General features: G+C 47.0%; 10 protein-coding genes and 2 long non-coding RNA genes across 26 annotated transcripts; 3 read left to right on the forward strand and 9 right to left on the reverse strand.

Annotated features, from left to right (window-relative positions):
- The first annotated feature begins 3347 nt into the window (after positions 1-3347).
- Positions 3348-29237, forward strand: YWHAE (tyrosine 3-monooxygenase/tryptophan 5-monooxygenase activation protein epsilon). Of its 2 annotated transcripts, XM_076354279.1 has the most exons (7): positions 3348-3548; positions 16240-16439; positions 22085-22191; positions 23042-23248; positions 24081-24217; positions 26699-26745; positions 28325-29237. In XM_076354279.1, the coding sequence occupies exons 1-6, from the start codon at positions 3485-3487 to the stop codon at positions 26704-26706; spliced, it is 723 nt and encodes a 240-aa protein (XP_076210394.1). In that variant the 5' UTR covers positions 3348-3484; the 3' UTR covers positions 26707-26745; positions 28325-29237. The 2 variants fall into 2 exon arrangements, with proteins under 2 accessions (XP_076210394.1, XP_076210393.1); XM_076354278.1 differs by lacking the exon at positions 26699-26745.
- Positions 5802-9374, forward strand: LOC143168140 (uncharacterized). Its single transcript, XR_012996664.1, has 3 exons — positions 5802-5870; positions 6648-6713; positions 9225-9374. It is a non-coding gene; the product is annotated as an uncharacterized LOC143168140 (long non-coding RNA).
- A 1770-nt stretch (positions 29238-31007) lies between the features above and the next one.
- MYO1C (myosin IC) lies at positions 31008-90542 on the reverse strand. 9 transcript variants are annotated; one of them, XM_076354276.1, is made up of 33 exons: positions 88688-88704; positions 54642-54701; positions 53320-53475; positions 52603-52718; positions 48978-49176; positions 48007-48087; positions 47047-47226; positions 46743-46841; positions 46397-46510; positions 45767-45838; positions 45350-45469; positions 45040-45122; positions 44220-44325; positions 43753-43833; positions 43266-43357; positions 42004-42098; positions 41731-41777; positions 41368-41448; positions 41058-41163; positions 40410-40527; positions 40070-40183; positions 39812-39888; positions 39575-39643; positions 39087-39171; positions 38728-38887; positions 37839-37922; positions 36032-36125; positions 35873-35928; positions 35235-35370; positions 33593-33663; positions 33022-33119; positions 32647-32746; positions 31008-31564 (listed from the first exon to the last, which is right to left on the reverse strand). In XM_076354276.1, exons 3-33 carry the CDS (start codon positions 53443-53445, stop codon positions 31538-31540), a joined length of 3087 nt encoding a protein of 1028 aa, XP_076210391.1. In that variant the 5' UTR covers positions 53446-53475; positions 54642-54701; positions 88688-88704; the 3' UTR covers positions 31008-31537. The 9 variants fall into 9 exon arrangements, with proteins under 9 accessions (XP_076210391.1, XP_076210390.1, XP_076210392.1 ...); XM_076354275.1 differs by lacking the exon at positions 88688-88704 and adding an exon at positions 88145-88208; XM_076354277.1 differs by lacking the exon at positions 88688-88704 and adding an exon at positions 87620-87634.
- A 3299-nt stretch (positions 90543-93841) lies between these two features.
- INPP5K (inositol polyphosphate-5-phosphatase K) lies at positions 93842-111809 on the reverse strand. 2 transcript variants are annotated; one of them, XM_076354403.1, is made up of 13 exons: positions 111711-111809; positions 109185-109292; positions 108387-108495; positions 105360-105476; positions 104849-105021; positions 103241-103352; positions 102559-102668; positions 101949-101975; positions 100032-100224; positions 99646-99783; positions 99042-99125; positions 97666-97770; positions 93842-96577 (listed from the first exon to the last, which is right to left on the reverse strand). In XM_076354403.1, the coding sequence occupies exons 1-13, from the start codon at positions 111755-111757 to the stop codon at positions 96479-96481; spliced, it is 1422 nt and encodes a 473-aa protein (XP_076210518.1). In that variant the 5' UTR covers positions 111758-111809; the 3' UTR covers positions 93842-96478. The 2 variants fall into 2 exon arrangements, with proteins under 2 accessions (XP_076210518.1, XP_076210519.1); XM_076354404.1 differs by lacking the exon at positions 101949-101975.
- A 269-nt stretch (positions 111810-112078) lies between these two features.
- PITPNA (phosphatidylinositol transfer protein alpha) lies at positions 112079-138522 on the reverse strand. The gene is made up of 12 exons (XM_076354267.1): positions 138428-138522; positions 133061-133091; positions 127288-127433; positions 126615-126706; positions 124213-124220; positions 121787-121861; positions 121322-121405; positions 119859-119936; positions 118805-118915; positions 117030-117152; positions 116220-116289; positions 112079-114888 (listed from the first exon to the last, which is right to left on the reverse strand). Exons 1-11 carry the CDS (start codon positions 138445-138447, stop codon positions 116242-116244), a joined length of 816 nt encoding a protein of 271 aa, XP_076210382.1. The 5' UTR covers positions 138448-138522; the 3' UTR covers positions 112079-114888; positions 116220-116241.
- Positions 138523-139175: 653 nt separating this feature from the next.
- On the reverse strand, positions 139176-173681 carry SLC43A2 (solute carrier family 43 member 2). Of its 3 annotated transcripts, none has more exons than XM_076354447.1 (14): positions 173665-173681; positions 171566-171762; positions 163876-164065; positions 162791-162846; positions 161957-162033; positions 155513-155605; positions 154541-154674; positions 153899-154101; positions 153120-153263; positions 149410-149548; positions 148838-148970; positions 147800-147873; positions 145964-146087; positions 139176-145102 (listed from the first exon to the last, which is right to left on the reverse strand). In XM_076354447.1, exons 2-14 carry the CDS (start codon positions 171723-171725, stop codon positions 144941-144943), a joined length of 1689 nt encoding a protein of 562 aa, XP_076210562.1. In that variant the 5' UTR covers positions 171726-171762; positions 173665-173681; the 3' UTR covers positions 139176-144940. The 3 variants fall into 3 exon arrangements, with proteins under 3 accessions (XP_076210562.1, XP_076210560.1, XP_076210561.1); XM_076354445.1 differs by having other exon boundaries at positions 148838-148988; XM_076354446.1 differs by lacking the exon at positions 173665-173681 and adding an exon at positions 172940-172955 and having other exon boundaries at positions 148838-148988.
- Positions 173682-175389: 1708 nt separating this feature from the next.
- Positions 175390-176116, reverse strand: LOC143168230 (uncharacterized). Its single transcript, XR_012996672.1, has 2 exons — positions 175995-176116; positions 175390-175726 (listed from the first exon to the last, which is right to left on the reverse strand). It is a non-coding gene; the product is annotated as an uncharacterized LOC143168230 (long non-coding RNA).
- A 727-nt stretch (positions 176117-176843) lies between these two features.
- SCARF1 (scavenger receptor class F member 1) lies at positions 176844-183294 on the reverse strand. Its single transcript, XM_076354743.1, has 11 exons — positions 183149-183294; positions 182337-182398; positions 181907-182008; positions 181268-181793; positions 180627-180845; positions 180408-180536; positions 180228-180331; positions 179917-180028; positions 179716-179840; positions 179377-179517; positions 176844-179033 (listed from the first exon to the last, which is right to left on the reverse strand). The coding sequence occupies exons 1-11, from the start codon at positions 183241-183243 to the stop codon at positions 178027-178029; spliced, it is 2622 nt and encodes an 873-aa protein (XP_076210858.1). The 5' UTR covers positions 183244-183294; the 3' UTR covers positions 176844-178026.
- An 850-nt stretch (positions 183295-184144) lies between these two features.
- On the reverse strand, positions 184145-189638 carry RILP (Rab interacting lysosomal protein). Its single transcript, XM_076354697.1, has 8 exons — positions 189384-189638; positions 188715-188838; positions 188169-188290; positions 187777-187968; positions 187138-187307; positions 186867-186989; positions 185496-185579; positions 184145-185114 (listed from the first exon to the last, which is right to left on the reverse strand). The coding sequence occupies exons 1-8, from the start codon at positions 189636-189638 to the stop codon at positions 184958-184960; spliced, it is 1227 nt and encodes a 408-aa protein (XP_076210812.1). The 3' UTR covers positions 184145-184957.
- A 113-nt stretch (positions 189639-189751) lies between these two features.
- On the reverse strand, positions 189752-210946 carry PRPF8 (pre-mRNA processing factor 8). Its single transcript, XM_076354956.1, has 43 exons — positions 210901-210946; positions 210665-210774; positions 210418-210586; positions 209555-209719; positions 209238-209456; positions 208423-208635; positions 208018-208143; positions 207835-207940; positions 207142-207332; positions 206841-206960; positions 206573-206762; positions 206271-206390; positions 205802-205936; positions 205562-205691; positions 204985-205181; positions 204671-204877; positions 204419-204582; positions 203936-204062; positions 203624-203816; positions 203078-203265; positions 202629-202867; positions 201951-202097; positions 201491-201701; positions 201022-201138; positions 200688-200935; positions 200322-200501; positions 199700-199835; positions 197590-197759; positions 197136-197265; positions 196806-196952; positions 196400-196560; positions 195535-195726; positions 194686-194923; positions 194303-194431; positions 193596-193709; positions 193280-193453; positions 192835-193028; positions 192221-192460; positions 191986-192127; positions 191479-191619; positions 191092-191231; positions 190708-190910; positions 189752-190084 (listed from the first exon to the last, which is right to left on the reverse strand). Exons 2-43 carry the CDS (start codon positions 210762-210764, stop codon positions 189930-189932), a joined length of 7008 nt encoding a protein of 2335 aa, XP_076211071.1. The 5' UTR covers positions 210765-210774; positions 210901-210946; the 3' UTR covers positions 189752-189929.
- A 1782-nt stretch (positions 210947-212728) lies between these two features.
- TLCD2 (TLC domain containing 2) lies at positions 212729-218829 on the reverse strand. 2 transcript variants are annotated; one of them, XM_076354386.1, is made up of 4 exons: positions 218789-218829; positions 217454-217536; positions 216483-216565; positions 212729-214763 (listed from the first exon to the last, which is right to left on the reverse strand). In XM_076354386.1, exons 1-4 carry the CDS (start codon positions 218827-218829, stop codon positions 214386-214388), a joined length of 585 nt encoding a protein of 194 aa, XP_076210501.1. In that variant the 3' UTR covers positions 212729-214385. The 2 variants fall into 2 exon arrangements, with proteins under 2 accessions (XP_076210501.1, XP_076210500.1); XM_076354385.1 differs by lacking the exon at positions 218789-218829 and adding an exon at positions 218005-218201.
- A 6579-nt stretch (positions 218830-225408) lies between these two features.
- Positions 225409-233710, forward strand: LOC143168243 (apoptosis-inducing factor 3-like). Of its 2 annotated transcripts, none has more exons than XM_076354475.1 (19): positions 225409-225470; positions 226176-226352; positions 226532-226641; positions 226728-226837; positions 227305-227349; positions 227435-227516; positions 227651-227763; positions 228191-228277; positions 228759-228850; positions 229065-229195; positions 230294-230409; positions 230864-230935; positions 231282-231345; positions 231801-231877; positions 231959-232076; positions 232230-232328; positions 232787-232862; positions 233329-233433; positions 233562-233710. In XM_076354475.1, exons 2-19 carry the CDS (start codon positions 226249-226251, stop codon positions 233602-233604), a joined length of 1644 nt encoding a protein of 547 aa, XP_076210590.1. In that variant the 5' UTR covers positions 225409-225470; positions 226176-226248; the 3' UTR covers positions 233605-233710. The 2 variants fall into 2 exon arrangements, with proteins under 2 accessions (XP_076210590.1, XP_076210591.1); XM_076354476.1 differs by having other exon boundaries at positions 225411-225470; positions 226283-226352.
- Positions 233711-240467: the final 6757 nt, after the last annotated feature.

A 240467-nucleotide genomic window follows, 5' to 3' on the forward strand; every position in this document is an offset into this window, starting at 1 on the left:
TCCTTGAGTCAAGGGGGTGGGGGAAAAAGTATATTCTCACTGCAGAAGAGGACTCATGAGGAATGTTAAGATGAGGCTTTGTAGCTATTAGTCTCACTTCTGCCTACGCAGGTGTATCAGGAAAGAGTTTGGGGATTCTTTGGATTATGTGTGTCTCTTTGGAAAGATTAAAAAGCTGTTTATTCATTCTTAGAATTGTCAGTAAAAATGTACATTAAGTATACAAATTAATAACCAGCAAGGATCTTGTACAAGAGTCTACTAATGGTTGTTCAGAAGTGTGGTAGTGGGAGAGCACTGTTTCAATGAAAGACTGAGACGTGCAGTGTACTGTCAAGGGATGAAGCACAGGAAATGAGGACCAGAATGCCTATATCCCATGTGGGAGAACGTTTGTAACATGAATCTGCATTAGACCTACTTTTGCCATTGTAATCCTTAAAAGCTGCAAGGGGAAGTGGCCTCTAGGCCCCCAAGGATAAGAATCTTGATGGCAATACTATATCTAAAGCCAGACAGTTTAATTTGGGGTATACACCAGAGAACAGTTCTAGCTCCACGCTAGGGGGTTCCTTAGCGTGGTGTGCCATAGTTAATCATGGACCAAAACCTTGAGGCATTCAAAAATCCCTCAAAGCATTTGGCCTTCTGGAGGCGCTCCCTAGTTCCACAGGCTCTTGCTGCATGGAAAAGGCCATGTTGTATGTTCCCAATTAAAACATTACTTACTTCACTGTCCGTTGTTTCTAAAAGTATACAAGGACCAGTCTTGTTAGTACTGCTGTAATCATTTTCCTTGCTGGTAAGGGCAAGGGCAGCATTTGTTTTCTTAGTCACTCCATTACAGTGATGGCTCCTCATATTTTAGTTGATTCCTATTCAGTTGGCTGGCTACTACAGATAACTTTCTCAGTTAATACTGTTTCGTGGAGTCTTCAAGTGGGACATTACTTACTAAATGACTTTGCATTTAAGTGTACTGAAATGCCAGCCAAGTTTTCCCGTCATGTCTGCACACAATAAAGATTATTCTATCAGCTTCAGATGGAAAAAGTTGAATTTCCATAGGTAGTAGTACTGCCCCCAGCTTTGCTCCAGTGTTCATACAACTTGGCTGCAGCAGAGCTGCAATCGAAGAGTGCCTTTTAATGAGATTACCTGAGATAATTTAAGAGCTCACTGCAGCCAAAAGGAAGAGGTTCTATACGCCTCTCCACACTGCCCTGACAGCCATGCCCTCCTGCTACTTAACCTCAGACTGGTATTTGCAGAACTTCTCTGTGAGCTGAGGTAACACAGGGCTCATGCAGAACACTACTGCCCCTCCTTTCCTTTCACCTTCCTTCCAACAATGGTTTTCGGCTGCAGTAGTGATTGAATCAACTAATGTAAAAGTTGAGGGTGCAAGGGACAAGCAAGGATTGCATTAGAAAATTAAGCTTTGAGTATTTCCCTGCATTGGATTGTTTACTCCTCGTGCTTTGCCAAATCCCTGACTACTTTCCAAATATTTGCATGCCATCTGTAACAAGTGCATTAAAAAATATTTTAAGTATTTAGACAATACACTATAATTCAGCAAGCGTATCAAGCATGCACCTCACTTTTGGCAAATAAGTATGCTTAAAGTGACCTGGTTTGTTTATCTTGTTGAGCTCTCTACAACTTGAGTACCTGCTGAACATGAGGATCACAGAAAAGTTCTTATTAAATTGATGTAAAATCTGATTTATTGTGCACAGCTACCATACAAAACTAAGTCTCAGTTGCTGAAAAATAGACTTTTGTGTTTAAGATTTATGAAGCGCAGAGGTGTTTGCAGGTCTCACAATGAGATTTAGTATATTTACCCAAATACATGGTGACTGTATACTGCTGGGATCTTCTGGGTGCCTACCAGCACTGCCTTGGTAATGGTACCATGTATTTACAAACAATTCAGAGGTACAGGTATAGAATGATTCCCAGTTTCAACAAAATCTGCATTTTCTTATCATATTTTGTCTAAACTGAAAATAGGAATTTTTTTCTGGACTTGACACCTAATTTTCACCATAGTCCAGACACACTAATGTCTTTGTTTTTTCTTTTACGGAATTCTGATTAGATAATCCTGAGATTTGAAAGAGTTGGGGCCCAAAACGTCTCATGTAAGCAGACCATTGATTTATTGACCATTCTGTTATATTTTTAGATTTATTTGTAAGAAAACCATAAGGTTATGTTAATTTTACATACCCTAAAGCTCTTGTTCACCAGCTGAAATAATATGTATTAAAACAATTCAGGAAACAACAAACTATTTAAAAAAAATGTGCTTTAGGTGTGTGCCCTCAGTCACACATCAGGAGCCCATTTCAGTGGGCACAATGCAAAAGAGTAAATAGAACGATACCCGTCATTGTGTCCAAGAGGTGCCAGGGCCTGCTCAGTCTCTGCTGCGTATCAAAAGCTGCAGAGGCCTTTGTGCACTTCCACACCTCAGGAAGGCTGGGAGTCTTTAGCCCGCTCATCCTACGGGACGCTGGAAGAAGAGAGATACGAGACTTCATTCACAGCTACCCTGAGCAAATCCCTGAAGATTAAATTTATGCCAGCCAAGCATAATCTGTTTTAGTTTTCTCAAACCATCCTGATTTTGGAAATTGAGTCATTATCTCAATTATTTAAGTGTATGCTCCATTTTTTCAGAAGTACTCTGGAACTTGTGAAATATTCAATTTTAAGTTCTAGTTCTTCTAGCCTCTTAAAACTGTGAAATTATCATGTCCTCCATTAGAGCATTGGAGGTGATACTTTGCTTGAGTAAACACCCCCGAGAGATTGCAGAAACTTGCTAAATGGGACCTTCTGCCTTTCACTCATTTGTAGATTCACCATTATGTATGTATGGAGCATACCCGCTGATTTGTACAAAAATACACAGAGAGGTATTCAAATACTATTGTCAGTGTTTGAGGGCAGCAGAAACACGTTCCCTGAGAGAAAGAGATGCATTGAGGGAAATGCCATTCTCCCCGAGCACCCCCAGCCCGCGGCGCGGGGCCTGGCTGGCGGCCCGCCCTCACGCGAGGCAGGGCCCCCTGCCAGCAGCCCGGCGGGGACCCGCCGTCCGGCCCCACCCCGCCATCGGCGGCCCCGCACTTCGCCCCTCCGCCTCCCTAGAACAACGGCGCCCTCTCGGTTGCGGCCCCGCCACAAGCGGGCGGGGGAGCGGGCGGCTCCGGCCCCGCCACCCCCGGGCTGCCGCCTCTCGCCGCCGCGGCTCCGGCCCCCGCCTACCCGCCCGTTGCCAAGGAGCCGCCGTTGCCATGGGAGGCCGCAGAGCGCATGCGCGCACTTGCGGAAGTGCCCGGATGCAGCGGGAGGAGGTGCTGCCGCCATATTTGCCCGGAGAGCAGTGAGCTGGTAGCTGCTGAGCCCCCCAGACCCATCGGCTTCCATCCGCCCCGTGCAGTCCCCGACGCCGCCCCGCCTGCAGGACATGGACGATCGGGAGGACCTCGTCTATCAGGCCAAGTTGGCTGAGCAGGCTGAGCGCTACGATGGTGAGCGCTGCCTGGGAAGGCCGTGCAAGGCCAAGGGGAGAGGGAGGGAGCGGCCACAAAATGGCGGCTGGGCGGGGGAGGGGGGGCAGGGGTGGAGGAGGGGGGCACAGACAAAATGGCGACTGGGAGCGCCCCAAGGGGCTGGTGGAGCTGGGGATGGGGGGCCTGAACGAGTGGGTGGCTTGGGCCTGGGCGGGGCCCGGTTCGGGGGGCGGTGGCGGCAGAAGCCGGGAATAAAATGGCGGCCGCGAAGGGCGAGTCCCGGGGGGGGCAGGGGAGCCGCCCCCGCCTCGGGGGGCCCGACAAAGAGACCCCACTACCCCTCTTCGTGCTGCTGACTGGCGCGGCGTGAGGCGGTTCTGTTCGGCCCGGGCCTTGCTTACCTTCGGGCCGGGCCTCGCGGAGCTCGGCAGTGTGGGGCTGAGGTCGGCTCGCCGCAGACAACGCCCAGTGCCGTGCTCTCCGGAAGGTGGGTGCCCGGCTCTCTCGGCCCCTCGGGAGGCGATGCTGGGGAGAGGCTTGCTCGCCGTATTGGATCCCGGGGGAAGGGGCTAGCGCTTTTCTTTCTCTTCCTTTGCCTTCGGTTGGAGATACTGCTGCCCCTGGCAAACCCAGAGGGAGTGAGCTCTCACCCCGGAGGAATCGAGTACATGGTACTATATTGCCTGAAGAAAATGCATATGCTTTCATTATGTGGTAGAAATTATTACAGATCACTTTACTTTTCCAGCATCGTCTTTTCATCCTTTTTCCCCTGTAAGTTTGTGCACCATGCCTGATCGTTTCATATCTGGGGAAAAAGTGGTAGAGGGGAGGAACTGGCAACCCTGGATGGTGTCTCTTACCCCAAAAACGTCTGTCTTGTGACTGTTCCTTTAAACATGTTTCTCTTGCATATAATAGAAAGGGCCTTTAATTTTCTTGATGACGTTACTCTCTCGGACTGTTACTTTTGCCCTAAGACCTTATGTGTATTCATTTAAAGTGAAATAAATACCCTCATATTTAAAAAGTGTGAATGCAGTTACACTTCATTTAGAGGTAGGAAGACACTCCAAATATGTTCTGTTCATAATTTTCATAGACAACGTGACCAAGTTCTCACCAAATGACACGTATTTACTGAGTTGTGCTTAGAAAGTGTCTGATAGCAGTATTGCAAAACATCTGAAAAATGCATGTTTTGGGGGAGGAAAATAGAAACTACAACAAAAAAAGAAGGCCTAAATAAGACTCCCTTCTGTGACAGTTCCAGTAGGGAAATAAGGTAGAGCTAAGAATTCCACTAAATGAGAGGAGTCAAACAGTCTCCACAATAACTGTAAGGACTCACAGAAAAAAAATGCGCCCCCCTCGATACTGGGGTACAAATTAATTGACTTGGGCGGAGGGAAGCATGCAATTCCATATTCCACAGTGAGTGTGCAACTTCTGCTGGTGGTTTTGGTTTTTTCAGTATCTTATTGCCTACCCTGAAGGGTGTGAGATGGGAAGATGCATTTCCTTCCCCCTGACCCTGAGTCCCAATTCCAGCAGCATTCCTGGAGTTGGTTTGGTGAGTAGGGAGGAAAGGGTTCTCCACCTGGTATGGATGACTCAGTGCAACTGAAAGTGTTGGCTTTGGTGGAAACCCAAGTTGGGATGCTTGGCTAACATCCTGGAGGATTTATCATCTTTGGGAGCTTTTGAGGCATGACTGTCTTTCTGGTGTTTTCTTAAGTCAGTGGTAAATCAGCTCTTTAGAAGGTAATCAGACTCTACCCCATTGTAGAGATCTGCAATGCAAAACAATCAGACTTCCTGTCAATGAATAAAAATTGATTAGTAGGGATTGCCTTGGTGCAGCATTTCCCTCGATGGACTTTCTGTTCTACCAGTATCATGGATGTTTGCAAAACAAGCTGGCTAGATCAAAATGTAAAAGACTACTTATGCTATATTGCTTCTGAATGGTAGTGAGACTGTAATCGTTTAGGAGGGAACACTAGACTTAAAGTTGTCATGTTTAAGTCAATGCTGTGGGTTTTAGACTTCCAAAGTTTGTTGGAATCAAGCTGAGTAAATGAATTTAAGGTGCACCCTCTAATTCTGCTAGTTGTTCTAAATGCGTCTTCATGTCTCATGTCCATGGTCTGGAAGAATATGTACTGTAGGTACTGTTTTAGGATCTAATTCTGTATTCTTGTTCAGCTGAAAAAATTAAAAATTATTGGCATAATTTGTTCTTGTTTATATGAAATACTGCAGTTCTGCCAAGATCATAGCTGAGACTGCTAAATAATTCTGTGAAGAAAATTGTTTGGGAAGCAGTATGGTGGACGTGTAAGTTATTCTTAATTTTGCTCTTCAATTTGATTTTTGAGATACACGATCATAAGGTCACAGTTATTAATTGGCACATATAAAATGGTGTGATGGTAAGTACTGTCTACAAATACATGGAATGCGAATCTCTTGTGTAACTTGAATATGAGTGTGAAATGACAATTTTTTGTGTTTAATGTTAGGATAGTGTTAAGTTCTGTCCCATCTTTCTCCTTGAGACTTGCAAAGTGGTGTGTGGTGGGTTGTGTTTTATGTATGGTTCATGGCATTTATAGCAGCACTTAATGGTGGGCATCTAACTGTAGCTTCTTTGGTGTTACTTACCTAACCCACTTAGGGAATTTATGAAGTCTTGGAAGCTATACTTGTGAATTGTTGGAAATCTAGGCCTGTATCTGTACTGTCCTCAGTATATTGGCCCAGATTAAGGGGACAACTTTCTCAGTACTTCTGCAGTGTAAGTAGCACTTAAGCCCTGATCTCTAGAGATATTAAGAGATTTGGGTGTCTGACTATCTCCACGGATCTGCTTAGGCATGTCATGACAAATCCCAAAATGTCAGGAAGCTTACTTATAATACAGGAAGCTTTGTGAGAAATCTTACTGCTGTTTCTTCAAAGACTATTATTAATAGAATAATATAACTATAAATTGTCCTTTTTTTTTTTTTGGAAAACAATTGGAGTAGGTAATACTGTGTTGGTTTGCGAAATTACCTTACTAATATTTGAGTTCTTTATATTAAGAGAATGTGTGTATCTGCATTCCTGTAGATTGCCGCTGAATGTCGAAACCAATTCTTCATTGCGGAAGCTAGGTAACATCTTTCTTTTAATCAGGTGAGAAACATGCTATGACACAAGGTAGACTGTAAGCAGATACTTAAACTCTGAACAGCAGTCTTGTACTACAGGTCTTAAAGTATATGACTTCAAATTTACATACGGTATAACTTAGGTGAGGTGAAATAGGTGTTTCCCCCCACCAAAACCAGATAATAGGTCAAGGTACAGTTAAGAAGGAAAAAAAACCAAACCCAAACCTATTTGACAGCTCTCCTGACTCCCAATACAGCAAGCTAACAGCTGACTCCTCTATGTTTTTATAAACTGTCTATCAGGGAAATGTGTCTTTATTATGAAGGCAGTAAGGTATGCAGGAATGGACCCAATTCAAGATTTGAATGCATTTTAGAAAAAATTGTCTCATAGTAACAGGTCTTAAACTTATAGCTTAATGAAGAATCAATCAGTAAACTAAGTCACAAATTAGAATTTAAGTTGCATATTAATTTCAGTTTGCAGAGGACCTGTGTTTCAAGCAAATGTCAAGCACACTTAAGTTTTTGGGTGTTTTTTTTTCCTTCCCCCCACATTAATGGTTAGTACTTCTACCTGTCCGTCAAAGGTCTTACTGTTCTAGTGACAGGGTATGACTGCTCTCTTTGTCTCTGAATTGAGTAGGTGTGAAAGTGCTAAAAGGCAGAAAAATCTGAGCATATCCCTAAGAAATGTAGGAATCTAAGAGGTAGATAGTGTATGGCCAAGACAGTGTTGGAGGAATTAGGTTGTTAATTTTTGTAAGTGATAATTGTTTACATACTGGGCCATAAAAATTGACTTCTGATCATGAGGAGCTGTGTGAGAGGGCCTTTTTCTGTAATGGCCTTCTTGAATGTCCTGGGGTACCAAGAGCAACCAAAGGAGACAAACCTGTACAATTAGATGGTTTGGTTCTCTGCAAGGAGTCCAGAAGCTGAGTTGGTGTCCATTATGCTTGAGTACTTGTATTAGAAGATTACTTAGTAGCAGATCTCAATAAAGCAGAGAAATGTATGATGAAGCTCAGTCTTTAGATTTGCCTATGGTTTGCTTTCAAACTAAAATTTTTGTTACAAATACTGGAGAAAAACCCTCTTTTATTTAGAAAAGCATATGTTCACGGGTTGAAGAGATGATAGTGATGACTTAGAAATTGTGTTCTTGTTGCAAGAAAGACTTGTGGTAGTCCATAGGATTGATTATGCAGAAAATACCACTGTTGCTTAGATAATTTGTCCTTAACTCATCTATTTCTCTGAGTGCATAAAGGTACAAGTATGCTTTGTAGAACTGTGTATTGCAGAGTCATGCAATCAAATGTTGGAAATGTCTTGGCTGCACCAGCCATTACAAACCTTATACAAGGAATAGCAGTATAACCTGCTGCTTTCTCCATAAAATCATAGCCTGAGCCACTGTGCATGATGGATATTCTTTGGTATTTCCCCCCCCCCCTCTGCCTGTTGGTTGTCTCAGCCTCTGGGAATATAGTTGTTAGGTTCTTTTATGCTCGTTTTTATAAAACTTGTACATTGTGGTAAGTGTGGCATGCTCTAGATAGGGAGCTTAAGATAGGATTATCAATTTTTAGTACCTCGGTAGTTGCACACTGCTTTTAATTGCCTGTAATAATCTACTCAGGGTGCTTCAAGCACATGAAGACCTTGGAAGAAAAATCACAGAAACTTACGTGGTGTGTAAGGATAAATGTTGTGTTCATTTCATGTTTTTAGAAACTAAAGGTGCAGTGCTGCAAAGTGGGGTGAGCTAATCTGACAACTGACTGTTGAAAGAGGGATGTCCTCTCTTCCCTGGCTGTTTCTCATGTTTACTTGGGTTGTAGTCTGACCCTTAGAGCCAGTTCAGTTCTCTAAATTGTAAGCAAGATTTTTTTTTTTTCTGAGTGATTGTTTTCTGAGCTGGTGACCTGAATCAGCCAGTTGAGAGGTCAAAGAAGTGTTGAACTGGCATGAGGGAATTGATAGGGATAGCAGGGAAAGCCACCCCCCCACCTCCCTGCAAGCTGCTGGACTGGTTTAGCCATCTCTTAAGTCTTGCTTGCCAAGTGCAGGATTTCTTAAGAGAACAGAAAAACCTAACGTGGGCAATGTAATAGTGTGTTTAGAAGTAGAGCGCTCCTAATGGATGACAAGATGAGCCCTGCCTTCTCTTGGCTTGAATTTGGAGCTCATCCTTGTAGTGAATAGTATGGTGCCCACTGATGCCAGGTGGAGGCCTGCAGTTCTAGGGAAAATGCAGTCTATGGGCATTAATCTTCAGTTACACTTGTCACTTAATGAAGAAAATACGCTTGCCCCTATTTCTTCAGCTCTTTTTTTGTTCTTGTGTTTGTTCTTAGCAGTTTGCTGTTACTACTAGGTTAGTACTTACTATTTGCTTCCATTTTTCTGGATCATTTAAAAATGTTAGCATGCTTCCCAGCACAGATCACTGTGTGATTTCACTGGTGATCCTTCTCCATTCTGAACACTTGAGTCTTATATTCATACCCTGTTTCCTGTCTTTCAGCCAAGTGTTTATCCATGTGAGGACTTTCCTTCCTATCCCATGGCAGTTGAGTTCCTTAAAGAACCTTGGGTGAGGGACCTTGTCAAATGCCTTTGGGAAATCCAGGTAGACTATATCAATCATGTCTTCCTTGTCCATATGCTTGACTCATTCAAAGCATCACAGTAGACTTGTGAGGCATTACTTGTGTTTACAGAAAGCCGTGCTCTACAATATAGCCTTTATGCATATACCCACTCATTCAGTTTTTTTATGTAATTCCTGTTAACTTGACCCCTTGTGAGTGTTAGGTTAATGGGTCTGTAGTTCCTCTTGAGTGTCTGCTGGAACCCTTCTTAAAAATTGATGTAGTGTTAGTCACTTTGTGTTTGCTGCTGCTACTGAAGTCTTAACGGAGAGGTTATACACAACAGTTTAGGATCAGATACTTTGAGTTCTTGTGACTTGTTACCGATCATCTTCTGTTCATTCTTGGAATGAACGAGTACAAGACTAGTACTGAGTCTTCTCTGAATACTGGTTATGGTGCACGTTATTCTATGGTGAACACATGTGGGAAGACTTGTTTTTTGTGCTGTATCCTTCACATGCTCACATCACACTGGATGCTCATTTGCAGCTTTTAGCTCCTGAAATAGAGCAGCAGCTTAAAGCTTGAAGATCCTGGTCTGCTTTATTCCTCTTGGATAGCGGGAATAGAAAGGAGTAAAATGAAAACACAGCTTCAGTTTTCTGAAGTGCTGTGCTTCTGCTATTAACGTCATAGTATTTAAAAATGCCACCTTCTGGGTTTTCCAAAGGTTCATTTTGATTTGAGCCTTCAGCGTGATGACCATCAAGTCATCTCCATCCCACCTTTACCTAGCAAGCTCTTTTTCTGTTCTTACTTTAACAAGCTTTCTCACTTAAGTAGTTCCTCTTTTGGAAGTTAAGCACACCACTAATAGGTTTTCTAGCTCTTGTTTTTCCTGCGGTAATGTTGAACCACTGTGTGCTGTAGCAAAGGTTAGTTACTTCAGCAGTAAGGTTGAAGCAGACTCTGTGTATTGTTGAAAATCAGATTAGGAGTGCCCCGTCGTACGCTGTGTAACTAGATGCTTCATAAAACAAACAAAAAGAATCAGACACTGTAGCATCATGCTTAGTGTGAGACTTAAGCACTGTATGATACCTGAAATAGAGGTTGCAAATACTGTAGTTTTGCCCCAACAGGTTCTCTTCTTTAGTGCATGAGCCCTTGTTTAGGCCAAGTGGTTTCTGTTATAAGCACAAACTTTGATAGAACTGTCAGATACTTACGTTTGATACATGGTGCTACTCCTCTGGTAGGGTCTACTGTTTCTTAAGTTTTGTATCCTATGTTGGGAAGATTTTTAGTCTTTTCACTAAATTTGCTGTACATCAGCTGTTTCCATATATTCTTAAACAGGGACATTCCAGTTCCCCCGAGTTGCTTAGATTTCTAGAGTTTGAGAAGCAACAAATACTTAATGTTTCTCATCTTTATCTGGTAAAGAGTCATTCAGTGTTTTGTGACCTAGTAAGTTTTGTTACCAACTGTGCCCTTTGTACAAATTCTGTGGTTTGATGCCTAGTAGATGGTTATCAAACATGCTTCTCAACACTTGTAAGCTTCCCCATTACTTTTTATCTTAGAGTAAGGCACAATCTTTGTTTTTCATATTAAAACAAAAAAAACCAATCCCAAGCCATGTACCAGCTTGCTTTAAAAAATCTTTTGTAGGTAGTGCTTGGTATAGTGGCAACCACTGTCCAGATCCTTTGTGTTTTACGAGCTATGCACGTCTATCTCTTCTGTTACTCCACAGTGGCTGGAGGTGAGTCATCAATGTTTGCAATGAGGAGCCAAGCATCTTAATCAGAGTAGTAGAATGTAGGAACTTAAAAAATGGCATGGGTGTTATTATAGTTTTGTAGTATCTTAGGCAGTTGTTTTGAGTCTCAGTTAAATGCCTCTTTTCAGTAAGACATTTGGTCTGATCAGGTTTGTATAATCTATTTATTGTAATATTTCTTATAACAACCAACAGCACGTGCCTGGGGAAGGATATAAATCTAGGGCAAGTGTGTCATTCTCCAAAAGATTCCCCTATCTGTCCACATTTTACACTTTCAGGATTTCCTGCTCTGAGGGTGGCATGATCTGACAGTAGCATACTAAGGTGACAGCCACAATCAACTGAAAGGCTGGAACTTAACCACTTAAACTGCAATCTCTGTCTTTTTGAATATGCATAACACTACTTTTTCCATAATGCAGTGTAAGCATCTCTGGATTGTGTATGCAATGAGTTGTCATTACTGCAGTAATCCTTCTTACTGAAATGTAATCTTGGACTTGTATTTTGTCTTGAATGGTCTCTGAGCTTTTCACCTCCTTGTGGAATCTTCCAGATAGGTAAAGCTGCACTTAGAATATGAAATATTTGTTCTGTTGGCAGGCATATATGGCTTTATTTTTGTATAGAATTAGTTTTCTATTGGAGAAGATACAGATATGCTGTCCTCTTGCTTTTGTATTGCCCGAGTTCTTAAGATTATTCATCAGGCTTAAACTTTCAGGGCTGGATTATGGCTTTACCATGGAAGACCAAGGTATAAGCATAACATTATTTTTGTCTTGTTGAAATACCAGCCCAGATTTTTGTGTTGTAAGTAAAATTGGGCTCTTTACTAAACTAGAAACCTTTTTCTCCAACAGCTTTGTGGGTAGGCTGATAAATCTTTTCACTTTGGGTAAGACACTTGTTTATGGGTGGGATTTTAATCTGTGGTTATGTATTTAACTAGTAACAGGATTAAGATTTTGAAGAGAAGACCTTCCAGTTCCCTTCCTCAGTGTATTGAGAGACTCTGTACCTAGTATGAAGAGTTTGTGAACCTTGAGGGTTTTGTGCTTCAGCACAAATGAAGAAAACCTCAGGTGCTCCCCTCCACCCCCCAGCATCTTATTCTTGATGGCTATCACTTGGCAAAAAGTCTATTTGGCTTATTAACAACTCATGGTCATAAAAAATCTTGGGGTGACAAGGCCTGTTTTCTGGTAGTAGTTCTGAGCAGTTGAACTGTTTTCTTTTGGCACCATTGTTTCTGTGGTTATGGTGGTTCTACAAGATGATAGTTAATGATCTTCCTTGCAGAAGACTGAAGAGATGCAACAGGGCTAATATGTACTGACAGGCTGTGCTTCTCGTAGGACTGGGTCTTGGGAATGCCTCTGTAAAAACTATTGCTCAGCTTAAATTTGATTTGTCATCTGGTGCGCAGAGATGTTGGACATCTGTTTCAAGGGCTTGTAGATGTCTAGGCTAGCAATGGATAAAATCCTGCAGAAGCTAAGCAGTTGGTTAAATTTGTAATGATATGTTTGTGTGCTCTGAGAATCAGATACTCATTTACAGGGAACAGCAAATCTTGTATATAGTTTTTTCTTTTAAGTTTCCGTAGTAGACAAATCTGCTTCTAGGGAAGAGATTGTGAAGGAAACCTGTAGTACAATTGATAAAACTTTTTTCCCCAGTTGTTGCAATTTCCTGATACAGGCCAGAAGATCTTGGAAACTGTTACTGTGCATGTTTCTCATCTCCACACTTCTGGAGTAATTATTACATGTGTATCATTGTTTATTATGTAAGAGGTAGGTGTGAATAGTTATTTTACTTCATCAAGAAGCAGGATTTCTATAGAAGTGTTGTAGTACGTTCCTTAGCATGACTGAAATGCTCTGTAGTTAATCCCAATTGGTAAAGCACAGAAGAATATAAACTCTCTTCTAAAGAAAAGCTAGATCTTCTGTAATCTGTGCATTGCTGGATGACTGCTAGAGACTACTGGTAGGGTGCACAAGGCTTCAAGTGTAATTGAAAAAGACATGGTCTACTTCAGAAACCTGCCAGTTCCAGAGAAGGTATTAGTGTTACTCAGTTTCCTCTGGCTTTCATAACTTCAGAGAAGATCTAATGGGACAAAGTTAATGTGGTCATGGTTAGTTAGGCTTGCCACATATGTATAACCATGCATGTTTGATTAAAGCATAATGGTCATGGTGGGTCAGACAAAAGATCTTCAGAGTGATGGCGGATGCCTGGAAATGAGCATCACAGATTAATAGTATGGCATGACTACCCCCTCCTTTTTCTACACTTTAAATTATTTGTGTTTACATAGAGGATATCTCTTCAGCTCATGAACTTCTGCAACTAATGGTTGAAGGGAGGGCTATGCATTCACAAATACAGGTTAATTTCTTAAACTGCAGATGTAGTGCAGTTTCAATTACTCCTCTGATCTGAGGGCAGTTAATCATTAAACTTAGACAAGCCCTGCATTTCTTGCTGGAGCTTGGCAGAGGTACCCAAGTAGCAGAGACTGCAAGTCTTAATTCCCGTTTGTCATCTTTGTTGACAAAAATTAACAATCAGGCATGTTATTGTTGTGGTTTAACCCCAGCCAGCAACTAAGCACCACAGAGCTGCTCACTCCTTCCCTCCTGGTGGGATGAAGGAGAGAATTAGAAGAGTAAAAGTGAGAAAACTCGTGGGTTGAAATAAAAACAGTTTAATAGGGAAAGCAAAAGCCGTGCGCACAAGCAAAGCAAAACAAGGAATTCATTCACTGCTTCCCATGGGCAGGCAGGTGTTCAGCCATCTCCAGGAAAGCGGGGCTCCATCATGCCTAATGTTGACTTGGGAAGACAAACGCCATCGCTCCAAACGTCCTCCCCTTCCTTCTTCCCCAGGTTTATATGTTGAGCATGACATCATATGGTGTGGAATATCCCTTGGGTCAGTTGGGGTCAGCTGTCCTGGCTGTGTCCCCTCCCAGCTTCTTGTGCCGCCGCCCCCCCCCCCCGCTTGCTCGCTGGTGGGGTGAGAAGCAGAAAAGGCCTTGACTCTGTATCAGCACTGCTCAGCAGTAACGAAAACATCCCTGTGTTATCAACACTGTTTCCAGCACAAATCCAAAACATAGCCCCATACTAGCTACTATGAAGAAAATTAACTCTGTCCCAGCCAAAACCATACAGTTGCTGTGGTTGTAGCTCTGCTGTTTTAAGAAACTTCAAAATATGAGATGACTTAACTCACATACTTTAAAAAAAATTACAGCTTTGAAGTAAATTCTCTGTATAGATGGTAGGGTCATCGTTGAGGAAATAAGTCATAGTGCTTGCATTATTTAAGTTTCATATTGTAACTATATCATATTGCCTTTAACTTAGCTAGCTTAAATTACAATACTGCATGCTTATGTTAATATTAACTGTATGTATGTGGAGTTTTTTGGGGGCAATTCTTGAAGTCTTCAGGAAAAACAGATCACCATTTTGCAATAGTAGGATGGTGTTCTGTAAAAGTTTTATCAAATCCTTGGTGGATTTATTGTTACTTTCTGTGATTTGGAGAAGCAAAATCTACTGGTAGATAGGGATTTTTTTTTTCCACTTCTGGTAAGAATAGAGCCACTATAAAATTTGTCCTACACGTGTGGAGACCTGTTGGAGACTGATGACACTGTTCCTTCTAGGGAAAAAGATTGAGCCTACAGTTTCCATTGTTGAAATAGCTTTTGCCTGTTAAGATTGAGTTTTGGCACCTGAGCAAAAAATTGACAGTTCAGCTTCATCAGTTTCCCATTGCTTGTGCTGCCATGACACAGCAGAACATAAGGAGGTAAAGTGATGGCGGAGGGATGATGAGTGGGCAAGGTAGATAAACCACAGAACAGTAAAGCATCATATTATGGGAGGCATAGCCTAATTACATCATCATGCTCTTGGCAGAAGCTAAATATGTTGGACTCAATCTTAAGCGTCTTTTCCAACCTAAGCGATTCTATGATTCTGTCATTCTAGTGTCCCTGTACCTGGCAGATAGCTATGAAACAGTTGTCCTGTTGAGTAGATGGGATAGTTGGGGCTTAGTCCCATTCATTAATGGTCTTGTCTTCTGTCTGTGGGCTTCCCACCAGTTCTAGAAGCTGGAAAGTAAATGGTGAATGAACTGAAGCACTGTGTGGCAGGACCAAACCTATGATTCCTGGATGTCTCATACTAGGCTCTCAATTAGTGTGTATTTAACATTTTTGGCTTTTTCTAATGTCGCAAGCAATCATAATGTGGTTAGGTAATGAAAGGATTATAACCTTCTTTAAGAAGTTCAAGCTTTTGTTCCACTTGAGTATAGGAAAGCTATATTTAGCAATAATTTTTTTTAACCTCAGGCTTAGAAGCCCTTTTCAAAAGGTTTAAACTATAAATACTAATTTATATTTTGTGTGCTACTTTTCAGTGTAAGTAGCTGCTTGGCATGGGTGGATATGGTTGCTCTGGTTATCCTCAGGATGACTTTTTTGTTACTTCTCCAAGCACCTAATTTTTCTTTTGGTGGTTTCCTCTTGGAACTTTGACTTGCTTCCCTAATAGTACTCATACTTCTCTACATCTCTTCAAATCTGGATTTTATTTTTTGGTTAATTACCATGTTACACTGTATTCCAGTTGACAAATCAGTGGAGCATTCTGTAATTGTTCAGTTTCTCCTTGCTGTGCTGAAAGCTAGCTTACATTTGATCATACTTTTCTCACTATTCACTGCCTTTCTGAAGCACTTTGAAGAACACGCATTCCTGTAGGATTGTACTGATAACTATTATCCACTATGAAAAACATGTTTGCTGCTAATACTAAATCCTTTTTATCTGTCTCTTAAAAAAAAAAAACCAAAACCAACAAAAAACCGAACAAACACCCAACTGTCTTTAAAGAATGTTTTTTGGGACCCTTGTCAAATGCATTTAGAAGAACATCAGATACCTCCTTTGTGTACATGCTCATTGATTTGTTTGGAACACTCCGGTATAAAAGTGAGGAATAACTGTGTATGAAAGGAGGAGGTAGCCTATTTTCATAAGCTATCATTAACCTACAACTTCTGTTGAATGGTTTGAAAGATGCTTTAGCTGTGAGAATAATTGTCTGACCTTTTTCTCCTAGAAATGGTTGAATCAATGAAGAAAGTGGCTGGAATGGATGTGGAGTTGACAGTGGAAGAAAGAAACCTGCTTTCTGTTGCATATAAAAATGTGATTGGAGCCAGAAGAGCTTCCTGGAGAATAATCAGCAGCATTGAACAGAAAGAAGAAAACAAAGGTGGAGAAGATAAATTAAAAATGATTCGGGAATATCGGCAAATGGTAAGATGTAGTTGGCGTTGTGGCATAATGCCATTTAGTTAAGGTCCAGTTTTGTACCCTTGCCATAAACTGCCCTGGTATTCTAGATTGCCTGCAGTGTGGTGAGCTGTAGTAAGGTGACAGTCTTGAAAGGATCAAGTTTGTTCCTCCTCTGGAGAATAAATATACTTGGTGAAGGGGAGAGGTTGGGTGTTTCTGTGTAAATGTTCAAAAGGGCAGTAGACTTGAAGGAGAAAGAGAGGGCTTTTCCTTATGTGCATCTACATATCTGCTAAGTATTTGAATGGTGCTGGCATTTCTGTTTCTTCCCTACTTACTCAAGTGTGAGGCTGCACATGCTCAGGAGGCCTTATTCTTTCCCTTCCAACCTAACTTATCCTAAGCAACTTTTTTTTGGAAAATTAACCATGTCAAAGGAGGTGTTTGGCTGTTAAGTGTCTACTTCTGATAAAAGTTGCTTTGGCTCATACAGACTTTGACACTTGGTGCTATTGCAGTACTCCGTCCTACAGAGTTCAAAATACTAACACTGTTGGTTGAAATGCCAGTGAATGGGGAGGGATCTTCAGTGTTGTTCTTGGCATAAAGATAGGCAGCGTAAGCCAGATGGCCACTTTCATTGACTCCTTTACCTTGTCTTTTATCACTGTGATAGTTGCGTTTCATGTACATTGGCCTTGTTTTGTTACTTTTTCCCCCAGATGAAAAACTGGCAGGAGTTGCTGTAAACTAAGTGCTTAGCGGTTGGGTGACAGTGAAGAATAGTTGCCTAGTCTTGTACAATTGAACTGGCAGACCTTATATTGGCTCAGACAGCTATGCCTGCATTGAAATGAGTGCTGAGATAGTATGGCTTCTCTGACAGCATCTAGTTCTTAATACAGATTTTTAAACTTTTTTTGTGTGTCCCTAAGCTGGTCAGTTACACTGATAGCAGTTAAAGCAATCAATTTGAGATAAAGCACTCTGTGTTCCTGGGGATGGGGGATGTTAAGATGTCATGGTCATCTCAGCCGTGAAACTTGGAAGTGTAATAACCTCTAGGGCCTTGCTATTTTCTCTCTTGAGAGGGGGGAAAAATTGATGCACATAACTTCATGCTGAGTCTAGGCAGTCTGTGTGACTTTACCTAAAATGGAGAACTTGGAGCAAGCTTTGACTTTCATCGGTAAGGGCTAATGAAACCTTCGGCTATTGGAACAGTGAGTTGTTGTTCCCCCCCCTTCCTTAAATGATGGTTTAGCACGGAGCAGGCATGCTCCCATACTATTTAAATCCCACACATTTCTGCAGACTTAATCTCCATTGAGGACAAGTGCCTCCACATGGTTCAGATCTTCACTTCCAGAGAAACAGTGGAGTCTATTATATCACCTGGCACTGATTCATATACCACCAATGGGAATGATGTTGGCTTGGAAATCTTCTCTCGGGAATGCCTCTGGACTACTTTGACTCATAGGGTATCTGTTGCTCCATGGAATTGTTAAAGTTGTGAGTTTCTAATTTTATGCTGGCATGCTGATGGGATGAGGCTCTGCCAGTTACATACAGTCCCAAATACCATTTCTTGATGGGTGTCTAAAATCTTTCTAACAGAACATATAAAATAATAGCTATCTGATGATTGTTTAAATTTGTCTTACACTGTGTGCTTCCAGTTCTTTTTGCACGAAGTTTTGTGGGTGGTTACTATCTTCTGCCAAAGATCCTTTAATAGTGAAAAGACCTTTTTCTTGTTTTTGAAAGGACTGTAAAAAAGGCGTTGTTCTGCATCTCTCTTTTGGAGAGCAAGTGCCATGCTGAACAGACTGGTGTGCAAGAAATAAACGTATGTAGTCCTTGAGGTATCTATCGAGAGAGAGGCCACATGAAGTGCAGTGCCATGCCAACAGTATCTTCAGCTGTTAAATCCTTAAAGGGAATAGCTATCCCAGTTGCTTTAGGTGGGAGTGTGCTGTGGAGAACTGTAACGTAGCTCCGTACTGGGGAAAGACCAGATGTGTCTACTCAACTCTAGCCTGAGTTTTCCAAGAGTCTTCTATGTATTGCCTGTAGCTGAAGGCCAAGTCCTGTTTGTAGCTGCTGGGAGACTTACTATGTTAGCACCTGCTATCAGAAAAGTGTTAATGGGTTTGGCAAGATGGCACGGGAGCAGTAAGGGCCTGAAGAACATACTGCAAAGGTTTGGATGATGCTTCTCATTGTCGCTCCTGGAACAGTAGCACAGCTGCCCTGATGTCATGCTCAGTGCTTCTCTGAACAGATAAGGTCCAGTACAGACTCAGCAGAGTTCTGGTTATTATGCTACCTCGTCAACAAATAACTGTAGCATTTTTTTTTAGAGTAAGTTCGGTGTTATTGAGAGACCCTTCCCTGGCTTGAAAGGCTCTGAAGAAGAAAAAACAAAAACACACAAAATGCTTGTCTGGGGACTGACAGGCCAAACTTAAAGCACTGGGGAGCGGAGAGAACCAGCACCTCTAGAAAAACACATCTCTCACCTGCCACCAGAGCCAGGTGTGACCTTGGTCAGCTATAGAGTGTTTGCTCAAGTTTGAAATGAAGGTGTAGTTTGTGTGAAAGTAATTATTTGATGGTTTTGGTCTACATCAGTATTTATCATAATTTAGCACATGGCTGTTAAAAATGTTTGGAGTTTTTGAGCTACTAGCCAGTGTGACTTGGGGCAGAACTCAAGGGATGATGGTGTTGTCAGAGTAGGGCCGGGCTGGTTTTGTCTGAAGCATACAGTACGCAACACTGAGAGATGATGGAAGATGCCAGGCTGTGCCTTTACCCAAGCCACTTAAGATAAATGTAGCAAAACACATACATAGCCATGGGGGAAAATGCCACTTACTTCTTTTCTGGGTCCTGTGGCCGTTTGGATACACAAAAGTGGAGCCCCTGGCTTTCTTGTCTGGCTGCATCTCTGTAGATGAGAACACACTGAAGCTTGCGTTCTTCATCCTTGAGAGGATGAAGTGGTGTATGTGTGCACATAATGCAGTTCACTGTCCCTTCCCTAATAGCATAGGGCAAGTATTCACCTTCCTCTTACTGATCTGTGTTTGTGGCATATGAGAATGTGTTTCTAGTGCTCTGACTTACAACCTGGATTGTATTCTGGGGCAGCTGCAGGGCTCTCTTCTCCTTCCCCTCTTCTTAGAAAGGTTAGGCTGTGAATTGGCATAAATGTGGGTGGCCTATCTGTTTGTTTTGGCAGGGGTGGGAGGAAGGTAGGTTACAGGCTTTAGCAACTGTTTCCTACTGTTCTAGTTTCATGTTGCATCTCAGTTGTGAGGTGCAGCTATTCTGGGGGCTACATATTAAAATAGGTCAAAGAACTAGTACAGGCTCCCCTTCCCCTGGTTGCTTCTAATAAGTTTCCCTATTTAGATCACCAGGTGGTTTACGAGCTTTTGTATCTGCAGAGCTAAGAAGACAGTCTGGAATCTGATTAAGCCAGCACTACCACTAAAATCCAGCAGGGTGGATTGTGGGGGCTTTTACACACCCATCAGGGTGAGCAGTCTTTCCTTGCTGGTCAGGGCCTGTAGTACCAAATGTCATATTTGGAGCTGGAATGATGATAGACCCTAACACTACCTTTTCTGAATGCTCTGAACAGGCTTAGTGCCGGCTCTTGTGCTGGTTTGCTGCTTTGCAGAGCTCATTGAGCCACTCTGCCTAGAACAGATCCTTTTCGTAAAAGAGCTTTTATGGTTTTGTTTGGGGGGGGGGGGGGTGTTGTATTGTTCTTAATCAACTCGATTTGTATTAAATCTTTTTAAACTAAGCTTGGTCAGGACATTTACATTGCCCTGGACAGCAGCTGATCTCTGGTAACTTGTGTGACTGATTCTTTAAGCAAAGCTGAAAAAGGTCTGTCTGAGATGAAATAGAAGTTTGTACATGTATGGTTATTTAACAGAAGAGGATTAGAAACTGATTTAATTCTTTGCAGTTTTGCTGAAGATCTCTCTGCAAAAGAAGTCATTGAAAAAGAGGATCAAGAGGAAAGAAGTTTGCAGGAACTGACTGCTGGCCAAAGGTTTTATAGCTTTTGTAGCCCAAGAATATATGAAGTAGATTCTTCTCAAGTGACCATATTTCAGCAACTTCCTTAAGCATTTGTCACTTAACTTTAAGTATAGCATCTAACTCTTCCTCTGAATGTTAGGGCATTCTGACATTGTTTGTATATGAAATTTGCTGTAGATTAATGTCTCTAAAGGAACTTCTGCAAATCTGTTAAGTGATTTTTGTATGAATCGGTGTGTGCCAGTTTAACATTTCTTTTGGACCTATAACTTCAACAGCTTTTGAGGATAGATGTGATTACAAACCCTAACAGTTTGGGAGCTATACGGTGATAAAAATATTACATGGCAAGAAAAATGCTTAAAGAAAGGAAAAACTGCATGGGTGGGAGGATAGGAAGGGATAGTGGACTGAGTGGGGCTGCTCTTGTGATCCAAGACATGCAGTTACTGGTAGTTTCTTGTAACTAATGTTGATGCCTTTGCTTGAAAAACCTCTACTTTATAGTACATAAAAGTAGCTTGAGCCAGAGTTGTCTTCAGCTGTAGCTATGAAAGTTACTGCAAAATCATGAAAGAGCAGCAACAGGTTACTATCTGCACTTAACCGACCACTCCTACTGTGAATGACATGGGATGCTCGGAGCAAGTCTGGCTTTGGCAAGGTTGATGTCAAAAGACAGTTTTTACCTTTTTTTTGGGGGGGGGAGGGGGGGTATGCTTAGTTTCTTTGCTTTCAGGTGTGAAACTTCCTGTGGTAAAACCTAACCTCATAAACCTTGCTTTATATTCTAAATTAGGAAAAAAATGAAGGTGATGTGACCATGTTTTCAACTTTGGCTATTAAAATCCAGTATCTGTTTTTAAATGAGGCTTTTTATGTTGGTTTTCTTTGGCCACAGATGTCACTGTTAGTGTTGATGATTGCTGCTTTTTCTCTGAGTTGCTATGCTTTGCTTTTTTTTAACCTGCTTCTGAAGTTTGTATCTTCTGGAGTTTGTTTTCCTCTTGTATCTGACCTTTTTGTTTGTGTGGCACATCTTTATTCTGTTCTGATACTCCATGATTTTTGTCTTAAGGCTGCTCTTCTGTTAGAGCTTTGCCTCCCGGGTAGTCACTAGAAACTTGTTCTGAAGGTGCCATTTAACTCTGGGGTGGAATGGAGTTTAGCTGATCTGATTTGTAGTAATTACCTTCAAATTGTCCCCTTCACCGTTGCCACTTTTAGGGCAGCCTTCCAGGATCAGAAACTTAAGGAATTAGGAGTTGTGCAAGCCTTGTAGTAAGGAATTATATCCTGGGACAGACTTAATGCAACTGTCTAGCAAGATGTCTTCCAGGGAATTTATAATTCCATTATTCAGTTATGCATTTCATCATACATCAGTCCTTGCCTCTTTTGTGTGTGCCAGCTAATTACACAGAACTGTTTTGCTTAATGCACTTGTGGAGCAGCTGAATTTTTTGTTGTTTTTCTTCTGTCCTCCCCCTCCTTGGACTTCTATGATGTTGCCTGTTTGATAATTTGAGTATTTTTGAAATAGTTCTTAGTCTTAGTACTAACCTCGCCTCCTCTTTTTGTTTTGGGTTTTTTTATAGGTTGAGACTGAACTGAAGTTAATCTGTTGTGACATTCTGGATGTACTGGACAAACACCTCATTCCAGCAGCTAACACTGGCGAGTCCAAGGTTTTCTATTACAAAATGTAAGTATCCTCTTGTGAGGCAAGGACCTCTTACTGTATCTGAACTAGAGACAGAAATAAAGTAGCTATACATGTGTGTTCTGCCCATTCAACCACAGTAACTTCTAGAAAGAGGGCAGTTCAGTCATGTCTAACCAATATCCCTTTCTTGGCTACCTTTGAGGTGTTAGTGTTCTGATCGTGTGGTTTCGGATAGATGTTGTTTGGAATAAGGTCATGAGAACTTAACATAAGCTGTTGTGCAGCTCTTGGATGTAAGAAAAAACGTTTTCTTTAATTGAGCTAGTAATGTAGCGATCACATCCCTGCTTCAGTGTTTTCTTGCATGAGCTGTACATTCCTCATAAGAGAAGAAAATTAGGTCGACAGATAACTGTCATGTAGTGTCAACTTCAAAATTGCATTATCAAGTGAAACTTGGCCTTGGAGTATGTTGCTGTAGTCGCTAGTTTGATGCGTATTTTGTACTTTCTGAAGCATAGTTTAAATCTTGAAATGATCAGAGAGTGTTTTCCCTTCTAGTTGAATTATCTCTATCCTTCAGATCAAAAACTTGTCTAGTTTAGATGAGATGCAGTTGTACAGAGAAACAGTTGGGTCATGGAAAAGGTAATACTATGATTTCGTGTGCTAATGCAGGAAAACAAGTGAACCCAAACAGTTTTTCCTGCCTGATGGTTTAAAATTCACTTAAGTACTAATGCAGTGTTGTCTAGGCAGTAATTCAGCAGCAGTGTCCTTCGTGTGTGAATATATAAACATCAGTTTCAGAACTGAGCCATTTACTTAGTGGCTGGTGGGGAAATAAGGACTACTGACTTCTTACTGTACATTCTGTTTCTGTTTTCAGGAAGGGGGACTACCATAGGTATCTGGCTGAGTTTGCCACAGGAAATGACAGGAAGGAGGCTGCAGAGAATAGCTTGGTGGCTTATAAAGCTGCTAGTGATATTGCAATGACAGAACTCCCGCCAACACATCCTATCCGCTTAGGACTTGCGCTCAACTTCTCTGTATTCTACTATGAAATTCTTAATTCTCCTGATCGTGCCTGCAGGTAGGTAGTGACTGGGAAGATAACTTCTGTGAATACCAGACAAGCCAGAAGTTCTTGCTACTTGGGTAACTGCTTTTCCTCAACAGAAACTCCAGGCTGGCTTTTTTCCTGCTAGCAGTTGATGACTTGCTCTATTTGAGGTCAATTCATCGGAAAGGTTTTCAACTTTGCCATTTTCTTCTGAGTCCAGACCCGTTTGTTTATCTGGGAGTAGATATGTATGAGAAGCAGAATAGTGATAACCTTGGATTGATCAACTAATGGCAGTTTAACAGCTTGCCATGTTAACTCTGCATGCCTTTATCCTGCAAAAAGTGAGGTGACTTAACTTGCCTCTCTTGCTGTTGGCTATTATACAAGGTAAGAGGGGTCATGTGACTAATTTCTGTGAACTGTGAGCATATATAGAAGGACAGTAGCTCATCTATCTGTAGGGGGTCAGCTCATATGAGCATAGAAGTGAGGATTGAAGAAAATGCCGTTTGTCTTCTGTTCCTGTCATTGCAGGTTATGTAATATACTTTCTTTTAAGCTTTTAGCAGTCCTTTATCAGTTGTACCGGAAGATGTAGAAATGTTTAATAAAACCAATATTACTGAGTAAAAAGATACTGTTCTTAAGCACACAAAGTGACTGGTTCTGAAGATGGGAGATATTTGGATGAACATATAAACACAGTTAAATAATATGTTGTTGTTCCACTTGTTACGGAAGCTGTGGACGTCGTGTAGCCAAACTAGAAGATGGGTGTTCTGAGGCACAGGTTTACCTTGTGTGCGTCTGGACTCTGTTTAGCAATATATGTTAAATCTGATTTATTCTGTGCTCATAGGTTGGCAAAAGCAGCTTTCGATGATGCTATTGCAGAACTGGATACACTGAGTGAAGAAAGCTATAAGGACTCTACACTTATCATGCAGTTGTTACGTGATAATCTGACACTATGGACTTCAGACATGCAGGGTGATGGTAAGTAAACTCTGCTCTAAAATGCTGCTGTCCCCTGATCTCTGCCCAGAAAACAGAGCATGGAAATGTAGATTGATTCGGTGTTTTACTTCGGTCTTTCCTCATAATTGACCTTCCTGAACTTCTGTTCTTTCTTAACACTGGATAAGTTGATAGGGGTGACACTAGCTTTTTTGAGAAGCTTTTCAGCTCTCACTTGAAGGAAAGAGGTGTGGAATTAGTAACTTTTTTTTTATCCCCACCTGGCTGTTTAGGCATCTGTGATTATTTTAAAAGCAGTGACTTCATTTAATTCAGCTTTTCTTTCTTACGGCTTGTCATGTTCATCTATGGTTGTCATTCCAAGCAGATGTGAATTTCCAGTGCAGGAGGAAGTATTGCAAATGATCTAATTCCCCTTTTTTCAGGTCACTTAATATTTCTGTTGGCATTTTAGTGGAACATTTACTGCCATCATACTAATCACTTCACCTTACAGCACTTTCTATATCTTTTACTCTTCTTATGAAGAATTGAGTATGAAGAGAAGAGGAAAAAGAAAAAGGGATTTTGTAAAATACTTTGTTACCAGAAAAAAAAAAAAGCTTGGGGAAATCTAATCTGCTATTCGAGATGCTGAAGTACTTTCTTTAATACTCCCAAAAATGCTAGGTTGCGACTCCTGAGGTGGGCTATTGCCAGAGCAAATACCGAATATATCCCCTGACAGTACCAGAGGGTGGGACATTGATTGCTTCTGTTTACTAATAGCTGATAGTTTATTTAAAAGTGGTTTTTTGGCATACTGAGTGGACCTTTCTCTTACGCTTTCGCATACAATGCTAAGTACAAATTTACTCTTCTTTAGGTTTTTTGAATTACGCCTTCTGTTCCGCTGATTGATGGTAGTGAATTAAACACATTCTCTATCTAGAAAGATTAAACTTGTGTTTTCTTCTGCAAAAATTATGTCCTGGAGAGACAAGTGGAAGGAGCTGACTTTCTTTACTTTGAACTTTTGCTGGGGTGGGGGAGAGGTCAGTCCTGTTTAAAGTATGTTAGGTACTTAGAAATGCACAGAGGTTTGAAACAACATTGCTGCTTAACTTCAGATAAAATAATGAGTGTCTTAAGTTAACATTTTACAAAAAAATTTGAAGCATGGTGGTAGCCATATAGCATTACTTTGGAGTACTTTATTGGTGTAGTGTCCATTAGAAAGCAATTGTAGAATCTCTTAACTTTTTACTGACTGCCTGTTTTTGTGTAGGATTGATGGGTTTGTTTTAAAGAAGTATTGTTACTTGATAGCTTCTAGCTCTTTGCATGGATTATGAGTATTGAATGTTGCGGGTCATGTTTTACCCCTATTTCTTTGGGCTTTTGACAGAACTGGGAAAACTGTAAATGTGTGGGGTCTTTGCTCCTAGGTTACCCTGCATCCTAGTGCTTAAGTCTCTTGCAAGGGACCACACCTTGCTTTCAAAGATGTAAGACTATCTAATGGTGCGGAGTGTATGTATGTGTCCAGGATGGATCTGTACAGACTCTGCTCTAAATACTGCAGCTATTATTAGATGCCTTCCTTGCCATGGTTAGGCGTTGGAAAAAGAAATTTATTCCCAATTCCCACAATTAAGATATGACCTTTTTTTTTAATGGAGCCAAATATCCTGGTGCTTTGTGGGAACACTGAGGAAGACAATTTGGTGAAGTAACAAGGCTGGATGGCTGTTGCGAGATAGTAGCATTAGAACATCTTCCAAAAGCTACCTTTATTTGCATGTGAGCTGACTAACATGTCTCATGTATATCGTAGAAGTTCAACAAGACTATTTACAGAAGCTCTTTATATTTCTTTTTGCATAATCGAGATTCAAATTTCTTGTTTCATAATTAGCTCCATAGCATAGAAAATAGATATTTTTGTTCTTCCTGAAGTAGTTCAGATTATATCCTAGTTACTGTTTATGATGCATGCCAGAAAGATAATGATTACGAAATTTGAAATACTGCAGAACTACTTAAAATAGTAGTGCAGTTCTTCAGGTCCACAAAAAACACTGTGTTTATGCATAATGTTTAGACACAGGTGCAAGGTTAAGTTTTTTCTCATTTCCTCACACCATGGTAATGTGCTGATGAGAGCATTTAAAACTCTTGCTTCCAGAACTCCATATTTCCAAAATGGGTAGAGCCTTTGAAGATTGGTAAAAGTTAATCGTGGCACTGAGAAAGATCGTCACAATTACCAGTTTCCTAAGGGGTGGAGGAGACTTGAAAAAGGCTTGCTCTTTTGCATTAAGCTTTTGTCTGTTTTGATTTCAGTTGTGTAGGTTGTAGGGAATGACTTTCTACAATCAGTGTTACTCAGCTGCTACACTTCTCCATCTCATTACTATATCTTTTAACCATGTCATAGACGAGCTGTTTAGTTTATTTTCACGCTTGTAATGTTGTCTTCATATGATTCCTGTTTTCCCCTTCTTTCCTGCTGTATAGATTCCTAAAGGAAAGTCCAACTGTTCATTTCCTAAAAACTCTACTTTGTAAGTCTTTGTCATGGCTTAATGAACTCTTCAGTGTCAGTTTTCTTCCGATCACTAATCGTGCTTGCCTCTGTCACTCCCTTGCTGCTGATAAATTGCTTGTATCTTTGACTCCATTCCAGGGCTAAGCAATGTTCTACCAATTTGTGACCTGTTAGCCCTACCCAGGTCCAATACGCTTGACTAAGATCCAAAGTAACTTACATGTTTGGGAATTGAGCTGCATACCTGGATGGATAGTAAAAATATTTGGGCATGAAAAGTACTTTCACAATCGCCTTTTACAGGAGTATTTGCTTAAGTGCGTTGGCTAGAGCATGCTCAGATCTTCTTTTAATCATCTTCCTGGGTTAGGGCCTCCTGCTTTCCTCTCTTAAATGATCTGTTAAGTAATTTTAAATGTAAATTTTATTGTTGTTGAATGTCAGATGTCTTGTGTTCCTAGGCCACCTCTTCCAAAATCTACCTTGTATTGTACCTGGTGATAATTCTGAATCTGGACATGCTCTGAGAAGGCATTCTGATTATATGCTGAAAGTCATTAGACTCATTTGATTGGATTTTATTGCGAATTTTTTTGAATGGGTAGTTTTTGTTTATTGCCCTTAAGAGAGTACCATCTCACATGGTTAAGGATAATTGTAAAGAAAACATCTTTCACTTTCTCTTATCAATTAACTTAATCGTGCATGTGTTCATGGCACTAGCTGAAGTACGTTAAACTTTTTCCTGTTGCAGTAGAAATCGGGCAAAGATGTGCAGAAGGCATTGCATGCAGCTCACCCAGGGGCAACCGAAGTATAACCAAACACTTACTACGAGAGTCCTTGTGGATAGACTTCCATTTCACTGCATGTCGCAGCCTGGTTCAATAGGTCCAAACTGGCCGTTTTTCAAGAGAAATTAATTTCCACAAAATGTTTTCCTTTAATAACCTCAAGCCTAGGGTTTCTTGTCATCTTGGACTTGAAGTAGGGATGTTTTTTCATAGTTCCTTTGGTACCTTTAATACATGCCATCAGTGTTATTTTATAAAATTGAGTGCAGTACTTCGCTGTTTTGAGACTTGAGTGGATTTGGGCAGAAAAAAGTTTAACTTCTAAAAACTGTTTTGGTCTCATTTCTGTAGCTAGTGAATAGATGTCCTTAGCGCTCTCTGGAGTAGAGATGAGGTTTTTGGGAAGGTATGTTGTGACTTAAGGATGTTGATCTACAGCCATTCTGATGACTCTTGTCTTGGCTGTTCATCTCTTGATCAACAGGACTGAGCACATGCGCAGTCTCAAGTTTTCAGAAACAGTGGTTTGTTTTTTGTCCTTATGACAGAGTATGTCTTCTAATAGCCTGTGCTACAGTTCTGTATGAAATGTGACAAGGTGACTATAAGGCTTAATTTCCATGGAAACGCTTCACTCCAGAACTGGCTATGTTATGAGAGTGTGTGTGTGTCATTTATACAAGTGTGCGAGTGAGCGTGTGTACTTGCATGAAACTATTAATCTCTAGATGCTTGTTAAGCCATTCTGTGAGTCTCATTTTTAGAAGTTAACGTCTTCCTTACTTTTAAACACTTTCATAGGTGAAGAACAGAATAAAGAAGCGCTGCAGGATGTGGAAGATGAAAACCAGTGAGACACAAAGGCCAACAAGAGAACCCATCTCTGACCACCCTTCCCCTTCCCCACAAAAACCCTCAGTGTCACTCTGAGAACCACCAAATCTGACTTTTACATTGGGTCTCAGAATTTAGGTTCCTGCCCTGTTGGGTTTCTTTATTTTTATTTTTTTTTTACACAGTTTAAAAGTTCTTAAAGGCAAGAGTGAATTTCTGTGGATTTTACTGGTGCCAGCTTTTAGGTTCTTTAAGACACTAACAGGACTGCGTAAAAGCTCTTTCAGCATTACTGTATTGTCTCCTGCCAGCTGTGGCGAGATTGCCATTAGAAGTGGATGTTACACCTGAAGGCCGTTAGAGAGAGATTTGTTATGGCAAGGTAGTGCGCATGTGGTGGCATTTTTCTTTTTTTATAACTGTTTAAACTGAATTTTATACCAATGTTTAAACTTAATTGGGTGTTTAGCTTGAAGTTACAGGTTGCATTGGGACATATATTGTAGTGGTTTTACTGTATAAAAACAAAAGGTTCCAAACTGCTGAAATGTTGCTGAAAATCATGGTGCTGGTAACAGTTCAACAATCCGTGGCTGCTCATTCTTGCCTATTCTTTACTTTTCCTCAAAGCAGGTTAGCATTGAAGGTGGCATTGATAAGCCTGCATGCGTGTTCAATATTTTTTCTTTCTCCCTCCCCTTTCCCCATCTCCCTTCGCTCGCTCAACCTCTTTTGTTCAGTATGTGTAACTTGAAGCTAATTTGTACTACTGGATATCTGACTGGAGCCACAGATACAGAATCTGTATTGTTCTTACTGAAACACAGCATGGAATTAACATTAAACTTAAATAAAACAAACCTAAATTAAAAATGCCAAATATTACCATGACTTTCTTTTATATTTTAGTTATTTCAGTAAGAATAACTTTCCTTTTGTTGCTTGTAATAGGAACACTTGGAGAGGGGGAGAGAGAGAGAGAGAAAGAGAAGTAACAGCATTGTTCTTCAGACATGAGATAAAGTAAGATCCCAGTCTTATGCGTAAGTAGTATAGCCATGAGGCCAGCCTCCTAGAAGACAGCCTGCTTTGCATCAGGAGTCAGAAGCTCTTCCACACCATTTATTCAGTCTTTCCCCACCTGAATGCACAAAAAGCTGTGATCTGGTTGGTGCATTCCTCTTGCTTGCCCTTACAGCACTCCTCTCCATCCACGTAACTAGACTGGATGAGAAGGGAAACACATTATCTTAATGTCCACCCTGCTTAGCTGGTGTCCTCGAAATCTCTAGGAATAATCTGCTCCTTGTGATAGACGGTAGCGGGGCTACCCTCTGTGTAGATAGATTGGGCCTGAGAACCAGAGATTCAGCGGGACTGTGTGACAACTGAGAGAAACAAAATCATACCCTCCCTCTCAAAAAATTAAGAAATGTGATGAAACAGTTTCTACAACAAAGACAAGGTGTGGGTTTTTTTTTTGTAAAAATTTATTGAGCGTGGTCTTGAAGAGGTTATATAATAGCGTATACAGCATTGTATAGCATATACACTCTAGCATATACAGTGGTATGGTGTATATGTACTACAGTGTATACAGCATTCCAGGCCTGGGGCAGTGTTTGGTAACTGCATAATGTCGGAAACCAAAAAGTAGGAGGCCGAGCTGACTGTATGTGAGTGGCAACATGTTTGGTTATATTTTATTCAGGGCTTACTGTAACTGTTGTTGCTACTGCATCAGGATAGAGGTGGAACGTGAAGGATTTCTAAGGCAAGTAGAGTGCAAAATGTACTGTTTGAGGTCTAGAACTTGGAAATGGAAGCTGGAGCTGTGATTTGCAGTCAGCAGGTATTTGACACGTAGCTGTCCACCCTGTAGCCATTTGGGTTCTTTGTTAAATGAAGGCGCTTAGTATTAATCTGTGACGCAGTCTGAGACCAGTTAGCATTCAAAACGTGTATCCCTTCTAGCGTTGGGTTAGAATTGGAGTGCAGTGACACAGCTTGCTTAGGAAGATGCTTCCGTGCAAAGGAGCTGTCAGCCAGTTGGTCAGTAATGCCAGCAGCGCTGAACTAGCCATCTCTTCCTCTTTAAGGCAGTACGGAGAGGCATTAATACAAACATTGTGGAGCTTTATTGTGGGAACTCAAACTTCCAGTTACTGCTGAAAATGAGAGGAAAAGCAACTTTTTCTGAAGGTGCTGCTCTGAGCCTGATGAGCTGTGGGGGAAGGGGCAGTGGTGACTCCCAGACAGGTACAAGGTGGGAGGGAAAGCTCATGTGCACATCCTGTGGCCGAGGACTACAGGTTTCATTTCCAGCCTAGAGCGGCATAGAGAAGTGGTGGCCTCTGCAGTTTGTATTACTTAGGTTTTCTTTGGATGTGTGGATATGAAAAAGTTCCTATGGTATAAAAATATCACTACAGAGCAAGAAATGGGACAAGTGACTTAAAAAAAAAAAAAAAAAAGTAAGAGTCTCTGATCCAGATCAGTGAAGAAGTTACATGATGGGTTTCTCAGGTTCACACCTTATAATCATAAACTAAAAACAACAAAAATTCCAAATCTAAAACATAAAAGTTTCCATATCAACTCCATTTCTTGTAGTGCATCTCGCATACTCAGCTATAAAGTATTTACAGGGTTGTACTCATTTACAGAATATGGCTTTAATATATTGTAACACAAAGCATCAAAACGTCTCAGAGCAAAATTCTTCATAAAACTTTCTGAATATAAAGTTTGGCATTTCATTGATTTGGCTGACAAAGCAGCAGAGTTAGTTACTTGTTTTCCGATTGTGCTTTTTGATGAGGCCAAGCACAAAATTTTGGTCGTTTCCATTGGGGCTTAAACTCTAATAGAGCTACCTCTCCCTCAAAGCCCAGCTGAATATGTTTCATGAGCCACGGTTTCACAGACATTGCGTTGGACCCATGCGTTTGCCACTAAGGTAAGGAAGAGAAGGCCTTTCTTTTGGAACTTTCATATTAAGACAAGAAAGCAAGATGTATTTTGTGGGTTTTTTCTGAAAGTGCAGGTCTTTGGTAACAATAAACAAAATGAGCAAAGCGAGGAAGGAGGAGGGATTTTGCTGGGAACAATGTCCAGCCAATTCTATAGGGTGCAGTCAGACTGACGGAGGAAAAGGTCCTGTCGTGGTGGCACGTTTTATCATCGAGAATTCAAACGTGGAGCAACCTGCAGGAGAAGGAGGACAAGCTAGAAAGTGTGTTGAAAACAAAGATACTGCAACAACTCTAAAGCGCACTAAAGCCTGGCTTGTAGAATTAAGCTGTTGCGCCACAGCATGTAAAGCTTGCTCTGCTCTGAAGTTGGCCAGTCTGGGCAGGAAACACAAGCTGATACTGGCAATTCAGTAAGTTGGAGTCCACAGTGCTCTTATGCCCCAGTGCCTGTGGTTATATTAAAAACTTCTCCCTAGGCTAGCAGTACAAGACGACTGCTTTGCTGAGGAGGGAGGGGCAAAACTGGAAGAATGTTCCCAGGGATGGTTTGAAAAGGCAGGGGAAAAAAATTATGGGATGTGTTTCTTCATAGTCTAAGAAGTTACTTGGTTTGCTGTTACCGATAGCAAATAAAGCAGCCTGATCCTTGCTTCAGCATGCTTATGCAAATTTAATTTCTCTTCCTGTGTAGTCTACAGGCAATCCTTCGGCAGCGCTACATTTGTGGCTTTTCATAGAACAGACTGTTTCAGTGAAGAGGGAAGCGGGAATGTTGATTGCTGTTCTGAGGCTGGTCAGCCTGCAGTAGGACAGGGGAGCTCGCTCTTTTAGCTCTGATGCTGGAAGGGGGGTGAGTGCAGTCTGACTAGGTTTTGGATTTATTTCTGAATAAAACCTTTAATCTGACAACGCATAAATCAGTTGCATGACTATATGTGACTAGCAGGAAGACTACAAACAATCTGAGAAGGGAAGAGGATTTCTTTTTGCTTCCTGCGTTTTTAAATGTCTTTCTAAAATTTGATTTGCAACAGAGTATAGCATTAAAGCCTGAATCTTGGGGAGGAAAAAAAAGAAGTGATTGGACAATCACTCGATGAGTTTGAATAAGCCTGGCAGTCTCGAGACTGCAGGAAGAGAAATACAATGCACAGCTCCAACTGGGGAAAAGGCTGGTAGGCCAGGGCAGTGCATTCAGCAAGAAAGTCATGTGGCATGTGTCCATCTGCTGCAAATACGGTTTAATGCCAAAATCTGGGTTTGGATCCACTGCGAGTGAACTACCATTTCTTACCGACCTCGGCCTGTACTCACCACTGTTAGATGGCCATTCTTGGCTTTGGCTATAAGCAGTTCTGATCCCGATATAAAGTCAATTATGCCTTCTTTGCCTTGCCCAACTGTAAATTTTATGCTGCGAAGAGGAGGTAAGAACAGATTTGATGAGTATTTGACCTCTCTACTAGCTTACTTTTACCCTTTTCTCGTGTAAGTGGTTGCTTTGTATTGACGCTTAGCTGCAATAGATCTGCTTGTTCAAGGAAATGGAGCCTTAGTTAAGATGTATTGGGTACATTTTGATGCTGTTCAGGTATGTTTCTGTAGCCCTTTAATGCTGAAGCAGAGCTCTCTTCAGAACCAACACAAGAAAACCAAGGCAGCTCCTGAGAGGGGCTTGGCTGCACTCACCTGCCCTGGTTGATGTTGACATTATTGACTTTGTCTGCCTGCATGGCTGTTTTTGTTAGTGTCTCGATCACATGGTCACTTTGAAGTACAACATCTCCCTGGGAGGAGAGAGACAATGGTTTATGATCATGGCTTTACAGCATCAGTATACCAAAATGGTTATGCTGTCATTAACAGGGACAGAACTCTCCTTAGGTTAGCATGGGAAAACACTTCTCCGAGTGGACACCAGGCTTGGTGGAGATCTCTGGGGGGTTGGGTCACACTGGGGTGGGGGTTGGGTCTCTATTGTGGGTCACACTGCACTTATGGCAGTTAATTGATTTACAAGGTATCATCAGTAATGGGGGCAAGGGACAGCACCAATCCTGTTTGTGAACAAGTCACTGGTGAACCCCATCTGTGAGCACATGTAAATATAAGTGAAATGCTACTTAGAGCTGGCACAAAGTTAGTTACACATGTGTCACTGTGTGTGTGGTGTCTCCCCCCCCAGCTGGATCTTCTGCTCTTTGTGCCCTTAAAACTTTTTCTAGAGGTGGCTGGAGAAATGATGGATGAGTCCCACTACCTTCTGTTTGTTATCCTCACAGTGCACGTGCAGCACAAACAAGTTATCGCTCAGGCTGCTGACGGAGATGCCTGCAATAGAGAATGGCCATTTGACACCCAACACAACTCTACTGGGATTCTTGCATGTGTTTCAGAACCTCACCCAGGAACGCAGCAACTGTTGTTCCCACACCAAGAAACCCGACAGCTGAGAAGCCGCACAGAAGCACTGCGCTAACATGCCAGCAGCGAGGCTGAAGAGGCTGCAAGGTGACAGCTTCAAACTGTGCTCTTTAAGATGGAAAAGAAACTTTCAGATGCCTCTGTCCATCAGAAGTAGGAAGAACGCCTGTTTACAAACTGTCACGGCCTTCATGGACTTGACAGAGAGCTACTTTGGCCAGTTAAGGGACCTATGACCAAAACTTTACCTTTCAGCACCCACTGGACAGACACTTCATTCCAGCCCTGTAGGTGGATGAGCGGTGTCACTACTGGGGTACGAAGAAGGAGAGGGACAATTGGAACAATGGGGTCACTGTTGTCTTCCCCCCACTGCCAACATGTGGTAAGAAAGGCCAGAGCTGCTGTAGGAGCTTGGCTCCAGAAAGCTGTCGCTGCTGTGAATTCCTTGCTCGCCCTGCAGCTAGGCTTGGGGACAGGCTGAACCCACACCCACTCGCTGGCGTATTGGTCCTTGCAGATCCAGTCCTGAGCTGCTGCAGGTTCTCGTTATGCTGCACTGTGACCGACTCGGGCTCCGAATCCAGCATTTCTACTCACCAGCCAGCGGTGCCTTCTGACCGTACAGTAAGCAAGAGGCTCAGCCTCTGTAGGGAGTTGCTCATGTTGCTAAATGAAAAAAATCCTCTCCCTGGGGTAGGTGGGTAGGGATTAGTTAAGGAGCACTGTGCTGTCTTTCAGGAGTGTCTGTTTCTTCATAGTTTATTTTTGGACTTTGTTTAATATCTTGATATGAACCGGATTAGCTATTTAAATTGAGCTAGCCCAACACCCTAGCAGAGGTAAACATACATCTTTAGTGTCTTATGGGAGTCACAGAACCCCAAATTAGTGTTGCCCTTGGAAACCACTTCAAAGGGTGACAGTTAGAAATGCAGAGATAGTTGCATCAGGCTAACATTGAAATGATTAGCACCAAAACTGGCTGTAAAGAGGAACTGTAGCAGAGCTGGAGACAAGGCTGTGAACTGAGAAGTTTCAGACAAAGCCAAGTAATAACTACAGTCACCAGACTCCGCAGTTTTCTCTGTCTGACCAAGGTCCCCCCTCTAAAATTAGCGTCAAGTCCGTGTCAGATATTCAGAGGGCTGAAAGCTGGAGTGGTGACCCAAGCCACTGCTATGTAATGATGGCGCAACTCCCCTGCGGCAGAGATGCGCAATTGGGAAATGACTTCGGAGGAGGCTTGGGGGGGAGATGAATTGAGTAATTTTTGTGACATCTTACGGAGTTTAATTTTAGAAAAAACTCAGTTTCAAGATATTACAGACTTAAAATGCTTGTCAGTATCAGATACTTCCATTCTTGTCCAGGACAAAGACAAATTGATTATTTTATTATTACTTATTTAACTGTAGCCAAGGTGAAGTCTGACTTCAGTCAAGTGAGCCAAACCCCACTTATGTTACCATTCTCACCTGTCAGATTGGCATAGTCGATTCGTTGTTTGATTTTGGATTCTTCAACTATGATGACTGCGTTCTGGGTAAGAAGCAGCTGCCGTGCTCTTGCTTTGTATCCTTTCCGGTCATACTTGATCACAGGAACTGCATACTGAAATAAGCGTTAACAGTGCTAAAAATGCAACTTGTTTAATTGTCAGCTACCTTCCCTCTAGCCTAGAGAGCTTGCAGGAGGTACTGACCCGTGGTTGGTAAACTGGGACTGGGGGCAATCCTTTTGAGTCCTAGTCTCAGTTCTGCCACAGACATCCTTGTTGACCTAGAAGAGTTCTGAACAGTAACTTGATGACTACAGCTGTCTGACTGTGGGCTTGAAAAATCTAGGTTTAGCTTCAGTCTGTGTAGGTTTCTTTATCACTCTTTTCCTCCCCAGCCCTGCCGGCTGCAACGCCTTCAATTCTTCACTGACAAAAACTTGCCCAAATCTCAAAATCATATTTCTGAGCCATCAGCTCTTCCCATAGACTATCTTTTACGGTATTACAAGCTTAGTATAATGTAAAATTCCTGCTGTATTTTCTTCAGAAATCTAATCTGATACTCTGCTGAATAACTCTAGAAGCTCGGCAAAAGTATTAGGACACATATCTCACCTTAATTGCTTCACTTTCTAAAGCCTGAAGGACTTTAGCATTTATCTCTTCATTACCTGTATTAAAACCAAAACAGTGGGGTCAGAAAGAGAAATTTCTAGCAAGAGTAGTTAATCCTTCCCTTTCTTCTTCCTGTTAAACTTCACACCACCTACTCACCAAGTCGAGTGTTGATGAAGAGTCTAGGAACGCTCTGAGGGTAATTGTCTTTTTTGCCCTTAAAAATCTCACTGGCAATTACTTTTTGTTCCAACTGCAAGGACAAAAGATGTATTCTTGTTTAGTATAAAATGTCTCCTTAAATAAAAAGATAAAATTTGTCTTAAAAGAGATGTTCTTTGTTTTTTTAGCAGTCGTCATCGCGTTCTGACTCCTGAATCATACTAGTCACAAAATTACACAAAATATTCCATACATCCCTTACATTTTCAACAGCTACCCAATCTTTAGGGTAGAAAAGAATTTTTTTCTTTCCCCTTTATCTTTCATCTCAAAAGTATGCATCACATTTCTGGTTTGAATTTATCTGGACCTAGTCTCTGGATTTTGATAATGCCCATGTTCAAAAAGTCTCAGAAGCCTCCCACTGCAGTGATTCTCTTAACTCTTCCTCCTTAAGCTTAAACAGTTTGTTCTCCTGCTCTACCCCATCTGGCTTTTTTCATGTTTCAGATTAGTTATTTTTTTTTCTCCCCCTGAAGCCTTTACTTGAAGTCCTGACAAAAAAGTTATGTCCTTATTAGCACCGTGTAACACATTCATTACAGCTCCCTGATCTGCTCAATACTCTCTACCTTATCCTCTGACAAACAGCACAGTTCCGTTAGCTGCCGTGTTGCCCTGGGAGTTCCTGTTTGAATGGTTAGTCACCGTAAACCTTTGGTCCCTTTCAGAGGGGCAGTCACCCCACACTGTAAATACGACCTGTGCTCTTAGCTCCCAACTTGGGCTCCTTCAGAATAAGAACAAAACCAGTGAACGAGGAAACGGGAAACCCCCTTTGCTTTATTTCGGGCAAATGCATGTTACAGGGGCTGTTACAGAGTTTAAAATACCTGAGATGATTTACAGGTAAAAATGTGGATAAAAGATACTCATCACCAGTGAGTCGGGTTTGCTGGGGTAAAGAAAGCATTAGGCCAAGTTTCCACCTCCAGCTCAGTAACAGCTGGTATTAATCCTGTGTCCTTAATCACAGGCTCAGCCACTAACTAATCTACAGCATTTCATTACATGTGCTTAATACATTGCAGGCTTTCATAAGCAGTATGATACACTATGCAATTAAAAAAAAGCTTAATGACAACTATCACAATCATCTCTTACATCTAAACTGTTTAACGTATACATTTCCTATTACGTCCCTTCACTGAGCTTTTTTTAATATTAAAAAAATTCCCTCCCCCTACCTTCCCATGACTAAGATGAATCAAATTTCAGTATCATTTTTGTTCGTTCGAGCTAGAACAGCAGCTGTAACTGTTCATGTAACTTCTCTGTTTGGAAAATGACTAGTTTTGTGTCTGCAGAATTCTTGCTCTCTATATGGTACAAGCAGAATAATGCGGCGGCTTACATTTCTGTCTTCCATGGGAAGAAGAACAGGGCCTTTCAGTATAGAAATTATACAGGGGCATGGATATACAACACTATTTAAATAATATGTATTGAAATTACATGTATAATGGTTTTTCTTTTATTTTATGCACATTCTGGTCTTATATTTTTGTCACTAACCTAAAAAAAATAAAAAAAAATCAGTGTTCTTGTGGAACCGTTAACCAACCACGGAAGAACGCAGATTTCAGGAGTTCCTCCACCTCACCACTGCTGCTGTGCCTCCCTCTGTAGTAGGACCCTTGTCCCTCCCATCCAGCTGTTCCCCTCCTTAATTTCTTACAATAAATAATGCTGTTCTCGGGAACATCAGCGTAGTTTGTGAAGTAACATAAAAGTTGTCTCGTACCTGCTGCTTCCACTCTGGGCTGATTCTCTTGCAGTAGGTCCAGACCATGTTCTGCATACAGAGCTGTCGCAGGAGCTGGGATGCCTGAAGAAGAAATGGCACAACAAATGAAAACAGCTCAAAATTACTGACAAACCAATTCAAACAGTGAAGACAGATGAGAAGCAACTGCAGAAAACGCACTGCTGAACTACAATACTGTTTCATTACTGAGAGTCGCTTCTAAAATTAAATAACAGGAAGTTTGTTTTCCACCTTTCTAAGAGTTTGCCCCGCAACGTTCTCCAACTGCTTTAGAATGGAGAACGAATACCAGGAGCACTCCACTTTACACTGCTGTGCCCTTCCTCGCTTCCAGCTGTACCTGCATTCCAAACAACCAAGGACCTTTGGGTAAGATAACTGGGACTTTCTGCAGTATTTTGTTTTGATCAGATAAAAACCCCAACTCTGCCAGATGCAGAATAATAATGGCAATAGAGGAAGTTCAGTATGTTCTTCACAGGCAACGACATTGCCATTGCAGCCAATTTAACTTTCCAGAGGGAACTTAATTTGTTGAGAGAAAAAGGGAAGAAAATTTCAGAAACGGATGAGAAAACCACTAGAAAATGGTGTTGCAACAGCACCACACTCTCAAGAACTTTCAATACTATAGCTCTAATAATTTGAGAGATATGCTGTAATTACACCCATGTGATGATGTGTGGATTAATTCTACTAGTAGAGATGCTAACGCGACGCGGAACTTGAGCGAGAACCTGGTTCCTTCTTGCTCTGGTAGCAGGAGGGTCCCCTCAGGCCTTTGCTGGCCCATGGTCTTCAGTACTGCCATTCGTCCCCTCCACCCTGCGGATCATTCATCTGACCCTGGTGCGGCTGTGCCTACCTCACAGAGCGAGGGAGGAGGAGTTGGCCATGATTTGTCCAAAACGTTTTTTGGCAAATTACGCTTGAGGTTCATCAGGAAGGAGAAGCGGATGTAATCAAGGAAATACTCGTTCTCTGGGCAGCGAGGGTGGTTCCGGTAAATAAAACCTTTAATGAACCTGAGGAAGAAGAAAATTTTGTTAGAAAATTAGAGGTATTTAGAGGTCTCTTCCAACCAAACCATTTTCTGGGATTTACTTAGTAGTTGTAATTTATTAAAAAAAGCTCTGACACTATAGTGACAAGAAAGTTTATTCTTACCATCCTATTGTTAAGAAACAAGTACCCATTTGATGGCTTGGCTTATTCTTTACGCACCTTCTGATAGTCTCTACTGCCCACTTCTTCTTGGCAGCTTTTCGGCGTCCCAAGGTTCCCCGCCACCAGGACTGGATCGCTATTGCTAAAAATAATACAAAGGTTTTCCCCTAAGTGAGCTCCTTCATACCAATACTGACGCCGTACAAAACTGGCAACAAAGAGTGCTCAAGAAAGCCCGCTCTGTAAGTAAACAGCCTTCAACATGGCGTTAGGGAAAGAACAGAATTTAAGTTCTTAACAATATGACACAATGGATAAGTGTCAATAAAAAGCACCGGCGGATGGGAACCGCTGTGTGGGGGCTGCTGGGTGAACATGAGTTAAGTGGAAGGACTGGGTACCGCACCGACACCTTCCATTCTACTTCCAGCAAGGCTTTGGGGACGCTCCTTCTTGCCCATCAAACTCAAGTCATCTCTGACAACAACGGCCACTTCAAACCGCACAATTGCACAGCACTGCGGTTTCCTCTCTCTGTCTCATACCTGAGTGTTTCATGTGCAGGAATTTCTTTCGACGGTAGAAACCTCTCCATGTGGCCTGCATTTTTGTGGCTGAAATTGCAAGAAAAACAGCAATTTGAAATTGTGACCAAGCAGATTTTGGTAGAAAAAGGGTCAACTTTTTAAACAAAAATCCCCCCACCCCAACAAACAGAAAAAAATAAATCAGAAAACAGACAGGTAACTGTCCACGAAGCTACTGCAGTGCGTGTGACTCACCCAGACTCTGCTTCCTCACTTCCAGAGCATCTTCCGTTGCAAACAAGGTCTTGGGAAAACGGATAAAAATCTTTGTTCTACAAATAGAAATAGAGAATTGTGTTTAACATGCCGGAGAAGTTTGCTTCCTGCCCTTAGCATCCCCTTTGGGATCTCTTATCTTTTCCTCACCCGTTAGATAGAGAAGCCTTATTTAAAAGCAATGACATGGATGTCCAATGATTCATAATCTCAAATTAAGAAACTAGAAGAACTAACCGTCCCATTTTGTATTCTTCCTGTTTGTAGCCAAGGTGCTTCACCAGCACAGCCACCCCATCGTGGGGCCGTCCATCCCACGTAGGCCATGTTTCTGGACAAAGTGATTTGTACCTGTAAATCGACAGCAGAAGAAATCTTGGGGAGAGAAGTCCAATCCCCACAGGGCAGCGGGAAGGGAGAGAGGCCATGCTTCTCGCTCCCTCAAGAAAGTAAGTCCTTCAGGTGTAAGGGCTGCCTCTTTGCTGTTCAGAACAGCTCCGCAGCCTCAACATCTGTGGGACCGAGACCAGGGGGAGGAAGCAGCAGGGAGAGAGAAGTCCAAGGAGGTAAATCCTACCTCTGCAGGAAAACTTCGTATTTTCTTCGATATGCAAACCCAGCTCTGCGCACTCTGAGGTTCTCCATCAGCCCTAGGTATTTCACTTGATGTCGGATTAGAACTTCATCAAATCGGTCTTGAGAGAGCATGAAAAGAGAGAGACGTGATCAATGTATACCTGTCCCTTCATCTGGAGAAGGGGAACGTTCAGTTCTTGGTCGTATCTTACACAATTATCTTTAACCTCTAACCCAGCCTCATGGTGCAAGTCCTACACACCTTACTTTGTGTCTCCTGTCTTCCCCCCCCCGCCCCTTTAATATACATTTATATTTAGTTCCAAAAAGAAGTTCTCCTTTAGGATGTTCTATGCATGCAGGAGGAAGAAATGAGGGAGAATAAAGGTCATTAAAAGGAAGTCACGTGGGTTAATAATTCTTTGCTTTAAACACGTCCTTACTCCACCCAAGACCAGTGCTCCCATTCTGATTCCTGGCTGCTGGTACTGCCACCACCTCCCCACAAGAAGCTCTGGCACAGACCCAGAATGAAAAAATCTTGCAGGACTTCTTCATTTGAGGTCCTTTCTGTGCCTCACTGACTGGGATCTAGTGGTCTATATATAGCTGCCATAGAAAAAAAGAGGAAGAGTCACCAGGGTCGTACCAGCCTGTTTGGCATCGTTAGGTTTCATGCAACGAATGTAGGAGGGTTCTTTGGACATCAGAATTTCCATGAGTTTGGAGAGGCTGTTTTTAAACTGAGTTGCTGCCTAGGAGAAAAGAAAGAAAACTATGTATGAAGCGATGACTTACAGCTAGTACTCGTGACTGCAGAACAAACCTCAGTCTCCCAGATTTAAATGCAAGAGGCTTGCGTTCAGATTACCGTGTTTTTTATGGTCATCTTTTTTAAAAGACATGTCTTTTAAAAAAGAGGACATAGTCCCACTTCCATCCAGCTCTTGCGCTCTTACCGTTTCAGGTCTCTTTTTGTCTGTCAGCTCTGTCCTGTCAAAACACTGACTTATGATAGGATTCTCCGAGTTGCACATGGTCTGCAGAGAGAGACGTTTTCAGAGATAAAGTACAGAGTATTCTTCAGAGAACTATCAAAGAAACAGGGGACAAAACTGTTTGTTTGGGTTTTTTTGTTTTCTTTTGCTTTTTAATAGTAAGATGAACTTTGGGCACCTCAATTTGTCTTTTCATAGTGCAGCCCTATGGACACGCATTCTCCAGGTAGAGTCTAGAAGAATCTTTTCCCTCATGTGCCACCCCATTTTAAACCCGACTCCTCGTTCTGCTGAGTATTGGAAATGTCCTCTATCCACACTCACCTCCTTCAGGTTCCGAAAGAGAAGGTCATTGTTTTTATCTAGAAAACCTGGAAGAAAAAGAAACCGCTCAGGCTGCCACCGCTGTTCCACAGGAACTTCACGACAAGGCAGGAATTTGAGATGGGAAATTAATCTGGTTAATGGAATGATGTGTGGACGTATTCTATGCCCAGATTTTTCTTTACTATATAGTGAAGCTGTTTTAATTCAAAGGGCAGAGGATGGGAGGCGGAGAAGAGAGTGAGAGACAGCGGAGATGATGCACGCACTTACCTGCAACGCTGTAGGTGACCTCTCCAGCATAGTGCAAAAGCCGAAACTCCTCCCGCCCCAGTGACTTGCGAGTCTTTTGGTCAGCGAGCTTGTGCCTGGTGAGAAAGTGAAGAAGCTTCATGAGAAACAAAACGTTTCACAGGGGGATTCACTTCAAAAAAGCACTATGGCATTTGATCCAAGAGTGGGACTATGTGAACACAGCAGGGGGGCGGGGGGGAATAAATCTGACTTGCTGATTTTCAAGACCAAAAGTAAATAAAGAGTTATCAACCAGCAAATCATAAAAATGTCGTAAAACGTATTTATGTTTATTTCAAAAGGATGAACTTTCAGCTTCCTGGCGAGGTTGCAGAGTGGTTCTGCATGCACATGAAATTAGAGTAGAGGCAGCAAGGCAAGAGGGCAGTGGAGACGCTGGCAGCAGGCTGGCATACTCCTGAAATGCCGTACAGATCCTAATTCGAGCATAAGCAGAACATTCAGTAAGAATAAAAGGACATTTGGAGCTCCAAAACTGAAGTAAACAACCTGAAAGGTGAAACATGGAATTCACACCCATTGAACTGGAGCGGTGGCAATACGGGTAGGTTACCAAAGTCAAAGGAGGATATCGGTATCGTCTGGGAAGCAGACGGGCACAAAGGTGAGTTACTGCAATATAAACCTCTCAATTTCAGAAGCACCAACACTGCTTAAACCATTCTAATGCAGACACACCTCTGAACACTATTTTTACCAGTAAAATTCTGCTCTGTGTTCTAGTTATTCCTAGGCCCGACTTGAGTCATCAGGCGTCTTCCCCCAGGAAGCCATCGATGCTGGGGAATGGTCTGGCTTAGCCTAATACTCCAAAACGGAGAGTTTGTCACACCTGACGTATTGGGCCGGATCTTGGAAGAGCCAAGAAGCCGCAAGCCTGCGAATTCCTTGGACATATTAGCAGTAGGATGCCAGGAAGAGATGGGTGAAGAGGCAAGTCAGTAACGAGAGTTTTGTTGCTCCTGTTGTACGCTGAAGCGCAGCTTGAGAAGAGCAAGGCAGTTAGTGTTGACAACTTATTCTACATTACCTTAACTCACGATCTAATCTCTTTGCAAAAGAAAAGACGATCATCTTTTATGTGGGACCCAGCATACCTAGGATGCTACTGCCACACACACAATGAGTTATAACGTTATCTAGGAATAATTAAAGCTCTAGGCTCTATCACACACTTGGTTCCTACCAGTATAACTGTCCTCAGCTAGGTGAACACTCACGTGAGAAAGTGAGGGTGGTTCTTCACAGTTTCCTCCAGTTTCTCCAAGAATGTTGTATCTGTGGCATCCCCAGGTCTCAGACACTCTTCATCCTGCAAACACAGGCGTTCTAGCATTCATCTCTTTCTCTGCTTGTCAGCGCGCGGGCCAGCTCTAATTCTGTCTCACTGAAACACTGTCCCAGTTTGACCCTTTGGCCTTTTAGCAGGTGGGGCCATCTCCTAGTTCAACAAGTGGAGAATTGTTGAGCTGAAAAGGAAAACACTTTCCTCCCTCCAGGCTGCCTGGATTGGAAGCTTCTTTCCCAAGAGCAGATGGAGGCGATACAATATGGCTTTTAACGGCGTCACTGTTCAGTGTATCGTTGCTCTTCCCGCCTCCTCAAACAGTCCTAACATAAGCTTAAACCGTTTTTTTCTGTGTTCTTCCCCTTGTTTTCCACGACGCTGCCCCAAATTTATCATTTAAAAAGGTGTTGTCAACTCACCAAAATAGAAATGATGCCTTTGAATTTTTCTTCCACCAAATCACAAATTATTTTGTTATTGAAATACTGAACTGGTTCCCACTATAAAGACAAGAAATCACACTTGGGTGAAAACAATTCTAGACCGGAAAAAAACATGAAAATTTCAGAACATTTCAGACAGCACCTTACTTAAATAATCTTTCTGTTGAATTCGAAACAAAGCTTTTTCACTCATCAAATTTGTTTTCCTGACATTCCCTTCAAAAAGCTTTTTTTTTTTAAATCGAAGTATAAGATTGGAAGGGCATTACTCACTTCTAGCTGTATCACACAGAGTTACCAAAGTGTTTCAAAAAGAAAGGGAAAAGGAAAGTTCTTTAAATTCATTTACTTTGGAGACCGTTATTAGCAGCTCCTTCTCTAATCCTCTGGCCTGCAGGAGGTGCTACAAAGGAGACAGTGGAAGCGATGATATTGGCTCTTACCGCTATGCCTTCTGACTCGTATTCCTCTTGTTCCGACTTTAATGTGAGCTCTATGAAGAGCTGCTGCAGTTTTTCATTACAATAATTAATACAAAATTGCTCAAAGCTGCAAACAAAAAAAATCAGAAAAATAATCACTAACACTGTACCACAAGTAGAAGAAGCTGTGATCAGTGGGCAGCAGCATGAATATGTATCTGCATAAATCAAGAGAAATGGAAGAGGTTTAGCAAAATGTTTATTTACTGAATGTATAAATTTAGTAAGTTTAGCGAATCTCACGAAAGAGTTCCAGAAGGAGGGAAAAACGGACATGAAGGGTGGGACACACAGGAACACAAAAACTTTGAAGAAGGGCCCAATAACACTGCAAATTTCAAAGTCTCAGTTCATGGCTATCTGCCAGAGTCAGGTTCCAGGCTCTGACACAGTCCCATACACGGATTTATAGCTGTGTTTTCCTATTCACCCCACCGTGGAAAGACGCCACAACAGCCACCACTGTGCCGGAGAGCCGGACAAAGGCATAGTTCAAGCTATCGCACGAACATGCCCCAAAAAGGCAACAGTCTCTTTAAAGTACCAGGAACCTCAATAGCTGTAAATGCTACGTATTAGCTGGATGCCCCGAGTGTTAGAAGCCCTGCGATTACCAGTTATTCAGCTGATTTCCTGAAGTTTAAACGTCATCTCTTTCTCTCTTATTACTAAGAGAACCAGAGATGGAATAACGTTTTATTTCACAACAGAGAGAAAACACTGCAATGAAAGAAGTCACGCAGAGTTTACTCAAAACTCAGAGACATCGATTGAAACAAACCTGTTGTGCTGGAAAACCTCAAATCCATAGATATCAAGCAACCCTAGAACTGTTGTACTTCTCCAGCCCGGAAACTCTCCTTCCTGCAATAGGGCAAAAAATAAATGTTGATACGTACTCACAGCTACGATCCATCACTGGATCTTGCCCATTTCGTTACAGCATTTACTCCTTACTCTCTTCTTAATGGAAAACTAATTTAGAAATCACTGTACAGCATGGAGCTTACCATTTCTCTGCTTTGCAGCTAAAAGATTTGAAACTTCCTTTCATGCTTGGTTGGATATCAACAAACAAAAGGTTCATTTACCTTGTAAGCGAGAGACTTGTTAACCTTGTTCACCAGCCAGGAGAAAGTGCGTCCGTATATTGCCTTAGCAAGCGCATCCCTTGCGTAAGCTGCCTGCTCCAGGTTCAGAGGACTGATTAGCTGCGTGCAGAAGGAAAAAAAAAAGCCATTCAACGGCCGTTCCACTGAGAGATTAGGTTTCCCTAGTTCACTGTTAATAAACAGCCACTTAACGGCATCCTGTCTGGGCTCAGCTCACATCACTGTCTCCCAGCCGTACAGGCTGCAAAGTCACCATAAGGTTATGGCACTCTCGCACTGACAACCTCCTTTAACAAGTGAGAAGTGACCTGTTCAGTTCTGGTACGAGCGCTGGCGGTGTCTCGCTAGCTTGATCCAATTCCATGTGCCTCCCAGATCCCCAGTTCACGTTCTTACCTCTTCCCCTTTTGCTATGATCTTCTTGTGGATCAACGCGTCTCGAAGAACGGAGCCCTCAACTGCTAGAAGCTGCAAAGCAGTAGAATGTTAAATTAATTTATGAAGCAGTATGTTCAATTTATCAGTTCTAGTTTTAAGAGATCAGAAAGGCTAGTCCCCAAAATCACAGTCCAGTGGAACAACCCTTTATTTTCCCATTCGCACTGCAAGACTACTTTTTTTTTTTTTTTTTTTTGGCAACATCAGTCCTTCCCCCTCCTCCCGCACACCGCCTCCTTTCTGCCTATGACTAACAAATAAATTGGCTCGGTTGTTCTGGCACAAAGAACTGACTAAGCAAAGCCACCGGGGTTCTTTCTTTAAAACTCTTCTCCGGAGTAGGTCTATTCCCATCCCACTGCCTGAAGGCAAAACCCTCAAGTCAGTGGTGCATCAAACGGTAAAGAGAGAAGCTGTCAGTTAAAGGGTTTTGATGTTGATATTTGCATGTTATTTAGGTCAAATAAAAGTAAATTTATGAAAACTTCTAAATCGTGTTCTAAAATGGTACAATGGTACCAAGTTCGAAATAAGGACACCTCTCTAATTCATCTTTCATGTACTCTATCTCCAACTGGTGATACTCACCCTAGCCAGATATTTAATCTGATTCTCCGTAGTGACCTGAGCATTTCCTTGCTCGTCAGCAGCAAACTGCACGTTCCCCAGATGCAGAACGCTAGCCACAATGCTCAGCAAATCCTAGGATGGACGCAACAGGCAGGAACCAGGATCACGAAATGAAAGCACAGCGAGAAAAGGCAGTGAGATTTTTGTGTTTATTAACATTTTATGAGAACATTTTGTATTTTTTCAGGATTTTTGCAGAGAATACATTCACTCTGAAGGCTGCCTTCGGTCAGACATAACAAATCAAAGCAGAAAAAAATCCTTAAGAGTAGGAAAATCAGCTGTGCTGTCAAACACGTCTTACCTCCACCTCGTTGTCATTGAAGCTTATAATGGACAAGGCTCTTCGCACAATCTTCCAGTCATTTTTATCATTTATGGAACTGACCCTTGCACAGTGACCCTAAAAAGACACAGTTTGATGTAAATAAGTAAATAATTGTCGAAGACGCATTACTCATGCTCAGTGCACTTCTGCCATGTGTTTCTCTTCACAGCAGTCATCTCAGTGTTATTTTTGAACTGAGGGAAGGAAACCACAAAGCCAACTGAGAATATACTGGTCCTATAATATAACAATATTATAAGAATTACTAGTTAATCCACACCTTTACCAAATAGTGATACTGTTGTGGGCTCTTTTCCAGGCCCAGCCTTCGCAGTAAGTCTTCTTCCCCTCCTTCTAGCAGCTGATAGAAAATGTGGAAGTTCCTCTCTCCGTGATTCTGGTGCACAACTCGGGATTTCTCCAGGAGGTAGTTCAAGATGTGGCCCCCAACAGGAGCCCCCTAAATCAAACCAGATACATTGAAATAGTTCATCAACACAGAGGAAAACATTTCCGCTTCTTGGTGGTCTATTAAAAGACAAATAGGATACAAAATGACAGCCTACAAAAAGACAGAAAATCATCCATCATTTTGTATCACAATCTCTATTTCAGCTAAAACATAGTGGCAGTTTGAGTTTTGAAATGCATGCGAAATGAGCTATCAAATGAAAATAACATGCCATTATACAGATCATGGCTACAGCACGTACGGAATGGGATCTTGACTTGTGTAAAATTCCTTCTCAGAAGGAATTAAACACAAAGGAAAAGCAACAAAACTGTGAGCGTGGAGGGATTACATGCTGAGACGTTTGAACGACTGCAGTACGCCGAGCTACTCGGTTCTTGCACTATGTTCATAGAGCGGGGCAATTTGGATCAGAATCGAAACAAACACTATGCAAAGTTACACAGGGCAGAGATCATCTTCAGATCACAGCTGGCTTACGTGGATTTAGCCTGGGAGTATCCATTTGCGTGGTGCACGTATACCCTAGAAATAAGAGGATTTAATCTCACTGTCTCCTTATACAGAGAAATGAGGGAAGAAAGAAAGGGAAGTGTGTACTATAAAATCCTCTGGAACCAAACTTTGCTACCACAGACTCTGCTTACGCCATCATCAAGGGAACGCAAAACAATCGCTCCACACACACATCAGTACAAGAAAGCACAGGCAACAGAGACCTGCTATGACCGGGACCAGTTCTGAAGTATAACACAGATTTTAAGTTACCCTGTAATCAAACTGCACATCCATGTATTTCCCAAATCGGCTGGAGTTGTCATTCCGAAGGGTTTTTGCATTTCCAAAGGCCTGAAATAAAAACAATTAGAGAAAAATAATTAAGTATCAAATAAGATTATTTATAAACGCTTTGGTGAAGCTGCCGTCATTTATTTACAGCCATTAAAGCCTAGGTTTTTCCTTTTTGCAAGGGAAACCAAGAAGGAAACAGATTGCTACCCAAATTCTAATGCTGATCTTCATACCCAGTGCAAGCACTGCAGATGGAGCATGCCTCTGAAAATGTTTCCATCCCCCCTAGCAAGCTTATTTTAATGCCACTTCACTGCTGACAACACGTGTCACGTCTGCCAGTCATTTCAAAGCTTCCTCTTTCATCACAGCTACTTGCTTACCCTCACCCGCAGCTCCGCTCACAGCAGGCACCACCCGAACAGCCCTAGGCCTGCCAGGCTTTCCCCTCGTGGGGAGCGCACCTTTCCCGTACAGAGCGGAAATATCAAAGGCAACTACAAAGACAGCTCAGGACTGGACACTAGAGGACACCACAGCACTAGAAAATACACCCACGAATGCATTTATCAGAGGGCAACGCTGCCCACAGCGGATGCGGCTGCTTCTGGCTTTGCAAACTTACGCAGCGCACCAGAACTCTTCCCACACCAAATGCCTGTGTCTCCCTGCAGCCTGCCCACTCCAGAATTGCTCCTGGTGGACCGGAAAGGGCCGAGTGAGTTCAGCAGCAGATGGCCATTGCTTTGGCTTGGGAGCAGACCGGGATTCCCCTGTGTGCAGTGAGAACGATCTGCCCACATGCCGTGAACCAGTGTTCCCGCTCTGCACAGACAGCTCGGTCATGCCCAGTGGGGTCCAGCTGCTCCCACCCCCTCAGCTGGAAAATGTGAGTGCTGCTGATATGACTCAATGTCAAGTTTCCGTGCTGCAGGCTCTAGAGTTACCTCCAGGACGGGATTGGATTGTAACAGGCGGTCCTTCACGGTTTCGACCTGCTGACTGGCTGGACAGGTCACGGCATAGTACTGCAGGATCTTCTTGGTGGCCTCTGTTTTGCCAGCCCCGCTCTCCCCAGAGATCAGAATACACTGATCCTTCCTCTCCGTGCGCAGGGAGCGATATGAATTGTCTGCAATAGCGTAGCTAAGGGACAATGACAACCAGGCATTAGTTTGTTTCCACAAATGAAGGGCTGAGACTCCTCAGCTAAGATTATCCCACAGCGCGAACTCCAGGCAGAGACACCTCAGGAAGAAGCACGTATCCATAGGATGGGTAAGAGCGTATTGCTTCTGCACACCGGTGATGAGACAGGAGATCGCTGTGAACACTTTCTGATGTCTTTATACACATCTTAACCCCTGGGCCAAGTTTCTGGCACAAATCTATCAAATTCCTTTAAAACCTGTCCTTTTGACTCTGATGAGAAGAGTTTCTGTAGAAGATGACTAAATGGTGCAGATAAACTTACTTTTCTAAATATACAAGAGCTCTCAACATTGGTCCCGCAGGACAAAAAAGCTTTACATTCAGGAAACGCCTTGTTTTCCATCAATCTTTATTCTAGCTTATCTTTTAAGTGATGACACACTCAGAAGCTCACGACTGCACTTTGCTATCTGGGTGGCTCCTGAACAGCCCAACCTCTGGCAGCTTCTCTTGGACTGTAGAAAGAACGGGATAAGCCAGCACAGACTGATAAGCATCCCGCAGGCTACTTAAGCTACCGTCGAACTTAGGCCAAACGCTACCCAAAATACCAGACGGTTGCTCCTGCCTGCATACAGCCAGGGTTTATTGCTGCTGGCGCTGGAGCCCTCCCTGCTTCTTCCTTTGCCGCTTTTACTTTCTCTTCTCTTTTCCTCCCCACAATAGACCAGACAGGATTTTATACCAAGAATCACACACACTTCTACAACGCCAGAGAGCAGGGGGATGAGTCTGACAATGGTGGCAACTGCTTACAGAGGGAGAGAGGAAAAGAAGGACCAGGGGGATGCAATGGAAGAGGATAAGAGGGAAGAGGAGCGTTAGCCCTTCACAATGCACTCATATAAGATGATCTCCATAACAATATTTTCAGCTATCTTACATGTGGTGATCAAGCAGATATCCTGTCTTCATACGCTTGACAACCTTCTAGTAGCTTTGCTTTTTTTGTTTGGTTTGGGTTTTTTTTTTTTTTAAACTCTCATGCTGTGAAATTAATTAGAAATAATCACACCAAAATAACAGCCGTGGCCTTCTCAGGTCTATTAATACTTGGTGCTAAGGCAACACCAATGAGCTACCTAGCAACACAACTGCACGCTTACCCCACTAAAGTCACCAAGTCCTTCTCTTCCCATCCAGGTTCTGCCTCTGGAGTATTTTGAAAACAGTTGAATAAATGTAAATTTAATTTAAATTTTAAGAACTGCCTCTAGACTGCGTGCCTTTATTGGGTGATTTTATAGTACTGAAAGTGCAAGCAGAAAGCCAGCAGTCACGCATACCACATACAGAATCACTTCACTTAAAGAAGTTTATGGTCCCATTTGCAGTCGCCATATCCGAACCCCCTGGCAGGCTGTAAGTAAGGCAGGATGTGACAGATCACTCTGGGAAGTACGCTGTGTTTCAAGCCCACAGGGATAACTTTTCTCCTTTGAACGACTACGTGCGACGCACTTCCCAGAGAACCCAGCGCTCAGGCCTAGCCTTAAACTAATTTTGACACTGGAATAGCAATATTGAAGTATTTTGGCTTTCTAGAATCAGTTTAGAATAAGAGAAAGGAAAAAAGACACCTGAAATACTGTAGAAGGGGAAGCACAGAGTACTACAGTACAGAGCATTTCAGTGGTCCTCCAAATATTTTTAAATGCATAAATAATCAAGTAATGTAATGTTTTGTGATGGAACGATAAAAACAGTTAACAAAATATACTGTTTTCCCAGTTGGAGCAGTACTGGTATTCGGTACTGCAGCTCTCAAGGGTTTACTTATGAGCTGCACCTTTTACAATTTCTTATGGGACTAGTTAAAACAAGAAAGAGAACAGCTTAAGTAATAATCGGCTACTTTGTGATTTAAGTCACCTTGTGTAGCACATACAGGAACTAAAGCAGAGCTGCTTAGCACTCCGTGTTATACGTGAGCACTGCCATCACGCTCAGTCCTGTACCTGCTGCACACAAATAAAAAGGCAGCCACAGTCCCAACGATTTTCCAGAGAGTCACAAAATTCTCACCTGAGGACAGAGAAGCCCTTGAGAGCACCCTGATCACGGGCAAAAGTGGCTGCATCTAGGCCAGGTCTCTGCCTGGAAGGCAGGACTGAAGTTAACCCATGTGGCAACAACAATTTGCAAGTAAGAGTTGACAGGAGAGTTAAGGCTGGGGGTGAGGCTGGACAGCCTGCGGCCGGAGCTGCTACCCCCGCACCCTCTCAGTTGCTTCACCAGGAACTGCCTGACGCTGATTTAAGCCACTGCCAAGTTACTTTCTTGGGGCAGATCTCTTATTTGGGGCACCTGCACATAGACACGATGTATTGACGCATCTAGATCAAGCAGAGAACTTCGCAGGTTTGAATGCAGGGTTTTTCAGGTTTAATCGTCCCCCACGTAAGTCCACGCCACAAGCTGAAACACTATAAAAATCACATTTTTATCATAACCAGTACAACTTCAAGTGTTCAGACTTTCCCAGATAATGGTGCTTGCAGCGCATTCTGTTTTGCTTACTCTCCTGGGCTATGTGCCAGTAATAAGAAACAATCCAAATAGTTCGCTCAAAAATAATATCACTTACTCTTCCAAGACCTCTTTAAAAAAAAAAAAATTAAAAAAAAAACCAACCCACAAAAAACCTCCAAGAGGTGCTCAGAATTTGGCCCTTGGCCACAAAAGAAAGCATTTTGGAGCCAAATGTCCTCAGCTCTCAGTCATCGTTCTCTTTCAGTCTGACAAAAAAAATCCAAATGCTTTCAAAAATAACTTTAAACCTCAAACTTTTTTTTTTTTTTTTTTTTTAAAAATGGGAAATTGGGAGTGCTCACCAGGCCAGACCATGTAAATAAATACATTCCTTGTTCCAACAGGCTCACGGTATCTTAGCAACAAGGGAAATACCAGATAAATATTGGTCAGGCAGTAACAGCAGAGGTAGGAAAGAAACCACCACACATATAGACACACTCTTTCCCCTAGTTAGCCCTATGCTGAATGAGCGATGTAGCAGCAGGGGAAACTCACAGCCTGGACACGCAGACCCCAAGTAACCCTGGAACAATGAACTCCTGTCCTGCCAGGGCTCGGTAAGCAGCGCTGTTCCTCCAGCCAGGAAGGAACCAACTCCCTTTCCAAATACTGCTCTTGCAAACGCAACTTATCCTCTTTGGAGAGAGGAACAGGAATAGAAAGAGCCGTACACCACACCCTCCGAAGGATCCTTTATATCCCTATGATTTTTAGTGCTGCATCTGGGACAAGGAAAAGTCCTATTTGCTCGTTTTCACGCGTCATTATTGCACACGCCTGTGTGGGAATGGCACAAACTGCGCTGTTTACCCACAGGCCACTCACAGGTGAGGAGAAACTTCATAGAAGCTGACACCGCGGTATCGCTCCATGTTCTGTTTACTGTAGATTTCCAGTTCCTTGTATGGATTAACAGACACCAGAACGGAGCCAATGTATGTCTGAAAAAGAGAACACAAAGCAGAGAGGTTACAGAAGGTCTGGCAGCAGAGTCTCTGAGAGCCCAGGCTGCTCTGAAGGCCGTATGTTGTTGACAAGGGCTGCCTGCGGCGGTGCGCTGGGGATGCTGCTGAGGGCTTCCAAAGAGGCCAAGGGTGCTGAAGAAGCGACCTCTTAGCGCGACGAGAACGACTTTGCAGGAGTTATGCCAGACATGTGATCCTTGCTGAAAAAACAGCACCTACAAGCAGTTTTAACAAGCAAGAAAGCGGGATTATTTCTAATGTACCATTTGGGATCAAGTTCAAGCCTGGTGTTGCTGAAAGCCCACCACAGAGTGAATTCGTGAAACGGAAGAATGTGGTGCAAGTTGGATTTTCAGTGCTGGCAAGACCTCAGCTGGAGCGCTGCAAATGAGTCCCTACATCTGTTAACATGACAGCATCCCAGACTAGTTCTGACACAAGCAACCATGGCCTATTAAAGCTGATACCACCATCTCTAAATCCAACTGCAGAGCTAAGCTATGGTACGTCTTCTGGAGCAAACGCCCAAATTCAGGTCACTGACGAACACTTTGGCTTCTGTCACTCTGCTACTCACATAGATCAGATTCTCCTTGAAGCGCTTACGCAGGTTATCAATAAACGCTGCTTCGCTGGTGAAGTTCTCAAGCAGGACAAAATCCTGCACCCCCACACGGTCGCGGGCCGTCAGAGCGCTCTCCATGGTCAGCCGAATACCGTTAGTCCCCGCTCCCTGCAACCAAAAGCAGAGGAAGGTTGGGATGTCTCTGGTTCTGTATGCAGCTCACCGAGTCCACAAGAACGATTAACCACAATTACCCACGGACAACCTATAAACAGGAGAGGATATTAGAATAACCCCACTACTGTTAAAAAAAGGCTAGTCAACGTATACTAACACTTTATCAATTGCTTTATACTAATTGCTTTGATGGAAGACAAACCAGCGTTAGGGAAAAGTTATTGCTAAACTTCCAATCACTTTAAAGGAATCAATCAATCAAACAAGCATTTCATAAAAAGAATAAAACTTGGATTTCCTTTCCCAGGAGTGAGACTGAAATGTGTTCTCCTCTCTACTTTTCTCTCTCATTTCATAACGGGAAGTCATTTCAAGGCAAGGAATCTTTTATGACTAATGATGATTCATCTCATGAGCAAACAGCTTCACATCGCTGACCAATTTAAAAGCTTTAGCAAGATACCCAATGGGAAAATTCTGGGAAAATTCTAAACTAATGAGAAATGGGCACTTCTGCATCCCATGCCACTGAATTTACTGTGACACTAACATCTATTCCATGCGTCGAGCAACTTCTATTCCCTGACCCTCTTTTAAAGGTTACATTTTCAATGTGACATGGTTCAGACACAGCCATCTTTGGAAAACACAGGTCTGCTGACTTCTTACTTCACTCAACCTCACGTACTAAAACAGGGAGAGGAAATGTGCACCAAGTGACTCAGTCGCTGCTTGCGGGGAAAATTTCTACTAAAGGCAATTAGACCCAATGGACAGACGATGTACAAGGCACAGAAGACAAGAGACTACAGAAATCAGAGACAGGAGATACAACGAATTATAAACCATTTGCCTCACATCTGTCTGCATTTTCTTATCATATTCTTAAATCCTTCTTTCTTTGCAAACTCCTCACAGCAAGCACCCTTCTCCTAAATCATTTCCCTAAAGCACTAATGCATTTCAGAGAATCTGTTGTTATATTCTGGGATGTTGCCATCACTGGCACAAACGCCACTGGAGCTTGCTCCTGAACCGGCTCATGCACCCTCTCCTGTATTAGTGTTACGAACAGGGAATGCCGGACCCCTGCTGCAACGCTGTCGTCCAGCCCCAAAAACCCTGCACAATGACGTAGATGATTTTTGCTGACTCACGTTGTCAGGTAGTTCCTTTCTGCTCCTTCTCAAGATATAATAGTGGTCAGAGCACAGGGACTGATGGCGTGCAGGGAAAAAAAAACAAACAAACAACCTTGGTCAGAAGAAAATTTAGCGTAAGTTTTGTAAAGCAGTAATAAAGGCAAGACTCACTGAAATATAAATTTGGGCCCAAACGGGTGCAAATTCCCTCAGTCTGCAGTTGTTTAGACTTACCAATCATTTACAAATGTAGTTTTGCCTATTTCTGCAAGGTATAATTGGCTTTCTTCCTGAAAGCCCAGCCTCTAGGCGTAAGTGATTGCATGAAACTAGCAACTTTCACAAAGAAAAATTAGTTCCTACAACTTGCTACTAGGAAATCTGAAATCCAGATCCACTCGTAATGGCTCAAACACCACAAAGAAGCATCATTTCAATTGCCCCTTTTATTTTTTCCAATTAGTCTCATGGTCTGGAAGGCCTGATTTCTAAGCTTCGAAAGATCCAGTTTGGGAAGAATTCTGCAGATACCGTCATAAGTAATCTTTTTAAAATACCCAAAACATTCCAAGCCCATTCCTCCGCACCTTCAGCAAAGTGCTTTGTCGTCTTCTACCCTATTTGCCAAGGTGAAGAGGAAAGGGATAAGCCCTGGAGAAGAAAGGTGGTGAGATAAAGGACAACGCTGGCAAAAGAAATAGGGATAAATCACATAGAAACAAACTCTGCCTAGAAATTAGAATCCTTCTATCAGAGCAGTGCAATCCTGGAGCAGCTTTTGGACAAGGTAATGGGAACAAAGGCAAAACCAAAAGAAAATAACTAGTTTTCAAGTGGATAAGTTTATGAATACAGTTTTAAAACACAGCTGCCTCAAAAATGACTGAGGAGAAACTTCCACCCTCGCACAGTTAATCCAAGTTTATATAATCCTAAAGACTTTCACAGAAAACGTCACTTCGCAGTTTCAGCAGCTCTTTCATCAGCCACTCCCTCAGCTCAGGACAAACTGATCCCAGCCGTATGCATCCAGCCCAAGGAAGAAGCAACCTATCCTACTTAAAACACAGAAAATTGCACTTCGTCCACCTCCTCTGGGACGGGCATTTAAGGCTAAGTAGCTTTCAGTTTCCTCCATGCTTTTTTCTTCTCATTCAACTCCAACCTCTCTCCACGAGAACAAAATAACTACGTGAAATTTTCAGTCAGTTTTTTTAAAAAAAAAAAAATGAAACACCAAAATAAATGCAGCTTTTCAGCAATAATTAAATGTGACCAGATTACCTAGTCAACATGATGCAGTCAGATTCTCCAGAATATAAACTTTAACCACAGTGTTGTACCCTCCCGAGCCTAAGTTCAATGCAAATATAAACGTCAGTCATAAACCACAGCTCAGCAACATGCATTGCTCTGTGCCAGCATTTGCTTTATTGCTTATGTCCAAGTCTACCACTGACTTAAAATGTCAACATTAACTATTTGACTGCCAATAATGCAATGTAAAAGGAGGTAGAAATAAATCTTTTTTGCAAAATGGAAATAAAACAGTAATGCAGAAGGAAGAAAGTGGGGAAAGAAGACACTATTTAGAGAAAATAATCACAATGATGACCATATGCTCCTCCTGAACAATGAGTGTGACAGTAAGGCACTGAATAAATTAAAATAACTGAAGTGTTAGTTATTTTATGTTAGCAGGCAGACATCAAATCTGGTGGCTGTAAATTAATGCTAGAAAACCCAGTCTGGGGGGTTAACTACGTTACAGTGAAGCTAATTAACCATTAAAGCAGTTTGCCTACGGACAGGACTGGCTCCCTTAGCGTCTTTGCAGTGGATAGATTTATCTCTGCCAAAACGCCTCCAGCTGACGTACAGTTCGTCTGCAACATCCTCTGCTCTGTGCTGTGCAAGAGATCAGCTTGGACAACTCTGAAAGCCCTGTGCCAGGGAGCATGTATTCCAGATGATTAGGAGAACGTAGGCTGTGAGGGTCTGCTTAGACCCTTCCGTGTGAAAATCAGTTTTCCTTGAAGCTGCTAAGAGAGTACAGCGGTAGACGAGTCGTTCTGACAGGGAGAACATGGGCGAAAGGACCGTCCCACCTGCCCTCTGTGCAGCTGCACCCTTTGGCTTGCACTGGCTCCAGTACTTGTGCAATAAGCTAGACTGGAAATCTGACATAGATTAAAACTAACTCAGATTTTATTTTTTTTAAATAATTATTTTAATCCAGGTCATTTTCCACTACTGGTTCCACACATAATCACTCACAATGGCCGACAGATACGGTGGCACAAGATTGGGAACCACAGCGGAGACGGGGAGGAGCAAGCATCTCAGCAGCGGGGCCAGCTCCTGCTGTTTTTAAGTGCTTGTGAAACTACCACCTGAGAGGCAAGTTAGGTGTAGTCTAACGGCTCACCACCACCAAACCGAACACATCCCCTCCTTTGGACTTTGCCTCCCTGGCATGAGTTAACGCAAGCAATTACCTATCTCTAAGCCGAACCAATGCAACTCACTAAATCAGCAAAACAAAGACCAGGAAAAAAGAAGCCGGTAGTTTTCCGTCAAGGTAGTGAGCTGAATCACCTTACCATGGGATCAAGGCGAGTGTCAGACCCAGGGCAAGGAGGAAAGGGAGCACAGGTGCCCTTTGGACAGTAACAGTTATAGGTCAGCTCAGCCGTGTGCAACTTCACCCTGCCTATAGGAAACAAATGGAGGACCAGGCAGAATCCCAACCTTTGCAGGATATACCATGCTAATGCCACACCCAGCACAGGCTGCAAACAGGGAACTGCAAAAATCTGAGCAATCTCCATCTGATCTTGGTGCCTGCGGGCTTAGGAGTGCCTGTGTCTTCTCTCAAACCGGCCTTTTATCCCTTACTAAAGATCACTGTCCTGATGGTCACTCCTGCTTGAGAGAGTACAAGCTGACTTTTGCCGCTGCGTTTCTCAAACCCACCCCGAGGTACAGTGCCAAGGGACTCATTCCCACCCTATTTTAACCCACTCTTTGCTTTTAATCTCTTCTCCAGAGCCGTCAGCACAACAGTGGCTCACTGCCAGGAAAGGAAAAGCTGTCACTCCTGAATGGTGGGGACCAAGCCAGTGCAATTACCAAAGCGGTACTACTTCCACATGCCTTTTTCTTCCGTGTGATTAAATTTTGGGAAAGACTTTCAGCTGGTGTAAATTGGTGCTGCTCAATGCAGCCTGCAGAGCCAGGTTTACATTGGCTGAGGTTCCAGCCTTTCTTTGTATTCATACAACAGAGTCAACAAAACCAGAAAATACCCTTCACAAACAACTCTTGGGAGTACAAAAGCACTCAAGACTATACCAAAGAGTTTAGGAAACTGAACTAGTAAGTCTCTGACACATTATTGTGAAGGTGTAAAGAAATATTTTTCTTTTAAATGATGCTAAATGCCAAAGTATGATACAGACTTTCCTCTGCTTAGGACTGGGAGATCTAATACACCTCAAAAATGAAAACCAAGACCTTTTGCTCTGCACAACAAAATCCAAAGTACTTGAGTCACTCAGTCACTCTGAGCACATCAGGGAAATTTTCTTTTGTGAAGGAAGATTGAGGACAACTGCCACAAGCATAGGAGTTCAGGGATGATGCGAACTGAGCAAGAAACTCCCCCCACTGCTTTGTCCATTGGCTGGTCTATGGCTCTGCAATACCCAGTAGCCCAACACGTGTGTAGGAAGGAGTCTTTTACACCAAAATTTCCCAGCCTTGATTTTCCCAAGGGGCAACTGAATGGTCAGTGTTGGCACAGCAATTCCAGATACACAAGTAAGCGCTGCTGACTGCTGAGAGAACAGGCAGCACCTGGCAGCTCAGGCAACTCTCACTCCTTCCTGGAGCATCCACGAGTGACGTATGTGAAAATGCCTGGAGCTCTCAAAGTCAATGGTCTTACATGGAGCAGGGAAGCTTTATAATCACCTGATTTAGAAAGAAAAGTCACACGACGTAAACAAGATTTCTGCTTCAACATCTAAAAATGTATGTTTTAATATTTTCCTCTGACAATGCATTTTTACAAATTAGCTAGTATCCATTCAGTAGACCAGGAGGCTTGCACCAAAACGACTGCAGGAAGCGGGTGCCGTATGGAAAGAGGCAAGCATCTTTATCTTGGTATCAAGTGAAAGATGATTGATCTGCAGGTTCCACAAATAGTTACAATGCCGGGAACGGAAGAACAGGCAAGAACCAAATGTGAGTGGGAAGGGAAATTCAGATTAGATTCTGGAAGACAATAAGGAGTCTGAACCAAGAACAAACTTCTTGTGGGGAGGTGGCAGTTAAAACACATTTGTCTCCTGGATAGTATGACATTCTTCACTGCCATGCCAAAGCTGCAGGAAGGAAAAAAAACATCCCCTGATTTCTACTCCACTCTACAGCCTGGGAAGGGGTTTGGACACGGCATGGGCTAGACAGCAGAGCAGACAAAAATCAACCATTTTACCCAGGGCTTCAATTCCTGAGGTGCAGAATGGGATAGCTCTTCTGTCCTTTTACATGGAGAAAGCAATAATGAAAACAACTGAGGTGGACCTGGACCAAGGGATCTTAGTCAAGCACTTGCCGCCTGCCAGCGAATCACTGACAGATTGAAGTGCAGCCACTTAGGATCCTCCTTCCTTTTGCCACACTGAAAGTCAGCTGCACGTTTTAAGACACAGAAAACTGTTAGTCAACAACTGGGTTGGAAAGAGGGTTCCCTGAGAGGCAGCTCTGTATCTCGCGAAAAAATCCTCTGCAACCAACCACATGGATTTATCTGCGCTTTCTGAAGCCATCTGAGCTCAGACAATAATTTATATGACCCAAATCTCAGGCATTAGACTTGTTTAATGAAAAAATGTAACAACAAAATGAAATGTTTTATTTTGCTTTTAGTTATGTAAGCCCGCCCGATGAAGAGTGCAGTGTTTCCCACAAGGTGGTAAGCTGTTCTGAGCAGACAACTTGAGAAAAATCAGAACTGTCAGATCAAACGGGATCAAAACCAGGTAACAACTGTGATGACACAGACTAGTAGAGTTAAAGGGAACAACTTCAACTTGCAAAAAAAGTTACCATGTCAGCAGCTGCCACTCAAGGACCATTTATAGCAGAATCAGTTTTTATTCTTGCTTCTTTTAGAGCAATACATCGCCAACAAAGGAATGTCTGGTCAGGGAGCACTTGCCCATGCGCAGAACCTAGTTCTCCCTCTCAGATATCTCCCCTCCTGATCCTAAAACACATGTTGAATGGATGTAACTATAGAATACACTATTCAAAAAATGATATTAAGGAGCGAGAATTGCCACTTCCTTGACTAATTTCTGTAAACAATTTATTTTGAAGTCTTCCATATTTTAAGTAGGGACAAACCAGAATACATTAAACAAAATAATTGGAAGTACAGGGTAAGCAAGCTTATTCTGCTCTCGCAAAGATTTGCTATGTCCCCACTAGCTAATTGCCTAGAAGTTAAAGTTCTGCCTCCCTCACTTTCCAAACTACAGAACCATTTAATCTCCCACCCCAAAATGCAAAGCAGAATGGGAAATGTAAGCCATGTATCACACTGTGTGTATTATTTTAAGTATCTGTTAAATGCATGTAGGTCGTGGGTAGTTAGAACTGTGAAAGCAAAAATTTAGTCTTTTGAAAAACAATAATGCAGGGTGTCGATGTTGCTGCAATTAATTGTGACTCTTAACATACTAACCAATGTCATTTGACACCTGCAACATTTAGAATAGTGAGGATCCATATCTAAGGAGCTCAAATGTAAATTAGAAATGCAAATTAGGATGGACCAGAAACCAAAGCAAGCCATGGAGATTTGCATGACAAGCAGGTAATATTATTTGTTCAATGTTTATAACATAATTATATTTTCTAGACTTTACTTTTTTGAGGGGGGTGGGAAGTAAGTTAGGAAAAAAAAAGAGAAGCAATTTGTAGCGAAAAGAAAAAAGTAATTATAAGAACTGATTTGAAGGAGAAGAAAAATGTTTAGCCCTAAGAGAGGATCCTGATATTTCAATCAAGCAGCTAAATATAAAATAGCAGTAAGAAAAATGAACAAGGCAAACCAGAAAGATCACCAAGGCTGGAAAAGTAAATACACTGAATTTCTATATTTAGGGAGCTGACATTTTTGCTCCTGAACAGATGACAAAAGCTGTTGCTAGTTAAAAGATGTTGCTGATCACAGTATGCATAGCAGTACTACCTGTGACCTCAGGTCACAGGCCTGTGCATCCCACGGTAGCTTCAGAAGACAAACAGATGGCATTAAAAGCAAAAACTCAGATCACTGCCCTTTCCAAGTAAGTTTTGCCATTGACTTCCAGATCAGACCGAGCAGGTGAGAGGGGAGCTGAAACTCAAACACTGGCCTACAGGTAAGAATCACTGCATGCACTTGCTCCCCCTGCCTCCCAGCTTGCAGCGACAGGGTGCTGACCCTGCACCCTCATTCACTGTTCTTTGATAACTGCTGTTACATTCCCCCCTAAACACGCACATCTGTTCGCCCTCTCACTGCAAATACTGCGGGTCTCACACTGTTACTCTTGCAGCTCTCTGGCCTTCCCCACACCAGACATTCCCACCTTCTCCACTGGATTCCACACGCCCCACACAACCATTTCAGATCATTATGTCTTTCAAAGATAGTAAAACTTTCCAAACAGAACAAGCACTCCAGTGCATTCCCAGGGCACGTGAAGGGCACTTCCACACCCACACGTTCTCTCGGAGAGTATCAAGCACCACCCTAGACAGCGTCACTGCTTATCACACTCACATGTATCACATCTAAAACCTTTTCTCCATATCCACTGCTGTATAGAGGTTTGCTGGCTCCTACAGTCCTCCACGCCAATAGAAATCCAAGCACAAGCCTCTCGAGCACTACCATCTCCACCTTCAAATGCGCTGCCACAGGGAGGAACTAGGCAGGTCCTCCAGAAGCTCTGCGGTTCCCTTCATCACTAAGACCCTTTCTCAGACAGTGGTCAACACTAGACTATTCGGGAAAGCATGAAAGGATTGTGCAGGTATGGGATACTCCAGTCCCATGCACTCTTCTTCAACAGTCAGAATGCCTAAATCTACAGACATGACGTTTTCAATCCTTCTCTTTCTAAATTTGGTAGGTTTACCAATTAAAGCCTTGAACATTCTTATCCAGACAAAAGCCCACACACACTCTTTTTTATAATGTTCCCTCATTCTTGACCTCAACATCTTCCAATGTCAGTGAACTCTGTGGCCCAATTATGCGTTGTATGAAAATAATCTTTGCATCTCTTTGGCAACTTTTAACTTAACTGAACGTCCCTCTTCCTATGTTACAACACAGAAAAAGGGAGCTCACGATCTGCCTTCTCCGTGGCACTACTGTATACTTTTTTTTTCTCCTCAATTATTCATCTCTTTTTCCAGGTAACAATCCTAGTCTTCTCAATCTTTTGCCACATACTCATTTTTCTAAGCTCCCAGTTGTTGTCCTGCAATGCGGTACGCAGACCCAGGCTTTGTGGTTGCCGCTAAAACACGGACAAAGTTTTGCTAAAGTAAATACACCCTGGAGGAACTGAGTGGCAATGAGTCCTTAAGCAGGTATTTCCTGCCATTCCCTAGGGTCGCAGTCACAGAGAAAGCAGCCCATGTCCCTGGGAAGGACACAAGCAGAGCCCAGCACCAGTACGGCACATTCACACCCTCATGCCCCTTCCACCCAAGCAAAAGCTCCACCCTTTCTTTTCCCCTAACACAGTCCACGGCTTTCCCCCTCTCTTCCCACTTTCTCAACTCCCACCTTGGCTTCCTCCTCAAAACATGTATCTCCTGGATTTTTTTATCCTATTTCAACCCCTTTCACATAACTTTCCAATGAAGGGGTCTTTCGCAAAGCAGGCTGAAGCATTTCACTTTCCTGCTGAAACCTTGAAAATGTATCTCCCCCTTCTTCTCACACTAGATACACATCTGAAAGCTGCAAAACCACCAAAACAGTTGAATAAATCTTACCGCGCCTCTGAACTTCATTTCTGCCTCCTGCCAGCTCCCGCAGCACTTGCAGAGACTTAGTTTAAGCTGCTGCAAAAAGCAGGAATCCGAGGACAAGTTCTCTCTTCTGTCAGTTGCCTTTTTTTTTTTTCATGACATTTTCGATGCAGTCAGAACTCCCTCCCTCCCACCAGCTCCTACTGGAGCATACTGGAGAGGGCGTTTTCCAAGGAGAGGGAGAAGAACTCTCCTCCCCTCCCAAAGAGGAGAGACCGAAGTGCACAGATCGTGAGAGGCAGTCCAAGAGAAGTCAGCTGTCCTCTGCCTGCAGCCTGCCTGCGGAGTCCCCGCTGACAATGACAGGGAAAAATGGAAAGAAAAGTAATCACAGGCACTGGAAAACCTGGTGCAGAGCCCAACACGCCAAACCACAGCAAACAGGACAGGAAGTGACATGCTCCATTACGGCAAGTTTTTGCACTGAAACAGCAGCAGCAGCATCAAGAGGGCTCCCCGAACCCGCTCCCAGCTCACCCCAACCACAGCAAAATCTCCTGGGCTTACAATTACACTTGCAGTCACTCTCAGCAAATCGAAGGACCACAAAGAGTCCAGGGGTAAGGCAGTTTGCCTTGTCTGCCCTTGCAAGGACTTAGCATATTGGCTAACACCCACTCTACATGGAGGTCTCCGAGGTCCTCATCACAAAATAACCTGCACTACCAAGTAAGACCCTTCCTAGCAGGACACAGTGAAGCCACTGTTGGCCTTAGCCTCCAGCCCTTGCAAACAGAAGTAGCACATTTAGCTGTCTCTGAGGCCATCAGGGTTTGGTCTCACACAGAAAAGTTCATGGCCATAGCTACACCAAGAGTGTGAAAAACCACCACCACCCAGAGATAAGGGCATTCTGACAAAAATCAAAAAGTATATGCAGCTTTTGCTAGCATTTGGTAGAAAGCGAAAGGACGAGAGGCAACGGATGCAAGCTGGAAGAAGGGAAATTCCAATGAGATATTGGGAAATTTTTTTCACAGCGAGTGCTGTCAAATATTAGAACAGGGGTCCCAAGAAGTTGTAAAACTCCATCCTTGGAGATATTTAAGACTCAACCAGACAACGCCTGAGCAACCTGATTTAAGTTGGCCTTGCTTGGAAGTGGGGTTGGACCAGAGATCTCCACAGGTCCCTTCCAACCTAAAATTATTCCATGATTCTATTAATTATTTTGCTCTTCGATGGTCTAAGCTATATGTCCATCCTGAAATGAATTACAGGTATAGCAAATAAAGCTATAGATCTGTTACAGATAGCACGTTGCCCTGGCACAGAGCCCTGCCAAAGTATACCACCCTTCAGGTATTGCAGGTCACAAGTAGTTCACATTATGAGCATACAAAGCTGCTGTCTGGCAGCTGCACAGGAGGCCAGGCAGACCCCTGCAGGAGATGAGCTCTGCCCTGAGCCAGAGGACCTTCCATTTCCAAGCATCAGTGACTAAAAAATTAGTCAGCCATTTGATCTGCCTCGTAGCAGCTAACGAAGATGATGGGTTTCTGTCTGCAAGTTTCCCAGCACAGATAATCACAATCAAGTATGCACAAAGCATACTGCCACCCATTTCTCCTTTATACCACCCTCCTAACGGACCCCTCTCCAAGTGATCTGTAATATGGGACTCCACAATTAGCCAAGAGCGTGGCAAACGGCTACAAACTAGATGCAGGTTTATCCACAGCGTGCAAGACCCTGCCCACACACACAAGGCAAAACACCTACCTTGCACCTGCAATTAGAAGGTCTCAAACTTAGTCTAATGCTACAAACTCATCAGCTGAATTGTCAGAGGTCATTTGCTCTAAATGCAGGCGGCCACATCTGCACCGAGCAAACATCAGCCTGATCCAAACAACAACTGCTTTTCCACAAGAACCTTATCAAAACTGATAGGAAGATAATCTTTCCTGCTGTGCATCATCTTCTGAAAAGAGACTACTGCAGACCCTCTCTTGCATCTGTTCAAATACTTCTGAAATTTAGGTACCACACTGAAGTCACTATCACACTGAGTGTCAGCTATCATCACCAGTTCACTACTGCTGCAGTGCTACTGAGTAAGCCCTACTTGACATATCTGCCCAGAACCAACATTTACAAGCATCTCAGTTGCTGGAATCCATTTAAAGCAGTCCCTCGTGGCAGTCATCACCCAAGTTTTGCAGTACCAAAAGGCAGATTCTCTAACCATTGAACATGCAGAGCCATGAAATCATTCCCAAGCTCAACTGCTGGTATTTCATGACTGGCACTATCTGGAGTGAGCTCTGCTTAAAGAGGGGTGTTGTTTTTTGGGGTTTTTTTTCTTATCAAAATGCATACTTTTCAAATTCTATTACAGAAAGGGTAAAGTCAAGCTTTAAAGTAAAAAGATTTACATCAAAAAGCTACTTGTTTTACTTTAAAGCTTTTTAAAGTAAAACAAGACTGTGCATGGCCACTACTCGGATAGGAGGCTATTTAAAACCCAAGAAATGTAGCAGATGTCGTCAGTGGTTCAGTGCAGCACTCCTCTCTAATTAGCTCTGACCCAAGGCATTGATCCCAGAGATCCCGCGCCGTGGTAGATGTCATTCGTTACAGGAAGAAGGTGCCAGCGGTTACAAGGATTTGTGATGAAGCTTGGATAACGCTTCTGAAGAGCTGTGGTGCCACCAGCCCTTCTGCCCTCATTAGATTCCATTTTGAAAAATTATTCGTAGTACCTCTCAATTCTTGCACAACTATTTGGCATGATTTTTATTCACTTCTTATCGTAAACCAACTGAGGTGTTAGGTGAATTATTAACGGAGGCAGCCTCAGGACACATTTCAGAGGTGGGTTTCGCATCAGTCTCTTTCAGAGCATTGAAATAAATAGACAATACCCCAAAGCCCTGCTCAGTGCAGGAGCACAGGTAAGATCAAAGGTAATCTAAGCTACGTTTCCCAAACTGAGCCACATTAGCCATTACTGAATCACAACAGCAAGCTCTGAGCCAGGAGTTTTCCAAGTATAATTAGAGCTGTGGCCTGGCGGCTCTAATTCTTCAGGAGGAAAATGTCAGTTCTCCATCGTAATTTCTCAAATCAGCCTAGTTGTAGCCAAACAACAGAGTCAATAAAACTCATGTTCCAATTTTAAGTTACATATTAGCACAGAGTTATCTTCACATTAACAACTTCACCTTTCCCCTAGTTTACACCTCCTAACACTTCTCAGAACACATCTCGTCACTGAAAATGCCACATAAAAGGAGAATATACAAGAGCCCAATATTCAGAAGTACGTTTGCTTGGCTTTTTTATGCAGGAGAACCCTTTTATTTATTTACTTACTGGGAAGACCTTTACTCAAAACTTTTTTTTCCTGTAGTCAAACTACTGCCCAGCTCTTGTTGGTGAGGAAAACACTCCTGCATGTGGGTTAGCCTAAATTGGGAGGGGAAAAAAAAAAATAATTGGAAAGCAGAGATAACCAACATAATTTTGATTTAAAAGATCTTGATCCCGGACTATTAAGGTGATAAAACCAGGCTCTTCCTTTCCAGCAATAGAGCCCAGCCCTTGTCCGTGATTTCTGCTGAGGACGGCTGGCTAGCTCTGTATCACTACTACAGGCAACTACAGGCAGAGGTATGAATCAAGTTTTCCAGGCCTCACCAGTTAGAAGTGACTCATATAAACCCTGGATTAGAGCACTGGGATTGCTCTGCTCATTGCTGATAAGCAGCTGATTCCCTGCATACAATTTCACATTCAAAGCAAGGGGACTGGAAACCTTTCCTGTCGACCCTGCTCCGACAGGCTCACAGAGCAGTGCGTGACTTGCTAAGCTACACCCGCAAGCAGTGGCTCTCCTGAAAAAAAGAGTGTGGCCCCATGAAACTGGCATCAGCAAACCAGTCTTCCCCTCTGCTGTGCAGATTCCACTGCACAATATAAAACTGGAGGTAAGAGATGCTGGCTTGGGTTTATGCTATTCAAAAATCAATGTGGATCACATCTACATTATTCCAAAAGCAAAAGATGTCAAGTTCATCTATCAATGCATATCTTTTTTCTGGATTTTTATAATATTCGTTATTTCTGCCTTGCAAAAGAACTACAGAATAACACACATTCCATAATTAGAAAGCACTTGGCAAAGATACCATGGGAAACAAACCACCCTAAACAGGCCAGGAATTTGAGAGCCCTTCCTCTTGCAGGTCAGAGGAACGTCTTAAACAAAAAATAGAAATTTCTTTAACCTATCACATGTGTCCTGCTGTCCAGACTATACCGATCTAAAACTGATTAAAATGCCTCACATTCCTAAGACACCCTATAGCAGAAACTGGAGGTTCTGAAGGACATTTGGCCCATTGCTTAGGAAAAAAGCCCTGTTCCAGCAGAGGATGAACATTTGACTGCACGGTAACTGGATAAATCAATGCCCTGCCAAAGAACCAACACTAAACATTGCAACAGGCTTGATAACGAGGCAGAACCTCTTCCCCATACCACTAGCTCTGCTAAGAATTGTCTGCTTTCCACCCTCTTTTTGTTTGTATTAATACATCTCCTCCTTCCCCATGCAGAGAGTAGCCAGCTGTCTCCCAAACAAGTAGTTAGGAAGAGAAGCCTGGACATAGGACATTGGTCTCTGGAGACACAACATTCCTGGTCAGTTATGAAACTGCAGACCTATAAAGGTTAAATCAAAAGCCCATTATACTCACTCAAAAGGTGTCTCAAGGTGGTAAAGTTCCTTAATTTTACTGCAAACTTCATGACATCATGAGTTCTCTGAATTCTCCGATTCTGTGTGAATGTGTTTACACGATTATAGACAAAAGCTTAAAAATGTTAGGTGTGGCCAAAAGGGTTCAAAAACCAGAAGACAAAGAATATTTAAATTATTATTTTGGATTCTAGTTTATGTTTTGTAATGCCTAAAACTGTCAATACTGGTTTTGTTTGTTTCAAGAAAGCTTCAACAGTGAGAACACTAAATTTGTTTTCTTCCCAAGCCCAGTCTTTCACAAATAAACAAGAATATTACAAAAAAATTGAATACTACAAAAAATGAAGATGGAGAAGTGCACCTCTCCTTGGACTCCGACACTTTCTCTGTAAGCACTATTCACTATTTTGATACTTCTGATGACAGATGCGTTTGAGAAAGGGCAGATTAAAAAGCACATATGCAGCGCTCGTATTTAGTTATGGCTCCCGCACACACACAATAATTCCGGGTCTATGACGTGAGTGAAAACCGAAACTGGGTTAACCTAACAAATTAAGATAAATTTTCCTTGTTGTTGCTCTCTGCTGAATCAGTGAAACAGAAATGGATGACTGGCTTTGATAGCGACCATCAGAACAAAGTCCCACTTTATAATTACCAGATGCCCTTAATATGATGCCAGTTTGTCTCACGCATGTGGCTACTCTCACTCTGTCCCACTCACACGCTGCCCTGTGTTACGGCTCTGTTGGTTGTTTTACAGGACTGCAGGACAGCCGCCTCTTCAGCTGATTTTACGAACACACTCTACCCGTTCTGAACCCAGCAGTAATTGTTGAACTAACTTTAATAGCAAAGAGTTTAAAAACAACAGTTAATTCAGTTTGATTGCTTTGCCCTTACTTTGATACAATCATTTTAAGCAGCTCCCCTGCAGAGTCTGTGGCAAGAACAAGAAGAGCCGTTTTGACGGAGCTGTTAATACAAACAGCCTGACTCAGTTCAGCTGATGTGCATTCCTCCCAACTGACTTTCTAAACAGTCACTCCCAGTGGCAGGACCTACATCTTCCTTTTAAGGGGAAAAAATGTTTTCACAGGAAAAATTAAGTGTCCAAAGCCTGCGCATATCTCTGTGCCTTCAGTGACCAATCTCTCCTTTAAAAACACGTTCTCGTTGCACGCAAAATAAAAACTTCTCTCTCCTTAATATAAAGTTGTTCCTCTTTTTTAACACAGCTATTAGCTTTCCATCGATACCCTGGCAGTCTGGTGAAACATCCTATCATACTGTTTTTCACACACGCCGACATGAAAAAAAGAATTGGTTTTCCAAAGCATTAGGACGACTAAATCTGAGAGAGAAAAACATGGCTGAGAAAGAACAAGCAGAACTTACAGGCTGTAGACAGCACTTTACAGCTCACATTGGTGGCTGACAGTTCCTATTCCTTCTAATTTCTTTTCCTGCATTTCTGAAAAGAGGCTTAGTGTTAGAAAGGGATTAAGACTGGAAAGGATATCATAACAAAAACTTCTTTTTCTATCGACACTAGATAAGGAAAGAGTGAACACTGGTGCTTTGCCTGCATGTTAGATGAAGGAAACAGGATTTCCCTCTGCTACTCCCTGAGCTAGATCCCAAGGAAATGTTTCTAATAATAGGAAATTACTATATATGGCCAGATCAGCACTAAACTGTTTGCAGTCTGGAAAAGAAGAACATACAAGAGTAGAGGAGGGACACAACTGGCAGAGCAGGGCTCTTCACACACCAGTATTCGCCGGGAAGGCAGCATGCAGTAACCTAAGGTTCCCCTCCGTAGAGATGGACAGTATTTAACCTGTGACTCTTCTCTCCTGAGCAGAGAGAGGCCTCTCCCACAGCCCAAAATAGAAAACTAAATGTACAAATTAGAGCTGCTATGTCCTTTTTCTATCATGCCCTTGCTTTTCTTCATGGGAGGAAAAAGACAGACAGAATAGACTTTAAATCTACAAAATAGTGCCTGCAAAGCAAGGCTGAGCACATCTCGTATGGAAAGGGCAGGAAAAGACACAGCCACGTCCCAAAGCATGACGTGGCCAGTGCTAACACAGAAGGAAGGCTGACAGCTCCCCTACCTGACCTTCCTGGGCAGTAGATCCATGGAGCACAACGGTTTGCTGCGGTGTTTTGTGAACTGGACAGCACGCTCTTACTCATTTTGCTTTAAACCGTAAAGATGTTGGACACCTGTGGAAGGAGCTATTTAACTTAATTTTCAAAGCATTCCCACATAATTGTATGCATTGATGTCTCGCAGGCCAACAGTTTCAGCAGCAGTTGCATATAGCTACAAGCAGCTGTGTATGTCTCAGCAAAACTGTCAGACTGACTTCTGTCTGGAGCTGTAGTTGTAGCTCCAGCACACACTTTTTACTATCACTTCAGCAGACACAAAACCTGCAAGCCCAGTTAAAGACAGATTTTCCTTCTTCTTATACAAATGAAAGGGAGTTTCTACAACAACGCTCACAAAGACCTCGTTTGGATAAAGTGATGTAACTGGAATATTTCCCTGTGATCCCCAGTGAGGGGTATCTTTCCATCTCTGCTTTGTCTTTGGATAAGGCCAGAAGCTCTCAGCTCCCACTGCAGAGAAGCTTGCTGAGCAAACACAGTCTGACACAGTCCCATAGCTGCCACAGAAATTAGTACAATATAAATTCCTAGACAGGTTTATCACCCAGACTTTTTTTCTGACAGCAACAGATGTTTGTGACTGTATGTCACACTGTATGTACAAATAATTTTGTATCTGTAGTCTGCTACATCCTCTCTCTCTCCCATCTACAAATGCAGCCCCTGTAGAGTTGCACAGCTTCTAGAGGAACTTGAGGCCAAATCCCAGCCAAGATTTTCAACACGTTAGCTGGTAAGACCTCCTTGAGCTGAAATGGTCAGTTTGCCACAGCAAAGTTAGGCTGAGCACCTTAAAAAAAAGCAAGCTAGGCTACCCTTATGAAAGACTCATTGATGAGACAGCAAGACAGAGTTTTGACAGCAGAAGCACTCTTCCACATCACAGCATCAGGAGCCTCACAGACCCGATGAGAACATGGCTGAGCTTTACAATGCCCTGTACTGTTCCAGAGGATTGCTCCACTGTAACCAGGCTCTCAGGTACGTTCTTCACCACTTACTCATACCTTGCCCTTGTTCCCATACTACCTGGCCAGAAAAGGCTGTGCACTCAAGGGTGTGTTAAGCTTTCCAGGGCATATCGCAATCCTGTCCCAAGAGGATGTTTCATATTTGACTTATCTTTAGGGACATCTTGGTTTCTGAAGATTTTTAAACTGACCTTTAATTTTTGTCCAGTTAAATACTTCACATTCTTGCCTGCACAGCAAGGGGGAAAACAAATGCAGGCAACAGGCAGGTTTTTTCCAGAACCAGTAAACATAAGTGGTTATGACTTTTAGAGAGAACCAACTACAAGAAAGCATTTCTATTAAATACCTTTATGCCTTTTTTCTCATGTAATAACTGCTCCATAACAATTATAAAGCAATTCTGAAAGATGGCCTGTGCTGGTATTGCTTGTGGTCAGTGGTATCTGGAAGTTAATTAATTTTGGAAAAAACAACGTTTTGGGAACTAGCTCCCTGAACATTTAAGTCAGTATGAAGTCTCAACTTTAAGCCTGGACCCTAACGCTGTTGTCTTCTCTACTTATTTTTCCTGCCAAGTCAAAGGATGCAGTCAATAAGTTGTTTGTCCCGTTTCAAAAAGTCTGCTCCAGGAGAAATAAGATATTTGTCTTGGCTCTAAAAAGTGAGAAGAATCACAGGTATGAGACTAGGAGCCTGGAAGCAGAGATCAACCATCCCTACTAATGTTATATTGACAGGATCCCAAGTTTCCCCCATGCCACCAATGACAACTGTAAAATTCTTCTCTAAACATAGGAATTGTCTGTTTAAAACTGCTGACACCAAAACAGTAAGTTTAAGCTGCTTTATTTTCTTTAGTGGGTTAAATCTGAAACCTAGGGAAGGCTATCTGAATGACATTATTCTTAATTGTGTCAACACATATCATTTCACAGAAATCCAAATAACAGATTTATCTACTATATCAGACTGCTTTATAGGAAACAACTAAACTTGACCGACTTGTCCTATGCTGTCCTTTTTTCTTTTAATTGACAGCTTTCATCAAGGCACTTTTGCATTAAAACAAACCACACCCAAAACCAGACCATTTGGTGCTGTGAAAAATAGTTTAAAAAGGAAATACCTCCCTCCAAAATAGCCAAATGAAATTGCTTCTTTCAGTTAATGTGAAGCCTTTCCTGAATAAAGCCATTGTTGAACTCCTAGTTTGCTGTCAAAACCATTAACTTTTCCGCTATGTGGAGATTGGAGCACAGGTAATATCTAGATTATATTAGTATATTCAGGCTTCCAATGTCAGAAAAATAAAGGCCAAATGGCTAAAACTTTCCTGAAAAGCACAGGAGAGAGGATCGCATATGGAATATATTTCCTGAAATTCTGGGTGTTTTTATAAAATAGCTTGTACATGAGTGATGCCCCAACAACTACTCCTACTCCCCACTCCTGCTAGTGTAATAACAAAATCCCTAGGATGCAAAGTTTATAGTAGCATAAAGATGTATATATCAGCATAATTAGTACCCCAAATTTAGAGAAATGTTGCTATGAGCAACATTTCATAGTGGTACAACGGCATCTGTCACAGGTTTGTTCCATGTAAGGTCTATAGATTCCTTAAGGAAAAAAAACCCAACACGCCAATCTGCAAGTATTCTTGCGACATTTCATTCTGATGCCAGAAGCGGGTGATACCTGGGAGAAAGGAGTTCTTATTTTCCTTCTGGGTGTGACTCTTTTTTAATGCAAACTTAGCAGTGCTGTAAGCAAACTACAAACTACGAAGTGGAGCCAAGCTCTGTGAGCCCAGAAAAAGGGCACATTCAATGCTTTAGACATTCAAACAAGTGGAGTAGTTTTTAATTTGATGATTTATAAGTGTAGAGTTCACAGGCACAATTTGTACTTCCACCACTTTTTTTTCTTCTGTCCCAAACTGACTTTGTTGGCCTAAGGCAGGCAGTTATTTTGGGACAGTGAAAAGTTATAAATAAGTTCTAACAAAACTATTAGGAACACATATGGTGCTGAACTTCTTTCAAACCCTTCTTTGTAAGGGAACAAAGAGCATTTTACATTTATTGTGATGGCATAAGTCCCCTATGAAAAGTTTAAGGAAAGGGTTTCAACAACAGTCTGGAATAAAACTAGATCATGAACCCAAAATAAGAATAGCTAACGATCTGTAGAAATTCCAGATTATACTAAAAGGAATGGCCTAAGCAGTTTCTAAAAGCAGACGAAAGAAAAGTAGACACACAGAGTGCAGACTGGCTATCTGGCAGCGTGTCAGACTTGAGGCCTGGCAACCAACAGGAGCACGTGGGCAGATGATATTGCAGCTGGCTTATGTCTGAACTGCTTCCCTTTACCCTGCCTATTCTGTTGCTTCTGAAAAGGAGGGTAAAAGCCACCAGATGAAGGGTATTGTCTGAGGTAATCTCCTTCTGACCAGTCTGACAATATCCCAAAGATCCCACAGTGAACAAAGTCTTTAATGTTTGTGTGAATTACAAACATTTTTATCCTAAAATAGATATATCCTCAGTAAACAGGGAATGATGAGTTGCCATCACGTTGGCAAAAGTATTCCAGGATTCCTGGAAAATACAGACATCATTTCAGAAGGACATCCCACATCCACCGGTATCAGCTTGCACTCATCAAACGATCCAGAATATCATTTTCCAACATTTTAAAAATTGATACTCCTGTTGAATCAAAACTACATTAAATCAAGATTTTTTTAAAGTAAAAGAAGTAGTAATCACATTGATGTTAAAAAAAGAAAAATCATTGGCTTGCAACTTAGTAAGCACCCTTTGAAGCGTAAGGAATATCTCATCTCCAAGACATGGTTTCGACTCCCTGCTCACTCAGGAGAACTACACTATCCTGCTCGCAGCATTTTCAAGATTTTCTGCATTATCAGGGACATAGATTTAATCAAAAACAAAGACAAAATACACACTAAAGAATAATCAAGGAGCCCATTCCTTTGTGGTTCTCAGGAATGCATGTTCCACATCTGGATAAACATGGGCCTATGCAGTGAATGGAAACATTCATTCCCCAGCTGTGGCTAGGTCCAAATCCTTTCTTTCTGTCTCTGATTTACTTATAGTCCTACATTGGGTGGTTGAAAGACTGCATAAATCCTGCTGAGGCAGACAAAATAGGTAGTCACAGGCAGGCCCAGCAATCCTCCTATTGACCCTTTGTGTCTACCATATAAACAAAAACTTATTCTGGGCTGATATCTCCAACTCAAATGAGAGATCCTGAAGGAATTCCCACAGCTCCTGTTACTTGGGTATAATCAGCTGGTAGCGACAGTTGTGACATTAACAGAAATACCAACTGTCCCACAGCATCCTGTTCTCCATCAGAAGATGAGGACCAGCACCCCTAAGAATAAGAGACAGGAAAGGGAAAGCATCCACTTGTGCCGATGCAGATAACGAGCACATCCTCAAAAAAGTGAAAGGTATCCTCCTGCCTTGAGGCTACCAGCGCGTAGGTGGGAGTCCTTTCTACATAAGGCCACATCCCGCTAGAAGCACACGGATTTGGAGATCTCATGGAAGTTAGGTATCTTTTGATCTTTTGTTCTGATGCTGTCTGAGCAAACCCTACTGCCCATGGCAGCCAGGATGATGACAGGAACTGTCAGAAGTCTCATCCTACTGGGAAGTAAACACTTTCTTTCCTCCGATTCGACAGGCATAGATTCTCCCTGGGGAAGGTGAGAGATCCAGGGCTGTGAGAGAATCTGAGCTCTAACCTGAAAGAAGAGTCCAAGAGCCTCAAGAATAGGTATCTCCCATAGAAAATCAGTACATGTTATGAAAGACTATAATGTAATAAATACATACAAAATGCAGGCAGCAGCTTTGGTTCCTTTGCTTAAATTTTCTGTTCTAACAGCTCTCAGATACTGCCAGGGCAGCATCATTTTCTATTGTAGCAACAACACAAGCCCAGCCTTAGCCTTTCTATGATATTGAGAGGAGATGGTAAAAAGATCAGAGCTGATACAGTGTGCACGGCAAGCCCTAGATTAACCCTGCTTCACTGAGGTCAGTGGGAGCTCTGCCATCAGCTTCAGTTGTGTTGGAGTACACCTGTGGCAAAAAAAAAGGTTAAGCTCTTTTAAATCACCTAAAGAAAAAGAAAAGCATCAAAACTTGAGGGTGTGTTTCAGGAGCTATTGTTTGTATGGCTGAACTAGAAAAACAGAAGGACGCAGGGAAGTTCATCACTGTAAATTATTGATCCACTGCTTTCTAGACATTGAAACTGGTAATTAAACAAATGGTAAAAAGATACTTCATCAATTATAGAGGTGTCACTTTAAATTACACTTGCTTCAGGATTAATAAAACACAGAGGTTAAATGCCATCGGTACTTCTTCATGCCAGCTTCTTGTTCAAAATCCTCACTACAACACTGATTCTAATTCTCTTATATCGCTACTTCAGAGCTGCATGCTCTTTGCACATATTAAGCTAGATAAGGGGAAATGAGAGTTTTTGTTTCACCAATCTTTTTCACACAATGTCCAGAAAGCACAGTCCTGAGGTCAGGAGAGAAGATTTGGAGCTGAGACTAGTGGGATCCCTTTGCTGCTCAACAGGATTAGCCTAAACAACTCAATACGGCCATTTAGTCAAGGCCACAGCCCCTGTGAAAACAGCCCTCCCTCAAAAATCAGAACAAAAAAAAAAGTTTTGTCTACTAACAGTCAGTTGTGAAATCTGTGAATTACTGGGCAGACATTTGATACTGGTAGGTCTTACGGTTTTTAGAAAATATATATATGTACACACCCTCCACAACCTGAAATAACACTGGCAAGCTGCTTCTGGAGCAATATGATGATGACATCAAAGATACCTTTCTAAGCAGAAATCATGTCACAACCATAATGACTACTCAGATTTGATTTATGATAAATTTTTATATCAGGGTGCATGCCTTACTGCATCAAGCTTAAAGTTATCTCAATTTCACATGTTAAATATTGTATGAATGTAAAAATATACTTGCTCGATAACACTCATTTTGAAATAAAAACAACATCCAAAGAAGAGCTTGGCAATCTTGCCATTACTGGCACAGATGCTCTCTAGAACCATTATTACATCTCTCAAATAGATTTCACTCTGGGAAAGCATTTATTGAAGGCTGAGTTCATCAATTGATTGAGATAGGTCAGGGCGTATAAATACTTTAAGTGAAAGACTGCATATGCAGCATAAGCAGACAGCTTAAAAGCGCATGCAAAAAAACCCTAGCAGGTGGACACAGTTGGCATCCTTCACTGAGCAGAAGCAGCGGTGAAGCAATAATGCTAGGAGGCAAGATCAGGAAAACAGAAGTTGCTGGTGGAGCCAGAACTATCCTAGAAGTCAAACAACTTGTGCTTTCCATGGTGACGTGGGGAAGAAGTGAAGGGATAGCCAGGTGGGAGTTCATTTCAGAGAAGAAAGAGAGAGGCCAAGGTGATGAACCGCAGGAATATGCTGTGGAAGCTGGAGATGAATGCCTCATCAGCTGATGGAAATAGTCAAAGTGGGAGATGAAGGCTGGACAGTAGAAGTTTTGTGAAGGAAAGAACACCAGCTCTTGGTAGGGGGACAAAAGAATCAAAAGGCTGAGCTGACTCTCCCTACCGCTCCCCAAATAATGAGGCTGGAGAGCAAGCTCTCCTATGGGCCTAATGCCAATTGCTCTATGAAGTTTTCCTTGCCAGTTCTAAGGAGAGTTGCACAACGTAAGGCTTTATTCACAGGTGCCTGATGGCGTCCTGTGTATACAACAGCTCCTACCAGCAGAACAGTATTTGTGGGAAATGTTACGAAGAGCGTCTAAGAGAGATAAAGCCTTTGAGTTGCAGACGAAGCTGCCGGCCCTCATTTCCAGCTTGTCAGAGCAAGTCCTTCTTGAAGTCAGCAGCCTGGAATGAAGAGAATCTGGCATTTGTGCATGTATGTATCGTTCAGACAGTCAGGGCGGAGCGGCTGACTTTAATCATACTTTCCACAATGGGGGGGGGAGGAGTGGCAAAGTACAGTGAGTGATGGGCGTTATCTGCTACATATTCACAAATTCCTCTTCTTTGACTTTGTATTTCAAGCCTGACCTCCCTTCCTGCTTCCACTAGCCCCTAGAGGAGGAGGGGAAGGGCGAGCACACAGAACTGGAATTTGAGAGTCCTTCACATTCTCAGGATTCCTGGTGTCTGTGATAGGCAGCACAAAGGCAGCACGCACTTGTCTGGTGATCTGACAAATTCCATGTTCTGGAGAATTACTGGAACAGCTGATGGATCACAGGAGTAGCTACATGCAGGTACTTCCCTGCAAAGCTGAACCCCACTATTCCAGACTTCACTAATCCAAGTGCTAACCCATTACTGCCTCTGCTGCTCCAGCTTACCTCCTGGGTGATAACCTTTGTGTTTAGCATATGCATTCTGAAGTTGTTTCTTTAATTGTCTTTTGCCAGAATATCTCTTTCTGGGGGAAGAAAATAAATCAATAGACCATTTAAAACTATGGGCTTGCACTAGCAACTGCCAAGCTTTTTTAGCTTGTTATGAAGCCTCTTTAACAAGAGTGCTAGTATGGTATCAAAAAGGAGTAAAGCTCCAAAACAGTTTAATCCAGCTGCCCACTAGAGTGTTAGCAACAATACCCTAAAGAATTCCAGTTCAAACCACTTTTGGTTGCCTTCTATCCTCACAATGAGGCTACAGTCCACTAAATCACATGGAGCTTCCATTCCATCTAGAAATAGCCTCTTGAAGTTTCTATTGCAGGATGGCGTTCCCAAATTTTGTTGACTTGGGTGCCACTACTGGTGGTGACAGCAATAGCAGCTACAAATTGCAGGAACCCGCATGTATGCCCAGAAAGGGCACATGTCCACATCCAACCTCTCGCACGGAAGGTTTTGGCAGCAAAATGAATTCCTTCTCCCTCACCCTTTCTGCCTGTGTCAATCACAACGTCATGCTCAAATACCACAACACAGTAACCTTGTCCTACTACCCCACACATACACCTTGCTAAAGAGTCCCACAGGGCCCAAAAATCCTTTGAACCTTTAGACCTGTTGAAAAGCAGTGCAAAAGTGGGCATCCCTGCATCCTCAGCTGGGCAGGGTGTCCTCCCTCCAGGCCGCCATTGCACTGGCTCTCCCAACCCCCTTCCACAAACGGCAATGCTCTGGGAAGCAGCAGAGGTATTATCTGCTCCAGAGAGAGCAAAACACACCAGACATCAGTGCCCAGCTGGACCCCTCTAGCTTGGGCTATGTTCCCCGCTTTGAACCCCGGCCACTCTGCGTGCTGCTAAGGCAAGAGGCAGAACAGACACCGGTTTCTCTTGACTCAGTGTCTAAGCGTGTTTACCCTGGCTGTCTGTACCAGCATTTATCAGTGCTGCTCTATTCCTGACCTGATACCATGTTAATGGGCAACAGCAACGCAGGCACTCCATGGGCAGATGGTTACTGTACTGCTTAGGAGCTATAATAAGTATTATAGCTTGGGAATCCCCATTACAAGAAGTGGAATGGAGATAGTGTATCCTATTTGTAAATCTTAATAAAGCCAACATTTAGAAGACAACTAATTACCATTTATGTTCCAAACAGCTGGCCTAGCTCCACATCCACAGGCTGGGAGGTTTTAGTGCCAATCAGCCCACATACCAGGGCACAAAAATCCCCCAGTATGACTGCAGAACCTTCTAGCAAACCCGAACTTCTCACTACCACTGACTTCAAGGATCAAAAAACAGTAGCGTAAGAAGAGAACGACTACACAAGCCATCATTCCCACAGCTTGACATTACAGACACTTCTCCAAGGTGAAAAGAGCACAGAAAGTGTCCTCTGAGGTGCCAGAGTGCAGTCCCAGGCTGCTGTAAGTTGACCTACAGCTGACATTACTGTGTTGCAGTCCATCCCCTGTCCCCAGCTGTGTTTGTCCTGGCCCTCTCCCTCCTCTGTACTGGGACTGATATCTGTTCAGCTCTGTGGCGAGACAGTTCAGGGAACTAAACAAACATAATTTTTTTTTTCCCCCCTCTTTTTTCTTCATCATTGTTCTCCAAACTTTGTTTCAATTGATTCACCAAAGGGTCAAACGGATGCTAGTGCAGGTACAAGGCAGGGAGTGGAGAACTACAGCAAAACCAATTTAAATAAAACTTCATGTCAGTATAAGCTTATCTTAGATACTGGGGAAATACATCCTCCTGGCAGGCAGGTAAAGAAAGGGCATTTCATTGAGAGTGACACGGATGAAGCTCTAAGACTCTCTGGCTGCTTGCTTCGTCCCCTACCCTCTATACACATACGTGCCTCCAAATGTTTAAAACCTTGAGAAGTAATGCATGTGTATTATCACCACTAGCAGCCTCCAGGACAAGGCCAGGAATGACACTAGAGGCTACAGGACCCTCAGCTGTAGTGTTTCACAATCAGGAAATCAACAATATAAATTACCTACCCTGACACATGTGGGTATATATGTCACACCAGATTTGCCAGCAGAAACATGCCTAGCTAATACACTGGTCTGCTATTCAACAAGATTGTGAACAACTGACACTTTTTGGCAGGTGCCTTAGAAATGATGGCTGATGATGCTGGACTCTGCTTGCAAGCACAGAGGAGGGTGGGAGGGGGGAAGCTCACTTCACACACTCATCACTGTGCCAGTTACTGACCCAAATGAACCTTCCCATTCCCTATCAATCCAGCCCACACTAAACACTGATTGATTTTCTAGTCTAATGAGCACCGTGTCACATTTGTGTTGACTAACCATCAGTTCAGATAAGTGGTTTGCAATTAAGACAATTTGGTTTGGGGCCAGTGAAAGTATGGCCTGAAAAGCACTTTCGAGAGTTCAGCACAATGCTAGAGAGATTAACCAGAGAAATTCACTGCTCAAAACAGAAGGCTAGGTACCAAGCTGTCAGCTACTTTTAGTCCTTTATACCAGAATTTACCTTTCCAGCCTATCCAAAATAAAAAGCAAGATTTGTCACAAAAAAACTTTTCCTCAGAAAGTAATAGCTTGCTTGTACAATGCTTGGAAAAGATTTCTTTCTGGACACATGCACTCAACCTGCAGCAATGCTGATTTTCTTCTACCCCCCATTTCCACTCAGGTGGCAATGTGATCCTTTCACAGAGGCTACCTATTTCTGATGGCAGACAATTAGTATTTCAGGCAAAAATGCATTCGATGACAAAGAGCCAACTTAACTGAAGCCTCTAGAAAAAGAGTAAACAGTTACATGAGCGCAGCTTTTGAGTTCCATGGACTTCAGCCTGGACATAGTTCACATTCTCATCCTACACGGAGCCACTTTGAGGAATTTTCCTCCCCTTGCAAGCTGAGCTGAGAAAGTGGTTTGGATAGCAGCAGTTGCCAGGTAAATATATATTCAAGGTTTAAGGTTGGAAGGAGCTCCTCTATGTCCCCACCTAGACATGGAATCATCAGAGCAGAAACAGACACTTGGCAACCGATCAGGTTTCAGTTTAAAGAGAGACGGAGATCAAACACCCCCTTTCACTCTGCAAGTTTTTTGCATACAGAACTTCACATCTCTTGCAACATTTCCTCTTCACATGGTGCCCTCATGGCCAAGCTGCCAGAGCAGCACAGAAGCCCTCGCTACCTGCGCCAGGCTCTCAGCACCAGACACCCTCCACTCCGGTAGCTCTCACCGACACAGTAGGGGAAGGTTTCAAGGTGGTCACTGTCTACACTAATCTCCAGGAAGAGCTGCTCATCTATGACACTTTTTTCTTTATTGTTTTGCTCTCCTTTCCTTTATACTTCTTCCTTGTATCAGGACACAATTATCTCAAATCAGATTAGTTTATACTTAAGACAAATGTCTGAAAGCTTTACCCAAATATATAAACGGCCCGTAACCATCAACCCTTGTATTCTTTAATTATATCAGGCAAAAAGAAAAGATATTGTCCTCATATCATTATGTCATCACATTTTTTTTTTTAAATGTTCTTGGGACTTTAGCACACCTGTTTTAGAAATGCCTCATGAAAGTGCATAAATTATCCCTTCTATTATCCCAAATTGCTCCTAGCTTTCGCCAATCCCTGCATAAGCAGTCATGAGAGCACTGTTTCTGCTGTGAATTGAGGAGACATCTTTTTGGTGACCTTAAAGGATAGCATTTTAAGGTAGTCAACATCTAACTGACAGGCAGAGCTACTGCTCATCTGTACTTCCGTAACAAGCAAGATTTCAAACTATTTAAAGAAATGCTTTCTGCTGGAAATCAAAATTGTAAGTGCTGGACTTAAGCACCAACTGAAATAATAAGAGAGCCAAGATAATAGGCATTTGTCCCTAAGTTATTTCATAAGGCTGAGCTTTAATTTTCTTCAGCTAAATAGTCTGTGGATCCACTACTTCAGGAGGATGCAGAGACAAAAAAGAGAGCAAAATAAGATTGGTCGGATCTATGATACAGGTTTATTTTGGCCTCCCAATGTTTTCTGCCTCCCACGCCTTTTTTATCCCCCTCAAACTTTTCCAGCCTCCCCTTCTTCTTGGCCTCTACTTTCCTTGCTGACCTCCCACACCATTTTGGCCTCCCACTCCTTTTCGGTCTCTGCTTTTCTTATGGGTCTCCCACCCCTTTTCAGCCTCGCCTCCACTTTTCTTTCTGGCCTCCCACATGTTTTTGGCCTCTAGTTTTCTTTCAGGCTCCCACCCCTTCAGCCAGCACATAATATTCAAATCCCTTTAAGGTAAGTTACCTATCCAATCAGCAGTGTTTCACCTTGATACATGCATCCATACTTTGACTTCTCCTTCCACACCCTAGCTGACCAGAAACAAGCTAGCTTCCATCCAGGCATCCTGCAGTCATAACAGCACGATTTTATGCCCAAGGAAACATGCTGGCTCTCTCAGTAACTCCAAATCCTGCTAGGACTCTCATAGCACTGTTCAGTTAATTGTATTAATGGAGGTACAAAGGTAAAACTTGAGAAATTCTGAGATGGTAAAAATTAAGAGTTTCAGACCAATAGTTTCATAAGGTTTAGGGGTGACGCAAATCCCCACCATGCTTGTTTAAACAAATATAGATGTTCTAGCTTTGCTAACGGCTCCATAAGCTGCTGTTCCCAGTTCCTATCCACCAGCTTTCCAGACAGAAGATCAGCAAGATTAAAGTTTAAAATCATTTGCATTCCCAGAGTGCTACGACCAGGCACACAGAAAAACACTTTGTACTTCTCTGCAGAACTTGCTTTTGATCCCCTCCCCCAACTTTAAGAGCAACAAACCCATGCACAAATAAAACGGGGATGTTGGAAGTCACGTATTTTGTATTTGCCCTCATTTTCACATGAGACCTTAAGTTTTCCTTTCTATTTTCAAACAAAATTGTGGCCAAAAAAGCTTGTGACTTCAGGAGAAATCAAAAATATACATTTTGAATACACTATTCAAAATGCAGTGTTTGGTTTACTTGAGAAATGCGATAGGTACTTTTTTTTGTTTGTTGCTTTTGGAAAGGTGCAACAGATATAAAAGCAATTCTTCATTATACATTACTATGCTTTTCAGTAATCATATTGCTCTGAATCTTCTCTTCCAAGTTGGAATATTTTTGAATTACGTGGTACTTAGTAGCTCTGAAGGAAAACTAAAGAGAACCGACCAGAAAATTTAGAAATGCATAAATTCAAAAGAAAGACCTGAAATATCTTCAAAAGTTACATTTTAACAGTCCAAACACTATTCCCACACTGTCCCTTCACACGTGAGTCAGGCACGCTTAGCTGCCCCCACTTCATTCCTGCATGAACAAACCGATGGAGAAACCCTATTACATTGCATTGTGTGCACTCGGCATTGTTTGTTCAGTACAGCAAAAAGCAATCCGGTATATAAACCCTGGTTGTTATTATAATCTTAATAGATGTAATGGGTGGGTAGGAAAGCTACCTGCAACATCCGTGAGAAAATAATGTACTAACACAAAACCGCATGTAAACAGGCAAGAAAAGGCAGAAAACTGCTCACAACTGAACTTCAGTGCTCACATAAAATAAGGCAAAAGAAACATCTGTTTTGCTGTCTAAGTTCCAATTCTGTCAGAGAGAATTCCTGGCTTCCTGGTGCAAAGGTGTGGCTTTCCCTCCCAAGATGCAGAAGAGGCAATTCTGAACAGACTCCAAAAATCCTAAGAGATAAGACAACCTGTTATTTAAAACAAGATGCGTGGACAGAGAACAAGGCTTTCTGGTCTCTAATTTGGAAGGTTCAATAAAACTCTAGGAAAAAAAAACAACAATAATTTTGTGCAATAATCTTCCCTCTTCTCAAAACTGCACCATTGGACACATCAGCCTTTGCTGCAGATCAAAACCTGAACTGGAGAAATACTACTTATAATGCAACATTGTGTAGTGTTGCAAATACGTATCAGTTTTTGTTTTTTAAAAATGTTGATTATAGTGTGCTGCCTTGTTATGTGTAGAACTGCATATTTTAGTTATTGAAGTTAGCAAACAAGTCTGGCTGTTGAAAGTCATTTCCCTGAGTAAACAATGACTCAGTGTGGACTGTATAATGTAGAAGTTATTAGTTACTGTTAGCAAGTTTAAAAAACCCAACTCACTATACAAAGCCATACTTCAGAATGGAAAATAGTTTTCCTCCTACTTCTGTGGTTCCAGTTATACTGTTTCAGTGGAATTTAATTTTCTAAAAAGCTAAACAGATCACTATCGCCTTGTTATATAACTGGACATTGACTTAACTAGACCCTTCAGCCATAAAAAATAAGCACGGCAAGAGAGCCGAGTTCACCTTCTTTTCTGTTCTCAGTTTGCATTATAACTCTGAAGTAAAGATGATTCTTTCTTGGACAGGAATATCCCATCTAGACCAGGCAGCAGGTGGTAATGAAAACAGACGTAAAGACAACCATAAAATATTGAGGATACGGTAATGAAGAAAAAAATGCAATTGTAACCTCACTGAAATCCTCTGACAAACACTGGTCTCTAGTTGAATTACAGCTCCTTCAATAATCCTCCTCTTCATTAGTAAAATGGCCAAATACACCTGGTGATCATCCACTGGCATAAGGCACCACAGATCACTAACTAATGAAATGCAACCTCAGCTGCTAAGACACAGAGGTTTCCCTGAAGTCTTAAAACCACTACAAAGGCTGTTCTCCAGCTACGAGTATGCACCGTCTCAAAGATTAGGACCACGTCTCTGTATTACCTTTTGTAAGGGTGAAGTCTCTGGTCAAATATACGAACACCACAAGGAAATACAGAGTCAAACATCCATGGTAAACTTTTACCAGAAAAGTGCCTCCAAAAGAAATTACTGAAATCATAATTTAAAGGCACAGCCTTTTAAAGCAGCTATAGCTTATAAAGTCCAGCCTGCATCCAAAGAGCAGGCTGAATGCCATCATAACTGTGTTTTTGTCCACGTGCATCTTTTTGCCTAGCAGCAATTTTAGAAAGCTCTTTTATGGAGAAAGAAAAAAAACGTATCTGTTTGGGGCAGCAGGGATAGAAGATTTTTTTGTCATTCCTAGACTATCCATCTCCTGGCAAAAATCAGAGCACGTTTTGACGTAACATTCTTTGCCACCAACAATTACACTGCCCAACTGGTAACAAAACTTTCCAATAACTGCAGGCTGCTGTACCTTCCAGCTCCAGGACCTGCCTAGAAGGCAAACACTGTAGCACTCCAAAGGTACTGCCAAATGCTAAAAATCCATGTCCATTTATTAACAGCTGAACTGAATTACAGGAAGGGCGGTGGCCAAGCTGGACCAAGGTCAATGTACCGGTTAAAGGGCTGCAAGTGTCCCAGTGAAGAACTGCTAGCTGGTCATTCACATGTGACCAAGTGCTCTCCTAAAGAAAAAAGCTGCCAGGGAGAGCTATCCATGCATGCATGAATGTCACAGGAGTTCTAAATACTAACCTTTATTGCCTTCCAGTTCAGGAATTTAATATAGGACAGACTGCACTGAAGATATATATTAAATAGAAAAGGTACCGGCCCTGATGCTCCTTATTGTATGGAAGAGTATTTAAATAATGCAGGGCAGGGCTTTAAAGAATACTAGACCTTCCACCCCCACAGAACATGACTCAGTTGCAGCAAATTACTTGAGATTTGTCCACTCAGAACCTTCTGTCATAACAAACTTTGTTAGCCTTTCACATTTACTGATACTGCTTGCTTACATCTTTATTAATGCTTTCTGAGAAGAGCTGGCCACCTACCCCACTAATGCATCAACAAGGAGTAAAGTATGCAGAGGAAGGCACAAAATACATAGCAGGATATTTTCCAGCAGAGAGATCATCCAGTCCAGACAGAGGCACAGTAAAAGTGCCTCCCTCCGGGCAGAAAAATAACTGTTACAATCTCACAGAAAGACAACCCATGCAAACCTCATCCACAAGAAAAGATGACAGAAGTTAGATGTATGGTTTCTATCAAAGTCAGGGATAGTAATCCTAGTCAAAGCCAACCACATCACTCATGAGTTGGTTATAAAGCAGTATGTAACACAGTAAAACCCCTGACGGAAGACAAACACATGCTATAATTGCAATCGCTTTATGCCAGTACAAAGCACTGCTGCTACCAACAGAGCCGTCCCCACCCGATCCCAGCCATTCCTTCCTGTGCCATCGTATTCTTTGTGCAGGCAGAGATGTTCACGTGCTCATGCAATGAGCTGAGCTGGGAAACTGCTCCAGACAAATCACCTATTTGTTTTGCCTACTCAGTTTTAATTTGGATCAGTTCTGAAAAGTTAACCACGTTTGACTGTCATCAATACAGATAAGCCAAAGCACAATACAAATGGTTTTCCCCACGGTAACATTTTGGAAACATACAAACGTGCCTTTATAAATGATTCTTTAGCTTGTACGAAAGGACAAGTGATTTAGGTACATTTGCATCTCTTACAAAGGGCAGCAGGACACACCATCCTTAGGAAAATCCGCTGTACTTTAAGTTCTCTCCACCTCCAGTAACACATTGCATTTTCCCAAATATAAATTTGTCCTACAGAAGGCATTAAGTTATTTATAGACTCACAGAATCATTAAGGTTGGAAAAGACCTCTAAGATTTGAAAGGACCCTGTGAAGAGTCCTCACCCGTTACTCCTTCAAACCTGGAGGCAAAGTGCTCTAGCCAGCCCAGTGATCCTCAACATTTTGCATGCTGGAACTATTCAAAACTGCCAGGTGAGAGCACCCAGCCGAGGGAGGGGGCAACGGACTGAAACGCACGGGAGCTATACCTTATACGTTGCTCTGTGACTGTGGCCAGCTGCTGCAGTTTGTTTCTCCTGCATTTGGTGCAGACTGTCCATTTTAACAGTGGTAAAGGAATTTGTACAGTTCCTAGAAAGCATGCAGTTCCCAACACAATAAGGTTAGGTCCTACAAACAATAGAAAAATCCCCAATGTCTGAATACTACTGGAACAAGACTAGTACTATCTTACCTTTGCATAAAGGCATCCATGGAGTTGGAGCTTATTTATAGAAAGAAACCCCATATCTAATCTGTTATTAAGCTTTCTTGGCCCTCAGTTTTTTACTGTCATTCCACCAGTGGGCTTAGACCAAATTAAAAAAAAAAAAAAAAAAAAAAAAGAAAAAATCTTCTACCTGGCTTGAATAATTTTGTCAGGATCTGTATAATTTCTCTTATAGGTATTATAAATTCTGAAGATTTATTGTAAATCACAAGCTTCTTTGCTATTAGTTATGCAAAAGAGAACAGAAATTGCACACTCTGAATCCTGAGTCACATGGGATCTCTCACCCCCTTAGTATATTATGATTCAGACTTTTTTTCTTTTAAAAAAAAAAGATCTATCCTTTATGTCATGATAAATTAGGATAGCATGCGTATAGTCTAGCACTCCATTGGTCCCTGCCATGCAGAACAGAAGACAAGATTTATATTTACACAGCCCCTCCCTAACACACCAGATTATATCCGGTATCAAAACTGAAAATCCTTAAGTGTTATGACAGCGGTTGCCATACCAGGGCCTACCGTAAAAATTAAGAACTCATCAGTTCTGTGAGCCTTAGGCAGTTTCTAAAAGAGTTTTGAAAAGGTGCTGACAGTCGGTAATTGTCTATTGCTCCAAAAGGAGACAAAAGAAAAATGCCTTTCTTCCCAATTACTCTAAGATGTGGTTCTGCTTTCATGGCTTGTCCCACCAACCAAGCAAATTTTCTCACGTGTCACTTTCTAAAACTAGGCAGCTGCCATCTACAAGTAGTTCCGGAGAAGCCTTCCACCTCAAGCAACTGTCACAGAAAGAATAAATACCAGAATAATCTCTGTATTGTATCTCAGAATCATTTTTCTTCTGTAATCCCCCCAAACATGAGGATACAGATCAAGGCGGCTTACTTGGAAAGTTCAAGTTACTAGAACGAGACATTCATTCAGCGCAGAGTCCGATTCCTTCCATAAATCACTGTCACTTAAGCAATTAACTCCAGGTATATTAGAAAAGGGAAAAACTGGCATAGAAAGTAGCACAACAGATGGGGACCCTCGAGTCTTAGTGGGGACACAGACCTGTGGTGTAAGCTGGAGAAGTCATGGTGTTTGACAACATCTCCACCTGTAAGAGAGGACTAAAAATACCGAGCTTTCTTCACGAAGTGCTTTTAGGCACCTGTGCAAGCACCGGCAAACAAGGAAGAATTATTCCAGTATAAACGTAAGCGCTATCCACAGCGGGACATATCACCAGTAAGCACACGACAGCAGGAGAAGGTAGAAAACAAGTTAGGTATGTACAGAAAACCAGTCTTCAGAAGAGTAAGGCAGGACCTCCCCGACACGCCGGCCACGTTTCAGCTCAGGAGCAGTCTTTCTCTTGCCCCACGCCCAGCCACACCCTTTCTCACCCCGGCTCCGGCTCCCCACGCCAGCCTCGGCCGGCGGCACCCCGTCCCAGGCAGGAGCCCGGCGGGGAGCTCGCTGCCTTTGGGACGCGATCAGGGAAGCGTTACCGGCGTGTATTTAGTAACGTTACGGAAGGGGAGGGGAAGGGAGGGACTCCTCCGGGCTGCCGGAGACGTGCCGTGCAGCCGCCAGGATGCCGGCTGCCGTGAAAGGGTCGTTGGTTTCCACCGTGGAAATTTTAGAGTTTCCGGGAAGGTCGCTGACTTCGGGGGAACGGCCGAGCCGCGGCCGTCCGCCCTCTCCAGGGCGCCGTCCGGTGCCGCCCCCGGCTCCCCCCTCCGCACCTCCCGGCACAGCCCCCGAGCCGGCAGCGTGCCCCCGGCAGCCCGCGGCCATGTGGCCGAGCCCCGGCGCCCGTTCGGCGAGCACGGGGCCGCGGTCACCCTTCCCTCGGGCTGCGGCGCGGCCGGCCCGGCCCGGCCCTCGGGCGGGCACGCCGCTCGCCCCCCGCTCCCCGCCCCGCTCACCTGCGCTCCGCGCCCCCCCGGGGACGCGCGGCTCGGGGCCCTGCGGCGGCTCCGCGAGCGCCTCGGCGCCGACTGCCCACGGGAGCCCGCGCCGCGCCGCTAGTGAGCATGTCCGAGCGCCGGGCATGCGGAGTGCGGGCGGCGAGGCCCCGGCCCTGCCTCCGCCTTCACCTGCCGTCAGCTCCGCGGGGCGGGCCGCGGCCGCGGAGCGCGGCAGCTCCCCCCCCCCCCCCCGCCGCCTCGGCGCCGCGCAGGCCGGCGGCGGGGAGGGGAGCGCTGGGCCCCGCAGCCCCCGACCCCTCCCTCGCCCCCCACCCGCCCCGGAGCGCACGGCGCTGGAGGCAGGAACGCGCTCGCCCCGACTGCATTGCTCAGGACCACAGCGTCCTGCTGATAAGCCTCTCCACCAAATCGGTTCGCGTTCCCGTCGCTTAGAATTACAGACGCACCGCGTCTCCTCCAGGCGCGCCACAGATAAACCTCGGACCCTGATGATAATTTTACCATCCCCTCCCCACCGACGCGCCTGTTTGTGGGAATCACCAAAGGTGTATCCTCCCGAGAAGGACGAATGGTGAAGTTCACTCCGGAGCGATAAGCCAGAGTGAACTCAGGTAACCATCCACGCTGTGCAGCAACACGCATCTTGGTTCGTCTCACATACATGTGAAATACGGAGGCAGTCTAGCCAGGATCCACGGGAAATTCCGCGTATGATTTAATTCTAACAGACTGAAGCATACTGAGCTCTGCACTTTCCATTCCTGCAGCAGTTCAAAGTGTCTTCCACCAGAAGCTTCTGTTTGTATTAAAGCACAGTACGTCAGAAACTACTTTTCTCTGGCCATTCCCGCAGCACCAACAGTACTTGACAAATAGAGACTGCTGTCCTCAAAGTAGCAAATTACAGTTTTACGGACTGTTAATGAGTATTTAAAACTTTTCAGAAAGCTGAACTAATAGCTTTTCCCTCTCTGATGTCTCCCCCAGGATCCTGGCACATGCTGTTCGGGATAAGGTTTAAAGGAACAGTTCCCTCTGGGAAAGACAATTCAGTCCAGCCAGTGTCCTCTACCGTCACTACAAATAAGTCAGGAACATTCCTGGACCATTTACCAGAAACCAAAGAATACCAGAATCGCCACCATCTCCTCCGAGGAGGAGGCAGAGCGCTCAGGTTTTTCTGAAGTACAATGACTCTACCTAACGACTGTGTAATGCACACAGTAAATGTCTTAGCTAATTTTCACATCACTAACTAGAAAGACAATGCTAGGAAACGGGAGCAACATGCACAGGTGTGTACTTCAGTACATGATGGCTCTGCCCAGAGCAAGCTGCTACCAGAACTGAAGATATATTAAACGGTTTGTAAGTACCTATGACAAAGAGGTATAAATTCGCAGTTGCATTTAGGTACATTTAGACATAAGGAGGATTTTAAAAAGTTTTTACACAGCTCCTTCTCTTTAGACTCCTTTAATTAAAAAGTATACAAATCCAGTTAGAAAACATTCTGAAGCACAACACACAGAATGGCCATTCATTCCAAGTACTGAAAACTAAAATTATCCTTAGAAAAGTACCGTGTCTTTCTTAACTATTTACATCTACCATGTCAAACCAGAAATCATCAGCTCATGGATTTTCCATCGGCTTACATACAAACTCTGAACCCAGGTCAATAAAAGTCACAAGTTAACAGAATACTCAGTTCCTCAAGGTATTAGTAACAATCCGTTAATATGTTCCTCTCCCACTGAATTTTTGATGTGTGAACCTTCCTAGAACATTCAGGGCATGAATCCAGTGACAGCATGGACAACTGCTATCAAAGAGGATCAAAATACTCTTTTCAAAGCTGTTTCCCTTCCTTTGTAGTTTGAAAGTGCTTCCAGAATTCTGATAGAATGAATCCACCCAGGCCACGCACCAAACGCAAGTCACACCAACTTTGGTACGCTGAAGTATTTCTACAGGAAATACACTTTAATCATTTTCTAAACTCCCAGTCACTTAATATTAACACTCATTGCTACTAATTTCAGCCTAGTGAGAGAAAACTGTTCATGACACAGCTACAGTCACCCCAATGATCAACCAGTCTTGCAGAAGCCTCGTATTTTTGCACTAGCATTTCTCAGTTCAGAACAATGTGCCTACATTGGTTATCATGTAACTAACACTACGAGAAGGGAAAAGAGAACAATAAAAAAACCAGACTTACAGTCTTGCGTTCTCCATTGCGACTAACCACGCGGATGATTTCTCCTGTAGGAATACGTTCAATTTGCAGTTCCATTTTTCCAAGGTAAGTTAGGAAATCTCTCTATTCTTTACAGATAGTTCTGATTTCAAAGCACAGCAGCAGAACTCCGCAAATAGTCTGGGAGAAGACCTTGACTAACTGCAATCTTTGGTTCAGAGCCCTGTTGTGAGAGGAAAAGATGAACCTCTGTATTTATACTAAGTGTATGTGTGAGCTGAAACAACAATTAAGTTCAAGACTAGTTTCCACTAGTTACAATGTGTCAAGACAGTTCCAAGAAGCCTAAATTTATGTTCGTGTTTATTGCCGCAAACTTTGTTGATGTTCCATTTTACTCCCAGCGGACCTAGAAAAGTCAAGTCGCGGCGGATGCCGTTTCATGGGGATTAGCACGGCACAACCATGCGGTAGACTTTACAAATCTACCAAGAGATTTTATGTAGAAAAGATTCTTCACCTTTGCCTCCAATATACGTGGTTTAGAGACAGAGCAATAGAAAATACTGATTGGTCGCACAGTAACTACAGGAAGCTCTTCAAGTTACTGCAGAACTAAATCACTATTAATTGAATCCTTGAGTAGCTAACTAATCATGACAAAGGAAATTAACTGGCACACGTTACTGCACAAAAATTCCTACTGTGAACATGATAAAAAATAATCTGGTGAACACTGGTTTAAGTGCAATTACAGAGCTTTACTATAGCCATGTCATCCATTAATGCAGTATCTAGACCTATGACCCCTCCATACACCCCCCAACAGATGCAGATATCCTGCCAATGACTGGGGGGGGGGGGGGGGGGGGGGAAGATCAATCTAAATATCAGCTATTTTAAGACTTGCTGTTAGGGGACAATTCCTTCTATCTTCTTGGAATAGCCAAATTTGAATTTTCAACTCTACTACAAAACCAATTCCAGATGACACTGCTTGTCAAAAAAACCTACCTAGATGTTAAGATTAACAAGCACCTGGCCGTTCAAGAGCAGACACAGAGAACGCCGTTCTGTTCAGTAACTGAAAAGAAATGGCCCGTCACTGTTCTGTGTTTCGCATCTGGAATTACTCTTATACTTCCCTTAGCTGTTATAGACAAGATTGTTCCAGTCCAACAAATGTTTCCTTGACCACTTACTTCCCAATATAGGGTCCTGCTGAAAAAGAGATTTTATCACATTTAAAAAAAACCCATCACTGTCACTTCCCCAAACAAAACCGCCCTACTCAGTAACATGAGCAATACCTAGCCTATCTTATCTACCCTTCCTATATAGAGAAATTACAAAAATTAGTAGTCTAGAACATGAGGGCTGTTTAACTGGAATGATTTCTGTGATGCAGATTACCAGAATTATGTGCAAAAAAACTTCTGAAAATGGGCTACAAGTAAGTGAGAGCAAGAAGGGAAAAAAGAAAAGGATAAAGAAAGTAGAAAGAGACTGAAGAAAAATTTATATATATAAAAGAGAGAACAAAATAGAAGAGGGAAGAGAGGAACATAGTGTGGTCTTTGCCAAGACCAAGCAGTACACTTTAAAACCGCAGTTACAGTAAAGCTCGTATTTGATAAACAATGCTGAAACATTCCCTACTAGGGCTGACGTCTGTATTTGATAACTGTCAGTTTCAAACAAAATATGGTTAACAGGTTAAAATGTTTGCTATTCTATTTTACTTCTTTTTGCGGTGCTAGAAAATTCTGATTTTCTGAATTTTTCCCACACCTCTGCATTTCCTCACACCAGTTTGCATTCCCAGATCTCATACTTCCTCTGACTTCACTGTTTTCCTCCAGTGATTCTTGCAACCTGTGCTTCAAAAGCTCCCACACAGCTTCTCTCGCTACTTTCTAGATTGCACATGAGATGTTCTTTTAATTGCAGAGACCTTGTAAGGGGAAGATGACAGTTCCACTGTAACACAGGGAGGTGGGATGTACACACACAGGTACGTGACTTTTCTTAAGTTGAAGCAATTGAACGGACAAGTTCAGTACAGCTCCTGAGTAGATCAGTCTCCAGAGCAACTAAATGTGTACTGCATAGATTCATCAGGCGATAAGTGCCATTGCCTTGGCTGAACAAAGCAGCCACACAAAGAATAGCTTACTCTGCGCTACTGTGTACTACACAACTCTAATGTTTGAGCTTGCACCTGAAGAGAGAGACTTAAGGATAAGAGAAAGCAAGCTGTGCATATAGACAACTGGCCTCAAACACTTCCATCTTTACGCAAAAATATTTTTCTCCACTCTCTTTCAAGATTGGTATAAAGAAAAAACAGGTATAAGGAAACTAGGATATTATCTGCTTAATGCATGAGTTATAAAGTTAAATAACATCGGTATTCATGCAGCGATGAGTATCAGGAACTTTCTGTGATCTCTATATCTTGTTATTACAAAAGAAATTGCTTCATTTCAATCACTTTCAAATAGCGAATCCCTATATCCAAGGACAGAAAGGGCTGTCAGAATATTCCTCTGCATAGTAATGCAGAGTTCTCAAAAAAGGTATCGTTTCCTCTCTCAAGGAAAACCTAATTCAAGCTTTGTTCAGCTGGCCTTTCCACTGCAGTACATTAATTAAGACAAGTTCATCTGAGTGTCACTTAGTGTCCAAGAGCAGAGAAGGAAGTAGTGGTAGTAGAAACAATAGTCTTTATCAGAATGTATTTTTAGGGTCTAACAAACACGCAAGACATCTTAGAAATATTTCCTGTTTACACAGAGCTGTACTATCTATGTGCAATGATACCCTGCACATCCTGAGGTTAGCTAGGAATCAGAAATATATGGAAGTTAAATGAGGCTATACTGGACAACATTCCTTGGTAGACATATTTCCTATTTTAAAATAAATTCTCTACCAGCAGGGAATTATGAAAAGTTACCCTTAGATGGAAATTATTCGATAGCAAATTTATATTAAAACATACAAAATTTAAAATACGAAGTACCATGTAGCAGATCTTTCACAAAGACAAAAAAAGACATCTCAAATCATACTGTGAAAAATTCACTGTGAAAAAGTGAATTTAGAAGAACCTGTTCTTAAAAATTAAGAAAGCAATTTAAGTGGCTTGAGCATTTTTACAAGGAAAATATCAAAACCTCCTCAATGGGGGAGGGTGGGACAGAAAATCCACAACAGAAGTCCATTTAATACTGGATTCACTTAAATGGAAAAAAAAGGATTAGATGACTCTGCTTTGTCCAAAAGAAAAACAGTGTTTCTCCTTGCCCTTCTTTTGCAGTCCAAAGCCCTACCGCGTATGTTATTACTGACATATTTCCATTCTAAAATACTGTTGTGTCTGCACATTAAACATGACCAAAGTTTCTTGGAGAAAGGTTACCATGCATGAATTAATCCTCCCCACCCAAACCAATTTGTTCGTTCTCAAATTAATAGAGGCCATGTAGAACACTTCACTGCCAGGATTTATTTTAGTGGTACATGAAAAGAAAACAAGAGTATAAAAACACTTCCAGTGATTATAACATCCAGTCAAAGGTGTTTTAAGAAAGATAAATTTCATCAGAAATTGCATCATTACAGGTCATGGAATAGTTTGAAAAGCTACCATAGTAGTAAACAAAAGTGCTACTGTGTGCATAATACTTAAGAAAGAAGTATACAGTTCTGTGCAGCATCCTACAGACACACAAGCAGATTCAGTCACAGCTGCTGTGGGCTTTTTCAGTGAAGTCCTGTGGTTCAACGGATTAGTTTACAAAACGCAGCTTCTATGTCCAGTGATTGAGAGGGTTATCAGCTCTTGTACAACATTAAGGATCTTGAGTTTCTTGCCCATGTAAAGCGGCTGTATGGCTCCCCCTCCGAGCTGCTCATGAACAGCAGATGCACCCTGATTAGAAGAAACTGGATCTTGGTCCACAATAAATCGCCAGCTGTGGTCTGGAATTCAAAGACCACTGTTCTGCGAGCTCTCCACAGAATCTCCTTGCATGGAGTACGGTAATACAGTTACACAAGTAAAATCAGAAACAGAGTACGACTCAAGAACTGCAAGCTCTCTGCAATTCGGTAGGGATTTGTCTGATGCCCTAATTGCCATGAAAAGTCACATATCTGAAAGATTTACTGCAAAACAAATTCTTGTAAGACTGGTACGAATGCGAAAACTGTTTCTAATATTGTTCCAAAGTTTAACAGGAATGTACGGACTGTAAACCTCAAGGCAGTTTTAATCCATGCAATGAACAATGTCCTCTGAACCTGCTGTCGCTACTTACAACTGGAAACAGTTCCCAACACCAAGCACTACGCTGAGATACAACTAAATAAAATTTACAGAGGCTAGGTGTTCTTAAATCCCATACTGCAACTATCTAACCAGTTAACCTATGTTACAGTTTCCACAGCATATAAAGATGCCCAGACCCCAGAAGATTTTATACAGTGAACGATATAAGCAAGTAACTGCAAAACAAATGTCACATCAAGGTGTTAACTTTCTATCTCAAAACAATCCTGAAAAAACTAAGGCTTTGAGAAAAACAGCAAAAAGGAATCCATTCAGTTCTGAAGCAATATTCCAGCATAAGCACACCAACATCCTTTGCTTTGCTCTTCCTCTTGGACCGAATTTTCTCTTTTCCATCCATAACCAACATGACGGTGATTAGTAACTAACTTTACCTACCACACAGAGTAGGTAGATTGAAGCTGTGTATCTAGAACATGGGAGACTCACAAGTGCTCTTTTCCGGCACTGCAGTCTGAGATTCTGTGAATGTTGGTGCCTCTTCCAATCCTTTCCAAACATCTCCATTTCCTCATCAAGAAACAAAACCATTTCTGAAGCTAACTACCTTTCAGGTTTTTAAAGGTACACGATGTTTCTTATTCCATCTCCACCCTCAAGTGCACAGAATACATTAAGGTCTAAGCACCTCTAGAAAAACAGAGATTTTGCAGACCAATTGCTATAAATTGAAGAGATTTACAATTTTGGTAGCACAGATTATGCCATAAGAAAGAACTTGTTCCACTGAAATTCTCCATTTATAATTCCCATCATCTCTGTAGTAAGTAAAGCAATTATGTGGCAGGATAGTATCAGGAAGTACTTAAATATGGCTTTAGCTTTCTAAATTCAGTATGATAACAGAAAACAATTGGGGTTAGTACCATGATCATCAGCTCTTTGCCAACAAGTGCTTCATGAACTATGGTCTGCTCACCTATGCTAAAGCATTTCTCAACTTAAGCAATTTCTTTCAGGAATTGTGGGATCCTGGTTAACTCTGAGCCAGGAACTAGTGTAAAAGTGGTTTTATTTTACTTTTTTAAATCAGAGGGAGAAACACAACAGGCAAATGGCTAAATTGTTCTATAAAAGAATAATATAAAAAAAAAAATCAGGAAAAGTGTGTTTTGATAAATGTATCTCAATCTGGAAAAATTAGAAATGGAAAATCCTACAAACAGTTATCAGTAAGGCATGAAGAAAAGGGATCTATTACCAAAGGAGAATTCATACACTCCAAAGATTTTGTTTTCATGTGACTTGTTGCCACATGTGTTTCCCAAAAGGTAATTAGCTTATATTTGAAAGTCAAATAAAATTTTAAAACAAGCTAACTAGCTGTATCTAATAAATACTTTTTTAAATAACTTCATTTAAACTCAAAATTTGGAAATCAATGATTAAGTGGTTACAGCATAGTAAATATTGTATCGTAAATAAAATACTCTCTACAAAAAAGGAGCAAGCCTAAAAATCTATTACAGATCGCAACTTAACTTAGGTTAAATCATTGTATTAGAAATGTCTATCACCTTAAAACATACAGCATTCATTAGGTGCTATTTTTACGGTTCTCATCCAGTGCAAGAGAGTTGCTCTCCCCTAACAATAAAAATATCTGTTTCGACAATAAATTATCTTCTATGAGCTTACAAAGTTTCTGAACAATCCTACCTGTCTTACTTGCACTGTCTTACTCCCATCTTCTAAGAGTAAAAGCTTATAATCACTAAGACAAAGAATCATCTGACTCCTGAATCAGGACCACTAAATGCTCTTTCTGCCTTCAGAACTCATCATGCGATTCCAGATTGTCAGGTTTCTGCATCCAACTGTTCTCCTCCTGTGTCAGATCCTTTTCCATTAACATTCTGTTAGGCTGAATCTAGAAGACAGTAGTTAAAAAACAAATTAACACATTCAGAAACACTGTGTTGCTCTATGCTATCAATACACCATTATATAAAGATGTCTTACATACTTGCTAGAAACTGAGAAAATTAGAAGTGATGCATCTATGCAGCAATTATGAAATTTTAAATAAACCTAGTAAAAAACCACTAAACTGATATCAAAACATTAAGTGTCATGCAAAAAGAAAGGCATATAGTGTGTTGTATCCACATACAACTGACAACCATCCTGCAGAGTTTGTGGTAGATGTTAAGCTCAGACACAACTGAAATACTGGACTCTGCAATGTTTCTCACCAATATAGAAAGAAAAATATGAACAGTATCACTGAGATACACCAGCCAGCCCAGCAACTTTCATTACTGTATCCCCTAAGGTAATGGAGTTTCAAAGTCTTCTAAAACCCCTTCATCCACCAACAATGCAGAACTTCCACTTCAACCATTCTACAACACATTAGCACAGCCATGACAGCATGGAAAATTATACACAAATGAAGTGATTTTGGCAAAAGGTGCTTGTGTAGAAGCAGCAATGCTTGGTCGCTTCATCTAGTCTGTGCAGGTTAAGTCATCCTTTCAGAAATTAAACGAAGAAGCCTGTTAAACAAATAACTTGAGTTCCAGTTGTTCTGTCTTTCCCAAATTCAAGTGACTAAATATACAGGATGCACTTCTGTGCAAATCTACCACAGAACAGAGCACAAAGAGCTCACTTACAATCTGTCAGAAACTTGGCAGCATTTAAGTTGAGTTCTCATCTTTACAGAAACTAGGGACCTAACTGACAGAGCCTAAAGTTCCAAAAATGAAAGCTGAGAGAGAGAAACCTGTCTTATTTCATTACAACGTGTTGCAAAAATAGCTACTCAGAGTCTTTTAGCATATCAGCAAATTCTTCCACAGCATGTTAGCCAGCACATATCCTTTTTGCAATTATTTCTGCTGCCACCACCTCCCCCAGGATTAATACAGCTGCACACACCTATGTTCAGATGCACATGAAAGCAAAAGAAATAAAAATCACATCAGCGTTAATCAAAGCTTCCAAATATATTACCTGAAAAGGCTCACTGATACCAACTATTGACTGGAAATTATTGCTATAATAACAAAGCAAAAATTCTCCTCCCATATCAGGTATTTCTGCAGCACTCATGTAAACCTGTCAACAAGAATAAGAATAGGCAATGGGCAATTTCCACAGAGAAAGAAGCTTACAAAAAAGCAGTCTCTGCCATTCAGGACACCATAAAAATCAGTATTTACTATTTATAAGCAAGTTTTTAAACGTAGGCTAAAAAGGACGAGGACAGAAATAACTCATGAAAACTAAGCCAGGGAGGAAAAGAGAATATCCTTCACCATGTTAGCAAGCTGACTTGGTTCAGCAAGAAGTGAGAAGAAACCCAGAGCTGTTGTAAGGGAAGGGGCAAGGCCACACGAGCAGCAAGGAGAGAGATGAACTGCCTCCTGGTGGCAATAAGCTGTTGCATGAAACCGCAGAGCAAACCCACCACCTCCGTTTTGTACTGTCCTAAAGATCCTAAAGTTCCTAAACCGCAGCCCACAGTATCCTGCTAAAACAGCGCTCATAGTGTTTAGATTTTTAAGCTTAGTGATAGGAAAGCATGATATCAGAGAAATTTTGAGATTCAGAATATTGGTACAATACAATTTGGGCTCTTGTTGTGAATTTGGTGCTAACGTACAACATCTCTAACAATAAATAACTGCTTTCCATTGTTATCTGGAAAATCTCATCCATCCTTCCACTCACTGTCTCCAAAATTAAATTTGAATTTCTGTTTGTTCAGATAAATATCTCTGGAAACAGATAATTTGTATTCAAAATAAGTTTTGTTTGTTTATTTGTTTTAAATCATTTTAGGTAAGCACTACTAGAAAGCTAAGTAACAGACAGCAGTTTTTAAAGAGGGACCAAAACACTCAATAGTCAAAATGAAGAAAAGTCTAAGAAACCCTAATCTGTAGCTGTATTAGATATCTGGAACTAATTGTGTTAGTAACATTAGGTACTTAGAACTGTAACAAAAATCACACAGTAAATATTTAGGATACATTGACCGAGTTTGACAATCAGATGAAAAAATGGCCAGTTACTTATTTCAGTGGCAGAAACAGACCAAAATATAAAATGACAGTAGTTTTTAATATGATGAAAAGTCACTACAGGAATAAATTGCTTTTTCATCAATTCCCTTAAGCAACGTGATCACACCTGAGAAAGTGTTCTAGACTACCTGAAAATGAGTAAGAATTAGGAAGAGGTATTTTAAATAGTAATATCACTCCCCATTCGCTTTGATAGGGAAAGAGGATACAGAACCCGTAAGAGGAAGGGGATATGGAACAAATAGACCTTGAATGCTACTCTATGGAAAACTACATTAGAAAGAAATATAATTGGCTTACTTGTTTACGGTCTTTATTAGAAGAAATTTCATCATCTTCTACCCAAGCATAAGTAACATAGTCATTCACATGCCTGAAAGCCACCTGCAAAGAAAGATGCAAACCATCAGCCTTCGAAGGAAACAAAAACCATACTACGTGGAAAACTCAAAGTTGTGAGCAAGATGCTTACTACTTCACTGAAGTAACTAAAACACGTCACTTTTAGGATCAAAACATTTCAGGGGCATGCACAAATCCTTAGTTTCTGAGAGGGTGCGAGTGCTCTGTTCTCTCACCCTTCCACTGACTTTCTTTTACTTTTGTTCTTTCTTTGCTGTATAAATCTTTTGAACTGCGGGCATTAGGGGGGACAATTCCTTTTCACAGCTTCTGCATCATTTTATGTAAATAAATCACTACATTATCTTAGCAGAGAACTTAAAGGATGCGAAAGAGCTCGCATGCTATGCAACTAAACTGTCAGCATACAGAAACTAATGGCAATCGAGTATACATGACTAGCAAGGATAATAATGTCCTATGACAGAAGACTATCGACTACCTCCTCCAGTCATATTCACCATCTTCATTAGCGTAAAGAGCCACGATGCGATAACATTACCTTGAAGAGTCCAATCCAGTCCCAAGCACTGCTTGGGAATTCAGGCACTGCAGAATAGCTGATTAGAACATCATGTTCCGCGCTCCACTCACCCTCAGGATTCAGCATGACCAAAGGATCTGACAGAAGAGGCTTCAACTAGACAAAAGAACAGAATTTAAAGTCAGTCAAGTCTGTCATTCTTTCAGTTATTCTTTTCAAGTTATTCTCTGCCACACCTGCTGTGGGACTCTTAACTGAATGGAAATAACCTGAAAGCAATTTGCTGCCTTCACATAATCAGAATGAAACAGAGGTTATGACTTACAAAGTTTAGAAAACCAGCTTCTGTAAGGCAAGACTTAGTAAAACAACTTTTTTTTTTAACAACATAACTGGGACAGCACCTCAAGCCCAAAAGTTCCTGTAACAGGTTTGTGATCGCTGATGCCATAGCTCATGTGACTGATATAGTTATTCAAAGTAACAGAAATTGTCTGTTCTTCTGCAGAGAATTCGTCTTCTTTTGATGCATGCTGGCAGAGATTTTTCACTCTCCAAAGAATTCTATCAGTCCACGCTGGCTTTCTTTTCTTCTCACTGCAAAAGCGTAAGATAAAAATGAAATGAGAACAAAATATGTTGCCAAAAGCTAAGAATACTATGCAAAATCTACTCAAAGTTGAAAGACTGTCAGATACATATTAATAAAAGAAGGCAATCGCATCCAAGCTTCATTTTACAGCTCTGTTCAATATGCTTTACAACCAAGGTTTCCTTAATTTGAACTCAACTCCATTTAGCACAGATAAGTTTCATAGGTTTCTGAGAGAGGAGTAAAATGAAGGGGAGAAGGGCATTTCAATGGGTTAGTCGGCTTCATACAGGAAATGATACTTTCTCCTAAAACACTCCATAAAAACATGCAAGAACATTGAGATAATACAGCAACTGCCCCAAGCTTCAAATATATAGTTATTCTGAGAAAAGGGGCATAAAGTTAAGGAAGATGCAGGAAGAGTATGAATGATGTTTGAAATTATTCAAAACATTTGAGAACAAGTTTCTTTTAACAACAAAAAATGGACAAACTTAGGTAGCTTATACTAATCACAGGTGACACAGCAATGCTTTATTTAAAGTTCCTCTAACTTGTACTACCCTGCATTTCAAGTTTGCAAGCTATTGCTGTCTCATAACAAAAGGCTTTAAAAATTCCATAATCAAGAAAGTTGTGCCTGCCACCTGCAACTGTGCTATACATCAAACTGTAATCATAATTCAGAGTTTCCTTTTATACCATATCAATAAGACATGAGCCTTTCGTGGTTCTCTCTGTAGTGGGAGGAATACTTAACAGCAACTCTCTGTACGGATGTATCACTTCAAATTGAAATGGAGAAAAGATCATACCCTATGGAAGAGGAATTAGAATGGACTGGATTGAATTATAAAAGTTAATGAGCAGGATGTGTAAGGAAAACTGTCAGTTTAATAACTTTGAATATCAAAATCATCATAAACTGTAAATGCCATTTAGTTCAATATTCAAAACATACCTTTGTTTTACCTCTTCCCATTTACAAGTCTGACTCACCTTTAATAAGGTGGAAAGATTTTAAATGACTAAGGGGCCACATCCCACTTATTCCAGTAATTATATAAACCGACAGAAATCTTTATGAGCTGCCATATGTCTGCTCTGCTGTGCAAGAAAATACCAAAAGAACAGCTTAAGTTAATATACTCACTATTTTACAGAGAACGGCATGTTAGATGGGAAACAAAACCTCAAAATCCACATTGAAAAAGTATCAAAGATAACAAAATACTGTGTGCTTCGCATAAAGCACACTTTTCAAGGGTGCGTGCCTTGAGGTCTACTGATCACCTCCTATCCGACCAAAATATCTCTGCTAGCTTTAACAGCAGCATGCACACAGTATGCGTAAGCACACTTTTTGTCCTTTAAATGAGCCAATACAGACTATTAGGCTATGACTCATTCCTAGAATGTCTAGGTTTGGATTACTGTAAGTATTTTCTGTTAAGTGGATTTACTGCTGGTCCCATTATATCTCTTCACACTCAATTAGGGAGCCAAACGTCTTTGGATCCAAATGAATAAACATCCACTATTAAGTGCAACAGCAGAGTAGATAACACTACAGCTTTCAGACAGGTTCAGAAAATCCCTGAAGAAAATCAGCTGTCATCTGATTTTCAAATATTTCACAAAAATCAAATCAAAAGCTCAGGAAGGAGCATTGTTTTGATTCTGAAATATTTACAAATCTATGAAATCCAGAAAGTTCTCTTCTTACTTAAACCAAAACAGGGACTTCTGCTCTCTGGAAGTAAAGAAAAAGATCAGTACAAAACCCCTGTTTGGACAGGAACTTATCCTTCTGTTGAAACATAAGGCTTATACTTAACAACAAACTTTAGTGTCAGAGAAAAACTTTGGAGACTTAAGCTGCTCCATTTTCAACTTAAAATAATTTATAACGACACATTGACATTTATTTTCAAATACCAGCAGTATCAAATGAAATGCTTAAACAGACAAGGAACACAAAAATTGCAGACAATTACTCTTTTCCTTTTGCTCATTTCTGACAACCAATGCGCACTTTTAAAGAACAAAAAAGAAGTAGCTTAAACAAGCACTGGTTTATTCTGTTAATCCAGTCTTTCCAAAAAGAAAGCTGGGTTGTTTCACTACTTCCCTCATGCAATCAGCAGACTCAGGCTTCTTCAGCCAGAAATATTAATTTATTCAGATTTAACCACTGAATGAGCCTAACAGAATAGCTCAATAGCCCCAGTTAACCAGTACATTCCGGAAATTCAGGTTTGCTTTCTGAAGTGATATTTAGTCAAGCACCACATTCACTCTAATATTCCACATCTAAACTCATCTTATGCTTTTACCTTGTATCATATACATCCGAATAAAGGTCAAACTTGTAGGTGGGTTTAAACTGCAGAGGACCCTCTATGAATTCCTGAAGAAATGCTTCCTTCTTTTTTGCCATATTTAACTGCAGAAATAAAAAGTAACTTTCAAAGATTATGTTTAAAAATCAGAGCTTAAAGGGCAATTGGGAAAGGAGACGAGAAAGCATCTTCCAAGAAGAATTCAACATCTCGGTCAGTACAACATATTTGAAAGGTAAATTCATAAGTGCCTCTTTGTTACTGCCAGAACTCTTGACACGATCTGTTTAAAAGTTTTGTAGCAGTTCTACTCAAAACAAACGCCAGAATAAGTTTCTCTTAAAAATAATTCTTGGGAGAAGAAAAAAGGCGGAAGAAATTAAGGTGAGGAACAATTCACAAGCCATGAAGTTCAAAGAAAGCTTCAAACATGAGCATTGCAAATGAGTAAGAGACTAAACAAACGCAGAAAGAGTTTGCAATTAATTGGGGCTTATGACTGAGAAGAGAGAGAGAGCGCGAACAGCTAGATCTGTTCCACCTCATGACTACTCTGAATTTGTGTTCTTTAATAGAAATTAGAAACTGAAGAGGTGATGTTAACTACCATGTCGTGTTTGTATGCATTCAAACCAAACCAACAAACAAAACCCCCAAACAGATTAAGACAACGTACCTGGTCCTTTTCCCACAGCAGATTGTAACGCTTGTTATTTATTGATTCTCGGACAAAATGTATGCCATAATCTGCTATCCGGAAGTTTAGATCTCCAAACCAGAAGAGAACGCTTAAAAAAAAAAAAGCAAAGCAAAAAACCAAGGAAGATTTATAGGAATCCATTAACATGAGGGAAGAATTCAATAGAATATAAGCCATTACGCTAATTAGGTGCTCTAATCACTTATATTACTTAATCTAAACATCTTACACACAAACATTAAGTAGTTACAGATAAGCTTACACAGGGATAACTTGCTGCTAATCAAAAAATTTAAAGGAATTGAAATAGTAAATTAAGTCCCTTGCATTCTTGCCGCTTGCTCATTACTGCCTGGGTACTAACTTATCCCGAGTCTCCTAACAACTTACATCTCTATTAGAGACAGATTTAGAATTAAATTTTAACAGTAGGTAAAATAATTCACAAAATCCATGACCTATACACCAGCTCTGGTTTAGTGCCTTGGGAAAGCAGGAATACATATTGAGTGTTCTATCGTTATTAGGAAAGAAAGTTATTATTACGAAGCACTGGAATGTATTATTGGCAACGTTTTAACCAACAGGAAAGCTGTCTTTTCAAGTAAATTAACTTCTCTTTGAAAATCCCTACTTTCAACATTTTGTTCAGGGGTGGATACCGCAAACTTAATCTTATGGAAACAACACTTTTATTTTAATGCCATTTGTAATTTCTTCTTAGAAGATAACAGTAGGTGATTTGGTACATCCCCATGCACATAATCGAGAAAATTAAACACATTAAATTGAAATATCAAACACTTATACTAAGGTAGGAAAAGTAATGATTTTGTAACTCATGTGTCATGCATTTTTACCTAATTTTAATGAGCTCATTAACAATTAAAGTGATATTACATATCTATTCCGGATTTATCTGTCCTGGCAGTTTTATGGGTGTAAAAAATCCCCCAAAATTACCAAACTAAAATGTTTTTCTCAACACTTTTTAAGTCGTTCTATTACCGTCTTTAGACTCCAGCACATGAAAACAACAGAACATACAAATAATTCCTGCAAAATTAAGGAACAAGAGCTCAGTTAGTGGCCCAAATCAGGTTTGTTTTGGGTTTTTTTTTTGTGAGACACCTGAGGGAAGTACAATTCATATAGCTACAGAAATCATCAATCAAGGTTTTAAAGGCTGAGAAGCCCTCAGCCAGATACTAAAATTACAACAGGAATAAAACCAGCCCAAAACATAACACAAATCTCCCCAAAAAGGGAGGATAAACGTTTAACAGTGATCTAAAGGATTTTTTATATAAACAGGCTTTAGCTTCTAAAGCTCTCCAGCACATCACATTTGCAGTACATATGCTGACAAATTTAATGTAATTTAAGACTGGAAGACAACAGTCTTGCAAAATAGACCTCCATCTTTCAGGTTATCTTTTACTCCCAGGATTCAGGGTCAAGGCTGAAAAGGCATTTGAAGTAAAAATGATGGATGAAAACTCCAAAACCAAAACTCTTCAGTGCATGAGTTTACCATATAACAGATAAAACCAATACAGACACAACAGGGTCTGAACAACTCACTCATGATCCAAGGTACTTGGAATATTCTCTCCTTCAAACTGCATCTCCAGAATTTTCTCAAAGTCATCCAACCGCTGCTCTGTGTTCTCTATGTGAGCTGGCAAGTGGCAGTTCATGAAACAAATTGTGTGACCATAGAGAGACATGCGAACGGTGACTCCTCCTTTGTTCCCCTGGTACGGAAGATGAACGACATTCTCTGAAACTATAGTTTACACCTGCAAACGTAACTATTAACACCACCTATAAATTTTTAAATCTTGCTATTTAGATTTAAATGAGTACAATTTCTTCCTACATAAGTTGTTGTATATCAGCTAATAAACTGGCAAAATTATGGTCTGTGCTGCACACTGGCATACAAGGTTCAAACAAGTGAGTCTCACTGCTTGTCAGTTTATTCATTTTTAAGTAAACCATACATCTTCTCTCCCACCATGAAACCATTTAGAGGCACACACCACCATAAGCCTAAGTAACCAAGGCAATCAAGTCTCAGATAATTCCTTACCCAGTATCCATACAGGCCTGTGCGTGTGTAGTGGGTATGAATGTCCCGTATGAAAGGAAGGTGGACATGCTTCACAAAGACCAGAAGTAGTAATCCCTGCATGCGAACGGAGGAGAGCTGGAAGAGATATGAAAGAGGGAATGGTCATTTCCAGGGAGGTATTCAGAATTCCTTGGGTCTACTTCATAGGAGCTTTTAGGTGAAGAATACCATAGCAGAAGTCATGCAATTTCCTTGCCACGCCTGGCTTCAATACTGTGACACAGTAAACGCAGATGCGTTTCAGTGCTGTAAGGAATACATTCTTATGGTAGACTTGCTTATAAACAATTTTGATTAATCTCTCAACCAATCTACATTAGTTGTAACATTACATTACAAATCTGAAGTTGACCTCAAAACATGTGTCTTTGCCCAAGCATCTTTAAAGACCTTTCTTCTGCCTCACCAGCCTCTTGTTTCTACCTTTAAGCATCCTGTTCATGAAGAACCAAATCCTTGATTTTTCACCTATAATCTTAATAGTGCACACCTACAAGTCCTCCAACAGGAGCAAGTTTTCCAAACTGAAACATCCTTCAGCATATAACTAATCATTCTAAATGCCACTAAAATGCCTAAAAAGCATAGCAGTTACTCCTAGGCATTTGCAAAAACAATGAGCTGCAAACAGCAGTAACTCTTGCCTGCAATGCCTGTAAAAACCAATTTACAGAACACTTCCAAAGCAAAGATGCTTAGGGAGCATGTAAGACGCTGTTTAAGCTTTAAGATACTGGGGGGGTTTTGTGGGTTGTGTGTGTGTGTGTAAATAGTCTAACAAAGATGTTTTTCATTAAAAATTTATGAACCGTACAATGTTCCTGGCATGAGACACAAAATTCATTTTAAGTGTTTGTTTTAATGATAATGATTCAATTTAAAATACAGACATTGAAATATATTAATTGTAGTTCAATTTTATACAGGATGAACTTAGAGAAAGACTACATCAGAATAAAACCTGATATTAAGAACAACACTGACTATATAACTGCTGGAGAAGTACACAAACTCAGCCCAAAATTTAAAATATAATTCCTCCTTTCTTTGCCTCCACATCTACACAATGAAATGATTTCAGAATATATGTTAATGTTTTCATTGACCTTGAACCCAACAAAATACTAAACAGTATATTGAAATAATGGATTGCAATTACTAGGTTATGCATAAATATCTGTATCTGATCAGACATTTGGTGTAACCAGTATTCTCCTTTCCATAATTATGTTCATGAGATACCAAAATCTTTCAGTCCCTTTATTATTTGCTACATTTCATTCTCCTGTGGACCAGTCCCCAGACATTTCTCAAGATCCACATGAAACCTCTTCTCTTTGTAGGTCTTGAACATCAAAACACAGTGGATCCCTCCTCTGCTGGAACTAGCACTAGTCCCACCAACACGCAGTGCCAAATCAAGCAAAGACCTTTCAAAGAGGGGACGTGATTCTGTTTATGGTGAAAGAATTGACTGACTCCAACCAGCTTAACACTCTGAAAATGGACCCTGTTGTTGAAGGGACAGAATGCCCCAAGGATGACAACTACTCTTCTACACCCAACCTTGTCACAGGTCAGCAAAGAAGGGGTAACTGTTCCTCTCCTCCTCAGCCAACTTCACAGGTAAGTCCTAGCATAAGCTCTCCTCACTGCCTGTTTTGATTTTGACCTGGCCTGACAGTCCCCTCTTATTATTAGAGCTAATCAAGTCCTGCTGAAAACCATTAGGTGGCAGCATCCATTCATTAGTGTGTCCAAAGTCCCAATTTATAAATTAGAATTCAAAATCAACCATGCATACCACTAGGAATTCTTTTTAACTGCCTGTAGGCAGGGCCCGGATGTCAGCCCACAGCCAGATTTTGAATGTTTATCAGCAATGACTTACACTAGAATGAACAATGTTTTTTTCCCTTTTATAATTCCCAATGGGTCCTTTGTTTTGTTTAATTACAGTTAAAAGAATGGCACAACTACTGAATCTGATTAGCACGCAGATAATACAATCACCCTGAAATAATGCTTGATTTAGAAAACCAATACAGTGTTCAAAAGGCTTTTAATATCTCTTTATTAGAGAAATTCAGGATATTCTCCTATGTTTATTGTTTGCATTATTAACATAGCTAGTACTTTAGCTGACCTTATGCCCCAGATATTACCAAAAATCTTGTCATTTAAACTACCATACAGTGTTCCAGGTCTTCAGTCAAAAATAAAGTCCTCAGAAAAATATATATTCCCACTAAAATCCTGTTTTACGCATATGCAATTCATTTTCACCCACAAACAAGTTGGAAAAAGAAAAAGAAACCTTACCAATCTTAAAAATCACTGCCATTGCTTGGGATATTTATAGTGAAAGCAGGTACTTAAGCAGACTACATTAGAAGCATCACAATACAGTTCCCCAATATTGCACAGAGCAAAAAAATTTTCTACAAACAAGAGAGAGAGAGAGATATTGTGGCCCCAAGAAATATGCTGTTGAGTGTAAGTTTACATCACATTTCATTTTAAATAATCTTCATTACTCTGTTCCTTGAGAATGCATTCTTATTGCGACAGGAGTATTTTTCTATTCATCACATGGTTCTGCAGCACTTACACAGGCCATTTGCCCGTATATCCAAACAACTTCTTGCTGGCTGTTTGTCATTTGAGCTGCAAAAGCATCAAAACTCCCCAACTATTCCAAGTGAGAAATGAAAAACTGTATGTCCAATTTTTACTGCTAAAATTAAGGACATTATTATTAATAGACAAAAATTAAAATTCCCTTTATCAACAAACCAGGAAAACACAAGTGTGACGAAGAGTCACTTCTAACATAAATGTACCTATGGAAGTGACTGACAACTGCAAAAAACACCATCAACTTGTCTTTTATGCAGAGTTTGAGGGGAAAAAGAAAAATCTGAATGGAGCTGGGGAAGACATTTTCCTTCACTGCTGTGACATTTAAGAGATGTAAACAATTACCTTGATATATCCCGATGGTGACAATACAGTCATGAAAAAAATGCTCCATGGATCATCAAATGCCAAGTCAGACAGAAAATTTGTGATTCTTGAGTTCACCTCCTGTAAGCTGAATACACCAAGATTACTCACACTGTATCACCTGTTTTTGACAGAATTCATATAACCTTTTCAGAACACAGACCACAACATCCTAACCAGACCTCTCCCAGTGTAGGTCAGAAATTTCTTGCTGTCCAGTTTCCCATTTACAAGCAGTTTAACCCATTCACAGGTCTAACACACCTAACCCTGAGAAAAGCAAAGTTACAGGAGCTTATATACACCTGAAGACAGAGTTTAAGACAACGCTAGACTTGAGATATGTTATGACAAATAACCTCTCAGGTCTTTAAAATTTCAAGAAAGTTTGGAAAACATGATAGCAGATTGTACCTAATAAGCTTGCACTAATTTCTTTAAAACATGCTCAATTTTGGATAACTTTCATATCAAAAAGAATATGCCTCTATGTGCCAACAAAGAAAACAGCAGCCAAAAACTTTTTATGTGTTTAGAAAAAAGATAGTCTATATTTTGTCACAAAACAACAGCAGAAAGGAGAGAAGATTCTCTTGCTGTAAATTATCTCTGGTCTAAGTCACTAACTCTAGTCTTCACCTCCTGTTAGCAATAACGTTAAACCACCTCCTAGGCAGTGATTCACATAGCACAGTCCTCCCAAAACAGACAGTAAGCTGTTGAGACTTCGCAGTTTTGCAATAAACTTATAAAGGAAGTTCTCTAACATATACTTACCCTATAACATACATATCCATAGTCGGGCCCAGTGAATTGAGCTGAAGTAAACTAGTGACATCAGGAGGTGGAGAAGCTGTGCCCACATTCCAGGTAACTAAGTGTAGTCTACAAACAAACAAACATCACACAAAACCAATGCTAAAATTGAAACGTGAACAGGTAACCAACCCTAAGAGCATCTAATTTCTAATAACAGAATTTCTACCTACAGAAAACAAAGATTTTCTGTCACTTTTCATCAATCAGAAATCTATTTATTAGTTAGCATTAAAAAAACCCAACCACCACCACAAAAACAATCAACTAGAGGGAACAAAACCTGAATTCTTGCCACTTATCCTTCAGCTTTTTCCCCCAGATAAGGAAAGCTTCATCTAGAGTGCGAGACACTTCTTCATGAATTTCATCATCTGAACTGATGTCCTCTACACAAGCCATAAGCTGGGCTACTCGCTGACGGAGCTGCAAGCGACCACTGGACCCTGTGCTGCTGAAACTCGCAGAACGGCTGCGCAAGTTGTGCAGGCTTTCTAAATCGTTTAGGGAGAGGGCTGCTGAATCTTGAAATGCATCTTCACTACTGAAGGATGCCATTTGCTCAAAAGAAAAGAATAACTATGCTCTGAAGGACTAGCCCATTAAAATCCTAAGTATAAAAGAAACAGATGGCTAAGGGTCTTCCAGATCAAGTTTTCACTCGTGTGAAATTCAGCATTGCTTCTAACACAAAAGGACAAATGTAGATGCAGCAACACTGAAAAAAAACCTGTAGCATTACCACCACGCTCAATGGGTTGTTACAAAAGCTGCAATCACATCCGACCTCACACAGTGAATTGTTTCTTCATAATAGATTTAATGTGGTTAATTCTATAAGCTCAAGATTTAAAAGAATTTATTGTTGATTTGAATCATGTGCCTCCATCTGTAGGCTAGTAGAAATATAATCTCCAGCTCCCAAACATACAAATACACAGTTCTGACCAAAACCAAGCAAAACTACTGCTCCTCTCCAGTGCTGCCAGAAACATTCACGTGTCATAAGACTTGTCTATTATTTCTTTATAAGATAGTAATTTCAGTATCAGAACGTCTAAAAAGGGATTCACTTTACTGTCACTCTTGTTATACATTAGACAGACTTAAAGAATAACAAGCTGTTAATTTTCCATCCATCTTAGGGTCCTATAAGGACCTTATAAACACTGATAGTTAAATAGTGAATCCCACCAATACATCCATTATTAGAGCCATATTTTTATCCCCCCATCAACTGCCTGCTCAAGGTGACACACAATATATGTGGAAGAGCTGGAAAGTGACCTTGCATACTGGACTAAAATGATCCCTAACTTCTCTCACTAATAATTTCTCCTTGTAAGGCTACACTGAAGTCAGCCAAAAGCTATTCTAAAACAAATTTCTAGGGGGAGGGGGGAAGATATGTATGCTGCAGATCTAATTCTGCCATCAGAGATGTATCACTTGGGAACACTCTCCAGTTACTAATTTCATAAGACAATTATCTGATTAAACAAAACTGAAATAATATTGAAGTCATCAGTCATTACTGACAGAAACTAAACTCCTCAAAGTGCCCAGTGTCCACACTACTGATAAGAACACAGGAAAGACTGCAGTGCTAGAATTTACACCAAAAGAAAAAATACTTGTAAGAATTTCAAGCACATCCTTAATAATTCAGTTTCACTCTAGGTTATGACTACGTCTGCAGGAAAAACGTAATAGTGAGGAATGTGCATGCATCTGCAAAGCAAATAACCTACAGCATTATGCAGTCCCAAAGGTCTACTGATGCTCCCGACTACTTCACAAGTACTGCCCACAGTAAGCAGGGGAGACTAGAGCGATACCAATTTTCACCCGATGCCACAAAGACAGCCGTCACCAAAGGGAGGAGATACTGCTCAAACTATTCTGGAAGCTTTCAGTACCACTAGAGTACAGTCTCAAGCACGCTTTCTGCAAACACGTTCCTAAATACAAGCAAACTAATGAAGACGTTATCTAGTGTCACTGATGCCTGAAACGATTCAGTGAACCAAGCCCACAGCGCGAGGCACCGCAGCTTATCACCACAGAAGACGCAACGTGAAGACAGAATGTAAAAACACCGTAAAAGCAGAAGCCAGGGTTTTATCCAAGCTCCTTCCTCCTCACGAAAAGCGACAAATCTGAGGCTCTAGATACGTTAATAGCAACCGCAGTCGATCTTGCCCCCGTTAAACGTAAGTAGGTCTCTGGAAAGTCCTGAGGACCCAAACAATACCCAATAAGCCTCCCCGAGACGCCTCCAGTACCGACGCTTTCAAATCAGAAAAGCAGCTTTTCTTCTCTATTTCATGTGACTACGTAACATCGCCAATTAGTATAACTCCCTGTTAATAAGCAGAAACACAAGTTTCCCTAATTCTCAGCTAATTACCTAACGACTTAGCTACTTTTCTCCCGTCCTCGGAAAAGCCGCGCTCAGACCTGCGCCTCACGCCTCCGCCCGCTCACCTCAGCTCCCTCGCGGCGCCGCGCTGCGCCGGTCCCGCAGGCTCCATGCCCGGGGTTCCAGTCGCGTAAGCGGACGGCGGAGGCCCCGGCCCCGGCCCCGGCCCCGGCCTCGCCCGCCCCGCGGCCTCCTCAGCGCCGACGCGCCCGGTGGCGGCAGCGCTCCGCGCCCATTGGCCCGCGTGACGGGGGCGGGACGGGGCTGCGGAAGGACGGCGGCGCGCGGGGACGCCGCCAGGCGCGCGGGAGGACCGCGGCGGCGCGTGCAGGCGGCGCCTGGCAGCAGCAAGGCGGCCTTTGCAGCCCCGGGGATGCACCGCAACCCCACCCCTCCCTGCACCCCCCAAAACAAAGGAGGCGGAGGCGTAAAGCTCTGTCTAGTATTTTATTAGATTTTGTTTCCAATATGCCTGTATTGGAAGATTAGGAGACAAAAAAGGCACAAACTCACATTGAAAGAAACGACGAGATAATCTAACCCATTCTACAAAGAGTGTGTTGCCAAAGGAAAGAGCACGATGAACTCATCAGAACGTGTCAGGGAGGCCCAGCGGGGATGAACCCAGAAAGGTGCAGCGTGGGGGGGGGGGAGAAGGGGGGAGGCAAGCGGCCTCGCCAGCAAACCGGCCTGACCCGGGCTGCGGCGAGGTACCTGCCTCTGGACCCCCAAAAACCCACCCAGCGTGGATCGGAGAGAGGGTCACCATCGCCCTAGAGCAGACTAACAGCCCAGCGATAACCCCTCCGGGAACCAGCAGGTTGAGGGGTTCTTGCCAAAGCCAAGGAAAGATACAGCACGGCAATGCTGCGTGATCTTCGCTATGCTCACCAGCAGGAACCAAGATCGAGACCAAAAGGTCTTTACAGGATTTGTCTATCCCAAGGCTGAGGGATGCTTTCACTTTGGATTAAATTGGAAGGAAAGCAAGCAAGGGGCAGGGAGGGGGGAAGTATTCAGGCTGGAGTTCCTGCATTCCCCCCCCCCCCCCCAGTTTTTCCACTAATCAGGAAAGCTTTCTGTAAAAGCTCTTACTCTGAAATCAGAGGATCAAAAAAGGATTGCATGGTGGAATGTTACAATCTGCTTCCATAGCGATTAGTGTCATCGGATAGAAAGCCTCTTGGATAACACAAATTGAAAGAACAAGTGTGCTACGTGTATTCTCAGGTTGTCCTTAAGTGTAAGAATCCCTCAAAACATAACTGACAAACATGAACGGAAGTCAGTGCATAAATTCTCAGTTAAAAATACTTTAAACTGAAAGAACTATAAGTGGGGCCTACACTCCTGGAATACTTCTTGAACAGCTATAGAAGATGCCACAAAACATCCTGGTCCCAAATAGCCTCGCAGATTAAAATTTAGTTTCATCACCTATTTTACAATAAATTTGTTTTACTTCTGCCTGGCAAGATTGCTAAAAATCCCTCAAACCCCACCCCCACCCCGCAAAACAGTCTGAGGTCACTGAGAAGAGCCTGCCAGAGTTACTGGTACAATTCAGAGCTTATTGCACTTAGACATGAGTAAGGCAAAATAACAAACTAAAAAATAAAGGGATAAACTGCCCCCTCCCCAGAAACCAAACGCCATCCTCTCCCTCCAGAGCATGCCTCATCTTCCCTCACGCTGAACACAGTTCAGATCCCAGCACATACTTGTTCGGCAGGGCACGGGATCATTTCAGGATCTCCTGCTTGCGGGAATGTGAAGGGCTGAAGGAGTCGGATGTGTTACAGAACGCCAAAAAGACTCCTCAAAAGTGGTGATACGCCCACGACTGTGTTTGGCATTCAGTATTTCGTGTTAGTGCCGCCAAATACAGAAGTGGAAAATAAAGTGATTACTACTGGGGGGGGGGGGGGGAAGAAAAATTAAACATTGGGCCTTAGGCATAAGCAAAGAAATTGTTTTTTTTTCTCATATGTATTTAATAAAGCAGCATTTCTTTGATTCTGTTCTGCTTATTTGATTGTCTAAAGCTGATATCAACATAAGGATAGTTACAGTATTTGAGTTCATTAAATAACCAGAGCTCTTTGCATTGTTTAACAGTATCCTTTGTGATTTATAGTAACTGACAGATATACTAGAAAACAACTGTGGGTCTTTGTAAGTTGCTTTTTTATAGCTTGAAAGGAGATATTTTAGTCAGTCTTGCAATGGGAAGAATATTATTGCTGAGCAGAACCACCGACCCAGGCACCTGGATGTAATCAGATACCAAGACTTTTCTTGTACACCAGCTTTTGCTACATGCCAATTTGTCCAGGGAGAATCACATTATTATTAGTCAAAATAATTTTAGCTTTGTAAGTTATGGGAAGTCTTAGTAAATAAAGAACCAGGAAATTGCAACATACGTCAAGCAACTTTTCATAATGATTTTGTAAGACTGACACACACAGCTGAAGGACAACGTAGCTACATGGGCCGAAGGGACCACGTACCACTAAATTGAAACTCAACAGTTATGTGCTGAAGGCCCTAGCATGGGGACGCTGAATGCAGCTTCTGTGCAGTCTTTAATTCACGTGTGCTAAGACAGAACAAAGTAATGCTGTGCAGAAGCCACATATCACGATTCATCGCAGACCAAGAACTGTATCTGGCTACTCCTGATTATGTATTCAGATTACATGACATAAAATTTCTTACCCTGGGAGCAAGGGTCAGAGCATAGCATTTTGTGGAATAGTTTTGCACTCTAAAATACTGACAGTTTCCCTCTCCAAACAGACATTCAAAGAATGGTGAAGGGCTGGCCAGGAACAAAGGTGGCAGTTTATCCCACTTGGGGGAGGGGGGGGGGGGAGAAAAAAAAAAAAATATCTAAGTCACCACATCACAAGACTATTTTAGCTAAAAATGTCACTTGGAAATCAAACAGGGCCACATGGAAATTGGTCTGAACACAATGAAAAAAAAGGAGGGAGGAGTCGTAAATACAGCGATCTCTAAGTCACACGTCTCCAAGGAGCTACCTCCTTCATGTACGTGCTAACATTGGAGTGCTTAGTACCAGACGGTCTATTTGCTCACAATATTAAGGGGCATCTAGAATTAGCTATGGGAGATTTAAAATCGCCTGCCGATTGGATATAGAAAGGCTTGATCCAGAGATGGTCCGTCAGTCAAGAGTGTGGATTCCCCGGGCCTTCCTGATGACTGTCTTGCAAACTAAAATAAAGAGACAACAGGAAAACATTTTAGAACCACTTTGGAAGAGCAGTGTGCCAAAAGAAGTGTTAAACTGAACCTTCAGAAAGCAAATGTGAGACACACTGTCACCAGTGCAGACAATGGCAATACACCACTGCATCATTACATTTCAGCGCTAATCCTGAGCAGACATAGCCTAAAAATGACAAACAGAAATTGCAGTTTAAACAATCTAACAAGTCCAGAGGCTACAATACAATTGAGAAGATCACCAACCCATTTCTCTAAGAACCAGAGTAAATGCGAATGAAGAAGAAACTAAAAAGGTTTAAGTTGCATTAAAAAAATTAAAATACATCTATTGGAAGACACCCCTTCAGACACTCCCTCACCTTGTGTTCCCCACTTACCACTAAAGAACCAGCAGATAACAGAGGACAAGCAGAACAGTCAGTCCTTTGAAAGGCTGTGGTTCTGCCCCATCCCATTCTTTCCAAGGATAGCTAGGATGGCAGTTTACTGCCCTAGAAAAGCTGTGGCTAGTAACTGAACTTCTCTACATAAATGGACAATCACTTCTTTCTCCTCGCCTTCTTACTTCCCTAATACTATACCACATTTTTGTACAGTGTCTAAGAGAAACCCACCAAAACCAAACCCCAAAATGATTACACAACTTAACAGAATAAGGTTCAGTACTCTCAGCACTGCTTACAGGTTATCATCCAGCATGCTGTCTAGAATACAGCCTAGGGACTTGGCCAACAAAGGCAAATTCATGTATGCTCTCCAGTATGATAGTCCCTCCCCTGCCAAGTTAGCATACTCATAGTGAAATAGATGAAAAACAAGTCAAAAGCTTTAAAATTGTCATTGCTGCTTCTGCTGCAATGCGCAAGTGTTGCTCCAGGCCTTGGCCCATTAGTAAATACTGTTAACAAACAATGCAAGAAATACATTCCAAGCATATTTGCAAGGAATTTTCAAATTTCTGAACGTATTCTAAGTATTTGCAGGTCCAACTTACTCTTTCGGGACTGACAAAAGTTTCTCTGCAAGTCATGGAAAGTAACGCATGCGTTACAGAAATAAGAATAGCAGTAAAGTCTACAAAATGTTCTAACACATTCTTCTTACACTTTTCACTCCAACATTTCTTTAGAATAGTTCTGAAACAAGACAGTAAACTAACTCGTCAACCTGTCAGTGAAACAGGTGCACTATAAAAACAATTAATACCACAGATTTGCCTGCCAGAAGCTATGAACAGGATCGTTTCTTACCCAAATGTTTTTTTTTCCCTAAATATAGAGCAATACAGAGTTTTGTCAAACTCTTTTGATACCTACAGTGCACAAGGAAGAAGTCATGTTAGTCATCTGCAGCTGTCATTCCTTTCACTGGATCTTTTTCTCTCATCTGCAAGAGAAAACCCTATTCAAGTACCGATTCTCACATGATGTTATCTTAAAATGTATCAGCATGGAACACGTTAAGCTACCTCCTTTATGTAAGACACTGATTAGATCTGAGCATCCCAAATCAGTGTTTGTGAATATGCACATGCAGGCACCATTTTTGGTTAAACTGCAGGTCTGCTAGAGATCTGGAACCATTATCCAAAGGGCAGAGTGTACATGAAACTATAATGAAATACCCTGAGGCATGAAGGAAGAGAAGGGTGCAGCGCAGGACACAAATCATGGAACAATGTACTCATTATTACCAAGTTCGTGTTTCTCATAGTAAGAACCCTGTTACATACCCCCATTACCTGCTTATAATACTTAGAGCTAAAAATCCTTTTACTGAACTGGTCTTTGGAAACTAATGAGGACAAAAAAGACCATTCAGATTTGGGTAAAAGCTAACAGAAGATATTAAAGCGGTAAACGAATCACTGCCGCTCATACCCTCATTACCTGTGGTTCAATACATTTGTTGGCTCAACAACAAAAAGAAGGAGAAGTCCATAATGATTAGAAGGAGATGCCAGCACAACGGAGTCATAGCCAATCATTCAAACCACAAGCAGCATGACCTAAATAGCAGGACAATACACACCATGCTATGACAACGCAGCAGTATTTCCTCTCTCTACTGTACTGGATAGAAAGAGTTTCTCACGCAACCCACACCTGCCCTGCTTTTCCACTGACCTCATCCAGCTGTCTCTTGGTCTCCTCCTCCATCCTACGAATGTCCTCCATAGTCAGATCAACCCACTTATCAAGCCAGCAAAAGAGCTGCCGATGGAAGTTTGTGAAGAGACGCTTTTCTTGCTGCAAAAGGAGGAGGAATAAAACACACAAGCGAGCTTATGCATAGGGCAATTAATATGGATATAACTGGATCATAACAATTTTCAGAGATGTGTACACTGAAGAACCAGCTCCCTCACCCACCTTTTGTTATAGCTGCCACAATTGGAAACTGAAGCTAGCTAATTTTTATTCTTTTAACAGAATACCTAGAGCCTTGAATCCTCAGAGAAATGCATTTTTTTCCCCACGCCTAGACAGCAGCCTGCACAGTGCATTGAAAGAATTAGTGAATGCTTTAGTAATTTCCTTTGATTTGACAGTGTTGTTCTGACTGAATTAAGTGCTCCAGGTTGGGTTTACTTAGAGCACGATACTTGGCCTGAAGGTGCAGAAAAAAGGAGAAACAGAATAAAAGTATTTTAAAAATAATCCTTGACTCGCTAAAAACTGGAGGTTAGCAAGTGTAAAGGGTTGACATGCACCCATCTTGCTTTTTTCGTTTGCGGTGACCTAAAAAAAAGCCTAAACTTGTTTTCCACAGCTGAAAACCTTTCAGCAGAGGTAACTAATGTGCACAAGCTACTTCAAGTTAGGAGCGATTTATTTCCATTTTATAGGAGATAAGCTAGAGAAAAATCATTGTATTGGACAGGGGTATACAATGCCTCTTGGAAAGTTCTCATTAAGGAAGGACACTTCAGTTTTACCAATTATGGTTTCACATCGGATAACTTGGTCTCATCAAAAGCAGCTCAACTACTTTGACGCAAATGTGTAGCTGAAGAGACACTCAGAAAGGGATTCAAGACACTGCTTTGTTCAGGGCTTTTGTTACAGGTATTTGAAATCCTGCAGCAGCATGGTCATTCCCCCTTAGAGTTCTCTTCAGATTATATCACCAGAGAACTGCTTTTGCAGAAGCAGCACTGTAGTTTATCAATATTAACCATGGAGAAGTCTCCATGATCCAAAGTCATAGGCATTTTACGAACATGGCATTGCCTGGAAAATTGCACCTACTGATTCCGAGGTCTAGCATTCTGCTGCAGTTCATGGGTTATGAACTCTGCCACAGACAAAGCTCTTTTCAGGATACCAATTACTCATGTTTTAAGTTAATGAAGTTTCCCACCATCTGCTTATTTTTTAATCCAGGTTTTTCAAGCAGCAGACTGGGAGAGGAAAACATGACTAGAGCTCTAGAACTTGCCAGAAAGATCCTCAGCTGATTAAGATCAGATAACTGAAGCTGTAGCTATCTCCCCACAAAAACATGTCTTCCCCTTGACCAGAATAACCCTAGTATACACGCATTGTCTCATCATTCACAAATCAACTACCAAATGACTGCAATTCTCAGGCTGATCTATTAAACAAAGCAAAACAGCCAGTTTACCTTCATACATTAGAGTTAAAACGGTTCAACAGCCAATTCACAAAACAATATCAGCCAGCCCTGCCCTTGCATTAGCAGCAAATTAAATCCAACTTTAACTGATTGCAGTATATGAGGCAGAAGCCTTGACTGTATTGCTTGAGGTGACATGACTGGGTTTCAAGTTAACATCTCCAGACAGGATACACTATTAGAAGCAGCTGAGGTGCTAAAGCAGATGGGAGATGAAACATGCCTCATTTCCACATCTCTCCCCATCAGAGAGCTCACTTACCTTCTGTATAAAGTTCTCAACTTTATTCTGCAGACCCCACCACTTGAACTTGACTGTTACCAGTTTGTAAGCGCACATGTATGGACAATCTGTCTGTTTTCCCAGCTCCTTCTGCAAAGACAGAAAGACATTCACATCAGGACTCAGGTCAAATGTTCCCCAGGAAAGCAGCTCCTTCAGTCATAATTATGAAGTCTTTCCACAATTCCTCGCAATCATCTTGCATCCTTACACCTTGCCTATCTTTTATCGACAAGTTTTGTCACATCTTTGCTCACCCCTTTTCCAGGGTATTTAAGACCATGATGAAAATAGACCCTAGTTTCCTCCACAGGTGGCCTTCCCTCCATTTTGAGAATGGACCATTCCTTCCTCTCCTCTGTTCTCCATTTTTTCTTCCATTAAATTTGTGTCTTTCAGTATCTTCACTGTTATGCCATGGCTACTTAGTTTCCTTAAAAGTCTTTTGACAAAGTCCCTATCTAAAACATTTTGGAAATAGATTACATCATCTGAGTCATCTACATAATTATCAAGCCTTAAAGAAAGCTCCAGAAGGTTTGTAAGGTGGACATTCCTACTTCCTTTTACAGGAGCCATATCCACTCTTCCCAAGTGGATCATATCAACCCCAGCTTCTAAGTTTGCCTGCTAGAGATCAGACTTGCACACCCGTAGCTCCCCAGATCTCATTCAGGGCCCCTTTTAAAGGCTGGTATCATATCTGCACTTCTAGAGTCTTCAGATTCCAAGGATTTAAGTGAAAGGTTAAACACTGCTGCTCATAACTCAGCTATTTTATCTTTGAATTCTCCTGGGTGAAGCCTTGGGCTGAACACCAGACAGCTCTGGCAATTTCTTGGAACTCATTCTACCTATTTGTACCAAACTCTTCCATTTCCTTTAACTTCAGAACACATCACCAGCTGAGTTCTGTGTTTCCTTCTACAGAAGTGAATCCAATGTTTTACATATATGTCTGTGGCTCCAAGCCCCAATATCTATACTTCAGTCATGCAAGCTGATACAGTTCCGGAACTCACGCAATACACACCTTCCAGTTGGGACCCAGAGGTCCACGTCCAGTCTTGACAGATTTAAATTTTGCTGGATCTTCTTCTGCCTTGTAATCCTATTGGATAGACACACAAGGTTAAACACAAGTTATCCTACTGTTACCCAGCTGCTCACTGTCACAAAGGATTTATTTTTCTAGTGGGCAAAGACTAACCTCTAACTGCCTTCTCAAGAGCTACTGTTTTCAGACTTCAACATTAGGTCAGGCAGTCTTCAAGGAAACATATTTCTCCCCCCTGTGCTGTGTCCTAGACCTACATGAAGAAGTGGTAACAAGCTGATATGACCTTTGTAAGGACTCCTTTGGGATAAGACTATCAGAAGATCTGTAAACCCTCAAGACGGGTTTCCTGTAACCGCTCATTCTTTGGGAGGTAAACACTGCTGCTGCAGGAAATAGCTATGCTCTCTGGAGCTGCGGTATCTAGTATTTTTCACAGCACCGTATCAGTATGATGCTCACATATTGCACACTACAAAAAAAAGTACAGTCAAACTCGCAATACCACCAAAAAGAAAGAGGCATTAGTTATGCCCCCTATTGCACAGTAAATGATTTGCAGTATTCCCTTCCTGCACGTTGGATTAGGACCGGGGTGTGTACTCTACTCCTACCCCCAACACAATTAAAATGAAAACAAACTCAAATCATCATCAGTTTAGTGCCTAAAGTGATCAATTGGTAGTATCTTCTTCAGTAGTCTTCTGCTCCAGGTGAATTCTCCTTGCTCTCTGGCAGCTTTTAATTCAGAGTAGTTTGTATTTGCAGATACAGCTTAGTACCTGCCTAACCTATCAGAATCAGATGCTACTCATGTTCTACCAATTCATCTTTATTGGAAAGAAAAGCTAAAATAATACTAGTTCTGGTTTAATACCCAAGGCCAAATTTGAGAACAGGTAAATTAGTATTTCTGATACCATTCAAATATGGCTAAGTGGGGAAACTCAAACAACGTTCCATTTTTATATAGTTGGGTTTTTTTCCCAGTACAGTACAGAAACATCCCTTAGTTTCTTAAGTAACTGTAGTGATTCTTAGAACAAAGCATTAGCTACATGATTTCAAGATACACTTGTGAAGCCATGGGTCAGTTTCAAAAGGAGGCAGCTTAAAAAAGATCGTGTATGGAAAGGGCAGTGCCATTTCTTGTTATTCAAGCATTATAATCAGCTGCAGTGCTGTAGAACTACATATATACACTGTTACACGCACTGTAAGGCTAAGTAACACATCTGACAGACAGTATTGACATAGCTTTTAAAAGAGCTCTTCCTCTAGCTTGCTTAAACACTTTTAAGGAACACTTTCCTCCTCTTTCCATCCTCTCATTTGTCCTGTTACCTGTGACCAACCATCCCTGGGAACACTGTTTGTACACTATCCCTCTTTTAGCACAAGGCCTCCCACACCAGGGAGCTCTTACCCACCTACCATACCTTGGGAAGCACTTGACTCCGATCAGCAATGTCTATATAAATAGCTTCTACATTCTTCCATACATCTGGCTCCAGTTTATGAACCTGCAGTGAAAGTACAAGACTAACATAACTGATTCAACTACAGAACACTCCCATTCTAAGACTGTAAAAAAAAAAAACAGATGGAGATTGGACACCCAGTGTTGCCCTTCCATGTACAGAGAGTACACCATGGTAAACGCACAATACGAGATCTTCTAAAGAAGCAAAGGTGCTCACACAGAACAAGTGTTTTGGGGACAGTTTTATTCAGCATATATGAGAAGCCAATGGGAGGCAGTCTCTGCCTTGCTAGTGCGATAAGCATTTCAAATCCAGGAACGCAGCAAATAGACAGTTCCACACAGCGATTCTCCAATCTAGCATGGAAAGCAGCATTGTGACATTAAAGAGATGAATAAAACACACGACACAAGTACTTACATTCTCTTGTGTTCCAAGATCTGATTTATGCCAGGTTTCAATTTTGATCAGGAAGTCATCCTTCATATACTCATTCTGTCATCAAAATAAAGCTTCTTGTTATTCTTTGGATATATACCTTGTCTTCTTATTAGCTAGATAAGCAGTAGAAAGGCAACTCAAAGAATTATAACTTGACTGGGGTTTGACTTAGGGAACTTCAGAATTACCTGTAAACACATCATTGCTTTTAGAAAAATTGTTTGATCACTAAATACATAAGATCAAATAAACCACAAGCTGTTCACTGAAAAAACATAAGTTCCATTGTTTTAGTGAAACATTTGGAGTTTATAAATAGCTTTTTTTTTAAAGGACAATATCTGCCACTCTATTTAGAGTTTAGAAGAGGTAACATAACTAGGCAGAAATTGTCTTTTCAAAGAGATTATTGATCTAGCACTGAGTACACATTTGGAGGCAACTCTTGAAATGAATAACAATATTAAACTGATGTGTTGAGAGCTTTTGACACTGGAAAGGGAAGGGACAAGAAGCACAGTTCTGTCAAGTAAGCAAAAAACTTTCCATTTCTCATTATTACTGTGAGTAGAAAAGGACTTCCAAAGGTAACCCTATCCTCCCTCAAGGGAGTAGAAACAAAAGCACAAGCCAGTGAAACACTCAGCATGTAAAAAGGAAATATCAAATTCAGAAGACAGATTACTCAAAGGGGCATAATGGTATGAGCTAACGTTCTTTTAATCAGTTTACCTAGGCAATGGCACATTCCCATGTGTAAAGCTGAGCATTGCTGCAGTAAAGAAAGGTCTCTGTCCCTAGTTACAAAGCGTTTGTGGATATGCCACAGTTGGTAAGGGGGTTTAATCTACGTGATCTTCCAATGACAAAAGCTAAAGTGCCTTTAGTTCAGGCTAAAGAGCTTCTTATACCCAGAACACTTCATTTCAGACATCACATGTTTCCATAGATCATCAGTAAAAGCAATACTTACTGTAATAACTGGTCCAAGAAATCAACACATGAAAAGAAAGAGATACAGTACTTTAGTGGAAAAAGAATGTACAGCAACCATCTCCCTCCTCCCCCTATTAGCAAAACAGGGACAACTTCAGCTTCCCGGGGGCTGCTGATACTACTGAGGAAAAAAACCCTGTAAGTCGATAAAAACCAGCTAACTTCACCCCCTTCTCCTCTGGAAATTCTCAGACCTGGAGAAACCCAGAGGTGCAACAATTAATTATGTACTGCCACTTCTGCTCTCTGGACTCCAGCCAGCTGGATCAGAAGATGGAATAAGTATGTTCAGCTGGCGGCATTTTACCAATCCTTTCTCAGCTTGCAGATAAGAAACCTCTCCATAGTTCTGAAGCAAACACATGCTGGATTTCAGGCCAGTGCAGACCTCATCACTCCTGCATGCAGTAACCAGACCCTCTGCACCTCTACTGCTCATGGTAACTAAACTCCCTGGATAGTAAGGCTCAATTATTCAACACAGAAAAGCAATTAAAGATCCTGTAACAGTCAGCATCTGTTCTACCTGAGCCATCAGAGTACGTTAGCAATTCTACTCTAAGAATAAGGATGTCTGAAGCTAGAGTTGAACTTTGCTGGTTTGTTCTGAAGTTTAACATGAGGACTTTACTAGGAAGCAATTTTGTTTTAAAGGTACTATTACAATTTGTGAGTTTCCAACCCAACATCCTGTAGACAGTACCATCCCTTATCACCTATCATGCACATCCAGCCACCTTAATTGCCTACTGCTGGGCCTTGGACTGCTTTAAACCCCTAACAGTTTGAAAATTGCTTTTTACAGCGTTTTACAGAAGGCTAATTATTTAGAGTGACATATTGGGGTGGAGGGAGAGAACAAGCAAGAATAGCTGAGGCTAATTTTTAAAAGGCTGAATTTCTTCTCAAAGAACATTTCATTATTTCTGCAAGAAGGAGTTTTTTTCTGCTAGTCCACACAAAACACTGAATAAACCAGTCGTAATTATAAACCAGAGCCTTCCCACCTTCCCATGACAAAACTGCTTTTCCATGACTTATGCACCATGACTATGCAGCTGCCTTAAAACAGGTTCCTTCACCTTCCTAATTTCTTCTCTGTGGGGAAGACTCCTCATTTGTAAAGCAAACAAATTAATCCCTTTAGAAATGTCCATTAAAACTTAGATGCTCAGCTTGCTACAAATTACGGCCTGCACTTGAGGCGTTACAGCAGCAACTCCTACACATTTCAGCTGCAGTTATAACTTCTCAATTTCTTGACATTTGGCCACAGGCATTTCATGCCGACACCCAGAAGAGTGGAACACACATCAAATTGCTTTTCTAAAAACATTTAAGCGACATTAATATTTAAGTCGGACTGCAGAAAAGAACCAAGAACACTGTTCTCCTTGGCACCAGCCCACAGTTATAACTATTAGGCAATCCTCACTTCATTTTTACTGTAGAAGTTGTAAATGCATACAACGACAATCTCATTTACAGTTCATACTCTCAAAGGAGCAAAGCAAGCCGTCCATTCAAAGTACATAAAACCAACATATTACAGCACAAACAAGTGTGCAGAATTGCAGGAAGTTTTAAGCTAGGCATTTAAATTCTCTCAATCTTCAGTACTTCTCTGATAATTGTATATAATATGCATATTAAAGTAATAATTGAGCTTTTCAAGAGGAGATATAGGGAAATGTAAGCAGGATAATCTCGTATAATTAAAAAAAAAAAACCACGATGCATAATTAACTAAAAGTACTGCTTTATTCAAACTTAAAAGGCTCTGTGTGATAGCTGACAATGCAAGTAAGCAGTGCTCCAGAGAGCAGCACACTAATATCACCTTGGAACAGGAGGGCACAGGCAGAAGTACCACTAACTCCTACACAGTCAAGCCAGGTTTAGTTCTTACTAAAGAACTGTCCCTGGCTCTTAAGTTTCAAACTCTAGCGAGAGGACTGAAAGCCAGCATGGCATTTTATGTTGCACAAAGATTCAGATGGGGCCATCCAAGTCTTCTCACATAAGACCAAAATGTCCGAGCGTGTCCCAAAGTAAAACGATAATGCACAAGGCAGCCTACACCACATACATGGGTTCTTCCCTCCTGCCCAGTACTAGCAAGTGAAGGTTTCAGCAACTTTTCTGAGCTTTTCTTGATTCACGTCAGGCTGGCAGATTCTCTAAACAGATTTGTCAGCCTCCGCATAAAAACTGCCTTCTGCTCCAACCCCCACAACAAAGCACTTTCTATCTCATATTATATTGGTGTTTATTACAGTTGAGGTTTTTTTTTTTGGTCATGTTATCCTTTCTAGCATACCAAAATCTGAAATTTCGACTGTGTTGGAAAGCCTTCTACTTGATTTTAGTATCACATTTTTTCCACTTCAGTAGAATGTTAGCAGTGTGTAACTGAAGGATAAGCAGCTAAGAGTGACAAAACAAGCTAACTCCATACCTTTGTTTCAGAAAATCGGTGGAGAAGAAAAAGAGGAAAAGGAAGATACAGCTATGCATTATGTCTAACAAAACCTACTGGAGTCAACTTAGTCAGATCTGTTTCCACAATTTGAAGAATTAATGAAAGAACTGTTTGCGTTTAAACCAGTTCAGTGTACTTAACATGGAAATAAATTAGACATTTACTAGCTAATTTAATTAATATGCAGCAAGAAAACTGCATGAAAATGAGAAAGATAGGATGTAAATAACTTAGTTTCAGCATCTTGAATTATGTGACACATTAAAAACTTATTCTGCAGTTGATGATGACATTATCTGAATTTTGTATTTGAAGTATCAATTCCACTAGAATGCTGCATGTAATTTCATGTTCTGAAGTAACATTATCCTCCCCCACTGCAAAGCTTTTTCCTCTTTTAAAACGCTTCATTTAAAACTCTCTTAATTGTTGAAAAATACATTTTTCTATATTGAGTTTCAAGAACAGTTGGAATATTTAAGTTTACAGTTCCCATAGCAACTGTACCACTACCAAATAGCAGAAAATGTATCCTTCAAAGATACAAACAGCATAAAAGACAGCCAAAAATACTACGTAAGTTTGGAGGCAAAGTCAAATTCACAGTTCCTACAGCAACAAAGACCAGAAAAACAGTAGTGGTTAAACATTGTGGCTGATAACTTCAGTGAGTAAATAAGATAATAAACACTCCTGTAGAAAATTAGTTTGACATTATTTCACCACTTTGCGCAGCTTCCAGAGCCTCACCCCAGACTTTACAGATGGATTGATTCACTTTACACTTGTTGGATGAGATTTGGGTATCTGTGTCAAGGCCCCAGCCCAGAAGCAACTGTAGCATTACCTGTTCAGCCTTCACTAACCTTGGATACTGCAGTTGAGCAAGTATCAATCGCGTAACACTGCTGCTCCCATCAAACTGCACTAAGCAAGAGGCAACCAAGATCCTCCCTGTTCCCCTCTTGCATCTTCCATTTTTTTCCCCACCAAGCTATGCTGCGCTTGAGTACATAAAATCATCCCTCATACATTCATTTCACTAATGTTACGCATCTGTTCCTTTAGTAGGGCTAACATCCGTTTCTTGGTCTGTTCTTTTCCACCGTCATTCATTAGCAGCACATCAGACAAGGGCATTTCTTTTAACTCCACAGCACTATATTTTGCTTTTCTTGACCACAGAAAGGGCTTAGAGAACAGAAGTCTAAGGTAAGAGCTGAAACAGCTTCCCCACTGGTTGCCTCATTCATTACCCCCTCCTACCCTTCCCCTCGCCCCCAAGAAACCAAAAAGCCAGCAAGCCACAGTCCTTCTCCATGCACTCACCAGTTCTGCAGTAGGGATAGGCATTCCATGCTTTTTCATGTATATTCAGAGCTCCTTCAGGGGCCAGCATTCTCACAAATGTTGGCACTTTGCTGCAGAATTTGGAAATAGGAAGGCAGGCATTGATAAGAACTACATGTAATGAGAGCTATGGCCCAGACACTCTGAGACAGGCAGAGTATCACCTGAAATGCAAACGCTAGAGTCTCGCACATGTGCACATTGGTGGAATTGGTGGGGTTCTCCTCACCCCTAGTACGACGATTTCCAGAGACTGCTGAATTGGACAGGTTAATCTAAACCTTCTTTACATAACGAAAGGAAAGAAAAAAAGAAGGAAAAAAAAAGGAGGCTGAAAACAGGTTGAAATCTAGGAGGCATTTTGCTCTTTAGCCAAATTCAAGTATCAAAATACTGGGTAACAGGATCATATTTGCTTTGAAAAGCTCAGAGCCAGATTTTCTTGGGACAACAGCCACTTTTACAGGGGTGGACAGGTATACCAGTGATGCGCACTTCCAGCTGTACCATGTGCCAGCTGCTGTTATACTCCTGTCTTACCTCCATGTCTTTCAGCCTTTACATAATCTGTGATTTACACAGATGCTGCAAGCCTATTGCATCTTCCTCCAGTTCCTCTTGCCCAGCTCTGGGAATAAAATGTTTCACATACCTCTGTAAGTGGTAGATCTTGTGTGTGTACTGCCCACGCTCTCCATCTCTTTCATAGGGTTCGTTCACCAGGACCTCCACTCCTTCACCTCCACCAGTTTCATTTTTACTGGCTTCTGCCACAGAATACAGCTGTCCCACTTGATACTAAAGAAGTTAAAGACACATTATTGTGATAGCTATAATTTAGCAGAAGTAATAACTTTACCAGAAGAAGCCAAGGATAAATTCATTATCTAGGGAGAAGGCAGAGAAAAGGACATCCACTTGCGTGTCCAGATAAGCAGCTCACTTAATTTCATTTTGATACAGAAAGCTTGAGTGGTAGTTAGGAGGAAAGCACTGCCAACAGGATAGTTACCTTTAACCCTTAAATCTCAAGCTCCAAACCAACACAAATTGAGGAGAAAGTAAAACAGATTTACGTTGACGCTCCAAAGGAGCGTCAGGACAACATTTAAAGAAAATGCAGGAGAATGCAAAATCCATTGTTTTTCAATCTTTTTGGCACACAAGTGTCCCACTTGTTCAGGTCAAATGGAGAATAACGCACTGCCAGTCCTAAATTAATAAGCATACAGTACTTTATCCAGAAGAATCCCAAAGAACTTCACATGAAGTTTTTTGACAAAATGGCAGCATTATTTCCCAGGAATCACTCAAACTACTTCATACTATACAATCTCTTTCATAAGAAGCATGCCCAAATGTTACACAGGGAAGAGCAGAGGAAAAATCAAGAATATGAGCAAAACAGAACATTCTTCTCTGCAGAAGATGTAATGCTAATATACTCTTGCCTCTGGTAGCTAAAAAAGGGGATGCAGAGCTCAAAAGAAATATGATCAAATGAAGAAAATTCACACAGGGCTCTTTGAGGTGAAGTTAGATGAGCAGACAAGGTTTGAGGACAAAGAAGCTAAAGCACTAAGTCAAAAGGAAGTGTTCAAACCTAACAGAGTTAAGTCTTCAGAACTGAAAGTGAGCAAAACAGCAACTGTTGCCAAAGGCAGTACAGAGAGGCAGTCTGAAAGGGTAATCCACAAAGCATTAGGCATCAGAAGTGCAACGATTAAAAAAACCCAACACCAAAACCCCCAAAAAACTCCAAAACATAACTACAAAGCAATGGAACACTGTTTAGGCCTTCTTCCTTCTCCCCAGCATTGGGCTGCGCATCAGAATCGGGAATAGCACTTACCACTCCCTACACTGAAACCCAGGCTGGAAAAGCGGAATACTGCTCAGAGCTGACAACCCAGGAATACTTCACTGGGCTGGTACATCTTCAACAATGAAGGAAGATTTCTACAGTGGTTAAATTTTGTTGTCAGAGCATCCAAAGTAAAAACAGTACCCAAGCTCTGTGGTGTTTTGTACCATCTGGTGCTAACACAGACCAATAAAAAATTTATTCCTATTGGAAGAGTAGCAGATGATAAGCCAAAGTAATAAGGCTAGATGTCCTGGCCTCAGTTAATCTGGGGCAGGGCAAAAAGCATACCAGAGGGATTTAAGTAAGTGCACTATACAGTCTCAAGTTCAACACATAGGCATATTAAGTAAGCCTGACTACCTGTTAGACTACCCCTGCACAAAACAAACCAAACAGCCATCCAGTAAAAGTAATCTTTAAGAAAAGCAATCTACAGACCACTTTTGAGCTAAGAGCAACAGCTCTGCTGGTTTTCTCCAGAAGGTACTGGCCCAGGTTACACAACCACCCCTCACTTGGCTGGACAGTTCCTGCACTGTCACCAGCAGATTGCATTTCAGCCTGGATTTGGGGCTGCAATACAACTCCCTGCCTTCTGACATTTCATACACTACATTGCTTTCCTTATGACTCCCTACAGAGGACCCATACAAAACAGAATACTCACCTCCCTCCAGAAGAGCAAAACATGAGAGTTGTGAAATCTTACAAGCAAGTTGATTTAGTAGAGTAAGAGCCACATGTACACTCACAGAGAAGAGAACTTATCATGAGTTTGGCAACTACAGCATTAGAGGGGAGGACTGAATGGCTTTGACTGCTTTGCAGCAAGTCTCAGGACAGGTCTCCAGGGGCACAAACTAATTCCTCTTAGTAACACTCTCTCATTCATTCCTTCTCCCTTTTAAATACGTGGGTCAAAGTTCAGACACTAAGAAGATAAGCCCTTTGGTTTGGCATCTTCACCATTTAATCTTCCCTGTTATTTCTGATCCTTTAATCGCATTGATAAAAGAGGAAAAGGCCCAAATAAAACTGTCCCAATGAACAAAAGCCACAGCATCTGCCTGCAAAAGTTAACAGAAAAACAGATTCTGGCTCCGTGAAGTCCAAAGTGTCAGGCAGACCCATCCTTGCAGACCTGAGAGCTCCCAAAAACCTCCTTCTCTTCTGCAGGAAGTTATTCCTCTTGATCTGTGCCACAACACCTCTTATACAGCTGACAGCATATCTTCATTACACCAAACTTCTTTCAGAAGGCCTGATCTCAGTGTAGCCATCTTCAAGAACAGTTATTCTCCTGAAAGCAGCTTTTAACACAATTAATAAGAGTCCTTTGTGTTTGGCAAGCTCCTTCCCATGTGAGAGGAACAAAGAGGCAGCACAGAATGTGTACACACAGCTCTAACCCATACCAGCATTTCAAAGTGGCAGCTGGCAAGACACCCACACAGCCGCTCAAGTCCGCCCTCTCAAAGTTGGCAGTGTGCAATGTGATGTTGGTCACAGTATGAGTAAAGGTTAGCACCCAAGATACAACAAGGTTTTTTTCTTTTTGCTCCCTGCAGTGCGACAATGTATAAAACAACACAGGAGTACAGCTTGCAGCCTGCACTTGAGCAGGACCACATTTTGGCAGAGTTTCCTAGTAGAAGACAGTCTGCTACAGTCTAACTCCTACATCCCAGCCTTCAAGTTTTAGTCATCACCAGGGCTTCTCCTCCACCGTTTTGTTCCCATCTTAGCAGTTACTTGGCTAACTATTCAGCATTGATCCCTTTATTCATCAAGTCACATCTCCACAACGCCTTCCTGATCACTGGTTTTCTCTTGAATTCCTTACTATTGGTTAAGCTCCATTTGCTAGGGCTGAGAGGACTGAACACACAATCCCTGGCATAACAAAGAATGACACAGAAGACTCCCTCAGCCCTACTACAATGCCTCAAAGTCACAATTAATTTCATTCTCCATCTTACGCATTAGCATCAGACTTTTGGCAGCAATTTACATGCTGAAGGCGTGAACTCTCAAGTCTTTAGAGCAAAAATTCCTCATATTAAAGTGAAATCAGAAGTCCTTTTGCTAGCCAGAGATGCTTAATGAGCAGCTACGTGGTCAAGAGCCACAAGAAGTCTCCAGAGCCCTATTTAAGAGTTTTGTGCACATGGAAATCCTTGAAAGCAATGAAGTTGTAACAGCTGTTTTGTAGTACAGACAGCAGTGTAGTGACTAAGTGATGCACAGATGTGTCAGCATCTTTCCACACAGGAAGGGGGATGAAGCAATAAACAAACTTAAAGCAGTAGTCATCCTTTGAGTCAATACTGGAAATAACCTTTCTTCTTAAGCATGCCTTTAAAACTACCATATCACATAAATACATATGCAAAGCTAAGCGAACTTAAGAACTCTTTCCACTTCGGGAACTGTTTCCTGAAATCTGGCCTATCACATGAGAACCACCAGACCTTGAAAAGGGGCATAATTCAGGGGACATGGTGACAATATGCAAGTTTGAGGAGAAATTAAGTTTGGTCAAGTTGGCGGTCTATCCACAATCCAAGCACATTAAGGTGTTCTCTCTAGTATTTTTGTTCCTTCTCTTCTAATGTTTATTTGCTCTTCACTTTATAGACTTTTCATTAGGTTACTCAACTCTCTGGAACTCCTCCGATCCAGAGGAGAGGAATACACCTTCTTAAACAGATGACCCCAGGGCATCCTCAGACAAGGAGGTTGCTAGAGATCGACAGATTTACATACCGCCCAAAACCTCAATTTTCCACACAGGCAGCCTACATGCAAGGCTCAGACATGCCTGGCACTGAACAGCCAGCCAGGGAGGGAAAAGACCATAGTGAGGGATTCGCTTTAACTGGATGAAGGTTAATCCTAGTATCAGAGAACTCAGAAAAACCCTGTGCTGGGTTCCATCCAGTCTAACCCCCTCAAAGAAACAATCTGTATACTGATGCTTTGACTTTCTCTTTACACAGCTTGATACCTACGAGGCATATCACTACGAGGCAGGGCTCCTGCTGTTCACGCTAAGGTCTTCTGTTTATTGAGCTCTGGAGTACCTAACCATTTATCCATAACTTTCTCTAACTTGCAAGTTTGCATCCTTTGCTTACTTGCTAAAGCTTATCATGTTAGTCCTTTCTTTGTCAAGGAATTCCCCACACAAGTAGCACTCAGGCACAATAAAAGATCCAAGCATACCTACTCTAATACTTTAGTCGGACTTCTGTTAAAACTGCTTGAAACAGATTCATGCAGAAAGCATATAATCTACAGGTAAGGAGTAAGCAACAGAGAAACTTTTGGCATTAACAGTCTCATTAACATAGTACATAGACCTAAAAACCACTCTCTGATCAGAGGTCTCGGTTTTCCATCAGCATGCGATGCCTGTCACAGCAGAATGATGCACAGGAACAAGGAACTCAGCTTAGACATTGCTTTTCTTTTACTAGCCAGTCTCATGGCCGCAGGAATACACACTATACCAAGTTCTAAACTGTGTCCTGTCAAAGGAGTAGGGAGTTATAAAAGGGATATGCTTAAAACAGTGCTGCCACGGTCCAGCTCACCACTGTCTCTGCCACAGTAGCTGCTATATTCAGGAGAAAGAAAAATGAACAAGAGTGCTGTTATCGCAGCTTTCCCTAAGAGTTAGAACACGCCCTTGATCAGAGCTCACAAACCGAAGGCTTACAGCCAAGGATCACAAGAAAAAAAAAAAAAACAAAACATCCAGAAGAAGGAATCTACTACAGGAATGCTATAGACTCAGTCAGTTCAATTTCTCATCTACCTTGCTAGTATGAACATTAAAAACTTGAAAACATTTATATGGTCAGATTCTCTGCAAGAGCGCTGTTCAGTGCGGAAGGGAGGAAGGAAAGATAAGCTGCAACTCCCGGAGAAAACAGCAGGGAATCAGCCACAGACTTTGCACAGCTATTCCATGGCCAGTTTGGTGATCAAAATGACCGTCTCCATTATAAACTACATTTCTTCTCTCAATTAGAGCTTTACCTAAACAAAAAGAAAGTTTTCTTTCTGCAAAAGCTGGAGAAGACCGGTCTAAAGAGTCCTAAGGAAGATATACACAATCTTTCTTTTGCCACACCAGCCTCACAAATCAGAAGAAATCGCTGCTCTTTGTCTAAGAGTTTAAAACAAAAGAGTTCCAGCAAAACACAGTTTAAAGGGTAATTTAAATTTGTACTAAAGCTTCCTCTTCATGTTAAAAAAAAAAAGAGAACAATAGTATTAATCAAAAGGAAATTGCACTTTAGAACAGCCTGACAAGTCAAGATTTGTAATCAACACATCTGAAAGAACTTTATAGGAGAGAGTATCAGTACCCTCAGGCTTAAAGAAATTCAATTATGTGGTCAAAATGATGGTGAATGAGTAACAGCACACAGGGATCCTGAAGACAGCTATATCCTTCTCTTGCATTTCCCAGTTTTTGTTCATACAAACTGCTTTGATCACAAGTTTATTTACAGTCCTAAAGAAAGCAAGCAACAAGAAAAGGACTTACCTCCTCCACAGACACAGGCAGGATAACGCGGCTGAAAGAGAATACAGAAACAGAAAGTTAACAAATATCACTGCAGCTGCAAAACTTACATGACACATTCCTCACAGCAATGGCTACACAGCTCTCCTCTCTCCCCAATATTCCAGCACCCACCTAGTGCTAGCATCCCTAGCACTTATTCTTTAGTCCCAAGACTATTTATACAATAGCCTCAAAGAGAATCAATACATGATATAGCATAATTGCAATCCTATACTAAAACTGTATAATTCTCATAGACCCTTACTGGTAATATCTTACCAGCCTACAAATCTACACAGCATCAAAACAGTTGCATGTTCCTTCTCACCACATCCTTTCAACAGTCACATCTTATTTCTCATCAAGTTGTTGTATAGCATTGCTATGTGCTTCAACAATTTTGCAGAGATCTGTGATAGTCACAAGCCATTGCAAGATTTGTTTATGTCCTATCCAGTAGGGAAGAACTCTAAATAGAGAACTATACGGAAGGCTTTCTCAGAGTTGACTGTGAAGGAAGGTGTTGCCATTTCTATACGAGAGTCACTTTTTCTCCCATTGTGGTTTCCTGAATGCCTCTTAGAATCTACTGACTAGACTACAGAGCAAAACCTGCCAGAAGTCACACTGAGATTTTTTTTAAAAAAACAAGAATAAAACTAAGTTTAAAGCTGATAAAGACGCATGCATGTTAAGGCCTTCAAAAATATTATATATATATATATCTCCAAAACTAGATTTGTATTTGACCTCTGCTTTCAGTAAGGATGATGTTGAAACAAGGAACCAAAGCAAGGTACAGATATGAAATGGATATGGCTACTGTGGGTGGAAGAATTCCCAGTTCTTTGAGAACTAGTCTCAAAGAAATTAGGATATAATGGGATCAGAAAAAGGTCCTCTTTAGTAACAAACCGATTTTAAAAAGCAATACTGGTGAAAATTGATTTTTTTTTTCTGTGCTAGAGGAATGTTACCAATAAGATACCACAGGACAAACTGTAAGAGGGGCAAAAGTTTACAGATTATGCAAGATTACTTATGACAGCAATGCTTTATGCTGGCTGCAAAGTACTGCAGAAAGAGCTACTGAGAACCGCAGATGAAGTTCAGTGTTGATAAAAGCAGAATAATGCATGATAGGCACTCGTTTTCCCCAAACACACGGGGTTAATGAGCCCCAAATTAGCTATCGCCCACAAATATCTTGGTGTCCTTATGGAAAAGCAACTGGAAACATCAGCTCAGCGGCAGTTCAAGAGCAAACACAACATCAGAAATTGGAACACAATACGTACACACACGCACAAAAAAAAGACAGTTATGCCACTATAATCTCTCATGCAGCAACATCTTGAATATTCCATATAGTTCTGATCACCTCATCTCAATGAGGATACAGAACAAGTGAAGGAAGGCAAAAAAGATGCTCGGAGATCGGAAAAAGCTTCTGTGTGAGAAGAAATTAGTTAGACCAGGCTTTTCAGCTTGGAAGAAAAAACCGCTAAAGGGTTAAGATATGGTAGAGCATTAGAGAGTCATGAATGGTGTGAAAAAGTGAATGGAGAAGGAACAATGACTATGTCTTACAACAGAACAACTCAGGACAGAATAAAAATCATTAGGCAGCAGATTTAAGACCAATCAAGTGTACTTGCATACTTAAGTTATGAGATTCCTTGCCAAACACAAGAAGTATAAGCAATTTTAAAATGGGACTTGATCAATTTGTGGAAGTCCGTATGCCACTTACTGGTAGGATATACTGAAAAACAATCATTCTACTCAGTATTTATATACTGTTTCCTAAAAATACCTGCTAGAAGGCAAGATGGAAGAGGACCTTTGGTCCAATTCAGTATGGTATTCCTCACGTAAGGGAGAACAAAAAAAAGAAAATGGATTTCCACAGGTACACCATGCCATCAAGCATGACATTAGGTTAGTTAACTGGATAAAACTGCAGTAAGAATGAAAAGAGGGATAGGATGATAAGAAAAGGCGAAAAACCAAGAAACAGGGAAGAAACAATGGCTTTGGAACGGAGCTCAAGTATTTTTCTTTAGAAAGCCCGGCGTAAAAAGATTGATGTAAGCTGATGAAATTCCATTTAAGAAACTGGAAGACACTAGATCTGAATATTATCTCAGAGTTCAATGTTCCTGAACGGAGAAACAGAAACACAAAGAAGTTAAATAGTTTACAATTCGTTTAGCCTAGCAAACAAAGAATGCGGGGGATGACTAACACTTACAGGTAGTCAAGTGATAAAGGAGGAGGAGGGAAGACTACTCTAGAGGATCCAGAGGAAAAGCTTCCAAGGAGCGGCAACGGGAACAAAGACTCCTAACTTTGGGATAGAACTTGATCAACTTCTAAGAAATTATACGATGTGGTTGCCTGCCATATCAAAGGCCTGAAAACGATAAATAACACTTAAGATTCCTCCTAGATAGAAATCTGCCTCAAATGACAGCAAAGGGAAGTACAGCTGCAGAGGAGGTCAGTGTCATTATCGTCACTTCACAGGAAAGGGAAGTGAGTCTCTACGCTCTGATTCTCCTCAAGGTCTTCCGATGTAGTTTAAATAAAAACGGGGAGAGCAAGCAAGACCTCAACCAGCATTTACAAACCCTGCAACCAAAAAAATACAATCAAACGAACAAACAAAAACCATGCAGCTTATCTGTAGTATGGATAGGTAGAAATGAAAGGTAAGTCTGAAAGACTGATAGGACGTCAAATGAAAACGTTAAAGCTATCACTACATAACCATCAGTAGAAGAAACTGTACAGAAAAGATGATACACATTGTCTGACAATAAAAGATGTGACATCGGGTTTTTGTTATATTGCTCTATTTCTGTAACATCTCCTAAAATACCTATGGAGCACATAATAATACCCATTTGATTTAGTAGGGAGGATGTGACAAGGGGTCACAGAGATGGAAGAATAATCTGCTCAGATGACACGCCATTACAGCTCACTTATATTTTTACCACCTAGACTAGGTAGGCAGTGAGGTACCTGTATGCAGTGTTGGGGCAACCAGAACTAATAAAACAATAATAGCAAAGTACTTCAAATATCCAGGGCACGCCAAAACAAGTAGTTTCTATCTGCCTTAAACAACTGCTTCCTGGAACATGAGATTTAGTCAAAAACCATCTCAAACAGCATGTAAAATGGGCAACTTTCACATACAACATCAAGGAAGATTTATACCAGAACCAATACAGTGGCACAACTCAGAATGTGCAACTGTTAGAGCTAGTTGGGAATCCCAAGAAGTCAAAAATAAATGCTCATTTCTAAAGTACAGTAGCACCCTTGACTGTCCTTAGAGCCCATATGTCTTAATAAAAACACAAAGGCAAGAAAAGAAACAGGACAATACAGCTAATGACAAGACTTAAAAGGTTTGGTGACCCTTCTGAAAACAGAAATGGAAACCTGTAAAAAGAAACAAATTTAGTAATTCTGGTCTTTTAATCTTTAGTCTTAACATTTACACTTCACATTTTGTTTTCTGGAACAGGCAGTGTAAAAGACCAGTAGATATGTTGATTTGGTGAAGTAAATGATAGTATCAAGTAAAATGACTTTTGGAAGTGATGCACATCAAAATGAATTTTTCATACTCTCAGAAATCTGAAAATTCAAAGTACATATGTTCCCATCTTTATGAGATGCCCTGTAGGTAGCATAGCTCACTGGCAAGTGAGCTTTACTGCAGTACAGGGCAAGAGATTGTAAGCAGAAGCATGAAAAAGATACATGAATGTGAATAGAAATAAACCAGACAGGTGCTGTAAAAGTACATTAACCAACTAAATTAATAGGAAAATATCAACAAAACAGATGTTATAGGAGAACAAGTTAATTATCTTTTCATGCACCTGAAACTAAGCACTTAGCCCAGGCTTCTGTCTGCTATCCAGTTTAACAGTACAGAAGGCAACGGTGTCTCTGTGTTACAAAGACCAGCTCTGCTGCTGCTCTTAAATTCTACACCCCTACTGTTGGATAAAAAGAGCAAGTGTTTAAGGATTGGTGAAAAAAAAATAAGTTAATCAAGATTAAAGACAACTACAACGATCAGTACAACCCTCAACATAGTTTTAATATATAAAACCACACCATGGTCCATGATCTGGCAAAGTAATTGCTATAAGGAGGACACTGTCAAGTAGGTAAACACGTCTAAGAGAAGACCTGAAAACCCACTTTATCATCGGGATCACAGCTATCTTCTATAAGGGGGGGGAGGGGGGGGGAAGCCTCTTCCATCAGTCAAAAGAAGTTTAAAATGATAGAATGCACTTAAGAATGCACTTAAGTCAACCTTAAGAATTCAGTTAAGAAATATGTGCAGTCGTATGCAGAGCTTGAAGACACCTAGCCAAAGTGCACCGGTCCAAAAGAGCATACCACGTTAGCAAGCATAAAGCAGCTGAACGAAAGGCTATGAAAAACGATGTGACTAATAGTTACACACACACACTCGATCATGACCGATCGTCCAGCCTGTTTTCCACCCCTTCTTCCCCATTATGGGGCAGAACAACCGCAGCAGCCTCAGGGACAGCAAAGAACTCCAAGGTGAGGTTTCCACATCAAAAAATATTGTGGAGCTATCTTATTTCTGGCACATTCACTCTTGTTGGACTCTCTGCTTAGAAATTACACAGCAAAAGGAGAGGAGGGGGATCAAAACCAGGCTCGCCACTTAGCCCTGTTACAACGGGAAGGGGGCAAGATGCCACCGCCTCCCACAGAAACCTCTGTGCATTGACCCGGCGGCTCCCAGCCGGGGTGCGAGCCCAGCTCCCGATTCCGCCAAGGCCCTTAGCGCCATCAGTCCCCCCCCCGGGCCACCGGGAACACCCGCCCCCCCCTCCTCAGTGCGGAGCCGGCGGCGAGGACAAGGGGCCGGGGAGGCCACGGGGGGCACAAACCGGGCCGCCCGCCGCAGGGCTCCCCAAGCCGCCCGGCCGGGCACCGGAGAGCCGCAGCGGCGGTGCGCAGAGAGGGGGACAGCGGGAGGCCGGTGCCCGCCGGTTGCCCAAGCGGAGGGTGCCGCTGGCAGCCGCCGGCTCCCGGGGCTCCCCCACCCCGCCGCCGCCGTGACCTTCACTCCCGCCCCCACCGGCGCCGCGGCCCTCGCACAGCGCTCTCCGCTCCCTCTCCGCGACCCGACGCCGGCCGCAGTGCAGGGCAAGGCCGGGCCGCCCCCCGCGGCTGGTCGCCGCACCAGGCCCGGGCGAGCGCCGCCGGGAGCGGACGGGGGTGACCGGGGCACGGCCAGAGGGGTGAAGGGGGGGGGAAGCTCCCCGCACTCACTATTCCTTGATGAGCACCATGGCGGCGGCGCCGCGAACCTCCCGCCCGGGCCGGCCCCGCTGAGGCTGACAGGCGCCTCCCGGCCGCTCCGCTGGACCGCGCCGCACCGGGACGGGGGGGGGGGGGGGCCGGGGCGGCGGGAGCAGGGGCGGGGTGTTTCTGCGGCAACGGCTGCGTCACGGCGCCACGCAGGCGTCCTTACCTCAGCAGCGCGCGCGCCGCGCGGGAGGACGTTGACCGCGGGGTGAGGGCGGGGGAGCGGGCGCGAGACCTTCCCGCCTTCCGCGCCGGCGGGCGCGAGCGTTTCCCTCAGCGCGCTCCCGCCGCTGTCCTCCCTCAGCCCGGCCTGAGGGAGACGCGCTCCCCAGCACCAGCACCTACACGCTCACCCCTCGGGGGTTGTGGCACGTTTAGTCAGTAGCTAAGAGCCCCTCTTGCTTTCGGAGGATGGGGAGGAGGGCTGGCAAACGACGCGGGTATTAACGCAAATAGCTAGGGGATGAACCAAGGCTGCAGTCAGATGGGGTAAGCACGTATTCTGGGAGCGGGGCTCCACCTTGTCACCAGGTTATGATTTGCAGCGTTTTCAGGTCCTCTTTCATTTTCAGCCACCCAAGCTGTACTTGACATTAAGAATAACCCCAGATATTTATTAGAAGACAATTGCAAAAAGCCCCAACCTTTTATGTGTCCTGTACTCAATAAAAAACAGCTAAAGAGCACTAATTTTAATACTTTGTCACTGGAATCACAGAGCAAGGATTGTCTTTATTTGATTGGAAAAATAAACCGCCATACATTCAGCATCATCAAGCTCAAGCGTGGATAACCACGATGTGCGGCTTTCCCATTGACACCCTGCATCTCCTCTGTAGCATTCCCCTCTAAGGCCACAGTTGTTCATCTTTCACTATTTGCTACCAGTTCACCCTGTATAACCAAGCTTGATGTCTTTCTCAACCTGCTGCCTACATAAATAAAATTAATTAATCCGTAGCTGAGGAAAAAAAAAACCCTCTTAAATTTAAATATGGCTGTTAGCTCCTAACCTAGAGAAGTAGTAGTCAAGGAAACATTTAACATGCAGCCAAGCAATGTGGCAGATGACACTGTGTAAAGCATTCATGCTTACGCAGTCTCATTAGGAACCAAGCAATACCTTTATTATGTTCAGCCTCAAAAGGAAAACCAATGATTAACTTAATACCACATTTATTTTTAGATAGTACTGCAAGAGTGCACATCATCTTACAAACACAGAAAAGATAACACAGGCCTGCCACGAGGAGCTTACAATTCAACTTTGACAAACACTACAAAAAAATTTTGTGAACAGGAGGAGGTGGGGGAGGCTAATGCTGTCAGGTTAAAAGAGGGGGCTTTCTGAAAAAGAGGGTTATCCCAGGAATAAAAAGTGAGTGACAGAGGGTCAGGCACAAGGAAATGACAAGCAGCAGTAGGAAGGATGACAACGTGCAGCACAGGACACTTCATAAAAACAGATTGCGCAGAGACAGGCTGAGCAGCCCAGGTAGAAAAACAAGGACCTGTAGGGTTTATAATTAACATGTAAGAATGCATCTACATAACACATCATTGTTTCAGCTATTCCAGAGAAGATAACATTGTAAAATATAAATCAGAAGTGGCTTTTTTTTTTTTAATAATAATAAAAAAAAAAAACCCAGTCCCTTCCCATCAAGAATCCTACTGTAATACTAGTTTCCATTATGAATACTTTGCACTTCTAAACTGGGAAATAGGGAATACCAGAAGCTCTGCAGATGCAGGAAAGACTCAAAAAAAGTAACAAAACTTGTAGTTTTAAAGATTTAATTCTTTTTACCCTACAGTATCTGCTTTATATTTTGTGGCATATTTTCCAAATTCATCAGCCTGTCAAGAGGGAAATCTACTTTAAAACACCTTAGTGATTTACTGACTTAGTTAAAATCTCATTATCCTACAATTTTCCTTTGTAGACAGAGCATGAAGAGGCCAGGCTTTGGTGTGGAAGTTAAACATTTCAATCGTCGTAGCAGCATTGCGGTTAAGTTGGAGTCTCAGCAAGATTTGCTCTTTTTTTGCAGACATCTGTGTCCAGTTTCATCCCAAGGATCCAGATACTCTATGACAGTAACTGAATGAAGTCATGTGTCCTATTAAGCAAAACAGCACAGATTTTCTTTGCTACTCTTGATAGCATCATTGCATTAGTGTTATAAAGGCTGCGTCGATGGGGCTTAGGTACTGACAGATTAGTGAAAGGAAAAAGCTGTCAACCTCAACCCTTAACTCTGTTAATCTTTTATATATATATATATTTTTTTTTTTTTAAATACGGATGCATATTAAATGCACATGAGAGGCTGTAGAGGCCAGGAGCAGTGTTTCCAGAAGGTGCAATCACCTTTACACAGCAACACCCTTGACTCTGAGGGCTCCTACAGACAGCAGGTACTCACAGATCAGGTTTCTGCTTCATTGCATTCAGTTGGGGATGCTTCTACGGAGGAGATGAGGTCTTTCCCATGACCAACCTACTTCTCATATGGATGAGGGTAAGGGGGTACAAGGGGCATTAAAAAAAAAAAAAAAAAACCACACACAACAAAAAACAGCAAACCCTACAAATTCTAGCATTTAGGAATTATGAAAGTAGTTGAACACATTGAGCTGTATTTGAGCTATACAGGTAAATGCATTATTGATTTAAATTGGTGTGACTCTCTAGTCTTTGGTAGCCCATTTATTTTTTCCACAAGGTGGCTCATGCACATAGAAGAGCGCATCAGGAATTTTCTTGGTCCTGCATCACTTGGCTAGAAAGCAGCAATGCCGTTTTCCACTCCAAACCTAAGTAATCCACAATTACATTTCCATAAGCATCAAAGATCGAGGCAAACTGCCCGTGAACACTCATGTGTAACAGGACCATCCCAACAGTGCCTGTTTCTGCACCGTGCAAGACAACATTTAGAAGGGGCTGAAGCCAGAATACTCTGTCCTCTGAGGGGCTCACCCCTGCAGGAGGTGCAGCATTTAAGCAGTTATGCCACAATCAGTAGAGTATTTGCACATCTTGCATGCAGATACAGGGGGTTTTTTGATAGATAAATTTGAGACTGCTTTTAAAAATTAGTTTGGTTCACAACTGTCAGTAAATTAAACCCCACAAGATCAGACCAGTGTTTCACCTAGCCCAGCATGTATTTTCCTCCGTCTTTGACCAATTCTTAAGAGGCAGAGCATGTAGAAAAGTAATCTTTCCTTGGCATAACTTTCTTATTTACAGCAACTTAAAATCTCCCTGAGTTATTGGATGCATCAGACCATTGTTTAACCAGCCCCTTTTTTAAAAAGTTATACTTCTGTTCCCCACTATGTTCTGCAGCAATGAATCCCACAGTTTGACTTTGCACTGCATGAGAAAGCACTCCCGTTTGTCTGTTCAACCCTAAACAACTAAAACTTCATTGTGTACCCACTAGTCCTTGTGATTGCAAGCCAAAGACGTCCTTTACTCTCAATCTGCAAACAGAGCCTGAAACTGTGACTCAAAGGCATGAGCTCTATTCCTCACAGCTGACCAGCAGCTTCTAAACACCATGGCACATCAGCAGAGACACTAGCCACATATATCCACCATTTTATCAGATGAAACTGGGCTAGAGGATATTCCTAATAAAGGGCAGGAGCTGGAACTGCAGTAGGGAGGTAGACGGCAGGAATAAAAGGGTGTTCTTTGTTTAATTTAGCTGCGCATACTTCAAAAGCAGCAGCATCTCCACTGCTACTTCATGAAAGTGTGCCACTCTCCGTATTCCACCATTTTGCAAAGACATTTATATCAGGAATTCGAGTGACATAAGCGTGGAAGCTATCACAGTCAGTGTTCTGAAACTAAGGTGGAAGTAATGCTGAGTTAGCACACTGACACCCTCCAACAGCTGTCTCTATTTTAAGACACTGTGAGTCTGAGGACTGTGGCTCAGACACTCACCTGTCTGAGCTCTTACTAAAAAAAAAAAAAAGATACTTAATCTGTCATTGTCATGTCACAAGTATCTCGAAGCAAGAGTAGGAATCTTCTCAAAATATCTACGAGTAAAGTCTAGTAATATGAAATGCAGAAATCTGCAGAAAGCCTTCTGGAAATCTAGGCAAGCTGTACTACTGCTGGTGGGTCTCTGAACACGTACTTGAGACAATGCCAGGTGAACAGGAAAACTAATCAAAACCCTGCCTCCTTAATTATTGCTCGACACAAAAGAAAGAAAAGCTGGGAAGGTCGCTAAATCATCACCAAAACTAGAGGGCAACAAAAGACAAAAAGTTCTAGAAGAGTGAAGTGTTGACAGCAGGCAATAAGGCTATCTTGGAACAAACACATTTAATAAAGGCAACACATTAAAAAAAATTCCACAAATGTGTAAAATACTCAAGTGGCAAGTCATTTCCAAACGAGTGACTGAAGACTAAAAGGTACCATGAAGTGGAGTAGCATCTGAACTGCCCGCAGGAGGCTGGCTGGAGGCAGTGACTCGAGATGGCGCTGCTGTCCCACAAAGCTGCCTCATCATCCTGTGCTGGCAAGGCCACCAGCGAGGGACCCCGCAGGCCTTCCAGCGGTCCTGCCGAGGCTCTGTGCAAGAGGTCACCAAGCTTGCTGTTTAGGGAAGGTGAAGGCCCTGGCTGGGCTGTGCATCGGCATGCTTCAAACCATCAGTAAAGGAGTTAACACCCAGTTTCCAGGTAATTTCTCAAAGGAAGGTCCGAGTGCACTGTTGTTTCTAATCCCCAGCTTAGAGCTAACGGGGCAGTGATTGAGTCTTGTACTTTTCCGACCAGACATAAAGAAGTTGAATGACTTACCCCCTGCCAGGCTTTGCAGTAACACAGGAGTTGGCAGTTCAGAAAGCACCACCACTACATCTTCATAACTGTTTTATTTCTGCCCCCAACCTTCCCGCAGCCACTAGCTCAGCCCAGCGCGTATGCTGCTGTACACCCGCTGGTGATGTTCATCCTCAACGCTGCACAGTCCTGCTCCGAGCCGGTCCAAATGGTGTAGTGGTTAACGCTAGTTGCAAGGCCACAGAGGCTGAGCTACTGACCTCAACAAGAAAGTTAAGGGCAGAAAAGTTGACTTTAGACAAGACTTATGAAAACCTCTATAAAAATAAGCAGGTTAAGAATTCCCTTTGTACTCCCTCCATGGTGAACAGGCCTGGGGCACCTTTACCCACATGTATTGCTCTGTAAGTCAGCTTCACCATACAATCAATCACCACGTTACTCCGTCCAGACAGAGTATCAACATGGTAGAAGGCTCTCAATACAGCCAAACCGGCAGCTTTTTGGTCAGTCCCAGTAACCTGGTATTCAGCAGCTTGGGGGCTATTATCGGAACAATGTAAATAACCTATGGCTAGAGGAAGAATTACATCACCACATCACCCTGCCATATGTCCACAGGATCCAGTTACCAGACACAAAGGAGTGTTCTGCACTCTTGATTCTTTTCAACAGCAAGTCAGCTCACGACACGTGAGCACCAAGGTGTTTGCAGCCCCAGAACTCAGCTTCAGGAAGCTTCTCCACTTTACTAAATACACACTTCTGCTCCCCTCCCAGGGTCATGTCGGAGGGAAGAGGCAGCAAAAGGCAACAAGTCTCAAAGCACTTCATCAGTAAACAAGATCCAATTCCTATCTCAAAGGTTCCAGGACTGCAGACAGTTTAAAACACGTACAGGTGGTTTGCAGGCCGGGAAGAAGAGGAATTCCAGGCCTTTGAAGGCTCGGTCTAGGACCAAGCAGTCCACTAGGCTCTTCACTTCAGTGTGGAAGGCAGATCCATTGCTCACAGTCTGTGTCATTTGCAGTAATAAAAGGTTTGGGAGCTGTCAGTGCTAGCAGCCAACATTTAGCAATACACTGAAGCTGTGCTCATACACATAGGAATAAAATCCCCTTCCCTGCCTCAGAAACAGTCTGGGGTATGTCTGGATAGACAGTAAAACCACTGGGTCCAGCTACATATCAAGCAGAAAGACCATTATGAAGCCTCAGGGAGGGAGGAGAGTGCAGCTTGCATCCAAGAGTCAGCCAAAGTTGGGGGAAGAAGGGGAGAAAACAGACTTCAGTGTGTTACATTTGCAAACTCAAATTATGGTCTTTCTTCCCTCTTCCCCCATCCCTCTATTCCTTCTCTCCCCAGTTTCCTATGCAGAGACTCTGCTGCTGGAGAGTGTGATCAGGGGATAATTTAAGACACAATATCTGCGTGGCCTTTATAAAAAGGAAAAGTGTCCCGTGTTCTGGAGTAAGGAGTGGGAAATCTCCTCCTGCCATATATCTGAGGAAAGCTCAGTCATGATGTCCATCCCTCGCTCCAGTGATGAGCAAAGACTGGCAGAGCCAGGAGAGAAAAAGCCTGGCTTACACCACAGGTAGAACCCACGGATGTGGTAGGAACCTGTACAGGGGAGGTTGTATTTGCAGCACCAGTTTAAACAAAGGCTTCCTCATTGGGAGTGCCATTGATTTTGACGAAAAGTTTGGCATCATCCATCTTCTGTTTTTTTTCTCTCTCTAGCCTGCGTCTGTAGCAGACCAGGTAGACTGGAAGGCAGAAACCCAGCAAGCTCATGCCAAGCAAGCCAACATTCACCTGCAGGAAGAAAGACAAAACAAAATCAGGCAGGCTAGGAAGACGACAACCCAGTCACGCATGCCGAAGTGTCAGAACCCAGCCCACGTCACCCAGCTGCGGGCAAACCAGGAGACGCCCTGCTCAGTGTATTGGCAACAACCTCCACCGTATTTATATTTACACTCCTGTGCCCAGAGCACCACGTGTATAAGCTAAGTCCTGCAAGAATTTGTTGCTCTGGATCATGGCTGCGGGAGTCTTGTTCCACAGAACAGGCAGGGGTCTTTAAGCTGCAGTTCTTTTACACCAAGTTTGCCGACTGAAGAGCAACAGGCTGCTGGCGTGGGCACATGTAGCCTAGAGACCAGGGACTCTCCCCAGGACCACCCATGTCATGATTTTAATGAGCTGCCCAGACAGCTCTCATCAAGACACCACATTAGCCCTACCCCCAATAGCCACTTGGCTTTTCGGACGTTAGCATCGGCAAACCAAAATTTACTGGTAATAGGAGCTAATAGCTCTCAAGGGAACAGAGTATTTCTGCTGCATTTTGAGGTCCACACAGATTCACTCACTTTTACCTGACAGCTTTTGGCTCACCACACAAACTGTTAGCAGGAAGCACTCGTGCAACCTTCGCCCTTCCTCCCTTTCCATACACCAGCATAAGGGTTAATGGCTTTCCCTCCCAGGGAATCATTACTCACACAGGGAAGGGTCTCCTGGACAGCACCAAGGTAACAGCAGACTGAGGGACATGTAAAATTCCAGCTGTTTTTAACCTTGGTCCATGCACAGGAGTCCTTTTGTTTTCAAAGAAAAGAGCCAAAATCATCTTAACCACCAAGCTTTCAATTAAATTTGAGAAGAACTTGCCCAGAGAGGATCTCCTTCCAAAGGTCCCGTCAACGCCATAAAAAGAGGCTGCTGCAGAAGGGCGAAAAGGGCACTGACCAACGACTGCAACCCTGTCAAGCTGCCAAACTGAGTAGAGGGGTATCTGTCAACAGAGAAAGCAACAGCATTATTATATGTCACCTTGACTGTTCACATTACCCAGATCAGATTACATTCCCAGTCAACTAACACAACAGAGCACAGTCCCAAGACAGGCATAATATGAAGAACTTCTCTCTCCTGGACTTATGTATAACTACCTCTTCTTACAGAGTATTTAGCTATACCCGATGGTGTGCACAGTGCTCTCTAGAGCAGAACGCAGCCGGTGACAAGGCTGGAGCCTTCCTCTCCAGACTATTCTCATCCTGAGTTCTCAAACTTAAGAAGTATCAGATCCAGCACTTGTTTTGTTTTGCAGCTGTACCATAGGCAGGTGGAAGTGCTTATACAACTACTGTTCCTATTGCAAAGGGAGAAGAGTGTTGATATTTACAAGTTAAAAGCAAGGCCTCTTTATCCAGATGACAGCATTTGCGGCTGAGCAATCATTTTCATCTGGTTGTAACAATTTGCTCCCTTTAGAAGTGAGTGAAACCTGCACAACAGGTTAGTATGTGTTTTCCTTTTTAGAGGACAAGCCTGATCCTATGTCAAACTAAACAATACTGTTGATTGGAAAGGGCTGAATATCAGATACTACTAATGCAAAAATAAATTTCAGGAACAGTCTTTCTCTTTCCATGACTGAGCAGTGTTTAGAAAGGGTCACATTAAACTAAGCTTGGAAAGAAAGAAGTGGATCAAAACCTTCAAATATTCAAAGAAGTCATATTCAAAGCAAAAATACCTCACTCCACGAAGTTCCAGGAAGTTGCATTGGTCAAACAGGATTAGTTTACAAGTGAGCTGATACGTACAGCAACAAGCATTTACCTTGCCTAAGACAAAAACCTTTTGGTTCCCTGGCAGTTAGAAGCAAAAGTTTATGCATTTTTGAAGCAGAGTCTTAGATGGGTTTTCTAGTCTGGATTCCCCAGACACTGGGACCAAAACCTTTGACAGAAGGAGTCTGGAGTTGTGGAGTCTCCATCCGTGAACATACTCAAAACCCAACTGGACGCAGCCCTGGGCAACCTGCTCTAGCTGACCCTGCTTGAGCATGAGGGTTGGACTAGATGGTCTCAAGAGGTCCCTTCCCACCTCAACAATTCTGCAATTCTCTGAAAGATAACCACTTCTTTCTGTTCCTCTGTCCAACAGCTCAGGACAGAGGGGCAGATCTGTTTTCAAAACCAAACCCATTGCTTAATAAGAAAGAGAGCATGTAGATTCAGCTATTGATAATTTTGATAAGTTGGAAACAGGATGGATGATCTGTCCTGGGAAAGGGAGTAGGCATCACTAATGGTATCTTGAGCAATGCTTTACCAATGTAATTTCAGAGCACACCAGTAATGATGTATTCAATTATGTTAATGTTTTACCTGGACACATGCACATAGCTACTCATAAGACAAAAAAGCCTTGAGTATTTACTATGTAGCCTTAGTATCGATAGCCTAGTCTCACCTGAGTCCCATATTAGCTGTGCCTGTCTCACTGCAGTAGCTGTGCCAAAGAGGTTAGCTGTTTCTAAACGAGGAAAGCATCAGCTAGGACTTCAGTCCAGTGGTGACTGAGGAAACAAGTTGCATCATTCTTCCCCTCTGACCACGAAGACTTCACTTCCTGATCTCCCTCTCACCTGGAGAGCTTATCATCCCAAACCAGTTTATCTGGCCAGCCACATATTATAGGTAAGCAGAGACTTACACAGCTGCATAGAGGCCTCCCACAGCTGAGTGGATGAATCCTCTCACGATTGTGTGCAAAATGAAGGAAAGAATCTGGAAAGAGAAGCAGAAAAATGTCACGTCCCAGATACCACCTAAGTGTGCCAGACCCCAACACACAACCATTACTAAAAGCTGTTCTCCTTTCTAGTATGAAGGTGGGCTTGAGGAACCCGGAACCAAAACCTGAAAGATCAGCACAAGGGAAGAAGTTTGTATTAATCTCTAAAAGCACTGCTTTCCTTACTTTGCAAAGGCTAACATGTAGTGCCCCGAGGTTAACCACACACAAGACCTATCTCATTTGTAGATGGCACTGCTGCAAGGACGTGTCCCCAGCAACCTGTGGCCAGGGTCACAATGCTTCTTCATTGCGTCTGTGGCCGATTTAGTTAATTTTCCACAAGTTATTGCGGACAATACGCAAGTATGAGCAAACTATATCTGTTTGCCTACGTCACCAAGGCATGTTTACGTATAGCATAAAATCACTGAACTCCTCTGCCAAAAACAGGTGGTGCCATAAAATAAATATTTTAACAGGTTTATAATCCCACGGGTACCATTGGGCATAGCGTTTGATGCAGAAATAACCTGCTGTATATACCAGTGCCATGCTTCTTACAGCAACTTTTTAAGCTGCTGACAGTCAGAATCGAGCCCAGGTTAAATGCACAGGCACTGCTGAGAGGATCTCGGTAGGAAAGCATGTGTTGTTACAGAGCTCAGCTGCAGAAACTTCTAAGTTTGAATAAATTGTGGATCAACTCTGACATTTTAACTATAGCTGCTTGTTTAGGTTCTCTCAAGAGATGTAAACTGCATGGTATTCTTTGTTTCAGCTCCAAGACTGGGGCTCCCAAAGCAGTACAGAAGTCTCCCAGCAGTGCCAGAAAGCCCTCCTACCACTAGCTGGTTCTGCCAGCTTGCAGGACCTCCTGGCGCTGTCCTGCCTGTCATTTTGTCAGGTACCACACTGCCAGCTCCCCCAGCACACCCATCCATTTGACCTATTCACCTGCAACGGTAGATTAGGAATAAGACAGGTGACTCCAAATCCAACCAGCAGGACATTTGTGAAAACAAAGGCATTGGTGGCATTGGTGATTTTCTGGATCTGACGATCACGTTTTTTCTTTTTCTTGTCACTTCTGGAAGGATAGCAAAACCTATGTTACAAAAAAGCACTTTCAGCAGCTACTGGAACCCACAGCAAGATTCTCCACATATCACATCAACTTTATCTAAACCAGTTTGACTAGAGGTCTGCCTAAGGAGGTGGTGGGATCTCCATCAGTGGAAGCTGAGGAACGTCTGGGCAGTTATTTCAGTGCTGTTACTCTTACTGTTAGGCTAGAAGGGAAGTCTGAGCCCCCCCGCTACAATTTTACTTTGCTCTTCTTAACTGATCTTAGTGGACATGGAAGATAATTTGGTCCTTTCCTCTGCAATTATCAAGTCTTCCTTCAGGCTTTCTTTTCTATACTGAAGAACCAATATTCTTTTCAGTCTTTCATCACAAAACACATTATGCAGAGCAGAGGGGGCCTGCTACATGGCTGCATGTCCCATGTGGCACACACTACGCACTGCTCAGCGTTGCTCTCCTCATTCTCTTCTGAGCCATCATCGCATTCTTTCAGTCGCCAATCCATGATGTACCCGATCACAGGCGCTGTCAGCAAGCACAGCAGTTGCAATACCCCGAAAATGGAAGTGTAGAGAGCCACTGCAGGGAAAAAAAAAAAAAAAAAAGTTGCCAGTCCAAGTGGTACCATAGCAGCAACAGAAAAAAAAAAAGACAGAAAAGAAACTGTTCCTCCCCATTGATCACTCTCTCGTTAAGAGCCCAGACCCCATGTACTCACAGGCTAGCAGGCAGGGCTGAAGGAGCTGGGACACCAAAGCCCCACTTCATCATTTAGCCTCCCAGAGGCATGACATTAGAGTGGACATACTAGGAGCACTTGCTTCAACCATTCTGATCCTGCACTAGTATTCTGAGCAGCATCAGCCCAACAGCAAGTAGGGCTCCAGGAATGGGACCCAGCACCTGCTTAGTGCCAGTGAGGTTTCTTCTAGCTAGGACCAACAGGGAAAGTTCTTACAAGCAATACATCCTGCATAGCCAACCCTGCCTTAGTCATCTCCTCTCCTGCCTTGCTGGGAGCTCCAGCTGCATCTTTTCCAGCTAGGAAGCTCCAGCAAGGACAAGCCAGGCTGGGAAGGTGAGGACTAACCCATTTTGTGCAGAACGGACAAGTTTGGAGGCAGGGGGAGGGGAGATTAGCAGCAAAAGCCACGGCATCTGAGAGCAGTCATTAAAAACTCAAACTGATGAAAATTCCCCATGTGTTAAGATTGGAGAAGTGTCTACATGGCTCACTAAGGGAAAGCTGATGCCAGCAGACTTAGAAGAAACTGTCCCCTCCTGTTACTGAACAGTTCCCCCACCCTGCAACGCTTTTTCTACTTCTTCTCTGCAGCCCACATGATGGATTTGTAGGCATCACGCAGAAGGGCTGGTGAGTCATGGTGTACCACAGCTCTGAAATAAGGATGTAATTCTGAAACTGCCCATCTCAGCACAGAGTGCTTACAAGTTACAGCACTGTAAGCAAAACAACCAAAAAGAATTTTAGTTTGTTCCTCCCAATGCATTTCTAGATCTAGCCAAAGCAGCACAGCCAGGACTTCTACAAAAATCAACTTGGTAATGGAGAGAAGTTTCCAACAAGCCTTTCTCTCCTATACAGTTATAGCAAAGCCCAGCAGGGCTGCCTTGCTGTGCCCAGGCATGGCAACTGATGATACTTTCCTGGCTCCAGTTGCTGGCAAGGGAACTAAGAGGAACTTCCAGCTCCAACCTCCGACCTCACATTCATGCTCCCCATTACCTCCACAAAGGCAAGTCCTGAAGTGGCCCCACATCCCATCTCATTATAGCAACTGCTGTAGCCAAGAGAGACAGGTGGCATCACCCTCTACAAACACTCCTGGAGCTGATTTGTTGTTGTCTGGTTATTTTTTAATAGAGGGTAAGAAGCAAGCCACGCTGTCATGTTTTGCCTCTTCATGCTATTCTGAACACTTGATCTTGGGCTCTAAACAGCAAGAGCAGAAGCCAACTTGAAGCAGGCAATGAAATTTAAGGGGCCAGCAAGAGAAGAGAAGGAGAGACATTAGCTGCTACAAAACAGGGCCTCCTCAATTTATCATCTTAAAAAACCCATTCTTTCCTGAGGAGAGAGAGAAAGGGGGGAAAGGGAAAAAAAAAAAAAAAGAGAGAACAATACCTAGCAAATACCAGCAGAAGTAGAAGCCTGGATAGAGCAAACAGACAAATGGGCACAACCCTTTACATCCATTGTTCTACATGTCTTTCCCTCAAAACTATCCTGAGCAAGCACGTCATACAGCTGAGTTTTCCAGCCCACCCTGATTCTACCCAAGGTCTCCAAGTATTACCACATTTGAAAGCAAGGTGACAACTTATGAAAGATGCAGCCAAATTTCAAGTTCTAGACACAAGTCTAATCTCTCCTGTCTTCCTACAACACAATTACACAGTCATTTACGGAGCTCCTGAACCCCTTAGCTTCTCCCCCATCTTTTGGGGGGGGGGGGGGGTTCAGAAGATAAGTAGCCACAGGCTGACTGCTTTTTCCACCTCGAGGTTTCATGACAGGTCTAAGTCACCATAATCTGCACAGGAAGCAGGACTTTCAAGGACACATTGCCTCACTGCAACTTAAAGACTTTACTCCCTATCTGAATGATTTTCCCCACATCCTTCTCTCCTGTTCTGCTTCCAGGAATATTTAAGTTTTCTTTGACCATAACACTTGCAGGATTGACTCAACTCTCTTCTTCCCTTGCTGAGTGCTCCTGAGAGCAGTTGCAGGTGGAGGGAGCTCTCTAAACAAATCACGTTCAAGTAAATAACTGCAAGAAGAATGAGGAATCCAAGGGAGCAGCATCCCATCCTTTCCTGATCCACACAGATTACATTTCTAGAGAGCTGCACACATCTTGGAATTGCTCTTGCAGCTTGACACTGCCGTGACCAGACAATACCACTGTTTTGCTGATGCCATGGAAACACCAAGACAGCAAGCGGACTGCACTGCACTGCAAGCCCAGGCTACATTCAGGGGGAGGAGGGGGAAAATGGGAAGAGATCTCAAAGGTGGCACAGAAAAAACACAATACACCCAAGGGACACAATCCCTTTTTTAATACGGAGCTTGATCTAAACAAATGGCAGCATATATAGTTAATTCTAAAATACTAAGGAGGGGAGGAGAGGAAAAAATGAAAGAGAAAACTAGAGCAAGCCAGGGTAAAAAGAAAAAAAAAAAAAAAAAATCAGTGCGAAAGAGTTACAAGGTAAGCAGAAAACTAAGCAGTGTTGGGAAAGGTAGGCAGTGTGAAGTTTGTCCTGTTTACTGTTTAATGTGTAAATTGGCTCTTGAGCCAGGAGATAAAGAACTGAATGCTGCAGGCTGTCAAAGGCTCAAGAAACAAAGCAATTCAGGGAATGCCAGGGCACTTGGAGTTTCCTTCCCTCCCCCAGAGCTCACTCCTGTTTTCAGAGAAGTGCTGCTTGATTTATCAGCTTCATGCAATCCAGATTTAACAAGTTCAAACTGGATCTTACTACAAAGGACAAAAAAAAAAAGCTAAGTCTTGTTTTGCAATCCTGGGTATTTTCAACAACAGTAAACTAATGTACTCTTTCCTGTTTGCTCCATGTACTGAATCAGAGTTATAAATACACACGAGTCCAGCGCAGTGAGCACCCCTGAGCCTCCCCAACACACACCAAGCTGCACAAAACAGCTATGACTTCACTTTTCCCACCCTCGGTTGCTGGGCTGAGACACCTAGTCCAACCATTAGTCATGACAGTCAGCTGCTCTGTACTTTGTGCTTGCTTAGGATAAGCAAAGCAAATACCTGATGAAATAGGTTTTCCAATTAAAAAAAAAAATTATCGCAGTCCATCCTGAGAGGCTACTTTCAACAACCCATCTGGGGAAATAACATGGAATAGTATTTAACAGACACTGGGCTAAAATTAGCTTGACATTCAAGCGTCTACCTCACTGCCCCTCTGTCCTGGGCCAGTTCCAGCTCTCCACTAGACCCTACCAGCAGCTGTCAGCCACACTCTGACACCACTAATTGCCATACACAGTGTATCTGCTGAGCAATCGGGTTTGCTGGCCTCTTGCAAGGACCAAGTCTAGGTCAGGTACCAGTTCCAAGGAAGCAGATAAGTCTTCAGGTTACCCTACCTTGATCTTCATCTCCAGACAGAAACTCAAGGATGGTATTCATGGCCCCCATGTAGAAGATGAGCCGTAGCTGAGTGACACACATGGTGATAAGGCTGAGCAACAAGATAGGACTGAAGACACTCTTCATGAAGGAGGGAGTAGCTGCAGAAGGAATAATAGTCTCTCTGAAGAAGGCAACGTACCTTCATAAACATGTACAATTTTAGAAGGGGCTTTGGCCTCTGGGTTAGCAGGTCTTCTCCTAGCTAGTCATTCCAACACTGCGTGCCAGTGGCAGCTACAAGGAGTTCACAGTTAACAGCTACCTGGTGCCTTCCAAGCTTCCATAATGAACAGCTACAGATGCTTGGAGTTTGGCTACCAGTAACTGGGGCAAGGGCAACAGGAAGGAAGACTCGCCTAATTCTGTGGATTAGAGCAAAAGGAAGCTTCAAGCCATTTGCTTTTGCCATACCCCTGAGTAAGGAAGGCTTGGTCATGATGGCAACAGTCTACCTAAGAGACAGCAGTGACCAACTGCACTGTCCTTCCACAGCCACACCAGTTACCCATGCTGTTGTCCCCACCATCGGCAACGACATATGGTGTCTTTAGACAAGTATACAAGGACAGGATTCCTTATATAACTGAAGTTGTATTTAAATAATGGTGGCTGGCGTGTGGCCCTGGCAATGCATGGATCACGTATCACTATCTCATAAACAGGTCTGGAGCAGAGCAGAGGCCGACAGCCTTGTGCCAGCACAAGCATCCCTGAGGCACTCATGGAACCACACCTGCATTGTCAGGCTGGCACTTCACTTCTAGGTCCACCGTAGACAGACAGAGCTTGTTGTTCTCTTGCAAGGCTGTCGGCTCCTTGGGGCCCTTCATGGAGCTCCCCACACTGAGACGGCGCCCCACAGTCGTTACTTGCTTGTAAAACTGTTTCCCAGTGATTTTGTGGTCAAATCCCAGCCAGCTGAACTTTATTTTCACCCTGTTGGGCAGTAAAGAGCATGAAGGCTGCAACACAGGGTGAGGAATCAGAGGCAGCAAAGTTGCAGGAGTCAGAAAGGCTATGTGTGGATTTAAGGCACTAGTTTCCATCTACAAACCCACAAATGGTCTGGATCCAGAGCACAGAGAGATACTTCCTCCGTGCCAATTTGGCATAGGTCAATATAGAAATACTTATGACTACTGACAGATCATTTTTCCTTCATAATTCCTACACTTTGGAAAGTTCCACTTTCCGCAGATATTCACCAGTCAAGACATAACGCTAATGGCAGACATAAATCCTCAATCTAAGAAGTGGCAGCAATAAACAACATGCAAGGGAGTTCCCTGTCCACTCCTCTAAATTAGCCGTGCCAGCACTTTCCAGAGGATTAAGAGTGAGATTAGCCCTCAAGGCCAATCTAGAGGACACTTACGAATAGTCCATGTCTTCTGGTCCTGGGAAAGGCTCCAGTGGCCAGTTGAAGAAACAGTTGAGGAAAACTAGTCCTGCACAGCTTGCCCAGACAAGCAGAATAAGGATGAAGGAGACCCCAAAGTCATATATAACCTGGAAATCACAAGGGAATATGGTTTTGGCTGTAAGAGCAGAAAGATACTTCAATATTCTTTGAATGAGGTCTGAGAGGAAGCTGTGGGAAAGAACAACATGCTACATTTAAAATGGGTTTAACTCAAGTGGTAACAAAAAACAGTTTTGTGACATGCAGGCTTAGAAAGAGATGTATATGCACATCTTTAACAGCAGCTATAGCAACAACAACAGGACCTCCAGCTGGAATAGCATGCAGCTGTATTGCAGATGACTGCCAATGGTTTTCATCTAGGACCTTCTCCCTGGAAAGCCAGCAGGAACTTCCCTGCACGCTTGAGACTGGCTTACCTTTACTATATTCCCCTTATGCTAACTCTGCAATGAAACACCTCTGGTTCAGAACCACTAGTGATCTACCAAGGGAGCCCAAGCGACCATCTCTTCTGTCCCTTCAGTGCTGTTTGCTAGCTCTGAACTATGTTCAGAGCGAACCATTGGTGACAATCACACAGATTAAATATACAGATGTGTATTAAAAATACATACATATACACTCCTTAGAGATTAAAAAGCAACCTTTCATAAAAAAGATCTTCAGTTTTTCACTTTTACTTAGCATGGTTAAAATTTTACTGTCTATTAGCGAACAGACCGTTCTCTTTGCAGTATTTGTTGCGTTCTTGAGGCAGTCACTTGGGAAATCTTTAACACAGACAGGAACTGAACCTTGCAAATGCACATCTCTAAAAGAGTGCTTTAACAAATAGTCCCTCTTTCTTGCCACATTATTGTTAAATGGTGCAAGACTCCAGCACAACACCACCAGTCATGAGTCATGATCCCACGGCCTCACCTTGATTCCTGGAAAAGTCACAGCAGAGGAAGCATAGGAGCCAATCATCAGAGCAATGAACGTGGAACGAAGGTCACCAAACATGTTGGGCAGCTGGGGAAAGAAAAATTCGTTGAAACAGGCTGCTGCCAAGAGAGGGGAAGAAGAGGGAAGGAGGCTTTCTTGAGAAGACATAAAGCTAATGGCAGACATAAATCTGGCATTTAGGATTAAGACTTCTGAATACCAGAATCTGAAGCAGCCAGTTTTACTCAAGAATGACTTAGCTCTTCCGGATATTGCTCTGCAGGTTGCATTGGTGTCTCCACTGTCAGGGAACATCCACAATCCAAGATTTATGTGCTTAATTACACTGCTGCTTTCCAGACTGACAGCATACTTTGCATTGGTTATCTTTAACACAGGAGTGTTCGCTCCAGCCCTTGTGCTTTCTTTAAGAGTTCCTTACCCCCAAGTCTGTAGCCACCACCTCTTTCCCTCTCCAAAAAATACGTGCCCAAGATGTTTACATATCACCCTCTTTTTAGTCAAGAGTTGTTAGACACAGGCTGTGATTGCTGCACAGTCTTTAACATACCCTGCACCTTGAACTGCCAGGTTTGTTTATGCACCTTGGGTCAGCACCCAAATCTTTGCAGTAGACCAGAAAGTTCCTATTACAACAAGAAGGAACAGACAAACACGAACTGCATTGCTGTTTGCATTTCCATTTCCAGCTAGGTCCCTGGCTCCTTCTGTAAAAGCATACTCTCTCTACAAGAGGAGCTAAAGCTGGTCATTTCTCCATCAGTTGGATGTCTCAGATGCCCAAGCACATGAGCCTGGAGCTAGGTGCAGGAAGGCAATCACAAATACTAGATATCCAAGGCTTTATTGCCCGATGCAGCTACAAAGCTGCTGAACTCTGCAGCAAGAAGCAGGCAACAGCACCTCACGTTGCTATCCCTGCCACCCACCCCACTTCGCTGCCTGGGCTCCTATCAGGTGTGATGGCATTTCTGAGAGCAGACCAGGCTGGTTCTGCAAGGATCTGTTGGGAAAGCAAAGCTCTCGGCAGGGGCAGCTAGAAGCAGCTCACAGCAGCCACTTCTGCCACCTCAACAACAAAAGCACTCCCAGGCTGGCTGTCCAGCCCCTGCTTCCACTCAGGACCCAAAAGCAGAGCGGAGCAGGCAGAAAGAGCTGTGAGACCTTTCCACTCTCCTGGGAAAGGAGGAACTCCCCGTTTTTCTAAACAACCAGAAGTGAACAAGTTTCCATCGCTAACTAATGATGGCCTGCAAACTGGAAATTACAGGGAGAAGCTTTGAAGTTGTAGGCTACAGAGAGCTCAACCGATAACTTCCTGAAGCTGGTCAACGGGCAGAGACTCTGCTGCAGGCAGACAGATTTCCCTCCCACCTCCTTTTTTGGGTCACTTACTCCCCAAATTCACTTGGGCATCACTACCACGTCAGCCTCAGAGGGCCTCAAAGCAGGACACTGCAGGTGCCCTTAGGACTGAAAGCATAACCAGCATTTTATCTGTTTAAAGATGCTGCTGAACAAAATGATTCAGAGAATATTAGACCGAGTCTGAGCAAGCAAATGCTGTCATCACATTCCCCTTTCACCGCTGCAAAACAAATCCATCTTTCCCAGGAGTAGCATATAAGGCAAGCAAATCTGGCTTGTGTCACAGCAGGACCAGCGTGTTTACAACACAAGTATTCCTGTGCAGGAACACTCTAGGATCCATCTGGCTGTTTATCACCCCTCTGTCTCACTGCAGAGCTTCCTATGCAGTGCAGCCTCCAGGTCCTCAGATAACCCCAGCCAGGGAACAGCAGCAATGATGTGCCGAGCCTGATGATGCTGGTGAACCCTGAGCAGACGCACATGGCGGAGGCAGAAAACGCTGCACTCCTCTGCAGCGAGGATCCCCACACCCATCCCCAGATCCCTGCATGCGGGAGAGCTGCCAACAGGCTGCTTTCAGGAGCTGCAGACAGGAAACAGCAAAGGATCCAAAGGTCTGTTACCAGGCACAAAAATCTCTCCTTGGAAGCAGTGGCCTAAATATACACCCCAGAAAACAGCATCTGCAGAATACAGTATCTGCAGGTTGCAAAAAGGCTAATCACTATCACCAGGCAGGGCATTCATTTAATCTCAAATACCCCAAACCTAAAATAATCTCCAGAAATTACAACAAACAGCTGCTCCTGCTGGGAAGCTCGGAGCAGGGCAAGAGCTCCACAAACACAGCTGCTTCTTGGCTCAGGCTGGTTTTCCCCAGAGCCCCAGAGATCACAAAAAGCCTTTTTCATACAGCAAACAAGTAACTCCCAGGTGGATCCTCCTGCTCCGAGAGCTACTGGAGATATAGAGCAGGCCTGAAAGCAAGGAGTCATGTCTGGGAAAACCCAAGTCTGCTTCTGCCTCGATGGGGACAGAAGTCCTAGAAGGGCTAGAGATTTCCTAAAATGATATTTGGCACCAAGCAAGCAGCTAGATTAAAAAGAATTGGACATAGGAGATTTAAGGTCTTATCCAACCCAATCAAAGCAGAAAGTGCCAACACTGAGCACTTGGGAGGAAAAGAAATCTGAGACTACCTGGAGGGGTAGAGGGGAGGCAAAGGGAAAAAGCAGTCCATACCCAGACAGAAAAGCTCTGAGACAGCGAGTGCCAGCACTGGCAATGCCTGTGCAGGTCTCATCTAAAGACCAGCTACTAAAATAACACACAATATTTACTAAGCTATTTTTCATGCTGTCTTTATAGCAGCAAGCATTGGAAAAAGATGAACCATAGAGAAAAAAACCAAGCCATAGAGCAAGTGGGCTCTTGGTTTTTCTGCCACCAAAAAGATCTGATCCTCATTCTGATCTTATCCCTGCAGGCCAGAAGGGACTCCTCCACTAACTTCTGCCCATTCAGGTATGACAGCCCCAATTCCGCAAGACCTACAGTGACAGAAACTCTTACGCCTTCTATTTAAAGGTCAATAATACTCAATGTATTAGTAACTTTATGCCCCCTCTGAAAGATACTAACTTAATTTTGCCATACCATAACTGTTTTTTCCTGGAGTCCTTTATTACAGGTATGCAATCCTAAACTGATAAAATAATTTCCTCTTGCAGATTATTTTCTCATCTGCCCTATAGTGAGTTTAAGACCTTTGGTCATTTTTTATAATTTTTTCAGCTTTTTCCTGGAGACAATCCATATACAAGAGATACCACAGTAGTATTACCAAACCCAGTTTCCCTCCTCTTGCAAGGACTGTTTGAAAGAACAGTGGAAAAAGTCAAGGGATTGAGAACTAGACTACTGGAGAATGGTATTTTTGTTCAAGCTAAACTTTGTTTTCCCTATCAGGGATGTATTTGGAAGTTATACAGACACTAAAAATATGTTCTCCAGGAAAGCCTCAAACTGCCCGCTTTGTCCAAAGCATATGGAAATTCCTGTTCCCATTCTCCAACAAACAAAAGATCACAGAGCCCTAAGTTTTCCTAATATTTCCGAGCAGAGAAGATTCCCTACACAGAGATGCCCCCCCGCTCTGATTAAAGGGCCCTGTTTGTAGCAGAAAATAAGAGCAAAGCAGCTGTAGTTCTTTGAAAGGAAAACAGGACAGAAAACAATCTATAAAAGGCTCTTTGTGGTAATTTATCACACATGTTTATTTCTTTGCATGAAATCGCTTCGGAGCGGAACCAGCGCCAGATTCCTGTGTTGCTGTCAGAGCCACCAACACAGATCTGTTTCCATTTCCAATCTTCACTTATATTGGCTAAGACCAAGTCACGAGGCAGAAATCTCCCCTCTGCATTTTAACAACAGGCACAGTCTGACCTTGTTCCCAGAACTGGGAACTCGCTCACTCCCCCTCCTCCCCAAGCCACAAAGCAAGGCACCCAGGAACGGCAGCTTGCTTTGGCTCCACAGCTTGCCGTGTGCTTTCATGATACCTTGGGGACTTGTTACTGAAAAAGGCTTTAAACCCAAGAGGTAAAGCTTCGTGAAGTACTGTCCCAGGCTGTAATCGTCAGAGATCCCGTGTATCCCTTGCACAGGCACTGAGGATCCCCATCTCCTGCCCTCCCATCAGATCACACCATGCCCACGCATGCAGGTGTCCCGGGAGGTTTCAACACCCGATGAAGCCCCATAAGCCGCACCACCCAGGGATCATCCCAACCCCTCACGCTGCAGGGGCTCCCTTCACGGCCACCCTGCTATGAAGCAGCAGCTGTAACCCGCCTGGGGTGGCAGAGGACCAGCTCATGCACCAGTGGCTTTGACCCATTTCCTGGAGTGCTTCAGGTCACTCACAGCTGGCAGGAGAAGGAAGTCACCTTGCTTTGATTTGTGCGTGCACGTGCACGCTCGGCAGTCAGTGCCTGTGTCAGCCAGAACAAGCTTACTTGGCACCAGAAGTTGATTAGTGCTCACCGCCTCTGTGTAATGAACGTCCTTAAAAAGGTCTTTGAGTCTCCCCTTTCAGCGCTTAATTCAGCCTCTCCTGGGCACAACGCAGAGCACAGTGCGCGCAAACCACGTCACCTGGAGCCTGCAAGCCATGGACCTGTCATCCCCATGTCCCTCCCTGCCTGCATGGGCCACAGGTGAAAGGGACCCACAAGAGATCACCACGTCACTGCAGAAGACAGCTCTTGACACACCAACTGTGAGCACCCCAGCTTGCAGGCAGAACCACGCAGGGACAAAACAGTAAGCTGCCAATGAGCAAAATACACCAGCTTTTAACAGTCACCACCACAGCTGCGCTGTGATGCAGGTGAACTGCTTCCCTCCCACTTTAGACTATTTTTAATCACATTCACATGCCTCAGGTACCAAAATGCCTCTGTGCAGCTCTGCAGGGAGGCACAAGCAGCTACATCTGAATCTGGATTTGAGAAGTCAGGCCTGAAGCCACCTCAGCTCTTTACAAAACACACTGCTGTCTGGAGGGGATGGGCTCCACCTGAGGTCTGCCTGTGTGAACTCAGAGCATCACTGCTTGCTCCAGACCTCCTCAAGGCCTGGATCTCTTCTTAGAAGATTTGACCTTTTTCCTGCCGCTGTACTTCCTTAGTGCTGTGGAACTGGCTCGCTAATGAAGGTGTCAATAAGTGGCTTTGCTTGCTTCTTCTGGTGTTAAAAGCCACAGTACAGCACATCCAATATATTTCTGCCCTATCCTTGCCCTCCCATCACAAGTGGCTCTAAAATAATCTGTGACCCCTTAATAACCACTCAGAGAGACAATAACCAACACTGGCAGCAGCAGGATGGGAATCCTCTCCTCTCCTATAGCAGTACTGATGGGCTCCTCAATTCCTTGCTTTTATTTGAAGTGTGGCAGGATGACAATTTGCCCCACAGTTCTTTGGGACCACAGCCAAGGCTTGCAGTGAAGAACACTACATACGAAGGAGAGACCAACATCTGCACAGAGTTTTGAAAGCTCTGAATATATGAAAGCAACAGCAGCAGCAACATCACAGTACACGCAATGATCTGTAAACCCAGACTCTGCCAAATTTAGGTCTCAGGAGTTCAGCCAGTGTCTGAGCCTCGTTAAATTAGAGGTAACCTTAACAGAAAGTTTTACTTCAACAGCAAGTTCAAGGTAACGCAGTCCAAATCTGACAGTTTTTAACCACAGCTCAAGAAACATCAGTGCTTCCCAGACCGTTTTCTGGGAGACTTTCCACCCAGCCCTGTTTCAGCCACACTGACAAGAATCAGGGTAATGAGGTAGAAAATAAAGCAGCTACTTGGAAGACGATACTGATTCTGTCTCCAGGCAAAAAGAACCTCAAAATGGAGAGATCCAGCTGACAGTCATTGACCAATGCTTGCCATACAATCCATGGACTAAACAGATCTAAGCGGGCTGCGCAGGTGGAGCCGGGTGCATTCAACAACGCAGCATTTCTAAGGAAACCTGGAAGGGACTCTCACCCTTCTGAGAGCAAAAGCTTTTGTGCTCAAGAACAACCATTTTCCTGGGGTGAGATGCAAACTGCGCTTGCAGAAAGCGACAAGGGTTCGCGCCCTGCTGATTCTTCCTGCAGTATGTCAATGCTAAATCCAGCGCGAACACATGTTCAGCCTGTGCCAGGTAGCTGAGCACTGCATGTACAGGCATATGACAATTTGAGTCCTAGACAAAAACACTTCCTCTTTTTCCCCCACCTTCACCTGAGATGCAAGGGGCAGGTAAAAAAAAAAAAAAAAAAAAAAAAAGAGGACTGGGGAAAAAAAGCCTTAGAATAACCACCTAGTACTCAGCCTTTCAGGTAAAAGAGTGACTGACCCTTTCTGCCAAAGACACGTGCTATTCAAGCCACAGGCAAAAGATCCACTTTGTTCTTTCCTGCTAGCCCAGCTCACAGCCATAGTAAGGAATAAAATGGAATCAGGTAATAACTCTTCACTTACCGTAAGCGATGTGAAGGTCATGCACATCCCACCAAAGCCATTCAGAGCCAGCGCAATGAATATCAGCACAGACAGAGCTGCAACAATAAAAAAAAAAAAAAGATGCCTTTAGCTTTTACTGGGATGGAGAGCGAAGGAGACAGAGCCCTGAGGGCTTTGGTCCTGTAAAAACCTCAGTGAATCAACACCCTCAGGATGTGCCACGCTGTTCCTGACCCAGCACCCATCTCCCCAGCCACACAGAGCGGGAGGGCCAGGGTTCTCCTCCCAGAGTTCAGGATGGGATCATCTCTCTCCAGGATGGAAGGGTTTCTTTTCTCTAATGAACAGATTTGCTGATGCAGTTTGTCTGAATGGGTCTTAAAAGGAAGATTTACTTGAAAGAACTGGATTCAAAAGTGTCACCTCACTATCTGGTCTTGAGAAGCAAGCTCCATCTATCCCTGGTGAGAAAGCCGATTACACATCCTGTGCTATTACCTATTTCCCAATGCTGAAAAAGCCATGAACTTGTTTGGAATTGCTCCTTTACAGGACGTGGCCCTGCCCAAACGCAAAGCTGAGAGAGCTGGCTATCTCAGATGTTTGGCCCTTGCTACGCTCTCCACTTAGGGTTGTGAAACACCAGCCCTCCCCAGAGCCACTTAGCTCCCACAGGCCAGCAGGTGCTTGCCTTGTGTCCTCAGCAAGACCCCAATACAGCACTGGAGGTGTGACAGTCTGGAGGCGTGACAGTCAGAGCATGCAGTGCCATGCACGCTTGTCGGCTTCCCCCAGAAAACCCAAGCCACAGCCGCAAAGCCCTCCCAGCTCAGCAGAGAAATGCCTACTTACAGTCTGGGTTACTGGCACCATACGCGATCAGCACACAGGACACAGCAAAGCAGGCGCTGAAAGGGAATCAAAACCATGAGTTTCTTACAGATAGCCTTACGTGCAGTAAATTACATATGCTTCTACCTCCTCAGCACCTTGTTAAGCAAGCATGGTATAACTTCTGTGAGAGGGAGGGAAGCTGGCGACTTGCTAAGAAAAATCCAGGGAAATACCCAAATATTACAGACAAACCTTGCACAAGGGCTGAGGCAGCAACCTTTCCTCCCAGTACTGACACAGCTCTTGCTGAACGCAAATTCCCTACTGGTTTTCCAGCACAGAGCTTTGCCAGCCCTCACCTCGAAGTGACGAAAGACAGCAGCAGCCTTCGTCTTGAGACCCAGCTGTGGTCACAGCACTCACAGCCTTTACCTGCTCCTCTCTGGCAGGGTCTGAGTCAGGGTCTTGCCCTGTTTTTCCCACTCTGCCTACAGGCCAGTTTGGTTTCTGATACGGTTCAGTGCATTAAAATTCAGGAGCGCTGGGGTCCCCTGTGCCCAACAAGTCACTAATCCCTACATGCCATGACAGAAGCAGCTAACAACCTTGCTATTTGAGGCAGAAAGCAACATACACCACATGGCAGAGAAGGGCCCTAGAAAAGGCAGGCAGGACATGTTTATCCCCGAGTTAACTCCCCAGCTTGCAAACGATGATGTAACATCTTGGTTTTGTGCCTCTCAGGACATAGCTCCCAGCTCAAGGAAAAAGCTACCCTCCGTGACTCACAAATGACTCTGCTCTTCCTCCAGGCTCCATCTGGCCAGGGAGCACAGAGCAACACTGGAGAGCTGAAGTGTGGACATGGAGTCCCAGGCCCTTCCCTTATGAAGCAATTCACTGTGCTGGCCGAAATCATCCCAGAGCTGCTCTGGTGCCCTGTGCATGGCCAGCAGCTCCCAGTAGATCCCAGTCCCATCCCTCATACAGTTCCTGAGGCTGCAGGGACCCCACAACAGGCACAGGACCCAAACAGCACCCATCTGCCCCAGCCAACGTGTGAATTCACCCCTCAGCCCACCCGGGGAGCCCAGGACACCAACCTGCCAAGCAACCGCAGCTTGCGAGGGCCATACTTGTCCATGACAATTCCCAGGGGCAGCGTGATCGCGCTGAGCAGGAAGGACCCAATGGTGAAGGCCAAGTTCAGCATTTCATCCTGGGCGTTGCAAGAAGGCCATTTGTGCTCTGAAGCTGTGCTGTTCTCGTGTTCAGGGCTGCTGGTGGCGTTATCTACACGGATGGTAGAGGATCATCATTGCAGTGTGTTAGGATGAGGCTTGCAGCGTTGCAGGAAGGAGGGAAGAGAAAAGCCCTGCACACAGGGTGCCACAACACACCGGGCATACACCCTCCACACTCCATTTTTTATTATAATCAGTGAGAAATGGAGAAGGGAAAGAAGAGCAGCAGAAGGACAAGGGAAACCTGATGAGCTCAGCTGGGAGCAGGAAAAGGATGAGCAGGCACCCAGGGGACAAGTATCCTAAGCAGCAGCAGGGTAACAACCTAAGGACAGAGATTCATTAATTATGAAAACAACTATACAGCAAGGCCCTGGCAATTACAGGGGACTAAACCTAGCAGAACCTGAAGGGACTAATACAAAAATAAGGTCTTCTTAATCTACAACTGGCATGTTCTCACAGATCTTTTCCCTAACTAAACTGGGAGCGGTAACTACAGCCAGTTATTTCTGGTCCAGACACTGGGCTGACAAGGCCTGGCACAGAGCAACAGGCTGCTCAAACGAAAAGCTTCCTACCCTCACTGCGGGCGTCGGGATGAGGAATGGCTTTGCAGTAGCCACCCTGCTTCCTGACTGCCCTGGCTCTGAAAAATCCTTCCTGGATTTAACTACCCTGTTCCCAGGAGGGCTGGCAGCTCACCTGCCTTCTCCGTTTGTTAAAGGATTGATGCATCTTTAACTTTTGCCCTGAAATTAGCATTTTCTATTCTTTCCAAGTGGGTTTAGGCCATACAGATCAATTATATCTCCAGCTTTCTGCTCTTGCCCTTACACGAGGAACTCTGCATGCAAACTCCCACGCTGAACAGAGCCCACGTTGTGTAACAGAGACAGAAACAGGACAGTTCGAAAAAAACAAAAAGGAAAGAAGAAGTTCCCTTTTCTTTGCAGCAGCAGTTTTACTGCCTCATGTCAGCTCTGCTCCTGTTACAAGCTTATCCCAAGGTGGCTTACAACTCCTCAAGCGAGCACGTGTACCTTTAGACTTTCATTAACCCAGAACTCTAGTGCACTCCACCTCTCCTTCTCCCAGTGCTTATCTGACTTATAAGTAACCTTTGCTGGTATGACAAAGCACTTGCTTTCTTACTGCTGCCGCAAGCCAGTGACATAAAATGTTCTCCTCCATATTTAATAATTGATCTGAAAAAGTTCAATATTAAAGGAGGAATAGACAGAGAAGTCACCTACATAACCATCCACATGAAGCAAGACCAGAGATTGCCAGTGAGCCCTGGTTAGTTAGTTAATTAGCAGGAATCCCTCACATACAAGTGACTTCACATTCACTACTTGGTGCAGCTTGTGGAGGAGATCCCCTTGGCTGCTCTCGCCCTCCCTGCGTCTCTGGAGATCACACAGCCCCATTTTGCAACTCCTTCTCTTCTACCCAAGCCTCAGCACCGTTACAGTTACTGGTTTCACCCTGGTCCTCCTAGCTGGCCAAAACAACCCCCCCAGCTTTGTGTCCATTGCAAACAAATCACACTCCACCTCCTAGACATCAGATATTAGCAGGAATTCAGACGCTGATATCTGAGGCTTACGAGCTGCCTGCAAACCTTCCTCTGTTCCCTCCCAGCACTCGAGGGAAGGCGCACGGCATTTCTCTCCATTTACATTGCTCTCACCAACACCTTTACTAAGATGGTCTCAAACCGCCTGTGGGCGGTGATGACTGTTTGTTTCTTCCTTCCCTTTGCCATGTGCTCTTGACTGATAACTTAATCTGTCCCTTTTCTTGCCCTGCTAGTCATGGATAGACAGAGTAAGCAACAGAGATATCCCCAAAAGGCCACACATCCCATCAGCATCACTTCTGCAGGGAGGACAGCACTCCAGCCTGAGGCTCCCAAGTCACAAGTCACATCCTTAGAAATCAGTCCTGGACAGACTTGGGAGGCTCTCTGCAGTTTTCACACTCCTTCTCAATCGTTTTCATCCATCTTTCCCTCACAATCTCCTCTTGGTGTGGCATGGGATCTTAAACACTGACTTCTGACGACATCTCCATGAGGCAGGCACAGGCACACAGCTTCACCCACAGCATCAAGGCTTTTTGGGCTCTCCATAAAGATAAATTCATAGGAAACAGATGTGGGTGAGAGGTTAAACTCAGGAAAACAAGGAGGGGAAAAAAAAGAGTGACAAAGTAGTAGTGGTTTCCCTGTGTCAGCACTCTACAGAGATAGCTCAGCTGTGGAGCGAAAAAAGGGTGGAGGGACATGGACAGTGCAGCGACCTTGTAACTTCTGGCCGCACACGTTAAAGAGCCTGTCAACCCTCCCCACAAAGAGATCACAAAACAGAAGTATTCAGCATTTAAAACTGGATGAGATGAATTACTGTTAATGTTTTGACGTGTACAGTTGCAACATAACCCCAAGGAGCTCCCACAGCATACGCCTGCTAACAGACCCTCCGATGGCATGCATGATGAGCAACACCACCAGGAGGCAAAGAGGACACAGCTCGGAAACAGCAAGGAAACCCAGCCCTCTCTGAAGACTTGCTGCAGCCAGGAAGGCTGGGAACAGGGCACAAAACTTCAGTCCCTGCTTGTACCAGCCACCTTGTTTACAGCTGCTCATCGCCAGCTCCAAGGAGGGGCCAGGCAACAGTGCTATGTGGAAATACAAATTGTTTGTGAAAATAGAAGCAGCCCCTGAGCAACAAGAGAAGATCCACTGAGGCGTAATGGAAATGATTTGAGCAGCCCTTGGCACCCTGACATCCTATGATCCTTTGAGCCACCTCCATAAATAGAACATTTTGGAGGGGCTGCAGGTGTGTGCAGCAGGCACAAGGTCCAGCCGAGAGCAGTCTCATTGGGGAGCACAGATTCATGTGCCAGCAGGTCACCAGCACAGGAGAGCAAGTGGTAACATATGACATGCACCTAGGAGGAGATTAATGGGCAGAGAACCTGCCTAACTACTCACCTACCTAATGCACCTCGTTACAGCAAACAGCAGTTTCCCTCAATCACAGCTCAGATCCTGTTCCAGATCAGTGCACACCACACTATTGGGGAAAGTCTCCTACGTGCCTGGCTCCATCTGCAACAGTGCTTTGGGGAAGGGCTGTCTCTGTGCCGACAGTGGTGCCCTCCCCAAATTCTCCTGCCAAGTCCACCTGCATGCAAGCATGCCAGGTCTACATGCAAGAGTGCCACCTGGGTAAGCCAGCAGCACAGGCGCAGTCCATGTATGCTCACCACTGTCTCACTGTCAAGCTAGAAGAAGCCACAAGTCTTTATCAGCAATTACAAGAACATACTGCCTATTTGTACAGCGCTCCCCCTACAAGCAGCAGGATTTCTACTGCCCAATTAGTAGTTCAAGTTACTATTTAAAGAATGACAGCTTAGGTGAGAGGAAGGCTGCCTCGGTAATCATTTATGTCAAGCTCATCACTGGGATTTGTTCAGGCTGTTACTGGAACATTTAGTCATCCTTTCTCCCAAATTAAGTGCTGTAGGTTTCATGAGAGGGTCAATCATTAACTACTCTTTGCTGACCTCTTCAAATCCCAGGCACACACCATGTTACCAGAGGAACGAGTCTGGCTTTTTCAAGAGTGACTGCCATCTCAGACAGCAGAGAGGTTTCCTTTCATCTTGTTTCATGGATCAGACTGAGCCAAGCAGGCAAGACACCCTCAGCCGCCCTGGCAATAGTTCTGTGGGACACAGCCTGCACAGCCTCACCTTCCTTCTTTTTTTTTTTTTTTAATTAAAAAAAGAAAAAAAAAAAAGAGGGGAGAGGGAGAAAGAAATCAGGGCCAAAGAGTCTGGGAGCATTGGTTAAAAAAAAAAAAAAAATCACAGTGAAAGACATGTGCAAACAACTGATCTGCAGTCTGCCCACATAAGAACATGTTTTCTCTTTTCAGGATGGTGTCATACTTCTGGGAACTGGGAGGAGATGTTCTTACTTTATACCACTGCAAATGCAATTTATTCGGGTTTCCCTCTCTGCCTGTCCATCCACTTGCACTTCCAGGACCCCCTCTCTGGGCACCCAGCTGAAAGCCTGGTAACTGAGGTACAGTCTCCAGTTAAAACTCCCATTCTCTCCCCAGCTGCGGTTTCATTTTGCAGCAATTCTCACCTGGGGCCGGCACCTTCCCATGCAGCTCTCCAATACTACCAACAGCTGCTAATCAACACAGCATGTTTCCTGTAGAAATTGAACATTTACCACGTTTACTCTTTTCCTGTTTACAGGGTTGCACGCGCAGCCTTTCCACAAGTCATCATCACATCTTACCAGCTTGGAAGGGACCTTCAGACTGCAAGTTCCCCACCACAGACCCCAAAGAAATAAAAGCAAACAGCTGTAAGGCAGCACCTTCCTCCTATGCCCGTGTCAAGGCGTGTTAACCTGCCGTAAGTGAATTAGTTTATCGTCCCTTTGGTTTTCTGCAGGCCTGTCTTAGAGGAAGGCCCTCTGTCCAACTGGCTCCTTATCTCTGCTCTTTGTGAGCAGATTATTAAGTTCAAGATTTTTTTTGTTTTAAAAGACCCAAGCCTTGAGCTCCCCAATCCCAGTAACATCGCAGCAATGCAAGACCCTGAACAGATCAAGTTCCCCAACAGCTGATAAAGCCCGAATCCTGATAAAGACTGTGGAATCAGCACTTGCACCGAATAAAAGATGCTGCTTCAGTTGGTTAAAGGCCAAGTAGTAGTGTAGTAAAATTAAAATGGGAACAAAGTGCCACTACCAGACGCCTTGTCAGCAAATTTCAAACATACCTCTCAGGATGTGGCCAAACCTGCCGCCCAGAACGGGTACAACCCCCCCACTCAAACCCTGTTACACAACTCCTTTAAAAATATTTGTTATTTTGATGTGGATTTTTTTCTAGGTGTCCATTTCCACCCTCATGCAACCGAGTTAGAGTCTGGAGGACCCCACACATTTGCACGGTGGCTGAGTAAAATCCAATACCAGAAGCCAAAGGCAGGCAGGGAAAGGGGGGGGGATTCAACAGGAAGACAAGGAGCCCTTCATGAATTGCAGTCACTTTCTGGGCAGCTGCTGCTACCTTCAGAGACGAGCCTGCAGAAGGGACAAGGTCTAGTTTTCTCTTTCGTTGGAAGGCATCACAAAGTGCAAGAGCTTTTGCTGACAAACGAAAAGCCCTGCCAAGAACCTTTGGCTCATTAGGAAAAGTCTTTTTTTTTTGCAATACTTACATGCACACAGCAGCATTAGGAACAACTGCCCAAAGGCTACTAGTTATAATTTGTTTGCACCAACCTTCCAGCCAAGTACCCACTCAGGCTGCAGGATTCAATAGGTTATGCTGAGAAAGGCAACCACTGGGCCATCCTAATCCCAGCAAAGGTCAAACTCAGCTTGGTGCCAGTCATTCAGCGACCGCTGCAGGGAGCTGCGAGGGAGTCTGCTCTCCCCACCCTTGGCACTAGGACTCTTCCCTACCAAATCGCTGAGATTATTACAATGAGGACAAAAACAGAGAAAGGAAAGTGAGTAAGCATGGATGAACGAGGAAACCAGCATAACTGGTCCTCCATGCTCATCACAAGCCATCACCGAGTTCAGCAGTGATGGCCAGATATTTGAGGACAACGAGAACATTTAACTACATAAATTTCTTTTCAGCGATTAAGTTCTCCTGCCTCAGGGCACAGGTTGGTCACTGGGACGAAGAAATTGCCCCCAGGACAGCGATTTCACCACTGTCCAAACATTTGCATCTTCCCCGCGATCTGTGGCACAGGCACTCCCACAAAGACAGCCAGACAGACCACAGATTGGCAAACATGGGTGAGAAGCCAAGGTGAATCTCACTGATTTGGGGCAAAGGCAGATGAATTGAAAGCAATCAAAGCAAAGAGTAGGAGGTGGGCCCCAAGTGAAGCAAGGCTCTTGTCAGCAGGGCACATGTCAGGAAGCAGATAGGAAAATGTCTGCTTTCGGAGACAGTCAGCATTTGCTTATCACCTATCATGTGATTTATCTTGGTGGCAGAAAGCCTCCACCTGATAGGTTTAACGAGATCTCTTACACAGGCCCATGACAAAGTCACCATGGCTTGGCGAGAACAGAGCAGCCTTGAACAGAAGTCCTAAACAGTCTCCAGCTGCTCAGGACTCTCCCTCACGCAGTCTGGAGCACCACTGGAGACCTAAGCGGCACGGACACGCTTGGAAGCATTGCACTATGAGCAAAGGATAGGAAGGAGATTAAGCAGCCAAGCAAGAGTTGGTAGAAGACTCAAACACGTGCATATTTGCCAGGTGCAGCAACCCAGGCTCTGCAAGACTGAGGCAGCCACCACCCACAGGCACACAAAGCAGAAGAGAAGACCGCAACAAGCAGCTGACGAATGAGGGGAAAAAAAAAACCAAACCAAAACCGAAGTATCATCACAACTACTCACAGTCACTTTTTGCTTGGACTTTGTTTCCCCACATTTCAGACCTCCCCCGCTATTCTCAGCCGTTACCCACTGAGAGCTCTGGGGTCCATGCTCTTATTTCCACCTCTTTCTTCCCCTACTGCTTCCTGCTCCACCTCCATGCTCACCAGCCCTGAATGGGCTCATCCACCATCACACATCTCTGGACAGAGCCCAAACACCTAGCTCCTGCCTCTCTTCACTCTGCTATTCCCTTCTCTGAGCACATGCAAACCTTCTGTCATTAAAGCAACTTTCCAAATCCACGCCACACCTTTACCCTCAGGTTCCTTTTAACTCTGCTGTCCACCCTACCACACTGTGGGATTCCCCAGACCACAATCCTCTCCGTGCCCAGGCTGGGGATATATGTCCACCTACATGTTGTTCTTCCCAGGGTTACCCTTCCCGCACCACAAGATTGCCTCCTTCCCTGCAAGGCTGTGTCTGCAACACGGACAACCGCTTCCTCTGGCTGGGCCAGAAGGTGGATCTCAAGCCCTCAGAGACACAGCCTGGTTTGAGCACGTTCCCAGGTGTTTGAGGAGGGAGAGTAGCATCAGTAGCATTTACTTCCGCAACTTCTCAACAGCAGCACTGGACTCCCCCAGTCTCATTTTCACCCATGCTCTTTTCTTTCCTACCACTAAGGAAAGAATGCCCATAGTTTCCTCCTACAAACTCATGACACCCTCCTCACAAATCATTATCTTTCAGAACCCATCAGGCCTTCCCTTGCAGAGATCAGCCGGACCACCATACAGCGGAAGAACTCATGGCCAAGTGGAAAAGGCTGTCCAGAAAAGCTGTACCTAATGTCTTTAAGGCTTCTTTTCCAATCACTCTGCAAAGCAACAGCAACTACAGGCACATTAACACCATCACAAGGATGCCATCGGTTTTGGAAAGGAGCGCATATCCCTTCCTTCTACCCCAGGACTGACCTGGAGCTCAGCCCTACTCTAGCCAGTTCCACACCACCCTAAGACAGGGAACCGTACCAGCAAACCTCAGCAGCAACTTACTCACATAAGTCTCCAGAGCATCCTTACCCGACTCGTGGCACAGGTAGGAATAAAACCCTTCTGCTTTCAGCATGATGAGGAGGGACCCCCAGCCCAGCAGGACAGCAGAGAAGAGCAGGTTCTCAAAGATGGCTGTGAATGCCATCCACCAGCGCCGGCGATGGGCGGTAGCAAGCGTGGGTGCCATTGCCGCGTGGGAAGATGGCCTTGTTCAGAGTCTCAACCTGCAGGGACCAGAAGAACATCCAGTGAGTCCACAGACACAGCACATACTGCTCAGAGAGTGCAAAAAAGCATGGTTTAAGAGGAGATCTCTCTATTGGAACGCAAGCAAACCTGCCTGCTGAATGTAAGGCACTCAAGTGTAAAACTTGTTTTTGCAGGTACCAGCTCGCCAAGTTACCTGGAGGGATGGGGGAACACAGGTGCCCTTGGAGCAGCCCCTCCAGTGCACACACCATGCGACAGAGGAGCGTTCAAGGACTCTGTTCCACTTCCCGAGCAACAGGTATGAAAATGCAGCAAATATCAAGTGCCCGGAGCCCACTGCCTCATCACCTGTACAGGGCAGGTGGCCCATTTGTACAGCAGTGAGAAAACACGTGCCAGAGCAGGGGGCCTCAGCCAGCACCCCAAACTCCCAGCTGCTCGCAGGCAGAGGCTGGGACGGGAGAGGCAGCCCCACAGCCCTAATGGTGGCTTTAGTGACCCACCAGGTCTGCTCTGCCCCATGCAGGAGCACAGATCTGCTCTGTAAGGTGAGCATGGGTCCTATATGTGCCATGGGTCCTATATATGCAGCTTATACCACAGACGGCTCATCAAGGAGCACTTTCTGCTAACCGCCAGACCACCCAGCTGGGAGACAAGGCAGGCTGCATCCTGCCCCGTCCTAACTGTGCAGGCAGCCAGGTGCACTGGCCGGGACAGCCCACGGCACGTGCTGCTCCACCTCAGCACACTGGCATCCCCAGGCTGCCCCACAGATGCTGCAGCCGGATTAACTGTCTCCAGCTCCACCTGTCCCCATCCCTGGGGCCCAGGAGAGCAAGCAGCAGATTCAGGAGCAGACCTGGCTGGCTGAGGGGAGCCCAGAGGTGCGCAGCACCGGGGCCAACCCTAGGCCATAAGGCAGGTGGCCATTTTAGACAAGCTGAGCCTTTTCCCAGCCCCGATCAGGCGCTATGGGGAAATCAGCTGGCTACACACCACAGTCCAAGACAGTTTCTCAGAGCTTTCCATAGGGCAGAGGCCCCAGCCCTGGGCTGCTTGGGGGGGTCTGGCTCAGCTCCCTGCAAAGGTGCCAGGAGGACAGGACCACCCTCCAAGCCACAGAAGCTGATGCAGAGACCCCTGCCCCAGGAAGCCAGCCTGCAGCTGTGCCCCCCCATGCACACCCACCCACCGCGCAGGCCCACTCCTCCAGCGCAGCCCACGACGCATTTCCTCCATCGCCTCCTCTTCCTCATCCCTGCACCCGCATGCCCCCTCCCCAGTCCCACACGTCCTTCCTCAGCACAGATCCACAGATCCCCTCTGTGGCGAGAGATGCAGCCCACTCTCTCCCCTACCGGTCACCCCCCCCCCATGCACTCCACTCTCCCCCAACACACCCCTCTCCCTACCTGCCACCCCCACCATGCACTCCCCTCATCAATACCCCATGCACCCAGCTCTCCCAAAACAGCCCTGCTGCATCCTGCTCTCTCCTTCCTCGACCGGTCCCCCAGTGCGCCCTGCTCCCTACCCACAAATCACCCCCACGCACCCAGCTCTTCCCCATCAATCCCCCTCTTCCTCCAACACATGCCACTCCCACGCACGAATCCCCCTCTGCACCCCACTCTCCCCCGACCAACCCCCCGATAACACCCTGTTCTCTCCCAACGCGCCCCTCCCTCCCCACAGCCCCCCTCACGCGCCCCGCTACCCCCCCCCCCCCCCCGGAAGGAACCCCCCACCCCACGCAAACCTCACCCCGCTCTCCCCCATGCAAAGCACCCCACGCACCCCGCTCTGCCCCCACGCAAACCCCACCCCGCGTGCACCCCCTCCCGCGCCCCACGCAAACCCTCAGCACCCCCCAAAATCCCTGTGCACCCCCTCCCCAGCCCCCCCGCACCCACCGCTCACCCTCCGCCGCGCCGCCGCGGTCCCACCCGGGGTTTTTATCCGTCCTCCGGAGCAAACAGGCGCCGCCGCTGATTGGTCGCCGCCCCGCCCAATCACCGCGCCCGTCGCGGGGCGCCGGGGCGCGTGCCGGGCTGCGCGCCACCCCGACACCCCCCCCCACCCCCCCCCGGTACCCTCCCTCCGGTACCCCCCCCCCCCCCTCCCGGTACCCCCCAAATCACCGGGCTGCATCTGGGCTCTCCCGCACGCGCACCCGGACGCAACAACCGTTGTTTCCGCGGCCGGAGCCCGCGGCGGCGCTGAGCACGGGGCAGAGCGGGAGAGTGGTGGGGGGGGAAACCCTCCGCGGGAACCGTGAAGCACACGAGCACCCCCCGCCGCTGCACGCTCCCCGCACCGCCGGGGACAGCGACACCCGAGCGGTGACGGGACTCGCCGCCCGCCAGGCAAAAAGAGGGAAAAGGGAGAAAAACGGGACACCGCCGGGAGGCGATGCCGGGCGCGGAGCGGGGTGAGGCCCGGCCGGCCCGCCCGCTCCACCTCCCGGCGCGGCGCGGTCCCGCAGGGACAGCGGGAAATTCCCCGCGGGGTTTGGTGCCGGCTGCTGCCGGTCTCCGCCGGCCCCGGGCGGCAGCCGGGGGAGCCGCACCGCGCTCGCCGCGGAACGGCTTTTCCTCGTACAGCCCCGGCCGAGCGCACGGAGCCATTTCGGTAACAGCACCCGCGTTATTTCTCATCCGCTACGGGCACCGGATCCCTCCTGCGAAGCCCACCCGCCCCGCTCCCCCGCCCGAGGAGGGAGCGGCGAAGCTGTCCCCCGTTAAAAGGCGGGGGGGGGGGGGCAGGCATTTTGGGAGCAGGCATCCAACGCGCAGCCTGCGCTGACCGCCGGCACGGCGCGGCTGGACGGGGGGCAACGGCCCCGCCGGACGCCCCGGCCCACGAGCACAGTCAGCTGCTTGGTGCAATAAAAGTAAAATCACTGCAAGCCACGAGAGCGGCTTTGCACCCGAGCTCTGCCCTCTTCTTACGTTAAATTATTTTGCAGAGCGTTCCTCTGCAGGATTTCTAGTCCTCATCAGGGAGGTCCTGGGCCAGAGGAGGTGGCCATATATCCCTGGAAATCACGATAGGGGATTTTTTTCTCGGCCAAAGAGGATGAAAACGGTGCTTGTGGCAGGTAAACATCTCTGAGTCGCTCAGCGGAAGCTGAGGGCCCGGACAGACGGACATGCAGCCACCGCTGCACCCCTGAGAAAGGGGCAGGCTGCGGTGGCTGGGAAGAGGAAACTCCTTGGCCTCGGCTGTCGGATAAGGGTCAAACGTTGCAACAGCTGGAAAGTGGATTTAAGCCAAAGCAGACAAACAAAAAAAAAATCCCAACGAAAACAAGGCAGCCTGGATCGGTGCCGTGTTTTTAGCAGAGGTAGAGGAAGGCTGAGACAGCACGAGGCCCCGGGAGACCTCAGCACCCAAACCCGGTCACTGCGTCCAAGAAACATGAACTGTGACGAGAAGGAGCATGAGGAGGGCTCAGAGGCTGTTCGGGGACACGGGAACCCTTTGCTACAGCGAGAGCATGAAGGGGCTCAGTTTTCCTATCCTAGAAGGAGAAAAGAAGCTATCAATCAGGTGATCTGCTCCATCTATAAATACACCTGGGGACTGAGTAAACATCATGGAGAGAAAAAAAATAAAGTGAAGCTGAAGAACAGCACTGGCACAAAGACACATTTATAGAAACTGGCCAGGAGTGAGTTTAGGCTGGAAGGGAGGTGACAGCTCCTTCCCGGCCATGCAGGGAGGTCCTCAGCAGGCTCGGACGGAGCCACTGGGGGGGATAAACGATGTGGTCCTCTTCAAAGGCAGAGCTCGGACAGTTTGGGAAAGGAGATGGCAAGGCTGTGGTGATGGGGGACAGAGCCCCGTGGCTGTGGGCGACGGCTCGAGCCTCCAGGAGGCCAAGAGCTGCCCCAGCAGAGAGCGCAGACGCCTCTTTGCTTACAGACAGGACCTGCACACGGGAACCGCTTCCCACCGGCTGGCTTCAAACCACTGCGGAGGGATTTGGAAAGTCAGAGATCCAGCACGGGAAGACGTTAACCCCTCCCTCACCCACCAGCTCTGGCTCGCAGACCTCCCGCATCCAGAATTAAAACCACGGCAAAGGCGGACCGAAGCATCCCTAACAAGAAGACACCAGCGCGACCACGCTGCAGGCGTGTGCATGGGCAGCCACGCGCTGAAAATCCACTGCTTGTTTTCCTTGCACCGCCCAGACAGGGTGAAGATGCTTCATCTTCAAGCAGGGGAAACATCCTACCTCACAGCTCAGCCCGTGAACATGAAAGGTTCTCGCAGCAGCAGCAGCGTTTTCTCAAAGCTGGGTGCTTGTTTCAACGTCAGGGAAGGCTGTTGGGTTGTTGTCAGCTATTTACATGCTGTACCCAGGGCAAACCGGCTCACGTGACATTCACTTCTGGCACAACGCTGCTCGGCTCACAGGCTGAAAATATCCAACCGATTAGGAAAAAATGGCTGCTTATAAATAAAATGTGGGACTGTCCCTGCCACTGTAGTAAAATAGTGTCAAAACAAAAACTAGCCTGTGCAGAACAGAGGTCTGGCCAGGCTGCTGCTCAGGTCTTGCCAGGTTGAGCATTTTTATTTGTATACCGGAATATTTGGTGTTATAATGACGGCGGTGGGTGATACCAGTGAAGGAAGGAGTGCTGCATGCTCTCTGCAAAACTGGAAGCTGGGGGACCGTGGGAATTCGGTGCCTTGCGCTGCGGAGAAGCACCCGCGAAAAGCCAAAAGGGAAAAAGCAAAACCCACTCTGTTTTCTGAAACACCCCAAACCCTAAACCCCAACTTAGCAGTGCCGGACCAGAAGGATTCACACAGAACTCCGCACGTGACGCGTGAGATGCAGCCTGCAACGTAGGTGCTCTGGACGCTCACAGCCCACTCGCATTCCCTCTGCCCTCCGGTCTCCGGCACTGCTCTGGGATCAGCTCCGTAAGTGAGAGTTCAGAATTCAACAGAACCAGAAAATTAAAAAAAAAAAAAAAAAAAAAAGAAAGCCTAAGGCTGCCGACAGTTTCCACACTTTGGAGAATACTTCTGACCATGTCTTCAGTTCGGAGGGCAGCTGAAAACCCAAATCCTGAAGGGTTTTGGCAACATTTAATTTTCATTCAGAGGCTTTCACGCCATGCGAAATAACAGAAAGATATACAAGAAACTTCTACCACTTAGATACATCTAAAACCAGTTCACGCTGCAAATCCTCTTTGGCACCTCGACCGCCTTGCATGGGCGGCAGAGCCCTCGCGCCCATCTCGCCCGCGCTGCCCAAGGTCCTCTGGCTGCGCTGGAGATGCTGCAGCACCTTCATCGCATCTCAGCCACCCGTGGTGACACGTTGCTGCAGCAGGAATGAGACGTGGGAGATGGCAGGAGCTTAGGGCACCCGCAGAAATGCCATTTTCCGTGCAGCTTTCGTCCTTATCAGGCCCAGCACAGCGCCAGGTGCACAGGTTGATGGTCACGGCCCAGCTGCCACGTTTGCTATTGCACAATTGCAGCTTGGTATCGCGTGGAGTTTAAAAGGCCATCGATGAACCCCATGCCGTGCCATGAGCCTTTTCATGTGCTACGCCTGTACGTAGAAACGAAGGCAGCCAGAGCCTGCCACAAAAGCCAGAGCCACACAGATAAACCCCTGCAGACCCAGATACCCTTTGAGATAAGCAGCTAAAATTAATTTTCACTGAAGCTGCTTGTGACAGCCCATCATCTCCCCAGCCCAGCTCCACAAAATAATCCCCTCCAGCAAGAAGCACCTTTACAGCAAGAGGCTCCGAGCAGCATTACAAGAGCTGGGACAGGGAAAGGTGAAAGCTGATGGGGTGAAACTGGTTTTTGCCCGTGCGTTTCCCAGCTGAGCCCCCAGCAGCCCCACTCCCGTTTACGAGGAGGATACGTGTCCCCAGGCCCAATGCCTACAGGGACTAGAAGGTGCCACCACTGCGTCCAGAGCATTGCTGTCCCTCTGGGCTGCGGCAGACGCAAAATGGGGCACTTAGGGCAGGGGGGAGCAGAAAACAGCCCTGAAGCACCGCAACCCCATGGGGCTGCCACCCACCGCTGCAGCTCTCAACAGCGCCCGTCCTGCCGGCTGTGCCGGCCAGCGAGGGTCCACACCAGCAACGTGGCGTGGAGGAAAGGGGGTCAATGGAAAGGCTCGATGCTTCTCCAGTTCACAGCTCGGAAGGCGACCTCGGCTCCCCCTGCACTGGGGTCGGAGGGGCCTCCTGGGCTCCCGCTGCCCCAGCCCGGGCGGTGGCGGCTCAGGTGGCCACAGGGGCGGCCGGCGGCTCCTTGGTGGGGCCGGGGGGTGAATCGGCACTGCCGCTGATCACATTCTCGTATTTCGGCTCTTCCTCCGGGGCAGCCTGTCCCTTCGTTTCGAGGCTGAGGACTAACTCAGGGCTTTTGCCCCTCTCCGTGGGACCTACAGCATCGCTGGCCCCATCCTGGGCCTCGGTGCTTTTCAGCGAGGGAGATGCGAGAAGGAAGGACTGTCTCTTCCCAGGGAGATGCTGGTGCTTGCCAGGGGATGGCTCGGCAGGAGCTCCTGGGACACTCTCCCTCTGCTTGCAGCTATTCACCGAGTCTCTGCACTGTGCCAGGGCCCGGCGGGGCGGTTTCTGGATGGCCTCGACGCTCCTCCTCACCTTGGGCTCCTCCTTCGCAGCCCACTTGCCCCTCTGCAAGCTGCCCAGCCGCTTAAGCACGGCCTGGACTGGTCCCTCGCCACCCCCCTCCGCCTTGGGGTCCTGCCCGGCCGTTCCCACCATCATGTAGATGGTGGTGACGTTGGGCTCCTTCCCCTTCGCCTCCCAGCTGCTGGATTTTGCAGCTGCTTCAAGTGCTTCCACTCTTTGGGCCACTTGCCTGGTGCCAGAGACCACCCGCCGGCGTCCCCCTGGGGTGGCCCGGGGCGATGGCCGGTGGCTTTCCTCCCCCTTGCCAAGGGGCTCGGGGCTCTCGTAGCAATCACTGGCTGGTCGTTCAGTGGGGGGCTCAGCTGCCACATCCCCCGGCGGTGGGGACAGCTTGGATGGGCCCCACGGGGTCTTGGGCTTCCGCCCAGGGCTGGGGGTCTCTGCCGCCCCAAATTTCGTCCCCTCAGCAAAGGACACAGAGGGCCGCTTGGCCTTGGCGATACTGGAGGTGCGGGGGATGGCGAAGGGCTGCGAGACGTCCTCGGAGTCGAAGGCGGAGGGGTCTGGGAGTGCCTCGCCAAGGGGGGACAGCCCGTCCTGCAGCTCAGCCCCCCCCAGCAGTGGTACGCCTGCGGGAGAAAGGGGTGAGGGTTATGGCTGCCAGACCTACCCCCCTGCCCAGGGACAAACTCGGGGACATCAGGACAGGGGCTGATGCAATAGGATTGTCCCTGGGAGCGTTTCCCTGGGAGGAGGTTGTGAAATGGGGTTGCCCACACCGGGCACGTCCCACCACACGAGGCCAAGCACGGCCCCGGTGTGTCCTTGCAGACAGAAAAATGAGGGTATGAAAATAATTGCTGCCTGCGCCCAGCACCCATCCCTGGGATGCCCAAAGTTAAAAAAAGGGCAGGATTGACCCCGGGCAGCCCAGAAGGGGCTGCTCCCAGAAGGAGCAGCCGCGGACGTCACCTTCTCTGGGAGGGACAGAATACTCGGGTCCCTCGTTGTCGGTGTCAAAGGAGGAGGAGAAGGAGCTGTCTGAAACCCACGCGGCCGACGGCGGCTCGATGAAGCTGGGGTTGAAGGGGATTTCCATGTCGTGGTGGGAAACTGGGGAAGAGAAGACACCCTGCTGAGCTCGGGCACCCCGGGGTGCTTGGGACTGGGGTGGGAGAGCAATGCCTGCCCCGAGCCCTGCAGTGGGGCGAAGGGAAGTACGGGTTCCCCCCTGCAAATGGTGACGATGCAAAAAGCACGGGGTGGGAGTGACACCCTGGAAGGGCTGTCGGCAGCTCTGCTTTTTTTTACCTGTGACTTTGGGAAGTTTGTAGCCACCCAGGGAAAAGCAAGGCATCATAGCGCTGAGGTTCGCCAGCACCCCCCGCACGTGGTGCTTCATCCGGGCCACCACATCGTCGTCCGGCACGGCCGCCCTGCACAGGGGAGATGGGTGTGAAGGGATGCGGGAGATGGGGTTTTGCATCGAAGGTTGCAAAATACAACAAATACCTGTCTCTAGCATCCGCTGGGCCAGCTCCACAGCAACAACAGGCGACGCAGAGCAGCAGCAGCAGGAGAGGGACGAGGATGGCGGCTGCCAGTGCCCCGTGGTCCTTAAAACCTGCATGGAGAAGATGGGTTGAGTTGGCGTGTCCTGTGGCTGCCGAGCCCATAGAGCTGCCCCACAAGGAGAGCGCAGGAGCTGGCAACCCGTGGCGGGGCCAGGAGGCTGTGTTGCAGCCTCCCAGCGCCTCCGTCCCAAGCAAGGATGTTACGGTCCCTTGACCACTGCCAAGGAGTAAATTTGAGGTTGCTCTCACTCAACACGCAGTCACCCCGTACGGGGTGGCAGGTCCCCCGGGAGCACTGGCAGGGCAAGGAACAGTTCACGCCAAAATATCCCTCCGGGCAGGTGTCGTTGCAGCTGGAAGAGAGAGGAAAAGAGGGGAAATGCCCCCAGGGACAGTGGGGCCCCGGCCCTGCCCCGCTCCCAGCATTACCTGGCTCCCCAGTAGCCCGCCTGGCAGATGCAAGCTCCTGACACGGGGTCGCAGCTCCCCGCAACGCACTCGGGGCAGAGGAGCTGGCATCCATCGCCAAAGGTGCCTGCGGGGCAGGAGCTGTTGCAGCTGCCAAGACAGAGAGCGAAGCATCAGCCCGCTGCACCCCAGAGCAGGGACCCCCCCCAGCAAGGACCGGTGGCCTGATCCTGGGCGTACCTGGGTCCCATCCAGCCGGGCTCGCAGTGTGGGCAGGACCCGGTCTCTGGGTCGCAGACCTCCCCGCGCCGGCAGCGGGGACATGGCTGGAGACAGTCCTCGCCGTGGAAGCCGGGCGCGCAGGGCTCCTTGCAGAGGGTCCCGTTCCAGCCGGGCTGGCAGGCCAGGCAGAACCCATCCACAGGCGAGCAGGGCTGGCTGCGCTTGCAGCTCCCACAGCTGCACGGGCAGAGGGACAGTGAGGTCTTGACACCCACCCCTGGTCCTCCCGAAACACAGGTTTCACCCCACACCGGCATTCAGCATCAGTTTGGATCAGGGGGAAATACTCTATAGCACTTAATGCACTGTGGTAGCGACAGGGCAGGAGACAAGCAGGGAGAGATGCTGCTTTATCGCCCTGGGGAGCGGTACCGAGGACAACCAGATTTTGGGGTGACACCAGCGCTTTCTGCTGGCATTAGCAGATGTTTCTTTCGGGGCAACACCGATGCTGCATCCGGCCAGCGATGCTCAACCCCCCCCCAGAACAGGTCTCCCTGCCCAGCCAAAGGGACAGACACGACTGTGATGACTTTCCCCCCCAGGGCTCACTGCAGCTCCCGGGTACCCGCAGGACACCCCCGCTGCCCCTGGCTCACCTGTGCACACACTGAGACCCATATTTCCCTGCCGGACAGGGGTCCCGGCAGCTCCTGCCCTGGTAGCCGGGGCTGCAGCTGCAGTGCCCGCTGAGGGGGCTGCAGGAGCCGTGCAAGCAGTCGCAGCGCCGCTGGCACGCCGGCCCCCAAAACCCAGCCTTGCATTCGCACTTGCCCGTCTCCTGGGTGCAGGGCGAGAGGTTGCAGGAGCATTTGAAGCTGCACCTCCTGCCCCACCAGCCCGGCAGGCAACGGCAGTGGCCGGTGAGAGGGTCGCAGTGGGAGCTGGCGGGGTTGCACTGACATTGCTTCTTGCAGGTGGGTGCCCACCAGCCCGGCTCGCAGCGGCAGGCGCCAGTGAGGGGGTCGCAGCGGCCGTGGGGGCCGCACTGGCAAGGGAACTGGCAGAGCTCTCCCCAGTGGTTGGGGTCGCAGGTGCAGTGCCCGCTTGCCGGGTCGCAGCGCCCATTGGGGTGGCACGGGCAGCTCCGCTTGCAGTCGGGGCCCCAGTACTGCTCGGGGCAGCCTGCGAAGGGAAGGAGACGGCGAGGATGGGGGTGATGGGGAAGCCCGGCAGCCCCCTGAGCACCCAGGCTGGCAAAGGGGATGGCGAGGGCTGAGCCCTGGGGAAATACTCACGGGAACTGCAGTCTGCTCCGAAGAAGCCAGGTCTGCAGAGGCAAACCCCGGGTCTCACGCACACCTCATCCGCCCCGCAGGCATCCTCCCCCTCGCACAGCGCTGTCGGCGGCAGGGCAGGCACGTCAGCGCACGACACCCCCCCCGGGCTCACACCACTCTGCCAGACCACCCGCCACCTGGCCACCTCCCGCCGAGGCAGCCTTCCCGGTGAAACCGCCATCCCGCTTCCCGCTCCATGCCTCCGGCCGAGCCGCAGCACCATTAGCGGCTTGCTCGGTGGGCGTTTGGGGGTCCCCATGGCGCAGGACCCCACTGCCGCTGCTCGGGGAGAGCTGTAGGGCTTCCCCCCAACACCCAGCGCCGTGGAGGAGCCACCCGGCCGAGCGCGGGGACCGAGCTTTGGGCTTCGTCGCCATCCATCACTCACCGACCGGGCACTCCCGCCCTTCCTGCTTCCAGCCGGGGCAGCACGCCAGGCCGGAGGGGAGCCTGTGGGAGAGACCCGGGGGCTGTCAGCCGGGACGGGGGGTGCCGGGGCCGGCGCGGGTTCGTATGTGGCTTCGCAGCTTCGGCTAAGGCGAAGCGAACGCGGGTGCTTGCCGTGGCTGGGCCCGGCGGGTGGGGAGGCGGCACGGCCCTGGGGGCGTCGCTCCGGAAGGAAACCAGCAAAATAGAAGGAAATTTAAGAGGCTGCAGCCCGAGCGGGCGGCGGGGCTGGGCGGTGGGGCAGGCCTGCCTGACTCTGCCAGGACTGCCGCTACGGAGCCTGTGCCGGGTCCCCGATGCTCTGGGAGCAGCTCAAAGCTTCGCCAGCAACTCAGAAAAAAGGCACTGAAGCGAAGGCAACCAAAGGCGCTGCCATTGATAGCAAGACCAATGGGAGAGGCAACGTAGCAGCAAAGTGGAGGGGACAGCAGCTCCAAAAGCCCTTTGGGGTTTGCTGTGCCTGTGTTTCCCACCTGGTGCACGATGAAAGTTTTGCCAACGCTCCCGCATCCCCCCGTTGCCCCGTGCACTGCAGGTGCATGAGAAATAACCCCTAGAGAAGGGATCTGGGTGCCCCAAATGCCTGTTCGTGCCCCAACCACGCTCCTCAGCATCACCCCAGTCTCGGCACCCGTGCAATGCCAGGCTGCAGATCTCTGTCTGTGGAAGGACAGACGGATGATGACCACCTGGGGCTACTGAGAGGCCCTGGGAGACGGAGGGGCACAAGCAGGGACCCCCCACGGCACCTACCTGCAGACGTTCCTGCCGTCGGGGTCGAGCTCCTGGGCAGAGCTCTGCACCCACAGCCACAGCTGGAGGCAGAGGATGGGCCGGGCGCTCCCCATCCCGGCGGGGCACGAGGGCCCAAGTCCCGGCAGCTCCCCAGCTCTGTGCCGGCGTCCGTCTGTCCCGTCCGTCTGTCCCGTCCCGTCCCTCCCGTGGTGCGGCCTCTTCCTCCCGCCAGCCTTGGGTTTCTTCCTGAGGAAATGCGGGAGGAGGTGCCCCGATCCAGACGTGAGGGGTGTGGCGGGGAGGGGGGAAGCAGGGAATGCCGCTGCACGGGCTATTTTTGGCCCTTGCTGCCACCCCGGTAGCAGAAACGGGTGGTCAGAGGCTCAGCTCGGACACGCAGGGGTTGGCACCCACCTGAACATCTCACCCGCAGTCATCCCGCTCTCCCTGTGCCATCCTCCATCGCCCCCAAAGCTGTTTTAGCCGACATCCCCCCAACCCACGTGAGACGTCCGCTGCCTCCCCCTGCCCTGACCCCTGTGATCTGCCCCAAGGCGCTGCCGACCCCTGGCAGAGGCTGAGAAGTGGGGTCCCCACATCCCCACCGGGGACACAGCGTGCCCCAGGCTGGCCTTTGAACCGCTGCTGGCCGCCATCCCACCTCGCCATCTCCCCAGGAGCTTTGTGTCAGCAGATGCACAGGAAACACCTTTTTCCTACCCAAGGCCGGCTCGGCCGGGGCGGGGGGGGGGGGGGCCCGGCTGGAAGCACGCTGCTCCCCCCACCACGTGGGACTTAACTCCTCCGCGCCCGGCGCTGCAGCCCCTGTAGCCCTGCTCCCCATCATAGCTGACCCCCGAAAGGGGCTCCGGGGTCTGGCACAGCACAGCCGGCCACAGCCCTTCGCGTTGGCGCATGAAAAGCGACGGCTACGCTGGAGCACTGTGACCGAAGCCTGGCAGCATCACCCAGCCCTTCCCAAGCAAGGACAGAGGGGAGGCTGCAGCGGGTACCTCGGAGGAGAAACAAGAGACATTTATTTCCAACTCCAGTTCTAGAGCTAGAAAGTACCTGACCTGAGGGGACCGACTCGCCCCTGCGAACATGAGGATTGTTCCAATCCTCCAGTTCCCAGTAGTAGCACGAAGAGGTCCCAGTACAAAACCGATTCACCCCACACCTGAAAAGTGCAGGAGTGGCACTCGCGGTGCTGATCCTGACTGCTCCCAGACACAGGAGCACCCGGACACCTGGTGCAGCGTGCTCAGCCCCTCCCAGCCACGCGGTGACCCTGGGACAGCACTCAGCCGGCTGGCCCGGGCACCCCAACTTGACCTTCACATTGCAGGGATGGGGGGGAGGTATGAGTGGAAAGGGGTGAAGCAAAATACCCCCGCAGAGCAGGATCTGGTGACGGGATCCTGGTCTGCGAGCAGAAGTGTTTGGTGGAAAGAGCCACCAGCGGACGGGAAGAGCCCTTTGGGGTGCAGCAGCGGGAAGCGGGTGCAGACCCCCACCACGCTGAGCAGCATGGGGAGGTGGGGAGCGGGGGCACAGCTGTGCAGGACCCCTGCAGTTAAACCATGGGTGCAACGAAAGGGTGGCCGATGGGCAGAAATGCCCAGAGGTGCCGAGCCGTCCCGTGCCAGGCGGGCACCCCATGGCTGAGCGTCCTGGTGGGTTTGCAGGAAGGCTGCCCACGCTGCAACTTCGCCATCACCACAGCATGGGGAAGCGGCCGGAGCTGCCGTGCCATGCTCAAAAATGCCAGAAGAGGAGCTGGGAAGCGCTGCTGCCAGGCCAGATCTGGCTCCCGTTCAGGTGGGGTCAGAGGGGCGGTGTGGCTCTGTCGGGGGAGCCGGCTGCCGGCTTGCTCTCTCCCTCCGGCTCCAGCTGCGTGTCCAGCGAGTCGATGATTTCCCAGGCTCCAGAGCAGCTGGATGCGGGGGGGTCTTTGCTGCTGCCCTGATACCACAGCCCAAAACTGCAGAGAGAGCAGATAACGGCCGTGGGGGAGAAGAGCCTTCCCAGGGAAGCGGCCAGATTCCAACCTCCCTCTGCGTTTGGTGGCAGCAGCGGGACGCAGCTTGGCTGCGAGCCCCTGGGAGTGTGGAGCACCCCTGAGGTGGCAGCCAGGCCTGCCCTTGCCTGCCTGCAAGGCAGATCCCCCCTGAACAAAGTGACCCCCCTCCGCAGCAGCATCCCCGCCAGCCCCACGCCGGGCAGCCCAGCTCCGTCCCCGTCGTACCCTGCAGGGCAGGCACCAAGCTCAGCCGGCACCAGGTCCACAGCCGAGCCCCAAACCTCCTCTCTGCCAGCAGAGTCACCCGTCCCCAGCAGCACCGGAGGATGGGAGCGAACTTACAAGCTCCTAATTTTGGATTCGGAAGGCTGAGCATCCACGCAGTCTGCACCGCGAGCTGGGAGCCAGGAGCCCTCGTCTTCATCGCTGCAGCACAAAGGAGTGGGGGAAAAAACCTGTGCTGAGTCACAGGCTCGCCACGAGCGAGTGCCAGAGCCACCCTGGGGCTCCCTCCCGAGCCGAACAGCCTCCCCGCAGAGCCACACGTGCAGAGGTGGCCGCAGAGCCAGGGGTACACGGACCGGAGCTGCTGTCCCCAAGAATCACCATCAGGCTGTGGCCTGCCACAAAGCCACAGCCAGCTGTAGCCATGCTCGTGTCCCAGACACAGCCACGTTTCATGGCAAGCCCAGCCCCGGCTCAGTGATCTCAAGCCACAGGGCTCGTCAGACACCGGCTCCAAACCCCCAGCGCATGGTCAGCAGACGGTGTGTGCCCGGTTGCCACAGAAGTAAAAGTCTTTAGGCATCTCACCCCACACAGCAAGTGCACGCTTCTCCAGGGGAACAGCCGGACAACTGGCACCACCACCCGCGGCTTGGGGCCGAGGCGGGTGACAGCCAGGCCTTGCAGGGGAGCAGGGGGGCATATGAGAGGTGACCACAGGGCAGCATTCATACAGCAGCGACTATCCTCGCCAGGCAGGGAGGCAAGCAGGCAGGACCCAACACCCCCAGCCTCCCCGCTGCCAGCAGAGACCCCGACGCAAGCAAGCAGCAGATTTCAGTAGCACAGAAGAGCTCAGCACCCTTCAGACCTTTATTAAAGCCCCTTAAAGCCAGTGAGATCCAGCTACCCCCACGCCATACAGCAGCTTTAGCGCAGGCTTCGCCCCCTGCCGCTGGCAGACACGCAGAGCCAGGGCTGGTGCCCGGCAGGGTCCTCCCCTCCCCATCGTGAGAAGTCTGTTGGAGCCAACGCTGCCCATGAACGTCTTGCAGAGCCTCCGGGGAACATCTCTACTGTCATCTTCAAAGGCTCTCCGCTGGACAGCCTCCAACTGTACAGCGCAGGGACCAGCCTGCCTCGTCCAGTGGTCCCAGTGCCACCGCCTCGCCTCCCTTTTGCCACATCCACGCAGGGACGAGTGGCATTTGGCCAGGCCACGTGTGACTGATGACAGGGACACACGAGTGGCAGCAGAGAAGAGCCCAGCCCCTGCGGCACTCCCAGGGCTAAGTCAGAGCAAGACATCCATTGCAGACAATAAACCTTTGATCTCTGGAAGGAGGCAGGGAGGAGGCAGCTCTTGGCCTGGGGGAGTTTCCCTTCCAGGGCATCGCATCACACCACCCGGAAACACCGGAGCCTGACAGCCAGCATCCACCCTGCACGGGAGGCTCCCTGTTCTCCCTCCCGGTGAGCAGGACTCACCTGCTCGCCGACTCCTCCACCGTTCCCAGCATTTTGGCTCTGATTTTTTTTCTCTGTCTTTTGATAGTCGACTTCATCGCATCCAAGAAGAAGCTGGGAACTCTCTCTTCGTTCAGCAGCTCCCTGGCAAAAAGCAGCCAGCAGGTTAACCGAGAGCCTGGCAAAGAAATCCGCCCCGACTGTGCCAGGAGCAGCCTCTGATGGGCCACGGGTGGCTGCAGGGACAGGAGGGACCCAGCTTGCTGCCCCACGCCGTTGCGGCAGGACTCACCGCTGGTAATAGGCCAGCTCCTCCTGCACCAAGAACAGGTTGGTCTTGAGCTCGTTCCGCTCTTGCAGGATCTGCTGCAGCTCTTCCTTGGAGAAGCAGCAGTGAGCAGGGCTCCTGCCCGCATCCGCGTCCTGGTGCTGCGGCTCCTCCGCGGGTGATGGCACTCCTTCCTGCAGGGACAGAAAGAGACTCAGCAGGCAAGCGGAGACCCCGAAGCCCCCACCCAAAGGCTGGGTGCCACGTGCAGGCAGAGATGGAAAAGTGTCAGGAATGAGTTTGCTAGTCTGGAGCTGCTGCAGCCCCTCCACGGACCACGATGGCTCCCCAGCTCAGGCAGCACCCTCTGCCCATCGCCACACGTGGCAAACCCTCCTCATCCTCTGAGACCCACCTGGCTTTTCCTCCCATCGCCTCACCTCGCTCGCTCCTGCCTCCACCCCTACCAATTTTTATGGACAAAGTGTTACCGGCATCGCAGACACTGCACTGTTCAATTTTCAGCAGTGGGGCTTACTCAAGCGGCCGCGTCCTGCTGGCAGCCGGCGGGTCCGGGCGTGCCGGGAGCCCCGCACAGGACCGGGAAGGTCAGGTCGGCATTAGCGATGCCCTGCAGCAGCGGGGCCATGGGCTCAGACTCACCAGGCTGGGCTTTGGCTGCTGGATCTCAGCGGCGGTCCTGGTCCTCCTGCTCATTTCCCTCTGGGTTTGCAGCATCGTGGCTTCCAGGTCCGACTTCTTCTCCAGCGCGCTCTTGAGCTGAGCCTGCACCACGGCCACCTTGTGACGCAGGTCCTCGTTCATGGCCATGAAGCGATGCAGTTGCTCCTGAAGCTGGAGGGCCCGGGGCAGCCGAGAGTGAGGCACAGCAGCAGCTCTGGGCCCCCCACCCAGGGACTTCAGCACATGCAGAGTCACGGGAAAGGCATCTGCCCCAGCAGGCTCACCAGCAGCAACAGCCCCAGGGCGAGGTGACATGAAAGCAGGTCCCCAGGCCCTTCACACACCACACCCAGGAGCTCCCACACGCTCACCGCCTCCGTGTCTCGGCTCTTGCAGACGATCTCGTGGGCCTGGGCACGAAGCTCATCCCTCTGCTTGTCCACCACCTCCTTCAGCCGCAGCATCACCTCCCGCTCCTTTCGCGCCGTGCTATCTGAGCCCGGACACGGGGGGACAGGTGTGAGTGGCCCCTGGGACCCGAGGACTCCCCTGACCCCACAACACTATGGGGTTTCTTGATGCTTCTGCAGAGCATCGTTCTACCATTGCTCCAAGGTGGGAACAGTGGAAAGAGGAGAGCTGAGAGCTTTAGGCTGTGCCTGATGCATCTTTGTGCTCACAACACCAGCCCACACCCTGTGTCTGCCCCCACCACCCTCCTGGGGGCTTGGGGGGGTTACTCTGGGCGTTTGGGGTCCTTGTGGCTTGCAGGACAAGATAACGCTCGTACTCCCCGGTAGGACAGGTCTCCAGGGCTGGGTAGCACGGAGAGCAGGTTCAGACCTGCACCCAGCCTGCCGTCCCCTGCAGGGACACCCCGTAGCATCAGGGGACCCCAAACCCATCGGGACACCCACCTTCCTGGGACTGGCTCTCCGCAAGCTGCCCCAGGAGCTGCCGGTTCTGCTCCTCCAGGCGGGCCAGGTGGCCGTGCAGGGCTCGCTCCCGGCGCTCGGCCTCCCACAGCCTCTGCTCCGGGTCCTGGGGGATGGGTACAGCTGGGTCAGAGCCGTCCCAGGGGATGGGGATGGCCGGGTCAGAGCCACGCCAGGGGAACGGGGACAGCCAGGTCAGAGCCATCCCAGGGGACAGGGACAGCCGGGTCAGAGCCAGCCTCAGAGAATGGGGACAGCCGGGTCAGAGCCACCCCGGGGGGACAGTGACAGCCGGGTCAGAGCCGTCCCAGGGGACGGGGACAGCCAGGTCAGAGCCACCCTCAGGGAATCGGGACAGCTGGGTCAGAGCCAGGTCAGAGCCGTCCCAGGGGACGGGGACGGCCGGGTCAGAGCCACCCTCGGGGAATCGGGACAGCTGGGTCAGAGCCGTCCCAGGGGATGGGGACAGCCAGGTCAGAGCCACGCCGGAGGATGGGGACAGCCAGGTCAGAACCACGCTGGGGGAACGGGGACAGCCAGGTCAGAGACGTCCCCACGGGGACCCCTGCGAGGACAAGCGTGGCTCAGTGCCACCGCGGAGGGGAGCCCCGAAGGAAGAAGGGTCGGACGAACCCCTCCCGCCCCGCTCACCTCCGCGTCCTGCCGCCCGGCCGGCGGTGCCGACGCCTCCCCCTCAGCGCCCGCCGGGGCCACCAGCGCCTCCAGCAGCTCCAGCAGCCGCACGACGGGCGGCACCAGCCCGGCCACGGCCTCGGGCCCGAAGCGGCCGGAGAGGCGGCGCAGCTCGGCGCCCAGCGCCCCCGCCATGCGGTAGACGTGCGGCGGGGCCAGGCGGCCCGGCGGCGTCCGCCACAGCGGCTCCGCTCCCCGCCACGGCTCCGCCATCCGCCGCCGCCGCCGCCGCCCGAGGCCCCGCACAGGCTCCGCCCTGCCCCGGCCCCGGCCCGCCCCCGTCCGGGGCCGCGCCCCCCCCCGAGGCGGGATCTCACCGGCAGCGCTCCCGTTCCTAAAAAATTTATTGAGCAACTGGACAGGGTGCAAGAACCCGGCACAGGGGGCAAAGGGGGCTGGCGCAGGCGTGAGCAGAGGCCGGGGGCGAGGAGCAGCGGGACACACACACAAATACACACACGCTGTTGAATATCAACAGTACTGAGAGTGGGGGCGAGGGCAGGGCTAGGCGTAGAGGTCCTCCCGGTCGGCGGAGTAGACCTCCCCCTCCTGCAGCAGGGCGAAGTTCAGGAAGTGAGAAGGGCGATGGACCTCGTGGTAAAACTCCTTGGGGTTGGCGAGCTGCAGCTCGTACTTCATGTTGGGGTCGTGGCGAACACCTGGAAGAGAGAGTCCATCACCCACCTGAAGGTCCCTCCTGCCTCCATTGATCAGGAGCTTAGTGAAGCCCTCTGTCCTCACAAGGTAATTTTTAAGCAAACCGTGCAGGAAGAGAGAATTCTAAATCCACAAACCCACCACCCTTCGGGTGCCTGCCCTTAGGGGTTTACAGAGCGAAGCCCCCGTAGCGCTTCACTGTGCCTGCCACTCTCCTCCCTTCCTGACCCCTTCTGCAGCTGCCTGCGGTTCATCATAGCAGGACCTCCTGTTACTCCCCGACCGGGCACAGCTTTTCTCTTGCATTTTCCATTATCATCTCTTCTGCCTGACAGGGATTAATTATTCCGTGGCAATAGACCAGACACTACACTCCAGACAGACAAGACGTCTGTTTCTCCGCTCTATCGGAGTTTGCTCTTTTGCCACCGAAAAATCATTGAGAACTGACATCCCAGTGCTGGTACCAAGGAAAGGTCAGACCACAATGCTGGTATCCCTGCCAGCCGCTCCAAGGAAGGTCGCGCTTCAGAACGGGTAGGGAATGGCTTCCCTGAGGAGCTATTTCCTTCTCCCAAGCCATTCACGTTGCTTCCCCTCCTCTCCCTTTCCCGGGGCAGCTCACCCATGAAGTTGTAGTTCCAGGACCCTTGCGCTGGGACCATGAAGAAGCCGAGGAAGCGATCCGACAGCAGCATCTGCACCCTCTCGTAATGGGATGGCAGGTAGCCCTTGGGGTTGTTCCCTTTGTCCGTGTTCTGCCTGCCCCACTCGTAGCCGCTCGGGGTCAGTTTGTAGGCTGTCAGCGTGCAGGAGCCTGGCGTGAAACTGAAAGAAAGGAGAGATGGGGCAAGTCAGACTGACCTGGGGCGGAGGAGGGAAACCAGAAATGAGCAAACACTCCCCTTTCTGCCAAATCTTTAGTTTGAGACCTCAACGTGGTCCCAAGCACTGCACCCACAGCCCCCCCCCAGCAGAGGGGGCACACAGAAGCCTCCCTGCCTCTCACCTGCAGGTGATGATGATAGTCTTCTCCCCATCCCAGGAGGGGTTGTCAGCCATGACCTTGGCATGGGTGGTGACATCCTGCGGCGAGAGCTGAGGGGACTCGTTTGGTTGGGTGTGAATCCACCCCAGAGGTTCCATTTCCTGACAGAAAGAGAGTGTTTTGGAGAGAAACGAAAGACATTTAAAACAAGACCGCTTCAAGCACGGCAAAAAGCACACAGGGACTAAAGGCTTCCCTGTCACCAGATCCCAGATCAGGCTGGCTTCAGGCCGAGCCCTTTAAGTCCCACATCTACAACAGACCAAGGGAAGCCGCCCCACCACCTCAGGTCCCCGTTACGGGAGACGGCGATCTTCCACCCACACCGGGAGCAGAAGCTCAACTCACCTTGAGATATTCATGCTGCGGCAGCTGCCCCGGGAGATGCACAGTCTGGTGTGTTCCCCACTGGGGCACCATTACAATGCACCGGATCTCCTTCACTTGGGGGTTATCGGGAGGGCTCACTCCATACAGGTAACCTGCAATCTAGGAACGCAGACACCCGCCTTAGAAGCCCAGAAGAGACCTCCGTGTAACTGTGTGAGAGTGGGTGGGCCCTGCCCTTAGTTCCTGAGGAGAGTATCTCTTGGCTGGCAGGTTCTCACTGGAGGAGAACATCGTAGTTTTGTTCAGTGCTGAGTTTCCCCTCGAGTCTGGGCCCCGAGGAGCCATCAGGACCTGGCTAGAACTCGTGTGCTCAGCCATACTGCCAGCATCTGTCTCGAGCGCAGAAGGCTTCATACAGACAAGCAGCAAGTTCCCAGCCCTTCGCCCCTAGTTCCTGACTGCCCAGGACTGGTGTGTGCCCCAGCAGCCTGGAGTACAACTGTAACAGACTCGTTGCACACTCACCTGAGCCCGCAGATCTGAGATGCAGATGAATTTCTTCAACACGTTCTTGGGAAGAATGTACGTATAGCCCGTTTCCTTTATATCGTCTGATGAAACATAAATGTGGTTTGTTCGCAGGTGGAGGTTGGCAGCAGAAATTGCTCTGTGAAGAGGAGACGATTATTAGAGGGTGCACAGATCCCTTCCTGAGCACTCCGACCTTTTCCTTGCACAACAGCCCTGCCTGCCTTCCTACCTGACGCGCCACTCAGTCTTGGAGGAGAAAGTCTGGGTTTCGTAGTTGCTGGTCGTAGAGGTGATGATTTCATCCCCGTGTTTGTTAACAGTGCGGGTCTGCGTGGCTGTCAGTTGCGACTGCTCCTTGGTTTGCTTCTCAATTTCTGCAATCTGCTGTCTCTGCTGAGAGGGGGCAGAGATCTCCATGCCCAGGATAATGTCTCGGATCTCTGACTGTGTCAGGGATGCAACGTTCACACTGAAAGAGAAAATCCACCCAAGTCAGGCATTTCAAAACACATTCTGGACCCTTCTCACCAAGGCACAAGCTCAGAACATCCACTCAGGGCGCTATGAAAAATGAAACCACAACTTTTTAGACAGGAGGAGGGACCAAATCACATGATGCGCAGATCAGAAAAGGTTTGCTGCAGACATTTTTATCTGCCTTACTAGAAAGCAATTAATACTAATAGCCAACTAATAAAACTAATAATTTCCCTACAAAGCTGACAGTTCATTGTCAAAGGCCCTTGAAAGTCGTCTGCTCTCCACAAGGAGCACTCTGGCCACACAGTCTTTAAAGCAGGAAGGAAAGGCTGACAGGATTACTGCAGCTGGACAGTGGCTTACTTGTTCTTCTTGCCATAGTCAGCAAGGATGAGATCCTTCAGCTGCACCTCTACCTTGATCCACTCCTCATCTGTCAGGGTTGGCCAGATGTGGTGAGGCTCCGTTATGGTTGTCTTATCTGGTTTCAAAATAACTTTGGCTCGATCGTTATTCACGTGTAGTGCCCGGAGAATCAGAATCAGACGAGAGAATGCCTTGGAGAAGAAAAAAAAGACGCAGTTAGTCAGAAAAAAGGAAACCAAACATACGAGGCCCTAGTACAGTACTCCTCTGGGCACACCGACATAGCATGGGAAGTGCCAGCAGAATCAATCTGAAGGAAAATCCAGGCAGACTCAGAGCCAAGTGCTCCCAAGCAACAAATTGTGAGGGATCTCTGAAGCCTTGGCTGCTGCCTCATTTATCAGCTGCAAAGCAAAATGCAGACTAGGCATGCTGTGCTTACCGTGTAAGAAGAGATGGTTTTCAGCCAGTCATCATAGAGATTGAAGAGAACCATCTGGGGTTCGGTAGCCTTCAGGATGAGATCACCAAACTTTTCCACTTTCAGACAGGCCTGGAAGGGCAGCTGCAACTCTGAGCCTTTGATCACAATATTGGGGAAATCCAGCAAGTGCACCTGGAGTTTAACAAGAAGAGGAACTCGCTCACAACTACTGCAGAACATTGGTCCAGATCAAGTCCTTCACAGGAACACAGGACCGTCCTGTAATCTCCCAAGGATTTTATGTGTCCTCACAGAGCAGTAGCTGCATTCTTACCTCAAGTGGGTCCAACATGCCCTTCCGCGTCACTATGATCTGCTTAGGCTGCTCCTCCACAGGAAGTGATCGAATCAAGGCAGCCACTTCTTCAGCAGTCTTCCACTTGGCCAGCTACAGAGAGACAGCAGGGTTAGAGAAATATCTCTTTGCTAACAGCAGGGTCTCCATGCCTTTGGGAATTAAGAGAGACTCAAACCAAATTCTAAAAATACGACTGGAATTTATGGCTTGTTCCAGATCAGTGACAAGGCCCAGCATTTCCTTCTTACTGATCACAGAGGGCAGTTCCCATTCCTGGAGTTCAGTTACTCCTGACTGGCTCAGAAAAAATAGCTGGCTACACCGCCTCCCTGGCTTTGCCACCTGAGAGCCTCCTCACTGCACTGGATGTACGGCCAAGCGCAACGTGATTTGCTGTAACAGTAAGCACAGCACTGTTTCTCAAGCCCTGCTTGAAGACGTAGGCTCTTTACACATCAGAGCCTCAAAAACCTTGCAACATCAGTGCCTGCACTCTTTTACTTTTATATCCCACGCTAATGCTTGCCTGAGCACAGGTTACACACTGGACATTGGAGCTCCAAACTTGTTAAGAGGCAGGAAGATGAAGACCCTCATGATGTCCTCTGCTCAAGTTAGCGTCCGAGCAGTCAGAGCCCATCGCCAGCTCACAGCCCAAAGCGCAACAGGCAGCCAGGCCCTACCTGCCCTAGACGCTTCTGTCCTGCCCACACAGACGTATGGATGATCTTCAGGAAGAGCTGTCCAGTTCTGGGATTGAAGATGAAAATGGCTCCATTGATGGGTTTTGTGGTCAAATTCCCTTCAAAAGTCTGAGAAAACAAGCGAAAGTGAAAAGTACAGGGAGATAAATGCAGCCTATCCACCCCTTTACACAACAGCCGACTCGCTGTGTACTTTGAGCAGGAACTGAATGGGAAATACAAGAGCTGCTCTGTGCACACTGCAAAAATTTGGGTCCATGTTGATTCCTAGTTTTCCATCGTGCATGCCTCCACAACCACCCTGAGCACAGGACATTCACAGTCCCGGTCCCTTTCCCCTGCAGATACACCTCTGGCCTCACCTTGTGAATGGTCACTCTGTACACATTGGTGTCATCCACAAACCAGATGATCTGGTTGGAGAAGAGTTCTCCATAGTTCTGGGAGGAAAGGTACGGTTCTGTGGGCTCAGATGAGTACAGCTGCAACCCCTTGCGGATTCGTTCTCTCAACACATACAGCGCAGGATTTGCTTTCATAATTTTGGCCATAGCCTGCTGGATCAGAGGTTTGCTCCCAGGGAACCAGTTCCCATAAGCACTGAAGAAGGAAACAAACAGAAGACCTAGTTGTTGCCATCAGCTCTGACACAGACACAACAGCCACGCACAAGTCCTTCCATGCAGCAGCCAGGCACCTTTCTGCCTACTAAATACTACTGTATGATTTCTCTTGCCATGTCCTTGGGAGCTGTTCACCTACGGCTTTTCCCTACGCCACCTCTCACTGGGAAGCCACAGCACAGACATGCTGCAGTCCCAGAAAAGCTGCATCTCCTCTAACAAGCCCACTGGAGGAGAGGCCTGCTTGCTGGGACTTTCCCCCTAGTTTTCCAGTGAAGAACAGTTGTCCCCACTTGTAGGGGGCATTGAAACAAGGCCTGTTCTTCAGCTCCAAGAACAGTCTGACAGAAATCTCCTAAGAAAACAAATGATTAGTGAGCTGGGAGAGCTGAACCATTATTATTGAAAGAGCAGACATCGGGCAACCTGAAAGGACTGCCTAGATGCCTTATCCCATTCACTGCATACCTCCAGCTTCTGCCTTCTCCCCTCATCCTCCTGCCCAGAATACAACCCAGTTTGGAGACGCACTAAGACGCAGCCACAAACTACCAATTACAGTTAAAATACAGAAGGTGCAGATCTCACCTGTGCAAGTTATAGGCCAGATCAATGGCAATGAGCACACCAGTAGGAGATGGATAGATACTCATGTTGTCTGTAGTGTAGTCCAGGAACTTGGCTCTTGCATAGCGCTCGATGTCATGGGAATCGTAATCTCCCCAGCGCAGCTGGATATCTATCCAATACTTCTGAGTGGTGGTGCTGTCCATCACATCTCTAAGGAGAAAGCAAGCCGGAACAATTTAGTCTTGCACAAAACTCTCCTGCAACTGCATGTCTTTGACAGAGAGTAACTGCCACCAAACATGACCACTGAAGCCAGCTACTATCTGCATACCATCCTGAAAAGGGACTCTACTACTTTCTTCACACAGCAGCTGAATGCAGAAGCTGTTAAAAGAAACCCTCAGCCAATGGGGTTCAGCTGCAGGTTTAAACAAAGCAGCACACCTACTCCTCTAGTGTAGTCATGAGGGTCATCTCCCCCGGGGACTGTCTGGTGAGGATTCAGTCGAACTGAACACAGCATGGGTGCAGACAGTGTCCAATTCACTCCAGATTCTGGCCCCAGGACAGCACAGCTTTGTGGGGTTTCCTGAATAACCCTTCAGAGCTCCTGAGTTCTGTCTCAGGGGAAAGGTCAACTGGAGGAGAGAACAGGAGCAAAGACAGTCTTCATGTTTTGCAGAGGGCAGTGCTAGGAGGTGCTGCAACCATCTACCCAAATGAGCCCTGCACTTTGCCAGGCATGATTGTGTCCTCCCATGTCCCCAAAGAAAACCAACCCTAGGTGCCCAAGAGATACAGGCTTTGGTTCAGATGACTCTGAGCAGGCTCAGCAGCTCTGCTCTGCAGCAAGATCAAGGAGAGAGAAAAGGGAAACGCTCACTTGGAATCTGCGAGCAATGATGGACGTGACACGTTCCACTTATAGGAAGCAAAGAGAAGAATATCTGCACATGAGGAATTCATCTTGTATGACTTCCTGGGATGGATCGTCTCTTTCTGCACTGTCTCAATCTCCAGAGCATCCAGCTCTTGATCAAACACCTGGGGAAAAGGCAGTCAAAGATGAATTGTGTTCAAGCAACCTAGCTAAAGAATCTATCCTCAACACAGAGCTAAAACAGGCACCCAGGAAAATCCCGTTTCCTCCCCTTCCCTGACAAATTGCTGAAGAAGGGGTAGCCCTGCTGCAATCCCTGGGACAATCTCTGTTGCTAGCAGGAGGCCGTTGGTACGCAAGGAGCATACATGCATCGCACAGAAACAAACTGAGTTAACATGCTGCTCACCTGGCACAAATCCATTACAATGCTCTCATGGATCTTTTGCCACAAGTGAGCTCGGAAAATCTGAATGAGAGAAATCTTCAGCGTGGGGATCTTGCCATGCATAAAGATGCCCGTCAAATCCAGCTGCACCTGAAACCCAACATATACCTGCAAAGGAAAATCAACTGTGAGAACATGCAACAGCACAACTGACGAAGTTTAGAAAACAGAACAGCTACTGTTAAGAAGGTTTAGTTCATCTGTAAGAGATGTTCTTGGAAGAATTAGTTAGATCAATTAACTGCTCTCAATTAGTGGAAGTTTCTGCAGGTACAAACTCCAGATACTTACGTTGGCTCTGTTAATGGTAGGAGACCACCACAGGGTGAATCTTCTGTTTGGAATTTGGTTCAAACCCGATCTCTGGGCATTTGTCAGCTTCTTCCACTTCATAGACTCCTCAAAGCCACTGGCCTTCTCCCTAGAAAGGGCAGACGATCAATTACGTAAGATGTCCCTCATCTCCGCTGACTGCCACGTGCCACATATAATAGAGGCAGGGAACACACACACCGGGAGCAGGGAAGATTGTTTCATGCAAAGAAATTTCCACGGATTTGCATGCTGAAGTTCAGTTACAGCCCAATCCCAGGTGCCCTCACAACTGAACTATACAGTGTCCTCAAGTGATGACTGAAAAACGGAAAAGGCTCAACAGAATCAGTACAGCTTGAGCCAAGGAATCCTCCTGGTGCACCACTAAGCTCCAGTTTGCAAGACAAGGCCACATCAAGGTTTCTCTTACCAGAAGAGACCCTCCCACGTGGGGAAGTAAGTGCCCTTGAAGAGAGTGTGCTCCAGGATTCCTTCCACTCCACCAAGTGCCTGGATCATATCCGTGCGGTAGTTGTTCAGGTTCCAGAGTTTGCCATCATGGCGCTGATGCGTCCACCAGAATGGGTTCTGTTTCAGGACCTGGAGACGACAACGCACTAGTGAGCAGCTTTGTATTCAGATCATTTGACCTGGCTGCACTAACTGTAGGTACCAAGATGATGATGATGATGATAGAATCATAGAATCATAGAATACTTTGGGTTGGAAGGGACCTCTAAAGGTCATCTAGTCCAACCCCCCTGCCATGGGCAGGGACATCTTCAACTAGATCAGGTTGCTCAGAGCCCCGTCCAGCCTGATCTTCAATGTTTCCAGGGATGGGGCATCCACCACCTCTCTGGGCAACCTGTGCCAGTGCCTCACCACCCTCAGCGTAAAAGATTTCTTCCTTATCTCTAGTCTAAATCTACCCCCCTTTAGTTTAAAGCCGTTCCCCCTTGTCCTGTTGCAACAGGCCCTGCTAAAAAGTTTGCCACCATCTTTTTTAGAAGCCCCCTTGAAGTACTGACAGGCTGCAATAAGGTCTCCCCAAAGCCTTCTCTTCTCTAGGCTGAACAACCCCAACTCTCTCAGCCTTTCTTCATAGCAGAGGTGTTCCATCCCCCTGATCATTTTCGTGGCCCTCCTCTGGACCCACTCCAACAGGTCCGTGTCTTTCTTATGCTGAGGGCTCCAGAGCTGGACACAGTGCTGCAGGTGGGGTCTCACCAGAGCAGAGTAGAGGGCAGAATCCCCTCCCTTGACCTGCTGGCCACGCTGCTTTGGATGCAGCCCAGGATACAATTGGCCTTGTGGGCTGCGAGCGCACATTGCTGGCTCATGTCCAGCTGTTCATCCCCCATTACCCCCAAGTCCTTCTCGGCAGGGCTGCTCTCCATCCCTTCATCCCCCAGACTGTATTGATACTGGGGGTTGCCCTGACCCAGGTGCAGGACCTTGCACTTGGCCTTGTTGAACCTCATGAGGTTCACACAGGCCCACTTCTCGAGCTTGTCCAGGTCCCTCTGGATGGCATCCCATCCCTCTGGCGTGTTGACCGCACCACTCAGCTTGGTGTCATCTGCAAACCTGCTGAGGGTACACTCGATCCCACTGTCTATGTCACTGATGAAGATATTAAACAGTACCGGTCCCAATACGGACCCCTGCAGGACACCACTTGTCACTGATCTCCATCTGAACATTGAGCCGTTGACCACTACCCTCTGGATGCGACCATCTAACCAATTCCTCACCCACCAGACAGTCCACCCATCAAATCCATACCTCTCCAGTTTAGAGAGATGGATGTTGTGGGGGACCGTGTCAAAGGCCTTACAGAGGTCCAGACAGACGACATCTGTAGCCCTTCCCATGTCCACTGATGTAGTCACTCCATCACAGAAGGCCACTAGGTTGGTCAGGCAGGACTTGCCCTTGGTGAAGCCATGCTGGCTGTCTTGAATCACCTCCCTGTCCTCCATATGTGCCTTAGCATAGCTTCCAGGATGATCTTCCCAGGCACAGAGGTGAGACTGACTGGATGATGTCAGCTAACAAGTAAAAAGCCTCATGCCCTCAGTCCTGGAGGACACAGCTCATCTACAACCTGAGTTCAGTCAGTACTACTATGCAATTCAGACTAGGTAGAATCTAAGATTATGTTTTTATTTTTCAGGGACTGGCATTCTACCGCACCATTTGCAGCTTTAAATAACAAATTTTTCCACTGTTATTAAAACTTCAGATTTTGGAATGTTTGTTTTGTGACCTTTTTTCCCCTCTCCAGAACCGATTTCTTAATACTCAGTTGCGCTAAGCGTGGTGTTCCACAAGACACTGCAATCTATTGAAATGCTTCAAAAGTGGCTAGCTACAGATTTTGAAGCATTTGGTTCTCAATAGCCTCTACTAGTCCCAACACATGGCTCTTAAGTTCTTTCTGCAGCAGATGGACAAGGAAGTGCACCTACAATAATACAATGTGAAAGGACATTGTCTGAACCTCACACTCAGCCAGAGAAATTCCCAGTGAATACCTGATACTGTTTGAAGTCAGTCCTGACTCTCCATCCTTTATCATAAGCTAGGGTATGCCGGTCCTTCTGGAAAAGGGTGTTAATACGAGGAATTCCCCTGTCCCATGAGTCCTCCAGATCCTCCAGCGTCAGACGCCTGAAGAAAAAAATCCCCACACTTTGTTGTCTCTCAATTTTGCAGCAATGCATTAATGAGTATTTATTTCAGGTGATGAGATCACAGAAATAATACAGACCTCAGGGCTCTGGCAGGAGAGGTTCTAAAATGCCAAGCACGCGGAGGCTCAGCGAAGCGTCTACAGCCATCACTATGAACATGCTGATGTCAAACAGCCAAAGAAAAAGCCTGCCCTTGTAAATGCGCAGAACTAACTGCAAATGGGTCTGATGTCAGCTTTTCCTGGCACCACCTGGCATACCATTTCCCTCAAACTGTGCCATGGGTGTACTATCTGCTTGCAGAGTCCATACCTCCTCCAGAGGTAAGACAGCAGCTTTGCAGGCGGCCTGTATCATGGGCCCAGCAAGGTCTCCAGAACCCTGAGACAGTGCGATACTTCACCCCACTGCCTGTCCCCACACACAGAGACACAGGGAGATCCGACTGCACATGGAAACGTACCTGTTCTGGGCTATAGCCTCTTGTCGCTTGAGGGCATACTCTGCCCATACTCTCTGAGAGTCAATGAATTCACTTTCCCAAGGCTGGATGTAACGATACAAATTTGGGATTAGCTGGTCCTCCTCATGACTCATTCCTGAGCGGAAGTGAGTGATGCCAACATCTGTCTGCTTGGACCACCTGGAGCGAAGAGGCACAAGAGTGAGGTCAGAGCGACAGGACTTCACAGGTCACGCTGCCATGACCTACTGTAAAGGCGACAGATCTCTATTACAAGGCATGGTTTAGCATTCTCACATGTTTTTATGGGAAGGAGTATCTAACAAAACACCTAACTCATGTGGGCATTACAGCAGCACAACTCACCTCAGGTCAGACTGCGGGATGAGAACGTGGCCCATGGAGAGCATGCCCAGCCCTCCCAGCTCTTTAGGGGTGTAAAACACCACCGGCGGAAAACGGCTGGGCATTTTGGAATTCAGACCAATTTTGATTCGAGTCTGGATTTTATTTTCACACTTCACCAGCAAATCAAGCAACTCCTGAGTATTTACAACAGCTTCCCGGAAATACGTCATCAAGCCAATCAGAGCTGTATTCCATTTATTGACAATCTAGAACAGAAAGCAAAGGATCAGTTCTCAGCCCGTTCTCCAAGCATCTGCAGAAAGCTCTGTCACACACCTTCCTCCCACCTTACCTTAGTGAAGGTTGTGGAGCCAGATGCCATGAGGATCTGCCTCACTCTGTTGTGAAATCTCTGCATAGACTCATCATCCACACGCAGGAAGCACTGAGCTGTGCGCTCCTTGGTGACCTACAAGAGCACAGGGCCATCAATTCCCTCCTGGGAGCCCTCTCTCCAATACAGACAGTAAGGTGAGCTCTTGCCATTAGGCATTTACAAAACACGGGGAGAGAAGAGGCTGAACAGCACCTCTACAGTTTCAGGTCCCCTGCTCATCCCCAGCCAAAGATTTTCCACCCCTCTCAGGAAGGAAAGTTCATACCCAGTTCATTTTAGCTCTACCTGCTAGCGGTCCCAGTTACAACAGCTGGCAAACTCATGCTGTTAGGCACCCCCCTGCCAGCAGGTATAAACCCTGCTTTGATGCCAGGTACGGGCCAAGCAGGCACCGCTCTCCCACCCTGTCAAACCCTCACCCTACCTCATTCTGCAAGTTCCAGACACCATCCTTGTGGGTGAATTCCTCATAGCTGGTGCGGCACTTGGGCAAGATGCGGCACTCAAAACCACACATGTTAAACAGCAAGTTGGGGTTATCCTTGCTGTAAACGGATACGAAGCTATTCTCCCACTGCACTGTGGTGACTGATCGAGGCAAGCGGTTCTTGATGTCCCAGAATACAGCACGACCACTGAAAAACAAGATGTGCACGGTGACAGGCTGTCTGTTACTGAAGCGAAACAGAAACCGGGCAAGTTCTCAGTGCTTTCCTAGCACTAGTCCCTCACACCCATCGCCCACTGTCAGAATTACAGCACAGACCCCTCACCTCTTCTTACTTATCTTCCTGAGCACCTGCCTATCAATCTCCAACAGTTATTTATTACAACTAATTTTCACACCCTCCCACCACTTGTTTTTTCCAGCTTGCAGCACTTACAGGTTCACGTCGTGTTTCATGAGGCGCATCCGAGCATCCCTGGGCCAGCACTTCTTGTTGTTGTAGCCTACAATGTTCTCATTGTTGGGATCTGGATGCTCCGTCAGGTACCGCTGAATCAAGTCTCTTGCCTCATCTGCTGTAAACCTGAAAACGCACAGATGATCTGGAGTTACATGACCGACTTCTCAGAACACCAGTCTGCCCAGACAGGTAAGGACTTGCTTACGGATAGCTGTTCGCCATAGCATGTCTGAAGGTAACTATCCAACTTCTGTATCCTCCCGCTGAAGGGGGCTTCAGTTTCATTAGCATAGAGCAACCCATGACTGTTTGGGTTATCTTTCCATGAACAGACATAAAATTTTACGCCCGCTTGCTGGGAAGCCAGAAAAGGCTTATTTTACCAGTGGAAAATCTGTAACAATTGAACTTTTGACATTGTTGCTTTTCTACTGGTCCAGTGAAGCTGTAGAAAAGTGAGCTGAGAAAGCAAGAGGAGGCATGCGGACACCCAGTTGTTCTGGGAAGTCTGTCAATTCAAATATTCCTGATCTTTCTTAGCAAAGGGAACAAAAGCCTGGAGTAGGAGCATACTAATTCCCACTTTCACAGCATCTGCTGCAAGATGCCAGAACAAAAGTTCAGCTGAGGAAAGCAGGGCCCGAGAGCTCTCACCTGAAGAAGATGTGAATACGGTCGATGTATCTGCAGAAGAGGCGTATGGGATGGGCCACCTCAGTGGCAATGTCTTGGAAGCTGAGGAAGTCATTTGGCATCTGGGGAGGCCCAGCCATTTCACTGGCACGGTGCAGACCCAGCACCAGCAGGTCCATCACAAGCCCATAATACTGGACAATAAAGGAAGCAAACTGCAGCCCACGAATAATCCCATAGGAGTTCGTGTGATTCATGTCCTGAGGAAATGAAGAGGAATTGTGAGAACCTGACTGTCACAATACACCAGAAACCTTTTACCTGAGCAGTTGCTCTTTAGCAGGACCCAGAAGGTTTCCCTACTCCCTCATCACTTCTTTCTTTGGCAAGTCTTGTGTCCCCTCCTTCCCCATGGGTTCAAAACCTCTCCATCTTACAGTCCACCCCCCCTTCCTGACAGCAGCCATCACCTTGTAGTTGATCACCACGTTGTTCTTGGCTGTCATGTAGTCAGCAATGTTGTGATCAACAATAAGACGCAGCAGCCTGTTGAGCAATGTCAGGTCAATCTTCTCATACATCTTCTCAAATCGAGATTCTAGCATCACATTGCATTCACCTTCACTTGTTTCCCAAACATCTTGCAGATTATTAATGCCTGAGGAGACAAACAAGCTTGTCATGTTACCTGAACACAATGCATTTCTCAGAGTGCCGAAGCACCCTTCTGGGCACAGGAAATCAGCGTATTTCCTGTAACGTCTGATTTTTCAGCCTCTGGTCCTTCCAGTCGATCCAGAAATTGGAACAGAAATATGTAACCAACACAAATGCTATGAAAGTTCTCCTCCTCAGGTATATGCATCTATACATTAACCTACGAAGTATAGCCTCTTATTGTAACAACTATTGACTGCAAGTTGCAAATACGAAAACTCAGCTCCCAAGGGGACTTGTAGGAAGCAAGCTCCTGATAAGAAAACTCATTTTTGCATGAAATACAAGATGCCACTAACCTTGGCACCACTTGTACACCAACAGTGGAGGAGGTTCAGTGTCAGCAGGTTTGATCCATGGAGGGAAAAGTCGTCGCTTATCAGCCTCGTACCACAAGTACTGATCCAGGTAAGCATCTGTGATTTTCTCCAAGGGCTCAACATCATAAACAGGAACTAAGTGGCTGTAGAGATCCATGAACTCAATACCCACCTAAAAAAGAGGAGGCAAAACTGAGGCTTATAGTTGACAGAGACCACAAACTCTTAGCACCATGTAGCTCCTGAATGCAGCGTAACTTTTAGTATGTCTGGCTTTCACCAGACACCTACCTCCTTGAAGGCTCTCTGAGTCAAAAGGTGTCGTTTGATTCTGGACAGAGCTTCGTGAGGATTATCATAAGCCTGTTCAATCAAGCCCAACTCCTCTCTCTGCGACTGATTCAGGCGAGATTTCACGCTGAAAGTGAGAAAGAACAGCTCGTGCACCTAAGCATGAACAAACTAATGGCCACTGCATTAAACTGATGAAAGATACTGTTCAACCAAGCGGATCAAGACAAGATCTGTAACTCTTCACAATCCACATCCCCAAGCTTAGAAGCACGGCACTATTTTTGACCCAAGTGGCAGAGTCCATGAAGAACCCCCAGTCAACCTTGGCAGTACTCCAACCTACAGCTTCTACCAGTCCCCACCAGGGTAAGTTTTACGGCATACTCAATTCCAGGGAAAATGGGTAACAAAATAGCTTCAGAAGCCTTTCCCAGTACAGATGTGTGCCCCTGCAGAACACAATCACTTCCCACTGCTTACCTGTAAGCTTCCTTCAGCCTCTCCAGGGCTAATATGAGCAACTTGGTGTCATGCTTGTAGGACAGCGGGGGGAAAGGAATGGGTGAGAACCTCCTGCTTTCCAGCCAGTGCACTGTGGTTGTGTACACAGCAACAGCCTCTTCCGCTGTGATGTAAGGCCCATCCTGCAAAACCACACCACCAGCATTAGTCAGCGAAAGCTTCCCTATGAAATAGCACCAATTTGGGCAACCTCAGGCAGGACAGAAGTACCTTCAAGTAATTATGCTGCCGTTCCTGCTCAGCCTTTAAGTAGAGTCTGGTCAGCCGGCCCAGATTCTTCTTACAGACAGTTTTGTCTACAGTTGCACCCCGACGGATCCGCTCCCTGTTGTAGTGAGCTGTATTTGTCCACCAGTCAGCTTTTGCCTTCACGTACCTCAGGATCATGTTCTCAATAGGAGTTGGCAGCCCTGGCACCTGGGGAGGGACAGTAACTTGAGGGAAGCAGGAGTGGGAACCTTCACAAGAGCAGTTCCACCTGGGAGATGTTAAAATTGAACCAAAAGGCCAAGCAAGAGACTTACCTTCCAGGGGATATTGGCCTTCCAGCACCGCCAAGCCTCGCTCAGATGCTGCAGGATGGTTCTGGCTTTGTTCTGTTTGATTCCTTCTGGCATCATGTCCAGAATGTCATGCATAACGGCTGCCCTCAGCTCCAGGTCAAAGTGAGACTCCACACGCTGCTTCGTGACAGTCTTTGCTACACCCTTTGAGTGACGGCCTGGAAAAAGCAAAGTACTTCAGCAGCTCTGACATTATTGGGCAGTGCTCCTCTTCTTCCTAATACAGGAGCGCACAGGGGTGCAGGACGTCTGAAGAAATTACACTGCCGCAACATCACTGATGCCTTTGGAGCAGATGATTAGGAGGCTATGGACCCCACAGTGCTATGGAGCAGGGAATCCCACTTCCATCTGGCATCTGTTCTGGGGGCACTGGTCTCCTAAGAGCTCTAAGCCGGTCAACAGCTCTTGGGATTGACATGGAGCATGGATACAGACCACCACTTGGAACAGAAAACCGAGTTCGAGCTGGCAAGTAAACAGTATTAATCTTTACCACACGCTCCTCCCACGTCCAAGATTTATACAGTGTGCTGACCTTCAAACTGCCTGGCCAGCAGATTCCCCAGCCAGCGTTCCAGCAGCGGCGTGATGCCCCTCATGAAGAACAGCCATACTCTCCAGCCTGGAGCCCAGAAGCCACAGCCAGGACCTTTGCCCACAGGCCCCTGGAAGAACAGAGACATGGTAACAGCAGGTCACTTACTGACATTCCAGAATCCCTCCCTTGTTGCTCAGTTTATGTGGGGTCACCATCACGTGGAAAGGTGGAACTTACTGTGTTAAACCTGTAGTAGATGAGATGTTTCAGGTCCTTGCACATACGAATCTGCCTCATCAGTTTGTACTTGTATCGGTACATTCCTGTCAGCTGACCCACATGGGCAAAGATGTACTGCAAGCCATCTGCCAACTGAAACACAGGGAGCACAGTCAGAGACAACAATAAACACTACATATATTGCTTCCAGAAGCCAGGTTTATTTTACAGACAGGAGCAGAGCATATTAGGCCATACAAAGCTCCTAAGAATTGATCATTGTATGAGTCAGTGTTATGAACTAGGGTAAAAGCAGCATTTCACGCAATGCTGCGTGCTTTCATTGCTCCCCTTCTTCTCCGTAACACTGCAACGTTCAGTCATATTGTGCATCCTACATAAGCCCACCCAGATATTCCACTCCTCCTCTCACTTCCCCTCCTCACCTTTAAAAAAAAAATTAAAAAAAAAATAAAATTCAGCCTACCTGAAACGCATCCACATTTCCAAGTCTGTATTGGACATGGCTGTCCACCACCAACTTAGTCAGCCGTAGAACCTCTCGGCACAGATGGAAAGCATTACCAAAACGAGATTTTTTCCTTTCCTGGAAGAGACAAAAATCCAGGATTTACATAACGATGTTATAGAAGAGTGAAACAGCTCCAATTTGGTCAGTCTGTACAACAACTGCACAGCTGAGGCACTGTGGCCCGTCTTACCACACTAGCTACTTATCAAACTTCAAGAAAACTTTACTCTTGAGTAAAAGAGCACATGGACTGATACCTTAGTGGTGAGGGTCTTCACAGGCTTCAGGTTGAAGTTGTAATCCAAGTGAAGGTAGTTCAGGTTCTTTCTGTGGATCAGCAAGTTCAGCATATTGTAGCCCTGGCGACACACCTGCAGGCCTACTTCCACCCAGTCCAGCTTCGTCGACTGGAAAAACTTCGTAGCCTTGAAGGAGCGGAACAGGTACCTGGAGAGAGCAGAGACTATAATCAGCTGAATCCTCATCACAGATCAGCAGTTCCCCACTGAACAGACCCCCACTTACCTCTTCTTCTGGGCCTTGGGAGGTCTGTGCTTGAGCGCATTCAGAACATAGTATTTCAGTAGCTTCTGATAGGAGACTCGCACTTTCACTGGCTGGCCTGCTGGGCAGTGCTCACGATACCTAGGGATAAACCATATTTCAATTTTTCAAATAACTCACATTCCTCAGAAAACAATGAGCCTCCAGAAAGCCTCCTAAAATCTCCAGAAACCAGTCACCACAGGATCTATTTTATTTTCATTGTAACAAGATAATAGTGTCACAATCATGAGAACACCCCTTCTCCCAGGGAAGAACTCACCAGTTCTTGACCAGTGGGATATCAAGAGCTCTCCGAGTCCTCCCAGACCTCAAGTTGAAGGGCCGTGGGGCCCACAGCAGGGCAATGCCATTGGCTGTGTTATCTGTGTAGAGCGGGGTATCCTTCAGGAAAGGTTCCACAAACTCTGGCAACTCAAACTCTTCATCATCATCAGGCAACGGTTCCTGACTCTGAAATGCAGAAACACCACACAAGATCTGTTTCCTAGTTGCTTCAAGCTCAGTTTTCCTAGTTAACCAAGTAAAAACCATTTCTTTGCTCTCATAGAAGCAGCGTGACAGTGTTGAGTATCAGAGAAGCACAAAGCACTCTACAAGGCAAACTCTGGCTACTAGACCCTGAGCTAGGCGTTACGGAGGTAACTCAAGGGAGACGTCAGCTCCATGAACACACCAAGGACAACCAAAAAGATAAGTAACCTATCAGAAGACTCTGAAATAACACTGTTAATTACACATTGGGCTTTATCCTACAGAGACCAAAGGAGACAGCTTTGTGCAACTCCAGAAATAGAAAAAGACTACAAATTACAACTGTGGGTTTTTTTGCGAAAGGGCTATTGCTTTCTCCTGAAATATCTATGTGTGTGTGCCACTATCAGAAGCAAGGTGCTAAAGCCCCATCACCTCCACACGCAGGGTTTATCACAGGCTCTCTTGGACAGTGCCTCACCTTGACGGAATGTCTGTGTGAAATGGGGTTGATCAGTGGGTCGAAGTAAAAAGCTGGGAGATCAGGATCTTCTGTTTTAATGAAAACGACGTTTGGAGTATGATACCTACAACACAAAATATGCATTAGAGCATCCCGACAGCTTTCCCCTCCCCTCCCTGCTCTTGAGGCTGCTGCACTTACCAGGTCAGGTGGACATGGTGCGGCAGGTTATTGTACAGGTACGGGAAAGCAATTTTGTACTCGGTCCTGATCGGCTGCCTGATGATAATTTTGTTGATGTCATTAAATTCATTCCAGTCTTCATCCCTCAAATGAGACAAAAAGAAATTGTTAGATGAGCGTTCAGGGGGACAGAAAGGCAAACGTTTTTGACTGAAGACATGGTATCAGCACTTTTCCTTTAGCCTTCTGTTCACACTAACAACCATTCAGTGTCCAAAGCAGCAAGCACATCACAGACTTAAAGCTAAAGAGAGCGAACACCCAGGAATAGCTCACCCAAGGCAAGACACCTGGTAACAGATGAACCCTCCCAGCCCTTTTCCCAGATAACCACTTATCTTTCCTCCTAAACCCAACACTTACTGAAGATTGATGTCTCTAACAAGAGGCTCGAACTTGGGACCTCCAGGAATAGCCATGTTCAGTGCCTTGGAGGTAAAGAACGCTTTCAGGTCAAACAAATAGAAATAGTTGTCATCCACAAGGTCAGTGAGCAGCTGATTGGCCAGCCGGTACAGCGTGGACATCATTGGGAGAGTGAACTGCCAACGCTGGTATGTTGAACCATTTACATACCTGCAAAAGAACAAAGCACAGACACTCACTACACAGCCAGAAGACAACTGGGCCTTTACCGAAGGACCAGAAATAACCAAACACCTTCCACCGCCCATCATTTGCAGAAAATATCAAGGACACCTAGCACATGGGCCCCTCTAGACAGAAAGAAAGGTTGCAGGACTGCTAAAGACCACTATGGACTACATCTGCCCAGAAAACACTGACTGCTCCAGTTCCACTCCTCCTCCATATCCAAACTGACACACAACGTCTGTGCACTCTTAGCAAATATCAATTCAAATTCCAACTAGACAATCCAGGTTGTTATCCTTATGGCATACTAAGAAACATCGGAGTTTTAGCAGTGAACTGGGCAGCAGCCCTCCTGGACAGAGAGGCCTTGTTTGCCCTCGCTGGATGCTGAAGACAAGAGGTAAAGCTTTATGACAACCAGGTTCTCCCTCCCATTCTTGAGGGAGGGTTTTTCCCTCCTCACCAACATCACACGTAGCCCAGTATAACACAACCAGAGGTTATATACTGCTATGGATAGGTAGTTTAGGCAGTGCGTTTTTTTCCCCTCTCCCAGTGAATCGTGCTAGCAGAGAGGCACGTACTTCCTGTTGTCTTTCAGCGGCTGGTGGTCATAGAACCAGTCCAGCACAGGGGCATCCTCCTCTGGATCCAGCTCAAGCTGAATCGCTTCCAGGGGCTCCACATCCAGGATGTTATCAGCATAATCCAGAGGGGGTTCTTCATCGTCAAACGGGGGGAATCTCATCCTCTTGAAGTGACGCCTATCCCTCTTCTCTCGCCTCATCATAATCCACATCGACCTGGCAGAAACCCAGAGACCGTTAAACATCGCTTTTACTGTGGATGCACGAGTGTTTGCTCAGGAGTTCCCACCAGGGCGAAGGAAGAAGGCACTTACCCCCACTGAGCAATGTACACCGGCTCTATGACCCAGGGAATCTCATTCACAAAAGAGATGGCGCCTGTGATATGGTACAACACCGGAACATCTCTGATTTGCTCCCAGGGCATGGGCATGTTCTCCAAGAGCTTCAGAACAGCATGAGGCATGTACTTCAGAGCACTACCATGAGAAATCAAGGTAAATCAGGGTTAGAAGGGATGTCAAGAGAATAGCCATCCATCTGCCGCAAACCCAATTACCTCTACACCTTTCACTCCTGAAAACTGCTCATCTAACCTGTTCATAAAGGCCTCCAGTGACAAATCCACAAACTTCCTAGTCTATCCTTGTGCTTCGTGCATCGCACTACCTAAATGCTTTCTACTGGTTTGGCTTCCAAAAGATTGTTACACATTAAGAATGTTACAAACGAAAACAAAACATTTCAAATGAGTTTCTGGAATTTTTATGGGTAACGATAAGGTAGTGCAATGGGTCATGATGTGCATGAGATAGCTCTCTGAACCTAAACAGCAAAGAAGCACTCATGATGCTTTTTAATCTTGCAAAAAACGTATGCTGGCTACTTCATACTCTCCCCCATCTTCTTCTAAGACAATGTGTTATCCAGGGTAATGTTTTTCTCATAAATTTAAAGCAACAACTTCCTTTGCTTATCCTCTTCTGCACTGCTACTCTAGTGCAACTGATTATCCCATCCTCATCGAGCTACCGTGCTGCCTTCTACGCACAACTGACAGGGAAAGCCCTTTGGAGAAGGGGCTCTCCCTTCAACGATCAACGAGGAGCTTTGACACGGCAGCAGAGGAGGACTCAGCTCGGCTCCCCCTGCGTCACACAGCGGGGGGCTCCCTTACCCCAGGTAGACGCGCTTGTCGTGACGGAACTTCCTGTTGGTCATGTCGCCGTGGTCGCGGATGATCTTCCGGACGTGCTCGGGGGGCATGTCCTCCTTCTGCGCGTCCACGAAGCCGAATTTCCTCTTCTCCGCATAGCGCTTGGCCTGCAGCTGCTGCCACTTGCGGGCTGCAGGGACAGAGAGGCGGCACCGTCAGGCCCGGACCCGCTCGGGAGGATGGGGGTGCAGGGACCGGCCCTACCCACCTTTCTCCTGCAGCTTCTCCTCAGACATGTAGTCGGGCAGCGGCGCCAGCGGACTGGGCACCGGGGCGCAGCCGCCGCGGTACGGGAAGACGGCGGCCATGGCGACGCACCTGCGGGGGTGGAGAGGGGCTCAGGGCGAGGACGGGACCACCGACGGGGCCACCCCCGACCTCCCCAGCGGCGCCCCCCGCCCCCCACCCGCCCCCGGGCCCCCATCGCCCCCCGCCCGCCCTCACCGGCTGCCGCGACGCCCCGCGCTTCCCCACCACAATGGCGGCCCAGCGCCGTCGCCACCGCGCCTCGGAGACCCGGATGTGGGCGGGGCGCGTAGTCAGGACGGCTGGCCAATCAGCTTTCGGGCAGCCTTGGAAACAGCAGGCGCAGCCCATCAGAACGCGGAGGAGGTGCAGGAGGCGGGACCAAGGGCTGAGTGGGAAAGGAAGTTGTGCCTGGAGTACACTTCCGGTGGGATGCCCGGCCTTCTCCGGTCCCGCCCTTCACTGCTTTCGATTGGCGGAGAGAGGCAACCGTGACAGCTCGGCGCCGGCTCTGATTGGACAACGTGTGGCGCAGATCAGCCCACGCTACCCGTAGGGGGCGCTGTAGGGCAGGCGGCGCCCCGGGCCGAGGGGGTCCTGCGTGGGGCCGCCCCCCCGCCCCGTGGGGCCTTGGGGGGGGGGCACTCAGCGGGACGGCGTGAGGGGATCCCCCGTGGGGCGTGGGCCTCTAGTGCCCCCTCAGTGGGGGCAGTGCCCACCTCGGCCACGCCCGGCGTCATCCGCACCCCCCCCCCCCCCCGGGACTGTGCTCCCCCTCGGCCCCGGGCCTGGGCCCACCCCACAGCCCCAGGCAGGGCGGGAGGACGCTGCACCCCAGAGCCTCCGGGGAGCGACGCTTCTCCCCCCCAGCACTGCCCCCACGGCCCTACTATGTCCCTTAATGCCTCAGCAAGTAGCCAGGCGCCCAGTGCCCCCTTCCCGGCCCCCCCCCCCCCGGCAGCACACATGTCCCCCCGGCCCTCTGTGCTCGCCCAGTGCCCTGCGAAAACGCGAGGTCCAGCTCGCTGCAGGCAGACAAGCGGGCTTCAACGCGTCGCCATGGGCCACCCTGCAGCCAGGCGGTCATTTGCCTCGGGGGTTTCGGCAGGGCGGGGGCTCCCCGAGGGGTTCCCCATGGGGAGAGGGGCCTGCGCTGGAGGGGATCTGGGCTCTTGGGATGTGGGACGGGACTGAAGGGGGTGCGGGCGGGTGGCAGGCTGGGGCGTAGCTCCCTGGCAACTAATTCCCCGATGGAAATGCTCCCTCTAGCCGCGTGAACCCCTGTACAGGGGGATTAGAGGGGCAGGTCCCTTCCCAAAGCCCTTCAGGCCAAGGCTGTAACATTCTTCATCAGGATGGACAAGCACAGGGTACCCCCGCGTCCGGCCGCAGTGCGCTGCGAAGCCACCGGTTATCCCACCCTAGCACTGTGGGAAAATCACGTCTGATTAGAGGCTCCCAAAACAGGTTTCCTGGGCCCTCAACCCCCCATGCCTGGGGTACGCTACGTCCACGTGACGGCAGGAACGTGGTAACACAATCCAGGCCTTGAGAAACGTCCCTGGTGTGGGCAGAGGCTGGAGGACGGAGCCAGCGTTGCTGAGCGGGTGCAGAGGCCGTGCTAAGGGCAAGGATCGGCGGAGCAGCTCCTGAAAAACTGGGTGTAAATGGGTCAAACCAAAGAGAAATCCCCTGGCCGTCAGCTCCGCTCCGGCTGGGAGCTGCGAGCGTCACACGGGCTCATAACCACCGCTCGAGGTGACGAACCCACGCACGGAGTAGGTGTCTCCAGTACCTGCAAGCTTCCCTGCGCTCTCCACAAATAGAATCGTAAGCAGCTTTGGCCACGGGTCATCTCCAGCCTCCCACTGCCCACACACATCGCTCGTCTTTTCCTGCCCAGGCAGAAATGTGGCTGCTCCCTTATTTTCCTCCTCGAAACAAGTGCCGCCCACTCCGAGCAGCGCATAGCCCGTTGTTTCAGCCTGTCACCCGGCTTTTCAAACCAAAGGAGAGATTTCGCGTTAAAGGTTATTTGTCACACAGAAAGCACGACAGATCCAGTGGATTTCTCAAAACTGGTACACGTAACCCTGAGTGGGATGATCTTGCTTTTATACACAGCGCTGGGCTGCTGGGGAAACAGTTCAATGTGTGGGAATCGGTAGGGAAAAGGAAACGTGGAGCGGGGGGGAATTAAAAACTTCTGATTCCTTGTCCCAGGAAGCCTCCAGGGACAGGCAGGGCAAACCAAAAGGATCCTAGCTTTGCTGCAAGCTGGCATCCAGCATCGGGAATGACAGCAGCGAAGCCACGTGCTGGGTGCTCTGCCTGCAGCCTGCCCTATTTCACAGCCGGCACTTTCCTAACCCCGCATGTTGCAAGTGGCTCCGTGCAGCAGGGCTAAAGGCCAGAGCCACGGTGGGAGCTGGCACCCGTCCTGCCGCCATTTAGCCTCCCGGTTGCCAGCCCCGAGGAAAGTTCAGCCTCCCCTTGCCTAGGAGGGCAGGAGAGCATCAGCAGGAACAGCAGAAACCTTCATCTTCCTCCATAGAAAGGAGAGGGGGGAAAAAACCCCCAAGAGAGGTAGACTGTGTCAGGGCACAGTGTATTTTTACTCCGTGGCGGGGAGACGTCGGATAAGAAGCACTGTGCTCAGCAGTGACACCCCTGGAGAAGGCTGGGATGCTGAGTCCCTTTTTCCCCTCTAAGCCCCTTCCCCTCAAGCTGTTTCATTTGCAGCCATTTATTAAAAGCTCATGTTAGTAAGAGCTCTTGCTGCTGGGTAAGAGCGTTACGCTGGGCTCTGCAGCAGAACTTTTCATTCCTAATAGATGCCTAAATCCTAATAGATGCCTATGCCTGAAAACTCCACATCTGTGGGAAGTGACCATCACATAGCATCATTCTGGCCAGCGACTCACCCTCTCCCACGCTCATTTATGTGCACTTAACATATCTGGGAACAAAACATGGAACAAGCTCCAGTTGTCAGGAGAAGCTGGCTGCCCGTCCCTGAGCACAGCACCGCAGCACCCGCTGCCCAGTGCTCTGCCCCTGACCTGGACCCCACAGCAGGCAGCATCCCACCCAGACAGGTCTCAGCCTCTCCCTCCGTCACCCACCTGGGACAATCTCCTCGGGGAGGACTCATGAGTGCAGGATTTGGCTTTTACTGGCCCTGGCCTCGAGGGCGAAGCCTTGGAGCCTCTCTTGCCTGGTGGTGCTCCCATGGGAAGTGCCACAGAGAACGCAGGGCTGAGCACAGTGTCTCCTGGCCGATGGGATGCTGCGGGCTGCAGCATCGAAGGGGTTAGAAACACACTGTGGTGTTTGGCTGTCCGGAAAAGCAGTGGGGAAACAGTGCTCTTCTGCTCCCTTCTCATCTCAGTGGTGCCTCAGGGAGCTGCAAGAGCTGTCAAGGTTTCTCTGAGCAGCTCCTGGTCGTCCGACCACGTCATCCAAAGGTGCGGGGGGAGCAGAGCCCCAGTGCCTGGTCCGTGAGCACCTTCTCTGCTGTGCAGGGCCCAGGATCTGCAGCCACAAGAAAAGCCCGGATGCTCTGTTAGTGTGGGCCCTCCACGCAAGGTACTGAAACAGCCACGTTCACTATCCACTGCGTTTTGCTGTCCCCCTCCACGGGCTCGGGCCTGCTCATCCCCCAGACCCTGCGGGGAAGGGGGCTATTGCTCCTTCTCCCGCTGCACATCCCGGCTGGACTTGAAGAAGTCACTACGCAGCAGGCGGTAGAAGAGGATGATGTTCATGGGCGTCATGATTGCCATGCCCACCGTGCCTACAGCATACGTTGCTGGGGGCACGTTCTCCCGATTGAGGAAGAGCCAGCGAGTCATCCAGGCCAGCGTGGCGATGCGAAACACCACGTAGGTGCCCAGGTTGATGATGCTGTTGAGACGATAGCAAGTGGTGTGCACCAGGTTGGCCATGAGTAGGATCTGCCGCAGGTGAAGGAAGATGGAATTAATCTCCACCAGTAAAGCCACGAGGGCAAACCCAATGTACTGATGGAGCAGCACTGCAATGCCAAAGCAGACAATCACCTGGGAAGGAGAAAGAAGAGACGCTGAGCCCGAGAGCTGGTCGTCCTCAGCTGCTGCAAACCGGAGCCCTCCATGCTTGGGCGCAGCGTGGAGCAGAGGTGGAAATGGTTATCACACCAGTGTCAAACCGCTGGTCATCACCCCACACATATCTCTGCAGCATTGCAGCCTCCAGCCAGCGCTGCAGCCTCGGGCACGAGATAAAGCCTCCCCACTGTTGCATGAAACCTGAGCAGGTTTTTTTTTTCCAGTGGGAGGAGAGGGAAACACTTCTATAAACTCCAGGTTGGCAGAGGAGACAGAGCAGCCAGACCTAACCCTGCTTTTGTGGCCTGGGGAATGCAGTTGGTTGTGGCCCAGCAGGTTTTTCCACACACGGTGAATGGCTGAACGGAGCAGGAAGGGAAATGTGTAGCCCAGAGCTACAGTTGCTGCTGGCTCAGGGATTCTCCCCAGGGCAGGCACGCTGCAGGGATTAAGTGGCTTTGGCGCATCAGAGAGCCCCCTGGGATGTCCCGAGCCTGGCGTGAAGCACCCTGGGGCTGCTGGATGCAGAGGACGGGGCTGCTGGGGGCAGGGAGGGCATGATTCCTGCCCCGCACCCTCCTTGCTGGGCTGGGGCGGGGGGACGGGACGGGACGGACAGGCTCCGCCTGCCTGCTTTTTAGTACACTCAGTCCTTTCTTCAGTTTATACCATTAATGCTGTTCTCTGTATTGGCTCTTTAATGAGATTATCTGCTCCCTGCTCGTTAAGTCACTGTCTTGGCCTGAATTAGCTCTATTGTGGAGATGACCTTTTGACTTGTGAGCAGCGGCTGGCAGAGCCGCAGGGCTCGCTGGGCTCTGCGAGACAGGAGGTCTGACCATCGCCTCCCCCGCCTCATCTCAGGTAGGTCCCAGCGCTGTCCCTGTCCCCCATCCCCAGGCCCAGCAGACCCCTGTGCCTCCCTTGCACCCCACAGCGTCTCTGCTGCTCAGCTCTGGGCTGTGCCACCCCCCTGCCCTGCAGCATCCGCAATGCTCCGGCATCCGGACGTCAGAGGCGATCAAAGAGAAACCCACGCTGGGTGCAGACAGGAGCAAGGGAGGCAGAGGGCACTGATGCGGGGCTCCTGCACCGCGGCTGCTCCAGCCACCCCAGCCCCGTGGCCAAGGCTCTGACTCGAATGAGAGGAAAGCGCCCCGGGGAGCGAGAGGTGGAAGGAAGAGATGTGCAGCCCTTCCTGGCAGCTGCTCAAGTGGCCGAGAGCCCGCAGGAGCTGAGCTGCTCGCCTGTGCTGGTGAGAACACCTGCGTCACTCACTGCCTGTCCACACCACTGTTACAGATCAGCCCCCTGGCACAGCTCTCTGCCTCCCTACTCTGTGCACACTTGGGGTTTTTTCCTACCCCGTCTTTGGGTGCCTTTCTGCAGACCCTGGAAGAGTACACAAGTCCCACAGGACCAAGAGGAGCTCCAATCTCTGCTGTCTGGGCTGCCGGGCTCCTCTTTCCAGGCAGAAAAAACAGATTTTGTAACAGGTAGCAAACACCCACAGCCGGGAAGCCTGTTAGCACTGACCACAGGGCTGGTGACAGCTCTGCAAGAAGGTGACAAGGGGAGGGAGGAGGAAAGGCTTCACACAGCCAGAGGGGAACAGCAGTTCCCCCAGCCCCAGCCTCCCTGGTGGCACAAGTGCCAGGGTCTGTACCCTCGGAGAGCAGCTGGTGGACTCACCACAGAGTGATGGAAGAGCAGCTCCCAGGACTGGTGAAGTTTCTGATTGCACAACATGTCCACAAAGTCTTCAAGGAAATAACCTGGGAACAGAGAGGCCGTGAGCAAAGAAGCGGGGCCAGGAAGGGCTGTGCTAAGGGACCTCCCTCCAGCAGGCTCTGCACCTGACTGGGCTGAGCAGCACCTCCAGGGAAGTGATGGCCACAGCTTAGTCCAAGCCCTGGGTGGGTGGCGAGTCACGCGCAGAGCAGGATCACACACAGCAGAAGGGAATTGCTGTGTTTTGGGTCTCTCCTGCAATCACTCTGTAGGACGCGGTCCTAGGGAGAGGCACTAACTGACTGATCACTTGGATCTGTTCCCGGAGAAGTGTGAGAGTGAAGGCAGCACGCGGACCCTCAACCTGTTACCGTCCCGGGATCGGATCCCACCCCACGTCCTTTCAGCCTGGAGCCCTCAACAGCTGCAGGATTCGCTGCCACCAGACCAACCCCACATCGGTATTTTAGATACTCAAACCTCCTTGCTGAGCTGTAGCCATGCCGGGAAGCCTGTTAGCACTGACCACAGGGCTGGTGACAGATCTGCAAGAAGGTGACAAGGGGAGGGAGGAGGAAAGGCTTCACACAGCCAGAGGACTCAAAGCTCCTGGCCTCCACACTGGCAGGTTTAGCTTGAGGCTTTGGGGGGGATCTGCATTGACCCCCTATCATGGGCACTTTTGGGATGCTCCAAGCCCTGGCTGCCCCATGAGGACGGTGGCGGGCAGCCTGGTGCCCAGTACCTCCTGGCTGCGGGTCCTGTGGGACAGAAAGGAGCCACTGTCCTTTGCCAAGAATAGGGCGATTGTCTGGGGTGCCTGAGACATCGCTGCCCGCGACATGGCTCGAGGGGCTGGTGTCAGGCACCGACGAGCCCCTGGAGACCCCCCGGGGGGCAGAACAGGGGGCAGCCCACTCCCCCCACCTCACCTACGGACACGGCGACCAGGCTGTGTGCCCCGGGCGGGTGCGTGCCCACCAGGTCCTCGGACAGCCCGGGGTGGAGGCAGAACCTGCGGGGAGAGGGGTTGTGAGCGCCAGGCAGTGCCTCTGGTTCCCCAATTCCCTTCCAGTGTCCTTGGTGCCCACCTGGTGCTGCTGACCCCCCCGGAGCCCTCCTGTCCCCCTGGTCCCCCCCACGGCCACCCCTGTCCTCCTGTTTCCCCCGGAGTTTCCCTATCCCCTGCTGCCTTGGTGCCTCCCTGTCTCTCGGTCCCCCTGTGCCTCCTGATCCCTTCCTCCATCTCTCAGTGCCCCCCAGTTTCCAGGTCCACACCCTCCCCAATGCTCCTCAGTGTCCCCCAACCCCCCCCCCCCCCCCCCCCCCCCCGGCGGGCTCAGTCTCCCTCGGTGCCCCCGGTTCCCGTCAGAGTCCCTCGATGCCCCCATTCCCCTCTAGTGGCTCCGGTCCCCCCCGGCAGTCCGGTGCCCCCCTCGGCTCCGGGTGCCCTCCAGGGTTCCGCGGTGCCCGGGCCGCTCACCCGGCCAGCGCCCCGCTGCCGCTGAGCACGCTGTGCGCCAGCGACGTCCAGATGTTGCGCCACTTCCAGCGGTTGCGCCGGGCCGAGGGCGGCGGCGGCACCAGCCGCTCCAGCCCCCGGTTCAGCAGGCGGAAGGCGGCGAAGGAACCGGCCACCAACAGCAGCCCCGGGCTGAAAGCCATGGGCATCCGCCGGCCCGCAGCCTCCCCCGGGCTCCCATGGGCACCGGCCGCGCTGCCCGACGGCTCCGCCTCGGCCGGCCCCGGGCCCGCCCTGCCGTCGCCCCGGGCACCGGCACCGCCCCGGGCACCGGCACCGCCCCGCCACCGCCCGGGCACCCGCCCCGAGCGCCCCGGCGCCGCCTCGCCCCACGCCCGCCGTGCCGCCGCCGCCCTGCCCCGGCCGGGATGCGCGGCCCCGTGCATCGGCGAGCATCGTCCCCGCGGGGAAGGGCCCGGGTGGGCTGCGGGAGCCGCCCCGCTGCTGGCGCTGGCGTTTCTCGCGTTCCCCCACGCAGAGACGCAGACACGCAGGGGCAGCGCTTCCCCTCGGAGCGTGTGACTCAGGGAGAAGGGGGGAATGGGAAATGAGCGCCCCGGGGTGTGCGTCAGCCTCCCCGGGGCATCGCACGGCAGAAACGACGGCCAACCCAAAAGCCGGCTGCGAGCGTGCCACGGAGCCGGCACCTGGGCGTCCCGCCACCGTGCTGGAGCTGGGGACACCTTCCTCGTCCCCCTGAGGTTCCTCCTCCACCTCGGTGGCACCGGGTGGCTGAACACCTCACCCGTGAGGTGCTGCGGCCGGTGGTCCTTCGCCCCAAAGCATGCCCGGCACGTGATGCCAAGTGAAGCTCTTGCAGCGTTGCACTGTGCTGGAGAGCCGTCCCTCACACAGACGCGCGCTCTGCCAGATCTGATCGCACATCAAGCAAGCGAGAAGGTCCAACTGCCCTGCCAAAAAAACCCACTCTGCCCACAGCGCCCTTGTCCTCCCTTCCCCTGTCCCGTGTCTGGTCGCGAGGGGAGCTCCCTGATGTCTGGGATACCCCAGCTCTGCTGTCCAGGCTTTGTGGGAGTTCAGGATCCCATGCCCACAATTTCTTTAGTTCCACCCTACAGCTCTGCTGCTTTTCCAGCTTCCTGTAATTTGATCGCTCCCTTGTTGCTTTTTGATGTCTCCACCAGAAGCATGGCTGCTGCACAGACCTCGCTTCTCTTCTGCAGACGGGATGAGTCACCGTGTACACACGGATTAATGTCAAACTCTGCCTCCCCTTTGAGGTATTAATTTTGGATGAAATCTTCTACCTTCTCTTTGCTGAAACAGAAACGTGAGGAGCCTGAGCTCTCAGTCGCTGCCCTGGCTGGGGTGATATGGACACTAAAACATCAACAAGCGATACGCTGATGGAAAGGACACTGAGGAGGGGAGCTATTAAATCAGATCTGAAGGAGAGGGGTGAGATAGTCCCAACTGGTAGAAAGGCATCTGTTCATGCTCCAGAAATTTGCTTAAAAGCCGGACAAGACAATGTAATTTCATAACAATTAAGTGGTGAGGAGACACTGCCTGAAGTAATTGGCGGACTTGACTGCTCAGGGGATTATAAATAATCTCATGTATTAGGACTTGAAGGATCACATAGGCTAATCTGTTACTGAGAAGGCCAAATGTGAAGACATTTCTGTTTAGCATAAGATATGCCAAGGAAAGGGAGACGTGCCTTGGAGACATGCCGGCCTGCTCAGGGCACCGAGGAGGAAAATCATTTAACAATTAATTGCAGTATAAAATTGCAGAGAGATGATTCCTAAGGAGAAGTCGTCTGCAGTGGTTTAGCCTCAGAAATCTCGACCGCCCCTTTCCGCGGTGACAACCCTGCCCTCCGCCTGCCCGCGGGAGAAGTCCCAGACCGTGAAACGCCTGCCAGCCCGGCCCCGTTTGTCCCGGGGGCTCCTCCCTTCACCGTGTTATTCTTCTAAAAGATGAGCATTCGGCCAGGCTCAGGTCGAGGACAGGAATAGTTAAAATGTTTCTGGACACTGGAGAGCTTTTACCTACCACTTCCGCATGGGAGGAATTTAAGACATGATTAATTGAGCCTCTGGTTCAGGGGCTTTGATCCCACTGCTACAGCACTAGCAACAGCTACATAAATACTACTTTTTAGATAATTTTAGCCCAGATTTTACTTAATTTTACCAGGACTTGCCCTTGGGCAGTGGTTTCTCACAAGCCCTGTTTCCAGCCTTTTCTCCTCGTCTTCCTTCCTCTGCAGCGATGGCATTAACTGGGGACTGTTTCGGAGCTGGAGACTTCCAAGGCCAGTTACAAAGAAGTCCCTTGACACCGGATCAGGCCAAATACTCAGCCGCATGCCACAGGCTCGGAGGCCAGGCTCGTCCCAAAAGAAGCGGTACAGAAGAGCGGGGACAGGAGCTCTCGGGCACAGCTGCCACAAGAGGTCCCTGCGCGCTCGCCGGAGGGCCGGGCAGAGCAGCCCGATCTGATGGGGACTCTTCATTCACACCTTATTTGGAGATATTGCCTTTTTCACCCAAATTGCGAGAAGTTTTCCGACAGTCCCCAAACGGCCTCGTTTTCTGCTGGGAGGCAGCTCGGCCTGGTGACAGGTCGCTGCCAGCGCCTGCTCCCAGCAGGGCAGGGGACTCCTTCCAGGTATCAGTGAGGACGTGCCTAGGTCCATCCCGTAACGCTGTGGGGACCACAGCTAACCCCACAGCAGGGGCTTTACAGCAGCAGCCGGGGTGTAAATCGAGGGTGCAGCAGTTTTTTCAATAGCTGGACAGTGGCTTTTTTCTCCCTCTCACAGGTTGGAGTCTCTCTGCAGCACATCTGGGAGAGAGAACTCAGTTTCCACAATAAAGGGCCGGCAGTTTATTGATAATCCCCCGTATGAATTCTGCCAGATAAACTGTGTCCTCCCCCAGATGCTCCCCACTACTTCTGGACGGCGGTGTGGGTGTGCTTTCGCAGCTCTGCCATCCCTTACACGAGAAGGAGCCTGCTCTGCTCCCAAACACCTCCCGGGGCTCGCCATAGCCAACAGATGTGGGAGTTCCTGACACGGCACAGTCCTTCTGGCCAAAGTCATGCTCCTGTTTTTGGAAAGCCTCGCTCCCTTAATCTGCCTCTCTCCAGCCAGGGAGGCATAAAGCCCATCTGCTCATCTAATGCCAGACCTGGCTCACACCTAAAATAATTTGAGGAGTCCAAGATCTCAAAACAACTCAAGCAGCTTGGCTTCCAAACTTTAATTAATTATCCTCTTCATCCCTATCTGAAGTGTGTCACCGCTCTATCTGCTAGGCCGTAGGAAGTCAGACGATATAGAAAAGCTTTACTCTATATATCCTCATTTTCATTCAGAAAGTCTGTAACTTCACACGTATGAAAGGATCTACTGTGCAAAATGCACGCCGTGTATGGCAAAGCATGCCCAGGCATTGCAGGGGTAGCTGTGAAGAGACCTGAAATCAATGCAAACTCGAGCGTCCACCCCTTCCAGCCAGAAACACTTTCCTGATGTGGAAGCTGGATATTCGCCAGGTAGAACTGGGGATATACTCGCCGTAGCCACAGGAGAAAGGCACACCAGTCTCTGCGAGCGTGGTGAGCAGGAGAAGGGTTTCTGCTAGCACTGACAGTGTGGAGAGTTTTTATTACCTTTTTCCCCAGCCCTTAGCTCCATTTCCCCCTACGCACACAGCTCCAGGATTTAATGCAAGAAACGCCAACATGTGCATCACTTAACCACTGACCTCAGGACTTGACCTTGCCTGGCAGAGGAAATCATCTGGCTTTGCACCGCAGCCCGTCCATTCACCCTGCTCAAGCCTGCGAGCTCGGCCTCCCGAGGGGAAGACTCTTCCCTTCCCTCCCCCACTGTTTTGACCAGCCCTGCAGGTGTTCTGCTGCCCAGGTTGGTCATCCTTCCTGAGATCTGATTCCTTGAGTAATACAATGCCTCCTGGGAGCTTCAGAGCGCCGGGATGCTCTGGAGCCAGCTGCCAGCCGCTGCCTGGCCGGGCACAGCACACTGCTTTCTGCAGCCCGGCGTGCAGGAATGCCCCCCTCGCCCGAGAGCCGGAGCCACCCAGGCAGAGCCTGCTTTGCTTTGCTCACCTGATAAACCACCCCATGGCAGGTTGCTCTGGATGCTCTTGCTTTTGGCCACCGCCTTTTTTTCCCAGGACTGGAAGTCTTTTTTTTTCTCAGGATTTGGCACAAGGGACCTGTAGGAGAAACCTGTGACAACAGCACAGCGTCCCTAGGGATGCTGCGGGCTCAGCTGTCTCGCAAGGGCTTGGGCTGGACCGTCTGCCGCCATGATTTGGTTGATGTGCTTCACCACATTCTCTTTCCCACTTCGGTTGCACAGGTATGCCGTGGGATAAAAAAAAAAAGTCCACTGACAGACTCATTGACTGGCAAAACCCCTTCAAGCACAGCAGCATGGGCAGTTTCTTATATTTCTCCTCTGCTTTCAGTAGCTGACATGCCCCAAATTTGTCTACTTTCTGAATTGTTTATCTGCTGCTATTAGTAAGGTTTCAGGTTCCTTCTTTCCTTGTGGTGAACAGTGAAACGTGGAGCCAGGTGTCCGCCCAGCCTGTATCCCATCTCTCACCACCGCCAGACATGAATGCTTAAGAAGAAAATGTGAAACAGCACGTATAATTATTCTTACCCTGTAAGCAAATTCATTCCCACTAAATATTTCCTTTTCCATGTCTTCTTCCCTTGTGACATAAACATATTTTTCCCTGTTTCATTCACCATTCTCAAGCCTGAGTAATTTTTGACGGATATCTATGTGCTTCCTGGTTACACCATGATGTATTTATGACCGCATGCTTTTTTTGCAATTCAGGCAGGTTCAGAATGAGCCCTGCAAGGTGGAAGCACGTCTCAGCCCCTACACCGACTCCGTGCAGCATCACATGTTGCTGAGCCCACTTGATTCCTCCTGCATTACAAATATAAGCACAGGAGCTTCCTAACTGCGTCTCCTGCTGCTGCCGGCTCTGCAGCTTGGAACAGGTTAGGTTCCCTCCTGAATTCTCTTGTTATTAATATCACAAACCAAGCTGTTCTGAGAGCGGTGTCCCATTAATCATTTTAGCTCTGCTGCGGTTTTCACCTCGCTTCCTCTTCCTGCGCCTGAACAGTCTTCAATAACATTCGACTCTGTGGATAATGCTTGGTTAAAATTGGCAAGTCTGCTAGGGCAGGGAAGGATCCTGACCTGAGCAAGCTGGGGGCAAGCAAAGGTGGGACAAGGATACATCCACAGAGCCACGGCTGCACTATGGCATGAAAAAATGTGCTACACCAGCTGATGGTAGTAGGGACTTGAAGGGGGGAGATCTACCCCCATTAAAACTTCGCCTCTGAACGTGAATTTTCTGGAGTGCTGGCCATACTGGAGAGACACAGCAGAAGTGAAGATATCTAATAAGATATGAGGGCAGCTCAGTGGCTTGTGTGAGTCAGCAGCAATGCGGGCGGCCGGTCTGGTCAGAGATTTCCAATGCCTACTTGGGCTCTGTTCGCGTTTGAGGGCACCGCTTCCCTTTGCTCTCTTCTTTCCTACATTTAATCCTGCTGTGTGTTACAAGCAAAGGTCTTACCCACTCTGAGCATCTACCTCTGGGTTACCTAAAAAGGGGCCAAAAGATGCTTACAGAGCACCTTCCCGAAAATCTTCCTCCAATAGCATCCCATTGCCTGAATCCCTTGAGGGCATATTGTGTGTTCCTAGGTGCTGGCTCTCAGAGACGCAGTAAGGCAGCATCCCTGCAGCTAACCCCAACCTTCCCTCTTACATCCAATGCCCTTTTCAACTTTCTATCCTTTGCCATCATCTTTGCCCCCATCAGAGATGGGCGTTTTGTTTTGCCTTTATCCCTTTTGCATTTTACAAAAGCCCTTCCCCGGGTGCTCGGCTGCATCCAGCAGCATCCATCGGCATCCAGCTGCCGAATTAGCTGCTCAGCCCCGCAGTGCGAACGCCACCGCACAGGACCGAGCTCCACCTGGCTGATCCCGAAGCCTTCCACAGCCGCGCACCTTTGTACCTTCCACTTTGCTGGTGCGCTGCAGCTTTCATCCGTAAGCAAACAATGTTTTTCAGCGATTTCTGCTGAGTCAGAGAATGCCTCCGCGAGGGCTGCTGCTTCTCCACGTGGGAATGCGCTTGTGGGGAATAATTACAGAGAGTTTAAACAGGGACGTTCAGCAGCCAAATTGCTTCACATTCAGGCTCCTGGCCAGGAAGGCAGAGCCCAAAAGCTGCTCGTTGGCGCTGTGAGAAAATACCTCGCACCTGCGCCCATCATGGGCGTGCATCGCCCGTGGGCTAAGATCACTCCTTACACGGCAGCGCCTTGGCACCCGGCACTGAAAAAAGGTGTGCTCATGGCTTGGCGGGTCTGACAAGCGAGCCAGCTTGCGCTTACCGAGCATCCCCGTGTGTGCCCTCTTCTCCAGGCCATGCCCACCGAGGGATTTTTATCCCCCTCCCCGCAGGATTTGGGAACGTGCTGCGTGGCAGAAAGCCGGTCCCTGCGAAGCTCCGGTTCTGCAAGGCAGATGATGGAAGCACACTGCTAGTAACTCCCCCCCCAAAAAAATTTTGAGGCATATTTTAAGGTTGTGAAACATACTGACTGTGAAATAGAGATAAGAACTGGAGTAGACACAAACAGCGTAGGTGTTACTCCTGGTTTTTTGCAACTCCCACTCCGTTGCAAAAATAGTACAGCAAGGAGCACGCTGCTCTGTGCCATCCTTCAGGGACCAAACGACGATGGGACCACGTGCCTGGACATCAGCGGACTGAATCAGAAGCAGAGCTGGGATGTAAGGCACGTGCAGAGGTGCTGAACGCTTCGTGTTCTTTAAAATCAATGGAGAGAGATGTTACAAAAAGATCAAATTAAATCATTTCAAACGTTATAGAAATATATAAAAAGTAGTGATATCATTCCAAAGTGCTGCAAAAACACGTTGCACTGAGCTAGAGTGCTTTCCGTCAAGAAAAGGGGCAATGGGAAGCCGCAGCGGGGTATCACTGCATCCCCTCAAGTTTCTGCTCACATTGCACACAACGCACGCAGTCTTTAGACCACACCCGCGCCGTAATTCCTACGTGCCCTCAATTCTTTTGCAATTCTAAACCCGAGCAAAATACACTTAATTAGGCGCAGACCAGTTGCAGAAATCAGATAAGACTCGCTGGCAGGCCGCTGCTTCCAGGAGATGCGCCTCCTGATGGACGGGGACGTTGTGCAACCCGGGGAGAGCATCACCCAGCCGTGGGCTGGTGGTGGGGAGGGAACTTGTGATAAGACGCGAAGGTGTCACCTCGGCAGAGCAGAAACTCGCGGACGGCGGCGGCGGTGGCTTTCTGACTCGGGGAACGGGCGCCAGAGCCCCTCACGGTGGGACCGGGTGATGCTTCTCCTAAGGGACCTGGGAGCGGGACAGCGGTGTGGTGGGGATTTGCATGAGCAAGTCACCACCCTGCATTGAAACCTGCCTCGAATGACCCTCCTCTGCTCCATTTCTTGCTTCTTTCCTCCAAAACAGAGAGGGAGATTTCTAATCAGCCTCTCAGCTGATTGCTAAGGCAGGGACAGTGCTACGGACCAAGGTTTTTGGCTCCTTTCTAGCCCAGGAGGCATTTTGGGCAGGAATTACTGCTTTCCTGGCAATTAGTGCAAATAATGACTCCGCACAAAGGTTGGAGAGGTTTGGGAGAGGCTGAAGCGGTTCTTCAGACCCCGATTTGGGGGAGCTGTGGGCTACAGTGGCAATGCCTCGCCATAAATAATTGTATTGATTTATGACACGACTGTCGCTAGTCACGTTTGCTTGCTCACCCTGCGCTGCAGCTGAGTTTAACGGGACAAGGGGCTGAACACAAAAAAGCAGGTTAAGCTGGAGGACAGAAGGCCAGAGGAATGGGCTTTGGGTTTGGAGACAAAGTTAAAAAAAGGGGGGGGGGGGGGGGGAAATGTGTGTTTTCTGCCAGTTGTGGGTTTTTTCCTGCGGTACTGGGAGTTTGGGACCCCTTGAGCATGCGGCGCTGACCCGCTCCCAGGCGGAGCGGTGGTGGCCCTACATTTTGGGGTGGGATTTTGCAGCGACGGCACAAGGGCGCGTGGGGAAGACTGTCTGCCGAGGGGCGAAAGACAGCGCCTACAGGCAAGAGCATCCATGGCGGCCAACCCCTCCCTCTGCTCGCCCACAGCCACCGGCATGGACGGCGATGACATCGTAACCGCCGAGGTCTGCAAGGAGGATGATGTTGGGGATGGAGAGTGAGTACCCGGGGGGCAGGGAGGCCGAGGCCTGGCCTGCAGGCAGCAGGGGTGGCATCGCCATGGCAACAGCCGCCATGTTGGCAGCCGCCATGTTGTCGGTTGGGGGACCAGCATGTTGGCTGCGAGGCACCAAGCTTCGGCTCCCCGGGACACCCACCTCTCCGCCTCTCCCGCAGGCTGTCGGAGGTGATGGTGGCCGGCTACCCAGTGCTGCTGGTGAGGAACAAGAAGGAGTTCAGCGCCCTGGGCAGCAAATGCCCCCACTATGATGCCCCACTCAGCAAAGGTGACCCTGGTGCTGGGCAGGGGGGAGCAGCCATGTCGGGGAGGTCAGCTCTCATCGCTCTGTTGTGGGGGGCTTTTCTATGGCAGGAGTCTTGAAAGGGGAGAGGCTGCGCTGCCCCTGGCACGGTGCCTGCTTTAACATCAAAACCGGAGATATCGAGGAGTACCCTTCTCTGGACTGCCTTCCCTGCTTTAAGGTGACTTGTCCCTTCCTCCTCCCAGCTTGGACCATGTCCTCCATACCACTCATGTTCATTCACTCCCACAAGCTCCGTGTTCCTGATACCAACTGAAAGGATCCTACCCTGGCCACGGCTCCGTGGTCCAAGTCACACAGAGCTACACATGGGACAATTTCTTGGGATCATGTAACTCCCTGTCCTAAAGCTCCTTCAATAAAAGGTGATACCGTACATCCTGGTACGCATCACAGCCAGCACAGCTCTTTTGGAAAGAAAAAAGGATTTACACCTCTTCCTGAGTGCCCTTGGGATGAGGAGAAAAGCTCACGAGCTCTTCAGCATCATTTGACATCCAAGATCCCTACAAGTTACTCTCGGTGTATCAGAGACAGATGGCCCACTGGACCAGGCCCTCCCAGGAAAGCTCCTACCACAGCCTCATGATTGCAGCACTTAAATGCACTCTCCTTTCACCCCTGCAGGTAACAGTGGAAGATGGAAAGGTGTTTGTTACAGCAAAAAAGAAGGTACCAACCTTACCTGCTGTCACTAAGCACAAGCAGCACCTTGGGCTAGGCATGATTTCAACATTTCTCACTTACTTTCTTCTAGGATCTTGAAAGCAGCCTGAGGGTGAAGGACACAAGGAAGCGATGCCTTCTCAACCGGGACACGACGCTGCTTCTAGGGGGAGGTCAGTGAAGTGGCTTGTACTGTGTCCTCCCCACAGATGCTGTGAGCCGCCACGCTCTTCCCCAGGGAGGACTTCCCTTCTTCCTCCTACTCCATAGTGACATGTAAGAGGGCTGAGATGAGCATCTCTTGTAGGTGTAGCTGCATTGGCGTGTGCAGAGACACTTCGCCAAGAGGGCTTTACTGGCAGGATCATCATGGCCACCAAAGAGAAACATGTTCCATATGACAAGTCTAAACTGAGCAAGGTTTGTATGTGAGAAGGGCAGGACTATGCCTGGGTACCCCGTGTGAATTAGGGACATGGCCCGTACTCAGGACCAGGCTGAGCAATCGAGTGAGCCGTTCTGGCAAGGCAGCAGGAGTGCCGAGGCACCCACAAGGAAAAGGGGTATAATTTCCAGCTAACATCTCACTTCTTCCTCCAAGTCTTTGGTCAGAGTCCACCATAAGACAATGGTTTTATCCCCTTTCACTGAGTTCTTCCGACTAGAGTTTGAGTTGATGTTTTTTTCTGGGGGAGTACAAGAAGATGATGGGGATGATGCAGTGTGGGGAGCTGTGATTTACTAATGCAAATTTTACCTCTTATGCAAACTTACTTCCCAGTAAACAGTGCAAGAGTATTGCTGGCTGCAAGAATTGCTTTAGTTCATATTTCTGTTTTGTTTCCAGGAAATGAGCTTGAAAGCCGAGGACGTCTACCTGAGGAAACCTGAATTCCTCGATGCTCATGGCATAGAGCTCTGGACAGAGAAAGAGGTACAAGAGCAGCTGAGCTCAGTCCTCAACGGGTGGTCCTGTCCCTGCCACGGGGAGGGGATGCCCACATCTGCAGGCATAGCACTATATTTATAGAAATTAGGGCTCTGCCTAAGTACATGCATTATCTTCTGGGACAGCACTCCAAGGCCAGCGCTAGGGACGGTGTGCATGCCTTGGGGGTAACACTGATCTGTGCTACCCATGGACAGATGTGCCTGTCACAGGCAAAGAGTGTGGGCCTTGAAACTAGCCTTCTGCACACCCCTTAGAGGAACCCAGATTTGGTGCTGTCATACTTAGTAATCCTAAAGCCTAGGACCTGTAGGAAGTGAGAGAGAGGACTCCAGCATTCCTCATCTCACCTGGGTGTCCAGAAATAGGGCATGCAGGCACACACAGGCAAGCAGAATGGGTTGATGTGGCAGGACATCAGTGGACCAGAGGTACCTGTCTGATTTTTGCCTCCTTTCTCCTGCAGGCAGTGTCAGTGGATTTCCAGAAACAGAAGGTCCACTTCATGGACAGGTCCTCTCAGAAGTACAATCAGCTGCTCATTGCAATAGGCAGCCAGTGAGTGCACAAAGCATTTGCCACACGCAAAATTTTAGACAGGACAAGAGGGCTTGGAGGTCTTCTAGAGGCGTGTGAGAGGGAGGTGGTAGGAGGTGAGATAAAAGGACAGGATGGGATGACACAGCCAAGAGATTGCATGGGTTTGTGCTCCCCCCCTCATTCTTTGTTTCATTTCTAATCATGAGACATATCTGGATTCTCTCTCTTTCAGCTCCAGCTCCCTCAAAGTCCCAGGTGCAGACCTGCAGAACGTGTGCATTCTCCAAACTCCAGAAGACTCTAGCAAGATCTTAGAGCTGGCAACTGGGAAGAATCTGGTGATCATAGGAGCTTCATTCATAGGTACCAGGCTGGAGTAGATATCAAGTCATCAGTGATAGCCTTGAAACCCACTTCTGCCATGTGTGCAGACTGAGACCCCACCTGGAGCACTGTGTCCAGCTCTGGAGCCCTCAGCGTAAGAAAGATACGGACCTGTTGGAGCGGGTCCAGAAGAGGGCCACGAAAATGATCAGGGGGATGGAACACCTCTCCTATGAAGAAAGGCTGAGAGAGTTGGGGTTGTTCAGCCTAGAGAAGAGAAGGCTTCGGGGAGACCTTATTGCAGCCTGTCAGTACTTCAAGGGGGCTTCTAAAAAAGATGGCGGCAAACTTTTTAGCAGGGCCTGTTGCGACAGGACAAGGGGGAATGGCTTTAAACTAAAGGGGGGTAGATTTAGACTAGAGATAAGGAGGAAATTTTTTGCAATGAGGGTGGTGAAACACTGGCACAGGTTGCCCAGAGAGGTGGTGGATGCCCCATCCCTGGAAACATTCCAGGTCAGGTTGGACGGGGCTCTGAGCAACCTGATCTAGTTGAAGATGTCCCTGCCCGCGGCAGGGGGGTTGGACTAGATGAGCTTTAGAGGTCCCTTCCAACCCAAACTATTCCATGATTCTATGATTAACTAGAGGCCCTTGGGGAAGGGATGTTCATTCACTGACTGGCTGGGTTCCTCCCCGGAGCCCTATAGCTGGTGGGGGTATGCGTTACACAGCACGCACTCACTCTTTCCTCTGATAGGCAGAAATTTTGAGAGCTATAAACAGTTCCTAGACATGGACAGAGGGAAAGGTGCCTTATGAAAAAGGTCACTCCTTCAGAGGAGCTGGACTCCCCAGAAGCATTGAGAAAGTGAGGGGGTAAGGCACAGAAAGGGAGCTATTTTGTACACAACCAGGAGCTGTTCTTTGCATTTCCCAATATCTGACTCCCTAGTGCATGAGAATGAAGAACGGCGGGACTAAATACCTCAGCCCAGAAATGCATAGAAGAGCAGTTAAGCACTGGCACGATATCAGATTTGTTCTCCTCACTTGGAAGGGGAAAAGGTTTCCAAGGAGGAAGGTGCAGGTTCATGCTTGCAGCAGGCTTACCTTGAGCATGCCTTTCCCTTGCAGGAATGGAGGTAGCTGCTTTCCTCTCAGACAAGGCTGGTGCCATCTCAGTGGTGGAAAAAAAGGAGTTCCCTTTCCAGAATGCGCTGGGTCCTCAGGTTGGAGGTGTCGCCATGAAGGTTAGGAAAACCTGGTGCTAATTGCTAGGACGGAGAACGCATGCTATCCAAGCAGCCCTGTGATCCGCAACAGCCCAGGAAATCCAGCCCCTGCGCTGAGTCATGGCCCTGCGTGCCCAGCCACCTTGCTCACGTACAGCTCTCTGAAGGAGCTGTGCACACATGGCTGGTCCCAACCTCCCTCACACACACGTCACGCTCCCCAGCTCAGCTTCACCCCCAAGCCCTGCTTCATCCTAGACCCACCTCGTGCACCAGTCCTGACCAGGGCAGCAGAGCAAAGCCAGGCTTCCAGACACCCTGCACCAGCCAGGGACACAAATGAAACCTCTCTGCAGCGTGGAGCAGCAGCTAAGCTGCCTGCCTGGGTTTTGGCTGGGTACGGCTGTTTTTACAGCAATACAGCCTGGAATTTCCTAGTGAATACTCAAACCAGCTTCCTCTTCCTTTTCAGATGCTGCAAAATAAAGGGGTGAAGTTTTACATGAAAACAGAACTCTCTGAGCTGAAAGGAAAGGATGGAAAGGTCAGTCATGCCATTGTGATCCCTGAACTGCTAATTTTAGGGGGAAAAAACACCCCAAACTGAGGTATAACCCAGTGCCTACATCTAGGCTTTCCTCTCTGACGTCTAGACCCTCACACTTCTTTTCACTGAGCACAACTCTGGGCTCAAAGGGCACCAGTATGTGTTCATATCTCAGGGACAACAGCATGATTTTTCTCTTACGTTCCTGGCAACACACATTAGTTGGACAAGGTGATCTGAACCTGGGAAGAAAAAAGACAGCAAAGAATGAGGCAGCAGGGAGGCTGCAGGAATTAGGACAGAGTTTTTAACCCTTTGTTAATGATTCTTGCTTCTTTCCTAGGTCACAGAGGCTCTTCTTGCCAGTGGAGAGAAACTACCTGCAGATGTGGTAGTGGTGGGAATAGGTAAGAGACCCCAGTTGGGAGAGGGAATAGGGAGAACAGCCAGCAATCCCAGAGCGTCCCAGCGCGTTGCCAGGACACCATTTCCTACAGTCTCTTTCCCACTCTGTTATCATCCAACCCTACCTCTTGGCCCCAAACACCTGGGGAAAGTCAGCAGCCCATGAGCAGTGGCAGGAGGAAAGGAGCTACTTACCCTCTCAGTATGAATTTGGCACGCTTGCTGAGCTCCGTAGGTCACTGCTGTGTTATCAGAGCATGCCTTGTTCTGGGCCCTGGGTTTTATTGCCCTGGATTAGCTCAGCACCAGCCCAAGCACTGGCCGCTGCTGCGAGCTGCCCTGCTCCAAGCAGGCTGAACAGGCACCACGGGCACGTGCTTGCTGTGGGGCCAAGGCCAAGTTTCCTCCCTGCCTTTGCAGAGCTTTGCTGCATTTGTCCTTGCTCCTCTCTCTGCAGGGGTGTTCCCCAACTCAGCGTTTCTGAAGGGCACCTCCATCGCCAGAGATGACAGCGGTGCCATCCTGGTAGATCTGGTGCGTGCCAGCTGAGTATCCCTGGTCCACACCCAGTCCCATCCCTCTCATCATTGCACTAATTGCTTTTTGTCCCATTAGCGCATGCAAACCAACATCCCAAACGTCTTCGCTGCGGGGGACGTGGTCTCCTTTCCTGTAGCGCTGCTCAACGGGGACCGGTCCAGCATCCATCACCAACAGGTGGCCGAGGCCCACGGTGAGACAGCGCAGCTGCCTCGCTTGCCAGCTCCCCTCGGAGATGGGCGTCGGGGGAATGGGGCAGAAGGGACAGCAGGATAAGAAAAGGCAGGGGGCACTTCTTTGAAGACCTACAAGAAACAAAAATATTTCCTCTGCTGGTCCACCACAGGTCACGTTGCTGCCTTAAACATGCTGAAGAAAGGGAAGGAGTTGCACACTGTCCCCTTCTTCTGGACCACGATGCTTGGGAAAAGCATCCGCTATGCAGGTAGGAGGGGGCAGAGAGATGGGAACAGCTGAACCACTTCCCAGCCCATCTGCTCATCCACCAGCGGGGTCTGGGGTTTGTAAACACACAGCGGTTGCAGAGTTTACCTGAAGCAGCTCAAGTTTGGGGCTGGCTGCCATGGTAGGTTTGTGAACCCTGTTTCTGAGCTCCGGGCCTGCAGGTTACCCAGAGCTCTTGTTCTTTGCTGATCTCCAGTGGCTTAGAGGTCACAAAGGAGGAAGAACTTCCCTCTCCAAGCCAAGGAGAGGCTCGGGGTCATGACGCAGTCTTGCACCTCTGGGTCAGTTCTGCTTGTCCAGGGCCTTCACGCCTGCTCCCCAGCCCTGTCCCAGCCCCAGCCGGGACCCCTGCCCCTACCTGCAATGGCACTGAGGTGGGATGGGTGGCAGCTGCTGTGCCAGGGCTCCCCAAGCAGGCTGCGATGCTCTCTCTTGCAGGCTGCGGGAAGGGATACGTGGACACTGTTGTGAAGGGCAGCCTGGAGCAACAGAAGTTCCTGATCTTTTACATCAGGTGAGCGAATCCGTGGCCAGTCTGTGCCCTGACACGGCAGCGCCCTGGGAACAAGGCACGGTCCTCTCCCTTACGGCCTGCAGAGCTCCCACAGAGGCTCCACATCACCTCCCACGGCTTCGCGCTGCAGGCGGCTGCTGGCCGTTGAACCAGCAGGGAGATGGTTTCAGAGCAAACCAAAGCAGGGCAGGGAAGGAGAAGAGGATGAGCTTCGATGAAGACACCAGCCGGGCAGGGAGCCTGGGACACATCTCCTCTCCCTCTGCTCCACTGCTCCCAGGCTTGGTGCCCAGCTCCCAGCAGCACCAGGCGATCTGCCGCAAGTCCCCGTGCACCCTGCAGTACCAGCCACCCTGCCCTGAGCCCTCCAAAATACAGCTGGCCTCCAGCCAGGGTGCCATGGGGATGCCGCCGTGCTGAGCTACATACACTGAAGGGACCCACATTCTTCCGCTTTTCCTTTCAGGGATGGCTTCGTGACTGCAGCTGCCAGCCTGAACTGTGACCCCATGGTGTCTTTGATTGCAGAAGTTTTATACTTGGGGAAACAAATCTCTAAAGAAGAAGCAGAGTAAGTGACACCCTGACCGAGCTGGTGGGCGGCTCTGCGCTGCGTTCCCCGTGCTAGCAGAGAGCCCACTGAGGGACACAAAGTCGAGATGAGTTACTGCAAGTCCTCAACGTACCTCTCATTTGCAGGGCCTGCGACATCTGCAATATACCCTCGCTGGCAGAAACCTAAGCTCAGTTCATGCCCTGCTGCGAGGGGCACAGAGTCAACCAAGTGTTAACAGCTCCACATCCTCCCATCCTGGCACAAGAGCAATAAAATCACGAGCAAAGCTGAACCCAGCGCCTGCATTTTGTGTTTGCAGACAGCCCTTGGCTGCTCGCTTGCACGCTGGGGCAAAGCGAAGCAGCGCTTTCCCCTCTCTTCTAGACGGGGATCTGCTGGGCTGGATAAGAGGAGGGTGCCCACGTCCTGGGGCTCAGCTGAGGGTCTGGGCGGGCAGAAGCAGCCACGCGTTCACAGATCCACCAACCCCTCCCGCTCCTCTGGCTGGCTGTTGGCAGGGAGCTTTCATTCAGCACACCGGTCACGCTGACCTTCTGCTTTGCAAAAGCACATTTTCCCAGCAAGGGGAGCTGTGACCGAGGCAAGCTGCGCACCCAGCTAGGAAACAGACAGTCTGTGTGCAGGAACTCACGAAATACCCTACCCCTAAGGACAGAGGGCTGCCATCCAACCTCTGAGCGAGCAGCACCTGCTGGCATTGCTACAGCCGCCTTGAATATTGCCTTAGCTGCCGCAGAGAGCGCTTCCCACCCCCTGAGAGCAGCCAGCCTCTGGCAGAGAAATCCCAGCCCTGGTTGGCGTCCCCTCTCCTGCTGTGTCCCTGCCTGCTGGATGCTTCCAGGAGGTGGCCAGATGCTGTAGGAAACACAGCCTCGATGCTAGAGAAAAGAGTTACTAGATTTTTGCAAGGCAACAGCGAGCAAGGCTGTGCTTTCTACAGGAAACACTGCACTTACTCACCAGTCACATGGGGCTTTGCAGGAGAAAGGGTAAGCCCCGAGAGCCGGGCAAGTGCCCGCAGGGACACTTACATTGTCAGCCCAAACCCCCTCTGCTTTTACATTAAACGCAGGCTAGCCAGAGCCCGAGCCTGTTTGCTCAGCAGGTGAGATGCCGCAATGCTGGTTTTGTGTTAAACACACAAACTTGCACTCCGGCACCTTCTCAGGTACGAAAAGTTGACCTTAAAGGTGGCGTTTTACATTTCCTGACCTCGGGGGCTTGGTGCTGCTGGCTCAGGGCAACTCTCTGCCCTGAAATAGCCACATCTCACCGGGGAAAGAGCCGGTTTTCAGCAGAGCAGGTCAGTCCTTCGCGACAACAGGAGGAAGCAGCAAATCTAAGCACCACCTGTACGCCGAGGCATGCAAGGGGGGAGACGCTGGTGGCCGGAGCACGCAGCTCCCCTCCGTATCATCGACGACACGGTGCTGCAATGCATGGGAGGGGGAGCACAGCCTGGGAGCTGCTCCTCCTTGCCCTCAGGCATCCCACACACACACACCCGGGGACTTTTTGTCCCCTCGGTGCACTCCAGGATTCTTTGAGCACTGAGCGGGTGCCAGCTATTTTGTATGGGCTTGCAGCAGGGCAGCTGCAGTGGGAGAGACTGGCTCTGCCTCAAGCTGGAGGTGTTCATCCGTGGTCCTTTCTGCTCAGAGAGCGATCTGAGGGGATTCAGCAGCCCCACTCTCTCCGGCTGACGACGACCCCAAAGAAACTCAGCTTCTTGTAGCCATCAGCAACCACACGCCGAGCAGAGCAGCTTTATATAAGAAGGAAGGACGCCACGACAACAGATTTGCTCCACCTCTACCACTTAATGGACACCAGGCCACTTTCCGCACATCCCCGGGTGCCAAAATTGGGGATGGTAGCAGCCCTGCCTTGAGCGGCTGGAGCCTGAACAGGCAGATTTAGTTGAGACTGTGCAGACTTATTTCAGCGCAGGGCCATGCCTCCCTGCCCGCCCTCAAGAGCTGGGACCAGCTGCGGCCTTTCTGGCAGGTCCCGAGCAGCAGCACTCAGACACTCCCCTGCTTCCCAGACACCAAGACAGCCTGGGAGGCGGTGGGTCCCGGCAGCCCCGTGGGAAAGGCACCTCCAGGAGTGCAGAGGCTCCCAGGAGCCCCTGCTGTGTCCACACAGAGACATTTCACCCTGCACTGAGCCGCAGGAGAGCTATACAGCTCCCCTCTCACCCAGTGCAAGGCAGGAGGGTCTCTATCCTCGGAAAGCAGCTTCCAAGTCCCCTTCGGGGCAGTCTTCTGCTTCTGTCCACCAGCGAGGAAGAGCCTGGACCACGGAGGAGCCCAGCAAGGTTCACCTGGGCCCCTCTCAGCGCTGCCGGCTCCAAATACCTGGAATCCTGGCACTGCCCCAGGGCCGGCCGCAGACAGGGCTGCCCAGCCTCGTGGGACAGCAGTTCTCAGAACAGACGTCTGGGGCCATGACTGGTCCCTGAGTCACCCTCTCCCAGTGGCCCGGCCCCACCGTGCCCAGCCCCAACCCGCACCAGGGCAGCGTCAGTGCAGAGTCAGCCTTCTCCTCTGGCTCCATCCCGCTGCCCAGCGCGTTGCAGGATTAATCCTGCTCCTGAGCTCAGCAGCGGATCAGTCCCGCGAGCTACACCCAGCCTCTGGTCACCTCTTTTGCTTGGGACAAACCAAGGGGACCTGAACAACCAACCCTCCACCTGCAGACCCCAATGCGGCATCGGCTGGGGACTGAGCTCCAGCGCTACAGCCCCCCCCCCCACCCCGCGCCCCCCCCAGCACCTCACGGGGTCCGCAGCCCTCACCGTCCTCCCACCAGGCAGGTCCGGGCACCCCACAGGCAACACGCTTCCTAAAAACTGAACTGTTGAGGAGAACAGAAATTTTAATGCCTCTTTCAGTCTCCCCTAGTCAAATCTCAGCTCAGTGCCACCCCACCGGCGGGGGGGGGGGGGGGATCCCGCTCGACAGCCCCGCTGGCAGGGCTGCCTGTCAATCCCCCAGCCAAGGCTCTGTCTGGAGGCTGCGAGGAGAATTCTTCATCCCGGTCGGGCTCATCCTCAGCCCCCAAATCCACAGGACGCTGCAGACTGGCTCGTCCCGGTCGCTCGGGGCACAGGTCCGGCTGACATCCAAGGGTCCCAGTGACGAGAAGAGAGTGGCTACATTCAACAGTTCTTCAACTGGCAGCTTTAGCTACTAGAGAAGGACATAAAGCTTGCCACTGAAGAACTGGTGCTGGTTAGCCAGGAGCGGGGCGGCGGGGCAGCACCTGGGAAGGGAACACACGCATCAGAGCCAGGATTGAACCGCGCCGAGCTGAGACGTCACCCCCAGCAGCCACCCCAGGCGGCAGAGCCGCTCCTCTCCCCCACCCCAGCACCGAGTCCTGATCCACCGCCTCATCCTTCCCCCCAGGCCTGAGATCCCCCAGGGTCGCCCCCCTGTTGCAGGGGATCCAGAGGCAGCTCCGACCTCGACTCTTTTCCCATCCCTCCTCCCCTCTCCCAAAGCAGCTGGTGCATCGGCTCCGGCGCCTGCAGCCGGCACTAAAACGGGAGCGACGGGCAGGGAAATCAAGGCCCTTTCTGCCGGAAAATGAGAGATAAGGTAACCCGCCGGGGCAGGGACCGGCGGCCACGGCAGGGAGGCTACCACAGGTAGGGGTTAAGGCATTCCCCGGCTGCTCACCTCGGGCATCCGCGCTGGCAGGGTCCCACCTGGCCGGGGGCCAGCCGCCGCCTGCCGGGGAAGACACTTTGTCAGGCGGCTGCTGCCAAGCCACCGCCAGGGGAATTTCGAGGAGCGCAGCCTTTTTCAGTGTCATTTTGTTGGAGGACGAGGACGCCAACCCCAGGGCCGGTGTGGGACCCCGCTGCTTCCCCTTCCACTCAGGGAAAAAAAAAAAAATACCCCTTTTCCGCACCGCCCAGCGCTTCGGCCGCGGGGGTTGACTTCTGGGAAACCCCCGGGCATCCGGTCCCGCTAGGGGGGACGGCCGGCCCTGGTGTGGGGACAGATGACCCCGGTAACCCTCCCGGTCGGCCACCACGGCAGCTGCCCCGCAGCATCCTCCCGCCAGCGTCACCCCAAAGGCACTCAGGATCCCGGTTGGCCCCGAGCCTTTGCGGGCGGCGGGGGAAGGCCGGAGTCCCGGCGGGTGTCGCGGCGGGGGGCTGCGGGGAGGCTCGCGGTGCGGGGCGGGTGGCGGCGGCCGGGGCGCAGCGGCGGCGGCGGGGCCTGGCAGGGATGCCGAGCATTCCTGGCGTGCCGGGTACATCTGGTCCGGATTCCAGTGAGCGGGTCCCGGCCCTGCTCCACCCCCGCCGGCCCGTGAATCAGCACCCGCCGCCGAGCCACTGGCCCCGCCGGCACCGGGGGCTGACGAGGGGGAGGTCCTGCTGGCAACGGGAGGGCCCCCCACCCCTTCTCGGCACCGGCAGACCCCACCGGCACCGGGGAAGACTCCGGTGGGAGCTCGCCCCGCTGATAAAACCTGCTGTGCCCCCAGCTGGTGCCCCCCTCCCGGTTTAACCGGGTCATCCCCCCTCCCAACATCCCCCTTCTCGGTAAAACCAATTCCCCCTCCCCCTCTAACGGAGACAGCTCCCCCCCCCCCGCCGCTCCACGGTAAAGCCGGTCTCTCCGCTCCCCCCCGGGGCACCCCGCCGCCCGCCCGCCCGCCCCCTCCGCTGCCCGGGATGCTCCGGTTCGTGCCCACGGCGGGGAGCGGCCTCGGGTCAAAGTCTGCCCCTCCCGGTCCCGGAGTGAAGGTCACCCCCGGGGCGGCCACCGCCCGTCGCGGGGCGGCCCCGGCCGCGGCCCCGCCCGTCCCACCGGGACACCCCGGGGCGGGGGCCGCGCCCCGGCCCCGGCCCCAACCCCCCCCTACCCCGCCCCGCCGCCACCGGGGGCGAGGCCGCCGGGCCCAGGCGGCGCCCGCGGTGCCCCGCAAGGGTCGCGCCCAGCCGAGCCCCCCCCCCCCCGCCGCCGCCGCCGCCGCCGCCGCCGCCCCTGCCCCGGGGAAAGGTGACCTTCCCCGACGGGACTACCGGGCGCGGCGGGGCTGCCGAACCCCTCGACTCCCCGGCGCGCCGGCGGCCCCGCGCGGGGCTCCGGCTGCCCTTCACGCCCGCCCCAGCGCGGCCCCGCCGGACCCACCTGCGCGGCGCGGCCCGGCGCCACCGCCCCGCTGCGGCCCGGCCCGGCCCGGCCCGGTGCCGCCGCCGCCGCCTCCCCCCGCCGCCGCGCGCGCCGGCTCCCGTCTCGGATCAGCTGGCGGAGTCATGACGCAGCCACCCACCGGCCCCACCCCCGGCCAATCGCCTCCCGGCACGGGCGGCCCGCGCCCCGCCCCCGCCGCGCCCGCCCCCGCCGCGATTGCTGCTCGCTCCCGCCAACGGCGACCCAGCACGGCCCGCCGCTCAGCCAATGGGAAGGTAAAGCGGGCGCTCTGCCCCGCCCACCCCGCCGGGGGAGCGCTGGGCTCTCCCCCGGCCAACCGGCGGTTGCCGAGGAAACGGCTGGGCCCGCCCCGCCGCGGGGCATGCCGGGAGGTGTAGTGCGGCGCGGCGCTCCCGGCATGCCCCGCGTGCTGTGAGTTGGCATTTTCAAGAGGGTGAAGGAGGCGGCGGGGGGGGAGGGCGGCTCTTAAGGGGCCCGGCCCCCCCCCCCGGAGGGCCCTTGGCGGGGCGCGGCGCTGTCGCGGGGCCGCCCCCTCCCGCCCTCGGGCGGCGCCGCCCGCGTCTTTCAGCGCCGGGGCCGGTGACACAGCCCCGATTCCGAGAAGTTGCTCTAAGTCGGCGGCCAATCAGAAGTGAGCGCTCGCCCCGCGCACCAATCGGCGGGCGCGGGGGGCGGGGCCGCGGGAACTCGGTTGACCCCGATGACTTGGCAGCGCCGCGCGATGACTGGACAACTTCTTTAAAGGGGCCGCGCCCTGCCGCGGGGAAGGGGGGAGCGGAGGGCACGGGCGGCCCGGCCCGGCGAGGGGGGCCCGCCGCAGCCCTGCGGGCAGCCGCTGCGCTCCCGCCCCTGGCCCGGCTGGCTGCTGCGGGCCGAGCCGGGGGTGGGGGGGGGGGGCGGCGGGGGGTCGCCGGCTGCGGCGCCCCTTTAAGGACGTTTCCTGCCCTTCGCCCCAGTAACAGCCGATTGCAGCCGGCGGGGGGGCGGGGGGCCAATGGGCTGCCTCCACGTCCCGCCCACGTGACTCCCACGCGCTTGCCGCCGTCGCGCCATGCGGCGCTGCCCGGCGGGAGCCCCTGCGCCCTTAAAGGGGCCGCGCGGGGTCCGGCCGCAGGACGGTACCGGGCAGCCTTCCCCCGCGGGCAGCGCCGCGCCCGGCGGCCCCGCGCCTGGCGGGAGAGCCCGGGCGGTGGCTGCGGGACCCGGCCCGGCTCGCGGGGACCGGGGTCGGGCAGCGCCCGGCTGCCCCGCTCCGCCCCGGCCCCGCAGCCTGCGGAGACTGCGCTGGGCCCCGCGGAGAGGAGGGCAGGAGGGCCCCGGGGCGGAGGGGGGCGGCCCGGCCCCGCTCCCATGCGCCGGCCCGCCCGGCACTCACCTGCCGCCGGTGGGGTCCACCTGCCGCCGCCCGCCGCGGGGACCCCTTTAAGGCCGGCCGCCTCGTCAGCGCGGCTCGCCCGACTCCAGCTGACAGCCCGGAGCGCCTTTGACGTCACGGTGACCTCAGCCAGTCGCCGCCGCGTCATGCCCCGCCGCCTGCCCATGTATAGGCACCGCGCCCCGGCCTTGCGCAACCAGTCCCCGTTCCCCCCCCCGCCCCCCCCCTCCTCCCCCTCCCGCCGCCGGCGGCGGCCGCTGGAGGGAGCCCGGCCCCGTGTCCCGAGCGGGGCTCCGGCCCCTCGCCCCCGCCGCGGCCGCTCCGGGGGTACCGGGGCTCGGCGGGGTGTGTGTCCCGTGTCTCCCCCCCCCCCCCCGAGCCCCGCGGGCACATGGCGGCGCGGCGGCCGCATGTGACCGCCGTCACCTGACCAACATGGCCGGGGCCGGGGCCCGCGCCGCCCCCGCCGCCGC

Source organism: Aptenodytes patagonicus, chromosome 17, assembly GCF_965638725.1.
Source record: "Aptenodytes patagonicus chromosome 17, bAptPat1.pri.cur, whole genome shotgun sequence".
Classification (NCBI taxonomy): Eukaryota; Metazoa; Chordata; class Aves; order Sphenisciformes; family Spheniscidae; genus Aptenodytes; species Aptenodytes patagonicus.

What these genes read in the sequence shown, in the direction of transcription:
- SLC43A2 (XM_076354445.1), bottom strand. Translation starts at nt 171,725, where the DNA reads ATGGCACCCACGCTTGCTACCGCCCATCGCCGGCGCTGGTGGATGGCA. An exon ending in AAGCTGCGGTTGCTTGGCAG is followed by an intron (nt 162,847 to 163,875) that starts GTTGGTGTCCTG and finishes ATTCCCTTTCAG; the next exon opens with CGCCTGCTTTGCTGTGTCCT. An exon ending in GGAGGCCTCTATGCAGCTGT is followed by an intron (nt 146,088 to 147,799) that starts GTAAGTCTCTGC and finishes CTCTGTTGACAG; the next exon opens with ATACCCCTCTACTCAGTTTG.
- RILP (XM_076354697.1), bottom strand. Translation starts at nt 189,638, where the DNA reads ATGGCGGAGCCGTGGCGGGGAGCGGAGCCGCTGTGGCGGACGCCGCCG. An exon ending in GGAGAGCCAGTCCCAGGAAG is followed by an intron (nt 188,291 to 188,714) that starts GTGGGTGTCCCG and finishes GTCCGGGCTCAG; the next exon opens with ATAGCACGGCGCGAAAGGAG. An exon ending in AGCAGCCAAAGCCCAGCCTG is followed by an intron (nt 187,308 to 187,776) that starts GTGAGTCTGAGC and finishes CTGTCCCTGCAG; the next exon opens with GAAGGAGTGCCATCACCCGC.
- INPP5K (XM_076354403.1), bottom strand. Translation starts at nt 111,757, where the DNA reads ATGGAGCCTGCGGGACCGGCGCAGCGCGGCGCCGCGAGGGAGCTGAG. An exon ending in CCAAGTACCTTGGATCATGA is followed by an intron (nt 103,353 to 104,848) that starts GTGAGTTGTTCA and finishes TTTTTTTTTAAG; the next exon opens with CGTTCTCTTCTGGTTTGGAG. An exon ending in TCGGATGTATATGATACAAG is followed by an intron (nt 101,976 to 102,558) that starts GTAAAAGCATAA and finishes CTTTACTTCCAG; the next exon opens with AGAGCAGAAGTCCCTGTTTT.
- LOC143168243 (XM_076354475.1), top strand. Translation starts at nt 226,249, where the DNA reads ATGGCGGCCAACCCCTCCCTCTGCTCGCCCACAGCCACCGGCATGGAC. An exon ending in GATGATGTTGGGGATGGAGA is followed by an intron (nt 226,353 to 226,531) that starts GTGAGTACCCGG and finishes CCTCTCCCGCAG; the next exon opens with GCTGTCGGAGGTGATGGTGG. An exon ending in ATCTCTAAAGAAGAAGCAGA is followed by an intron (nt 233,434 to 233,561) that starts GTAAGTGACACC and finishes TCTCATTTGCAG; the next exon opens with GGCCTGCGACATCTGCAATA.
- PITPNA (XM_076354267.1), bottom strand. Translation starts at nt 138,447, where the DNA reads ATGGTGCTCATCAAGGAATA. An exon ending in ATCTTGGAACACAAGAGAAT is followed by an intron (nt 121,406 to 121,786) that starts GTAAGTACTTGT and finishes CTTTCACTGCAG; the next exon opens with GTTCATAAACTGGAGCCAGA. An exon ending in CCAAGAGACAGCTGGATGAG is followed by an intron (nt 116,290 to 117,029) that starts GTCAGTGGAAAA and finishes TTTCTCTTGCAG; the next exon opens with ATGAGAGAAAAAGATCCAGT.
- PRPF8 (XM_076354956.1), bottom strand. Translation starts at nt 210,764, where the DNA reads ATGGCCGCCGTCTTCCCGTACCGCGGCGGCTGCGCCCCGGTGCCCAGT. An exon ending in ACTATCATCATCACCTGCAG is followed by an intron (nt 190,911 to 191,091) that starts GTGAGAGGCAGG and finishes CCTTTCTTTCAG; the next exon opens with TTTCACGCCAGGCTCCTGCA. An exon ending in CTGGAACTACAACTTCATGG is followed by an intron (nt 190,085 to 190,707) that starts GTGAGCTGCCCC and finishes TCTCTCTTCCAG; the next exon opens with GTGTTCGCCACGACCCCAAC.
- YWHAE (XM_076354278.1), top strand. Translation starts at nt 3,485, where the DNA reads ATGGACGATCGGGAGGACCTCGTCTATCAGGCCAAGTTGGCTGAGCAG. An exon ending in TTCGGGAATATCGGCAAATG is followed by an intron (nt 16,440 to 22,084) that starts GTAAGATGTAGT and finishes GTTTTTTTATAG; the next exon opens with GTTGAGACTGAACTGAAGTT. An exon ending in AAGGTTTTCTATTACAAAAT is followed by an intron (nt 22,192 to 23,041) that starts GTAAGTATCCTC and finishes TTCTGTTTTCAG; the next exon opens with GAAGGGGGACTACCATAGGT.
- SCARF1 (XM_076354743.1), bottom strand. Translation starts at nt 183,243, where the DNA reads ATGGGGAGCGCCCGGCCCATCCTCTGCCTCCAGCTGTGGCTGTGGGTG. An exon ending in GACGGCAGGAACGTCTGCAG is followed by an intron (nt 182,399 to 183,148) that starts GTAGGTGCCGTG and finishes TCTCTCCCACAG; the next exon opens with GCTCCCCTCCGGCCTGGCGT. An exon ending in GGGTCTCAGTGTGTGCACAG is followed by an intron (nt 180,846 to 181,267) that starts GTGAGCCAGGGG and finishes CTGCCCGTGCAG; the next exon opens with CTGTGGGAGCTGCAAGCGCA.
- MYO1C (XM_076354268.1), bottom strand. An exon ending in TCATAGCAAAAGGGGAAGAG is followed by an intron (nt 45,470 to 45,766) that starts GTAAGAACGTGA and finishes TTCTGCACGCAG; the next exon opens with CTAATCAGTCCTCTGAACCT. An exon ending in AGTGAGGAAGCAGAGTCTGG is followed by an intron (nt 39,644 to 39,811) that starts GTGAGTCACACG and finishes TTGCAATTTCAG; the next exon opens with CCACAAAAATGCAGGCCACA.
- TLCD2 (XM_076354385.1), bottom strand. Translation starts at nt 218,192, where the DNA reads ATGCCCATGGCTTTCAGCCCGGGGCTGCTGTTGGTGGCCGGTTCCTTC. An exon ending in GGCAGCGGGGCGCTGGCCGG is followed by an intron (nt 217,537 to 218,004) that starts GTGAGCGGCCCG and finishes CTCTCCCCGCAG; the next exon opens with GTTCTGCCTCCACCCCGGGC. An exon ending in CCTGGTCGCCGTGTCCGTAG is followed by an intron (nt 216,566 to 217,453) that starts GTGAGGTGGGGG and finishes CTCTGTTCCCAG; the next exon opens with GTTATTTCCTTGAAGACTTT.